The sequence below is a fragment of the Porites lutea genome, chromosome 13 (genome assembly GCF_958299795.1).
Source record: "Porites lutea chromosome 13, jaPorLute2.1, whole genome shotgun sequence".
NCBI lineage: Eukaryota > Metazoa > Cnidaria > Anthozoa > Scleractinia > Poritidae > Porites > Porites lutea.
In genome coordinates this window covers 12,182,361-12,434,860 of record NC_133213.1, presented here as the reverse complement: position 1 = coordinate 12,434,860, position 252,500 = coordinate 12,182,361, and the positions used below count along the sequence as shown (strand labels likewise).

The 252,500-nt window shown below is 38.8% G+C and overlaps 11 protein-coding genes and 5 long non-coding RNA genes across 21 annotated transcripts in view; 8 read left to right on the top strand and 8 right to left on the bottom strand.

Moving 5' to 3' along the window:
• The window catches only part of LOC140922607 (uncharacterized), a 5,380-nt gene extending 2,956 nt beyond the window's left edge, over positions 1-2,424 (bottom strand). Inside the window, exons 1-2 of the long non-coding RNA XR_012164091.1 lie at positions 2,289-2,424; positions 1-683 (exon numbers count right to left, since the gene is read on the bottom strand). The exon at positions 1-683 is cut by the window's left edge and continues 2,956 nt beyond it. This is a non-coding gene — a long non-coding RNA (uncharacterized lncRNA). The remainder of the gene's footprint in view (positions 684-2,288) is intronic.
• An 11,006-nt stretch (positions 2,425-13,430) lies between these two features.
• Positions 13,431-27,228, top strand: LOC140923349 (uncharacterized). The gene is made up of 3 exons (XR_012164154.1): positions 13,431-13,810; positions 22,018-22,070; positions 26,638-27,228. It is a non-coding gene; the product is annotated as an uncharacterized lncRNA (long non-coding RNA).
• A 14,182-nt stretch (positions 27,229-41,410) lies between these two features.
• LOC140922743 (uncharacterized) lies at positions 41,411-52,308 on the bottom strand. The gene is made up of 3 exons (XR_012164103.1): positions 52,061-52,308; positions 46,512-46,564; positions 41,411-42,052 (listed from the first exon to the last, which is right to left on the bottom strand). It is a non-coding gene; the product is annotated as an uncharacterized lncRNA (long non-coding RNA).
• Positions 52,309-62,574: 10,266 nt separating this feature from the next.
• LOC140922260 (uncharacterized) lies at positions 62,575-69,367 on the top strand. The gene is made up of 4 exons (XR_012164088.1): positions 62,575-62,628; positions 62,731-62,973; positions 63,821-63,875; positions 65,483-69,367. It is a non-coding gene; the product is annotated as an uncharacterized lncRNA (long non-coding RNA).
• An 11,698-nt stretch (positions 69,368-81,065) lies between these two features.
• LOC140922378 (uncharacterized) lies at positions 81,066-82,112 on the bottom strand. Its single transcript, XM_073372369.1, has one exon. It carries the CDS (start codon positions 82,110-82,112, stop codon positions 81,066-81,068), a length of 1,047 nt encoding a protein of 348 aa, XP_073228470.1.
• Positions 82,113-88,125: 6,013 nt separating this feature from the next.
• Positions 88,126-97,448, top strand: LOC140922917 (rabenosyn-5-like). Of its 2 annotated transcripts, XM_073372964.1 has the most exons (9): positions 88,126-88,487; positions 88,902-89,002; positions 89,109-89,172; positions 91,119-91,280; positions 91,405-91,531; positions 93,185-93,242; positions 93,819-93,889; positions 94,515-94,601; positions 95,682-97,448. In XM_073372964.1, the coding sequence occupies exons 1-9, from the start codon at positions 88,208-88,210 to the stop codon at positions 96,217-96,219; spliced, it is 1,488 nt and encodes a 495-aa protein (XP_073229065.1). In that variant the 5' UTR covers positions 88,126-88,207; the 3' UTR covers positions 96,220-97,448. The 2 variants fall into 2 exon arrangements, with proteins under 2 accessions (XP_073229065.1, XP_073229066.1); XM_073372965.1 differs by lacking the exon at positions 94,515-94,601.
• A 9,962-nt stretch (positions 97,449-107,410) lies between these two features.
• Positions 107,411-115,377, bottom strand: LOC140922800 (small ribosomal subunit protein mS25-like). Its single transcript, XM_073372823.1, has 4 exons — positions 115,179-115,377; positions 112,280-112,386; positions 110,856-110,946; positions 107,411-108,092 (listed from the first exon to the last, which is right to left on the bottom strand). Exons 1-4 carry the CDS (start codon positions 115,304-115,306, stop codon positions 107,909-107,911), a joined length of 510 nt encoding a protein of 169 aa, XP_073228924.1. The 5' UTR covers positions 115,307-115,377; the 3' UTR covers positions 107,411-107,908.
• A 127-nt stretch (positions 115,378-115,504) lies between these two features.
• Positions 115,505-121,290, top strand: LOC140922717 (small ribosomal subunit protein mS25-like). The gene is made up of 4 exons (XM_073372725.1): positions 115,505-115,742; positions 119,142-119,251; positions 119,484-119,577; positions 120,262-121,290. The coding sequence occupies exons 1-4, from the start codon at positions 115,510-115,512 to the stop codon at positions 120,293-120,295; spliced, it is 471 nt and encodes a 156-aa protein (XP_073228826.1). The 5' UTR covers positions 115,505-115,509; the 3' UTR covers positions 120,296-121,290.
• A 119-nt stretch (positions 121,291-121,409) lies between these two features.
• Positions 121,410-127,047, bottom strand: LOC140922714 (armadillo repeat-containing protein 10-like). Its single transcript, XM_073372721.1, has 6 exons — positions 126,691-127,047; positions 125,572-125,706; positions 125,103-125,288; positions 124,472-124,543; positions 123,464-123,574; positions 121,410-121,654 (listed from the first exon to the last, which is right to left on the bottom strand). Exons 1-6 carry the CDS (start codon positions 127,030-127,032, stop codon positions 121,508-121,510), a joined length of 993 nt encoding a protein of 330 aa, XP_073228822.1. The 5' UTR covers positions 127,033-127,047; the 3' UTR covers positions 121,410-121,507.
• Positions 127,048-127,072: 25 nt separating this feature from the next.
• On the top strand, positions 127,073-146,816 carry LOC140922715 (gem-associated protein 2-like). Of its 3 annotated transcripts, XM_073372722.1 has the most exons (11): positions 127,073-127,230; positions 128,925-129,012; positions 131,038-131,127; positions 131,403-131,459; positions 132,330-132,406; positions 134,485-134,557; positions 134,827-134,877; positions 136,041-136,109; positions 136,511-136,621; positions 144,806-144,864; positions 146,292-146,816. In XM_073372722.1, the coding sequence occupies exons 1-11, from the start codon at positions 127,127-127,129 to the stop codon at positions 146,326-146,328; spliced, it is 816 nt and encodes a 271-aa protein (XP_073228823.1). In that variant the 5' UTR covers positions 127,073-127,126; the 3' UTR covers positions 146,329-146,816. The 3 variants fall into 3 exon arrangements, with proteins under 3 accessions (XP_073228823.1, XP_073228824.1, XP_073228825.1); XM_073372723.1 differs by lacking the exon at positions 144,806-144,864; XM_073372724.1 differs by lacking the exons at positions 144,806-144,864; positions 146,292-146,816 and adding an exon at positions 143,696-143,714.
• Positions 146,817-151,453: 4,637 nt separating this feature from the next.
• LOC140922617 (muskelin-like) lies at positions 151,454-178,581 on the bottom strand. Its single transcript, XM_073372602.1, has 24 exons — positions 178,476-178,581; positions 178,314-178,383; positions 176,726-176,868; positions 175,832-175,920; positions 174,165-174,274; positions 172,962-173,099; positions 170,033-170,087; positions 169,329-169,403; positions 165,175-165,470; positions 164,381-164,479; positions 162,860-162,918; positions 161,239-161,325; positions 160,315-160,369; positions 160,166-160,218; positions 158,940-159,004; positions 158,447-158,514; positions 157,967-158,046; positions 157,363-157,552; positions 156,763-156,824; positions 156,596-156,647; positions 156,022-156,072; positions 155,153-155,213; positions 154,428-154,471; positions 151,454-153,339 (listed from the first exon to the last, which is right to left on the bottom strand). Exons 1-24 carry the CDS (start codon positions 178,559-178,561, stop codon positions 153,259-153,261), a joined length of 2,169 nt encoding a protein of 722 aa, XP_073228703.1. The 5' UTR covers positions 178,562-178,581; the 3' UTR covers positions 151,454-153,258.
• Positions 178,582-178,667: 86 nt separating this feature from the next.
• On the top strand, positions 178,668-184,161 carry LOC140922702 (uncharacterized). Its single transcript, XM_073372706.1, has 3 exons — positions 178,668-178,752; positions 180,854-180,911; positions 183,003-184,161. The coding sequence occupies exons 1-3, from the start codon at positions 178,669-178,671 to the stop codon at positions 183,569-183,571; spliced, it is 711 nt and encodes a 236-aa protein (XP_073228807.1). The 5' UTR covers position 178,668; the 3' UTR covers positions 183,572-184,161.
• Positions 183,623-185,777, bottom strand: LOC140922700 (uncharacterized). Its single transcript, XM_073372705.1, has one exon. It carries the CDS (start codon positions 185,551-185,553, stop codon positions 184,795-184,797), a length of 759 nt encoding a protein of 252 aa, XP_073228806.1. The 5' UTR covers positions 185,554-185,777; the 3' UTR covers positions 183,623-184,794.
• A 5,594-nt stretch (positions 185,778-191,371) lies between these two features.
• Positions 191,372-194,456, bottom strand: LOC140923265 (uncharacterized). 3 transcript variants are annotated; one of them, XR_012164145.1, is made up of 3 exons: positions 194,059-194,456; positions 192,504-192,600; positions 191,372-191,772 (listed from the first exon to the last, which is right to left on the bottom strand). It is a non-coding gene; the product is annotated as an uncharacterized lncRNA (long non-coding RNA). The 3 variants fall into 3 exon arrangements; XR_012164144.1 differs by having other exon boundaries at positions 194,063-194,455; XR_012164143.1 differs by having other exon boundaries at positions 192,504-192,586; positions 194,063-194,072.
• A 2,808-nt stretch (positions 194,457-197,264) lies between these two features.
• On the top strand, positions 197,265-211,790 carry LOC140922845 (carnitine O-palmitoyltransferase 2, mitochondrial-like). The gene is made up of 12 exons (XM_073372875.1): positions 197,265-197,389; positions 201,392-201,456; positions 202,233-202,435; positions 203,823-203,882; positions 203,961-204,064; positions 204,971-205,104; positions 206,006-206,208; positions 207,206-207,476; positions 207,997-208,105; positions 208,959-209,213; positions 210,268-210,493; positions 211,139-211,790. Exons 1-12 carry the CDS (start codon positions 197,330-197,332, stop codon positions 211,468-211,470), a joined length of 2,022 nt encoding a protein of 673 aa, XP_073228976.1. The 5' UTR covers positions 197,265-197,329; the 3' UTR covers positions 211,471-211,790.
• A 113-nt stretch (positions 211,791-211,903) lies between these two features.
• Positions 211,904-228,894, top strand: LOC140922377 (VWFA and cache domain-containing protein 1-like). Its single transcript, XM_073372368.1, has 19 exons — positions 211,904-212,335; positions 213,229-213,406; positions 213,726-213,832; positions 213,973-214,170; positions 215,594-215,848; positions 216,269-216,410; positions 216,952-217,235; positions 217,880-218,021; positions 218,799-219,093; positions 219,561-219,757; positions 220,643-220,738; positions 221,482-221,645; positions 222,713-222,879; positions 223,280-223,586; positions 224,362-224,484; positions 224,865-225,109; positions 225,643-226,097; positions 226,534-226,734; positions 228,290-228,894. The coding sequence occupies exons 1-19, from the start codon at positions 212,135-212,137 to the stop codon at positions 228,526-228,528; spliced, it is 3,996 nt and encodes a 1,331-aa protein (XP_073228469.1). The 5' UTR covers positions 211,904-212,134; the 3' UTR covers positions 228,529-228,894.
• Positions 228,895-252,500: the final 23,606 nt, after the last annotated feature.

Below are 252,500 nucleotides of genomic sequence, written 5' to 3'. Positions count from 1 at the left end.
GGTATCAATATCCTCATAGTAATTAAGTTAAGCATTAAATAAATAACAGACACTCAATTTCTGATATGAGATTGCAATCTATTCTTAGCAAATTAATTACTAAATTAAAACACGTGTGCATTCTTAATTCTTACATAAGCATTGCAATTCACCTTAGTAAACTTATCACTAAATAAATAACATGCACACTCTTAATTGTCGCATAACATTGCAAGACCCTGCAGTGAATTAATCACTATATTAATAACAGGCAGACATTCTTAATTCTTACATAAGCGATGCGACATACCAGTCTTAAATTAATCACTAGATAAATAACACGCGCTCACTTAATTTTTTTGATTATCAAACCGTTCTCAGCTAATTAATTACTGTAACATATTAATAACACGAGCACTCTTAATATAAGCATAGCAATATCCTTATACTTAATTCTTACGTTAACATTGTGATCTAGACTCATTTTGACGTGTTATTAGATAAAATTGGTACTAACATGGGTGTTTACTCTATCATTATACCCTTTTTCTTAAAGACGTAGAAACATCAAGCCTAATTACTTACTGTTTTTTAATATATTAGGTAATATTAGGTAATAAAAACAAGTAAAGCTAAATAATTATCATTAAATCATCTTGTCCTTGCATCATGTTCTTCAGGGATCATCATGGGCGGAGCGTCATCTGCAAAATTTCGAGTAGGCAGCTTGGTGAATAGGAATAGAAAAGAGAAGTTGTCACATCACGTTGCCATGGTAGCACATTTTCTGGATGACAACAAAACAAAAACGTCACTTAAAAAGTTAATTCGCACTGTTTCATACTTCATCGATCTTATTCAATTTCATTTAATTTGTCAAATGTTGGCGAAATTTTCTGGAGTTGCATCCGAAAGTTAAGAAAAAGAAAAAGAAAATTTTGTGTTGTGTTCACCTACTCCAGAAAGAAGGCACATGAAATTAGGAAGTTTTTTGTCACAGTTGTGCAACGACTGTTACGAAATCTACAAGAGTGCGATGCACGTGCAGCATTGCTGTTTTGCTATTACTTTTTCACTGGTTCTTGTTGCCTTCGCCGTCGTCGTTGGTTTAGCTCTCTAATGTTGTGATCCAGAAATTCTGCTACCATGGTAATGTGACGTCACACTTCTCTATATCGCCTTAATTTTAAGGAAACAGGACTGATTTTTAGAACTTCATGTTTAATGGGGATAAATTGAAGTATTTTCCACAGTGAGCATAGTTTGCGAAAATTGGCCAACCCCTGCCACATGTTCCCCCAAAATGCTCTGATCCCATGGCTGGTAGGATCACAACTATCACTAATTTGTCATTTTCATACATCATTCAAAACCTTTCCAGGGCCAATTACATATATAGAGGAGCAAGGGTGGTGCACGTACTGGTGAGAGTACTTGATCTCCTCCCACCATTGTGGCCCAGGTTCAAATCCTGGTGTCAACACCGCATGTGGGTTGAGTTTGTTGTTGGTGCTCTCCTTTGCTTCGAGAGGTTATTCTTCATGTACTCCAGTTTTCCCCTCCTCTTAAAAACCATATCATTTTCAAATTTTAATTCAACCAGGAAATCAAGTGGATGAATTGAAGAACCACTTAGCAGATGTGCTACCTCTAAACTATTATTTATTTATATACTTATTTATTGAAAAGTTTCAATGTTCTGAAGATTGTTCTGGTTGATAATCTCCTGGACCCTAACTTTTATGAAATTATTAGGATCCCGCCACGGTACAAATGAGAGCTTTGAATAGTCAGGAAATTTCACCGAAGAGTTTGCGGGATTCAGTGGGGAAGCCCAAACCTATTTTTCAGTTGTACTGATAACCACCTTTTGCCAGCATACAATGTAGCTGCTCTTCTGATTGTGGAAATTTCTCTTGCAATTTTTTTACAAACATGTGCCAAACAACTTTAAAATCCTTTAGATTGCTGATTAAAGTAATGTGACGATCACTGACATCATAAGGGAAATCACCTATGACACTGCTAAGATACTTTCATATACCGGTACCTAATTAAGGACCTGGGCTGGATTGTTCAAAGCAGGGTTAGTGTGAAGTTTAAAATCAGATATGAAAGCTTACAAAGAAAATTCAGTTTAATTCTTTTTGCCTGCAATGTAGTGATTTGGTGCTCTGTAAGGAACAGAGAAAATTATCCAAGAAAATGCTCTTGAACAGAAGAATAAGAAACCCAGATTAACATAATAATATTTTAATCCTGGGTTAGTGCTAATCGGTTTTCGAACAACTGGGCCCTGATGACCTTACCTACTGTTTTCTTTGATAATTTCTTGCCATCAGTCATCTGATCCTTCCTCTTTTCCTGAAAATAGACAAATACATAAACCAGTAAATTCTTTAAACCATTTTATACAACTTCACCCATTTGAACTGATCGATGCCCATGTTGAGCCACATCCCATATACTGCTTGTGGTGTCATCAGTTTTAATAAGTATATAACCAGTTAAAGGAGAATTTGTCTAAACTCATGTAGGGGTAACACATCTTTCAAACTGTACCAGAATATAAGCACGGTTAAGTCAAAGAGCCCGGAGAAAAATTATTTTGGAAAGACTGATAAATTATCTTCGTGGATATATTATCATGTCCAGGAGCTTTGTTAGCGTTGAACGATTTGACATTAATATTGTTTAATTCACCAACCGTTAGTTGTTGCAATGAAATGGATTCAGAAAGAGAGCTGCTCAAGAAATCCTTGGGTGATGAATTTGTTTAAGGAATTTTGCTCACCAAATTTGGCCCTTTATTGGTGAAGTAATCACAGAAATTATTGGCAATGTCGGTAGGATTGCTAATTTCCATTCCATTTTTGGTGAAGCTTACAGGATACGGTGATTTAGCGACACGCCTGTTGTTTAGTTCATTGAGAATTTTCCATGTTCGCTTTAAGTTAGATCTAGCCTTATCCAATTTGTTGTCATAATAATAATATTTTTCCTGGCGACACGAACAAGACAAGTTAGCTTATTTCTAAATGACTTATAGTTGGATTCATGCTCATGACTTGGTTTCCTTAGGAATAATTTATACAGCCTAGACTTTGTTTTAATTGATTTCAAGATTCCAGTTGTAAGCCACGGATTATGCAGAGTTTTTAGGTTTTTCCCTTAACAAAACTTTATTGGAAAACTCTTGTTATAAATTCAGTATATTTTTGTAGGAACCCATTGTAAGCGGCGTTGGCATCAGCATAAATTAGAGAATTCCAATCAAATTCACACAAGAGGTTGTTAAATGCATTATTAATATTCTGACTAGAGAAGTTGCAAATGGCAACACTTTCCTTAGGCTTAATTGTTGAAGAATGTATCAGTGTAACAGAGTGTGAAGATTGGTAAATGGTCAGACAGTTCGTTAATAATAAGTCCATTGTCACACGAGGCAGAAATATTGTTTGTAAAAATGTTATCAATCAGGGTGGCGCTGTACCAAGTAAGGCGAGTTGGTCTCGAAATTAGCGGGTAAAGAAAATGAGAAAAGAACGCATTCATAAACTCGTTCGTAGCTGAATGCAAATCAGTGTTAAGAAGGTCTAAATTGAAATCACCCATTATGTAACACATTTTATTGTCCCTGGTTACCCAGTCAAGCAATTGCTGAAAAGATTAGTGCAATAAGCATGGAGTCAAATGACGTCAATTATTTTTCAGTACTGAATGTTAGGTGAGCTCCATGCAAACATTGAAATGTTTCTGTTTTCTGTTCTAGAAAAGCAAGGAAAAGAGAAAGGTTGTCATGTTGCTGGTTGGGTATCGTAGAGTGCTACAACTGTTTTTAAATTTATTTTCTGGGCTTTTACTTATCGATAGACTGCATCATACTGAAAACACAACAACAAACAAAGATGAAAATAATGTTATTGACTTTTTGTTGAAAGTAAAAATAGTTAAAACAGTGTAAAGTAAAGCAATTGCATGTAGGTATTTTTTTAAGAACAGTTTATCAGTAGTATTTGGTAGTCTCAAAAACTCATTTGCTCCTTCACTTAATGTTGAAATCCTTAGCAAATTGTCAGCTGGTTTCTGAAAAAATGTCTTGCCTAGTTCCTAGCTCTCCAGTTTTACCCAGTGGTCAGTGTATTTTGGATGGGCCATATGATGCCTTTGATCTTGGTTAAATCACCAGAATGAATTCACCATGACGGCCTGGGAAAGGTTGTACAAGTACGATACAACAACAAGCTACAGAGATTACCGGACACCTGGTATCTTCAACTATTGTAGTTCTCTTCTATTCTGTTGCTTTATGTTTTTGTATGGCATCTCTGTGTGATGGTTCTTTTTCTAATGTTGTACTTCTGCTGTTCCATAGTCGAGGGCTAGGTGCTCTAGTCCAGCAATAGCTTTGGTTCAGTTGTGCCTCAGTACTGTAAGTATGGTAAGTACCGTGTAGGTATTGTGTCTCTGTGTCATGTGCAGTTCTATGTGAAATATTATGCAGTGGTTCTGCGGTTCCATGGTTAAGGGCAAGGTCCTCTAGTCCTACCACAACTTTGGTTCGGTGGTTCCTTCGTATCGTAAGTACAGTGTATGAATTGTGTCTCTGTGTAATGTGCAGTTCTTTGTTTTATGCTGTGGTTCTGCGGTTCCATAGTTAAGGGCTAGGTGCTCTAGTTCTACCACAACTTTGGCTCAGTGGTTCCTCGGTATTGTAAGTACAGTGTATGTATTGCGTATCTGTAATGTGCAGTTCTTTTTATGCTGTTGTGGTTCTGCGGTTCCATAGTTAAGGGCTAGGTTCTCTAGTTCTACCACAACTTTGGTTCGGTGGTTCCTCGGTATCGTGAGTACAGTGTATGTATTGTGTCTCTGTGTAATATGTAGTTCTTTTTGTAATGCTGTGGTTCTGCGGTTCCATAGTTAAGGGCTAGGTTCTCCAGTTCTACCACAACTTTGGTTCGGTGGTTCCTCGGTATCGTGACTACAGTGTATGTATTGTGTCTCTGTGTAATGTGTAGTTCTTTTTATCCTTTTGTGGTTCTGCGGTTCCTTAGTTAAGGGCTAGGTTCTCTAGTTCTACCACAACTTTGGTTCGGTAGTTCCTCGGTATCGTGAGTACAGTGTATGTATTGTGTCTCTGTGTAATGTGTAGTTCTTTTTATGCTGTTGTGGTTCTGCGGTTCCATAGTTAAGGGCTAGGTTCTCTAGTTCTACCACAACTTTGGTTTGGTGGTTCCTCGGTATCGTGAGTACAGTGTATCTATTGTGTCTCTGTGTAATGTGTCGTTCTTTTTGTAATGCTGTAGTTCTGCGGTTCCATAGTTAAGGGCTAGGTTCTCTAGTCCTACCACAACTTTGGTTCGGTGGTTCCTCGGTATCGTGAGTACAGTGTATGTATTGTGTCTCTGTGTAATGTGTAGTTCTTTTTGTAATGCTGTAGTTCTGCAGTTCCATAGTTAAGGGCTAGGTTCTCTAGTTCTACCACAACTTTGGTTCGGTAGTTCCTCGGTATCGTGAGTACAGTGTATGTATTGTGTCTCTGTGTAATGTGTACTTCTTTTTGTAATGCTGTGGTTCTGCGGTTCCTTTGTTAAGGGCTAGGTTCTCTAGTTCTACCACAACTTTGGTTCGGTAGTTCCTCGGTATCGTGAGTACAGTGTATGTATTGTGTCTCTGTGTAATGTGCAGTTCTTTTTCTAATGCTGTGGTTCTGCGGTTCCTTAGTTAAGGGCTAGGTTCTCTAGTTCTACCACAACTTTGGTTCGGTAGTTCCTCAGTATCGTGAGTACAGTGTATGTATTTTGTCTCTGTGTAATGTGTATTTCTTTTTGTAATGCTGTGGTTCTGCGGTTCCTTTGTTAAGGGCTAGGTTCTCTAGTTCTACCACAACTTTGGTTCGGTAGTTCCTCGGTATCGTGAGTACAGTGTATGTATTGTGTCTCTGTGTAATGTGCAGTTGTTTGTCTTATGCCGTGGTTCTGCGGTTCCATAGTTAAGGGCTAGGTGCTCTAGTTCTACTATGACTGTGGTTCGGTGGTTCCTCTGTATCGTAAGTACAGTGTATGTATTGTGTCTCTGTAATGTGCAGTTCTTTTTATGCTGTTGGGGTTCTGCGGTTCCATAGTTAAGGGCTAGGTTCTCTAGTTCTACCACAACTTTGGCTCAGTGGTTCCTCGGTATTGTAAGTACAGTGTATGTATTGCGTCTTCTGTAATGTGCAGTTCTTTTTATGCTGTTGTGGTTCTGCGGTTCCATAGTTAAGGGCTAGGTTCTCTAGTTCTACCACAACTTTGGTTCGGTGGTTCCTCGGTATCGTGAGTGCAGTGTATGTATTGTGTCTCTGTGTAATGTGTAGTTCTTTTTGTAATGCTGTGGTTCTGCGGTTCCATAGTTAAGAGCTAGGTTCTCTAGTTCTACCACAACTTTGGTTCGGTAGTTCCTCGGTATCATGAGTACAGTGTACGTATTGTGTCTCTGTGTAATGTGTAGTTCTTTTTGTAATGCTGTGGTTCTGCGGTTCCATTGTTAAGGGCTAGGTTTTCTAGTTCTACCACAACTTTGGTTCGGTGGTTCCTCGGTATGGTGAGTACAGTGTATGTATTGTGTCTCTGTGTAATGTGCAGTTCTTTTTCTAATGCTGTGGTTCTGCGGTTCCTTAGTTAAGGGCTAGGTTCTCTAGTTCTACCACAACTTTGGTTCGGTAGTTCCTCGGTATCGTGAGTACAGTGTATGTATTGTGTCTCTGTGTAATGTGTAGTTCTTTTTGTGCTGTTGTGGTTCTGCGGTTCCATAGTTAAGGGCTAGGTTCTCTAGTTCTACCACAACTTTGGTTCGGTGGTTCCTCGGTATTGTGAATACAGTGTATGTATTGTGTCTCTGTGTAATGTGCAGTTCTTTTTGTAATGCTGTGGTTCTGCGGTTCCATAGTTAAGGGCTAGGTTCTCTAGTTCTATCATGACTGTGGTTCGGTAGTTCCTCGGTATCGTGAGTACAGTGTATGTATTGTGTCTCTGTGTAATGTGTAGTTCTTTTTGTGCTGTTGTGGTTCTGCGGTTCCATAGTTAAGGGCTAGGTTCTCTAGTTCTACCACAACTTTGGTTCGGTGGTTCCTCGGTATTGTGAATACAGTGTATGTATTGTGTCTCTGTGTAATGTGCAGTTCTTTTTCTTATGCTGTGGTTCTGCGGTTCCATAGTTAAGGGCTAGGTTCTCTAGTTCTACTATGACTTTGGTTCGGTGGTTCCTTGGTATCGTAAGTACAGTGTATGTATTGTGTCTCTGAGTAATGTGCAGTTTTTTTTTGTAATGCTGTGGTTCTGCGGTTCCATAGTTAAGGGCTAGGTGCTCTAGTTGTACGACAACTTTGGTTCGGTGGTTGCTCAGTATTGTAAGTGCTATGTATTTATTTTGTCTTTGTGTAATGTGCAGTTCTTTTTGTAATGCTGTGGTTCTGTGGTTCCATAGTTAAGGGCTAGGTGCTCTAGTTCTACCGTTACTTTTGTTTTGTGGTTGCTCGGTATTGAAAGTGCAATGTGTATGCATTGTGTGTCTGTGTATTGTGTAGTTCTTTGTAGAAGGCTGTGCTTCTGCTGTTTCATTGTTAAGGGCTATTTGCTCTAGTCCTGCAATGGCTTTGTTCCAGTGGTTCCTTATTGTTGTAAGTGTATGCTGTGTATCTGTGGTTGATAAATTTTCTGTGGTTGATAAATGTGGTTTTGTTCTTACAAAAAGGCATTGACCACATAGTGAAATTTTTGATCCATGGGAATTTGGCTACAGTGTTCTTCTATTTATTTTTGTAATGCTGAAATTAAAGGTTTTCAAATTCATTCAAAGAGCAAAAACCTTTTGGAGTTAACCATTTAAAACGGTTTTTCTATACCTAATTGCTTCACTTTACACTGCCTTACAGAGGTGATAAGAGATGAAATTACTGTAGTAAAACATTCTTACCTCACTTATTCTTAGATCAGTCCCAAGGAGGAAGGTGGAATGGCCCACCTATCCACCCATGTGCTGAAATGTAGTGGTATTATATTAGTAGGTTAATCGTATGTTCTTCTTCTTCTGAAGGCAGTTGATCAACTCTTCATAACTGAAGACATTCATTGAAGTATAAGGTGAAAGTGTTGTTTACTGTTGGCTTATTTATTTATTATGTAAGATAATGAGAGTTGTTTGTTTTCCACTATGTTCTGATCCAATTGTTCCTTCTTAACAGGTTTGTGACAAGTTTTCTTTTTTATAATTAGGTGCAGCCTGGCATTTTTCATTGTTTAGTCTTTGTTTCTAGGTGAACGTGTCTGATGTTTCTCATTTCTCAAGTTATGTCCATTAGTAAGTAAGTTAGTCGGTAATTAATTAAAAGTAAGTAATTATGTAAGTAAATAAGTAAATACCTTTTTAATTAATCAATGAATTAATTAAGTAAATAAGTAAGTAAGTAAACAACTAATATTAATGAAGAAGGTAAGTAAGTAAATGATTTATTAACAGAGTATATATATGCTGGCACTACATCCGTTACTAAGTATTAATAACAAAAATAAATAATGATTAAAAAGAAAATTAATGTTTACTGTACATTGATATTGTGAATACTGCTTAAAATACAATTTGAGTTTTATAAATTATTTTTCATTAATGTATTTATTTATTGTATATTTTGTATTCCAGTTTTTATTTCTTCCTGTGCTTTTATATCTTAATCTTTATTTATTCACTAATTTTTAAATAATCATGCAAATAATTATAGCATTTATACTTGATTTTTCAATTTAAATGTTTAAAGCTGGGAACATGGGTTCTTTTTAAAAGATCGTTTTTAAATATATATCTTGTAGTATCTTTCTAGTTTACTCTTAATATGCTCTTATTTTTACATTTGTTGTAAATATTTTTAACTATAAATGTATTATTTTAAACATTACTTCGATTTTTTAATAATTATGGGATATTTTTGGATAAATTATTTCTTTTGGGAGATTTCTTTATGTAGGGCCAACGTCTTAAACTCCCTTTTCAAGGCATTCTTTGTGTACTTAGCCTTAATTTTAAATTTTTGTGTTATTCTAAACATTACCTTGTATTATTTTAAACATTACCTTGATTTTTAATAATTATGTATATTTTTAGATATTAGCTCGCAATTTAATTAATTTTTTACTGACTATAACCACATTAATTATATTAATCAAAAATCCAGCAAACATTCCCATCACCGATCTTTATAACAGACTATACAGCTGTGTATAATATAATCCACCATCACACAATGACATTTTTACCCGATCCTGTTCCTCCTTTGATATGCTGTCTATTGTCAACTCTCCTCAATGCCACTCACTCACACAAGAACTGAACGACTCACTGTCCTCAGTTTTTTTGTACGAGTCTTGAACTTCTCTTTTCAAGGCATTCTTTGTGTCCTTAGCCTTAATTTTAAATTTTTGTATTATTCTAAACATCACCTTGTATTATTTTAAACATTACCTTGATTTTTAATAATTATGGGATATTTTTAGATATTAGCTTGCAATTTAACTTTTTACTGACTATAACCACGTTAATTATATTAATCAAAAATCCATAAACATTCCCATCACCGATCTTTATAACACACTATACAGCTGTCTAATATAATCCACCATCACACAATGACATTTTTGCGGATCCTGTTCCTCCTTTGATATGCTGTCTATTGTCAACTCTCCTCAATGCCGCTCACTCACACGAGTCCTCAGTTTTTTGTACGAGTCTTGAACTTCTCTTTTGCCTTGATCTAGCATCTTGACCCTCTATTCTTTTGCCTCGATCAAAGCATCTTGACCTTCTATTCTTTTGCCTCGATCAAGCATCTTGACCCTCTATTTCAGTCTCAAATTGAGCTCTCTTTGTAATCTCTTTCTTAATTCTACATTTATGTATTGTTTGTGTTGACAGTGCCAATGTGTTTAAGTGTCCTGCATGTGAGAGAGAGAGAGGCATGTGAGAGAGGGAGAGGGAGAGTGTTTGTGTTGACAGTGCCAATGTGTTTAAGTGTCCTGCATGCGAGAGAGAGAGAGAAAGGCATGTGAGAGAGAGAGAGATAGAGAGAGTGTGTGAGCGCAAATGCCCAACTGCGCGCGTCTGTGGTAAAGCTTAAATGATTAGTTATTTTGTAACTTGCTCATTAAATTGTATTGTTAACCATGCATGCATTTTTGTCTTAATAATTATATTTTTGTATATTATTCCTTTCTGCTATGTTTGCAATGTCTTTAAAGAATTACAGGTATGTTCTGCATGAGGAGGATACAAGGACACAATCGTGCAACCTTTAACGCAAGTGGTGAGTCAAGAGAAAGGGATCAAAATAATGGATAATAGGCCTTTTGCAATAGTTGTTCACATGATTAACTTTCTGTAAACACAAAAACAACCAGCTCTAGTTAAGACCACTTTCCAAAATTTGCAAGGTGGTGCCTTACAAGAGATTTGACAGTTAATATATTTTAGGTAATTATGTTAAATGAGATTGAGGCATGGAACTCAGGTTTAGTATTAATGCAATTGCAGGTGAATTTATCAGTCAGAGGAGTTTATCAAGAGTTTAACCCATGCCCAATTAAAACCTTAAAGCTTATGAATAGAAAGCAGAATGTTGAGATAGCATTTGGGTTTAAAAGTTACACAGCAGTCTCGACTTTACCTTTTGCTCTTTCGATCTCCTCTCTTATATTCTCTTGCTTTTCTTGCCCTGTTTTTGTTTTCTTTTGCTGCAAATTAATTAGCCCTGGGAAAAGTTTTTGGGAAAGCTTCTAGACTGCACAGTTTTCATCTGACAGTGCATCATAATCATATGATTAAATGGAAGATTAAGATTACTCAACTAACTAGTTAAAACAAGACTTTTATCAAAATTTTGAAGTCAACTTTTCATGGTTATCTGTATTATTGCACAGCCTCTTGTAACCATTATAAACACTTTGTTGTCTACTGGTGTGTTTCCTGAATCTCTCAAAATAGCCAAAGTGATTCCAGTTTTTAAGGCAGATGACCCAACACTTTTTAGTAACTACAGGCCAATATCAATTCTTCCAGCCTTTTCTAAACTCTTTGAAAAAGTCATGTACAACGGACTGATTAATTTCTTAAATTTGCATAATATTTTATACTCAAAACAATTTGGATTTCGTAATAATCGTTCGACTGCATTAGCTTTATTTGACTTGATCAACAACATATCTTCAGCTATCGATAGAAATGAAACAACTTTAGGCATCTTCTTAGACCTTTCCAAGGCGTTTGATACTATTAATCATGAAATATTGTGTCAAAAACTGCAACACTATGGTATTGAGGATACTGCTTTGGCGTGGATCAAAAGAATCTTGAGGATCGGACTCAATTCATCCAGTTTGGGTTCCATCGATCTTATCAGCAGAAATTTTATGCGACGTCCCGCAGGGCTCAATTCTTGGACCTCTTTTGTTTATTATTTACTTTATGATCTTCCCAATGTCTCTAGTCTCACTCAATCTTTACTGTTTGCTGATGACACAAGTATCTTTTGTTCCCATAAAGATGCCAACCACCTTGTTTCTATTGTTAACAATGAACTTGCAAAAATAATTATTTGGCTTAAAGTGAATAAGTTATCTCTAAATTTGACTACAACAAATTTTATGAGTTTTCATCCAAGGCAAAAGAAAGTCAATGTTAATGTCCCTCTTACTCTGGAAAATACTGTGATCAAGCAAGTCATGGAGACAAAATTTTTAGGTGTTCTCATTGATCAGCATCTCTCTTGGAAACCACATATTGATTTTGTCTCACAAAAAATCTCGAAAAGTGTGGGAATTATTGCGAAAGCCCGCTTTTACCTATCATTCCAAACTTTGATGACCTTGCATTACTCCCTTGTATATCCATTCTTAACATACTGTAATGTCGCCTGGTCCTTCACCTACTGTTCCAACCTATACTGTATTTACTTTTTGCAAAAGCGTCTAGTGCGGCTCATAACAAAAGCTCACTATCTAGCAAATAAGCCCCTTTATTTAGCCAGCTTAAAGTCCTTGACATATTTAGTATTAATTCATTTTCTGTCACTACTTTTATGTATTCTTATCACCATAATCTTTTGCCTAGTAGCTTTCGTGACTTGTTCTAAGTAGTAATCAAGTCCATCAATAAGAAACTCGACTAGCCTCTCAGTATAGACCTCATTTTTGTAGAACAAATATAAAGCAATTCAGTATCCTTTACCAAGGACCTAAAATCTGGAATCCGTTGCCTATTTCACTAATTAGCTCTCCTTCTATATTTGTTTTTAAATAAAAATTTAAAGAATTATCTCACTGATAGCCGATCTGTTGCTTAATTTTCTGATCTTGCTCACTCTGCACTCAGCCATGAATTTAGTTCATTGGGTAGTTGAAGGAAGCCTATTAATATAAGCTTCAAGCTTCGTTCATGTTGTATAAGGTTTTGTGAGTGACTAAATAAATAAATAAAATAAAAATTTGTCTAGAAAGTACACGTAAGAATACTAAGCTAATATCCTGGGTCAAAAAGAACTCCAAAGCTTTAACACTGATACAAAATGGCAGCCAGTAGGAGGTATATTCGAAATGCTATTTTTGGGTTGAAAGCTACTGTACTAGCATTTATATTTGCTATCACACATTCCTCTTTTGCAACCTGAGTTCTAGCAAAAAATTAAAATAAAAAGACAAAATATTACCCGGTAGTTTGTTCCTCTGAGGTGAGTAACAAACCTATCACTAATCGAAATTTGAACACAGGACCCCAGACTCACAACAGCCTCGATCCTCGAAGGTATATTTAATATATAGCATATCGTAAGATCGATAAAACATCAAAACTTGCTAAAATAACGTTTTTAGGGCAGGAAACGGTAAGAAAAAACCACAGAGACATCTCTTCATGAGGTATGTACACTTAAATGGCAGCTTATGTGCATTTTCACCGTTTTATCGACGCGATCTTATGATACATTCCTACATAAATCACGTCGTTTCTCATTCACAGGACTTAGATTCCTTCCACATCACAAATACGGCGAATAAGTTATTTCCGGTATTCCAGGGTTTAGTTCATTTCATTTCAAATCGCATGTTTATGTTCCAATATTCGCGCGCGCCGCGCAAACAACATATAAGACAATGTCCCTGTGAAATATCCCACCGCATCTAAAACTTTCTTTGCTGAAGAATACTACTTAGACAAATATTAGTCGGCTACTTGTTATTATCATACATCGATAACCTATTAAGAAGGAAAAGAAAAAGGAATCGTACCTGGAATTCGAAGCCATCGTTTTGTTCGTCTCCTGGAACGCAGCTTGGGGACGAGGCTGATGTAACTTTACGCGGGAATTATCAAGCTCGTACCCAGGCCTGAGCTTGGGAAAGCTGGGACGAACACGAAGAGCTTGTGTAGCGTTGCAGTTGTGTCCTCCGTTGCAGTTTGGTCCTCTCACCTATCAACCAATAGAATGGGGTTTTATTTCTTCCAATCAAAGTGCGTTGTGATCGTGTCTTCTTCATGTGACTTCCCAACTAGGGGAGGGCTGTAGTATGAGTTTTGTTCGTTTCAGTGTCCTGATCGTGTGGAAAACTTGTGTATGAAACAGTTTTGGAGCGTTTTCCCTGATGGGTTTTTGGAGAATTTTACAGAAGTTTGAGGTTTGTTCGAAACTTTCCTCGGTCAACGCATATTTTCATATGTTGGAGAGCTAGAAAGCCTGGGACAAGGATGAAAGCACAATCAGAGAGTTCGAAGAAGGACAGTAGCAACAAGAATGTATTTTCGAGCTTCTGAGGTAAGGTGTTATTTGCAATACTTTCAAAGGCGTTTTTATATAATGATTAGAGTCATGGTACAGATAAGCTCAAGCTAGGCTAGCTATAGTCTTGTTTTTATAGATCGCGAAGTTGTGAGCTTTTTTGATTTTGCATCAAATTGTAAGTTAAGTTACTGCTTAAGCTTTATTTACCGAACCGGGCTTGTAAAAATGACCGTAACAAGAAAAAACTGAAGCATTGTTCATGGGGATTTTGAAGTCTTCCTTTAGAAAATAATATATAAACACTTGATTTAGAAAATAATAACCTATTTCAAAGTTTAGGCTGAAGAGTTTCCTGTATCATGAGGGCCCTCAAATTAGCAAATTTAGGGATTAGTGTAGTCACTCACGCAGCAGACTGCGTGATTCCCTGAAAGTAGCAAAGAATAAAAATGTGGAAATTCAATGTGGATGTGTTTTGCTTTTGATTTGGAAGATGATGCTGTTAGACTTTTTTGGATCAAAATTCTGCAAGAAATGTGAACACAGTTTAGCCTGCTTGCAATTTTTTATTTGGTCAACTCTCTATGGATACCTCTGGGATCAGAAAAAAGGGTCTGTCTTAAAGAGGTCCGTCTTTTAGAGAATCATATAAAGGAAGTAGAGCGAAGTAGGGACCAGCTCTAGCTGTCCAATTTATGGTGTAGCAAGATGTCCGTCAAGGGATTTTGTATTTTAAAATTTAGAATGAGAGCTACAGTACTCCTGGACTTACTATCATGCTGAATTTCAATATATACAAATGTAGAAAGAGGTCTTTTTGTGGATGTGAGGGCACATATGTCCCTAGACTAAATTTCAAATACTTTCAATTAATATAGTTTCACGTTTTTGCATTTCTGTATTCAGACCATCGTTAACTGTGTTAATTTGTTGTCACTTAGTCTTCTGTCACTGTTTCAAGGCAAGGTTGCTTATTAGAATTTTGCCCTATCAGAGCCTCTAGAAGGTGGGTTTCAATACTACAGTTAAAATGTTAACCTGCAAAGAAGTGTTGATACCAATGGGGTTAATTTTTTCATAGTCACACATTGAATATGTTGTGGCCTGCTTAAGGCAGCACACAGAAACTTTAGGCATACAGTAAAACCCCATGACTCAGAACCTGGATTTTAAGAGCCTGTTAGGTGAAAATGAGCCAGTTAAGCCCCCCTTCTACACTGTATATAAGAACCTATTTAGCGTAAAATTTGAAACAGGTTCTTATCTAAATGGAAAAAATTCTGTACACTTAGGTAAATATCAGATAAGTCAGCATTCGGAATTTTCTTTGGAGACATAGGTGCCTTGTCACTCCAACTGAAATTTATATGCCAATGAGGTCAATGTTTTAGCTCCTTATCTGGTCATTTTTACATAACTTCTAATTTGGTAAGCAAATTTTTTTTTCTTGGGAGGGTGTCTGTACAAACTGTCGAGGCCACCACATTGTCACTGCATGACCATTGTGTGACATAGCATCTCTTGAGAGAGTTAAACATAAACTCATCTGAACATTGTACCCTTTTGAAAGACTTTCGTAACAAGAAAAATGAGTACCATTTTTAAATCGAGACTGTAACTTTTCAAATTCCACCATTATGATTAAAGTAAGCAAGTTAGCCATTCTAAGCAGGTAACAATAAGCGTTATTTTCACGCACCCCTGCCCCAATCCCTCTGCCCCCCGAAATAAAGTGTGACAGTATTACGTGACTGATTTGACCTAACCAGAAATTCCAAAAATTATTGTCGTTCTATGGGTCATAAAAAACTATTAATGAGCAGTACATTTCTCAATTCTGGTTCTTAAAACTAACAAAGCAAATTAAATTTAGGTTTCATTTTTGTTTGATATTGCATTTAAAGCCTTTCTAACTGTCCTAGTAAACATATATAGAAATTTTTTTTGGACGTGGTGATCTAGAATGAGCAAGGAATGGCATTTCATATGCAAAGCAAGAATTGCAATAAGATAAAAAGAGACATTGGTCATCACATTTTAAACGGTTTAAACTTCAACATAAAGCAATGACAAACCTCAAAGCAACCCATCCTACCATCGTTTGTAAAATGCACTGGAAAAAAGTGCCAATGATAGCTTGAGAGACATCTTTATTCAATGGATGTACACACACACAGACACACCCACACTAGAGCTCTACACACAGAGAGAGATTTGCAATCACGTTTTGGAAGGGAAAAAACTCATCAAAAGGTTTAAACTTCAACAAAAATTAAACTAAGAAAAACCACAAAAGGTACTCATCATAGCATCTTTTGAAGGAGACGATGAAAAAGCATATTAGGCTAGCTTCAAACACGTCTTCATTTAATCGCTGCCTTTGCTTAATGTGCTTTATAGTTAATAATTTATAGTGTTTATCACCATTACTAAAAACACAATGAAAATTTTCGGGGGAGTTTTCCCTTACATTTGTCTCATAGGTATTGATCTGAAATAAGGTCTAGGGTCAGGATTTGGAGAGCAAAACAACACAGTCCCCCAGCATGAGGTCCCAGGAATACTCCCCCCCCCCCGGATTTGTCAGTAGTTAATAATAATCATTAACTACTAACTTATTATTGATAGCGTACATTTTGTGAACAGAAAATCCCGGAGGGGAACTGCCTTACATTTGCCTAATAGGTATTGGTCTGAAATAGGTCTAGGGTCAGGATTTGAAGAGTAGACGTCACACCCCGACCAGGAATTGCTAGAAATACACACGGGAGAAAAAATTGAAGGCATTTTATGAACTGGGCCCGCCTTTTGGCAAGCCAGTTAATAATAAGCTGACCCACTATATACTCTTAGCTGTATTGCATTTTTTTTCTTAAGAACCTAAATAGCCTTAACTTGTGCTAACTACACGTATATGTACCATTTCTATAAGAACCTTTTTAGGCTAACTCTGTCTCGAATATAAAACGCAAAAACATTGTCCACAAAATTTGAAAGGTGCTAAAACCGACACCAGAAGCCTATTACCCTCTGAAGCTTTCTGTAAACTAGCTTACAAATCACGTCTAACCAAAGCACTTCTATCCCTTGTAAAAGTTAGGAAAAATGACTGGCAGACTGCAACTCTTGTGACTTTGACACAATTGATTGGGGTAAGTCATGTACCCTTGCTTTTCTATATACCAACGAATCTAAATTACGTGTTTTTCAATTTAAATTTCTGCATAGAAAATTGGCAACAAACTGTTTCCTTTTAAAAACTGGAATCAAATCTAATGATCAATGCAATTTCTGCGAAGAAAGCTCGGAAACTCTTTTGCACCTCTTTTGAGAATGTCCTTTGGTTAAATCCTTTTGGAATGAAATTGGTAACTGGATGAAAAACAGCTCTTGCTTTCTTAACGAAGAATTCTCTGTTTTGTCTTGCATAGGCCTAGTGAACGATACTACAAACCTACTTTTCCATCATGCACTTTTAATCACGAGGTATCACATCTATTTCTCCAAACAAAAAGGCCCTAACCCTTCATGGGAACTCTTTTTTCAAACCATTCTAAATTGTCTTGATTATGAAAGAAGTTATGCCATTAAAACTGGGATTTTAAGAAAATTCAATGCAAAATGGGGAGCATTTATCTGGGAAAATGATCTTTACTCTTTATTTCCTTTGTCGAGATGTGTAGAGAACAGCAATCACGCTAACTCTCTAGAGGCTCTTTTGATGTTCCTAGGCGGATAATCAGTAAATGTGTGTAGTGCGTGTGTGTGCATGTGTGTGTGTGGGTGCGCATGAGTATGCAAGAACTACTTAATAAGTTACTTTGGCTACTCTGTATTATAGATCTGGATTGTTTAAGTAATTAGTGTATAGTAGCAATGTAATCATTTATTTATATGCTTTGTAAGTAATGTAAATCAGTGATGCAAATAAATAAATTTTTAAAAAAAACGTGGAAAAAATCTAGGTTCTTATTCATGGGGGCAGTATACATTGCCATTCTTAGAGTTACCAATGTTGTGAACTGTCATGCTGTACCGCCAGCTCCTATATCCATCCAAGACATGTGATCCTTGAGTCACTATGTATCAGATAAACAAGGGTAAACAAGGTGTATTATGGGTAGTGTGAAAGAGGCAGATAAAAAGGACTTTGATATCAAACAATTATTTTTAAATAATGTACAAATGTAGCAACTGTGCCTGCAGGCTGAAGACCTTACACAAAATTAATGTACTCATACAGTGTACAACAAAAATCTACACTGCTTGGTTTGGTCTATTTTATGAAGAATAGTGCACTGCTGGAGCACCACATTTACAGCTGAATTATGCTAAAATGTAGATTTTTCAATAGGTGAGTTAGATAGAATCCACTCTCCTTTGCTGGTTAATATCCAGTATTAAATTCCTTTATTATCATCAGCTTTTTCTGAAAAAATTTGTGAAATTTTGTTTCTGTAACCTAGCCTCCCTCACAGTATTTTTAGGAGATTTGTATATCCTCCCTTCCCACAAAATGCCTGCGTACCCAACATCAACATTTCTGATTGCCATTTTTTATTCATGTGGTACATGTAACCAATCAACAATGAGAGGTGTTATGTTAATTTTTTCCAAACTTCTGCCTTAAGAGTTGTGGGCACTGTGTAGTGAGAAAAAAGCAATGTTACTCTACTAAGTGTGACAAACTCTTTTATGCAACTTTAATTTTTTGTTTCCTTTATGTAAAGTGGAATTATACATGTATTAACAGCAATTCTGCCAAATTTCATCAGGTTCTTATAATTGGATTTTGTTATTTTGTCATTTGTTAACACAGTCTATGAAAGTCAACAAGAGTACTGTATGTACAGTATGCCCAAAATGTGTGCAAGCACTGAGATCACCACATGATAAGACAAAGTGATGAAAACCGAATAAATTTGTTCTGACAATTTCTGGGCATTTTTCTCAGCTTGCTCTCAATTTTTTTCTTGAAAATTCCATTAATTAGCTTCAATGTTCTCTTGATAAAGATTATCAGGGTTCTTTTTAGTGCATGCAGCTTTATGTAATAGAAAATGTATGTGCTCAACTTCTTGTACTAAAAGCTTCAAGAAACTCTAACAAATTGAAAAAAAAAGGTAGAATCCATCAGAAAGGTGGAGGGGGGCGTAAGGGGGGGTCCGAAAACCGCAAAACCGCACAGAAATACGCCAAAAAACCGCAAACCGCATCGGTTTTTTTCCCGAATACCGAAACCGCGCATACATGTAGGCCACAATATGAAAGCTGATGTCAGCAAGACTTGTGATATATTCTGATAACATTGTGCGTTAGTATTAAACATACCATCATAACGATAACGATATATTGTACTACACTATTATACTCTATTTATAACCAAATGCCGAATATGCTGGTCATTTACTTGAACGAGTATTGATATCTCCCTTGACTTTAAAAAACTCTGCCACTGATCCTGTACATCTTACATTGGGTGACTGATTACTTTGGGCGACCCTGTGCTAGTTGTGGAACGCGGAATAAATGTTTCTTCTGGAATTGTGACCTTCTTGTCTCGAAAAGAGTTCACGTTCAGTGGAGAAGACGATTGTTAAAACGTACAGCTCTTCTGAAATTCTCCCCTTCCTTTCCTTCTTCATAGAAGAGTGCCACGCAATTAATTATTACGTCCTCTTCGCTTTCAGTTGCGACCTCGACGACCTCAGTTGCCATTGTCGCGCATTGAATCAAAGCAACGAGAACACGAGACTGTACGGCTGTACGAGTTAACATCCGGTGTCACAGTGATATGTGTATCCCGTGATATGTGCATCCCCGTACACATATCCTTAGTGATATGTGTATCCGGTCAGTGTAAAACGCAGTCTGCGGAATGTAGACTGCAGACTGCGGACCAGGGGTAAAATGCAGACTGGGTGTAAAATGCAGACTGCAGACCAAGAGTAAAACGCAGACCGGGGTAAAATGCAGAATAAAGACTGTAGACTTTTTTAAACATCTGTACTCCTTCTTCTCCAAATCGGTGAAATAGCTAGCCGGTATCAGTTACACACTTCGCTTGCTAGTCGAAGTGCATTGCCCATTCGCCTGAAGTTTCAATGAACATCCGAACAGCTTAAGTCTGCGTACCTTGATTTGCAATACTTTCATAGAAGGTCATCCAAATTTCCTGCAGAACATCTTTCTTTGATGTTGGAATGATTTACTCCCTTTTTTATCGCCATAATTCTTCCTGTATAGTATTTTGGGTCAGCAGCTTTCATTTAAGCGTAAACATCATGGTTGTACCAGTTGACAGTCCCTGGTCACGTATATCGAAAACTTCGCATCCAAAGTTGAAGTGTGAAGTCTCTCGGACGGAAAAAAGGTTCAAGATTGCGATTATGTTTTCGGGTCGTCGACGACGTTCCAGAGAAGAAAGGAATGGATTTGTGAAAGCAGATGTCGTCAAGTAAGTGTTCGTTTACATGTATTTGCGGGATTTTTTTGCCCTTGAACCCTTCCACGACTACAGTTTATGCTCGGTCTGCATTTTACCCCGGTCTGCGTTTTACTCTTGGTCTGCAGTCTGCATTTTACACACACATTCTTCATTTTACCCCTGGTCCGCAGTCTGCAGTCCGCAGTCCGCAGTCTGCGTTTTACACTGACCGTATGTGTATCCCTCCAATATGGCTGCCAGTGAAATGTGTATCCCCTACCCCCCACCCCTCCAAACAACTGACGGTTTTATTTCTGTTGTTTTTGTGAATTTTGCGAATCATCGTCAAAGGGAGTACAAATGATTCAAGATTACGAGCAATACAATCGACAAAAGAGCAACGATTCAAGACAAAATAATCGCAAAGCTGTCTCTGGCGAGTTTACTTCTTCGTGGGCCGCAATGTTGATGTAAACATTCGTTCTCGCTCCTCTCCTTGTACAACGTGATTATAATTTATATGTCACTAGTCGCGTTAAATAAGTATGACTGACAAAATTTCATTCAGCAAGGGATAACTCGAAAAGTCAAAAAATAGAGAGGGGATACACATATGTCTGCGCTGGTCCAGTGATATGTGTATCCCCCCGTGCAAGCACCATAATAATCCACCTTTTAAGTTGTTTGATTCCTGTAAACCTAGTTGTATTACTAGTTGTTCTGATAGATTATATGGACGATATTTCCTTTAGCAAGAGGGGAAAAAACAGGGGATACACATATCTCTTCGCCCGGTCAGTGATATTTGTATCCCTTCTGCGAGCGCCACAATATTCCACCTTTGCATGTTGTTTGATTCCCGCTGTCTTAACCTTAGCTGTGTTACTACTTATGTTAGATGATATCGACGACATTTCCTTTAGCAAGAGAAGATATTTCCTTATTGTGTCGTGGATGAGCATCAGTGTTTATTGTATCCCCACCCGGGATACACATATCACCAGGATATGTGTATAGGGATACACATATCACGGGAATACACATATCACTGTGACACCGGCATGGAATTTCACGAAGTCGACGCATCATTGGCCAAAACGGTTAATCACATTAAGTATTAACTGGAAAAGGCCGTAATTGCAAACTACAGAGTTAAATTGTAAGCTGATATAATGAACCCTGATGCGTTGTAAAACCAAACACTTGGCTAGCGCTTGCAAAACAACCGGATGTCGACCGTTCAAAAGAGTGTTATCACCGCAGACACTTTTTTTTTCACCGAAAACCGCGACTTAAAGGTTGTAATAACCGCAAACCGCTTAGTGTTTTGAAACCGTAATACCGCGAGTTAAAATAAAAATTACCGCAAAACCGCACCAAAAATAACGCAAAACCGCATCACCGCAAACCCTTACGCCCCCCTCAAGGAGATCTGTGCAATTCACTAAGAATAAAGTTGTTCGGATTGGAGGGGGAAACATTCAAATCACACAACAAAGTAAACTTCAACGACAAAGTCCAGACACATGGGCTTCTTATACTTCTTAATATACTTCTGAAGTTCAGAATTAAAAACAGACTTCTGCCAATTGCTGCTATTGTCCTGATATCACAAACTCACATCTTGTCATTATTTATCGTGAGGTTATCTTTGTTCATTTGTATAAATAATAAATTATACTACTTCTAGACACTCTCTGTAACTGTATAGGTACATGTAATAAAAGTTCTCTCGTCCGTGAATTTTAGAATGTTAATGAAAAAAAAACAATTCTTGAGTTATATTTTCTTTTTGTTTTCATTTTTTGTACAGGCATGAAAGAAAACCAGGGATTAAAAGAAGCAAACAAAGGCTTGGATTAGCTGGTAAGCTTTATTGATGTATTTTCCCTGTAATGCACTAGTGGTTAAATATTGTCCTTTGTGTAAATGTTGGTGTGTATGAAAATGCATTAGCAAAGGATACTAACATTCACTACTAGATAAAGTTATGGTAAAATGATTTATCACTCAGAATCTTGTACCAGCGTAATAAAACATCTTGGTAACTGTTGATTGTGTGCAAGAAGTATTTGGAAACTGTGCAAAATTTCCATGTGGTCACATGCAACAAAGAAGGTCTACCAGGAAGAAAATTGTGCATTTTTTCTGGAGACTGACTTTTCACAGAGGACACTTGTTGTCATTAAATTCTCAACAACATCAAAGCTCTCAGAGACTCTGCACAATTTTATGATTAGTGTGACAATAGCAGCCTGGCTTAATAAGGACAAACTCAGTCTTTAATGGCCGCCTCAAAGCTGCTACAAAAGCACCTGTTTTTTAGGCCAAGTGGCTTCCAACTACAGGCCTACCATGACACCTTTCCTTCTTTCTTTTTAAAAAAAAATGAAAATAAGAAAAATTTCATTGCACAATGGGCACTTAATAACTAGTGAAAGCCCAACAACATCAGCCAAAGCACTGAACGCAGAACATTTTGAACAAACAAAGTCAGCTGTTTCAAAAGGCAACGTGTTCAATGTCTAAGCAAGAAAAAAAAAGAGAAAAAACCCAATTATTCAACTGTCTCCTGCAATCATCAGGTATAGTCAAGCATAGTCTTTTAAATAGGCAGGTGGCTTTGACAACCAACCTGGGGCCCGTTTCTCAAATGCCCCGATAATTAAAGCTCTTGTTGTTTACATGCAAGATAGAGGTTTTAATAGTTTTACATCTAATGTGATAAAACTATCACTTAGTGAAACAAAATGAAGTAGTTTGCTGTCCAGGACCGGTGCCCTTATTCTTTTTATTTTGATTTGAATATTTGATTTCGGGCCCGAAAAGTTACCGGGACTTTCGAGAAACGGGCCACAGCTCTAGTGATCCTATTTTCAACTGGCTGAGACTTGTTAAGTGTTATGCATAGAGGTTGAGCCTTGCTAGATAGTGCAAGTGGGGTTTTGGTCGGCTGGCACTGTTGGGAATGACTGACCCTCTATTGCCTGAAGTCCATGGAGTTTCTCTGGAGAGGCTGCCAAATCCGGGGGTTGCAGGGCTACAGGAGCCTCTCTAGGTTGTGAGCTGTAGAATGGCTGTCTGCTCCTGCGAAGGATTCTTTCATCTTCTGTCTATACGTCATAGGATCGCATATCTGCTAGTTCTTCAATCTATTTCTGTTTTGAACCATGTCTGGCTCTTATCACGGGGAAGTGGCATTACTCTGACTGTCTCGCCTTTCACCAATGGCAAGAGCTGCTTGAAGATGGGTTCGCGTACATCGCCCAAACATGCGCTGAGCTGGCGAGGTGTTAAGCCCCTCCATTGGGGTGTTTCTTCAGCTTAGCAGAGAAAGATAATAACCAGCTCCTGATGTTTTGGCTTTAAGCTCTTAAGCCTTAAGCCTTAAGCCTTAAGCCTTAAGCCTTAAGCTCTTAAGCCTTAAGCTCTTTGCAGTCTCGACTGTGTTTTCTACTCGTCAATTGCTTTGGGGTTAGCCCTGGGAGCTGGTTACATGCTCAGTCCCAGATGACCACAAAAAGTTCTCAAATTGCCACTTAGCAATTCATTAGGTGCTCTATGTGTGACAAAATGTGTCTTAAGTTTCTTTGTGATGACAGTTCCTGTTTTGCTGTGTAACTAATCCATTTTGAAATACCCAGTGTAATAGTGTACTGTGCAGAGATAATTCTTGTCATCAAGAGTGAAGATGTCAGTGGCAACTTTCTCCCAGCCGGCCTTGATGTTAGCTAAGGGGTTGTTTGGTCTAGTTACTCTGGTTACTCTGAAGTGACATACAGACGTCACATTTCTGGATGTAGTAAGTGATTTCAGCATTCACGCCTGGCCAGTATACTGTCTCCCATGCTCTGCATAAACAGCCTAGCAACCCGATATGGGAGTCGTGTAGCTTCTGCTTGATCTTTTTCCTCAGGGTCTGCAGTATGATGCATCGCTTGCCCTTGAATATTACACCATCATGTACTGAGAGCTCATCTCAGATTTCAAAGAACTGTATTTCCTAGAATAATAGACGTCCCTTGATTAATTGCCTCCCTCGAATTAACACCCCCCTTTGACGGAAATACTTAAAATAATCGCCTCCTTCGAATAATCGCCCTCCCCTGCCCCTCTAACCATCTTCTCTTCCTTTTATCCCCCCCCTGTCAAATTGAAGTGCAATGAGATTCAGCAAAACTGATCAGTGACGATTCAAGCTCTGAAAATATTAGTCAAGGAACTAAATTTGGAACACTTTAAAAGCCCATGATCAGTTTATTTGGCATGATTATTTTTTGATTTAATGGAAAAAATAGAACAAAATATTTAGGACACGACTTCCAGTGAGCAATATTGAGATAATTGGCTCACTCAAATAATCACCTTCTTTCGAATAATTGCCCCCTTTTTGTGCGAAAAAAGAAATATTATTCAAGGAAATACAGTACTGGTGAATGGCGGCTGGTTATTCATCCTTTGTATCTGGGACGCCATCCAAGATTGCTTTCTTTACAAACTGTAGAGTTGGATCATAAGCCGTCTCTCTCTGAAGTTCGTTAAGTTGGTGGTCTGGAACAGGAAGAAAGTGAGTGGCATTTATGCACTCCACCTCTGATTTTGAGGCTGATCACTCATAGTCCTCTGAATAAGCTCTTGACAGGGTATCAGCTAGCAGCGTCTCCTTGCCAGGCTTGTAGCGTATTTCTTAGTCATATTGTTGAAGCCGCAACAGTAGGTGCTGTAGTCTCTTGAAAACTGATACCAGAGGCTTCTGCAAAATGGAGACTAATAGTTTGTGATGTGTCCAGAGGATGACTTTCCGAACATACACATGGTGGTGGTTGTGTTCCATGCCGAGGAGCCGAAGACCTGGGCCAGCAATTCCTTTCAAATCTGTGAGCACTTCCTTTCTGCCATTGAGGGTGCTCTGCTTGCATTGGCTGGCCTAGCTGCATCAGTACAAAGCCAAGTCCATCTCTAGATGCATCTCCTTAGCCTTCGTTTGGGTCACTCTTACTGAAGTACTTGAGTTCTGGTGCTTTGGAGACAGCATCTTTAGTTTTCTCAAAGCCATCTTCCCGTTCGTGAGTCCAATATCACTCAGCTTTCTTATGTTAGATGGCACAGTAGCTCACACAGTTCTGATAGGTCTTGTAGGAACTTAGACAGATACTTGACAAACCCAATGAATCTCTGCCGGTTACTCCATCTTAATAAGTGCTTTGACTTTTTTAGGATCTGCTTTAAGCCCATTCCTTGTCATTACATGCCCGGTGAATGACACTTCACTGCACTTCAAATGGAACTTCTTTTTGTTCAGCTTGATATTTCTCGCTCTGCAATGATTAAGGAGGTTCCTCAGATTTTGATCGTGCTCAAGGTCAGGCTTTTATCAGTGTCCCCCTGCCCAATGATGAGTAGAAGCACCTAATGAAATTAATTTGTAGACAGCAAGTTCTACCAACCTCTTCTAGTCCTGCTACAAGTGTTAGGTCGTCTGCAAATCCAAGCTTGGTAAGATCTTCGCATAGGTTGTCTTCTGCTCTGACTAGGCTGATTCAGTAGACCCCAATTATTTAGGCTGTCGAGGAACAGATGCAGAAAGTAGTTGGGCACAATAATGAAATAACAGGAGCAAGGGTGTAACCTCAGTACCCTGCTGTATCGTCAAAGAATGTGGTTTCTTCTCAGGACCAGTTGAGTTGCCCAGTTTCCTCATATAGTGACTTTGACTCAGCAGCAATTGGTTAAAGTTGAAGTGGAAGTGTGTCAGACATTGGGTACCTGCTTACGTGTTCAAGGCTTTCCTGCCTACGTTTTCCACCGCACCTTACCAATTAACGCCTTTATTATAGACTCGCTCTTATTTTGCCACAAAACATATTCAAGTTTAGCAAAAAATTTAACCCTTGGAAGGGCTAATGGAAGAAAGATGGCCATTGCTTTTTATTTCTTTTGTTCTCTTAATGGAACTCAAGTTCAGATGAATTTGAGAGGTTTCTTGATAGGCAATAAGTTCTGCTCTATTATATTGAATTCACGGCTGCTATGTTAGAAAAAATCTGAAACATCACACATACTGCAAGAGTAGTGTAGGATATTACAAGAGGCCGTACCTTACAGAAAGTTCTTTTTATAGGTCTTTACTTGAAAATTTTGATGTTTTTGGATCCCTAGTTGATTATGGGAGGTGGTCACTTGCAATGTAAAAGAGTTGGTGTCACATTATGTTATGGGGAAGGGAGGTAAGAGGCTGGGTATTTTGATTTTGTCAAACACAAAATGCAAGTTCCATGTTTACTACATTTAGTGGTGGGTCTAGAGGTGGGAATTTTCAGCCACAGGTGGATAAGTCACTTTTGTACCCCATTCTCAAATGCTTCAGCCCACCAACCCCATACTGCCAAATGAAGTATCGACAGGTCCTAATATTGATCCATTATCTTTGCAGATTTTGTACCTAAAGATGCTCTATTCAGAAGAGAGGTCAGGTTTTCCATGGACAGAACCCTGTCACAGAACAGTATTTTCACAAATTAAGGAACTAGAAAGAGAAAACAATTGCGTCATGATATTTGGTTCAGTAAATCAACGTTTTGTAGTATTGATATTAACATTAGGAAAGAGGATAAGGGTAGGGATCAAATCGTAAAGATCTGTAAGTGTTTAGTACTTGTCAGTACGATGGTAGGCAGTCAAAAGGAAAATAATTGTATCTTTACTTAAATGTTGGGCTCCTCATAAGAGTCAGGTAATTTCCAAAGATACACCTGGACTTTTTAACCAACTGTTATTAAATTGCTCCAAATTCAAGATGGTATTTTTTCTGAAAATAAATTTATGGGCGTGATTCCTCAAATTTCTGTCATTCATTGTTCATTATTAAATCAAGTGTCAAATAATTAACAAACTTAAGGCAAGAATTCATACGGCTGGGATATTTGCTCTCCTCACCATTTATCCTGGAAGAGACTTTACATGAAATGGTACTAATTGGGAAGGTAAATGCTAGGTGCTTTCCTTTTTTATTTGCTAGCATTTTTTACTTTTTTGAGACATTTTCCTGATATTTCACTCTGAAATTTGTATCCTACCCATAAATGTTAACCATAAAAAAATTCCCTATTATGGTTTATCATGGTATCTAGGATATAAAAGATATGGGAGTGTTATATAATGATTTATGGTAACTCCTACATGGAAACCTGGACCTAAGTCAGTTTTTAAGTTCTTACCTGTATTTCAAAACCTGGACCTTAGTAAGTTTTTAAGTTCTTACCTGTATTTCATTCAATAGGAATGTTACCCAAGCCCAAGTTAAATAAATAACTAGGTTTGAGGTTACCTAATAGTTCCAGGGTTGTCACTAAGATTTCAAGTTGCCGGGTAAATGCCACAAGTAGGCGGGGAATCAAACGGCTAGGGATTTCTTTTGATTCTATTTTTCTTCTATTTTTGTATGAAAGTAGCAGGGGACCACATTCATAGTAGCCGGATGAGATCCCCGGCCTCCCAGCTCTTAATGACATTCCAACTAATACACTGTAAACACGAACTATTATTATCATTATGTACTTGGGATGGATTCCTTCAATTTAGATCTTAGGCGGGGTTCTCCCTCGTCTTCAGTACATGGTATAAAGCAACTAAAATAAATGTGCAAAATTAAGTGCTCATTAGTATGGTCCGATTTTATTTTATAAATTGGTATTTTTTGTATAACGTCTCTTCAGCAGTTGTGCATGTGTTGCTATTATTTCTACGTATCACCGTCACAAAGGCTGGTGAAATCACGTACCAAACATATTGTATTAACTTACTGGGAAAATGGCATACAATGTATCACATACATTTTTTTTTTCAGCTATAAACTGAAAATTTAAAAGAAAATAGCATTCTTTGAATCAACAGATCTTGAACTTTTCCTGAATCAATTGTCCTCCTCTCATATTTACAGTATGTGGATGTTTGCCTATAGATGCAAACCTCTGGGGAGTGGTATCTCTATTGCACTTCCTTTTCTCTCAGGGTACAGGGGTATCAAGACATGGATGAGAAAGGAACGATTTTATATTAAGACTGACCCAGAGCCAGTTTTGTAATAGTTAATTAGCTGCTTTTATATTCATCTATAACTGGGGGTTTGACATTGCCTGTGGTGGATGGCCATTGTATTTATAACGAGTCCACCCACGCTTAAATAGGTCCCCCTGCATGCCCTGGTACTCTTCTTGACCATAGGCTGTAGGTTGGTGGGGAAGCTAAGTTAGCACTGTCTTTATAGGCCCCATTTATATGAAGAATAATTGTCCCGGGAAAAAGGTTCTCTCTTCCTTTAGCGATCAATTATCTGAGAATAAAACTGACCCCTTTGCCCAACCTAATAGCGCGCGCGCATGCTCTGATTGTCTAAAGCAGCGATCGCGCATGCGTTCAAAGTGTTCGTGTGGAGAAACGTTGACCCCCTACCATCGAAAGGGTGAGCGGTCTACGCTTGGCACCCTTATAGCCGAGTGAAATTTATAAAACGTTGACCCTCAGGGCGGCTAAAGAAGGAGAGTAACCCTTATACCCCGGACAACGTTTCTACATATAAGCGAGGCCTTAATTGGCTTAGCGGTAATAGGCATCGTGACGTGACCTGACCTAAATATTGACTTTCCCAGTTTATACTAGGAACAAACGGCCCTAGCGTTTGAATCAAAAACTGTTCATCTTCACTTAAGTAGTATAGTAAGGACCGAATTCAGTTCTTTTTGGGAAGAATCTCTTAAAGTAGGGAAGGCATACATTATCGGAAACGTGCATAGTCATGAAGACGAAGGCAAACTAGCTTTTTTAAAAAAAAATGTAATATACGCCCTTCCATATTTCCCATAATGCACCTTATTTGCCCCCAAAGATTTTGCATAACCTTTGTTTTCATTTCTCCTGGGTATTGCAGTCGTCCCAAGAGAAATTGAAAACAGTGGTTATGCAAAATTTTGGGGGGCAAATAAGGTGCATGCATTATGGAAAATGTGGAAGTGGAGCAGGAAACGTGATTTTTTACTCTTCATCCACCATTTGCACATCTCCCACACGCCTTGCTTGCCCTCCAAAGATTTTCCATAACCTTACACTTAATTTCCCCTGGGTATTACAGTCGTCCCAAAAGAAATTAAGGACTGCTTATGCAAAACAAGGTCTATTATAGAAGATGTGAAAATGGCTTGTTCTCCCTTTTAGCTTTTTTACCTTTTCTTTGTTTACGAAAAGGGCAAATTTGACAAGAATTTATAACATATTTATCACCCTAAACCTAATTAACACAGGATGATAAAAGAGGCATGTCGATAATTGGGAGTCTTACGAAAATGACATTTTGCGAAATTGGCAAATTTGGCAATTAAGGATTCATCAAAGGTCAGGCAAAAAATTTAAATGAGAACAGAAGAGGCCTATTGGCAGTTGGCGATTTTCACGAGAATGGCAAATTGGAGAAAATGGGGAAATGGGCAAGAATCTATCAAAGGTTTTGCAAAACCTCAAATGAGGTGACAAAGAGGGAAATCTTGACAAATGGCGATTATAAGAAAATGGCAAATTTTGGGCGAAAGAGAGAAATTTCGGCAAAAATGGTGAGTAGGCCAAAAAGTCTCTTGCCAGATCTTCACATAAGATGACAAAAAAGGGCATCTGGACAAATGGCGATTTATTTGGCAAGAATTTATAGGTTTGGCAAAAATTAAAACAAGATGACAAAAGAGGCATGTCGATAATTGTGGGTTTTACGAAAATGACAAAATTTTTTTCGCAATTGGCGAATTTGGATTCATCAAAGATCTGGCGAAAAGTTTAAATGAGACAGCAAAAGAGGCCTTCTTGGTTTGCAACCACGTGACAAGGCTACCATGTGGGGGGGGTCAATACAATAGTATTTTTCTCTAAGTATTAACACGAAAATAGAGTTAAGTTCCCAGAGGAGAGAAATGCTTTTTTTTCTTGAGCACCAGCATGGCCGCCGTGACGGCGAGTGCAAACCAGCAATATTGACAGATGACGATTTCACGAAATTAGCAAATTGAGAAAATGGGGAATCGGGCAAGAATTCATCAAAGGTTTGGCAAAAACTCAAATGAGGTTACAAAGAGGGAGATCTTGACAAATGGTGATTATAAAAAGAAAATGGCAAATGTAGGCGAAAAAGGAAAACAATTGGGCAAAAATGGAGAGTTCAAGGGTTTAGCCAACTACAAAGGGGTACCTTGACAAATGACAATTTTATCAAGTTTATAAATTTGGCAAAAATTGTTAAAAAGTTTGGCCAAAACTTGAGCAGGATGACAAAAGAGGCATGTCCATAATTGTGGGATTTACGAAAATGACATATTTTGCAAAATTCGCGAATTTGGCAAAGGAATCATGAAAGGTCTGTCAAAAAAAATTAAATGAGATAACAAAAGAGGCATATTGACAGTTGGCGATTTTCGCGAAAATGGCAAATTTGAGAAAACGAGGAATTGGGCAAGAATCCATCAAAGGTTTGGCAAAACCTCAATTGAGGTGTCAAAGAGGGGAATCTTGACAAATGGCTATTACAATAAGAAAATGGCAAATGTAGGCGAGAACGGCAAATTTCTGCAAAAATGGCGAGTGTGCCAAACATTCATCAAGGGTTTGGCCAAATATTCAAATAAGATAACATAAAAGGACATCTTGACAAATAGCGATTTACGAAAATGACAAATTTGGCAAAAATTTATTTAAGGTTGGCAAAAATTAAAACAAGATGACAAAAGAGGCATGTCGATAATTGTGGGTTTTACGAAAATGACATATTTTGCGAAACCGGCGAATTTGGCAAGGATTGAGACAATGAAACAACAAAACAGGCATATTGACAGTTGGCGATTTACACAAAAATGGCAAATTTGAGAAAATGGGGAATTGGGCAAGAATCCATCAACGGTCTGGCAAAACCTCATTTGAGGTGACAAAGAGGGGAATATTGAGAAAAGGTAGATTTCGACAAATATGGCAATGTGCCAAGAAAATCATCAAGGGTTTGGCCAAATATTCAAATGAGATGACAAAAAGGGGCATGTTGATAGGTGGCGATTTTTAGGACAATGACAAATTTTTCAAAGAAGGCGAATTTGGAAGGAAGTTATCAAAGGTTTGACAAAAATTTACAAAGAGATGACAAAAAGGGGCATCTTGACAAATGGCGATTATAACAAAAATGGTAAATTGGGCAACATTTCATTTAAGGTTTGCCAAAATTCAAATGAGATGACAAACGAGGCATGTCGATAATTGTGAGTTTTACGAAAATGACAAATGTTCGCCAATTCGGATTCATCAAAGGACTGGGAAAATTCCCTGTTGATAATTAGCAAGAATAGCAACTTTGGCTAAAATGGCGAATTTGGCAAGAACTTATCAAAGGTTTGGCAAAAATTTTGAACAAGATGACAAAAGAAGGATGTCGTTAATTGTGGGTTTTTACGAAAATGCCGTTTTTTGCGAAATCAAAAAATTTCTGGAAAAATCCATCAAAGGCTTGGCAAAGTTTAAATGAGACGGCAAAAACGGGCATCTTGTACAAAACGCGTTATTAATAAGAAAATGGCAAATATAGGCAATAAAGGCAAATTTCGTCGGTAAAAAAAATGCAGTGGCGAGTATGCCAAAAATTAATCAAGAGTTTGGCCAAATATTCAAATCAGATGACAAAACGTGGCATGTTGACAGCTGGCGATTTTTAGGAAAATAACAAATTTGGCAAGAAGTTATCAAAGGTTTGACAAAAGAGATGACAAAAAGGGGCATCTTGACAAATGGCGATTATAACAGAAATGGCAAATTTGGCAACAATACATTTAAGGTTTGCCAAAAATTAAATGAAATGACAAACAAGGCATGTTGACTGTTAGCGATTTTTACAAAAATGACAAATTTGGCGAAAGTAGCGAATTTGGCAAGAAGTAATGAATGGCTTGCCAAATGAGAAGGCGAAAAATGGCCTGTTGGTAATTAGAGATTTTTACAAGGATGGCAAATTTTTGCGAAAATGGCAAATTTGGGAAGAATATAACAGGACAGGTTTGAACAAAATTCAAATGAGATAACCAAAAAGGCTACCTTGACAATTACTTATTTTTCGAAAAAGGCAAATTTTTGCCAAAAATGGTGAATTTGACAAAGGTTAATCAAATGTTTAGCAAAAACTCATAAATGAGTTGACAAAAAGAAAGCATGTGAAAATTTGGGTACCAGTTGAGATTGAACCTCGTGTGGTCCCTGATCTAATGGTGCTGAAATGACAGAAAAATATCTGACAATCCACGTGACATTGTTATAAAGAAAAAATAAAGCATTTTTATTGTCGTTGACGAAGATAGGTCCTCTGACTGAAAAACTTCCAACAATGCATCGAGATGGAATTAACTAATTAAGAACACCGTACTAAAAGTAAGCTTGAACAAATGTGGCTATAGAAACGCTAGTAATTCCTGTAGTCATAGGTGCATCATAAGTAATCAACAAAACAATGTGTTTAGCTGTTTAAGTTTTGGCAGTAACCTGTGTACAGCCACCCTCTACCCTCAACAGAAAAACTCGATGAGGGAAAAGATCAATTTTTTTAAGCATCATTTTCGATTATGTTTCCCGCGAATTGAAACATAACTTACATATAGTATTTCCTTGTTTCCTGTTCTTGCTGATGGGGATGTGCTGCTGGGCGAGGTCGCATTTTCACGTCTAGATTAGCTATAATGAGGTTGAACATTATAATGGTGTCGCACATTTTTGAGTAGCAATTCAACGGAAGATTCGAGGTTGAAAAGTTGACTTTATAAGGTAGATGCATAGAAAGAAAGTGACTACATATATTGTGATCGCGTAAATTACATTTGTCAAAAAGTGGATAAGATAGCTTCTATAGGGTCCTCAGAATAGATAGTATAATAATGGGGTAGGGGTTCTGAGAGGTAATCAGCATACACCCAACAAAAATTATGTAAGTTTGTCAGTCAGGATTCAGAGAAAGATACTAGTCCAAAAAAGTAGAGACTTCCAAGTTATGGTTGACAGGACATTCACCCACCTTTAGAACATCAATGACATCACAGTGCAAATTAAACCGTCTGTGATTTAAAACAGTGAGATTTGCCGATTAACCTCATCTACAACCAATGAACGTACTCCTACAATGGTATAACCCTTTCCGTTTCGACCAACTGCACTGAACAAAGGCATCATTTGAAATAACATATGCGTGCCTGTTGATGGGCCTGTTGCAAAGTCTTATTTTGCGACATTTCAAACTATGGTGCTGTTTCGATACCACACTTTGCGTCATTGCAAAATACGGGGTGTTTAACTCTTCTGTTCTCAGCTTAAAAAATCACGTCCAGTCAGTTGACCCGATCGGCGTCAGAAAGTCATTGCTGGCAAAAAAAGGAGCACTTTACTGGGACCAAGGTTTGCGCTAACGCATAATGTGGTCTGGCAATTGTGACGTATTTTGCGTTAACTCAATCTGTGTTCTAGGTTTTAAGACCAAGGTTTGCGCCAAAAAAATATCGCAAACCGTGTCGAACGTAAAGAGTCACATTTTGAGATAAGTCGTTCCGTGTCCTTCCAAATAAACAGGGGAACCCAACGACGGTGTCCTCCCAAATACATTGAAAACCGCTCTTTTTAGGCTACCCAGAGTACAAATAGATTTGCAAGGGTTTCAGTGCTATATTACCGTAAAATTCCAAAAATAATCAGCGGGGCTTATATTTTTCAAAGGTCCTTTTTGAGGGGCTTATATTCGGAGGGAAATTTGCGTTTTAAAATCGGCTAGGCTTATACTTGGAGGGAAATTTGCGTCTCAAAATCGAGGGGGCTAGCTTATAGTTAGAAGGAAATTTATGTCAGTAATTTGCAGAAAGTTTTAACTTAAACTCGTCTTGAGGACTTAGACCTTTCTAAAACACAGCCATGCAAGTCGTCCAAGTATACTTTGTCTATATGGACCGAAGAAATCCAAGCCAAGAGTGAGGAGTAAACTACACAAACAGAAATAAACTGTGACACTTTCTGACTGCAATCATTTGAGGCTTGTGATGGATCTTTGGCAAAGACAAAAATTTATATATTTTTGTTTTGTTTTGTTTTGTATTTGAGGGCGATTGCCAAGTTCAAGACGCCCGGGGGGCTTATATCCGGAGGGACGATTTTACGGAGGATTTTTTGCGTTACAAATATGGGGGCTTATATTTGGAGGGGCTTAATTTCGGAATTTTACGGTATTTTCCCGAAAATTTAAGAGCTGATTAACGTATTACGAAAGTTAGAATTTTTCTGGTTCCTCTCTCCATCACATTTTCGAATCCGAAAATTTTAGGTTCCGTATTTTGTAAGAAATTTTTAGCCTTCCTCAAGTGATAGAAAATTCTAGGCAATATTTACTTCTATGAACAGCTATTTTACAGAAAATTATCGTTGGGTTCCCCTGAATAGTCAGTATTTTTTGTATTTTTTATAAGCCCCTCAAAAAGGACCTTTGAAAAATATAAGCCCCGCTGATTATTTTTGGAATTTTACGGTAATATAGCACTGAAACCCTTGCAAATCTATTTGTACTCTGGGTAGCCTAAAAAGAGCGGTTTTCAATGTATTTGGGAGGACACCGTCGTTGGGTTCCCCTGTTTATTTGGAAGGACACGGAACGACTTATCTCAAAATGTGACTCTTTACGTTCGACACGGTTTGCGATATTTTTTTGGCGCAAACCTTGGTCTTAAAACCTAGAACACAGATTGAGTTAACGCAAAATACGTCACAATTGCCAGACCACATTATGCGTTAGCGCAAACCTTGGTCCCAGTAAAGTGCTCCTTTTTTTGCCAGCAATGACTTTCTGACGCCGATCGGGTCAACTGACTGGACGTGATTTTTTAAGCTGAGAACAGAAGAGTTAAACACCCCGTATTTTGCAATGACGCAAAGTGTGGTATCGAAACAGCACCATAGTTTGAAATGTCGCAAAATAAGACTTTGCAACAGGCCCATCAACAGGCACGCATATGTTATTTCAAATGATGCCTTTGTTCAGTGCAGTTGGTCGAAACGGAAAGGGTTATACCATTGTAGGAGTACGTTCATTGGTTGTAGATGAGGTTAATCGGCAAATCTCACTGTTTTAAATCACAGACGGTTTAATTTGCACTGTGATGTCATTGATGTTCTAAAGGTGGGTGAATGTCCTGTCAACCATAACTTGGAAGTCTCTACTTTTTTGGACTAGTATCTTTCTCTGAATCCTGACTGACAAACTTACATAATTTTTGTTGGGTGTATGCTGATTACCTCTCAGAACCCCTACCCCATTATTATACTATCTATTCTGAGGACCCTATAGAAGCTATCTTATCCACTTTTTGACAAATGTAATTTACGCGATCACAATATATGTAGTCACTTTCTTTCTATGCATCTACCTTATAAAGTCAACTTTTCAACCTCGAATCTTCCGTTGAATTGCTACTCAAAAATGTGCGACACCATTATAATGTTCAACCTCATTATAGCTAATCTAGACGTGAAAATGCGACCTCGCCCAGCAGCACATCCCCATCAGCAAGAACAGGAAACAAGGAAATACTATATGTAAGTTATGTTTCAATTCGCGGGAAACATAATCGAAAATGATGCTTAAAAAAATTGATCTTTTCCCTCATCGAGTTTTTCTGTTGAGGGTAGAGGGTGGCTGTACACAGGTTACTGCCAAAACTTAAACAGCTAAACACATTGTTTTGTTGATTACTTATGATGCACCTATGACTACAGGAATTACTAGCGTTTCTATAGCCACATTTGTTCAAGCTTACTTTTAGTACGGTGTTCTTAATTAGTTAATTCCATCTCGATGCATTGTTGGAAGTTTTTCAGTCAGAGGACCTATCTTCGTCAACGACAATAAAAATGCTTTATTTTTTCTTTATAACAATGTCACGTGGATTGTCAGATATTTTTCTGTCATTTCAGCACCATTAGATCAGGGACCACACGAGGTTCAATCTCAACTGGTACCCAAATTTTCACATGCTTTCTTTTTGTCAACTCATTTATGAGTTTTTGCTAAACATTTGATTAACCTTTGTCAAATTCACCATTTTTGGCAAAAATTTGCCTTTTTCGAAAAATAAGTAATTGTCAAGGTAGCCTTTTTGGTTATCTCATTTGAATTTTGTTCAAACCTGTCCTGTTATATTCTTCCCAAATTTGCCATTTTCGCAAAAATTTGCCATCCTTGTAAAAATCTCTAATTACCAACAGGCCATTTTTCGCCTTCTCATTTGGCAAGCCATTCATTACTTCTTGCCAAATTCGCTACTTTCGCCAAATTTGTCATTTTTGTAAAAATCGCTAACAGTCAACATGCCTTGTTTGTCATTTCATTTAATTTTTGGCAAACCTTAAATGTATTGTTGCCAAATTTGCCATTTCTGTTATAATCGCCATTTGTCAAGATGCCCCTTTTTGTCATCTCTTTTGTCAAACCTTTGATAACTTCTTGCCAAATTTGTTATTTTCCTAAAAATCGCCAGCTGTCAACATGCCACGTTTTGTCATCTGATTTGAATATTTGGCCAAACTCTTGATTAATTTTTGGCATACTCGCCACTGCATTTTTTTTACCGACGAAATTTGCCTTTATTGCCTATATTTGCCATTTTCTTATTAATAACGCGTTTTGTACAAGATGCCCGTTTTTGCCGTCTCATTTAAACTTTGCCAAGCCTTTGATGGATTTTTCCAGAAATTTTTTGATTTCGCAAAAAACGGCATTTTCGTAAAAACCCACAATTAACGACATCCTTCTTTTGTCATCTTGTTCAAAATTTTTGCCAAACCTTTGATAAGTTCTTGCCAAATTCGCCATTTTAGCCAAAGTTGCTATTCTTGCTAATTATCAACAGGGAATTTTCCCAGTCCTTTGATGAATCCGAATTGGCGAACATTTGTCATTTTCGTAAAACTCACAATTATCGACATGCCTCGTTTGTCATCTCATTTGAATTTTGGCAAACCTTAAATGAAATGTTGCCCAATTTACCATTTTTGTTATAATCGCCATTTGTCAAGATGCCCCTTTTTGTCATCTCTTTGTAAATTTTTGTCAAACCTTTGATAACTTCCTTCCAAATTCGCCTTCTTTGAAAAATTTGTCATTGTCCTAAAAATCGCCACCTATCAACATGCCCCTTTTTGTCATCTCATTTGAATATTTGGCCAAACCCTTGATGATTTTCTTGGCACATTGCCATATTTGTCGAAATCTACCTTTTCTCAATATTCCCCTCTTTGTCACCTCAAATGAGGTTTTGCCAGACCGTTGATGGATTCTTGCCCAATTCCCCATTTTCTCAAATTTGCCATTTTTGTGTAAATCGCCAACTGTCAATATGCCTGTTTTGTTGTTTCATTGTCTCAATCCTTGCCAAATTCGCCGGTTTCGCAAAATATGTCATTTTCGTAAAACCCACAATTATCGACATGCCTCTTTTGTCATCTTGTTTTAATTTTTGCCAACCTTAAATAAATTTTTGCCAAATTTGTCATTTTCGTAAATCGCTATTTGTCAAGATGTCCTTTTATGTTATCTTATTTGAATATTTGGCCAAACCCTTGATGAATGTTTGGCACACTCGCCATTTTTGCAGAAATTTGCCGTTCTCGCCTACATTTGCCATTTTCTTATTGTAATAGCCATTTGTCAAGATTCCCCTCTTTGACACCTCAATTGAGGTTTTGCCAAACCTTTGATGGATTCTTGCCCAATTCCTCGTTTTCTCAAATTTGCCATTTTCGCGAAAATCGCCAACTGTCAATATGCCTCTTTTGTTATCTCATTTAATTTTTTTTGACAGACCTTTCATGATTCCTTTGCCAAATTCGCGAATTTTGCAAAATATGTCATTTTCGTAAATCCCACAATTATGGACATGCCTCTTTTGTCATCCTGCTCAAGTTTTGGCCAAACTTTTTAACAATTTTTGCCAAATTTATAAACTTGATAAAATTGTCATTTGTCAAGGTACCCCTTTGTAGTTGGCTAAACCCTTGAACTCTCCATTTTTGCCCAATTGTTTTCCTTTTTCGCCTACATTTGCCATTTTCTTTTTATAATCACCATTTGTCAAGATCTCCCTCTTTGTAACCTCATTTGAGTTTTTGCCAAACCTTTGATGAATTCTTGCCCGATTCCCCATTTTCTCAATTTGCTAATTTCGTGAAATCGTCATCTGTCAATATTGCTGGTTTGCACTCGCCGTCACGGCGGCCATGCTGGTGCTCAAGAAAAAAAAGCATTTCTCTCCTCTGGGAACTTAACTCTATTTTCGTGTTAATACTTAGAGAAAAATACTATTGTATTGACCCCCCCCACATGGTAGCCTTGTCACGTGGTTGCAAACCAAGAAGGCCTCTTTTGCTGTCTCATTTAAACTTTTCGCCAGATCTTTGATGAATCCAAATTCGCCAATTGCGAAAAAAATTTTGTCATTTTCGTAAAACCCACAATTATCGACATGCCTCTTTTGTCATCTTGTTTTAATTTTTGCCAAACCTATAAATTCTTGCCAAATAAATCGCCATTTGTCCAGATGCCCTTTTTTGTCATCTTATGTGAAGATCTGGCAAGAGACTTTTTGGCCTACTCACCATTTTTGCCGAAATTTCTCTCTTTCGCCCAAAATTTGCCATTTTCTTATAATCGCCATTTGTCAAGATTTCCCTCTTTGTCACCTCATTTGAGGTTTTGCAAAACCTTTGATAGATTCTTGCCCATTTTCTCCAATTTGCCATTCTCGTGAAAATCGCCAACTGCCAATAGGCCTCTTCTGTTCTCATTTAAATTTTTTGCCTGACCTTTGATGAATCCTTAATTGCCAAATTTGCCAATTTCGCAAAATGTCATTTTCGTAAGACTCCCAATTATCGACATGCCTCTTTTATCATCCTGTGTTAATTAGGTTTAGGGTGATAAATATGTTATAAATTCTTGTCAAATTTGCCCTTTTCGTAAACAAAGAAAAGGTAAAAAAGCTAAAAGGGAGAACAAGCCATTTTCACATCTTCTATAATAGACCTTGTTTTGCATAAGCAGTCCTTAATTTCTTTTGGGACGACTGTAATACCCAGGGGAAATTAAGTGTAAGGTTATGGAAAATCTTTGGAGGGCAAGCAAGGCGTGTGGGAGATGTGCAAATGGTGGATGAAGAGTAAAAAATCACGTTTCCTGCTCCACTTCCACATTTTCCATAATGCATGCACCTTATTTGCCCCCCAAAATTTTGCATAACCACTGTTTTCAATTTCTCTTGGGACGACTGCAATACCCAGGAGAAATGAAAACAAAGGTTATGCAAAATCTTTGGGGGCAAATAAGGTGCATTATGGGAAATATGGAAGGGCGTATATTACATTTTTTTTTAAAAAAGCTAGTTTGCCTTCGTCTTCATGACTATGCACGTTTCCGATAATGTATGCCTTCCCTACTTTAAGAGATTCTTCCCAAAAAGAACTGAATTCGGTCCTTACTATACTACTTAAGTGAAGATGAACAGTTTTTGATTCAAACGCTAGGGCCGTTTGTTCCTAGTATAAACTGGGAAAGTCAATATTTAGGTCAGGTCACGTCACGATGCCTATTACCGCTAAGCCAATTAAGGCCTCGCTTATATGTAGAAACGTTGTCCGGGGTATAAGGGTTACTCTCCTTCTTTAGCCGCCCTGAGGGCCAACGTTTTATAAATTTCACTCGGCTATAAGGGTGCCAAGCGTAGACCGCTCACCCTTTCGATGGTAGGGGGTCAACGTTTCTCCACACGAACACTTTGAACGCATGCGCGATCGCTGCTTTAGACAATCAGAGCATGCGCGCGCGCTATTAGGTTGGGCAAAGGGGTCAGTTTTATTCTCAGATAATTGATCGCTAAAGGAAGAGAGAACCTTTTTCCCGGGACAATTATTCTTCATATAAATGGGGCCTATAAAGACAGTGCTAACTTAGCTTCCCCACCAACCTACAGCCTATGGTCAAGAAGAGTACCAGGGCATGCAGGGGGACCTATTTAAGCGTGGGTGGACTCGTTATAAATACAATGGCCATCCACCACAGGCAATGTCAAACCCCCAGTTATAGATGAATATAAAAGCAGCTAATTAACTATTACAAAACTGGCTCTGGGTCAGTCTTAATATAAAATCGTTCCTTTCTCATCCATGTCTTGATACCCCTGTACCCTGAGAGAAAAGGAAGTGCAATAGAGATACCACTCCCCAGAGGTTTGCATCTATAGGCAAACATCCACATACTGTAAATATGAGAGGAGGACAATTGATTCAGGAAAAGTTCAAGATCTGTTGATTCAAAGAATGCTATTTTCTTTTAAATTTTCAGTTTATAGCTGAAAAAAAAAATGTATGTGATACATTGTATGCCATTTTCCCAGTAAGTTAATACAATATGTTTGGTACGTGATTTCACCAGCCTTTGTGACGGTGATACGTAGAAATAATAGCAACACATGCACAACTGCTGAAGAGACGTTATACAAAAAATACCAATTTATAAAATAAAATCGGACCATACTAATGAGCACTTAATTTTGCACATTTATTTTAGTTGCTTTATACCATGTACTGAAGACGAGGGAGAACCCCGCCTAAGATCTAAATTGAAGGAATCCATCCCAAGTACATAATGATAATAATAGTTCGTGTTTACAGTGTATTAGTTGGAATGTCATTAAGAGCTGGGAGGCCGGGGATCTCATCCGGCTACTATGAATGTGGTCCCCTGCTACTTTCATACAAAAATAGAAGAAAAATAGAATCAAAAGAAATCCCTAGCCGTTTGATTCCCCGCCTACTTGTGGCATTTACCCGGCAACTTGAAATCTTAGTGACAACCCTGGAACTATTAGGTAACCTCAAACCTAGTTATTTATTTAACTTGGGCTTGGGTAACATTCCTATTGAATGAAATACAGGTAAGAACTTAAAAACTTACTTAGGTCCAGGTTTTGAAATACAGGTAAGAACTTAAAAACTGACTTAGGTCCAGGTTTCCATGTAGGAGTTACCATAAATCATTATATAACACTCCCATATCTTTTATATCCTAGATACCATGATAAACCATAATAGGGAATTTTTTTAAGGTTAACATTTATGGGTAGGATACAAATTTCAGAGTGAAATATCAGGAAAATGTCTCAAAAAAGTAAAAAATGCTAGCAAATAAAAAAGGAAAGCACCTAGCATTTACCTTCCCAATTAGTACCATTTCATGTAAAGTCTCTTCCAGGATAAATGGTGAGGAGAGCAAATATCCCAGCCGTATGAATTCTTGCCTTAAGTTTGTTAATTATTTGACACTTGATTTAATAATGAACAATGAATGACAGAAATTTGAGGAATCACGCCCATAAATTTATTTTCAGAAAAAATACCATCTTGAATTTGGAGCAATTTAATAACAGTTGGTTAAAAAGTCCAGGTGTATCTTTGGAAATTACCTGACTCTTATGAGGAGCCCAACATTTAAGTAAAGATACAATTATTTTCCTTTTGACTGCCTACCATCGTACTGACAAGTACTAAACACTTACAGATCTTTACGATTTGATCCCTACCCTTATCCTCTTTCCTAATGTTAATATCAATACTACAAAACGTTGATTTACTGAACCAAATATCATGACGCAATTGTTTTCTCTTTCTATTTCCTTAATTTGTGAAAATACTGTTCTGTGACAGGGTTCTGTCCATGGAAAACCTGACCTCTCTTCTGAATAGAGCATCTTTAGGTACAAAATCTGCAAAGATAATGGATCAATATTAGGACCTGTCGATACTTCATTTGGCAGTATGGGGTTGGTGGGCTGAAGCATTTGAGAATGGGGTACAAAAGTGACTTATCCACCTGTGGCTGAAAATTCCCACCTCTAGACCCACCACTAAATGTAGTAAACATGGAACTTGCATTTTGTGTTTGACAAAATCAAAATACCCAGCCTCTTACCTCCCTTCCCCATAACATAATGTGACACCAACTCTTTTACATTGCAAGTGACCACCTCCCATAATCAACTAGGGATCCAAAAACATCAAAATTTTCAAGTAAAGACCTATAAAAAGAACTTTCTGTAAGGTACGGCCTCTTGTAATATCCTACACTACTCTTGCAGTATGTGTGATGTTTCAGATTTTTTCTAACATAGCAGCCGTGAATTCAATATAATAGAGCAGAACTTATTGCCTATCAAGAAACCTCTCAAATTCATCTGAACTTGAGTTCCATTAAGAGAACAAAAGAAATAAAAAGCAATGGTCATCTTTCTTCCATTAGCCCTTCCAAGGGTTAAATTTTTTGCTAAACTTGAATATGTTTTGTGGCAAAATAAGAGCGAGTCTATAATAAAGGCGTTAATTGGTAAGGTGCGGTGGAAAACGTAGGCAGGAAAGCCTTGAACACGTAAGCAGGTACCCAATGTCTGACACACTTCCACTTCAACTTTAACCAATTGCTGCTGAGTCAAAGTCACTATATGAGGAAACTGGGCAACTCAACTGGTCCTGAGAAGAAACCACATTCTTTGACGATACAGCAGGGTACTGAGGTTACACCCTTGCTCCTGTTATTTCATTATTGTGCCCAACTACTTTCTGCATCTGTTCCTCGACAGCCTAAATAATTGGGGTCTACTGAATCAGCCTAGTCAGAGCAGAAGACAACCTATGCGAAGATCTTACCAAGCTTGGATTTGCAGACGACCTAACACTTGTAGCAGGACTAGAAGAGGTTGGTAGAACTTGCTGTCTACAAATTAATTTCATTAGGTGCTTCTACTCATCATTGGGCAGGGGGACACTGATAAAAGCCTGACCTTGAGCACGATCAAAATCTGAGGAACCTCCTTAATCATTGCAGAGCGAGAAATATCAAGCTGAACAAAAAGAAGTTCCATTTGAAGTGCAGTGAAGTGTCATTCACCGGGCATGTAATGACAAGGAATGGGCTTAAAGCAGATCCTAAAAAAGTCAAAGCACTTATTAAGATGGAGTAACCGGCAGAGATTCATTGGGTTTGTCAAGTATCTGTCTAAGTTCCTACAAGACCTATCAGAACTGTGTGAGCTACTGTGCCATCTAACATAAGAAAGCTGAGTGATATTGGACTCACGAACGGGAAGATGGCTTTGAGAAAACTAAAGATGCTGTCTCCAAAGCACCAGAACTCAAGTACTTCAGTAAGAGTGACCCAAACGAAGGCTAAGGAGATGCATCTAGAGATGGACTTGGCTTTGTACTGATGCAGCTAGGCCAGCCAATGCAAGCAGAGCACCCTCAATGGCAGAAAGGAAGTGCTCACAGATTTGAAAGGAATTGCTGGCCCAGGTCTTCGGCTCCTCGGCATGGAACACAACCACCACCATGTGTATGTTCGGAAAGTCATCCTCTGGACACATCACAAACTATTAGTCTCCATTTTGCAGAAGCCTCTGGTATCAGTTTTCAAGAGACCACAGCACCTACTGTTGCGGCTTCAACAATATGACTAAGAAATATGCTACAAGCCTGGCAAGGAGACGCTGCTAGCTGATACCCTGTCAAGAGCTTATTCAGAGGACTATGAGTGATCAGCCTCAAAATCAGAGGTGGAGTGCATAAATGCCACTCACTTTCTTCCTGTTCCAGACCACCAACTTAACGAACTTCAGAGAGAGACGGCTTATGATCCAACTCTACAGTTTGTAAAGAAAGCAATCTTGGATGGCGTCCCAGATACAAAGGATGAATAACCAGCCGCCATTCACCAGTACTGTATTTCCTTGAATAATATTTCTTTTTCGCACAAAAAGGGGGCAATTATTCGAAAGAAGGTGATTATTTGAGTGAGCCAATTATCTCAATATTGCTCACTGGAAGTCGTGTCCTAAATATTTTGTTCTATTTTTTCCATTAAATCAAAAAATAATCATGCCAAATAAACTGATCATGGGCTTTTAAAGTGTTCCAAATTTAGTTCCTTGACTAATATTTTCAGAGCTTGAATCGTCACTGATCAGTTTTGCTCAATCTCATTGCACTTCAATTTGACAGGGGGGGGGGGATAAAAGGAAGAAAAGATGGTTAGAGGGGCAGGGGAGGGCGATTATTCGAAGGAGGCGATTATTTTAAGTATTTCCGTCAAAGGGGGGTGTTAATTCGAGGGAGGCAATTAATCAAGGGACGTCTATTATTCTAGGAAATACAGTTCTTTGAAATCTGAGATGAGCTCTCAGTACATGATGGTGTAAGATTCAAGGGCAAGCGATGCATCATACTGCAGACCCTGAGGAAAAAGATCAAGCAGAAGCTACACTGACTATACTGGCCAGGCGTGAATGCTGAAATCACTTACTACATCCAGAAATGTGACGTCTGTATGTCACTTCAGAGTAACCAGAGTAACTAGACCAAACAACCACTTAGCTAACATCAAGGCCGGCTGGGAGAAAGTTGCCACTGACATCTTCACTCTTGATGACAAGAATTATCTCTGCACAGTACACTATTACTCTGGGTATTTCAAAATGGATTAGTTACACAGCAAAACAGGAACTGTCATCACAAAGAAACTTAAGACACATTTTGTCACACATAGAGCACCTAATGAATTGCTAAGTGGCAATTTGAGAACTTTTGTGGTCATCTGGGACTGAGCATGTAACCAGCTCCCAGGGCTAACCCCAAAGCAATTGACGAGTAGAAAACACAGTCGAGACTGCAAAGAGCTTAAGGCTTAAGGCTTAAGGCTTAAGAGCTTAAAGCCAAAACATCAGGAGCTGGTTATTTTCTTTCTCTGCTAAGCTGAAGAAACACCCCAATGGAGGGGCTTAACACCTCGCCAGCTCAGCGCATGTTTGGGCGATGTACGCGAACCCATCTTCAAGCAGCTCTTGCCATTGGTGAAAGGCGAGACAGTCAGAGTAATGCCACTTCCCCGTGATAAGAGCCAGACATGGTTCAAAACAGAAATAGATTGAAGAACTAGCAGATATGCGATCCTATGACGTATAGACAGAAGATGAAAGAATCCTTCGCAGGAGCAGACAGCCATTCTACAGCTCACAACCTAGAGAGGCTCCTGTAGCCCTGCAACCCCCGGATTTGGCAGCCTCTCCAGAGAAACTCCATGGACTTCAGGCAATAGAGGGTCAGTCATTCCCAACAGTGCCAGCCGACCAAAACCCCACTTGCACTATCTAGCAAGGCTCAACCTCTATGCATAACACTTAACAAGTCTCAGCCAGTTGAAAATAGGATCACTAGAGCTGTGGCCCGTTTCTCGAAAGTCCTGGTAACTTTTCGGGCCCGAAATCAAATATTCAAATCAAAATAAAAAGAATAAGGGCACCGGTCCTGGACAGCAAACTACTTCATTTTGTTTCACTAAGTGATAGTTTTATCACATTAGATGTAAAACTATTAAAACCTCTATCTTGCATGTAAACAACAAGAGCTTTAATTATCGGGGCATTTGAGAAACGGGCCCCAGGTTGGTTGTCAAAGCCACCTGCCTATTTAAAAGACTATGCTTGACTATACCTGATGATTTTTTTTTCTTGCTTAGACATTGAACACGTTGCCTTTTGAAACAGCTGACTTTGTTTGTTCAAAATGTTCTGCGTTCAGTGCTTTGGCTGATGTTGTTGGGCTTTCACTAGTTATTAAGTGCCCATTGTGCACTGAAATTTTTTTTATTTTCATTTTTTTTTAAAAAGAAAGAAGGAAAGGTGTCATGGTAGGCCTGTAGTTGGAAGCCACTTGGCCTAAAAAACAGGTGCTTTTGTAGCAGCTTTGAGGCGGCCATTAAAGACTGAGTTTGTCCTTATTAAGCCAGACTGCTATTGTCACACTAATCATAAAATTGTGCAGAGTCTCTGAGAGCTTTGATGTTGTTGAGAATTTAATGACAACAAGTGTCCTCTGTGAAAAGTCAGTCTCCAGAAAAAATGCACAATTTTCTTCCTGGTAGACCTTCTTTGTTGCATGTGACCACATGGAAATTTTGCACAGTTTCCAAATACTTCTTGCACACAATCAACAGTTACCAAGATGTTTTATTACGCTGGTACAAGATTCTGAGTGATAAATCATTTTACCATAACTTTATCTAGTAGTGAATGTTAGTATCCTTTGCTAATGCATTTTCATACACACCAACATTTACACAAAGGACAATATTTAACCACTAGTGCATTACAGGGAAAATACATCAATAAAGCTTACCAGCTAATCCAAGCCTTTGTTTGCTTCTTTTAATCCCTGGTTTTCTTTCATGCCTGTACAAAAAATGAAAACAAAAAGAAAATATAACTCAAGAATTGTTTTTTTTTCATTAACATTCTAAAATTCACGGACGAGAGAACTTTTATTACATGTATCTATACAGTTACAGAGAGTGTCTAGAAGTAGTATAATTTATTATTTATACAAATGAACAAAGATAACCTCACGATAAATAATGACAAGATGTGAGTTTGTGATATCAGGACAATAGCAGCAATTGGCAGAAGTCTGTTTTTAATTCTGAACTTCAGAAGTATATTAAGAAGTATAAGAAGCCCATGTGTCTGGACTTTGTCGTTGAAGTTTACTTTGTTGTGTGATTTGAATGTTTCCCCCTCCAATCTGAACAACTTTATTCTTAGTGAATTGCACAGATCTCCTTTCTGATGGATTCTAGTTTTTTTTTTCAATTTGTTAGAGTTTCTTGAAGCTTTTAGTACAAGAAGTTGAGCACATACATTTTCTATTACATAAAGCTGCATGCACTAAAAAGAACCCTGATAATCTTTATCAAGAGAACATTGAAGCTAATTAATGGAATTTTCAAGAAAAAAATTGAGAGCAAGCTGAGAAAAATGCCCAGAAATTGTCAGAACAAATTTATTCGGTTTTCATCACTTTGTCCTATCATGTGGTGATCTCAGTGCTTGCACACATTTTGGGCATACTGTACATACAGTACTCTTGTTGACTTTCATAGACTGTGTTAACAAATGACAAAATAACAAAATCCAATTATAAGAACCTGATGAAATTTGGCAGAATTGCTGTTAATACATGTATAATTCCACTTTACATAAAGGAAACAAAAAATTAAAGTTGCATAAAAGAGTTTGTCACACTTAGTAGAGTAACATTGCTTTTTTCTCACTACACAGTGCCCACAACTCTTAAGGCAGAAGTTTGGAAAAAATTAACATAACACCTCTCATTGTTGATTGGTTACATGTACCACATGAATAAAAAATGGCAATCAGAAATGTTGATGTTGGGTATGCAGGCATTTTGTGGGAAGGGAGGATATACAAATCTCCTAAAAATACTGTGAGGGAGGCTAGGTTACAGAAACAAAATTTCACAAATTTTTTCAGAAAAAGCTGATGATAATAAAGGAATTTAATACTGGATATTAACCAGCAAAGGAGAGTGGATTCTATCTAACTCACCTATTGAAAAATCTACATTTTAGCATAATTCAGCTGTAAATGTGGTGCTCCAGCAGTGCACTATTCTTCATAAAATAGACCAAACCAAGCAGTGTAGATTTTTGTTGTACACTGTATGAGTACATTAATTTTGTGTAAGGTCTTCAGCCTGCAGGCACAGTTGCTACATTTGTACATTATTTAAAAATAATTGTTTGATATCAAAGTCCTTTTTATCTGCCTCTTTCACACTACCCATAATACACCTTGTTTACCCTTGTTTATCTGATACATAGTGACTCAAGGATCACATGTCTTGGATGGATATAGGAGCTGGCGGTACAGCATGACAGTTCACAACATTGGTAACTCTAAGAATGGCAATGTATACTGCCCCCATGAATAAGAACCTAGATTTTTTCCACGTTTTTTTTTTAAATTTATTTATTTGCATCACTGATTTACATTACTTACAAAGCATATAAATAAATGATTACATTGCTACTATACACTAATTACTTAAACAATCCAGATCTATAATACAGAGTAGCCAAAGTAACTTATTAAGTAGTTCTTGCATACTCATGCGCACCCACACACACACATGCACACACACGCACTACACACATTTACTGATTATCCGCCTAGGAACATCAAAAGAGCCTCTAGAGAGTTAGCGTGATTGCTGTTCTCTACACATCTCGACAAAGGAAATAAAGAGTAAAGATCATTTTCCCAGATAAATGCTCCCCATTTTGCATTGAATTTTCTTAAAATCCCAGTTTTAATGGCATAACTTCTTTCATAATCAAGACAATTTAGAATGGTTTGAAAAAAGAGTTCCCATGAAGGGTTAGGGCCTTTTTGTTTGGAGAAATAGATGTGATACCTCGTGATTAAAAGTGCATGATGGAAAAGTAGGTTTGTAGTATCGTTCACTAGGCCTATGCAAGACAAAACAGAGAATTCTTCGTTAAGAAAGCAAGAGCTGTTTTTCATCCAGTTACCAATTTCATTCCAAAAGGATTTAACCAAAGGACATTCTCAAAAGAGGTGCAAAAGAGTTTCCGAGCTTTCTTCGCAGAAATTGCATTGATCATTAGATTTGATTCCAGTTTTTAAAAGGAAACAGTTTGTTGCCAATTTTCTATGCAGAAATTTAAATTGAAAAACACGTAATTTAGATTCGTTGGTATATAGAAAAGCAAGGGTACATGACTTACCCCAATCAATTGTGTCAAAGTCACAAGAGTTGCAGTCTGCCAGTCATTTTTCCTAACTTTTACAAGGGATAGAAGTGCTTTGGTTAGATGTGATTTGTAAGCTAGTTTACAGAAAGCTTCAGAGGGTAATAGGCTTCTGGTGTCGGTTTTAGCACCTTTCAAATTTTGTGGACAATGTTTTTGCGTTTTATATTCGAGACAGAGTTAGCCTAAAAAGGTTCTTATAGAAATGGTACATATACGTGTAGTTAGCACAAGTTAAGGCTATTTAGGTTCTTAAGAAAAAAAATGCAATACAGCTAAGAGTATATAGTGGGTCAGCTTATTATTAACTGGCTTGCCAAAAGGCGGGCCCAGTTCATAAAATGCCTTCAATTTTTTCTCCCGTGTGTATTTCTAGCAATTCCTGGTCGGGGTGTGACGTCTACTCTTCAAATCCTGACCCTAGACCTATTTCAGACCAATACCTATTAGGCAAATGTAAGGCAGTTCCCCTCCAGGATTTTCTGTTCACAAAATGTACGCTATCAATAATAAGTTAGTAGTTAATGATTATTATTAACTACTGACAAATCCGGGGGGGGGGGGGGAGTATTCCTGGGACCTCATGCTGGGGGACTGTGTTGTTTTGCTCTCCAAATCCTGACCCTAGACCTTATTTCAGATCAATACCTATGAGACAAATGTAAGGGAAAACTCCCCCGAAAATTTTCATTGTGTTTTTAGTAATGGTGATAAACACTATAAATTATTAACTATAAAGCACATTAAGCAAAGGCAGCGATTAAATGAAGACGTGTTTGAAGCTAGCCTAATATGCTTTTTCATCGTCTCCTTCAAAAGATGCTATGATGAGTACCTTTTGTGGTTTTTCTTAGTTTAATTTTTGTTGAAATTTAAACCTTTTGATGAGTTTTTTCCCTTCCAAAACGTGATTGCAAATCTCTCTCTGTGTGTAGAGCTCTAGTGTGGGTGTGTCTGTGTGTGTGTACATCCATTGAATAAAGATGTCTCTCAAGCTATCATTGGCACTTTTTTTCAGTGCATTTTACAAACGATGGTAGGATGGGTTGCTTTGAGGTTTGTCATTGCTTTATGTTGAAGTTTAAACCGTTTAAAATGTGATGACCAATGTCTCTTTTTACCTTATTGCAATTCTTGCTTTGCATATGAAATGCCATTCCTTGCTCATTCTAGATCACCACGTCCAAAAAAAATTTCTATATATGTTTACTAGGACAGTTAGAAAGGCTTTAAATGCAATATCAAACAAAAATGAAACCTAAATTTAATTTGCTTTGTTAGTTTTAAGAACCAGAATTGAGAAATGTACTGCTCATTAATAGTTTTTTATGACCCATAGAACGACAATAATTTTTGGAATTTCTGGTTAGGTCAAATCAGTCACGTAATACTGTCACACTTTATTTCGGGGGACAGAGGGATTGGGGCAGGGGTGCGTGAAAATAACGCTTATTGTTACCTGCTTAGAATGGCTAACTTGCTTACTTTAATCATAATGGTGGAATTTGAAAAGTTACAGTCTCGATTTAAAAATGGTACTCATTTTTCTTGTTACGAAAGTCTTTCAAAAGGGTACAATGTTCAGATGAGTTTATGTTTAACTCTCTCAAGAGATGCTATGTCACACAATGGTCATGCAGTGACAATGTGGTGGCCTCGACAGTTTGTACAGACACCCTCCCAAGAAAAAAAAATTTGCTTACCAAATTAGAAGTTATGTAAAAATGACCAGATAAGGAGCTAAAACATCGACCTCATTGGCATATAAATTTCAGTTGGAGTGACAAGGCACCTATGTCTCCAAAGAAAATTCCGAATGCTGACTTATCTGATATTTACCTAAGTGTACAGAATTTTTTCCATTTAGATAAGAACCTGTTTCAAATTTTAGGCTAAATAGGTTCTTATATACAGTATAGAAGGGGGGCTTAACTGGCTCATTTTCACCTAACAGGCTCTTAAAATCCAGGTTCTGAGTCATGGGGTTTTACTGTATGCCTAAAGTTTCTGTGTGCTGCCTTAAGCAGGCCACAACATATTCAATGTGTGAGTATGAAAAAATTAACCCCATTGGTATCAACACTTCTTTGCAGGTTAACATTTTAACTGTAGTATTGAAACCCACCTTCTAGAGGCTCTGATAGGGCAAAATTCTAATAAGCAACCTTGCCTTGAAACAGTGACAGAAGACTAAGTGACAACAAATTAACACAATTAACGATGGTCTGAATACAGAAATGCAAAAACGTGAAACTACATTAACTGAAAGTATTTGAAATTTAGTCTAGGGACATATGTGCCCTCACATCCACAAAAAGACCTCTTTCTACATTTGTATATATTGAAATTCAGCATGATAGTAAGTCCAGGAGTACTGTAGCTCTCATTCTAAATTTTAAAATACAAAATCCCTTGACGGACATCTTGCTACACCATAAATTGGACAGCTAGAGCTGTTCCCTACTTCGCTCTACTTCCTTTATATGATTCTCTAAAAGACGGACCTCTTTAAGACAGACCCTTTTTTCTGATCCCAGAGGTATCCATAGAGAGTTGACCAAATAAAAAATTGCAAGCAGGCTAAACTGTGTTCACATTTCTTGGAGAATTTTGATCCAAAAAAGTCTAACAGCATCATCTTCCAAATCAAAAGCAAAACACATCCACATTGAATTTCCACATTTTTATTCTTTGCTACTTTCAGGGAATCACGCAGTCTGCTGCGTGAGTGACTACACTAATCCCTAAATTTGCTAATTTGAGGGCCCTCATGATACAGGAAACTCTTCAGCCTAAACTTTGAAATAGGCTATTATTTTCTAAATCAAGTGTTTATATATTATTTTCTAAAGGAAGACTTCAAAATCCCCATGAACAATGCTTCAGTTTTTTCTTGTTACGGTCATTTTTACAAGCCCGGTTCGGTAAATAAGCTTAAGCAGTAACTTAACTTACAATTTGCAGCAAAATCAAAAAAGCTCACAACTTCGCGATCTATAAAAACAAGACTATAGCTAGCCTAGCTTGAGCTTATCTGTACCATGACTCTAATCATTATATAAAAACGCCTTTGAAAGTATTGCAAATAACACCTTACCTCAGAAGCTCGAAAATACATTCTTGTTGCTACTGTCCTTCTTCGAACTCTCTGATTGTGCTTTCATCCTTGTCCCAGGCTTTCTAGCTCTCCAACATATGAAAATATGCGTTGACCGAGGAAAGTTTCGAACAAACCTCAAACTTCTGTAAAATTCTCCAAAAACCCATCAGGGAAAACGCTCCAAAACTGTTTCATACACAAGTTTTCCACACGATCAGGACACTGAAACGAACAAAACTCATACTACAGCTCTCCCCTAGTTGGGAAGTCACATGAAGAAGACACGATCACAACGCACTTTGATTGGAAGAAATAAAACCCCATTCTATTGGTTGATAGGTGAGAGGACCAAACTGCAGCGGAGGACACAACTGCAACGCTACACAGGCTCTTCGTGTTCGTCCCAGCTTTCCCAAGCCCAGGCCTGGGTACGAGCTTGATAATTCCCGCGTAAAGTTACATCAGCCTCGTCCCCAAGCTGCGTTCCAGGAGACGAACAAAACGATGGCTTCGAATTCCAGGTACGATTCTTTTTTCTTTTCCTTCTTAATAGGTTATCGATGTATGATAATAACAAGTAGCCGACTAATATTTGTCTAAGTAGTATTCTTCAGCAAAGAAAGTTTTAGATGCGGTGGGATATTTCACAGGGACATTGTCTTATACGTTGTTTGCACGGCGCGCGCGAATATTGGAACATAAACATGCGATTTGAAATGAAATGAACTAAACCCTGGAATACCGGAAATAACTTATTCGCCGTATTTGTGATGTGGAAGGAATCTAAGTCCTGTGAATGAGAAACTACGTGATTTATGTAGGATTGTATCATAAGATCGCGTCGATAAAACGGTGAAAATGCACATAAGCTGCCATTTAAGTGTACACACCTCATAAAGAGATGTCTCTGTGGTTTTTTCTTACCGTTTCCTGCCCTAAAAACGTTATGTTAGCAAGTTTTGATGTTTTATCGATCTTACGACATGCTATTAAATATACCTTCGAGGATCGAGGCTGTTGTGAGTCAAATTTCGATTAGTGATAGGTTTGTTACTCATGATCACCTCAGAGGAACAAACTACCGGGTAATATTTTGTCTTTTTATTTTAATTTTTTGCTAGAGCTCAGGTTGCAAAAGAGGAATGTGTGATAGCAAATATTAATGCTAGTACAGTAGCTTTCAACCCAAAAATAGCATTTCGAATATACCTCCTACTGGCTGCCATTTTGTATCAGTGTTAAAGCTTTGGAGTTCTTTTTGACCCAGGATATTAGCTTAGTATTCTTACGTGTACTTTCTAGACAAATTTTTATTTTATTTATTTATTTAGTCACTCACAAAACCTTATACAACATGAACGAAGCTTGAAGCTTATATTAATAGGCTTCCTTCAACTACCTATTGAACTAAATTCATGGCTGAGTGCAGAGTGAGCAAGATCAGAAATTAATTAAGCAACAGATTGGCTATCATGGATAATTCTTTAAATTTTTATTTAAAAACAAATATAGAAGGAGAGCTAATTAGTGAAATAGGCAATGAATTCCAGATTTTAGGTCCTTGGTAAAGGATACTGAATTGCCTTATATTTGTTCTACAAAAATGAGGTCTATACTGAGAGGCTAGTCGAGTTTCGTATTGATGGACTTGATTACTACTTAGAACAAGTCACGAAAGCTACTAGGCAAAAGATTATGGTGATAAGAATACATAAAAGCAGCGACAGAAAATGAATTAATACTAAATATGTCAAGGACTTTAAGCTGGCTAAATAAAGGGGCTTATTTGCTAGATAGTGAGCTTTTGTTATGAGCTGCACTAGACGCTTTTGCAAAAGGTAAATACAGTTTAGGTTGGAACAGTAGGTGAAGGACCAGGTGACATTACAGTATGTTAAGAATGGATATACAAGGGAGTAATACAAGGTCATCAAAGTTTGGAATGATAGGTAAAAGTGGGCTTTCGCAATAATTAATTCCCACACTTTTCAAGATTTTTTGTGAGACAAAATCAATATGTGCTTTCCAAGAGAGATGCTGATCAATGAGAACACCTAAAAATTTTGTCTCCATGACTTGCTTGATCACAGTATTTTCCAGAGTAAGAGGGACATTAACATTGACTTTCTTTTGCCTTGGATGAAAACTCATAAAATTTGTTTTAGTCAAATTTAGAGATAACTTATTCACTTTAAGCCAAATAATTATTTTTGCAAGTTCATTGTTAACAATAGAAACAAGGTGGTTGGCATCTTTATGGGAACAAAAGATACTTGTGTCATCAGCAAACAGTAAAGATTGAGTGAGACTAGAGACATTGGGAAGATCATAAAGTAAATAATAAACAAAAGAGGTCCAAGAATTGAGCCCTGCGGGATGCCGCATAAAATTTTCCGCGGATAAGATCGATGGGACCCAAACTGGATGAATTGAGTCCGATCCTCAAGATTCTTTTGATCCGCGCCAAAGCAGTATCCTGAATACCATAGTGTTGCAGTTTTTGACACAATATTTCGTGATTAATGGTATCAAATGCCTTGGAAAGGTCTAAGAAGATGCCTAAAGTTGTTTCATTTCTCTGTCGATAGCTGAAGATATGTTGTTGATCAAGTCAATTAAAGCTAATGCAGTCGAACGATTATTACGGAATCCAAATTGTTTCGAGTATAAAATGTGACCCTCCATATGATTTCAGGGACAAAGGTGATAACACGCTCACAACACGCTTCCACTTAAAAACGAAAGAAATTGACTTTAACACGCTTACAAAGCACGCTAGAGCACACTTTAATGAGCTTGTGCTTTTGTCTCACATAACACACTAAAGGCAATAAAGCGTGCATCATAGAACAATGAAATGTGTTAACCTTAGATAACAAAAGCTAGTGTGCAAGAAGACACCATACTTAAGTATGCAACTTAGTGTGCTACATCGCACGCAAACTTTCTGGACAAGAAGCAAAAGTAATTGTAACACAATCATTGTACACTCATTCTTGATGTGAAAGCCGAAGCTCTTATCGGTAAATAATCAGTCAGCTTCATGATCAGAAAAAACAACGCTGTAACATATTTTCTACAAAGGGTCAAGGATTTAAAATCAAACTCTTTGAATTTTTGGTTTATCTGGAGCCTGTTGTTTTTCCTAAACATCACAAACGTATTTCTTTTAGCTTTCTTTTAGAGTACCTTCAAGTTCAAGGTTGAAATATCAAATTACTGAACGACTTGCCTCAACCGCATAACATGAGCTAACAGGTCAACATAACCTGGAAGTTGTTGATAAATCATAAAACTTAAGCTAGAAAATTATAATTATTATTAAGTCTATCTTTTGAAGTGTAGAAAGTGTTTTTATTTTTGGAGCATAGCGTGTGAAGGTACGTATTTGCGTGAGTCACGTGTGAAGGGTTAAAAGATCGCAAGTACAGCCGCTGAAAATCTTTTTCTAAAACTTTAATGTTTTTGCGATCGGATAATTTCAAAAATTACTGCAAAACGTACAGCAAAAAAAAAAGATAACAGAATAAATGATCTGAGAAATCTCCAAGTGTACCGTTCGTAGCAAGACAGAAAACGCTACTGCTTCGATTGTTCCAGATCGATGCAAGTAATTATCACGCGTAATTTGAAACTTTTTGCTTTTACACACATCGAAAGTTTTTCCTAGACTAAATACATACAACCGCAACCTAACGTTTTTAAAAGCAAGGGAAAACAGTCATGATTTTAATGCTGAACATTTTTCTAAGACTTGTAGATTCATTCGAGATCATTTTTAGACAAGAAACTTTATCTGCACTACAGCGGAAGTCACAGAAGCGAATTTCAAGCGCTTGTTTGTTTACTTTTTATCAGCGGACATTTTTTGTCCAGAGCCAACGATCAATTTAATGTTTTACCTTTTCATTTCAAAAGCGCAGAATGAGCAGGGAATTTTGTTGTTTGTTCACTGGAAGTTGGCATAGAGGCTATCCAATAAAAGGCGAAATTTGTACGAGAGTTATATTTTTCAAGCTATGTTTTGTTTTACTTCAGCGTGTTAATCTGTGTCAATGCAACTTTGCACACTAAGCGTGTCATCGATCACACTTGACTAAAACAAAGGATTAGCGTGCTAAATAAACCGAAACAAAACATCAAAACATTGTGTGTCATTGATTGTTTCAGTAATTAAATATGCACATAAAGTGTGTCTTTGGACACACTAAGCATGTTGTGTTAGCGTGTTGTGAGCGTGTCATCACCTTTGTCCCGGATATCACGTGGAGGGTCACAAATATTATGCAAATTTAAGAAATTAATCAGTCGGTTGTACATGACTTTTTCCAAGAGTTTAGATAAGGCTGGAAGAAGTGATATTGGCCTTTAGTTACTAAAAAGTGTTGGGTCATCTGCCTTAAAAACTGGAATCACTTTATTGGCTATTTTGAGAGATTCAGGAAACACACCAGTAGACAACAAAGTGTTTATAACGATTTGACATTAATATTGTTTAATTCACCAACCGTTAGTTGTTGCAATGAAATGGATTCAGAAAGAGAGCTGCTCAAGAAATCCTTGGGTGATGAATTTGTTTAAGGAATTTGGCTCACCAAATTTGGCCCTTTATTGGTGAAGTAATCACAGAAATTATTGGCAATGTCGGTAGGATTGCTAATTTCCATTCCATTTTTGGTGAAGCTTGCAGGATACAGTGATTTAGCGACAGGCCTGTTGTTTAGTTCATTGAGAATTTTCCATGTTCGCTTTAAGTTAGATCTAGCCTTATCCAATTTGTTGTCATAATAATAATATTTTTCCTGGCGACACGAACAAGACAAGTTAGCTTATTTCTAAATGACTTATAGTTGGATTAATGCTCATGACTTGGTTTCCTTAGGAATAATTTATACAGCCTAGACTTTGTTTTAATTGATTTCAAGATTCCAGTTGTAAGCCACGGATTATGCAGAGTTTTTAGGTTTTTCCCTTAACAAAACTTTATTGGAAAACTCTTGTTATAAATTCAGTATATTTTTGTAGGAACCCATTGTAAGCGGCGTTGGCATCAGCATAAATTAGAGAATTCCAATCAAATTTACACAAGAGGTTGTTAAATGCATTATTAATATTCTGACTAGAGAAGTTGCAAATGGCAACACTTTCCTTAGGCTTAATTGTTGAAGAATGTATCAGTGTAACAGAGTGTGAAGATTGGTAAATGGTCAGACAGATCGTTAATAATAAGTCCATTGTCACACAAGGCAGAAATATTGTTTGTAAAAATGTTATCAATCAGGGTGGCGCTGTACCAAGTAATATAAGGCGAGTTGGTCTCAAAATTAGCGGGTAAAGAAAATGAGAAAAGAACGCATTCATAAACTCGTTCGTAGCTGAATGCAAATCAGTGTTAAGAAGGTCTAAATTGTCCCCATTATGTAACACATTTTATTGTCCCTGGTTACCCGGTCAAGCAATTGCTGAAAAGATTAGTGCAATAAGCATGGAGCCAAATGACATCAATTATTTTTCAGTACTGAATGTTAGGTGAGCTCCATGCAAACATTGAAATGTTTCTGTTTTCTGTTCTAGAAAAGCAAGGAAAAGAGAAAGGTTGTCATGTTGCTGGTTGGGTATCGTATAGTGCTACAACTGTTTTTAAATTTATTTTCCGGTCTTTTACTTATCGATAGACTGCATCATACTGAAAACACAACAGCAAACAAAGATGAAAATAATGTTATTGACATTTTGTTGAAAGTAAAAATAGTTAAAACAGTGTAAAGTAAAGCAATTGCATGTAGGTATTTTTTTAAGAACAGTTTATCAGTAGTATTTGGTAGTCTCAAAAACTCATTTGCTCCTTCACTTAATGTTGAAATCCTTAGCAAATTGTCAGCTGGTTTCTGAAAAAATGTCTTGCCTAGTTCCTAGCTCTCCAGTTTTACCCAGTGGTCAGTGTATTTTGGATGGGCCATATGATGCCTTTGATCTTGGTTAAATCACCAGAATGAATTCACCATGACGGCCTGGGAAAGGTTGTACAAGTACGATACAACAACAAGCTACAGAGATTACCAGACACCTGGTATCTTCAATTAACTATTGTAGTTCTCTTCTATTCTGTTGCTTTATGTTTTTGTATGGCATCTCTGTGTAATGGTTCTTTTCCTAATGTTGTACTTCTGCTGTTCCATAGTCGAGGGCTAGGTGCTCTAGTCCAGCAATAGCTTTGGTTCAGTTGTGCCTCAGTACTGTAAGTATGGTAAGTATCGTGTAGGTATTGTGTCTCTGTGTCATGTGCAGTTCTATGTGAAATATTATGCAGTGGTTCTGCGGTTCCATAGTTAAGGGCAAGGTCCTCTAGTCCTACCACAACTTTGGTTCGGTGGTTCCTTCGTATCGTAACTACCGTGTATGAATTGTGTCTCTGCTGTGGTTCTGCGGTTCCATAGTTAAGGGCTAGGTTCTCTAGTTCTATCACAACTTTGGTTCGATGGTTCCTTGGTATCGTGAGTACAGTGTATGTATTGTGTCTGTGTAATGTGTAGTTCTTTTTGTAATGCTGTGGTTCTGCGGTTCCTTAGTTAAGGGCTAGGTGCTCTAGTTCTACCACGACTTTGGTTCGGTAGTTCCTTGGTATCTTGAGTACAGTGTTATGTGCAGTTCTTTGTCTTATGCTGTGGTTCTGCGGTTCCATAGTTAAGGGCTAGGTTCTCTAGTTCTACCATGACTTTGGTTTGGTGGTTCCTTGGTATCGTAAGTACAGTGTATGTATTGTGTCTCTGAGTAATGTGTAGTTCTTTTTGTAATGCTGTGGTTCTGCGGTTCCATAGTTAAGGGCTAGGTTCTCTAGTTCTACCATGACTTTGGTTCGGCGGTTCCTTGGTATTGTAACTACAGTGTATGTATTGTGTCTCTGTGTAATGTGTAGTTCTTTTTGTATTGCTGTGGTTCTGCGGTTCCATAGTTAAGGGCTAGGTTCTCTAGTTCTACCATGACTTTGGTTCGGCGGTTCCTCAGTATCGTAAGTACAGTGTATGTATTGTGTCTCTGAGTAATGTGCAGTTCTTTGTTTTATGCTGGGGTTCTGCGGTTCCATAGTTAAGGGCTAGGTACTCTAGTTCTACCATGACTTTGGTTCGGTGGTTCCTCAGTATCGTCAGTACAGTGTATGTATTGTGTCTCTGAGTAATGTGTAGTTCTTTTTGTAATGCTGTGGTTCTGCGGTTCCATAGTTAAGGGCTAGGTTCTCTAGTTCTATCACAACTTTGGTTCGGTGGTTCCTCGGTATCGTGAGTACAGTGTATGTATTGTGTCTCTGAGTAATGTGCAGTTCTTTGTTTTATGCTGGGGTTCTGCGGTTCCATAGTTAAGGGCTAGGTTCTCTAGTTCTACCATGACTTTGGTTCGGTGGTTCCTTGGTATCGTGAGTACAGTGTATGTATTGTGTCTCTGAGTAATGTGCAGTTCTTTTTGTAATGCTGTGGTTCTGCGGTTCCATAGTTAAGGGCTAGGTTCTCTAGTTTTACCATGACTTTGGTTCGGTGGTTCCTTGGTATCGTGAGTACAGTGTATGTATTGTGTCTCTGAGTAATGTGCAGTTCTTTTTGTAATGCTGTGGTTCTGCGGTTCCATAGTTAAGGGCTAGGTTCTCTAGTTCTACCATGACTTTGGTTTGGTGGTTCCTTGGTAGTGAGTACAGTGTATGTATTGTGTCTGTGAGTAATGTGCAGTTCTTTTTGTAATGCTGTGGTTCTGCAGTTCCATAGTTAAGGGCTACGTGCTCTAGTTCTACGACAACTTTGGTTCGGTGGTTGCTCGGTATCGTAAGTGCTATGTATGTATTGTGTCTTTGTGTAATGTGCAGTCCTTTTTGTAATGCTGTGGTTTTGTGGTTCCATAGTTAAGGGCTAGGTGCTCTAGTTCTACCGTTACTTTTGTTTTGTGGTTGCTCGGTATTGAAAGTGCAATGTGTATGCATTGTGTGTCTGTGTATTGTGTAGTTCTTTGTAGAAGGCTGTGCTTCTGCTGTTTCATTGTTAAGGGCTAGTTGCTCTAGTCCTGCAATAGCTTTGTTTCAGTGGTTCCTTATTGTTGTAAGTGTATGCTGTGTATCTGTGGTTCATAAATTTTCTGTGGTTGATAAATGTGTTTTTGTTCTTACAAAGTCTTCCATGCACTGCAAGTATGTACTTGTAGATATTGGGTGTCCTGTTTCTTTTTAGGTTGCTATTGTTTTGTACTTGTGTGACTTTCCCCAGACCCACATGGTGAAATTATTGCAGTGATGTAAATTAGGTGAAGGTTTGCATGGACTATTGGAAAGGCATTGACTACATAGTGAAACTTTTGATGCCTGGGAATTTGGCTACAGTGTTCTTCTATTTATTTTTGTAATGCTGAAATTAAAGCTTTTCAAATTCATTCAAAGAGCAAAAACCTTTTGGAGTTAACCATTTAAAACGGTTTTTCTATACCTAATTGCTTCACTTTACACTGCCTTACAGAGGTAATAAGAGATGAAATTACTGTAGTAAAACATTCTTGCTTCACTTATTCTTAGATCGGTACCAAGGAGGAAGGTGGAATGGCCCACCTATCCACCCATGTGCTGAAATGTAGTGGTATTATATTAGTAGGTTAATCGTATGTTCTTCTTCTTCTGAAGGCAGTTGATCAACTCTTCCATAACTGAAGACATTCATTGAAGTATAAGGTGAAAGTGTTGTTTACTGTTGGCTTATTTATTTATTATGTAAGATAATTAGAGTTGTTTGTTTTCCACTATGTTCTGATCCAATTGTTCCTTCCTAACAGGTTTGTGACAAGTTTTCTTTTTTATAATTAGGTGCAGCATGGCATTTTTCATTGTTTAGTCTTTGTTTCTAGGTGAATGTGTCTGATGTTTCTCATTTCTCAAGTTATGTCCATTAGTAAGTAAGTTAGTCGGTAATTAATTATAAGTAAGTAATTATGTAAGTAAATAAGTAAATACCTTTTTAATTAATCAATGAATTAATTAAGTAAATAAGTAAGTAAGTAAACAACTAATATTAATGAAGACGGTAAGTAAGTAAAATAATGATTTATTAACAGAGTATATATATGCTGGCACTACATCCGTTACTAAGTATTAATAACAAAAATAAATAATGATTAAAAAGAAAATTAATATTTACTGTACATTGATATTGTGAATAGTGTTTAAAATACAATTTGAGTTTTATAAATTATTTTTCATTAATGTATTTATTTATTGTATATTTTGTATTCCAGTTTTTATTTCTTCCTGTGCTTTTATATCTTAATCTTTATTTATTCACTTATTTTTAAATAATCATGCAAATAATTATAGCATTTATACTTGATTTTTCAATTTAAATGTTTAAAGCTGGGAACATGGGTTCTTTTTAAAAGATCGTTTTTAAATATATATCTTGTAGTATCTTTCTAGTTTACTCTTAATATGCTCTTATTTTTACATTTGTTGTAAATATTTTTAACTATAAAATGTATTATTTTAAACATTACTTCGATTTTTTAATAATTATTGGATATTTTTAGATAAATTATTTCTTTTGGGAGATTTCTTTATGTAGGGCCAACGTCTTAAACTCCCTTTTCAAGGCATTCTTTGTGTACTTAGCCTTAATTTTAAATTTTTGTGTTATTCTAAACATTACCTTGTATTATTTTAAACATTACCTTGATTTTTAATAATTATGTATATTTTTAGTTATTAGCTCGCAATTTAATTAATTTTTTACTGACTATAACCACTTTAATTATATTAATCAAAAATCCAGCAAACATTCCCATCACCGACCTTTATAACAGACTATACAGCTGTGTAATATAATCCACCATCACACAATGACATTTTTGCCCGATCCTGTTCCTCCTTTGATATGCTGTCTATTGTCAACTCTCTTAAATGCCGCTCACTCACACAAGAACTGAACAACTCACTGTCCTCAGTTTTTTTGTACGAGTCTTGAACTTCTCTTTTAAAGGCATTCTTTGTGTACTTAGCCTTAATTTTAAATTTTTGTATTATTCTTAACATCACCTTGTATTATTTTAAACATTACCTTGATTTTTAATAATTATGGGATATTTTTAGATATTAGCTTGCAATTTAACTTTTTACTGACTATAACCACATTAATTATATTAATCAAAAATCCATAAACATTCCCATCACCGATCTTTATAACACACTATACAGCTGTCTAATATAATCCACCATCACACAATGACATTTTTGCCCGATCCTGTTCCTCCTTTGATATGCTGTCTATTGTCAACTCTCCTCAATGCCGCTCACTCACACGAGTCCTCAGTTTTTTGTAAGAGTCTTGAACTTCTCTTTTGCCTTGATCTAGCATCTTGACCCTCTATTCTTTTGCCTCGATCAAAGCATCTTGACCTATTCTTTTGCCTCGGTCAAGCATCTTGACCCTCTATTTCAGTCTCAAATTGAGCTCTCTTTATTATCTCTTTCTTAATTCTACATTTATGTATTGTTCGTGTTGACAGTGCCAATGTGTTTAAGTGTCCTGCATGTGAGAGAGAGAGAGGCATGTGAGAGAGGGAGAAGGAGAGTGTTTGTGTTGACAGTGCCAATGTGTTTAAGTGTCCTGAATGTGAGAGAGAGAGAGAAAGGCATGTGAGAGAGAGAGATAGAGAGAGTGTGTGAGCGCAAATGCCCAACTGCGCGCGTTTGTGGTAAAGCTTAAATGATTAGTTATTTTGTAACTTGCACATTAAATTGTATTGTTAACCATGCATGCATTTTTGTCTTAATAATTATATTTATGTATATTATTCCTTTCTGCTATGTTTGCAATGTCTTTAAAGAATTACAGGTATGTTCTGCATGAGGAGGATACAAGGACACAATCGTGCAACCTTTAACGCAAGTGGTGAGTCAAGAGAAAGGGATCAAAATAATGGATAATAGGCCTTTTGCAATAGTTGTTCACATGATTAACTTTCTGTAAACACAAAAACAACCAGCTCTAGTTAAGACCACTTTCCAAAATTTGCAAGGTGGTGCCTTACAAGAGATTTGGCAGTTAATATATTTTAGATAATTATGTTAAATGAGATTAAGGCATGGAACTCAGGTTTAGTATTAATGCAATTGCAGGTGGATGATATGTATGAGTCAGAGGAGTTTATCAAGAGTTTAACTCATGCCCAATTAAAACCTTAAAGCTCATGAATAGAAAGCAAAATGTTGAGATAGCATTTGGGTTTAAAAGTTACACAGCAGTCTCGACTTTACCTTTTGCTCCTTCGATCTCCTCTCTTATATTCTCTTGCTTTTCTTGCCCTGTTTTTGTTTTCTTTTGCTGCAAATTAATTAGCCCTGGGAAAAGTTTTTGGGAAAGCTTCTAGACTGCACAGTTTTCATCTGACAGTGCATCATAATCATATGATTAAATGGAAGATTAAGATACACTCAAGTACCTAGTTAAAACAAGACTTTTATCAAAATTTTGAAGTCAACTTTTCATGGTTATCTGCATTTTTCTGCGGGCTCTTTGACTTAACCATGCTTATATTCTGGTACGGTTTGAAAGATATCTTACCCCTACATGAGTTTAGACAAATTCTCCTTTAACTGGTTATATACTTATTAAAACTGATGACACCACAAGCAGTATATGGGACGTGGGTCAACATGGGCATCGATCAGTTCAAATGGGTGAAGTTGTATAAAATGGTTTAAAGAATTTACTGGTATATGTATTTGTCTATTTTCAGGAAAAGAGGAAGGATCAGATGACTTATGGCAAGAAATTATCAAAGAAAACAGTAGGTAATGTCATCAGGGCCCAGTTGTTCGAAAACCGATTAGCACTAACCCAGGATTAAAATATTATTATGTTAATCTGGGTTTCTTATTCTTCTGTTCAAGAGCATTTTCTTGGATAATTTTCTCTGTTCCATACAGAGCACCAAATCACTACATTGCAGGCAAAAAGAATTAAACTGAATTTTCTTTGTAAGCTTTCATATCTGATTTTAAACTTCACACTAACCCTGCTTTGAACAATCCAGCCCCGGTCCTTAATTAGGTACCGGTATATGAAAGTATCTTAGCAGTGTCATAGGTGATTTCCCTTATGATGTCAGTGATCGTCACATTACTTTAATCAGCAATCTAAAGGATTTTAAAGTTGTTTGGCACATGTTTGTAAAAAAATTGCAAGAGAAATTTGCACAATCAGAAGAGCAGCTACATTGTATGCTAGCAAAAAGTGGTTATCAGTACAACTGAAAAATAGGTTTGGGCTTCCCCACTGAATCCCACAATCTCTTCGGTGAAATTTCCTGACTATTCAAAGCTCTCATTTGTACCGGGGCGGGATCCTAATAATTTCATAAAAGTTAGGGTCCAGGAGATTATCAACCAGAACAATCTTCAGAACATTGAAACTTTTCAATAAATAAGTATATAAATAAATAATAGTTTAGAGGTAGCACATCTGCTAAGTGGTTCTTCAATTCATCCACTTGATTTCCTGGTTGAATTAAAATTTGAAAATGATGGTTTTTGAGAGGAGGGGAAAACTGGAGTACATGAAGAATAACCTCTCGAAGCAAAGGAGAGCACCAACAACAAACTCAACCCACATGCGGTGTTGACACCAGGATTTGAACCTGGGCCACAATGGTGGGAGGAGATCAAGTACTCTCACCAGTACGTGCACCACCCTTCCTCCTCTATATATGTAATTGGCCCTGGAAAGGTTTTGAATGATGTATGAAAATGACAAATTAGTGATAGTTGTGATCCTACCAGCCATGGGATCAGAGCATTTTGGGGGAACATGTGGCAGGGGTCGGCCAATTTTTGCAAACTATGCTCACTGTGGAAAATACTTCAATTTATCCCCATTAAACATGAAGTTCTAAAAATCAGTCCTGTTTCCTTAAAATTAAAGCGATATAGAGAAGAAGTGTGACGTCACATTACCATGGTAGCAGAATTTCTGGATCACAACATTAGAGAGCTAAACCAACGACGACGGCGAAGGCAACAAGAACCAGTGAAAAAGTAATAGCAAAACAGCAATGCTGCACGTGCATCGCACTATTGTAGATTTCGTAACAGTCGTTGCACAACTGTGACAAAAAAACTTCCTAATTTCATGTGCCTTCTTTCTGGAGTAGGTGAACACAACACAAAATTTTCTTTTTCTTTTTCTTAACTTTCGGATGCAACTCCAGAAAATTTCGCCAACATTTGACAAATTAAATGAAATTGAATAAGATCGATGAAGTATGAAACAGTGCGAATTAACTTTTTAAGTGACGTTTTTGTTTTGTTGTCATCCAGAAAATGTGCTACCATGGCAACATGATGCGACAACTTCTCTTTTCTATTTCTATTCACCAAGCTGCCTATTCGCAATTTTGCAGATGACGCTCTGCCCATGATGATCCCTGAAGAACATGATGCAAGGACAAGATGATTTAATGATAATTATTTAGCTTTACTTGTTTTTATTACCTAATATTACCTAATATTATTGAAAAACTGTAAGTAATTAGGCTTGATGTTTCTACGTCTTTAAGAAAAAGGGTATAATGATAGAGTAAACACCCATGTTAGTACCAATTTTATCTAATAACACGTCAAAATGAGTCTAGATCACAATGTTAACGTAAGAATTAAGTATAAGGATATCGCTCTGCTTATATTAAGAGTGCGCGTGTTATTAATATGTTACAGTAATTAATTAGCTGAGGACGGTTTGATAATCATAAAAATTAAGTGAGCGCGTGTTATTTATCTAGTGATTAATTTAAGACTGGTATGTCGCATCGCTTATGTAAGAATTAAGAATGTCTGCATGTTATTAATATAGTGATTAATTCACTACAGGGTCCTTGCAATGTTATGCGACAATTAAGAGTGTGCATGTCATTTATTTAGTGATAAGTTTACTAAGGTGAATTGCAATGCTTATGTAAGAATTAAGAATGCACACGTGTTTTAATTTAGTAATTAATTTACTAAGAAAAGATTGCAATCTCATATCAGAAATTGAGTGTCTGTTATTTATTTAATGCTTAACTTACTATGAGGATATTGATACCCTGATAATAAGAATGCGCATGTTATTAATATCTAGTAATTTATTAACTGAGGTCGGTTTGATAATCATAAAAATTAAGTGAGCGCGTGTTATTTATCTAGTGATTAATTTAAGACTGGTTAGTGGTATGTTGCATTGCTTATGTAAGAATTAAGAATGTCTGCATGTTATTAATATAGTGATTAATTCACTACACTGGGTCCTGCAATGTTATGCGACAATTAAGAGTGTGCATGTTATTTATTTAGTGATTAGTTTACTAAGGTGAATTGCAATGCTTATGTAAGAATTAAGAATGCACTCGTGTTTTAATTTAGTAATTAATTTATTAAGAGTAGATTGCAATCTCATATCAGAAATTGAGTGTCTGTGTGTTATTTATTTAATGTTTAACTTACTATGAGGATATTGCTATGCTTATATTAAGACTGCGTGTGTTATTAATATCTAGTAATTAATTGGTTGAGGACGGTTTGATAATCATAAAAATTAAGTGAGCGTGTGTTAATTGTCTAGTGATTAATTTAAGACTGGTATGACGCATCGCTTATGTAAGAATTAAACAAAGTCTTGCAATGTTTATGCGACAATTAAAAGCGTTCATGTGTTTTTTTTTGGTGATTAGTTTACTAAGGTGAATTGCAATGCTTATGTAAGAATTAAGAATGCACGCGTATTTTAATTTAGTAATTAATTTACTAAGAGTAGATTGCAATCTCATATTAGAAATTGAGTGTCTGTGTGTTATTTATTTAATGTTTAACTTACTATGAGGATATTGCTATGCTTATACTAAGAGTGCGCGTGTTATTAATATTTAGTAATTGATTAGCTGAGGACGGTTTGATAATCATAAAAATTAAGTGAGCGCGTGTTATTTATCCAGCGATAAATTTAAGACTGGTATGTCGCATCGCTTATGTAAGAATTAAGAATGTCTGCATGTTATTAATTTAGTGATTAATTCACTACAGGGTCCTTGCAATGTTTATGCGACAATTAAGAGTGTGCATGTTATTTATTAAGTGATAAGTTTACTAAGGTGAATTGCAATGCTTATGTATGAATTAAGAATGCACACGTGTTTTAATTTAGTAATTAATTTACTAAGAGTAGATTGCAATCTCATATCAGAAATTGAGTGTCTGTGTGTTATTTATTTAATGTTTAACTTACTATGAGGATATTGCTATGCTTATATTAAGACTGCGTGTGTTATTAATATCTAGTAATTAATTGGTTGAGGACGGTTTGATAATCATAAAAATTAAGTGAGCGCGTGTTCTTTATCTAGTGATTAATTTAAGACCGGTATGTTCCATCGCTTATGTAAGAATTAAGAATGTCTGCATATTATTAATATAGTGATTAATTCACTACAGGGTCTTGCAATGTTTATGCGACAATTAAGAGTGTGCATGTTATTTATTTAGTGATTAGTTTACTAAGGTGAATTGCAATGCTTATGTAAGAATTAAGAATGCACGTCTTTTAATTTACTAATAGTAGATTGCAATCTCATATCAGAAATTGAGTGTCTGTGTGTTATTTATTTAATGCTTAACTTGCTACGAGGGTATTGCAATGCTTATTAATTAACAGTGCGTGCGTTTTATTAATCTGGTAATTAACTTACCACAAGGGTATTGCAATGCTTATGAAAAGTTGCTTCTGACAGTTTAGTATAATAGAACCGACTATTATTTTCCTGCGTTTGACTTGTTAATTAGCAGGAAAATATGCTCTCATCGGTATCTTATGTTTGTTTAGGCATGGCGCTGGTATGTGGGTAATTAGTAGGGGTATATATTTGGGCGTGCTGGTTTTGTCTTTCATCTCGATCTTGCTGTTCCAGCGTTTGGGTCATTTTTGTTTGTTTTTTACTTTTTAGTGTGTGTGTGTGTTCTTTTTGCTTTTATTTTGCAGATGTTTTCAGCTCTACTATGTGGTCGGATCTTCGGGCTGCGGTTCCCCAGGGATCCAGTGTTTTACCATCCCTGGCAAGTTCTCTTCCGGATATTGCGTTGGCTAGCAGAGCACCCAGTACTTCCGCCAAGCATTTTTCTTCTTACAACAGATGGTGGTCTTGGGTACGAGAACATGACTTGACAGTTTTTCCTGCTTCTCCGTTTCACTTTGCCATATATTTGCGTCATTTGATGACTGAGGCGAAGACAGCATCTCCCCTGGAGTCAGCAGTTCACAGCATTGCCTGGTTTCACCAGCTGGATGGCGAGCCGTCTCCTTCTGCTCATCCGTTGGTGAAGAGTACTCTTGCCGGTGCGCAGAGTTTGCTGGCCCATCAGACAACCAAGAAGGAACCTATCACAGTCTCTCAGTTAGAGCAGTTAGTTGCCTCCAAGGCGGACTTAGTGGCCTCTTTGTATAATATTCGTTCGGTTGTTATTTGCTTACTAGCTTTTGCTGCCTTTCTCAGATTTGTTGAGCTTGCTAAGCTTGTTCGATCCGATGTTAAGATCGAAAATAACATGTTAAGGTTATTCATTTAATCTAGTAAACCTGATCAGTATAGGGATGGAGCTTGGATTGTTATAGTTTCTTCTAGGAAAGCAACTTGTCCGGTTGCTATGATGAACCGTTATTTAGATAGAGCTGGGCTTTCCTTCGATAGCCCTTTATTTTGCCAGCTTTCCAAAACTAAATGTGGTTATTATAAGTCAAGATCCAAATGTTTTAGCTTTTCACGGTTAAGAGAGTTAGTGTTAGAGGCCTTTTAAGATATTGTATTGTAGCCTTAGGAGCGGCGGGGCTACTGCTGCCGCAAATGCTGGCGTACCAGACCGACTTTCTAGGCGTCATGGCCGCTGGGCTAGTGAATCAGCTAAGGACGGGTACGTCCAAGATTCTTTATCTTCTCGTTTGTCGGTTTCTAAGGCTTTAGGTATTTAATTTTCTCGTTCGTACCGTTTTTAATTGATTCTAGTTTCTATTTAGTTGGTCTTGCCCGGGGGACCTTTTTTTATGGGGTGCAGCTGGCCTGGGGTTTTCCTCCTAGGTGCAAGTGGACGTACGGGGAGGTTTTTCACCCAGCTGTTGTTCCACGACCCCATTTCAATTAGCTTGTGATCTAGTTTTTTGGAGCTGTATGTTACTTGGATTGTATATTACGTTTCTATGATATGTCATGTATCTTAGTTTTTTCGTGAATAAACCGAGCGCTTGGCTTGAAGCGAGCCGCACCCAAGGTTTGTGTGTTTTCTTGTTGGAACAAACTGAGATTTAGAGGAGAGAGAAATAGCTATTTTGCAGGAGGACTAGGCCGGACTAGACTAGGACTAGGACTAGACCAGAGGACTAGGCCGGTAGAAGGAATTGTGGGTAGCTTTTTTAGATATGTTTAGTTGTACGTTGCAATTTGAATCAGTCCAGTTCAGCATTCATTCGAGGTCCTAACTTTCATTTTATTTGCCAATTGTTGTTATATTTGTTTATAGGCTTTTGGTAGCTAGATTTTGCGTACCTCTGCCCCCGAGTTGTCGGCGCCACAGCTGATTTCAGCAGGTGGGGGTGTCGTTCCCTTTTTTCCACAAAGTGGTTTTGGGTTTTCGTATCCGGCGGTGTCGTACTTTTTTTTCTTTGAGATTCGTGTTTCGTCATAGGGTGTTTTGTATTTTAGTGCATTTTTGTAATCTTAGGGACGTTTTGCAATAAACTGGCTTTGAGGCCCTTGCTGACCTACAAGCCCGTGTATTTATTCTTGTGTGTGTCTTTCTTGGTATTGTAGGCAAAATTTAATAGTGCGCGCATTTGATTAATCTGGTAATTAACTTACTATGAGGGTATTGCAATGCTAATGTAAGAAGTAAGAAAGTGCATGTTATTAATCTAGGGTCTAATTTACTAAGACTTGTTGCAATAATTATGTAACAATTAACTTATTGCGAAACTAGGTTAAGTGTATAAGGGCCTGTTTACATGGAGTGGGGGACCCCGGTCTAGTGGGGTTGGTTTCTTTTGTTTTCACGCTCTGAGGGACACAAAACAAAAGAAACCTACCCCACTAGACCGGGGTCCCCCACTCCATGTAAACAGGGTCTTAATGGGGATTGCAATTTATATATAAGAAATGCCGGTATGCGCTTGGTTTTCATGTTAATATTAAAATTGAATTCTATTAAGTGCATTGAGGTTGGATTGAAACATTTATGGAAAGAATTAAGACTGCATGGACTATCGAACAATAAATATAAGTTCAAAGGAAGATTGCAGGGTTTTTATAAAGATAAATGGGCGCTTATTTTTTATCTTATGAAAGTACGAGTGCGCATTCGTGATCAGGACTAATCATTTTATGAAGGAGCGATTTATATGTTTGTATATGGACAAGAATCATTGCTGTGTTTGTAATGGTTCAAATAAATAAATCAGGGAACCGTTAGTTGATTAATCAAATAAAAAAATTCTAAACAATTAAAGCAGAACTTTGTGTGTTGTGTTTTATTTTCATAAAAAATCACATTCTTTGACATCCTGAGCATGCAAAAAACCCCGCATGTTGTCACGTGAAGCAATGGAACCCCCAAGTTTTCGCGCCAGATCAGAAACAAAGGCAACGCCACCGAATACTTCATGTTTTTTAAACGAAAAAGGGGGACACGGGACACAAAAAACAGAACATAAGAAGACACAAGGGACACAGGAAACACAAGGAACACGGAAATAAAGGAAAACGGGGGACATGAGGGACACAACGGACAGAAGGGGACACGGGGAACACAAGGGAAACAAGCAACACAGGGGACTCAAAGGGACACCGGAAACACAAGTGAGACAAAAGTCACAAGGGACACCGGGGACTCATGGGGACACAGGTCACAAGGGGACTGTAACTAAATTTTTTAAGATACGGCGCCCCTATGGGGACCAGCCTTAGAGCTGAACAGGCTACCCTGTGTAAATAAAGTTTTATTTTACTTTACTTTACTTTAAGGGGACAGGGGACACAAAGGGCACAAGGAGACCAATGGGACACAAGGGATACAAGGGAACACAAGGGACACAGGGGCTACAAGGGAACACAAAAGCACAGAGGACACAAGGGAGACAGGGGCTTCAAAGAGACACAAGGTATATGGGGGACAGAAGGGATACAAAGAAAAACAAGGGACACAGGGGACACAAGAGACAAAGGAAAACAAAGGACACAACAACAACAACAACAAGTTTATTCAGTATTACCATTTTGTACAGGTGTTACCGATTAAAATAACAATAATAAACAGCTAAGTTTAAGGAAATGCAGATATGATGGAACGGTAGAATTAACTATGTTTCTTTCGTCTTTCAAATGCTTGAAAGATGAAATTAGCAGCTAGCCTGCTGATATGTGAATCAGTATTGTTAAAAAGAAAACAGACTTTATCATGGATATTGTAATGTGTAAATAATGTATTTCGGTCCTTGATTTTAATAAAAAGAGTTTTTCTCAAATCATTGTATTGATCACAGTGAAATAATATGTGCAGTTCATTTTCAACTGAATTTTGGTTGCAATGATCACAGATTCTAAGGTCTTCAGGAGTTTTGGGGATTGTAAATCTCCCAGTTTCTATTTTTAAATTATGATTTACTACCCAAAATTTGGAAGCTACACGCCTGCGTTCAGGATTCCGGATATGATTGATGAATTCAGAGTGATTTGTTTCATTTTTAAAGTTGGAGTAGAATTTTAGTTTTTTATTTGTTCTTATCAAATTTAGCTGGTGGTTTTTCAGATGTTTTGACAAATTATTCTCAGCTTTGGATAGGAAAGTATCTGAAAAGTAGAAGGGTTTTTAAATTTAACTGACTGTTTATGAATATTAAGTTGTGTACTCAAAAGATTTATTTTATTTATTAGACCAGATTTATTTTCTTCGGCCAGTTTATCCGATATGTTTAAGCAGAGTTTAGCGGTGCTGTCAGGGGGTTGATTTTCAAGGTGAATCCAAAATTTGAAAATGTTCATTGTTTTTTGTAAATTTAGAGATAATCTACCAAGTTCATTTCTGGATGCAACATTCGGTGAACGTTTGTTTAAACCTAAACACATCTGACAAAAATGTATATGCGTTTTCCCAATCTAGTTTTTTTCCCAGCGGCTGTAATCACTTTTATCATAGATTCCCCAAACTTCAGAGCAATACGTTAAAATTGGGAAAAATAGTGTATTGAACAGTTTGTTGATGATGTGAATTGGTAATTTTAGAAAATCTAGATAACGACGAGTGGCAAAAAAGGATCTCTTTGTTTTTTCCGTTAAGTTTTCCTTGTGATTTGTAAAATTCCATTGGCAGAAAATTTCACTCCAAGATAGGTATAGTTATTGACGATTTCAATGTTTTCATTGCTAACCATAAAATTGTGTTTATCTATTGCTGATTTTTTACTTTTCTTCTGAAATACAATAACTTTGGTTTTAGTTGGATTAATCTTAAGAAGCCAATCCGGACAATATTTTGATAGTCTGTCAAGACGTTGTTGCAAACCTTCTGCCGAGGTAGATATTAAAAGTAAATCATCGGCATAAAGTAGACAGTTTAAGTGAGAACCATCTGGTAGTAAGATGGAATCTTTAGCATTGTTATTTAGAATGAAGGGTAGTTCGTTTAGATAAAGGTTAAATAGAAGCGGCGACAGAATACAGCCTTGTCGTACACCTTTATCATAGTTGAAAAATTCTGATCGAGTATAATTGTCTTTCACACAACATATTGAATTTGAATACATGCTGGAAATTATTTTGTAAAAGGAGCCACCTATGTTATATTTCAACAGGGAGACAGGGGACATAGGAGGACATAAGGGGCACGAAGGACAAGGGGGCACAAAGGTTCAGAGGAGACACAATAGTACCAAGGGGACAGAGGGCACACAAGGTGACACAAAGGACACCGGGGACACAAGGCAATCAGGGGACAGAGGAGACTCAAAGGGACACAGGGGCACAAGGGACACAGAGGTCACAAAGGACCCAAGGGGACACAGGGGACCACAAAAACACAAGAGACACAGGGGACACAGGGAACTTAAGGAGACACAGGAGAAGTAAGGGACACAGCGGACACAGGGGACAAAGGGCACACAAGGGACACAATGGGAGACATCGGACACCAGGGACACAAGGAGACAAAAGGGACACAGAGGACACAATGGCTACAGGAGACACAGGGGACACAAGGGACCCACGGGACTCAGGAAACACAATGGACACAAGGGGACACAATGGGACACATGGGGCACAAGGGACATAAGGGATAGAGAGGTCACAAGGGATCCACAGGGACACAAGGGACACAAGAGACACACGGGATAAATAAGACACAGGTGACACAAGGGACAAAGGAAAACACAAAAGACACAAGAAACACAGTGGACAAAGGAAACTTTAGGAGACACAGGGGAAGCAAGAGACACAGCGGACACAGGGGTGACCAGGGACACGAGGGGACAAAAGGAACAAAGGGGACACAAGGGAAAAATGGGACACATAGGACACAAGGAGACAAAAGGGACACAATGGGACACAGACGACAAAATGGATACAGGAGACACAGGGCACACAATCGACTCAAGCGACACAATGGGACACATTAGACACAAGGGGCACAAAGGGACACAAGGGGACACAACAGACAAAGCGAACCCAAGGGACACAAGAGACACAAAAGGATACAAGGTACGCAGAGGACACAGGTAACCCAAAAGACACAAGGGACACAGAGGGCACAATGGATCCCAGGGGATACAAGAGGCACACGGGATACATGGGACACAAGGGACACAGGAAAACACAAGAGACACAAGGGACACAGGGCACACAGGGAACTTAAGGAGACACAGGGGAAGCAAGGAATACAGTGGACACGTGTGGACAGAAGGGACAAAGGGGACACAATGGGGCACATAGGACACAAGGGACAAAAGGGACACAAGGAGACAGAAGACACGATGGATACAGGAGACACAGGGGACTCAAGGGACACAGGAAACACAAGAGACACAGGGGTCACAAGGGGACACATGGGTGACAAGGGGCAGAAAGGGACAAAAGGGACACAAGAAGAGACACAACGGACACAGGGGACTCCAGGGACCCAAAGTACACAGGGGGCAAAAGGGACACAGGAGACAGAGGAGACAAAATTGAAGACAAGGGACATAGCCCACTCAGTGGACGCAAAGGGACACAGGGGACACAAGGGGCAAAGGAACTTAAACGGGACACAAGGGATACAGACGAAAATAAGGGACACAAAGGAAAACAAAGGACACAGGGGACAAAAGAGGAAACAAGGGACAATGGGGACAAAAGGGGCACAGAGGACAAAACAGGCAGAAGGGACATAGGGAACACAGATAACACAGGGGACACAAGGGACACAGGTGACAAAGGGGTAACAAGGGATACAAGGGGACACAAAAGACACAGGGGACACAAAGCACACAAGAGGAAACATGGGACACAAGGGACACAAGTGGACATAAGTGACACAGGGGACACAAAGGGAGACAGGGACATAAATGAAGACCAGGGACACAGAGGACACAGGGGACACGTGAGACAAAGGGGACACAACGGACACAGGGGACACAATAGGCAAAAGGGACACAGGGAACCCAAGGAGATACAGGAGTTACAAGTTACACAGGGAACACAAGGGACACAGCAGACACAAAGGACATAGGAGACACAGGGGCACAAGGGACACAGAGGTCACAGGGACACAGGGGAGACAAGAGACACAGGGGACACAAGGGACACAGGGAAACAAAATGGAGGCAGGGGACTTAAGGAACACAAGGGAGACAGGGAAGACAGGAGACACAATCAACTCAAGGGGACACATGGGAAACAAGGGGAAACCAGGTATGCAGGGGTCACAAGTGACACGGGGGACACAAGTGACACAGGGGACTCTAGGGACTCAGGGGACACAGGGAACACAAGGGACACAGGGGACACAAAAGTACAAAAGGGACACAAGGAGACACAAGCAACACAAGGGACACAAAGGGACACAGGGTACACAAGGGATACAAGGGATACTAGGGGACACAAGGGCTCCATGGGACACAAGGGACACAGGAGACACAAGGGACACAGGGGAGTTATGGGACACGGGAGACTTATGGGACACAGGAGACACAAGGGACGCAGCCGACACAGGCGACACACGGGACACAACCGACATAGGGGACACAGGGAACACAGGGGACACACGGTCGCAATGGACATAAGTTGACCCAAGGCACACACGGGACACAGAAGACACAAGGGTCACAGGGGACACAAATAACAAAGGTGACCCAGGGGACACGATGGACATAGAGGACACAGGAGAGAGAAGGCACCAAAGGGACACAGGGGTCTCTTGGGGACACAAGGGACACATGGGACACAAGAGAACAAAAGGGGCACAAGGGGACACAAAGGATACAAGAGACACATGGGGACACAGGAGACTCTGGGCACACAGGGGACAGAAAGGACACAGGGGACACAAGGGAGACAGGAGACAAAGGGGACACATGGGACACAGGGACACGAGGGACACAGGAGACAAAAGGGACACAAAGGGACACAGGAGACTCATTGCACAGAAGGGACCCAGAGACAGAGGAGATGCAAGGGACACGGGACACAAGGGAGACAGGGGACACAAGGCACACAAGAGGACACAGGGGACACAAGGGAAACACTAGTCACAAGGGACACAAGGGGACACAGGCGACATAATTGAAGACCAGGAACACTAGGAACACAGGGAACTCAAAGGGACACAGGGGACACAAGTGGACACATGGGACAAAGGGGACACAACAGACACAGTGGGGGGACAAGAGACACAAGGGACACAGGGAACCCAAGGAGACACAGGGGTCACAAGGGACACAGCGGACACAAGGGACATAGGACACAGAGGGGACACAGGGAACACAGGGGACACAAAGGGATAGAGGGGAGACAAGGAGACAAGAGACGCAGGGGACACGGGGAAACACAAGGGAGTCAGGGGACTCAGTGGACACAATTGAAAACAAGGGAGACTGGAGACACAGTCAACACAAGGGGACACAGGGGAGACAACGGGACACCAGGTACACAGGGGTCACAAGGGACAGGGGACAAAACTTGACCTAGGGGACACAAGGGACACAGAGGGCAGAACTGACACACTGGACTATAGGGACTTAGGGGACACAAAGGAACACAGGGGACAGAAAGGTACAAAAGGGACACAAGGGAACACAGGGAACACAAAGAAACAGAAAGGTAGCAGGGGACACAAGGGGTCATGGGCGAGACAAGGGGACATTGGGAACACAGGGATTACAACGGACACAATAAGGCACATGGGACACAAGGGGACAAAAGGAACACAAGGGTACACAGGGGACACAAGGGATACAAGGGACACAAGGGGACAAAAGCAACACAGGACACTCATGGCACACAAGGGACACAGGGGCTGCATGGGACACTGGAGACACAAGGGACACAGGGGACAAAGGAGACACAAGGGACACAAGGGGACGCAGGGGACACGAGGGACACAGGGGACTTATGGGACACAAGGAACACAGGGGACACAAGAGACATAGGGGACACAGGGAACAAAGAGAACACCGGGAACACATGTGTTACAAGGGAGGTAAGCTGACCCAAGGCACACAGGGGACACAGGGGACACAAGAAACAAAGGGGATCCAGGGGACACGAGGGACACGATGGACACAGGGGAGAGAAGAGACCCAAGAGACACAATAAGACAAAAGGGGCACAAGGGGACACAGGAGACACAAGGGATACAAGGGACGCAAGGGGACAAAAGGGACACAGGAGACTCAGGGGACACAAGGGACACAAGGGACACAGGGGACAGAAGGGACACAAGGGGACACATTAGACGCAGGTGACACAATTGGAACAAAGAAACACAAAGGTACACAGGGGACACAAGGGGACATAGGGAACACAAGGGATACAGGGGACAGAAAGGACAGAGGGTCTCCATGGAACACAGGAGACACAGGGAACACAAGGGACACAGGGTCTCCATGGGACACAGGAGACACAAGGGGACACATGGGACGCAGGTGACACGAGGGACACAAAGGGACATAGGGGACACAAGGGATACAGGAGAGTCATGGGACAGAGGGAACACAAGGGACACATTAGACACAAGGAAGACAGGGGACACAAGGCACACAAGAGGACACATGGGACAAAGGAGTCACAAGGGAGACAACGGGACATAAGAGACACAGGGGACACAGAGGACACAAAGGGACACTGGGGATACATGGGACACAGGGGACACAGGAAACTCAAAGGGACACAGGGGACCAAGGGGACACAACGGACACATGGGACACAAAGGTACAAAAGGGACACAAGGGGACACAGGAAACACAAAGGGATACAGGGGACACAAACATACACAGGGGACACAAGAATACACGCGGAACACAAAGGGACATAGGGAACACAAGGGATACATGGGACACAAAGGGACACAGAGGACACAAAGGGACAAAGGTGGACACAAGGGGACACAGGGAAGACAAGAGACACAGGGGAGAGAAAGGGACACAGAGGACACAGGGGACACAGGAAGACAAGAGACACAGGGCAGAGAAGGGGACACAGAGGACACAGGGGACTCAAAGGGACACAGGGGACACAAGGGGGCACAAGGGACACAGGGGGCACAGTGAACTACTCCTCCTCTACGCAGTAAGCTTACTTTTTGCTTCTTGTCTGACGCAGTAGCTTTTTTCTGCTTGTGAAATCGAACCTGACTTGCTTTTGATTGGAAGTTTTAGCCAATGAAAACCACACAATTTTCCGGGACGGGTACGGGATATAGGAAAGTTAAAAAAACAAGACAATTTTTCACTCCTTAGAAAAATACGAAAGGAATGCGCTACCGAATTTATGACGCTTGCTGACTAAGTCATCTCGGGTAATAAAATAAGAGAAAAGGAGCAAAATGGTACTTTATGCAACAGTCATTTACGGAAATACAATGAGAACAAAGTGAAAGAATCTTTTAGTATACACAAACATGTCCGGCGGTATACGGCCTTGAGCAGTGGAAACGCAGGCATGAAACTTTTAACCTTGTTTTCAGCTGTTTTCGTTCTTATTATGGGGCTAATAATCGGAAGTTTATGGTATGCCGTTGTGCGAGGGGAATTCACCAGGTTCGCGACAAAGCAAAATTACAAAGATGTTCTTCTTAACTTGAATTCCAAGTTTGCCGTTTGCCGTAAACTTAATTCTGAATCTCTGTGTTAGCGCAGTTCTAGATATTTGTATTGAATCTTTCTCCACTTAGGCTTAATTTTTCTTTATTTATGGGAGGAGACGGGTACCGTAAACTTCTGATTGTGAGGACTGGGCCAGGAGCCCTTCAAATGCCAGGGCTTATACAACTTTGTAAGGGCTTAAACCGTTTAAGCCCTAAGAGTGATCAGCATGAAATTTTTCAGAAAAATTCTTTAGAAAACAGAGTTGTCATGAGAATTGAGTACATGATCAGGGAAGATGAGTCTATCTGATATTTCAACAAATTCTCCCCACTGCTTGTATTGAAAAAGTATTGGGACAGTAAACGAGAATCTCAATTTTGATCTTAGGGTTTAAAGGGTTCAGGAGGGCTTATAAACGGGGGGCTTATATACAACAGGTAGGTGGAGAGTGGCAATAAGAACCGAAACACAGCTATCATGGATCTCAATTTGCATTGTATTTGACGGTCGCAGCTTCTCCTGTTTCTCCTCTCATTAGAATGTGGGTGTTCACTAGCAGTCGCGGATGTGGAAAACACGTGTTTCCAGACGTTCAAACTAAAAACACATTAACGCCCTCGATGCGACTTCTTTTAACCCGCTAGCGACTGAAGCCTGCGTCGCAAGCGCAGGTCAGTTTTTTGGTTAGTTTTACTCTTTTTCTCCCCTAGAGGGCGCGATGCCTTCTGTGCAGCCTACACCGACTGTGACGTACGAGGCTTTTCTGTCTGTCCTATATTGAATTATTCACCGAGTACCGCGCATCTTATACAATAAATCACACTTCCCATGCATAACTGGTCTCACGGATCACGTTCCTATTTTGGGACCTTTCACGCTTCACGCGACTCACGCACTAAATTTGGGCCTAAACACGCGTCACCCATAAACCCTTTGCTACCCTCTAGGAGCGTACAAGTGACGGCAAGTGCATACAGGTGAAGGTAGTGCGTATAAGTGAAGGTAAGTGCGTACAAATGAAGTAAGTGCATACAAGTGAATGTAAGTGTATGCAAGTGAAGGTAAGTGCATGCAAGTGAAGGTAAGTGCATACAAGTGAAGGTAAGTGTATGCAAGTGAAGGTAAGTGCATGCAAGTGAAGGTAAGTGCATACAAGTGAAGGTAAGTGTATGCAAGTGAAGTTAAGTGCATACAAGTGAAGGTAAGTGCATACAAGTGAAGGTAAGTGTATGCAAGTGAAGGTAAGTGCATACAAGTGATGTAAGTGCATGCAAGTGAAGGTAAGTGCATGCCTGTATGCTTCGAAAATTGTTCTGCGAGTCATTGTCTATTGTCTTCGTGGCGTCGATTCCATGTCTTCGAGTCGTCGCATCCCTCGTTTCATCGTACTGTTTTCTCGGTAGGTACGTCATGTATGGGGACATATATTGTACCGATTTTACCTACTTAACTTATACCTTCACTCTTTCTACTTCGTTCCTTTATGCCTTGTAGTTCTGTTCTCTGTTACCTTGTTGATCTGTTTCCTTGTTTCCTTGTTGCTCTGTTTCCTTATTACCTTGTTACTCTGTTTCCTTGTTACTCTGTTATCTTGTTACCCTGTGACCTTGTTACCCTGTTACCTTGTTACTCTGTTAACCTGTTACCTTTTTACCCAGTTACCTTGTTACCTTGTTACTCTGTTACCTTGTTACCCAGTTACCTTGTTACTCTGTTACCCTGTTACCTTTTTACTTTGTTACTGTGTTACCTTGTTACTCTGTTATCCTTTTACCTTGTCACCTTGTTACCCTGTTACCCTGTTACCCTGTTACCTTGTTACTCTGTTACCTTTTTCCCTTGTTACTCTGTTGCCTTGTTACTGTGTTACTTTGTTCCCTTGTTACCTTGTTACTCTGTTACCTTGTTATTTTGTTTCCTTGTTACTCTGTTACCTTGTTACCTTGATACTCTTTTACCCTGTTGTCTAAAGTTTAGTTTATTTTTGTAGGACAAGTTGCAAATTTTTTTTCCCGATTGGACGCGTTTTTGGCGAGTATGGTCGTGGTTGAATGGTTTGCATTACAGTTCGTTTTCCGTTTATGGTAATTTGCAGCAATCAGCTTTATTTGGTAAATTTTTTCTCTTTGACGGAAATGGAACACAAGTTTCCTTTTTTGAAAACAGCGCTTGGACCATGACGAAGGCTCTGTGTCTCAATGCTATGGCACCTGAAGCCTTTTATAGTTTCTTTTGGCTTTTATACTTTTATCATGATTTTTCAAAAAATGTAAGCGAAATTTCTGGGCAATATTTTTACGATCAGATATTTTGCATAAAACGCTGAGTCTTAAGGCGCCCTTGTAAGATGACTTAACAACGCGGCAGGGTCCTATAACAGACATAACGTTTGGATACTTTTAGTCAACACCACACAAGTGAGGCCGAAGTTTTATTGCATTCGTTTTTTTATCGAGACAATCGTTGAAAATCGCACAACACGAGGAAATATCTTTCATAATTTTGACAGGCCATACACGACTCCTTTTGGCCAAATAGTTGTATATCTTTGACCTTGAAGCTTCATAGTTTGTGTTGTTCATAATGTTGACAGGCTATTCACGTCTCTCTTTGGCTCAGTTTCTGTTGGTTTGACCTTACCTTCATAGATTAGCTCTTACGAGTATATCTTGTAGTGACTTTCCTCTTTTGTAAGCTATTATGGGAGGGTCTTTAAAGATTTCTCTAAGCAACAGTTGGTTTTCTATAAGATACCATTTGTGCATGATGATTTTTTTTAGGTTCGGTACTGAGGGGCGATATTCTGTCACGAATGGTAGTATTTTCTTGTGCGTTTTTGTTTTGTTTTGCAAAGCCGACATTCTTTCGTGATGCTTGACTTCTGATAGGTGTTTATCTATCACTTTATCTCTATAACCTCTCATACGGAGTCTTCGCTTGAAATTAGTTATGTTCTCTTCGAACCTTTTCTCAGAAGAGTTTGTTCTGAATAATCTTAAGGCCTCGCTTTTTATGAATCCTTTCTTAACCCCTGGGGGGTGACATGAAGAGAAACATGTGTATTGGAAAGTTTCTGTCGGTTTGAGGTGTGTACGCACATCTAGGATTGATTCCTTCTTAAATCTTTCTCCTTTGTAATTACATGTATCCAGAAAGGCGGTCTCTGTTTCTGAAACTTCAGCAGTAAATTTTATGGTAGGGTGGTGGTTATTTGCTTGTTCGATGAATGAGTATATTTCTTCTTTGTCTACATTCCACAATGAGAATATGTCATTGATAAATCTCTTCCACACTAGTGGCTTGTGGGGACGTTTGTTAATAATTTCTGTCTCTATTGCAGACATAAAAATGTTAGCAAATTCAACTGCCATTTTTGTTCCCATAGCTGTACCTTGTCCTTGGACGTAGTTTTTTCCAACAAATTGGAAAGAATTCTTCCTTAGGATTAGTCTGAGCATATCTGCGAGGTATTGGCTGAGTATTGGAGGTTTGTTTTGATAGAATGTTTCGTATGCTTTGCATATAATGGTAATTCCTTCCTCCTGTGGGATGTTTGTGTATAGGCTAGTTACATCCATAGAGACTAGCATAGCATTTTCTACGACCCTGGTTTTCTCTATGAAGTTGATAAAGTCTGTCGTATCTAGAATTGTGGTATTCGCGGTGGATTTGGCGTGAGGGATAGCCATCGTCTTGTCATCTCGTCTATATGTTTCTCCTTGTAAAGTTTATCTATCAATTTCTTGACCCTTCTAGAGGTTTCTACTATACTGACAAGGCCACGCGAACGACTTCAAAAGCCAAGCAAGAGGGAAACCTCTGCTCGCGGGGAAATGTTTTTTGAAAATTATTTTGAGTTTTTTTAAATCAAATCCAAGGAGTAGATTCGCGCAGGAGATGTGGAAGAATGTTTTTTTTATTTTTATTTATTTATTTATTTATTTTTATTTTCAATTGCAAGGTACTTACTTACAATACTTACTTACAAACAATGTATGATACTTACGCTACTAACAAAACTATACTCTACTTACGAGAAATACTTATTTACAATGTGATACTTACGCTACTAACAATACTATATTCTACTTACAATACAAAACTTGCAATACTTACTTACAATGAGATACTTACACTACTAACAGTGCTATACTCCACGCTTTACATATATATAAAAAAAACAGCTACTTGCACTACTTACATTACGGATTACATACGCTACAAAAACAGAAAAAAAGGGGGCGGGGAAGTATGATAAATTTTAGTTAACTGTAGTTCTAACTCAAAGGAGAAAAAAGAGATTAAAGATATTTTCTCTGCTGATTCACTGAAATTAGCTTTATATACTTTGAAAGTTGAAGCGAGGAAAATAGAAAGGGAATGTCTAGTAGGAAGGAAAGTGTAAAAAGAGCGAGAGACCCGGCCCCAAACTGATAAAAGATTACTAAAGAGGGAAAGGTTCAATTTCTTTATTATATTGTTTTAAAAAAGGCTTAAAATTTTCAATAGTTGGAATATTTCCTTTGCTTCTGCAAAGCCAAATGTAGAATCTCGCAAGTGACTGAACGAAGTTAATTGCGGCTTTGTTTTTAGAAGTATCAGGCATCAGACCCAAGACGACAAGACTGTTAAGGAGATAGTCGTTGGATAAAAGTTTACGATCCTTTAGAAAGGCAATAAGGTGTTTCCAGTAAAGTTCTATTTTGCTGCAGAACCAGAAAAGATGCGTGAAGTTTTCAGCTTCTTCATGGCAAAATGAACACCTAATGTCATCTTTGTATCCCAGTTTGACTAAAGATACGTTTGTTGCCAAAGTTTGATGAAGGAATCTAAATTGAAATTCAGTCAGTTTGGTGCTTTTCGTACATTTAAAAGCGGTGATATATGCGTTATGCCAGATTAAACCACGAGCTTCTGGGAAAACTTTGCTCCATTTCTCCTGACTAGAAATTTTATAGTTACATCTTAATTCCACCAGTTTTTGATAAGCTAGTCTGCTGGGCTTTTTCGATTTTAAAAAGGTGGATGTGAAAGACTCTTGTTCTTTACAGTTTAGTGGTACACTTGGCAGTTTTTGATTTTTCCAAAGCTCTCGGAGGATAGATGTCATTCCATAGAATGTCAAAGGGCAAACCTTTGTATGATACTTTGTTTCAAATTCTGTTGGTGACAAGAAAGTACTTGGTTGTTCCTTAACGATTTGATTCACCTGAGAAATGCCCATTTGATACCAACTTTTATAGAAGACCGGTTTGTCCATAACTCTAATCAAAGAATTATACCACAGGCTTTGTGTGAGGAAGGACTCTACCGTTTCTATTGAACCTTGATAGTTTAATTCAGACCATATCTCGAGAATCTCTATCAGAAAGGGACTAAGATTGTTAGCAAGCTTCTTCGAGTCTTTTATTTCAAGGTTGCCCCTAAAAACAGTTTGGCCTCCAAGTTTTTCGAGCTCAGCGTCAAAAAAAAGTTTCCATTTCCCTTTGTTACTTTCGTCCAGGTACTTTCTTATCCACACGGACTTGAGGGCTTTATTAAAAGAAGAAATGTCGATCATTCTAAGTCCTCCGTTGCCATAATTTTGTGTGATAACGTTTCTCTTGATTTTTTCGCCTTTACTGTTCCAAAGGAAGTCAAAAAAGAGATCATTTAATTGTTTTATAATTTGAGCATTGGTTTGAAGAGGCGACAAAAGATGAATTACTTGGGAGGCAACCAGACTCTTGAGAACTGTTATTTTGCCGATAAGGCTTAGTCTTCGAACTGACCAGCAACCCAAGCAGTTCCGCCTTTTTTCTATTTTCTCGACGAAGTTAAGTTTGATTGTAGTTTCAGGATCAGTTGATAGCTAAACTCTGAGCGCTTTAACCTTTGTGTTTTGCCAGTTGAAATCTTTTTCTGGGTGCAGTTTTTGCAGAGTTGTGGAAGAATGTTATCTTAGCCACAAAACATGGGACATAGCACTAAAACGGCTCTCACTTGTATTCACAATGACATTTTACTCGCAATCGACGACAGTAGTTGTGTCATACTCATCTTACTGGATCTTTCCGCTGCCAAGTCGACACGGTAGATCATGACATTTTACTTGGTAGACTTGAACATCGTTTCGGAATCACCGGAAAGGCCTTATCTTGGTTAACGTCCTACTTGACGGACCGCAAACAATTTGTCAAAGTGGGAAATGAGCACTCCACAATTCGAAAGCTTCTCTACGGTGTCCCCCAAGGTTCGGTGCTCGGTCCTATCCTACACTCTATGTACACCGCACCCCTTGCAGACATAATTAGACAACATGGCTTAACCTTTCAATTCTATGCCGACGACAAGAAGATATAGCTTTCGTTTAACCCAAAGGCTACTGGAGAACCGATGCACTCACTGTCTCGCGTTCAGTCATGCATCAGCATATTAGGGAAGGTATGTTTTTTATTGGGGAGGGGGGAGGGGGTGGGCTGGGGAATTTTAGAATTTTTTGGCGAAAAAAGTCTTGGCCCTCCCACCTCCTGGAATGGATTAATGCATGCCCCATCAGAAATACCCAAACAAAAACATCTGACCCCCCCCCACCTATCCAAGACAAAAATAACCGGAAGTGAAAATAACAAACTGGAAGTGTTACTCATATAACCGCGTTCATCTGAGCACAAAGTAGTTAACTGCGTGGCATGTGATTGTACGGTGAAAACTTGAAAATGGGCAAGGATGTACGAGGAAAAGAAAGAGGGAGATATGCTTGTTGTGAATGCGAGGATTTCATGAGGTCAGATGGAGCAACTTGTGGCTATTGTGGCTGTTTGCCGACTCGCCATTCTAAAAAGGATGCCCGCTACTCCTCTGACTCTGTTGGTGGCACATCGACTGCGAGAACAAGTGAAAGCGAAAGTCCAGAGAAGTGGAAAGATGAAGACCTAGGGTGGTTCCCGAGGTAAGTATGGGCGAAAGCGGGCACGGATCGAGAGAAGCAATTATGTTAGTTGGGAGAAGATAGTTTTTTGATATATAAATTTTTCGACACCTGTAAATAATTTAGATTAATCTTGACTGGTAGCTTTGCTTGTATATACAAAATAGAAGCGATATGGAGTAATTTTTTCCTCGCCAAAAAAACTGTGATCCTCCCCCGGTTTAGAATAAAACAGGTTTGACCCTCCCCAATTTGTAAAAAATTTACCAAGGACCCTCCCCTCCGAAGCCCCGGCCCACCCCCCCCACCCACAATAAAAAACGTACCTTCTTTTACCAACTGGATGACATCAAACAAGTTGATGCTGAACAGTGACAAGACTGAACTCCTTGTGCTCAATGCTTGCCATCGTGCTCTTCCTCCCCTGGGTCTATTACAGCTGGCCTTAACGTGATACATGCTTCACATGCCGCTAAGAAAATAGGGGTCTGGTTCGATGAATTTCTATCAATGGACAAACAAGTGAAAGCAGTCTGCAAATAGGCCTTCTTCCATCTGTGCAATATCGCTAATATTAGGATATATATATCGTCTACTCACTGCAAGAGTTTAATACATGCATTTATTACGTCAAAACAACAGCAAAAAAATGTACCAAAAAAGTGCGCTGCATGTGCAAAGTTGCTTTTTTGCTAATTAGACCTATTGTTGTTTTTTAACCCGTTCCCTGGCGTTGCCTTCGCCGCTTAGGGACTTGTCAGAAATTATCAGGGGGGGAGAGGGGGGTGGAAACAGAGGGAGGGTCACAACTTTTTGAGACTGCAGAAAAGGGAAGGGTCGTGAAAAATGTGCCGTTTAAAGGGGGAGGGTTATGCAAATATGTGTCCGTGATCATGTAGAGGTTCACCCACAGAAGAAAAAAGAAGTTCTTTATTTTGTAAAAAACACCTAGGAGAAATAGGAGAGTTGAGAGTGATCAGCTGTCAGAATCAGAGTCATACTCAGCTTAATGCTGTCATCTAAAATGTATGTATATGGCATTGCAAAGAAGAGATTAGAAATATATTTTGAGCTGTCATAATACTGACTCACCCTTGTGTATATATTGCAAGAACTAGATTTTATCATTTATACAAGAGGGGAGGGTCATGATATTTTAGGCGAAGGTCAAGGGGAGGGTTAGAAAATTTCACTCTCATTGCAAGGATGGGTCACCTCATTTCGGAACCCAAATTTAAAATTCCCACCCCTCCTCCCCCCCTGCTAATTTCTGACAAGTCCCTTAGCATTACATAACCTGAGATCAGGCCCAATTTGAGCGGTTCTCATACATTCTCTCTAACGGCTACCGCCTTGCCCGCCGGAATGTAATTTTCAAAGCGAAACGAAAATAGAGCCTGATCTCAGGTTAAGCATTATACGATTGTATATTTTGTTGAATAAAATATAAATACTAGGGTATCTAAGAGATAGTAATGCTGCGGCATATTCTGTTGATACTGGCATTAGTTAGGCAGTGAGACTTAAAAGAATCGAAAATGACATTGAATGTCCTATTTACATGTTGGAAAGTACTACAATAATTACTATCAGTCTATAGAAAGAACTCGTGGGAACGTTGTTTAGAAAATGATCAAGTAGTTACAACTCTGGTTTCCCACAGTAAATTGTAGGAAATAATAGAAATTCAGATTGTTTATCCATATATTCTATATACGGTGCACGATATTTTCTCTGAAACACAATACTCTTCTTGATGTTTGTTGCACTTTATTAAGTAACAGTTATTTAGCTATATATTTATAGAAAACAACAACAGAAAAAACAGAAAAAAAAAAAAGAAAGAAGGAATACAGACTTCGGTGGGACTCGAACCCTGCACCTTCGGCTCGACGCGACTACACCTAACCACTACACCACAGAGGCTGATTACGTAATCTTCAGGAAAAGTCTTTCACCTTATTCCTTTTCCATGAAACTTGCGCCGGCAAGATGATCGCCAGCCGCATTAACCGAGCTATTAACAGTGAAAGAACAATGTAAACGCATATTCCATGGCAATGAATGAAAGAAAAAACGTAATTATGCTTTTCAAAACGCCGATACACGTCCTCGTCTGCAAAGTAGGACACAAAACATATGTTTTGTTATCTCGATTTCCGCTGTTATTTTGAAGCAAATGCTCAAAATCACATCCACTTTCGGCTCAAACAGTTTCTTAAGAATAGCACTGCATGACATTTTCTCACTTTCACATCACCTTCTGACAAGCTGGAATTTGTATACCCCCCGTGTTGCGGAGTCGAAGAGAAAATGCTCATCTTCTCGTCAGGTTTAACACCTGGACGAGTCAAAGGCTCTTGAATTGAAATGCAATCCCCAAGTTAACCATCGTACTCATCTGAAAGACTCCTGCGCGTCTTAAAATTTGGTAAGACCTCTAACCGTGCTGTAGAAAATTTGCCACGAAGAAAACTCTAAGTCTGAGCAGCGAACGATGCACTCTCTCACCCACCGAACTTCCCCGTGTTTTTATTTGAGTTGTTCGTGGCGCAATGCACTCTGCTTAAATGCGATGCATTGTGGTAAAAAGTGTGGTTAAATGCAATGCATTGTGGTAAAAAGTGATGAATTCGAGAATTCGTCGCCCCTTATATATTTCCTTTAAATCCTGATTATGTTGCTGCTCGCTCCCTTCGGTCGCTCCGCAGCAATTATTCGAGAGCTTCGCTTAAAAGTGGGTGTGGCGCTCCCTTCTACCCACAATTCCCTAAGGTGCAGGTAAACCCAAATCCAATATGGCGGAAGTAAGGTGATGCTATTTTATGACTGAAACAACTTTTAAAAGTCGTGCCTTCTGGTAAACACCTCAAAATGGACGCCGACGAAATCAAAGAAGGATTTCTTTGTCCCATGTGCCTTAAAGATCTGAGAAGCGCGTCGATTTTGCAAAAACATTTCGAGGAAAGTCATTCTGATGATAAAGACACTCTTCGTCAAATACGCGGGATGTTTGGAAAGGCGAAAAGGAAGATCATGGACAAAATAGACAGTTCTGATACGGACGGTATAATAACTGGATCCGAGGATGACGTTCCCGAAGGCCTTGTTACTCGAGGAGTAGACCCTTTTCTGTGGGACCACCAAGAATTCGGTATAAATTGCATTATATTTTCTTATTTAAACTCTAAACTACTTATAAAGCTTCATTTAACCCTTGCAATGGTTGATTTTCGTGATAAGCATCAAAATTGTGGCACTGCCAAAAAGACCAGCTACACTGTGAACCTGATCTGTGATTCTGAACTTCTTGGTCTTTTGTTATTTGAAATTTCTTCAAAAATAAATCTAAAATAAATGTATGTTTTTAATTTAATAATACAATAAATAAAAACAGATGTAAATGATTAATACAATAGTAGGCTTTTATTATATAAACACCAATGAAATACCAGGTGAACTTTCGCGCGAAAACATGACATCTTCACACGTGAAAATAATAGACTTTGAGCAAACTGTGGCAAAATTCTAGCTTGTTATATTTTAAAATCTCTTTACATTATTACAGGTACTTCAAGGAGCAGATTTAGAGAATTTAGGGAAAGAAGGGATGCAGAAATTGACAGATTTGTTGTAGAAACTAACAAAATTCTCATAAGACTTGAAAAGGTATGTTAGTATTACTGACAGTGCTTCTGTGTGTATTCTTGGCTACTAATCTCTTATGGTAAAATTCCTAAATTTTTGTTAACTGTAATTGTGTTTTGTCATGCAGCTCTTAAGGTCAGGAGTACATGTGTTGGATTCCCCTGCATTACCAGCCAGACAGGGACGAAAATGTGAGTAAAGACAGGCCATGGTTAACTCTCTCAAAGGCACTTCTATAAGATGATCATTTGATGAAATATTTCTTGGTTTAGTCACTTAGTCTAGTGATCACTATGCAACAACATTTCATTGTTCTTCCAGCTCCTTAGAGTTGTTAGTCCAGGGCTGTACTCTAGCAGGGCCTGGGGACCTGTGGTGTGCAACTTTGGCTCTTGGGTGACTAGAAGATCTTAGTCCTATGCTGGGCATGCTATATATTAAAAGTTCAGAGCACTAGGCAGCTTTTGTTAGAACACAGGCTTAGTTGGGTACCATTCTCTGTATGAGGGCAAACACCTCTTACATGCATCATGTACCCATTATAGTCAAACTCTGTCTATAGCTTATTCTGGTGATGCGATTTGTAACCAGCTTTGATCATACAAGAACAAGACCAAGTCACTGAAGTAAGGATTTCATTAACCATAAAAGAGGGGGGCATTGGGATTTTCGGTTTTGCGGTTTTGTGGTTTTGGGTTATTTTTTAGATCGGTTTTTCGATTTTTGTTGTAAAAGACTTCGGTTTTTCGGTTTTGGTGGTCATTGCGGTTTGCGGATTTTTCATTTTTAGCATCTGGTTTTCGGTTTTCGTGAAAAGTACTAGCGGTTTTCGGTTGTGGTACCCGATGTGGTTTATGGTTTTTCCTATTTTGTCCTATTTTGGGTTCTGGTTTCTGTTCGATTTGAGCTGCACTTAATCTCGAATAGCCGCGAAACGCCAAAGTTATTAAGAGGAATGCGTGACAAAATAAATGTCATGGTAGGGGATCAAGCGTCTCCCTTGACGCCCGGCGAGCCTTTGACCTCGCAGACCAGGGTGACCATTTGGTCAGTTTGCGAGCTATGGCTTCCAACATGCCTCCCGCGCCAGCAACGGAAGAAGCAATTGTGGATTGTGTTGTGTTTTTTTACGAGGAGGGGAGTTATCAAATGGTAATGTTCGATTAGAGATTTTCGATTGAAGTTTCCAGAGCTATAGCTTTTTGCGACTGAAAAATTGCAATTCTAAAGAGGACTTGTGTGCAAATTCTCCTAAGCTAACTAGGCTCCATAACTAGCGGCTTTTCAGAAATTAAGCTGCAAAGTCTGGGCTCGAGAGAGCGGCAGAAACAAAGCCTATGATTTAAGCAGACACAAAAAGATACGAAGGCTTCAGACAAAGTCCATGACATTCACAAATACTTTGGTGAAATTAGTGTTAGTTTAGTTTGCTCTGTATGCCCCACTTGTCACCATTGTATCGGTTTTTGACGGTTTTGTATGCGGTTTTCGGTTTTGGCCGAATTTTTTTGCGGTTTTGCGGTTTTGGCCGAATTTTTTCTTCGGTTTTGCGGTTTCTAATATACCCCAATGCCCCCCTCATAAAACTAACAATATGCAACTAATATTTTGTAACATTATGAAGTACATGAACAGGAATCACAAGAAGTTAAAGTGACAAAAAAACAGAGATATTCATCTTGTCATTGACAATTCCCCTTTGTACTTTTGGTTACTGAATAAATGAAATTCAAAGATAATTGAATTGCAAATAACGCAGAGATCCCTCACAAGTAGATGACCCTCTCACAGAAAATGGCTTTAATCTTTAAAGCCCCATGCAAATGGGTACAACACTGTTGGCCAACAACTCCCAACACACATTGTCGGGAGTCGTTGTGTCTGTTTGCCATAGCTAAAAGTTTGACCAGTTTCAGACTTTGCACAACAACTCCCAACAACATGCAACAACATGCAACTATGTTTGCATACAGACACAACATGTAACATCCAACAATGTTCTGTCCGTTTCCATGGGGCTTAACATTTGTGAAGAAATAATCTACTCACAGCCATAGTAATATCTCAGAGAGATTCATCATACTGCTATTAGCTATCAGGAGTTTTTGTTAGTTATTATTGTATTTGGTATTTTCAGCCTTGGAGAGAAGTTTGGTCCCCTGGATAGCTGATAGTGAAGTGAAGTTTTGCCATCTCTGTAAAAAACAGTTCAATGTTGCACGGCGCAGGCATCACTGCAGATTGTGTGGTGGCATAATGTGTGGCAAATGCTCTGTTTTTGTGTCTGTTACTTTTTCAGGTAATCAGCATCTGATAATGATAATAATACAATATTTTATTAAGAGTTAGTATTTTTGTCTCCACAATGGTGCTGCAATATGAGGATAAAGCGACTAAAAATTGAACAAAAACTTGCCTTTCAGTCTCTATATTAAAATTGGATCAAGTTGGTTCACAAAGTCTTCCTAGCAAATCAAAAGGGCGTGCAAAAGATGACTCTGATGAAGCTGGTATTCGTGCATGTCAGGCTTGCATGGATTGCTTAGAAAGGTATATCATTTCGTATAATATCAATAATTACAGACAACTTAAAAACAGAAACCTCTTTGAGATGGTTACGTTACTAAAATGGTCACTCTTCAGTCATTTTTTTACTATTTACACTGTATCAGGTAGACATGTCTCTAACACAGACACCTTCAAGTGCCAGTCCGATGAATGATGTCTAGAATGGGGTCTGGAATGGTGTCTCAAAACTAAACATTGTCCCTGAACGGATAATGCCTTGTCTTCTTGGCATGTTCAGAAACCGCTGGAAATTATCCCTATTAAATTGTGCTCGTTAATAATCTATTCATGTATCCATCTTCCTGTTTCACTAATGTTTACTTTAAAACCGCATTCACCAGCAATCTTATACATGTACACTGCTCCATCTTGTTTTCGTGGATCAGCAGCATCCTTAGGTCACACTACATTAATTTTCTTTTGGTGTATGTGTCTGCATCTTAGTGTTGTGTCTCACTTGGAAACAGATCGTATGCCCTTCTGTTGTAGGCAACAATGAAGTGGTTTAGATAACCGCTCCTGACTGTAACTTACTTAACTGACTGAAGTACTTTCCTATTATAACTACTGTGTCAACTTTCATCAACTTTCTTGACCTAGGTGTGATAAAGGGCAAGGTTGGGCTCGGTTATGGCTGCCGTTATAGTGAGAAAGGCTATGGCTTGGGAAAGGAGTGATATGGGTGGTATGAGGTAGTAATGGGCTCAGTTAAGAAGGGGTTAGACTTGAATAAGAAACGATATGGATGTGGTGGGTAAGTGTTTGGGGGGGGGGGTAAGCAGGGATTTAAGGGATACAGATGGAGTAGGCAGGGATTTTTTTTGAGTAGTGGTGGGGTGTGCTAGCGAAAGGATGATATTGTTCGTGGGAAATGGATACTAGAAATTCTATTTATTAAGTGCATAATATTGGAAGTGGGAGCTCCAGCCTTGAGTTTTGTCTTCGACTAAAATAATGAGATAGAATGCACTTTTTTGAGAACTGATTTATGCCTTTTGCAATACAATAATAATTATTGTATACATTGTATATATACCACATGAGAAGGGAAAGGAGGAGGTCCACTTCATCACATTGTTAGAGGCCTTTAACAACAATGACGGCAATGACAGCAGTAATGTCACTTTTAAAAAGTCTCTTTGTTTTTTTCATAATTTGTTATGATTATTTCAACACACTCAAAATGTCCAATGTACTAGGTAAATTTCCCAAGCCTCGGTTATTCAACAGTTGAATAGTGTTATCCATCAGATAAATCACTATTTAGGGGATAAGTCTTAGTGAAACCAATAAATTGCACTATCCACTGGAAAGATATTTATCCAGTGGATAGCGTTATCCACCTTTTGAGCAATTGGGGCCAGGAATTTAATTAGTGGGGGTGGAACCCAAGTTTAGAAGGAGAAAGAAGATTTTGTTATGATTTTTACATCCTCAACAAAACATCCTGTCATGAAAGTATGCCACAATGATGTTGTGAAGTGATGACTAAGAAATAATATTTTAAAAATTATGATGTACATGCAGAGTTGTTGTTTTGCTTGTCAAATCCATTACTTATTTGTCATCCTTATTGCCGAAACCATCGCTGTTTCTAAACATCCCTGAACATTATGTTCTTTCCCTGACCCAAAGGTATGACAAACAGGAAAAAGAAAAGAAAACAAAGCCGACCATTGTCCAGCTGTATGAGGTATGAAATGTCATTAGTTATATTTGTCAGCTGAAGTATAAGCGTTAGTCTTCACATACCGGTAATGTTAAATGAAAAGTCTGCCGCATAAGATGAGGGGGTGTAATTTAAAACTTTTGACAAAGATTGTTTTGGCTGATATGCAATCATGAACAATTATTATACATTGTACTCATTATCTGTCATCTCATTGGCTAAGAGCCTACAGCTAACTGACTAATCTGTAGGTTGCGTGCACAATGCATGATTTCCAATAACAATATCAATTCAGGTTCCTTCTGATGGTGCGTTTGTTGTCATTTTCTTCAAAACAATGTATAATAAAAGAATTATTAGATTTAGTGTTTGTGATATCCTAGATAATCAAGGTCTTGGTAAGTGTTATCAACCTTGGCCTTCGGCTCAGCCGATAACACTTACCTTGACCTTGATTATTCCTGGCATCACAATAACCTCATCCAATAATTGTTTATTATTATTGTTCTTTAAGTCATGCACCTAAAGTACTAAATAAATTTAAATGCTATAATATATTCATCTGTAGTTAAATTAGTTATGCTAATGCTGTTTCTACAGAAAATGAAAAGTTGTATGGCAGAGGCAGAAACTTTACAACCTGTTTACATGAAAATGGCAGACTCCATTAAGTAAGTATCAATGAAAACTGTGTCATTGGAAACTCAAGAGGCGAGGGGTTTTTCATCAGATCTGTAGAACAAGAGTGTTCACCAATTTACCATGTTCCATGGGAATGGGGTAGGGTCTTTAAATCCAGATATTGTTGTGACAACAACACTTATTGTTGTGCAACAAGTCAATTTTTATGACAGCACACGAAACTTCAAGTTACTTATTGTTTTTTGTCTTATGAATGATGTAATTTTTTTTATTTATTTTAATATGATTATTATAATAATTTAACAATGGAGGAAAATTATTGTCCTCAATGATTGACAATTATTGTCCATTGCAGTCATGAAGCGATGTCTGATTGCCATACACCAGTTCCAGCTAACAATAATTAACTGACTTGAAGGGTTAGAGTGAGTAAAAGGTCACCATAATGCGTGCCCTTAGGGTTCCTATTTCTACTCTTCCCAATCATCCTCGGTGACAAAATCAAAGATGGCGGCTGTGACGATGACAACATAAAGAAGTAGCTCTTGCCATCCCCCCATAAAAACGCCGGCATAGCAGGCTATGGTGGAACTTGTTCTTTGCTACAACAACAAGTCTTTTTAACATGTCAGATTAAAAGAAAGTTATCTTCAGTTTAGGTGAAATCCAATATGACCTGGAGGAAGCTGCCCATATTCGTGCTAAATTACTGAAGATGTATGAATCAGTTGATATAGTGAGGTATGTTAAATAGATAGAAATGTGATCTTCCTTCTTAAGGATGAACTTATTTCGAACCCAGGCCCATAGCCAGGTTTTTTTACGGGGAGGTGCGATCCAACGACGAGACGGACACAACGAGGCCGAAGGGGCAAGTCTCTAAGGGAGGGAGGGGCTTTAGTTGTTGCGCCCTTCGAACGCGTTAGCTTGAGTCAACTAGGGGGGTCCGGGGGCATGCTGCCCCGTAAATTTTTAAATTTAAGCCCTCTGAAATGGCTGGAAATGCATTTAAAACTAATATGGTGTGGTGAAACCTATATACTTTCAGCAACAAAAAATGTCGCCATAAAAAACATTTCTCCACAAAACACATGATACAACAACTATTCTCCGAACCTTCGACCTTGTTCGATAACGGAAGTTTACCTCCATTTTGAAATAAGCAGCTGATGCGTGAGGGAACAAAAATCTAGTCTTGTTTCTCGTCATTCACTGCTGGGCCGGGATACTGATAATAAAACTTAATTAACAACCTTTGACCACTGTGAATAATCCTGAAGGGTATTTTATTCCGCAATGAAAAAATGTCTTGTAGACACACCAAATCCCCTTTTTATACTTTACGAAGGCTAAAACACATTTTCTGGAAAGGGTGAGTCAGGCTCAGTGTGACTCCTTTTGCAGCATTTTCAATTTTACTACACAATCAGTAAATTGGAATAGAACAATACTCCTACTTCACTTTGTTTTAAATCGCTGATCATTAAAAAGGTGGACCTCTGTTGCCTGTGTCGCACCCGTCGCACCTCCCTCCCTAGAAAATTATGATTTAGAGGTGTTTGGCAATGCAGGAATAGAACTGCAAACAGGCACAATGAATTTGCTTCGGTTGGCTGTTTAAATAACTGGGCTGCGCTTTAGATCAATGTAAATGTTGATCTAAAACCAGAACTAAGTTAAACCGTGCTCAACAGTCTCCTGGCTACTCATTGGCTGATGGGTGGCTCACTGATTATGTTAACCGTGCTTGTAGATTTTGAAATTGGATCGTGGTATATGGTAACACGTATTTAAACCCCTTATTCTGATTGCAATCTTCAGTAAAAAGATAGCAGCCTTGGGTACCCAAGATGAGAAACCACCCAGCCATCATACACTGAAACTGCAAAAGGGAATCAGGGCCTATGCCACAGGGTACCTACAGGAAAACATGTTTACTCTGCCAAACTTACCATCAGTGGAGAAAGTTTACAAACTACAACAGGAAAGAGCAAGCTCACTCGCAAGGAAGGCTGCTGAGGAGAAGGCGCAGAGGGAACGAGCCATGCAAGAGCGGCTGCAGGCGACAAAGCTTCGGCAGCAGAAAAGACAGGGAAGTGGAGATTTGAAAAGAAATGAGCCGTCAGGCAAACCAATGAATGTTCAACAGTCGTCTCCAGGTTCTATACAAGGAACTGGCTGGGGCCCAGTGCGTGTCACCCAAGGCTCATCCCCAGACCCCATGCTTCAGCAAATAGACATTATTAAGAGTTACCTAAGACAAGCTAAGGAACAAAGGAAATTAGATGAGGTTGAAATGCTTGAAAGAAACTTAATGGAACTAGAAGAAGAATACATGAGACAGCATCAAGGGAGATAGCATTAATATTTTTTTGCTATTTGCAGTAATATCCACAGCTTTCTATTTTATACTCGGCGGTTTGAGATATTAAAATTCAACCTGAAAAGGACAGGTCTGCAGGATGCAGAGAAAAGATGGTCAAATTTTAATAGGAAAAAAGGAGCCAATTTTATATAAAACATATTTTCAATTACTAGGCATAGCCATGTTCTGGGGACATATTATAATTAAATAATAATTAAAGACTTAATTGACGAGTCAATTTATGCGCGAAAAATGCCGGTGTAGCGGTAACATGCGCAAAAGTTAGGTCTTTACGTCCTATGAGAAGACAGATGAAAACCACGCTTGGTTTTCATATGTGATCCAAAACACGTGTGGTTTTCGTCTGTGTTTTCATTGGTTTTCAAAACTCATGCACGTGACGAATTTAGCCATTTTGAATTATATTAATGAGTTTTAGGAAAAATTCTCAAACATAGCAAATCATAGGTTCAAACCTGTCGTAAACTATATCTCGACGATTTTAAATGGAAATGTCAAAAGTTTTTGTTGCCAACCCACCTGAGAAGAAATGTAGAGCTTTGTTTGCTTTTGTCAACTTCGTTGCCAAATTGGTGAAAAAAGTTATGTCGCTCTTTGTTAGTGTTGACAATGGCGGCTCTGATGGAGGTGAGCACCGTTTTTCTTCAGTATTCTTTGTTTTGTGTACTCGCCGAGATGTGGAATTTTCATTTTTGGAATTTTCTCTCTTATTAAATAACTTTTATTTCTAGGCAAAGTTCGTCTTGTTCAAATATCCGCGCAAGTTCACAAAACGGCCTCTTCTACTTGATCCAACTGTGGGTGTAAACGTTCCAGTAAGCGATAAACTTCAGCTACAATAAAACAGTATCTCTCTCGCCAACGGTCTTAGCGACAAGGAGCAAGCTGTGTTTTATCATGTTCCATATTTTTTACTTAGCAAAGCTCAGCTGTCGTTGCAAATAAATAATGCAAATAATATTATTTTTAAAAGTTGTAAAAAATGTTAAAAATTCCTTTAGTAACGCTTATTGTATTGTAAAATAAATCTATTTCTAACATTAGTTTCTATTTCGTGTGAAAACTGTAGTAAATGAGTCACTGTTGTAAGGTTTTGTGAGAGAATGCAACGCTTTATAGTGCGTTTTCTTTGGTCTCGTCAAAGCGGTCAAAGGATGTTTATTAGGTTCCAAATCGATAAAATGTCAATCCACCAAGTGAAACTACTTTGAGCATGATTGGCAAGACGTGTCAAGTTCCACTTCATTCGAAGTCATAGTGTAAAGCTACCGTGGAAGCTCTCCGCGCATGGAAGGTGAAAAAGGTAACCGTGACTGGAGCTAGGAGGTGATTGTTAAATGGCCTCTTACGGGCGTTTGCCCAATTGCACATAAACATTAGAAATGTTTGCCTGTGTTTAGCTATTGTTCTGACATCGTTGTGATTCAGTCGCAAGCATAAAATTTAAGTGGAGTTTTGAAGTGCAACCGGGCGTGTATCTGAATAAAAAAAGAAGAAACAACACTGAAACTGATATAAATTCATGGTGACGAATAGCGATATGAAGTTGATTTATTAAAATAAAACGTTAGAGGCGAATGAGATTTCATTTCAGGTGTCCGCTTACGGAAGCTTAAAAACAAGGCTGAAATCTTACTCTTAATCCCTGAAGTTGTCTGCGGCCGTCTGAGGGAGTTGTCTGCTTACAGGAATGTAAAACAGCGTTGCCTAAACGAGGGTAAGGGTGAGGGTAATGGCGAAAGGGAAGAAAACAAGACAAATCTATAAGATGGACGGCAAATTTCAGTGCAGACCAAGACTGAAGCCAAAGCCAGAAGTTCGATGTACCTTTGCTGGCTAAATTTAAATTGTTCCTCTTAACATACAGAAAAGCGTTTTATACTTTTTTGCCTCCTTTGTAATAAGTATAATCAAGAGAATATAAAGGGGACAGAGAGGGCATCCCCCATATAAACCCTATTCCATAGGTAATTCGTCTCGAGTTATTTTTAGAATCGGGATAAAGTTACCTCGCGCGAGGCGTGGATGTTTCGTGGAGGTTTCGCATGACCAAACGCCGTGCAAAACATGTCGGGCGAGAGGCAATGAAAGCCTAAAAAGATCGAGAGCATTCCTGAATATTGAAGCGAAATGAGCCGGCGCTCACCTGGGAAAAAGGAATCGCTGGACTCTTTGACAACCCGTGAAATCAGTTTAACTCGAAGTTGTCGTAACCTCAGTGCTTTAATGAAATGAGAAATTTCGCCGGTCTATTGAAACCGGTCGTTTGTACAATTTAGGGAGTTTAAGATCCAACGACGCGGACGACAACTAGAACGTCAAAAAAACAATAGGTTTAATTAGCAAAACAACAACTTCGCACGTGCAACACACTTTTTTGTCCATTTCTTTCCCGTTTTTGCACGACTACGACGTGAAAATGCCTAATTTCGCGTTTTATGGAGGACGTAAATAAGCAACGACGAAATTTTATTTCTCTTTCTGAGCTTGAATATGGTCCCTTGAAATTCAGCCTTAGGAGGGTTCGCCTACAATTGACAAAGTAAGTGGGTAGGAATAATCGCTATAAAGACTGAAAAAAATAAACATCAAACCAGAAATTGTTCTCTTCAAACTGTAAATTATAAATGATCCTGAGAGAATATTCAGTGTGTTAAGGATTTTTCTGCTCTACTGTTAGCTCTATACAAGAGAGGAAGGGCGATTCTTTTTTAATTTCGGTTTCGCTGACACAGCTTTCGCAGAAATCTCGCTGTAGTCGTTTTCGTCGACAAAAGGAATTGCAAAATCGCTCTCCGCGTCTTCCCCCATTTTGTTCTGCGTCATTTCGTGAAGGACGCGTGGCTCTCAGCGTGGGTCATCCACGCGGAACACATTCGCGCTATGTGATTGGCTGTTTTCTAATCCCCCTTGAAATCTGTGGTGTTAAAAATAACTCGAGACGAATTACCTATGGAATAGGGTGTATATGGGGGATGCCCTCTCTGTCCCCTTTATAGTCTCTTGGTATAATAAAGTATTTTTTATTACGATTAGCGTTCAGAATGTGAAACCAAATGCAAAACATGCGTGTCGTCAAAGACTATTAGGCAAAAATCTTGAAATGTTGTAAGGATAAAAATATTCCATACTGAAAACAACCCTAATCCTAAACCTAGGGTTAGGGTTAGCTTAGGGTTATTGTATGTTGTTTTTGGCTACTGGCAAAACGATTACCGTTCAGAATCTGAAACCAAATGCGAAAGATACGTATTGTCGAAGACTATTGGAGAAAAATCTTTAAAACTTGTTGGGACAGAAAATCTTCGATCCTGGAAGTAACCCTAAGCTAACCCTTACTCAAACCCTATCACTAGGGTTCCGGTTAGGGTTAGCTCCTGGGAAAAAAATTAGCGTTGAGAATGTGAGACCAAATACAAAAGATGCGTATTGTTAGAGACTTTTAGGGAAAAATATTTTAGACTTGTTAGGATAAAATATCTTTTATCTTGGAAGTATCCCTAAGCTAACCCTGACCCTAATCTTAGCCCTAGCCTTAGGGTTAGGGCCGGGTTAGCTCCTGTGAAAACGATTAGCGTTGAGCATCTGAAACCAAATGTAAAAGATAGGTATCCTCTCCTCCAAGACTTCAAGAGAAAAATATTTGAAAGTTGCTGGGATAACAAATCTTCCAAACTAGAAAAAAAAACCCTAAGCTAACCCTAACCCCTACTCAAACCAGAACGTTAGGGTTGGGGTTATCTCCTGGGAAAACGATTGGCGTTCAGAATCGGAAACCATTTCAAAAGATGTGTATCCTGAAAGACTACTAGGGAAAAACCTTTTAAACTTGTTAGGTAAAAACTCTTCGATCCTGGAAGTAACCCTAAGCTAACCGAAACCCTAACCCTAGTCCTAGGGTTAGGGTTGGGTTAGCTCCTGCGAAAACGATTAGGGTTGAGAATCTGAAACCAAATGCAAAAGATACGTATGGTCAAAGACTTTTAGGGAAAAATATTTAAAACTACAACAACAACAAATTTTTATTGAAAATTGGATATATAACTAATTACATTACTTTCCCACCCGCAAATAGCTTATGAACTAATAGAGGCGGGGGGGGGGGGGGGGGGGAGCTGAAGACATATTACAAGTACAAGGTTTATCTATAGATGGACTAAATAACAGTGAAGACACTACTATATACAATAAATACAATAAACTAACAGAAAACAAGGCAAGTACCTAACGATTACGAAGCGAGGATAACCTAATGTATTAAATAACTTAACAAGACGGGAGACTTCGACATAATCATCTTCTGACCGCAAGAAATTTTAGCAATAATTCCTTTATCTTTTTGCGAAAAGACGAGCATTTGAGTATTTTAATCGAATAAGGAGTCGAGTTCCAAATTTGGGAACCGATTCTTGTGAACAAGGCATACATTTTATCAGTTCTTGAGGACTTTACATAAAACGAGTCGCTAGACACAGATCTTGTTCTGTAGTTATGAATCTGACTCGTTTTTACAAATTTATTGAGAATACTAACTGGTGCTGTATGTCTTTTGATATCATACAATTAATAACTACAATCTCTTAAAATTGGCTAGGTAGGGAAGGCAATTCGATTTGAGAAAGAAAGGTACGGTGTGTTCCATAGACTTACTGAAGTAAATGAGACGTAAGACCCGTTTTTGTAGAGTTACGATCTTTCTTTGAAATGTCAAGGCACAGTTTCCCCAACCACATACCATAAATTAAGTGAGGGACAATGAGTTGTAAACTGAAAGTAAAACATGACGTGGGACATAATGCCGAATCTATAATATTATAGTTCCTATCGACTTGCTGATTTTGTGACAGATAGATTCTATGTGATATTTCCATGAAAGATTTGAATCAATCATTAAGCCAATATATTTTACATAATCTGTCAATGACGTTGCCAAGCTCGCGATTAACAAGTGATTCGAGTTCCTTTAGGTTGTTATTTGCAAGTATTATACTGGTATCGTCAGCAAATAGATAAAAGGCAAATAACGAAGAGGATGAATTTGTAGATATCATTGATGTAAAGTTGGAATAAGAGTGGTCCGAGGACTGAGCCTTGTGGCACGCCGCACAAGGTCGTCTCAGCCTCAGACACAACGTTGTTGACTTCCGTAGTTTGCTTTTGATCAGTCAGGCATGATCTGAACCAGGAGTTTATTACACCTCTAATACCATAATTTTCAAGTTTAGCTAACAAAATCTAATGGTTAACAGTATCAAAAGCCTTCTTGAGATCAATGAAAACACCACACGAAAATTTACCGTTGTCCATATTTTGGAGAATAGTGTTAACTATATCAAGTATAGCATGCTGAGTACTGTGCTTACTGCGAAAGCCGTATTGATAATCGTAGAGAATGTTGCAATCTTTGACAAACTTGGTAAGTCTGGAGAACATACGTTTTTGAAATATCCTGTTATAAATCGAGAGCAGTGATATAGGCCTAGGCCAGTAGTTTACGGGCAGAGTGTCATCTTCGTCCTTAAATACCGGAATAATCTTTGCACACTTTAGTTTAGATGGAAAAATCCCCGAGCAAACTTGTTAGAAAAAGAATCTTTGATCCTGGAAGTAACCCTAAGCTAACCCTTACACTAACCCTAACCCTAGCCCTAGGGTTAGCTCCTGGGAGAACGATTAGCGTTGAGAATCTGAAACCAAAAGCAAAAGATGCGTATCGTCAAAGACTTCTAGGGAAAATATTTAGAACTTGTTAGGATAAAAAATCTTCGATCCTGGAAATAACCCTAAGCTTGCCCTAACCCTAACCCTAGCCCTAGGGTTAGCTCCTGGGAGAACGATTAGCGTTGAGAATCTGAAACCAAAAGCAAAAGATGCGTATCGTCGAAGACTTCTAGGGAAAATATTTAAAACTTATTAGGATAAAAAAAATCTTCGATCCTGGAAGCAATCCTAAGCTTACCCTAACGGGTTAGGGTTAGGGTTAGCTCCTGGGAGAACGATTAGCGTTGAGAATCTGAAACCAAATGCAAAAGATGTGTATCGTCAATAAACGTTCAGGGAAAAAAGTTTAAAATTGGTAGGATAAAATATCTTTGATCCTGGAAGTAACCCTAAGCTAACCCTGTCCCTAACCAAAACCCTAGCCCTAGGGGTAGGATTGGGGTTAGCTCCTGGGAAATCGATTTGTGTTGAGAATCTGAAACCAAATGCAAAAGACGGGTATTGTCGAAGACTTCTAGGGAAAATATTTAGTACTTGTAAGGATAAAATATTTTCGATCCTGGAAGTATCCCTGAGCTAATGCTAACCCTAACCATAAAATCTAGAAGTCAGCAAAAAACAATTGTTATGGATAGAATTGGGGTGAATCTACCGATTTTCGTGTGGTTATAATGAATAGTAAATAACAATTAAAGGGAAATCTTGGTCACGTAGTACAAATTCATGTAAACGCAATGCTTAATCTCTTTATTATTATGCCTTAGCGCTTCTGGGATAAATAACACGTTTAGCATTTCGACCCGTAGAAAAAACTTTAGGTTGTTGTTCTATATCCTCTCTGGTTCATCTAGGAAGAAGTTTTGGCATAGGATTATGCCTAACGACTTCTAGGATTTATAACACGTTTAGCATTTCGACCCGCAGAAAAAACCTTTAGGCTCTTGTTCTATAAATTATCCTCTCTGGTTTATCTAGGTAGAAGTCCTAGCATATTATTATGCCTGAGCGCTTCTAGGGTATATAACACGTTTAGCATTTCTACCCGTAGAAAAAACTTTAGGCTGTTGTTCCATATCCTATCAGGTTCATCTAGGAAGAAGTCCTGTTATATTATTATGCCTGACTGAGCGCTTCTAGGATATATAAAACGCTTAGTATCTTGAGAACCGTTGAAAAACCTTAAGCAACAGTCCTAAATGTAACTTTCTAGAGGATTTGCCGAAAGAAATAATCTAAAGGTCAGTGATTTATAAGCACTGTATGAATATAATGTATGCAATGCAACATGATGGATACAGTGTCAAAGCAAGCTCGCACAATAAATAAACTATTCGTTATAAAATGCAACAATAGCGTATCATTGAGAAAATCATGCATATTTTGGAATTCGCGTCAAACACCGAAACAAAAGATATCTTCAATTTCTTTTTCATTATGATGCTTCCCAAATAGTTGTTTGCTGGCCTATCTTTTCTTCGTAAATCAATGTAAACTACACAGCACCGATTTGTTTTTACCTGTGTTAACTATGAGATCGGCAGACGGCACTGAACAATTTTATCCGAAACCAAAGCCGTACATTTTGTTGGATACCGCTCTTTTAATAAAATATCTCGCCTTAGGATGATGACATGATTGCGTGGAAATTAACGCTCCTAATTATATTAATGCGAGATACGATCAGAGATTAATGGAATAATGAATGTTACAAGTTCCTGGGCATCCAGCAGAGATCGAAGACCAAAAAGTCCCCGATCTCAGCTGTATACTGAGTTTTTTTCTGGTTGCTAAGAGTGCGCGGCTCGTTATGCATTTCGGAAGTAACTGGATCAGGATTTCAACTTTACCAAGCTTCGTTTGTTTGCTGCACAAGAACTTCGCACTGCATCTGTAAGGAGTAAAGCCGCTTCACTGAACGCTTTAGTTTCGTAGATTTTCTTCCTTGATTTGGACTTGGACAACAGCTCCCCACACAACCCTCAGATCCAGCGATGAGTTCTAAAATTTTGCAACAACATGCCATTTTCCCTGGGCTTATCTTCGTGCAAGACGGCGCCTGCAATGGATGCGGCTCTGCTAGTGTCGTTTTAATCGAGGTAACGGTGGGAATTTAGCAACTTGATCAGGTGTTCTTTTCTATCTCTTCCAATAGTGGTTCAGGACGTTGCTCAGGTGCTGCATTCTCTTGCTTAGTTCCTGTGGCTGGACGTCAATGTCGTGATCCGGAATGTCATTAATATTACTGTTGGAAGACTCAACACGTTGGCCACTTACGGGGTGCGATAGGGCTCTTCAGGGTCCTTACATGACACATACGACAGACGTCTGCAGCTCAGAATCATTTCCACTTCAACAACTACTGTCATTCACTCTTCATAGGAAAGTACGGTCATCAAATTTACAACCATCTTAAATATGCCAACCCACCAAGGGGCCATTTCAAGAGTGAAAGTTCACTCCATCCGTGCCTTGGTAGGGTGCTGTTTTATTCCCGGGTGGTCCATAGTCTTGTGATTTCTCGGGCTGCTGAATTGAAGGTTTTCTATTATCACCAGGTCAACGAATTCTTTGACTCGGGTCTTGTTTAATTGTAGGTCAAACTTGCCCCACATGGAGTTGGGCATGATCTTGGCCAATGGCTCTGCGACCTGGATTGTATTTCATGCTTGTTATGGGGAGCCGAAGTATCGTGAAGATAGCAGGCCTTTTCCAGTTTAGCTCCTCTCAAGCTGGCTTCTTTCGTTATTTTCAACCATCTGTCATTGTGATCTTCGAAGAGAGCTACTGGTGAATGGAGGAAGTACCAGTGTCTTCGACGTGAAGAATCTTGTGGCCCTTGTCCACAGCCTCCTAGATTTCCGGGGTTCACCAAGTGCCTAACAGGGTTCATCTGATAACACAAGTACAAATTGCCCACCACGGGTTGGATCAATTGATCTTGAGCGCAAGGGCTGCGCACAATGGAAAGATCAATTTGCCCTTCTCCTTGTATGAAAGCACGGGATGGTTTAGATCTCGCGGAGGAAGGACTTTGCACTGTAGCACGCCAATACACTGATCCAGATCGGTGGGGTCCACGTAGTTATGAAATCCTGGAAGGCTTTTTGGGTAACGACCTTGTTTTTTCACCCAGAGGTAAAGGGACATGAAGTAATAGTACTTCAATTTCTCTTTACCGTCCACTTTGTGATACATTTTGACCTCATTGATCCACGTAAACAGTCACTTCACAGTTGAACCAAGCCAATGGGTGCACTTGAACGGTTTTTAACGGGTACTCTCCATATCCACCATAAGAAGTGCCTTTTGTTCTCTGCGAGAAGTGGTCCAAGATATAAGCAATTGTTTTGGGCTACACCATTAGATTTTGCAAAAGCACCAAGTACAACTCTAAGCTTGGTTGTTGACTTTGACTGGGGAAAAGGCGCTGACATATGGAGCTGCAAGGTTCTGTCTTGAGTTCTTCGGCCCCTTTTGGATTTGCTTCTTCTGTGGGTGCAGCTCTAAACAAATCTTGCTCCGGTTGGGGCCACCTTTTTTACTACTAGAAGGACAACTGTTCCCGGACTGACTCTGAGGGCGTTGTTGATTGGTTGTTATTTTGAAAGATTAATACCGGTCTGAGCATTTCCTTAATTAACGCCATCAGATGTACAAATGTGGATATGCCGTCTACCTACAAACTTAACTGTCGGAATGTACTTAAAATCGGATGGCTTTCAATTAACGAGAGAAGGGATTTCAACCTCCTGACATCATGCTTTAAAGCTTTACATAACATCGAGACTCGGCCTAAAAATTGTCAAAAAGTTAATAAAACAGGCATGACACAAGAAACTGCGCTCAAGCAATTCCATTAGATTAGCGGTACCGACAAAAAACGACACTTTCCAAGATAATGCGTCCTACATGTATCTATGTAACGATGTTCCAGAATTCATTAGAAACTGTAAACAGTACGGAATATTTTTAAGACTTTCAAGGAAATTTTTATGTTATAGAGTATAGAATGTTAGTTAATTTTACTATAACTTCAAAATAATCGTACTTCTATTTTTTTATACATCACTTTCATTTTTTTTTTACTTTTTTAATTGTAAATAATTTGTTTGTAATGTAATTTTAACAGGGAAAAGCCACCCGATGGACCTGTTAAACAAATCTTTATTGTTATTATTATTATTATTATTATTATTATTATTATTATTATTATTATTATTATTATTATTATTATTATTCCCCCAAGCAATATTGCTCCCAAACAAGGACTTATTGCTCCAAATTGTTTGGAGGTTGTTTACGTCTGGCCTTACATTGTTCACTCGCGTCATATTACAAAAGCCCACGTTCTAATCGTCTCGAAACCTACAGGTAGTAACTAAATAAAAAAAAGAGAAGAAATCGTAACAGTATACTAGGAATTGTTTTCTACCATTACTCTCACACTCACTGTCTGTTACAGCCTTAAGCTTTTTATTGCGGCTATAAAATAACCTTAGTTTCTCCTTTTTCGGTTTTCTCCGAAATGTCTGAAATGCCTGGACCTGAATACTGTAGCTACATGAGTGTATTTTTTTTGTCCGTGTATATCATGATTTTCTGATTTGTTTTAAAGCTAGAACTGTCCATAATGGGCAGTGCATCTGCAGCGATTGGAGGGCAATGGAAAACCAGTTGGCAATTTACAAACGTATTCTGGCCTTGAAGGAATTCTCTTAAAGTATTTTTATGTTCAGGAAGAAGGCTTTCATGTTCGAACTGCTCTTTCACTGTTTACTGTAAACGCTCTTTGCCAACTTCCTTCTGTAATTGTCTAACTTGGGCGTAACCGTCACTTAAGAACTGGACCAATCGAGAGGCGCGTAAGGAACCAGTGTGTTAGAAACGCTCAAATATATCCTTGTGACTCTGCTGGATATCAGAAAGAGCAGTGCCGTAGGAAGGTTAGATTTATTGGGGGCCAATCACGAGTGCCGAGGGCGCGAGCTGCTAGGGGGGGTCCAGGGGCATGCTCCCCTGGAAGATTTTGAAATACAGGGTCTCTGAAATAGCATTTTCAGCCTTCCGAGAGCATTAATTTCCCATTTAAGAAGTGCATACTTTGTTTAATACCCGCCAAATTTTTCTTTGTTGAAGCCATAAATAAATAATTTTCAGGCTTTATCGAACTGAAATGAACACATTGACAAAGAGCAGCGTGAAGAGCGTGGCCGCTGACCAAATAAAACGTGCCTGTCAAAATTATTGGGGGGGACCAGGCCCTCCCGGCCCCTCCCCATGCTACGGCACTGAACGGTTGACTGTAGAACACGTAGAGGATTGCAGAAACTCCACAATCATTTTCTGTTTTAAAAGAGTGATTGAACCAAAAATAATTTCAGTTATTTGGATACTTTTTAATGAATAATAATTTTGGGGTACACGTTTACGTTTTTACGTTTGTAGACATGCCTTAAATTCCTCACGAGTTTAACTTCAGAAAAAGCCGTAAAGCGAGTGGAATAACCTTCTTGCGCCACATTAAATAGAAAGAAGCACATTTTTGAAAGTCTAATGTACTACCTCTGATGAAAATTTTCCGGATTTTTTTTAATTTGGAAAAACTATTTTAAAACTCTTGAAAGTCTTGCTGGGGAGCTTTCAAATTACTCGACAAAACCCTATTACAGAACCCAAGGTTATTCTTCATAACTTTAAGATATTTTGAAGTTAACGTAAGGTGAACAAGTATGGTGCGAAGTGCTTTTTTATGCCACCATAAGTAATCCTTTCCACTGCTTCATTTTGTTTCCGAGTTCTGTTTCTTTGAAACAGAATTTCTCAATATTTGTTCAAGTTAAATTCCTTGCTTCTCAGAGTGCATGGAAATGAATAATACCGACACCTAACTCCTTCCAAGGGCACTGCATGTCATTGGGGGTTTCTACTCTTAACTTGTGCATCATTGCGCTGCTTCTCCTCTTTGTTGCCACCATTTTGGTTTCTTTGCATCAGGGTGTGGCACACGGCTAGGGCATGGTGCCTGGCCTGGTTTTTCACAGATGCAGTAGCAATGGCCGTATTTGCCAAAATTTGCAGGGTTGTGACGACCAGGGTATTTTGGCATTGCCCTGTCTTCCTTTTCCCTGTAAAACAGAAAAAAAGAAGAAAGAAAAACTAAATCATAACCTTCCGCATTCACCAGGAAATGCCCAGGGTCAGACTGTGGATGGGGGGGGGGGGGGGGGGGTGCATATATACCACGGTACCACAAGTGTAGTCATTTGTAAGGATAAAAGGACACAACAAGCAGAGAGCTTTTGCAGTGAAGGATATGGTAATGAGGACACAATTAGACATGACCCTTCGCCCATATTGATTAATCTGCAAGGGAACTCATCCCTTCCAGAGAAGCTTGTCACCCAGTGCAGGTGACAAAGTACCACTCAGTGACCTCAGTGGAAAAGCGTGATAAAGTAAAACAACAAATACATGAAGAAATCCAATAAGGCAACTATGTTATCACCAAAGTTAAGGCTATTCCTTATTACATGTCATTTCCTTGGGGCTCTTTAACGGTTTTTGTTTTCACCAGCTGGTCTTAGGAATAAAGACCCTGAAATCCCTAATGAATTGGTGTGTATTTAGAAGTGTATGATAGACTTGTTAATCATGACTATCATCAAGTCCTGTCAACATAATCTGTGGTACCCAGCGTCCAAAATAAAATAACAGCTTTTAGCCTTTATTACATCCACTTTGAAATCACTGGCTATCCGTGCAATCTGATTGGTTCTCAGCAGTGTGATTTATTCCTAAATCGCACCATTTTTTGCTCTAAATTGCATCTGTTCCAAATTGCGTCATTCGTGTTCTAAATCGCATCATTTCTGTTTTAAATCGCACCATTTTTGTTCTATATCGCATAATTTCTGTTTCGAATACAAAATGAGATGAAAAAGCCTTTCTCTTTCCGCTTTTAAGAAACCGGCTACTCGATCAATAAAATATTAGTACTGACTAAATTCTGCGATTTCAAAATGGATGTAATAAAGTGGTAATTGAACTTCGTGTTGTGCAATTTTGGTTTGAAATCATACTTGTGATTTCAAATCGAACTCACGCTGCGCGCTCGTTCGATTTTGAAACCACGCGTATGATTTGAGACCAAATTGCACTCCACTCAGTTCAATTACCATTATTAATCCGTTGGATTTTTTTCTCAAGGCTTATTTTTTTGAGCATGTTCTGTCAATAGTCAACAGTGTGATGATTTATTACTGACAGCCGTTAAAATAGTTAAACATTCAATGCACAGGGAACAATATCAACGGAATTCATGAAAACACGTTCATAGAACTGATAATAATTATTTGGGAGATCAATATCAATAAATATCAGTATCATGAATTTGAAAGGTAACAATGTTTCAATCACATACTTAGATGAAAACTGATTGCCAGAAATACATATTAAGTAATTTGAACGAGTGAAAAGGTTTCACAAATGGCACTAAACAAGTTTTTGTGCAAAATAAATCCTAATTACACGTGCCGAAACATTAACGACGTAACGCAACAGTTTGTCAAGACAAACCTGTGTGTTTCACTCTTGAAAAACACGTAAAAGAATTAGTTGTTCATGGTGAACGAGAATTCTCTTTTTCAACTTTTGCAACACGCTTTAAATTTCCAAAACTTTTTCTACTCTTTCTACTCACTGTAAAACGTTTCTTGGCTGCTTTATGGTCTGATATGAAATGTTTACTACAACATTATAGTGACATCAATTTCAGTTGGGTGATCAAAGCATGACATTTTCTATTTCTTCCGTGAAAAGTTGCTTGCAAGTGTTTAAAGTGCTGGCTGCTATTTTGAACCCTGGGTACCGCAAGTGTAGTCATTTGTAGTAATTACCATAACTCAATAATTAAAACCAGAGAGATTTTGCAGTGCATGTAATCTATTTTTTTATTATTCATTCAAAATATTTCCCCGTTTCTGATTGGTTAAAACCACACGCATAATTCACCATAACCAGCTACTGTTGACCAAATTTGGAAGGAATTTTGTCATATTGAACCGATGACTACAAAATAACGTCAAAAGTGCAACCTGGTTGCAGGTTATTGAACTGTTGACCGTGAAAACCTGGGGAGGAGGTCAAGTTGTTTAGGTTGTTAGAACAAAATGGCGGAACAGTTGGCAGAACATTTACTCGTTTCACCGCAAAATACTGTCTAAAAACATGGTAACATGGTAAGAACATGCTGTTTATGATAAGAAGAGCATGAAGACGGACAACATCTGCTATTTGGGGCATATTTGCAGCACTTAACAGACCTTTATCTCCTAAACTTCCTGATAAAAAATGCATTATCGATACATGAACATCCATCAACCAAGGTTAGCATGATAAATAGCTTGTTTTAATTTAAACTTGGAATTATTTTGAAGGAATAATAAAGCAATAATATTGAAGTCGGCTTTCGTGGGAAATGAAGAATTCTGCAGATCTTGAAGGGTGTTATCCACCTTGGCCACACCCTCCAAGATGTGCCGAATTCTTCACATCCTATGAAAGCCGAATTTCATAATTGCTAATTATTTCTTTTGCAGGATTTTGCTTGCATCGGTCTTAGCAATTAAGACTGTGAAACCACTCCCAAAGTGCTGATTAAATATTATAATGACGATGATGATAATAATAATCATAATAACCAGCCAGGCCCGGGTTGCTCGAAGCATGGTTAGTGCTAACCAGCGTTAAATACCATGGAAACCTATACATTTTGATACCTCTTAACCAACGGTTAGCGCTAACCAGGCTTCGAGCAACAGGCCCCAGACTGAAAAGCAAAAATTCATGTACTTAAGATATGTGGAACTTTAAAAGACAAGGTACTTTACCTCTCTGTTGCTCCAGCAACTTTGCCAAATATCTCCAGTATTTCAGGACCAGTTTTTCCCTCCACATCAATCATCACTTTCCTTCTGTCCCCTTAGGGTAGAAAATGCAAATATCAGTCACTTACCTGACTTTCAAATACAGTGTAAAGCAACAACATTGCTTTCATAGCTTAGTAAATAAATGATGGTAATAAAGAAGAGTAAAGAAACAAGTAGGAGTCCTTAAAACACAATATTCGCAGCAGGTCACCCATCCAGTTTGTACCCCTGACCGGTAGGGCTTGACTTGATTGCAACATCAAGTTTTGTGTCGGTTTACGACGTACTTATTTCTGGAATAAATACTTGTAAATGATGGTAATAAAGAAGGGTAGCTAGTCAAGGAATACAGTAGACACCTGCATATAAGACCCTGTGGATTTAGAACCTCCTGGCAGAAATTTGCTTCTTTAATATATGGATTTAGCCAAGGCCAAGTAATTCAACTTTTGCCATAAGCATAAAGCAAACAGAATTCCCACCTTAAAAAATGGACCTGAGCCCACAATCACTTGAAAACCAATAAGCAGATAACTTTAAAATTTATGTCACCTCAATGAGTTGTATACCTGAGCCCACGATGCAGTCATGTGACACTGGTCAGCAGATACCTTTTTCGACAACTGTTAATTGACCATAACATGGACTCAGGATGTCCAATACCAAGTTAAACTCACATAGTATAATTATTATGCCTTGGCTGGCTCTAAGCAAGTGTCACATTTTACATCCGCCAGGAGCCCATAACCCGACGCAAGCAACTTACATGCGTTCGTGTCACTGTGTTTTTTGACAGACCAGTTTATTTTTAGAACAGTTTCCGTGCAAATTTTGAATATCTTTTAAAATCCATAAACCAGTCAGCAAAACCTACAGACCTAAAAATAATACTTTTTGCCTTTTAATAATGTTTAGTTTTCCTTTTTGATATCTTATACTTCAAATGCTCTCATAGATGGGTGGAGATTCTATTTCGCAGGGAAAAGTAACCCTAAAATGTGTCTAGAAATAAACTGGTCTGTAAAAACGCCGTGACATACCCCTTGTATGGGAGTTGCTCGCTCCAGGTTATGAGCTCCTGCATCTGCTTTATAAATGAAGGTGTGGACATACAAATGGATGTACATATGGATGATTTTGTCAGGACAAAAATTTCTTGCATGCATAGATTTTTGTTACTAATGGTACTCCCCTGTGCGCGCTTTGCGTCTGCAAAAGCTCCGCTAATACTAATACCCCAAAATACAAAAACCTGTTTGGCCCAGCGAGATCAAGCAGTCTTGTATATTTGGATTTATGAGATAAAAAATTTAATCGGGGAGTGTAACTTTGAGATTCTAGCGGGTGTTAACTGTATAGTCTAAAACAATGAATACAGCACTTACCAAAAAATACATTTACCACTGGAATATTTGATTTGTTTCTTGTCGTCATGATCTGAACTCCTTGATTCTTGAATTGAATCTGAGGGATATCCTTGTAAATGAAATTTCTGGCAACATTAAGGGAAGAGAAAAGAATTGATTAAAAAGTTAAGGTATTCACTCCTGCCTTGTATAAAGTGGCAGACGTTGGAGTTCCAGAAAAAAAAAAAATTAATTGTGGTATCACTGTTTCGCCAATTTTTTTTGCAGTGGTGCGCTGTTTACTCTTTTTCTTGCATTGTTGTAGTGTTGATAGTCCTCCTTCAGAGGAGGAGGAGGAGGACTGGAGAGGATTGTTGAAAGATGGTATCCCGGCTTGAGACTCAGACTACTCACACTCGGGGTGGGTAGCTATCTTTCAACGGTAACGCAGAGTTCAGACTAAGGTTCTGTCAATGGCTTCAGTCGAGAAGGTTTGCAGAGACTGGCAGCCTTTGATTCGCTCTCAGTGCAAATGCATCTTGAAGAAAGATCACGAATGGAAAGCAGAGCTATCGTGTGTTACCTAGGTGGAATTTGGAGGGAATTGGATCTGTTGGAGCGAATTTATGGCCGTTTTCCTTCGGTGGATCTGTTAGGCCACTTCGCTAGAGTCCCCAACCTTGGTAAACCTTATATGTAGAGAAAAAACCATTTACATAAAACCATAAAACGGCCATAAATCGGCCCAAGGACTACACAGGAGAGACATAACACACATTTTAAGTAAAGGTAAGCTGCCTTTTTATTGAGATCCTTTCATTTTCGTAGGATACAGAAATGATAGGTTTTTTTCCCATACAAATCCTTATATTTTGAATGTTATGCAACAATGCGGATGCTCGCCGATGCTCATATTTCGAGCTTGGGCTACCTGTGGTGACTCGCTTTAGAAAGAGAACAACATAGGCGACAATTTGCTCTCTGAATCATAAATTTTGGTCAATTTTTCAATATTTCATCTACCTCAACAGCTAATGAGCTTAAAAAATGGCGATGGAGGAGGAAGATCTTTCAGCTTTTATTATTTTGTGGGGATTTTTCTTGGGCTTTTTCATGGCTGTCTGGATCATTTTGTTGATAATGCCAACTATGTATCCTTGTTCGCTATGGAACTTGAGAAATTTCTTGTGAATGACAAAACCACAGCTTTTTAAATTTCACCATAGAAATCTCATATTTTCTCCCACACAAATCCTTAAACTTTCGTTATTGCAAAATATCATTACGATGCTCAGGAATTACGTTACAAAGGTCAGCAGACTCACAGACTGCTTGCAGGCTGCCTTTTCTCTTAAAATCAGTCCAGTTCTTATCTCATCCAGTGCGATTACAAACCAGGATGTTATTATTTATGGATTGAGACGAGACAAGAAAAGATGGACTGCTGAATCTTTTGTAGTAAACAAACCCTCTGTCAGCCCAGAAACAGAGTAACCGATTGGTCAATTGCACAACTGTTGACAGATCACTGACTGGTCTGTCGTGAGATTGCAAGCAATAAAAATAGTCACGTGTCACAACCAACTGTAAACAATGGCGAACCAAGCAGTAATCTCAGTGATAAAACTTTCAAGGATTTCTTACAGAAGGAAACTGCTGTAAATTTCCTCAAGGGAAACGAATTCAAGGCAATCTTACCGGCTTTAAAGAAAGAGCAATTTTTTCAGTTGTTTATGTTCTATTTATAAATCGTTTCAAGTTACTTGGGTTTAATTAATTAATTAAATTTTCTTGACAGCTTCGTTGCCCCCAGACAGAACAAAATAGTCAGCAGTCTCTTATTTTTTCCTCTCGGGTTATGCACCTATCAATGTAAATCCCGTGGGGGGGAGTGCGGGCAAGGGGCAGGGATTTGATGCCTGAGACTTTCCCCCTGTCGGGCTTTTGATCGTGCGAAGCGACCCCGGGGTCGGGACATTTGACTTTGACTGACAGAAGCCTGGTATCAATTCAGAAGCGGTTACCAAGTCTGTCCCTCGTGGCTTTCTGAAGTCACGCTGTTGGAGAAAGGTATGAAGTTTATACTTTAACCTGTCATCTAAACAGATAATGAATATTTTGAGAAAGTTTATATCTTCAAGTTCCCATCTGATTGTAAAACTCGATTGAAATCAAAGTCCCCCATGAAAGTCAGAGGATTTTTTATGGGTAACTGATCCGACCTGTTGAGCAGATGTTATAAAGCATTTTACGTTTCATCAATATTATAATAGCATGGTCAGTCTTCCTGGAGTGATTTTGTTGTTCAAAATAAGAGATGCTAGTGGAGAGAGAGAAAATACTTTATTACAGCGAGTAATTTAACGGAGCTTACGTTAACCTTAAATAAAAGTAGTAAGAACATACTTTTGAAATATTCTTTCAATTCGTTTCATATAGTGTTATAGTATTGTTTGTTTAGATTTTTTCCCCTGGGGTGGGGGCTTTTTTGACACTTTTGATTGACCTTTCGTTTTCCACCCTGGGGAATTTGATCAAAAAATTTTAAAATTGGTCAAATCCCCACCCCTTGCCCGCACTCCCCCCCCCCCTCCCACGGGGTTTACATTGATAGGTGCATTACGCTAGCAGACTAATTACGCCCTCGATTCTCGCGACAAGCAGCCTCATCGCTCGCGTGCTTAGGTTTCACGTGCAGTAACTTTGCAAGGAAAAATAAGAGACTGCTCGCAGTCTAGCAGACTCAAAGAGCTTGGTCTACCGGTGGTTGGAACAGCCTGTTTTGTAAATGCAACCCATGTTTGATTCGTGGGTGGAAAAACGCGCGACATCGCTTTCCAACTGGTTTTGCAGCAATGCTGCAGAACAAGTTGCACGTTTTTGTCGCCCGTTTTACCGTACCTGAAATAAGAATACTGAAAAATTGATCTTGGCATACCTTAGCCCAAGGCTTTCCCTGCAATGTGTGTAGTTTATCAGAACTGTTTTAACATTCGACTTGAGTACCAACTTTCCTGAAGAAAGAAACTCGAAAGTACGGCGGAATGGAAATCTTCCCACCGGCATCTCGACAGAAACGACCAACTTAAGTTATCCGTCATGAAACATCTAATTCCTCCGAGATTCACTGAGATCTTCCATGATCTTTTCCCAGTGAAATAAGGTTACATGAAGTCATTCATGAAGCCTTCAAGGTTCTTTTCCGCTGAACACAAGTTCAGTAACATGATCATGTAACAAACTATGAACGAATAATTGCTGATGGGTAAATGCCGCTGAACAAATCATCGCGAAAATCCAAGATGGCGGACAAAAGTCGGCTTGTTTACAAGGCTGCAAAAAGATTCTTGGATCGTCAAGCTATAGGGGAGAATGTAGGCAAATTTGCTGTACAACGCACTATTGAACATTTAAAAAGATGTAATGTTGTCTTAAATGAGGATCTTAAACGGATGAGAATTAATCTTGTTGAACCGGTTGAGAAACACAACGTCGGTGCACAGTGAGTATACTAGTATTCAGGGCGTAACACATCGATCGAAATCGATCATCGGAAAGCTAATCGATAAATCGATACTACTCGATATTACTCGATAATAATCAATCGATTAAGCAAATTAATCGATCAAAATCGATAATCACACAAGTTTTAGCATTTGGTATCGATTTCTATCGATTTCGTGAAATTTTCGAAGATTCCACGAGAAAACAACCGCTCATAATCTGCCCCGAGTAAGCCAATTTGATCGAAACAATAGTGTTGAATATATTTACTACAAAGCAAGACTGGCTTAGTGCACCCTGTATTAACTCTGATTAACCATCGCTTTCATCCGCTTTCATACCTTAACACCGGCTATTAAATAACGCCGAACAACGGCAACTCTCAGGCGTCAAACTAGCAAACCTCAGCAAACGCATTTTGTCAGCAGCCATCATTTTCGGTTTGAGATTAAATTCTTTGACCCACCGACCCATTCAGCATTCACCGGCCCATTCATTCTGCATTCAGTATGCTGCTGAGTATATTAGAAAAATGTGCAAATATAGTCAGTCACGGATAGTCGACAGAACACCTTTAGCCGGCTTTAGCGTGTTTGTCAAACGCATCGGCGAGAGCAAGGCGCGATAGCTAAGAAATTAGGGGAGACTGGGGCGAGGGGGTGGGGTGCCCGCGGCATTTTATCAGATCCTGTTTATTACTAATCGAACGAGATCGATACTAATCGAACGAAATCGATACTAATCGAACGAAATCAATCAAATCGATAATCACAAAGAATCTGGCGATCGATTTTTATCGATTTCCGATATTAATCAATTGATTAGTATCGATGTTTATCGATGTTTATCGATTTTGATCGAGTATCGGAATTATCGATGTGTTACGCCCTGTAGTATTAAATTAATGGTAAACGGTTTTGTCGCCCGAAAGTTAACTCGCCAGAAATGCTGAGTCATGTCGCCCGAATTTTATCAGGTGAAGTGTACAGAGAAACAAAGTTAATTGATTTTTGTAAAATAAAGAGTTTCTGTAATAAGTCTCGTTCTTTACCATATCATGAGACGAAACAAGCAGAATGAATGTGTAACATACCTTGTTCTTTAAACAATGATGAGACGGAAGTAGGGGTATAAATGTGTAATATATCTCGCTCTTTAACCCTTGATGAACAGTGAAACAAGCGTGATAAATGTGTAATGAGGATGCTACGATGTTTTTGAGCATGATAAAATTTGGAGCCATATAACTCTGCATTTCTGGGGACTTGACTTAAAATTTCGGGCGACATAACTTCGGGCGAGATGTTTTTTCGGGCGACTTGACCTTAAATCATAGTAATCATATCAGTAACATTGAAAGTAATGAGCCCCTATACTGGTACCTGTGGATGCTGATTTCATTGCACGCTTTCCATCAAATCTTGTTTTTCAGGCGAAATCTTCACATATTAATTAATATAAGAACAGGCCACTTCTGAGTTCCAAGAACCCTCATAAAACAAGAGAATATCCTTTCTTGTGAAAATCAGTTTTATTCGCGGGAGAGTGAAAAAAATTTCCATAACAAAGGCTGGGCACTTACATGTAACCTCGTCATGATACAGAGGCCCAGGGGAACTCGGAAATGGCCTGTTTGTTTTGGTATGTGGTAACGTTACCAGCAAGCTCAGTACAACTACAATGCTGGGCAACCACAAAATATAAGTATAACAACACTGCATTACACTTTTTTGGTAGGTTATTAAGCTGTCTTTGCATGACTAACATTGTCAAACTTGATTGAAATGGCAATGCAATCTTTGCTTTAATCTCCAAGGAAACCAGTCGTTTTGGTGTGAACTCAGCTGGGAAATGGCACAGAAATGTTGTTCACTCTGTATAGTTTGTTTGTGAACAAGAAAAACATTTTGGGTGAACAATCTCCTTTCATTATATTATATTATAAAGCCAATGGAGTGAAATTGTGCAGACCTCAACCTTAGGGGGAAAGTGTGTAAAGTAATTTACATGCTGTAGGTGACACATAACCTTTTTGCTGGACGCGCTGGTGTCGCATTACAAGCTAAGAAATACAATCTTGAGATCTGTGGATGCTAAAAAATGTTAAATCGTAACTTTTGTTCAAGGACAATGTATAAAAATGATTTACTTCAGATGTGTAGCACTGTGTTTTAGTGTTTGATCATTGTTCAATGGATTTTTAGGCTGAATTGCATAACCAATGTAACTCCCTTCATAAGATGAAGTCAAGGCTGGTCTTAGTGATCTGACACCTCGCCAGGGTGACAATTGACACTGATATGACGGTTTCATGGGCAAAAATGCTCTGTTATAGTAACTGCTGCTTTACCCACCACCACACCCTTGCACCTATTGTGTCAGTGTCAATTACCACCCTGGCGAGGTGTCCAATAAATTTCAAAATGTAAATTAGTTGGTAAGCACAAAGGCATCCAAAAGGTACTGGAGGAAAGCCAGAGAGGCCTTGAAGTTTGGCGCAAATGGTTCGATTTGAATCTCGCAGAGAGGAAGAAGAGGTTTCCTTCTTGGGCTGGAGCAGAAAAAATTTGCAGTGGATTTGAATGTCAGCAAAAAAACAGCATTTTTGTCGTGACTGCATGGTCCACGATCCTGCCAGATCGCAATGACCAACCTTGTCATCAACCTTGTCCTTGTTGTCGTCTTGAGTTAAGTTGTTTAGCAATTCCTCCCCAAAATCCTTTGAAACAACAAAAAAACACCGAAACACAGTGGAATACATCAGGGCTGGGTTCCTTGAAAGATGGTTAAGTTTAACCCAAGATTAAGCCAAATTTTAAGCAAGGTTGTTTTGTCTCAGAACATGCAACTCAAGTTTTCAAAATACGTTGAGTCATTACTCCAAGATGCAGTAATGATAACACAAAATGTTACTCTTAGCAATACATAGGAAACTAAAATATAAAAACAAAACAAACTTTTAATCCTGGATTAGCACTTATCTGTCTTTCAGGAACCGGGCCCAGAAGTAAGTCATTTTATACATTTCCTTGAACAAAAGATTGGATTTGGTTTTTTTTTTAGCATTTACAGCTCTCAGTATTATACTTTTCAAACTACAGTATAAAGTCTCTCATTTTCAATGGTTGCTTGTAATGTGACACGAGCAAAATGGTTACATGTCACTTAGGGCTTGTAAATTGTTTGGGTCACCTGTGGTCAAACCTGTAATAAATGGTCCATCCATATTAAACGATCAGTATTAAAGCCATTCCCCAAGGGTGACTGCAGCTCAGTTCAGGTTTGACTGTAGCTTGAAGCTTTCTGCAGGTTCTTCTTTTGAGTGCCAGTTTTAACCTTGGTTTCATTTAGTTTTCTTTGGAAATTAAAACTTATATGAGATTTGTTTTGTTTTCAGCCGTTTTTTCTGGGAGAACTTTCCACAGCTCAAGTTTAAGAACCCACATGTTAAATTTTCAAGAGTGGGAAAGAAATCACAAATATCTGACGAACTTATGTTACAATTTGGTAAGTGTGACTCAGCCCTGTTGGGTTATTTACATGTTGGTTGTCTAAAGATTAACACAGTTGTACAGTACATACCTTACTGTTAAGCAGTAAATTTAAAAAAAGTTCAGTTAATGACAAAGATTGTGTTGCTTTAGTTAAACTGGTCACAGGTTTGTAGTAATAATATAAATTGTATTATATTGATCAGAAATAGCAGGGACAAAACAATTCTTTTCTTATTACTTCAAAGGAAATGGAAGAGAGGAAAAAATATTGATAATAGACAAGAGTCCCTCACAGATAATGCAAGAAGTAATCAAAATTGGTACAACATCTGCCACAAGGTAGGATGTACACTGTGATGTACACAATCATACTGGAGAATATAATGTCTTAAACAATATTAGCAACTTAATGAAGGTCATGATCTGCAGGGGCGGATCTAGGGGGAGGGTGCAGGGGGTGCGCACCCCCCTCCCTGCTCTGACCTGCGGTTTTCTAGTACAACTGGTATTCTGCCAAAAAAAAAAAAAATGTGGTTTATTGGTGTTGAAGTAGAGCAAGAGACGAGTGCACCCCCTCCTAAAAAAAAATCCTGGATCCGCCCCTGATCTGCCAACCTAGCCACATATTATAAATGGTGATTCCTTCAATTGTTGCTGCAACCTACATTTAGATACATACATGCAATGGTTTGGTTGCTGCATCAAACTGTTTTATGGAAAAGTTGAGATCTTTCATCTCAAATGACAGTGTTTATATATTAAATAACCACAACCACTTATATGAGCAGTGGTAAATTGTTCTGGCATGTTTTTGCTGTTACAATCATCAAACATCATTATTTCTCCCTGATCATAGCTATAATGAACCTCGCTAATAATAAAAAGGCACATTATTTTTGTTTCATGCTTCGACTTATTGATTTTTGAGTGCATTTTTTAGATTTCTATTACTCCTAACTGTTAATCAAGTCATGTTCAATTCAATAATAATTGTTCATTTACTTTATTGAATTCTTGTTTCAGAGGTGAAAGCCCAATTACAGATGAAGACACGTAACAATATTTTCTGAAAGTTAGTTCCTTTAATCTGTGAAAACAAAGTACAAAATGACTCTTGTGTAAATGTAAATTTGTGCTTAAAATTACCAAAAGAATATTAATAAAGCCTCCTTGTTATCAGAAGACATTGCTAAAAATGGCTTTTTGGTTAAACTAGTTGCCCATCATGCTTTGAAGGCATATTTTTTTGGTGCCACCTATGAATTGGACCTAATCAAGAAACACCCAGGACAGCTGGATTAAATTATATATATGATAAGAGGTATTTCTTTGCAACTTTCATAACATAAAACTACATTTGTACAAGTATCTATGGACTAAAACTTGACAAAAAAAACAAACAAAAAAAAAAAAAAAAAAAAAATGGAATTTCAAGCATGTGCTCATAGTATTAGTTTTTTCCCAGACATTCTTTTCCTGTTTAGGAGATCAAAATTAATGCATGTATTTTAATAGAGACTGAGTGTTTACAAAGTCTCTACAATACTTGTACACAGAAAAGATCAATTGGGATTGTCCATACAGCCTAGAGCTGTAATCCAGGATAAAAGTACAGTGCTGTCTTTACTGAATGTCACCCTCCTCAGTTAAACAACTCCATTAAGTTCCAAAATAATTTTCTAACATTTAAGAGGACCAAGGCTCCCTAGATTTGATAAAAGAGTCACTTTTGACTCTGACTAAAACTAGTTATTCTGGTATGAATAAACAAAGTTCTACGACTGTATGAATGAGCCTTATACACAGGAATCAATATGTGTTTAATGTTAGTTTTGTGAAAAAAGCATCTCATTTTGTTTGCCATCACTGTCATTAATTAGCACGTTCAAGGCTCTCACTTAATTGGGGTAAGCAAAATGGGAGAGAGAAACCATGGAGCAGGCCAGCTATTACCCTGCGAGCAGAGGGCCTTCAATCTTCCTGGATACATGTAAGTCAGGAAGACTTATCTAGGAAGATTGAAGGGCCTCTGCTTGCAGGGTAGCTAGTTATAAATGAGGGTCAGAAATCAGTTTCTCATAGACATTAAGTTAAATGAAGTTTCTTCCATTTAATTCAATTTTTATGAAATCTACAACTGTTTTTCAGACAACAATTTTTCCATTGCTTTTATGATGGTTTTAATTCGTAAAATATTTGTCTCTATAATAATAATAAAAATTTTTATTCTTTAAATATAATATTATTTTATTGATATTGTATTGTTTATTTACTTTGTGTAAATTATTCTGAAGGCAAATATACTCCTCAGTGCCCTTTTGGCCTGACACTGGATATCCTGATTGGTATGATCCAATAAGCCCATCAAATCACCATACAATACATTAATATGCTCTGTCAACACTGTTTGTTGTAGCTGCAAAGAAAAAAATAAGACTTAATGCAAGATGATCCAGTTGCTGCTATTTTTTTAAACATGCAAACTCTCATCAAGTTATATATTTAACCAACAATATTTTAGGTTTTCCACTTCCATCAATCATGCTCTTCGGCTGGTTCAAGTTAGGTCACATTATTTTGTAGGGGTTTATTAATATTTGGTATATTTGATCCAAGTTGTTTGTTTTGTTTTGCAGGGTGTCAAGCGTCCTATATATTCCTATAAAATCCTATAAAGTCCTATTTTTTCAGACTTGTCCTATAAACTCCTATAAATTGAGGTAAATCCTATATTTTCCTATATTTTAAGCCTTCTTGTAAAAAAAAGAATATTCAAGAAATGTAAAAGTTGTATTGGCGTTTAAAATCCACAATCCAGGAGATTTTTTGTCACAAATATCTGTTAGAAACAGCTTAGAAAGCAAATTGCCCAATTTGCACTCTTGCAATGCATTGTGGGTTGACTGTGGGGGGTCTTTCTGGCTGCCATGTGCCTCGGTACCAAAGCAAGCATCAAAGAAGAAGAGAAAAAAGAAATCCAATGTTAAGACAACCACAGCGACCTAAAAGCAGTGGTGAAGGCCTTGTTTATAGAAGAATTTCCGAATGCTTCAGCTTATTTGAAAGTTCATCCAGAACTGTGACTTGTGTTGAGTTATTTGGCCTTGTAGCATATAAATTTCCTTGCTTGTTACTTGCATTCACAAAAGTGTCAGTACTGAGTTTTGAACTCGAACCAGTTTATATTGTTTATATTGTTGAACTGAAAGGGATGTCAGATTGCCCTTCTTATTGATCTCACAAGCCGAAGAACGTATTGTTAGTAAGATGAGGTAATGATTCCAGAAAAAAAAAAAATAAAGAGATTTTTGAAACCGAAAAAGTGTCTTTCTTTTATTGACTTTCAATTGGCAACATATAAATAATGATATTAAATTGTCTTAAAACTAAAGAACCTTACGTTGGGCCTAAAAGTGACTGTCAGATTAGTCCTATATTTTTGCAGTTTTGGTGGGTTTTGTCCTATATTTTCAGGTTGTTGAGTCCTATATTCCTATATTTTTGGACCCCTAAAGTGCTTGACACCCTGGTTTTGCCCTAATATTATGATTCCCTGCTAGCCATGGCCTCTTTTCCCTGGTATACAACTGGTGTAAGGAAAAGAGACTGTCTTTTCCTCCTGCCCTCCGAATACCAGGAGGCCTATGCTAGCAGGGAATAATCATTATTGACAGAAGAAAATTATTGTAATTGCGGGTTAAATTTTTGACTCAACAGCTGGTTGCATGTAAATGTTGTCAAAAAGTGCAGTAACAAGTCTGCCAGTCATATATGTACCATCCTACCCTGTGAGCAGAGGACCTTCAATCTTCCCGACTCTAGCAAGATCGAAGGGCCTCTGCTCGCAGGGTAATACCATCCCACAGTGGAATGTAATTATTTAAGTTACAGAGCTTTTGTAACATAATTGCAACTTGTACCATGGCCAATATACATTGTACACGTAGACAATTTCAGTTCTTGTCATTAATTAGTTTACCTTTCCTTCAAAAGAGGGTTGACGAATAAGAAGTTAGTTTTATTTGTTTCAAGCCTTGAATGTGCAAATTGTAAAGGTATGTTGACAAACACTATAAAAAACCTACCTAGTACTGGTCAAGGGTCATTCAGTCAGCATGGTTCGGTCTCTCTTGTTGGACTGTTTTGGTTATCAGAAATAACTAACATTTACGAAACCATGTTTTATTTACTTCCTTCCTTAATGTTATTTACCACTAGTTTGTACCTGTGAATAGTTACCAAGACTTGATAGTACGTTGGCTGAGATTGTTATGGCTCGAAGAATGATATCATCAGGGTTGTCTGGTAGCATGAAGGTCTGGAGAATTAACAATGGCTGTAGAAGACAAACAAAATAACAAAATGCCAAACAAATCTTCATTTTTATTGTTAAGTGTAGCACTGTACATCATCAATACCAGATACATGTATTATAATTTTGCTTCTCCAGCATGCTACTTAAGCTTATCCCCATATGCTCAAAATGCTCACTGAATTTTTTACTTAAAGTGTACATGGAAGTGTTGTAACACAATCACTATGTCATTGATGAGAACAAACTTTTACTATATAAACAACAATGAAAACCAGGTAAACTTTTGCTTAAAAACATGATTAAAGTGCTGTTGGTATGCTTAAAATTATGATCAATTGTGTCTTTCACTTCAAAACAATATAAATAAAGTGAAATGGTTCATTCATTTCATTGGTGTTTACAGTGTATAACAGTGAATTCACACCTTTTCAAACTTTAGCAATCTTATAAAATTTTATTTAATTTGTCAAAATATGTAGGCAACATTTTCGGGGGTTGAACCCCAAAGGACCACAGGAAGGGAATTTGTGTGTTGTGTTCACCTACTGTATAAAGCAGACACGTGAAATAAGGAAGTTTCACGAATGTTGCAGTTGTGCAATGACAGCTAAGAAATGTACAAAAAAGTGTGATGCATGTGCAAAGTTGTTATTTTGCCAATTTAAGCCTTAATTACCTTTTTTGCCTATTGTTGTGATCCAGAAATTTTGCTACCGTGGTAACATGACATCACACTTCTCCTCTCTAAAAACCTGTTTAACTTGGGAAAGTGCAGGTTCTTATACTTATGGGTTTTTACTGTATTTACGGCCAATGTAATACATGTTACTATAAAGATGTGATACAATATTTTATTGTTGATGGAGAGAATAAATTAACTATCCTACAGGTGGAGGAGTGTGAAAGCTCACTACTAACCTTAAATTCCAGCAGTATTCCCAAATTGTTAGGGTTGCACGACAAGTTCACCAAAAGTCTTAGAACTGCTAGCTGAAAATTATTATTGTTGTCAGTAGTAAAAGTTCAAAATTTGCTAAATATTCACAAAAAAGTAAACATGTTTGGTGTTTTTTACAGTCAGCAAAGTCAACAATAATAATTATGGAGAAAATGATCACTCAAGGTACAGACGGGACTACTTTTCCATCTTTTATGCTGCTAACACTAGTCATAAAACGTCTTTTACAATAGAGACAGCCAGATGACTGTAACTCAAACCCTTAAAAAAATGGAAAAAAAGTTTTATTGGAGCAGTTAAACACAAGTAAGCTAGTGCATTCCAGCTGAAAAATTATAACCAAAACAAGGTAACTGCACATTATTTTCCTCTTGGTGTAAGATAATGCACTAGCCTTGGAACAGGCCAGGAAGGGAAGATCTTTTTCATTTAACTTTTACTAGTCTCTCAGTGGAATTAATTATTTGTCAGAACTTTAGTAATTATAGTACATGTAGGTTATGGAACAATTGCAAAACAAAAAAGAAAGACTTACATTGTAAAGGAAAAAAATAATGAAATAACCACAAAATTTATTTTCATGTACAGCACCTGAATCTGTCGTGAAACAGCCTGGGTGAGAATTCTGAAATATTCCTGGGTTCCTGTGATTATTTCATCATGTGCCACATTTGTTGCAGATAAATTAACCAGGAGCCTAAAATGCTCTAAAATCATCTCTTCATCTTCAACAATGTCATGGTATTCAATATTTTTTATGACATCACAAATATTGCCCTGAAAGAAAAGTCAATACAATAATGCATATTAATTTGACCAAGGGGTACAAAGACTGAGCACAACCTGTGAGTATGATGTTTTGCTATTTTCCTTGTAGACATTTGGATAAAATCAAGTTGTCATTACTGTTATGGAGCAGACATAGCCCTTGTGAGAGGTTTATACACAAAAGGTATATAATATCTGCTGGGACTCAAACAATAAACAATAGGCTTACATTCATTGGAGAAAAGTGTTACCGTCAACTGTTTAATCAAAGGATTTTTTATACAAAGCTGACCTTTAAACTTTCCTGATTTGTTTCATTCATTGCTAAGTTGGACAGCACTTGTGCTGCCTTCATATTGATGGCTTTATTTGGATGCACTAAAAGAGACACCAGTTGGGGTAAGCCTCCACACTCACGAATAGCATTCTGTAAATTGAACAACACCATATAATCAGGTCTCTTGCATTTATCTTGTAGAATCTATTGTTCATGTAATATATCAAAATCGACATGCAGTGTTTCATCCTATATCCAGACACCGAGAAGTGTATGGAAAAACGAGGTGCAGCTGAGTTTTTTAAGACCGACTTTGAGGTGTGTGTGTGGATATCAGAAGAAACACTGAGTGGAGTTTTGGATATAGCTTCTCAAATGAACAATGATTCTTGGAGAAATTCAAAGACAAAGTTCAAAAATTTTTGTGGTAATTAGTATCCTACATCTAAGCCACCGTCATGGTTGTGATTTTCCTTGCTTTCTCTTTATGAATTATTAACAAGTTTGAGAAGATTGTTTTGATGGTTGCAAATGGATGTCTGCTCCAGAGGGTTTTTGGAGAGCAAACAGAAAATAAGGACAGAAAGGGATGAGGTGTAATCTATCAAAAGAAAGAGAGATAAAATGGGCTGGGGTTAAGTGTGGTAATGTACCAGTCATTTCCAAAACTGTCCATGCCTTCCCCTGTCAAACCCCTGGGCATTTGACTTTTTTGAAAAATTCTGGTCAAATTCCCGGTTATGTTGGCAGTTTAGATGGTCAAATCGCAGGCACGGCTAGCGCTTCAAAAAGCATCAAATCCCATACTCACCAATGACTATTCAAAAATTTTCCTACAACCAAAATATCTAAGATCTTGGAGAGCTGTCTTATGGCTATGGAGGTTCCAATAATGTTGTTCATTTCCACACATAACTCCCCCAGGGGAGGGGATGGGCGGTTTTGGAAAGGACTGGTACAACAAAAAACCAGAAAAAGCAATGAAAGAGGGAGAGGCGGAGGTAAATAAGCCACAGAGCCAGGCACAGTAAAGAGCAGCAAAAGAGGGATAGAGTGCATTAAATATCAGGGAAAGGTACCCATTAAGTGTAGTATTTCTCCAGGGACGGTCGAGTAGGAAACACAATATTTTACCTGGTTTGTTGTAAAAGCAGAACAATTCAGAAGTGCCCCAAGAAGTTTCTCTAACGTGCAATCTTCCACTTTTTCTAACAGTTCTAGCAACTTGTATATCGTCCCTTTTGTAAACTCGCCACGCTCGTTTTCTTGCAAAATTTCCGCCAGTTCCAAGTCCACTGTAACGGAACTAGGGGTCTTTTCCCCGTCACGATTTTTGTATACGTCTATAAAACCTCCCTTTTTCCTCCCTCTTCTATAGTTTATCAGATAATAAAGGCTAAATGAAACTGCAAGAGCTGCGAACGTCGAAAAAAACGCCAATAAAAGCACCCTTCTACCTTTCACAGAAAACGCCATGTTATTTTCACTTGATACGTTATGTAACTTAAACGTAGTTTCCTGCTACTTCTAACCAAGCCTTAACGATGAAGGGGCGGCGTCTAAGGCAAACATGGAGCCCGCTTTGGCAAACTTTGATGAAAGTTTTGAAGATGGAGATGATTTCGATGATTCAAAGCTTCCATCTTCTGGCTATGAATATCTCAGGAGAGTTCAGTAAGTATAGACCTTTCAACATAAAATCTAAGGCCGCCGCCGATAAGCTGCCGGCCGCTCTGCTGAGCGAGAGAAGAACTTAGAACCCACAAACAAGCCTTATAAGCTTATGAATATGTTTTAATAGAATTATTTTTTTTATAAGCTTAACTTATATTCTTAATAGTTTTATTTTGTCTGTATTTAATTTAGGACTTCACTGTTTTTATTCATTTATTTATCAATTTAATTTAATTCATTTAGTCTTAGCTCATTTAATTTAATTATCTTTATTCAACTACAGATGTAGTTTAGCTCAGTTTATTTGTGTAACAGTAAATAGCTTGGTCTGATGCTCGGTGTAAGCTAGAAGCTTTGAAACTGATGACTGATGTAAGACAAAGGAAACAAATAGGTCAACACCATAGAACCTACCAAACCAAAATAAGTGCGAAACAAAGAAAAAGTTCACAGGTTCATATGCTGAGGTAAACCCGCTTGCTTAGTAGGAGATCCACATCAGCTTTAGCTACCTTTGTAACCCAGCAAACTATGTATGTATGCATGCATGTAGACCGCAGGTTGAAAGTTGGCTGGACAGAAAGACAAGTCAACCTGTGTTGAAGCAAGTGCATGTGCTTGCCACTTAGATTGGGAAAATGTTTCAACTGTGCATGTTTGCCAATTTTATTTGGAAGAATTTCCCTGTAACTGTATTGTAATTATGAAATCTCTGTTGGAAGGGAGATGTTTGTAAACATGTGAAATCAATGCCATTAAAATTAATGTGTCTGGCATGTTTTTCATCTTAAGCAGAGTTTTGTTAATTAGTGAATGGTAAAAGTTGGTGAAATTCCTGTCACACCCCCCTGGACTCTAGCGGCAGTGATGTTAGGACATGAGTCCCTCTATTTTCTTTGCTTCCTCCTAAACCATCCTCTGCCCCCAAAGTAGTTTTGACACTCATCCAAGATGGCCACCTGTAATGTACAGTCATGTAAAGCGCTCAATCTCAACAATCTTATGGAAAATAGGGGACTGTGAACAGTCTGAGTTCAAATTCAAACACAATGGACCGAGAACAAAACATTATTATTCCTGGAATAACAATAACATTAAATAATATTCTAACTTTAGAAGAATTTGAGTTTTTAACACAAAACTTTACCATAATCGACTAGGAGAAACATAATTGAACAAATTTACCTTTGGAATGCCATGACTGCACTGTAGCTGTCTTTCCTGTGAAATGTCCCTTAGACTAGTGGCAAGGAGCAAGGAGAGACAGCTGTATTTGCAGGCTATTTAAAAAGTTGCACTGCATGTATTAAAAGCAATCCGTCTCCAATTACACATGATATTATCTGCAAATTTTACTTGCATGTTAGTGTTTGGGGACATTTTTATATCATTATTATTTAGCTTTGTCTGTTACTGTCTATTTGAGTTATACATTAAAAAGGAGTGTGAGTGTCTTTTGGTCAAGATGTTGTACTTACTATCTAAGGGTTTGGTCGACTTTCTAGAGCCAAATGCAAGTCCAAGTCAACCATGAGCCACAAAAAGCCAAGCAGGATCGAGCCAACCTCAAGTCAAGCCCTAATGTTAATTTTTTTCCTCTTTTGGGTGGCTTGTGGTTGACTTTGGTTTGCGTTTGGCTCGTAAAATGACCCAACGCACTGTCAACTAATATTTAATCATTTATATTTTGCCAGTTTTGAAGCCATGCAGTGTCCTGATGTTGTTGTAGCTAATCTTGACACACACAGTTTTCTAGGCAAGCAGACTGTTCATGTTAGTGAGGTAGTATAGTACTGTTTTTACCATAGTCTTTAGAACTTCTATTATAAATAGCTCATACATGTAGTAGACTCTGCTGAGGAGAAATCTTTTGAGAAACAACCACAGGCTTCCAACAGTGCTAGGACTTGGAACATCTTGATTCTGCTACTCAGCTCTACAGTGTGCTGTAAGAAAAGGGGTGCTAGTCCCAGGGGGTACTCTCTTGTAAAAGCCATATAGGTATGTGCCTCCCTGTTTTGGTCTGAGAACAGTATAGCATTTGTCCATATAAATTTTTGGTCTGGAATTGGGTATGTTTTTCGAAGGAACTGCAAGAATTATGTATACAAATATTTGTCATTTCAATTTCTTATGTTGAATAAGAAAGAAAGAGTAATATGCGAATTCAACTGCAACTCTACAACAACTACAACTGATTATTGCAAATTTTACAGCAAGCAATATCCAATGGCCGCAGTTAGCAGATTAGCTAGTCAAGGCGAGCAGTGGTTTATACACTATGTTATATATATGCAAATAGCTCTCAACAGAGACTAGAGAAAAAGAGTAAAAAATGTTAAATAAATTAATAATAAAAAATTCAATTCAATTAAGTTTACAATCATAAATCAAAATAGATTTTGAGAAATTGTTCAGTTGGCATCATAATCTTAAAGTAATGGTGACATAGTTCCTGCCTATGTGAACACGTATGTTGCGTTTCATGCGTTTTATGACCTCCTCCAGGTCTGAAAACAGCCGGTATGGATTTTAGATGCCAGGTCTGAAAATGAGTTTGAAAAATGATGTTTTTTGGTCTGAGATAGTGTCTGGATTTGGAGAATTGGGTGGCACCTGTCCCCCACTAAAACGGAAAAGAGCTGAAAGTTTATGTTAACCACAATTTGGTAACCATCATCTGGGCTTGAAATAATTTCCAATTCCTGGCTGGTGTCAGTCAATTATGCAAGTTTTCTGGTACGCCTAGTTTTGCTTGCACACAACCCATTTTTGGCTAGATGTACATGTAATCCAATCAGGGCTTCTGATAATTCGCGCGGTCGCGGACCCGCGAAATTCAGGTATTTCCGCGAAATCCCGCGAAATTCCCCAAAAAACGCGAAATACCGCGAAATCCGCCAGAAATATTTCCAAATACACGTCGGCAAAACATATTTAATACTTATCTTGGCTATTAGACCGGCTTTATTCACCCCAAACGTCCAAATTTAGCTTGAAGCTTCTTCACTGCAACGAGTAAACAACGTCCCAAAACTACCAGGCGTTTTTAGATGAACGTTGCGAAAAACTGGGCACTAACTATAATGTTTATAGCTTTAACATTCGCTCATTTCTCGAGCGAACTGTTGTTGAAAGAGCAAATGATTATCCCTGTTAAAAAAAAGGTTCACCAACGCTGGTCATATCGACGCCAAATTGATCGATTTTAGCGAAATTTGCCATAAAAAACCCAGCGAAATCGGCTGTTTTTTACTGATTGTTCCTTGGCGAAGTTTCCCCCCGAAATTTCCCGTGAAATCGGCCGATTTTCCTAAGAATTTGCCCCTGAAATTCCTTCGAAAATTGACTTTTTTCCGCTAAAATCCCGCGAAATGGGCCGATTTTTCTGCGAATTTTGACTTTTCTCCCGCGAAAATCGCCTGAAATCGACCGATTGTTCAGCGAATTTTGACTTTTTTCCCGCGAAAATCCCGCGAAATCGGCCGATTTTTCCGCGAATTTACCCCTGAAAATCCCGCGAAATTTTGCTTTTTTTTCCGCGAAATATCAGAAGCCCTGTCCAATGATTACATTCATTGTACTCGATTAAGCACCTAAGATGGCATGAAGACTCACAAAACCAGAGCCTACTTTAACTGTAAGCTCTTTTTAACATTAATTACAATCATGGCAAAAATTTCAATGCACTGTACTTATTCATTCAACCTCTTTGATGTTATATGACCCTCTTTCCCCCACTTTGGATCAGTAGCATCCAAATGCTCTAAATGTATTATATTTCTGAATAATTTGTTTTTTCCATAGAGGTCTGGTTGGTCACCAGCTCCTGCTGGATTTGCTCCCTCAATTGATTGGCAGATGCAGCAAACAGCAGACTTTGCAGATATCAGACAGGTACCACATATTACATGTAATAAACTAAAAAGAAGGTGATGTCTATTCAGTACTGTAACTTCAGTTTTCTGGACCTGGAAAAATTAAGAGGTTTCTTTATCAGTATTATTACATGTATTAATTATTATTTTTCTTTTAATTGCATTTTCTTATTCATCTGTTTGTTTTCTCGCATAATAATTATAAATAAATGGTTGTTATTTCAAAACACCGCCTAACTATTTGCAATTTTTACACTGTGGAACTAGGTTTCTTTTCATTTATATTATTACTAGAAGCTGGCTCATCATCGTGCAAAATGGATTAAAGTGAATTCCACTACTCTTGTCTTGGTAAGCTAAAAAACAAGCATGTTTCCAAGTAGTCAGATCCTGAGTGTAATAAATTCTGTCTGCCATGGCCAGTGCAGTTTACCACTAGGAAGGTTAATTACAATTAAATAGTGAAAAGAGACAATTAGAAAATTGAAGGGTTTTTCAAACTCTGTTTTATTTTATGAAAATCATTGCCTTATCATTGCTTTCAGTACTCAGAACAGAGATATATAGCCTTTTCTGAAATTGGGGCTTACATGTACGCGAATATCTTTTGCATTATATTATCTGGTTTTAAGATTTGCCCTTGCAAAAATAGCCTGCATGCAAAATGTGGGCTCTTTTTTTTTTTTTAACTTTTCATTTCCAGCAAAATCCCAACGTGGGCCCTCTTGCACAGATCTTTTTAATTTTGGGGGGAACGTATGCGATATTATTGTTATATATCAATTTATCTATGGAATTACTTCTGCTGCATTAGCATCAATATAGAGTTATGGCTTTTAGGTTATTTCACATAATTGTCCATGTACCATGTAACTTGCTGACACTGACTCAACTCAGCTAACAGGGTATTGTTTCTGAAAATAGGTTGAATTATGATTAGCTAACAAGAAGTAGTAATGATATTTAATTAAATTTGTAGTACATAAAAATCAGTACTTCAGCTGGTATCTGCATGAGATAATAACTAATAATAATGGCCATGTACAATATAACTTGCTGACACTACTCAACTAACAAGGTATTCTTTCCAAAGATAGTGTGAATCATGATTAGCTAAAAAGAAGCAGATATCTAACTAAATTTGTAGTACATAAAAATCCGTGCTTCAGCTGGTATCTGCATGAGACCTTTTCATTTCTAATTCAATAATCTATTTGCCAGCCGAAGAAGAATGATTCATTGGGGTGGTGTCAATTTTGCCTTGGAGATAAAGTTGCATCAAAAATCTCAGATAGCAGGTATTAATGAATTCTACTTTTTATACACAAATAGACTGTTAGACTGTGAGGATATGTCCTGCATATTGCTGGGATAATTAAATGGAGTAAAATCAATATTAGAAACAAGAAAATGGAAATTATTTTTTTAAAGTAATGATCCGGGTAAGGTGGATAGCAATTTCTTTTGTTATGCGGCAACGGTGCTTTCCCCACATAGGAATGTTCTCATTTTTACACAGAGAATGCATAAACCTACATGAAGGCCATTTACAGAATAAAGTGCATTTACACTCCACTTTGAAAGCGTGTTTTTTTGTGTTAAAAGATTTTGACCAATCACGAGTTGAAAACAATAGCCAAGAAAGGTTTACAGTTTTACATGTTCCCCACATAGGATTTCTTTCTTATTCAAACTAAGACCAGATTTTGTTGTATGGAAGATGGTTGGAAAGTAAGGATGAATATATGTACCGCTTTATAAAGTTTTGTTAACTTTTGCTCTTTAAGCCAATCAGAAGTAAGTACAGTTAATAGAAAAGTTAGCACCTTTTTTGCATTCCAACATGTTCGTTGCCGTTGTTGCTATCGTTCTTATCTGGAACGTTTCTTAATGGTCAAAATGTAGACTTCTACAGTGTACTTGCAGTGGAAATTGAACCTATGGCTGTTTGGATGGAGATCTGTTAGCTACAATGGTCTTTAATGTACTTTATTGTTCATCCAAAATATTTATCCGGTTCAGATTCCCTCTGCTAATTGGTTCAGGTATTGAACGGAAGAAAGAAAATGGGAGGTACAAGTAGGCACCAACTTTTTTCCTGGTTCCTCTCCTACTCAACCCCCGCAGGTCCCCCTGGAGCAAGAGAGATCGTGGAAACGAGGTTGGCGGGGCACGTGAAAACATGAGTTAACTCTTGAGGAACCTTATTTCTCCCCCATCGCTTCCCTTTCAGTAGCCACAGATGCACTGTGGGGATCCCAGCGGTACCAACAGTAGACCTCCTTTGGCTTTCAAGCTTTGCGATCCTGGGTCAAAGTGCAATTTAATTTTATGCTAGAGATGGGAATTTTCTGGGTTGATTAATTTTGCAGTATTCTCGTGGAATTGAGTTTTACGTCCATCATGTGTTGGTGTGCTGTGAATCAGTGAGCTGGTTGATTTTGGCAATAAGGTTTTCTTGAGCGTACCGTATTCAGCGACCCGGGAATCTGAGCTGGCAGGCTTTAAAGGAGCAGTGTCACAAAGTTTATTAGAATTCAAACAGAAGAAACTGCCAACAAATTGAGTGAAACAGAAAAATAACCTCTCAAAATGTTAAAAGAAGGAATGAATAACGCAGCATATACAAAAGGAGGCACGGATGGATAGACTTGATTGAAAAGGATTGCAATTGTGGTTTTCGAAAAGTTTTTTTCTTGCCCAACAATTTTTCAAAGTTAATTTATGTTGTGAAGCTCTGAAAGGTTTCAGCCCAGGAGTTATTTCATATTAAGGAGGTTGAACATGGTCGTCCGGGTGAACATAGCCCTGAACAGAACTGTTGTTGACCGTGTCTGACGTTTCGACAACCTGTGCGCGGTAGTCATCTTCAGAGTCAAAGTGAGTTGTATCACGTCAATTGATGGTATTGAATTTGGCTATTAACAGCGTACAAGACGAGACTGACTACCTAAACAACGTTTTTTGACACAACAACTCACTCTGACTCTGAAGATGACTACCGCACAGCTTGTCGAAACGTCAGTCACTGCCAACAACAACAGTCCTATTCAGTACTACGCTCAACTGGTTGATCATGCTCAACGTACTTATTAATTTATCTTGTTTGACATGAAGCTGTGCTTTTGTCATTCATTATTTCCATAAAAATTATAGCAAACAAGGATGCACAACAAGCATTATTAACAGAATGAACTCCGTGACGACCTTGCAGACACAGCCCATTTAACTGAACACCTGATGTCAGAGCTGGCTTCATTGACAAACTCAAGTCACTTTTGTGTAATTTTATACTTGTATGTGCATATAAAAGTAGAAAAGCTTAATTCTTATAGCATTTTGATGCAAAACATTATAATGATGTTTATCAAAACAGACAAAAGAATGGCAAAAGTACTCAGAAAGAAACAAGTTCATGTGAAAATGTTTCCCTACCAAGCTCAAGTCAGGTAACTAACTAATCATACTAAATATAAATGAGATGTGGGCAGTTTTAACGGAACTGGTTTCACAGTTGCTTATTGTTAACTATTTTACTCGAAAGTCATCAGGCTCAAGTCTTTTACTCATTTTTTTTAAAAAACTGATATTCAGTATTTTGTGCGCCCACCCAAATGAATCTTTTTCAGCAGGAATATCACAAAGCCACGTTGTAACTATCTCTGAATTTTTTTCTGATATTTTAGTCTAACAATGAATTATTATTTTTCTTCTGCAGGAATTGGAAGGAACCCCACCCTTACTAAGTGTACTTCAGGGCATTAACCAGGTATTTTAGAAATAATTGCACATATGTTGAAATAAATAACTTTTTTCACAATACGCAAAAGATCATTCCTGCGCAATTACTGTGAAAATTTCTTCCCTCCCCGTTATATTGATCAGACAACTGGTCACGGTTATTCAAAACTTGGGTAGCGCTATCCACTGGAGAAATCACTGTCCAGCGGTTAAGTATTAGGAAAGCCAATTGCGCTATTCATTGGATAAAGATTTATCCTGTGGATAGCGTTATACGTCTTTTGAACTTCTGGGACCAGAAGGTAAAGTTCTAGTTGGATATTAGCATGGATCAGAATACTTAATCACACCTGTCAGTCCACTAGAGAAATTACTAATGCGACATATTTGCTGGCGAGCCTTTGCGAGCCAGCACACTTTTCGCTTCCTTTTGTAGATACCGAGGCACAGATTACGTGCAACAAAAGAAACAGTATAACCAAACATTAAAGCCGCCAGGAGAACTCTATTGTTTGGTTCCTTTGTGTCTTTGTAATGAAGGCACTTGCAGAAAGACCCCACTATTTTCTACTATAGCGGGAAAAAGCCAAAATTTGCAGATGTAAGATCAGAAGCATGCGCAGTCGATTGGTTTTTATATTATGCGGGGTATTCACTCCTAATGAATCTCGAGAAAGACGAGAGATTTAAATATGTGTTTGGCTGATATGTTTGTGATTCGCGAATAATGAAAGTGCGAAGATATCGATAAAGTCCTCCTTTATGGACATAGTTTTTTCTCTTTGCATTCAGCAGAATAAAGTGCTAGGCCAAAATACTTCTATTTCGGAGTTAACTACCGACTCTAGGGTGGGAAGGTGTTAGGGTGGGAATGGAGGAAGAAGGTAAATGCTGCACCCCCCCCCCCCCCCCCGGCATCGGCCCCTGTAAACCCTACAGTAGTTTTCATTTTCTGCGTAGTGGAGTAGTGTCACTTGCAAACCTAAAAGCAATTGTTTGATTTACAGTCGGAAACCACGGGCATGTAAAAAGCCTTTGGAAAGCCCCGGGTTGGGCCGATGCCCGAGCCCCGGATCGTGCACGCGCTCTACCACCGTACCGACAAGAAGCGCGAATGCTCTTTAGTTTTCTTAAATTACTTTAAACAAAAAATATTCATTTCTGTATTCTTGGATTTACTTCACTTTGCAGGCAACTTTGTTGCAAGTTTTGGAATATCATGTAGCTTGGTTGGAAGAAATTGGCTTTTCTCATCACCAGGTAAAATGAATCAAAATTGGATCTCCCATCCCATGTTTCGTGCCCATTACCTCTATAGAAGCGAACCCACTATTGCTTAGATTTCGAGTTGTACTCACTGTAAGAAATCCAAAACTCGCAAAGGGCTTCAAAATTACTACAGAAGCGAACAGACAGTAAAAGACGCAAAGATGAGTCGTTATCTTTTATCAAGCGAAATTTAGAATGTATTTTTTTTTTATTCTCATAGATTTTTTTGTAAAATCCAAATTCCAACAAGCTTGAGCTGTCTGTGGTTTATTGTAGCCAGAGCTATCTAAAGGACGGCCGATAGAGATCTGGGGACGGAACATTAACTAACGAAATGGAGTTTAAAATCTGGCTTAGGACACTTTGTTTTAGTCTAGTTGTTGTTCCCGCAGGGGCGCTGGTTTTACGCTCTTCTTGTTTGCTTGGAAAAACCTCTTCTCCCAGAAACCACATCTTTACTGCGCACACTCGCCAGGCTCTGTGCAACATTGAGAGCATCACTGGTAAGTCCGTGCCTTTTGATCTTACTGGTAATCCTGTGCGTTCGAGTCTAACTCTTAACCTCGATTATAGCCGGTGTAGTGGGCCCTTGAGAATTATGGGACGAATATAGGAGAGGAAGGCGCGAGTGAATTGACCCTGTGAATTGAAAGTGTCTTATCACTGTGTAGGAAACGGGTAAGGTAATTTGTAACACATACTTGAGGTAATCCTGTTTGATGATCTGATTAAAGAAGCATATACAGCCAGAACTTTTTTTAAAATTTAGTTTATGAATTTCTTGACTACTTTGTAACATTAGAGCCTCATTTCAATCAACAGTGTAATATTGAGCGAGTGAATCAAAGGCTCCGAAACTGCGACTAATAGAAAGTGTGGCGCCTTAAAAAAAAAAAATCGAAATTATGGAATTTTTCGGGGTATTATGAAAGAACAACATCTAAAAGGCCTGCTTGCCAAAAATTAGCATTCCAGGGCAAATTGTCTTTGAGATATAAACCCAGTTACACTCTGATGACTCCATACAAATCCTTCTAAATTTTACTCAGTTCATAACATTAGGATCCGACGTGACCGTCCGTCCACCCCCTACTTTTAAGCCCATGTCAAATGTCACATTTCAAGCACCCACGTGCTTTGGCGGTAAATCGCATTGCCACTCGGACTTCCAGAGAGAAAAAAAATTAACAGCAAAGCCGAATCTTTAGTCTACATTTTCGTGGATAACAGAGAAAGAGCTAGAACGGGAGATACAAAACAAAGGAGACGAATTTCACTGGAACAACAACATGAAAATTATATAGCGGCGGGGAGAAGATGAGAAATGCTAGCGACCAGCGAGGTGAAAATGAGCGGCAATGGAAAAAAAAGCAAGTGAGCACATGCGACATTGTCTTTATTAAAGGGTGTAACTCAGAGGAAGTTTCATGCTGTAGTCGTGCAAAACAACGGCAAAGAAATTAAAAAACTGTTCTGGACGTGCGAAGTTTTTTTGCCGTTCTCGTCGCTCTGAAGTGCGGAGAGTTCTCGATCGATAGGATGAACATGTCAAAAACCCAAGATTGTGGGCGTAAATTGTCGGCCATTATATTTTTGGGTAATCAAATGATATACTCGTGAAATTAGGGAATAAATTCACTTGCTTTTTTGTCTAAATACTTATAATTTAGGCTCGGTTCATTATTAGAATTTTGACCAAACGCTCGTGAAATTATTCCCTAATTTCACTCGTTACCATTTGCTTACACATTCTTATTGCTCATTTGCGTTAAAAGTCCGCATTACCAGATGGGTTGTTATGTTTTTACGCTGTTAATTCCAGTAATGCCTTTAATTGACTAGACGTTTATAGTCTAAAATAGAGTCAACGTACTTTTGTTACAAAATCCCTTTAATTAGTTAATCACGTCATTGACTTATTTTCAATTTAATTTATCACGTTAATTGGTTTTTGAATCCTTGTCCTATTTTTTTCAAAAAATCTGTTTAATTATCGAATCATTCCACTCAATGCTGTAACTTATATAATTGGCTTCTAATAATACCCCCTATTTGTTAATGATTTCAATGCCTTTATGCTGTAGTTATCCCTTTAATTGTTCAGTGACTCGGTTTCAGTTATTTGCGGTTGATTTGTTTATGCAATGTCCTATTGTTTAAGTTATACCATTGATTAGAAAATGCTATGAATGCCCGGTTGCCATAGTTACTGCTGTTACATACCTTTCTTTAATGAGTAATTGACGTCACTAAATCATTTTCACTTCAATACGCTCTTCTCACGTATGGTAATATGCCCGTCTAACCTCGTTTTTGAGTAAAACGTCCTTTGAAATGCTAATCAGACGAGGTTTTCGTATTTGAATTTCAAAAGAATTTTTACCCGTAAACGAGGTTAGACGGGCATATTACCATAAGTGAGAAGAGCGTATGCCGTTAGTTGGTTGGGGAATATCTTATTGCGAAAAAGGGACCAACCACGAATCTGCACAGGGAGCCCTGTTTGTAAAATCCCTTGCTTGAATTATTTGTGCAGTTGATTCACTTACCCATTCATTTGTTTGTAGCCATATTTGGGATGCCACATATATGACTGTCCCTGAAATAAAGATAAATAAGCAAGTTTAATGAGCAACACCCCGCACAAGCGCCGCCCTTACTTTTTTGAAAGCGGGAAAAAATCTTGTAAACCACATTGCTGGGTTTTGTTTTCCTCCGTTTCGTTCGTGTATTTCTTACACGATATTCCTGCGATTAACCATGCCCATACCAAAAGGAATATCTAACTCAATCTATCCTCTTCACCCCCGCGAGAAATCTAAGAACTACAGGAAGTATCGCCAAAAGCTTTTTGCGCAAACAGGTAATACTGGATAGTTCGGGTGGACAGTGTAAGCAATGATTGGTTATTGGTTGCCTTGGAGACCATCGACCAGCGAACGATACCCATTCTTCCTGCAGTATTTGGAGTGGCCAATCATTCGTGTGCTAATGGGACGAAAGGCTGCACGTTCCTCGGCCTGCACGCGTTGCCCAAAACAGTGTTATATAACATAACTGGGACTTTTAGAAGATTAATATAACTCCTTTGCTTGTTATTGGTCAGGCGGTGGAATCAAAGATTTTAACGGGATTTTTTAAAACAAGTGAAGTCAGTTTTATATCAATACCAAGTAAGGTGCTCCCTGAACATGAGTCTAGAAATCAATCTTGAGGATTTCCCAAACTTGCTTTCCGTTTTCGAGGAAATTGAACGGAGAGAATTGCGGAGATCATTTCCCAGTGTTGATCCTGAACTGGAAAACCTCCTCAATCGAGAAAGGAAACCAAGAGCCTTTACAACGTTGGAAGGAAAGCCAGAAGAGCGTAACACTGATCCCGAGTTGTCTAAACAAGATGGAAGGCAAAGAACCTCTTCAGCAAAAAAAATACCCACGGCATTAGGTGGCAAAGCAGGGAAATTGCACAAGTCAAACAGAGCAACAGAAACTTCAGGGAAACACAAACGCCTCAGCCGACGCGCCAGTGAACCAGTCCGTCACACGTTGGACGTATCACAATCGCGTTTTCGAATTCACAGCGAGCCGCCGTATCTTCCTGTTGATCGTGACACGCTGTTAACAGATAGGCGATTTACTGACGCTGCCAGGAACTTAAGTGACGAAGAACTGGCTGAGTTGTACGAAGATATTTTAAAGCCTTTGGATTTCTATGCCATGTTGCATGAAAGGAGAAAGCAGTCATAAGGAAAGGAATAAGGTATTATTATAGAAACTGTACAGAACAGTAAGCGTAATCGTGGAAAGGAAATGAAAAGTGACCTCAAGTATAAATAATAAGTGGCCACTTGTTGTCTTTTCAAATTTAAAAAAGCCTTCTTTTTACCTGGTGATTAGGTCATTGCATAATGTTGTCATTTGGCGACAACTACCTTAGAGATGTTTTACTGCTATTTCAACCTTCCTGGGCCTTGATAAATTTCTCTGGTAGTTTTCATTATGAAGTCACGGTCGCCATATTGGTGTACAAAGCAATGAAATAGCGGCCATACACGTATACAGAAAAAATCCTCAGGGGACTGAATTTTTTCTCATGTTAAAATTTTTTTTTGTTCCAAGAAATTTGAATAGCTGCTGACTGCCCGTGACGTCATGGCGGCCATGTTGGTGGTCCTCTGGGAACAAGACGCCATGAATTTTCATGTAAATTCTTTGAAACAATTTTTGTAGTATTGAACACGAACATGGCCGCCATGTCAAGTGGCTGTAAACCAAGAATAGTCAATGACGTCATTACGAAAAGGTACTTTGGAGCGTTGGCGCAATTTCTCGTGTTATTGTAGGAGTCTAAATCTCGGTACTTATTCCAGGTTAGCAAACATTGAAAAGGTATTGAACATCTTGAGACATGTAAGGATTACAAATATTACGATAAATAACCATGTGTTAAGCTTACATGGAGTAAAAACTAATTCCGGTCCTCCGATCTCTCGTAAACTAAGGCAAATGAGGTATTGTTATGGTTTAAATTACAGCTCTTCGCAGAACTGAATAATAGCAGTGAGACTTGAACGCAAAATGAGAACTTGAATTTGTGGCTTTCTTTTAAACCTTGTTTTCCTGAATATTATCACCTCTCTCTCGACCAATCATAAATAACGCTTTTACACCCAATCGATACCAGAGTTTGCTATTAACTATTCTCCTTACCTACCCGGAATTAGGAATTTCCAGGATGGCTCGGGGTGAGCCCCTTTGTTTTTAGATAGTTATGTTTCGCCGCAAATTGTAAATAAAGTGTGTTACTGTTCGTTGAAAGAGATGTCCGGTCATAATTGTTAAAGAAGAAGAAATACTGAATAAAGTGCTTAATCGCTTTAAAGATGTTTGCATTTCTGGGTGGAAGTGTCGCGATAAAAATACGTAATCATTATCAAGAATTTCGCTCTTGGCAGTTATCCAGGTTGCTGTTAGCTTTTTCCATAAAAAATAATAATAACCAAAAAAAAAAGCAAACAAACAAACAACAAGGCCAGCAACTGCTAAAACTCGAGAACTTTCCGTCAGCCATCTTGCGACGTGAACAACCTGCTTAACCAATCAAGAGCGGGTAAAAAAAGTCAAGGAGTTTGGTCATATCGATTACAAAAATTAAGAAAGACAATGTTCTCCTCGTTTGCCAATCAGCTCTGAGTAACATTACCGGCTTTTGTTATTAAGTTTGTAAACGTATACAAACTTACGCGTTTACTAGTTAACGATATGAACGGTCAGTTATCATCATTAACGTTTGCTTGTGAACAGCCGGAAACGCAATGTACGTCGTAAAAATAAAACAGGTTACATTTGGCTTGTCTTATCATATTGGTTGCTCTGTCGTCTGGGCGTATGTGCGATCACGTGGTAATCAGAAGTTCACACCAGATTTTCTTACCCATAGTGCCCCGGACGCGAGGCTTCTGTTAATGACAGTTATTAATTATTGAACAAATTTGAGCAAATAGTGTGATTTGTCAATGGTGAGTATATCAATTCTTTTGGAGATACCGAAGGCAGGGGCAAATGATTGATCTGAGCGACAGTGAAAAATCACGGTCTCGAAGGAGGGTTGATTCCTGCCAGGAACCGGGACTACCTTTTCCACAGTTCTCTGTTTTTTCCAAAAATTTTCACTGGACCGACCCATGTTCCATATAAGTTGCAAGTGAACTTTCTGGAAACGTTTTGAAAATGGTAAAAAACCGTGAGATGATCAATATTACTCAAAGATAGGCTATTTGTGCAGCAAAACAATCCAGTCATTTTCTTCTGCATATGTTATAGACAGTTATCTCCAGGTGACGCAATGATATCTAGACCAATCAAGAATTTGGAAAAAAAACAAATTGAATGATAATGGAGAATATTAGATGCTAATCCCCCTTTGAGGGTGTGGTTTTCGGTAACTGTTAACTGAACGGTATGCAAATGTAATTCACTTGCCCAGTAATTGACATTGAGTTAAAGCGTACGGTTTGAGAAAAGCGATAATTTAATTAAGTTAATTTGCAAAATATGAGTCTGGTTCTTGATATCAAGAATTTCCCAAATTTATCATCTGTTCTCGCGGAGATTGAAAAGAAAGGACGTCGACCTGAAAATTTCACGGCAGTAAATTCAGAATTTGAACAACTACATCAACATGAAAGGAAACCGGCATCTTTTACAGCGATGGACGGAAACTCAAGAGCATTCATCACCACAGATTCTCAGTTGGCAAATTTTGACGAAGAAGTACGAAAACCAAGATCCTCTACAGTTACAGGCGATATGAGAACCTTCATCGAGATTGATCCCGAGGATGTAAATTTATACAGTGTAGAGAGAAAACCAAGGTCCTCTTCAATGATGGAGCGAGGCGCCGTAGTGGATGCCAAAGCAAGCGGTAGAGGAGGGCAACATAACCCGTTTAGATTGGGGCGACGCGGTAGTGATCCAACTGGGCAGACGTTGAAGACAGCCGGTTCGCGAGTACGAATTCACAGTGCGCCACCGTGTCTGTCTGTTGATCGTGAAACGTTGTTAGCAGATAGGCGATTCACGGACGCTGCCAAGAACCTGAGCGATGAACAACTGGCGTTATTGTACGAAGATATTGTAAAGCCTTTGGATTTCTATGCCATGTTGCATGAAAGGAGAAAGCAGTTTTGAGATAAGGTATCGCCTTGAAGTTTCGGGGACACTTGATTTAAAGAGATTGACGGCAACGGTGTTTAATTTTGCTCTCTCGAGAGGATTGAACTCTGCTTTTTTTGTAAATTTCATAAATGTATTTAGTTTTTGCCTTTTTGTAATATGGTGTTCAGTTCAAAGGTTTTTTAGAAGAACATCACTTGTACCATGTTGTACCGAGTGGGGATCTAAAGAAAGCGTTAGTGGCACTAATTTCGTAATATAATCTTGGTTAGGTTATATGCTTCTGTTCAGGTTTAACCTTTATTTCATACGTACGTTAATCTTTTAGGAAGTTTTCTTCTTGTTTAATTTGTTTCTTAAAGAAACGAGTGCAACTCTTATCTGAAACGCCGAGCCATTTATTGTATTTTGTCGACTAAAAAGGTCAGTTTTCGCAGAAAAACCTCATATAGATGAGAATATATATAATATATATAGTGAGGGAACCAGTAATTCACCAAGCTCTTCCATGCATTGTGTCCATTGTGCTTTGCCGATGATACTTATTACTATTATTGGTGACGAACTGAAATTAAGCGTAGAGTCAAGGCTGAAGTGGGGAATACTACTAAGATATCTGCAGGAGGGCGTGTTCCCTGGTACTCGCCTTGGTAACAACACCTCATTTTATTGAGATCACCCGAGAAAAATGGGTTAGTCAGGGTGGGGGATGTCTTTTGTACGTCTGTATAAGCTGTAAATCTAGTCCACTCAAATCCATCTAATTGTGCAAACACATAAGCGCATTGAGTTTGTAGCTTGCTATTCCCTTGTTTACATGTGTATTTAAGTATAATTACTTAGTGGGCAGATTGTATTTTTTCTGTTTTGTTTTTAAATTTATCTTTATTGACTGCATTGTAGTGAGTTTGAAACAAAGAATGAGATGTAAATATAGTGGTCTGTATCCTATTCCTTGGCCTATCTTGTTAATGTCATCTAAATGGATATTGAATGAGTACGTAGTGTTTTATCCACAATAGCAATAAATTAAATTTGGATTATATGGAAGCAAGCGGATATAAAAGAGGATTAAGCCGCATTCGAAAAAAAATAAATGAATAAATAAAATAAGACCACGAATGTCAAGCACAGGTAATAGACTAAAGATAGGTCTTATTTAACTGCGTTTGGTTACTTTGCTGTAACGGGCCTTCTAGATAATTATTGAACCCACAGCTGTCGATCAGTACCAACGGGGTCCGGTACCACTTATCGTAGTTATACACCTTATTTGTACTGAAACCAGCCATTAGCGCCTCATTTTGAACTGAATCGTCCCCATCAAGAACCCATCAACTTTCCTTGGCGGACTCGCTCTTGATTTTTTGGCACTGCTACGTTTAAATATAGCCTGAATTGAACAGCTGTTACAGTTTAATTTACAATGCACTTTATTGAATTGAACTGAATTGAGTTTCCATGTATTTAGAACAAAACTACTCGAATTGGGGACACTATATTTTACGTCTCCTACTGGAGACGGGACCGCCATTTTACATGGTCATCCGAGCCACGCGAAGGTCTACCCGTTTGCTAGCCTCCCACGAACTCGTGACGAACCCCTAAGAACGTCTGCGCCGGAGGCTACCCGTTTGCAGGGCAAAGGAAGTACCTTCGTTTCTCAGTTGTTTTGAGACCCTGGGTACTTGGTCCGGCGCCAGGAATCGAATCCGCGACCTTCCGCTCTGCAGTCACGCTTTCTACCGACTGAGTTAATCCTGCCGCGGTTTTAACACTATAATTATTGAAATTATGAATATATGAAAACCATATATGTGAACCGCGGAGTGAAGAATTATTTGAAGGAAGATCATCGCAGTTATATACGCAACTTATGCAGTTGCGAAAAGAAATTCCGTACAAGCATGAATTTTTTTTCAGGCTTTCTTTTGGCAACTGCATAAGTTGCGTATATAACTGCATGCGATGATCTTCCTTCATATAACACTATAATTATTGTTATTATCTCAGGAATCTCCTTACCATGATCTGGTTTCCCCGCTTAATTTGCTCATCACGCTAGTTTCCAGGTTGGTGAAACAGATACCCAAGTTATTTTTTCTTACTTTCTAGTCTTACCCGTTTTGTTGTCTAGTATAGTTCTTTGGTTTCTAAGAGACGAACGGAGAGCATATATTATATGTTAGCTTAAATCGCGATGAGCAGACTGATGCGCGTGATGGGAGCAAGGGTGGCGCGGCAGTCAGTGTTGAGAGCACTCGCCCATCACCAGTGGGGCTCGGGCTCAAATCCGTGTGTCAACGCCAGATGTGGGTTGAATTTGTTGTTGTTTGTTCTCTCCTTTGCTTCCAGGCCCCAGTTGATCAAAAGGTGGATAGCGCTATCCACCGGATAAATCTCTTATATATATCCAGTGCATACCGCAATTGGTTTCCCTAACAGTTATCCGTTGGATAGTAATATTTATCCGGTAGATAGCGCTATACAACGTTTGAACAACTGGGGCCAGAGTTTTTTCTCCGGGTACTCCGGTTTTTCCCTCTCCTCAAAAACCAACATTTCTTAATGAATGGTAGACGAAGAACCAATTTGTGGATATGCTTCCTCTAAATTGTTATTTAATTAAGTTAAATAAGTAAATCTAATAACCCTATAAACCTAAAATGCTGCGCCGAGTACACGGAAGGTAATAGGTGATAATGATGTTAGAGCCTTAGTGCTACCCTTAATACGTTACTTTTTTGTAGTACTTGTCATAGGCTACTTTCTTGACAGACTGACAAAACTTGCGGTTTAGAACAATTACAGTACATATAGTTGGAGACTTAAGTACTCAAAGAAAATACACGGCCGAACCTCCTATAAGGGACCACTCAAAATTCGAAGATTTAGTGTTCGGTTACGAGAATCCACCCTTTGGGATGTCTTCCGAAAAGAGATCCGGACACATCTTCCCCATGGAAGCAAGAGAGGATAAAGCTCTACGATACTTTATCCTCTCTTGATGGAAGAGAATTTATAGCATGCAATTTCTAATTTGAGAGATGTGTAATTCCACGCTTTCACTGAAAGTTCTTCGTATACGCTAAGTGGCGTAGTGCATACACTGTACATACAGCGAACAAAGAGATCAACTGATGCGTAAAGTGGTAGCTTACAAGAAGTTAAAAACAATGGAAAATTATAAAAGCGTCAGCTCAAAAAATGATCGCGGTGGCTTATCAGAAGTGGTCGTTTATGAGAGGTTCTAATTATAAGGCTTTGACTCGGAAGTTATGGGAGGTTAACCGTACAGCACAATCAACTCTCGCCTTGCGGGCATCTCCCGGGCGCTGTAACGGACAACAGCTTAATCATACAGACGTTGACTTAAGTCATGTCAAGTGAACTCTTGCTATTACGGACTCTTGCTGTTAAGGATAATAACTCGTGCCCGGAGTAAAGGAAGTTGGCTGCGACCGGTAATAACAAAGTTTTTCTTTTTCTTTTTTCTCAGGTACTTTGGACAAAGTGACTTAGCTGATCCTGGATAATTATTCTATATCTAGAGACAGCCATGTAAGCGGTGAGATAAAGCGACACACAAGCTTCCGTTTGTCTTGCTTTTTTACTTAAATGCGGATTGTACGCATTGCCAACGCCGCGAAGATCTTCAGAAAGTGTATGAGGTGCTAGCAAGAAGGCTTTTCACACGAGGACGCGAAACAGTGAGAGTTTTCAGGTGTAGCTGGTAAATACTAAAGCTTCCAGTCTACTATAAGGACAATGGAAGGGGCGGGATAACAGAGTTATCTGCGAGTCTTTTATGTAGTTGTTGTGGTTCATAAAGTTCGCGCTATCCGGGATAGCATCCCCGCAAACTTTCCTGTTCAAGCTAAGTATCCGAAACTCGTGTTCTCAGAGCCTTTTGGAACTCTCGCTTAGATGACGTGTACTTTTGTTGTCTTTATGTAACCCGTATTAGATCTTCAACGGACGGTAAACTCGGCGGCGTGTTACAAACGAAGATGCCAGCGTAGTGACGGTTATGCTAAAGAAAAATGGTGGTGGTGGGGGGGGGGGGGGGGTGGGGGTAAAGGGCTCTCATTTCTAATAATTTTTACTTCTCACAATTCCGCACGTTCTACGCCGGCAACAGGTCATTTTATGGTCGTGTGCTCAGTTCTCTAGGTCCTCCAGCGTTTGAATCGAATCAAGGCAGGCGTTGTTCACGGCCTTATATATAACATGATTTGCACAATGACTCGTTCCCAGTCTTCTCTCAGGCCCATATTAATAATTGGGACTTTTAAGATTCAACGACGCGAAGGCAAAGAGAACGTCGCTTAAAAAGTGAATTTGCGTTCTTTCAGTCTTTATCGCAGTTGTTCCTACCTACTTACCTTATCAAATGTGGGCGAGCCTGGAGTTGAATTCCAAGGGACCATATCCAAGTTCAGAAAGAGAAATAGCATTTCGTCGTTACTTGTTTACGTACTCCATGAAACGCGAAATTAGTCATTTTTACGTCGCAGTCTTGAAAAAACGGGTAAAGAAATGCACAAACGAGCGTGATGCACGTGCAAAGTTGTTGTTTTGGTTATAAAACCTATTGTTTTTTTGACGTTTTCGTCGCCGTCCGCGTCGTTGGATTTTAAAGTCCCTAATTAACAAGAGAAGCGCGGTCGGCCTCCCATTGATTCTTTCGCCGAGAGGCCGTAATAGTCTCTCGCGGCCGTTCCGTGACCGATTACAAAACACTAAGAGACGACTGGGGACGAGTCAGATTTGCACAGCTACGACGGCAAAAGCAACGAGAACGGGCAAGATAGCAATCTTTGCTTGTTCATCACGCTTTTTTATACGTTTCACTGCCGTCGTTGCGCGACTGCGAAGTAAAACGTCTTTTAAAACTTCACGTTTAATGGGGGACGCGAGGAAAAGACAACGATTTTCTATTTATTTTTCTGAACCTTTAGAATTCAGTTCTAGAAAAATTCGCCAACATTTACAAATTGAACAAGGTGGAATAATTACCATGGAGTTTGAAACAGCTCAAATTCACTTTTTAAGTAAACGAGAGTGATGTTATGAGTAGGAGGGGTTGGCTTTCTAAGTAAAATTGTTAGACTACGAGCAGTCTCTCTTTTTTTCTTGGTCCGTCGAGCAAAACGCCCGAGACACGCAAATGACCACGCGCGTGACTGAAGGCGCTAGACGGGAGAGGCACTCCCCTTAATAAATCTGAAGAAAAAGAGAGACTGCACGCAGTCTAAAAATTGAAATGAAAATTTCACAGCTCAGAAGAAGTTTTATTGACAACTAAGACGTTTAAAGCGAACGTACGTTAAAATAAAAAATAAGAAGTAATGTTAACGTAATAGTGCTGGATAGGATCAGCCAATCGTCAACATTAGTCTGAAAACAGTGAAATAATAGTTATAATAAAAAATGATCAATGGACTAGAAAAAATGATCAATGGATAAAAGAAACAGACTTGACTTTTCGATCATTTGAAAGGTGTAAAATATTGTAGAGGCTTTGTCATTTTTTGGAATAAAAAAATCTGAAACTGCTGTAAAATGAAAGTGTGTTGATGGATAAAAGATATAATCACGTAACGTAACGTTAAACAGTTCTTGAGCACAGACACTTGGGTTGTTTCCAGTGTTGAGACAAGAGATTCTGTCTTATTTTGCAATAATATAACTGTATAACTGTGCATTCTATTCTAATGTGTGGATTTTCCTCCATCACTGCTGGTTTTCCTAAAACTGATCATTCCTCTCAGTAACTTGAGTGAATCTCTCCTGCTTTGCTTTGTGCTGACATTGTCAATGCTGGTCTCGTCATTTTTCTTGACTCCTTTGGAGCGTTCAACTCTGTTCACTTGCTTTTTGCTTTGGCTTTTGTTACGTTCCTTAGAGCTTCCTTCCTTATTTGCGCTCTTGCTATTTCCGGTTGTTTTGGTACTTCCGGTTTTGTTGACTTGTTTTGTACTTTCGTCTTTGTCTTCTTGTTTGACTTTGTTCACTCTCTTGGGACTTTCTTCCTTCTTCGAGTCTTTATCAGCTCCAGCTTTGTTTATTTCTATTTTGCTTCTGTCTTTGCTAAGTTGTTTATTGGTTGATCCTCTTTTTACCCAGCTGACAATTTTCAATTCCCGATGCTCACTTCCGCTTTCTGCCACTTTACTTTCCCCTCTCTCTTTTGCTTGTTTTTTAGAAATGCGGGAACTTCTTCGCGGGTCCCCTTTGCTTTTATTCCCTTCACTTCCTTTCCTTTCATTCTTGCTCGACTCATTTCCGGGGTCGGCAGGCTGGCGATTTACCACCTTTTCCTTCAGGCTCAGAGCTGATCCTTTGTTTCTTGTTCTTTGTCGTAGGCTGCTCTGGTTTTCTGATCGCGGTATTTTCCGAGGGGGATGGGATGGTGAAATATCTTCTGGGGCAGGGAGTGGAGGTAGAGTTAATGAAGTTACATTGTTGGTCTGTGTCATTTCGTCATATTTTAAAGCTGGGCAAGCACATGCTCCTTGGCACCCGTTGCTACAGTATGTTGTTGTTATGTCCGGGTCTGGTTTAGACTTCTCTCTTTCTTTAGGCTCATTATTTATTTCCTGGAGAAGGAACAACAAATATACATATCAGATCTGAATAATTTGCGCAAGTAAGTGAGGCTGTGTGCAATTAAGAGTACAGGTGCACGTGCCAAGAAAATACTGTTTTCCTGAAAATTTTGCGCTTGCTTCGTTCATGTGACGAAAGTGCTAGCCTTCGAAACGTCTTTTTCTCAATCTTTTAACAAATCAACCTATCAATTTTCACCATTTTTTGTTTTACCAGTCAATAGATCCTTTCCTCGGAAAGTTTCTGTTTTCATAAGAAAAACTGTCAGAAACTTTCACAATGAAATGGTCAATTTGACCATGCATGGCGAATTAAGGCAATTCTAGCGCGCGCAGTTACAGCTTAGCAATTTGTCTGCGCGCGCGATTTTCATTTTTTTTTTTTTAACTTCTCTTTAAAGATGAAATCTCTCATTTTCCTCGGAAATTGCCCATTGTCATTAGGAATTAGTTTTCAAAACAAGTTAAGTTGTCTTTTTAGACGTATGACTATCGGTTTAATTGATGACTTTATAAAATAGAGTTTGTGCATATAAGTTTAAACGTCGCGTGTTACAAAGGCTAAGCGTAACCGGTTTTTAGTACTATAGAACATAACGCCGTATTTTATTTTTACCCAGGCAGGTCAATACTAGTAACAAAATATTTGATTAATAAAAGTGACTGTATGTACGACTCACCTCGATCATAGCTCTTTGGCTCGGTGGCTCTACCTGTTGACCAGGCACCAAATTTCGTTTGGATGTAGTAGGCTTTCGCCTCGCTCGTAGGCATAACGACAGGAACAAAATTAACAAACCCCCCACGCACCCTATTGCTACCAACAGCCATAGCTCAATTTCGTCCAGTAAAGCGGACAGGAACATCCTGATGGTCACATTTTTTGTTTAAATCTCATTTCTGCTGCACACTGACGAACAGCGTCATAATGGTGATCGGTTTCACGCGTGCAACTGCACTTTGGAAGCGCGGGGCTTGGTGACAAATTGAGACCTGCTGCAGTGGTGCTCGGAAAACTACTTGAACAGGTAATAAAACGATAATAACTTGAAGAAGGACATGAAAATATATGTTATTGATTGATTTTATACTTAGGTTAGTGTTAATTTGTTTTCCATTAGGTCTTCTGTTTTAGTGATTACAGATCTGGGTAATGACGCGTCATAAGTATGGAATTTCCGCGCTCGTTTCTCAGACGTCATTTCTCGAGGAAACCAGTGGTGGCGTCGCGAAATGTCGGCTGTTTGCTAAATCAGTACGTACGACTTTTGCAGTGCAACGGCTTACCTCAGACTCGGCAAATTGTCTCTGAGATGTTAGCTGGTTATACTCAGAAAACTCCATACAAACCCTTCTAATTTCTTTTTGGGTCCACCCCAAAAGAATTTAGGAGGGGTTTGTATGGAGTTTCCTAAGCATAACTGGGCTACGATCTCAGGGACAATTTGCCCCGAAATGCTCATTTTTGGCAAGTAGGCCTCTTGGACATTTTCTTTCAGAATATCCTGACAAATCCAATAATTTCAGAAATTTCATTTTTATGACGTCATCACTTTAGTACTCTATGGTCCTATGACCGGTTTGGCTAGTCTACATCATGTGCAACAAGATCGCACAGAACAGGCACGACGAACCGTTCTTTAAGATGAACACTCCTCGCTGTGAAGTGACCACGTCTACAAATTTGGGACAAATAAGAGCTTCCTCTCCGCCGACTCGAGAGCTTACTTGCACGTTAGTTTGTGGCCAAAAATCAAAGCATTCTGAAGATGAAGACTTGGACTTTCTACAGGGCGCCCAAGTACTAAAGACTGAACCGACGATAAGGCGGAACCACTGGGCAGACATGCTCTTTCTAAGGCTTGGTTACTGGTTTAGAGGCCTGGTTACAGCAGTATGCTTCAAGGGCGAAATTTCAGCCCGCATAATTTTCGGCATGATGGTACGACTTTTAGGGTGACGCTAAAAAGCATAACGGTCAAATTTACGAGCATAATGTGTCTAACCCTAAAAGTTGCCTCAGCCAACAAGAAATAACATGACAATCAAGCCAACTCATTGGCAGCCTTTTGACGGTCTTTAATGTCACACAGTGTCAGTTACTACCTTATATGAGAAGTTGTTTAGGTACAACCATATTATCTTAATACCACTGTACTGTTACAATATTTTTCATTCCACAAGTTCAGTTTTGCATTTGCAAATCGGAAATCCAGCCGATTATGACGGTATTCGATGGCCGTAACCTTATAAGATGGACTTTGGAATGTTGAGTCACCGCAAGTCATCGGAGAGTTAAGATCATTCGAATTCGTGGACTTATTTTAAAATGATCTTGAATTTTATTCGATTTTTCAGCAATCACGCTTTCACACCACATCTCAAGTTATACTTTTTCAGAAACAATGAAAGAAAATGCTCTTCATAAAACACGACTCTCTTTAAATTAACTGAAATCAATTGTTTGTGTCCCCAATTAGTTGTGAAAACTTAATCCATTGACCCATTAATAAAGCTGCTACTTACTATTACCAGAGAAATCTAATGTTTTCGGATGTTACGAAGCTCTTTGAACGAGTTCTTTTTCTAGATGAATCACTCAGACAACTTCCCACTCCCAAAATTGATAGAAACCCTCTTGGTACGGAATGATTTCCAGTTCTTCCCTGTTTGCAGAGTATTTTCCATCTCCTACGGGAGTATTTTTCGTGCGAACAAACACTCAGTTGGCCGAGTGTTTGTGTTCGCCATCTTTGATTTTGGAAAAAGCCAAAGATTGAGGAAAGTAGAACGAAACAAAGGAGTGGAAGAAGGCGTCCCCTGCGGTATTTTCGGGAGTTTGTAAGATACCAGGAGGGTGACACTGGCGAAAACGTCACTAAACAGTGACTTCGCCTTATTTGGAAACTTCAGCGCGTGCGATTATCGCAACTTCCTCACTTTGCCAAATAGGCGAACTCTCTTGGAGTTGAATTGACAAGAAAAATGTCCAAGTTCAAAAAGAGAAAGATAAATTCGTCGTTTGTTTATGTCCTGCACACACAAAAAAGTGTACTGCACGTCCACGTCCCGTTTTTAATGCGGTCTTAGTCGCGCAAAATACCATTTTTACTGATTTCAAAAGTTTGTATTGACCGTTATCAAGGTAATATAAATTTTGCCAAAGCAACATTTTACTAAACGTCAATCGCATTCCAAGCACTCAAAGGCGATCAGCCTTGAAACCAAGACCTTTCTTGTTCACTTGGTACGGACTGTCGGCAAAAATAACTCAGTAAATCAGGCTAAGATATTTTTGTTTTGGTTTTTGGTTCTGATTATTAAATGTAGGTATCCAAAGTTGCGTTGAGTCAGATTCATTTAGAACCAGACTTCAACTGACTGCACAAAGGAAATGTCACTGCTTTGCCTTGTGATTGGCAGAAAATAACCCTGCCTCTTTCTCAGCCAATGGCGACGCTCGCTGTCGCTTGTTTTCTCTCCCTTTATTTCAGCCTCCGGTATTCGCTGCGGGAGCCGATTGGTTCATTTGAATATCCGTGTCTGGTGTGATAGGCGTAGACAACTTTAAATTTGTCGCTATGACGCTCAGTGCAAACCGTTGTAATGAGGAAGTGTCCAGTTTTGCAGACATGAAGTAAAACGGGATTGTTTATACCGAGGGTGAAAATTAACTCGCAAATCGAGTCCTGGCCACCCACTCACACGTCAATCGACCTTATTTCTGAAGATGGAGGTGCTATTGCGATTTGTCTCCTTCTAAATGTCGTCAACTCTACCGCGGATTGCTTCAGTTAAACTCCTGATCTCTTATCACAACTCTTGAGTTTCCTTTCTTTTCCCCAGTTCAGGCTGTTAGAAGGTGATAAGATCAACAAGATTGCCTTTTGGCTGTGTCATGTGCTCTGGGAAGAAAGACACCAGGGTATCGAACAGCTACAACAGGTAAAAGAAGAGAACTTTTTAGGGTCGGTAATGAATTTTTACAGTAAATTTTAAGTTGTGTCGATAGAAACCTATAAACACTTGCTTTTTTGTTGTTACTTTTTTTTTTTTGCCTTTTTAAAAGCTGCAGTGCCAGGAATATGATTGATCAAAACAATCCATTAGGATGTACGTTTTTCAGATTCGCGGATTTTTTCGACTAGAAACCAGTCTCGATATGATTAATTCATACTTGGCTCCGAGGCTTGGAAGGAAAAAAAATACAAACAAACAAATAAAGAAATCAGGTTCAGGTTCAGGTTCAGGGATGAAGTATGAACGGCTCCACGTATGAATTGAAATAAGACTGATGAAAGACCTTTTGACCAGGCCATTTCCGAATTGCCTTAAGCCTCAGTTTCAAAGCGAGGCTGATATGAAAATTCTCATGTAATATTCTCATGCAAATAGAGCTCATTTTCACAAGGAAGGTTTTACACTTAGCCCCTCGTTTTGAAAGTGAGAGTTTACGAACACGGAAATCGTCTATACTGCGGCCTTATTGAAGTAAACGAATTTCTATAATGGGATGTCCAAGACGGCACGGGTGTGTATATTTCCATAAAACACGTTCATTTCAAAGTTTGTTCCACAAAGGGCTCCAATGAGAGAAGCGTTAATTTTTTTTTTGTAAAATTATTTGCCGAAGCTACCAAGGACAAATTGAAGTATAGTTCTAACAAAAAGGGGCAGAACCATGAGAGACGTCTTCTTTCCGTGTTCCAAGGGTTAATTTTATTTCACACTACCATTTTTCTTAGTGCATTCAAGCGCGGATTGTACTGTTGTACACCCTTTGGAGCATTTTCTGTATTGATCTGTAGCCCGCGAAAAGGCTCGCAGTCTTCCCTACATACACTGCTAGAAGAGATGCGATAGGGTAGACTGGTATGAGACAGGTAAGCGGCGTAAACGACTTCGTATGTATGCTAAAACACTGCTGCAGGGTAGGTCTGTCACGGTTCCCCATCTGCTCTTCGCCTTTTTTCTCACTAGTGACCAAGAGAGAATCAAAAACAGGGTAAATGTCTAATCCTTACCTGAGTTCGTCCTGTAAAACCATCACTGGGAGGCGAAAGAGGCTCTGAAAGAAAATGGGAGAGAGAAGGGGAACAAATTCGAGCAATCACAAACACCACATTCCATTATCTTGCATTTCCTGAGGTTAATTTACTATAAATTAGGGGATGGTCACATGTTAGGCCTTGTGAACGTCCAATCTCACTACGAAAGCGAGAGAATTTTTCTATAGAGCATGTACCTTGTAGTGAATCCACCATCGATTTTAGTCAAAAATGAAGGAAAACTTTGAACAATTCGATAATCGATAATGCATCCGCATAGTCGATTACCATAAAATTTACTTTGTGAAAAGCTCACTGGACGTACAAGTGAAAACACTGAAATATCTGCTGTTCTATTTTCTTGACTCGTATAACCGCAAACTTTATAGTCCGTTGAATATACCTTACATATGCTTTTCTGACAACACCCCTAACAGTAAGTTTCATATCTTGAACAAGGCTGTTTCAGTGCTATAAACAAAACAGCATTTGAAAATTTATTGAGGTGAACCTCAGTTCCTTCCAGGCTCCTCACTAAGCCTCAGAGTCACACCCTGTTTACGCAAGACGGTAACGTGGAGAAGATGTATTCGATTATACTTGAAAATTAAACAGTTTGGACAAAATTTATTTAGCTACTTCCGATAATGGATCATGTAACGTTTACCAGTTCTAGCTGAACACTACAATGAATCATGTACCTGAATCCGTTATATCTATTGAGGCTGGATGTGAAAACAGGCTGGATGCAAGAAGGCGGAACTGGAAAGTAATAAGCATGACCTTATAAATACACCTCTTCAAAATGATGTCATAGATTACTAAAAATATTATATTTTTACTTGACAGAATCACCGTCGCATGAAAATCGCAGGCTACAGCAGATCGTCATCGTAACGACACTAAGTACAAGGCAGATAAATTTCTTCGGGCCAATAATCAGTGGTTCCGGTACCTTGTTGACCATTTTGGTTTTACGGTTTGTATACTAAGCAGAAAAATTTAAGTAAATAATTTATTTACTTATTTCTTTTCCGGTATCCTGGGAACTATCTGTAAATGAAACCAACTTCACTTCTCTAGCTACAGTGAAGGTAAGAAGTGCTAAGACACAACAAGATGTTTATTAAACTGGCTAATTGAACGCTCCCGCTCTCACAAATAATGTTGAACTTTGAGCAAGATAGATGTTCCCTGGGTATCATCTTTTTTTTTGCCCGCGGCGGGATAATTTGAAACCGAAAATGCCCTGGCACTCAGAATGAGACAGACGCCAATTAGTTAGTTTGTTTTTGTGGCACAACATTGCTCGGGGGAGATAGGGGGTCAAAAGATGTTAGTCAGTTTTTAAAAGAGAGCCGTTTGTAATAATTACTTGGAACAGTTTCCATAGCCGTTCTAACTTCTTTTGGCCTGCACTGTAGCTGCATCGTCTTAACTTCACTGGGACTGTAGTGCATTTACCGCGTGACATCAGGAAGAAACATTTCCAAACTGATAGACACGTCAATGAACTGACAATTAAGGAAAATTAAAATTTTACCCAAAATAGAAAGAGGGAGCTTAATACCTCTTGGCTTTCCTCTATGTCATCGTGAGCAACTGTCTCTGAAAGTTCATTCTACAGAAAAGACATTATAAATATTGTAACCTTTTAAGAAAGAGCTACACTCAATCATCACTCAACTATTGCAGCATGGTACTGTTTAATTTTTAGCCCGAGAAAAAAGACCCCATTTGGCGACGCCACCACTGCTTTCCCCGTGAAATGACGTCTGAGAAACGAGCGCAGAAATTCCGTACTTCATGATGACGTGCCACTACCCAGATCTGGGAAGTGTTTTTACTTGGTTAAAAATTTGCTTCATCCAATTGGAACGTGAACGACTATCCAGATACCAGATCTAGATCCGGGTAGTGACGCGTCATCAGTATCGAATTACTGCGCTCTTTCCTCAGACGTCATCTCGCGGGGAAGCCAGTGGTGGTGTCGCGAAATGTCACCTGCCCAGGGAGGGAGGGAGAGAGGGAGGGCGGGTTCTCTGGCTATTTGATGCTCCGTGAAGAAGAGAATGGGTAAAATGATCAACTAAACATTCACAAAATACGAGTAGTGATGAAGGATAAAGCAAATGATGTTTTACCTGCAAGTAACGGAGAGCTTCAAACGGATCACGGGATGCCATTTCACGAAATCTACAACAGATGGCCATTACTGATACGTTACAAAAGAGATAGCGTTCCATATAATTAAGTTGAGACTACAATAAAAAAAACATTGTGATGAAAACACTATTAGACGATAAGGTACCTTTGCTTGCGTATTAAATATCGACATCTTCGTAACAAGTGCTCCCTTGAAGGTCTTGATAACTGCAACACGAAAATATAATGGATGTAGACCTTCCTCAACTCAACATTGTCCTAAAAAATAGCGTTTCAAGTCCACTTTCTATTGCAAACATCATTCAATTTGAAGCAAGTTTAGCCGAATCTCTACAAGTATGGTGCGGCCACCCTCAGGAAAGAAAAAAGGTCCTTAAACAAGGTTGGCCGCTTAGAGAGGTTCTGTCGACAATGATTTACCACCGGACACTTTAATCAGCCACGACTATGGTAACTGGCCGCTAAACAGAGGATGGCATCTTAATAGAGGTTCGGCTGTAATGGCCAACGCATCCAGGTAGCTATCATCATTCTTGTGTGTCCGGTTGAGTACTGAAGCCGGCAAAACGATCTTTTTCTCGTTGTCCATTTGTAGATTAGGAAGAGAACCTCCATGCATAATTCTAGGGAAGTCTACATACCAACATAGTAGAATTTTTGTTATACACTTACTGCACCTTTAAAAAAGGCTATGTGACAAGCATAAATTGTAAAGCCGGGAAGATAGCATTACGTACGTATGTACCTTTAAAGACCAGAAGTCATCTAGCCTCATCTTGGGTAGGCTGGATTTACCAGGATTGCCTCCAAACAGATAATGAACCTTATGAAGGTGATCATAAACCAGCTGATGAGCAAACCGTGGACACGGCTCAACATTTTGCATCTTCGTCCAATACTGCTGGCCCATGTTTTCATTCTTGTATACACAAGACCTGCACAGCAGAAGAATGTGTGATCAGTATCGACAAGTTCCGTGACACTGAACAGTGGGATTGTAGAAAATAAACTGACGCCTCTAACTCCTTTTCCTTGTTATTGAAATACGCCAAAATCATATCAAGACCCTGGTCATATTCTGGGAGCCCACTATTTGAAAGCCTGCCTGGTTTAGCCATCCTGCACATCACTATCCATCTGAGACTGGAATTAACACCAGTTGAAGAGATGATTCTGTGGACTGCTGGTGGGACATTGAGGAGCCAGCTGACCTAAGTTCACCATCAGTATCAGTTGTGGAAAGCTAGTTTTGATTTATTTGCGTCCGTTTGAATTCGTAATGATCTCAGTGCCACTGCACGTTTTAGGGCTATTATAACAACTTGCATTCACGAGTTAATAACACCTACCAAATTTTACGCTCCAGATTGAAAACCCAAAAAGAATTCCTAACTGTCTCTTCACGTTTCTCTTTATCCTTGCTCAGACCCTACAAAGAAAAACAAGAAAAGTTTGCCTTTTAAAGAGAAGAAAAGAAAATTAGAAACTCTACATACAGCTGTACTGTCACAGGACTCTCCTTAAACTTCTAAACAGACCTCAGATTAGACGCCCCCTGCCGGCTGGTAATGGACCTTAAATTAGACGATGAAGTGACAAGTTTTTCAGCCCCATTGAAAACCCTGGAACCGGATTCAAAGAGGGATGGGTATCGAATTTCTCCAGATGTTAAAGATCATAACTAAATCAAACGTGTCACGAGAATTTTGGAAATGATGAGACAAACCTGTCTTCATGTGAAGAATCCCAGGTATTTGAACGTTTGTTATTTTTATTGGTCAAACACTAAGATTAGAATATACCACAGAATTGGGAAAGACAGTACTTACAGATAATACATGGATTTCATTTAGTTCTGGATCGATTGTTGCCCTCTGAGTAAAGCCTTGAGCCGGTACTGGCGGAGAGAACACACGCATTTACTAGTTATCCTTTAAAACGGCCTGGGGCCAGTTTTTTTGAAAGCCCCGGTAACCTTAAACCAGAAGCCATATAGCTGAAACCTAGGAAACAGCAATACAGGCCCTGATTGCAAGCCAGTCCGTTTAATTTCATCAACTTATAGTTTAAGTACATTACGTTCATAATTACTATAACCTCAACCTTTAATGTAAACATAACACAGCTGTCTGGAAAGGCAGCAGGTAGCGGCAGTAGCAGGAGAAGCAGTTTATATGATTATAAAAAATAGTAGTAGGGATAGTAGTCGATGACATAAAGGTTATTATGCCTCTAATGAAGGTAAGCCTTAACAATATTATTGTGAAAGGTTTCCAAATCTTTACAATTGATTCCTACTGCTTGTGTGTAGATGTACTCTACCTTGGTTGTTTCCATCTAATACCAGTGATATTTCCTGTGTGTCCACATGATATGTGATAAAGTCACTACACAATCAACAAATAATAGTAAAATAAAGAAGTTAGGGACTGTCACTCTAGATTTGTGAGCAAATGATACTTATTCGAAAAATCATGGAATATTTGTTTGAAACACATGCCTGGAAACAGCTCAACTTTGATAAAATTATGGTTACCCTATAAACAGCTTAGAACGGTAGGAATTGAATGAAATGTTTTCGGATGGGGAAGGTGTCGAAAGGCATGGCATATGAAGCAACAGTTCAAACAAGCTGTCTTGATGCCTAAAGATGCAGCTCTTTGTATCCATTTCACAGACATTCAAAATTTCTTTAATTTTTATTATGGTGTTTGCTGGGACAGTTTTTTAAAAAAAGTTGCAGCCCAGGGAATCACAAGCTTATTCGTCGCACAATGTAGGGCCAGTACTCAAATGAAAAAGTGTGGTTTGGCAGTGACACGTTTCATTTGCGGTAAGTCATCCTCTCAAATAAGCCTCCTCTCTCTAATAAGCACCCCCTTTCTAGGGGAAGAAAGTTAATAAGCCCCCCCCCCCCCCCCCCCCAACTCCTCTGAAAAGCGTTGGGCCGAGAATTGAGTTCTGAGGTAAGTCATGTGTGATAGTGAGTGGTTCTGACAATGAAGTTGCAACACGAGTGAACTGTTGTCTGTTTGTAAGGTAACTTTCGAACCATAGACGAGTTTTGTTGGAGGTACCCAAATTCTGTTATTTACAGAGTTGAATGACTGTATTTTATAAGGGTTGAATGACGTAGGCTGTTGAAGGCTTTGCTTACGTCAATAAGCACCATTGCCGTAATTTGCTTTTTAACCTCTGCACTGAAGATGTGATCGCTTACTAGCAAGCTCAATGTTTCCGTCGAGTGGTGCTTCCGGTTTCCACTTTGGTGACAAGTGAGACGGTTTTTCTGAGTTAAGTGATGTTAAATTGAGCTAGGGCGATTATTATTTTGAACTTCGTGATCTCCATCTTTAAGGTGAAGACCACTTCACCTTTCTTCCAGGCTCACGGAAAAATCGAGCAAGTAAAGGAGTGGTTGATTATGCCAGTTATTGTCTGCAAAGTGTACTCGAGAAAATCCTGTATTACTGAGATGGGCATCTTGTCATAACCTGGCGCCTTGTTAATTCCTTTAAGTGTGAACATAGCATTGGGGCTTAAATTACCTTAGAAACTCTCTTCCTCTTTGTCCAGCAAAGATGTAAAGAAGCCTTTTATCCTGCAAGGATACATCAAATGAAAACATGCATTATTTGAAAATGTTCAGAAGAAATAATGAAGCTTATAATGACACTTAGTGTTACTCAGTACTTACAGAATGGAACAACATGGAATGGCCTATTCTGGATCGCAGCTCAGCGCAATCATCCCTGGAAATTATTGATAAATGTCAATATAACCGGCAAACTACCAGTAAAATGTACTACGTACATTACAAGTTAAAATACTGAAAAAGGCAGATTAGACAAATTTTAAGTATGTGTAATCAAAGGATGACGAGTGAAATTAGGGAATAATTTCACGCGCGTTTTGTCCAAATCCTAATAATTTCCCGAGCCTTTAAATTACTCCCTAATTTTACGAGTATCCCATTTGATTACCTATTAATATCATGGGTGACGAATTACGTTAGCACTCTTGGATTTTTGACATGTTTATTCTGGATCGTATTGATCGAGAACTCCACTCTCTCAAATGTTTAGACCTTAAATTAGGCTTATAAAGTTCAGAATTTTTCAGACTTTTTCGGCAAAATACCTGTTAGAAACCTTCTTGATGTTCTCTTGTGTGTTCAGGTTTTCTAAAGCGTCTTTTTGTGCCCTGACATCTTCATTCACGACATTTTAAAACTTCGTCGCCATCTTGACACTGAGACGTACGGAAGGTTGCCATGGCAATTTGTAATTTTGTAAATTAACGCTGAAATTTCGCGCCAAAATTAAGAAGTAATTCGTAACCAATGATATTAAGAATGAAAACTACACTTTAGAGAAATTACATCAGTTTGAATTGCTACAATCAAGCGTTCAATATTAATATTATTTTGCAGGCTAAGAATTTGAATTAACTTGTAGAGCATAAAAAAGAAGTTTTATAAGAAAATAAGGGTGTTCAGAAATTGGAATCACACGGCATAGCAATATTATACCAAGAGGAATAAAACTGTTTACAAACTTAGAATGATTGAAAATCAGCTTAATTAAGCGACTCAAGATTCCATTCAAAGGATTTTGCATACTTTAGCCTTGTCCAGGTGTTTGTAGGGCAGTGATAGGAGTATAATCCACTAAAAACTGGCTCCTGTGCCCTCTCATCTCCACTCACACTAGAAGACAAAGAGACATAAATATAATTAATAAAATAAGGCATTTTAAAATAAGATAACTAAGGCTACCACCCCGACGTACCGAATTATTTTTTCTTGAAATGCCAACTACGGCATTTTAAAATAAGATAACTCACGTTACTACTTTGACGTACCGAAAATCGAATAATTTTTTCTTGCAAGGACAAATATCTTAATCAGACTTCATTTTATGTTGCACTTTATTTCTTGATTCTTGAGAGCTCTGATTTGTAATTGCAGTGAAACCTCTATTAAGCGGACACCTTCGGGACCTACCCAAGTGTCCGCTTAATAGAGGGTGCCGCAATTTTTGTTAACGATTAACAGTCAACGGTTACACTGTACTGTGATAAAGTTCCACGTTGTTATTAAGGAAGCTAACGAAGCTGTGCTGTACTTTTTGCAAGACTTTAAGATGACCTTTGATCGCGGATGGCAATCATACGGCCGGATATCGGTCTAATTTACAGTTTTTTGACAGCTAAATGTATTGATTTATCTTTAATACTAGACAACAGTACGTATTTCAAGGACATAATCCAATACTACTATTGTCAATTCAGGCCGGTGTCCGCTTGATAGAGGTTATTAACAATAGAAATTGGCCAAATACAATTTGTTTTAGCGCCCGCGTCCGCTTAATAGAGGTGTCCGCTGAATAAGGGGTTCGTTATAAAGGGAAAAATAAGACGTTGATTTCGGAACCCGGCTTGGTGTCCGTTTAATAGAGGGTATCCGCTTAATTGGGGGTCCGCTTGGTAGAGGTTTCACTGTACTGAGAACGAGCATGAGAAGATGTTATAACCCGTTTACTAACTCAAGATATCATAACATATTAATTGATTTAATAACAACTTGAAAGCCGCAACATAATGTCCGACCATGGTTAAGGTTTTGTCGCACATGCGCAAAGTTTGGTCCACAACTGTCCAATGGCCGACGGTAATTTGTAAGGTACATATACATTATTTTTTTTACGGTTTTAGAGAACCACGCACTTGAAATTCTGGGACTTCCGACGTACAATAAATAATAATACACAAACCAAAATTTATTTGTTTATTGACTAAATTCAGTTCAACAAACTTGAGATAAATTGTTACTCAATTTAAGGCTGTTACACTGAACAACAGAACTAGAAGCAATAACAACAAAAATATTCAACAGATGATAGTACGTTTGGAGAGATTGGCAGTTTCATGAAATAAACATTTACCATTTAGGGTTATTTTAAGAACAATGTAAGCGTGTCAGTTCCAACAATTTTTAAATTGATAAAAAAATGCAGTTTGATTGAGAGATTTCCTCTCCCAAGACAATCATGAATAACTTTGGTTCCTGTAGGTAGGGTGAATGTTATAAAGGATAGTTCAGGGATTATTTTGTTCCTACATTATCAGGTGCTATATATATATATATCATGCCCCATATAGCAAGTACCTTACCGTTACAGCAACCTTTGAGTGACACATTAGGTTATTCTCGTGAAAGGCCAGAATGTATATAGCCTTACCTCGTTAATACACGGCCACCAAATACATAAATAGTGCTCTTCTCTACATCCATACACATCTGCAAAAAAAAATGACAGGCTCCTCAGGGATCAAGGTCCATTTTTCATCCTCAAATGTAGCAATGAGAATTATCTGCACTTGATGTTATGTGAGTGTGTTAGTGAGTAAAAACTGTATTTATACAAGGTAGTTTTACCAAATAAATTTACAATAAAGTATCTGTTCTACCTAAAAGCCGCCCTTAACACATGAAAATATATCTATACCTAAAACTTACCTAAGACCCTGTTTACATGAATTGGGGGACCCCGGTCTACTGGGGTAGCGTGAAAACAAAAGAAACCAACCCCACTAGACCGGGGTCCCCCACTCCATGTAAACAGGCCCTAAGAAGAGATCGCACAATAATATAAACTAAGAAAGAAGAAAATTTACAAAGCTTGTGTAGATAGTATAACTTGTATGACCTGATCTTAGCTTTTAGTTTATTACCTTTCCAATATGTTCAGCCACTTGTTAAGGTGTTTCCATCACTTAGCTCCATTTAAGTACAAGTTTATCATAAGTTTATCAAGTGAAGTCCAGAATTAATTTATGTGTGATATCACATACTTTTGAGACAACAGAAAAAGTGACGGTTTTGAAGCCACGGAGAAAATGTTTTGTGATCTAAAATGTGGTTTTAACGCCGTTTTAGCTTGCAGAGAAACCTAGTAAGCAGGGCTCGAAAAAAGTCCCCTCAGGTAATCCGGGACAAGTAGATTTTCTTGCTGGGCACGTAAACTTTTACACATTTAATTTACAAGTGTAGCCATTGTTTTAAAGTCTGAGAACAATAGCTATACTTGTAACTTACACGTGCAAAAGTTTCATTAAATTGACCCCTGTATCCCCTGCATAAGGTAAATTTGTTCAATAGAGAGAATTGCATCCATTCTTAATTTTTTCCAACAAAACGAGGAAACTGTCTGTTGACAGCAATTGAGTGTGAGCAGAAACTAAGTAAGCTGGAAGCTACAATCGGCGACAAAATTACTTGAGACAACTAGCCGTAAAGGCCTCTCTAACATTTCACCAACTCAAAAAAGAGAAAATAAAGCTTTCCTTCCCCTACCCGCTCCTTGCAATGTTCTGTCACTGTTCGAGCTACCTGAAGAACAAACCAACTTTGAATAGAGGGGAGAGGGGAGGAGTGTGGATTATTTTGTTCCCTGAAGTTTAACCTCATTTGTGGACAATGTCTCAACAATTTTGTTGCTGACTGGGTTTAATTTAAGTTTCTGGGAAACTGCTCACCTACCCCTCCCATAAGCCATCATTTTGCCCAAAGTGAGACGTAAGTGCTAATGTTAGCTGAAGGGAGGGGTAGGTGGGCAGTTTCCCAGAAATCTAAATTGATCCACCGATTGTAGCCTCATGTAGATATCCTTAAAGTTTACCTAGTCTCAAGTGTTCAAAAAAGTATTTCTTTGTCAAAAAAATCCAAAAAAATTTAATCACAATTCATGACTAATAATTACCTGATGGTCAAAGATGAGAGGAGGGCCTCCTTCAGTAGAGGTATCCTGACTGATAAGAGTCCACTGATTTGAAGTTATATCATAAACATAAAAATCATTCTACAGAGAGACAAAAGATCAAAACTCTGACTCATACTGGAAAAACCCTGAATGATATGTAAATCCTTAGTGCTCCTGGAGTAAGTGCTCTTATTCATTTCTCTTTCTGTTATGAAAAATTATTATGTATTGTGAACTTTACAGTTGCAGGTGTAAATTCGGGCTTTTTTTAGTAACTTCTTTATTTTTAAGAGGGTCTATGGAGGGTGTGTTCAGTTGATCACATACTGGAACAAGAATATGCTACATATCAGAAAATTTTATTTCAAGGAGATTCCTAGACGTCACAATGCAATGAATCCCAAAATAAGTGATTTCTATGTTTTCTTTCTGTCCTGAATATGCTTATGGTTTCAAACCATCAGCAGCAGCACTCCCATCTATAAACTCACATCAAGACCACCTCCCCTCCTTCCCCATTTGTCTCCTGCCTCAAACGCAAAAAAATTAAGAAAAATAGTCTGTAGGCACCTTCTTCAAAAACTGTCAGATTTGGGAAGAACATGGATAACCCCTTCTCACCCTTTGTAGCTGTACTGATTCCCATTATCTTCGCCTAACTATCTGTATCTGTTTGTAGCATCATTCAATGAGTTACTTCAAGTCTGGTTGCGAAGGGATGCACACTTGTTTTCAGTAATAAAGTAAATTGTATGCTCACACTGTATAATCAAGATACATGCTGATTATATTACCTTAAGTGGTGTTGAACTTCTCATTTCAGAGTCAAGATATCTTCCCAAGGTATATATCAACTTCTTTTTACTGTCCAAACACATCTTATGGCAGGACCTTGCACATGGCCCACCATCCTGCTCAGTGTTGCGTGACAAACAGGTCCACAGCCCAGATTCCACACTGAATGCCCAAAAGTCTGATAGGTCTACCATTCCATCCCAGCCCCCAATCAGATAAATAACTTGAGTTTCCATGTCAATTAACATCTGATGTCCTCCCCTCATACCTGGACGTGAACTCACAGGATCGGCATCTGCACAAGAGTAGAAATAACAGCTAATAAAAGCCAATCAAAATAGCCCATTCCTGAGCTACCCCAAGCTGAGCCTCTGGATATTAGAACAATGTCTTGGAGATAATAAAATTTCTCAATTTCCTTTGTCTCCTAGTCTAAATTGTTCATAAATTAGGGCTAGGAGAAAACTGAGAACCAACCTAGGTTAAAACATTTTATAACCTGAATTTAAGTTTGACCTGTAACAATAACATGAAAAAATAATAATTATTATAACATAGCTGCAAAATTCACCCAATCAAAGTCAACAGCATGAGTATGCTACATATTCCCATTGAGCACGCTGATGACGTCAATTAACTATCCCTCTAGTTGTTGTGAGCTTAGCAATCCTCCCAAGATGTCTCCCAAGTGCATCCATAACTCAGCAGTACACGATGAAGCATTTGCCATTTGTTTTATAAGGTAATTTAAGAGAAAACTTTTGACTTTGTTAACCGATAGTAGGGAAAAGAGGTGAGTGTTGTTGTTGCAGTTGTTGTCACCTCTGTGAGCTGTGTGGGCTATGGTGGTTCCAAATCATTCTTTGAACAGTTGTTTCTCTCAAAAACACTTTTCAGCGAATTAATAGTTTTCTGGCACCTCAAAACGGATTTTACAATGTTTTTAAGAGTACACTTTCTCTCAGTTTCTGGATAAAAACATAAGCTTAACTGCGAGGGAAAAAAAAAAGTCATGTATAAAGTAGACACTGACGTGTTCTGCTTTGAGCTCGTGCTACAATAATAATATTTTAAGTTAACTGCTGCATTGATCACTTTGGTGATGTTATAAAACAATAATTGGTTCATGCTTCAGCAGTGCATATGTCGAGATGTTGAGCACATGGCAAGTTTAGAGAGCATTCAAGAGTATAGAGTTGCTCTCTACTGTGCCTCAAGCAACTCTTATGCCTCTTTCCTGCTCTCCAAACTTCCCGCATACTCAATATCTTGACATACAAATGCTGATGCATGAACTAATTGTTAATTTTGTAATAATTAATAAATACATAAAAATAGAAATAACAAGATATAAAACATTAAACTCTAACAATATATTAAACCATCATTAATAAATTTCCTAAAAAGGTAGGTCTTTGTTTTATTTTTTTTAAGGTACAAACACTGTTTGATTTACGAATGCCAAAGTGAATACTGTTCCACAGCCCAGGGGCACATGTGAAAAATGCCCTATCGCCATATGATTAGGTATTGGATTTTTGTTGCAAAAGAAGTCCTAAAGAATTTGAATGAAGTGCCCTGGAATGATTCTGGTACTGAAGTAATTCTACCAAATACCAAGGGTCAAGACCATTTTGGCATTTAGAGCTTTCAAAACTAGCAAAAGTAACTTGAACACAACATGGTAGGAAATCAGGAGCCTATGAAGTTTTACCAGAAGTGGACTTAGGTCCAGTTCAGATGATAAACTTTTCATGAGCCGAACCTAATACATTGAATTAAGTACATCTTTTCGTCTAGCCTGGCCGGGAATTTCGCCTTTGGAGTGACTTTGGAATGGCTTTGATTCAGACGCTGAACTTTTCATGTACCGAACCTAATGCATAAAATTAATGATATTATTATAACGTATTTTGTAAGCAGTTTGAGCCAAATGAGCATTTTTCACCTTCTGAACTTAGTTCAGCTGCAATTAAGATCGGCGTCTGAATCAATTCAGCCAGTTAGAATGATTTGGGTCAACCTCAATTCAAATTAGCTTCAGCTAATGAAAAGTTCGGCACCTGAAACAGGCCTTAAAATGATCAAAGTTACCAGCACCAGTTACAAAATGAGCTGCCATGTTCTGTAGCAGTTGAATTAAGTTTCCTCTGCTGACAATTGGGTAATCCATATAATTTAAGAGAGTTACAGTAATCCAATTTAGAAGTTAAAAGCATCTTCAACTGTGGCAGCTGATCTTTGTTAAGATACTTTCTGATCTTAAACAAGTTTCTAAAATGGCAGACTAACGCTCTGCAAGGATCCATCTATGTTTTACACATAAAACTACGATGGTCAAAGGACACATGATTATGTAGAACTTCACTTTTATGTTAGTTCAACTTTAGATCATTTGCGATTCAACGACAAATATCACCAAACACAGCTTTCAATCTGGTTTTTGACCAAAGATGCATCATTTGTTTTAAAAACAACATAAAGCTGAGTATCATCAGCATACAGATGATATCAATAATTATTATCAATATAATTACAGCTCTAAATAACATCACTGAGAAGAGATTTATAAAATGAGGTTAATGCAGGTCCCAAAACAGACACTTGCGGCACACCAACTAACAGGACATGCTTATAGTCGACTCCTGATAACTCGAACCCTCGCTAACTTAAACCTTGCACTAACTCGAGCCAAAATCGATTTCCCCTTGATTTCCTTCATACGTCTACTGTAATTTTACCCTCAGTAACTTGAACCCTAAATAACTCGAACCTCCAGCTGACTCAAAGTAAATTTTGTTTCTCTTCAGTTCATTTCTACACAATTTTACCCAGAATAACTCAAACCATGTTTTGAGCACTTAAAAAGTCAGGGAAAAACAGTGTACCAGTGTCCGAAACATTGAATTTTGAATTTCTTATTGACATGTAGGCATAATTATAGTTTACTAGTGAAGGCTGATGTTGTTTGCCACAAATCTAATGTGAACAGCTTTTACTTCTCAAAACAGTAAAACGCATGCTCTATTTGGGCTATATTTGGTTACATTACATTCTGATTTAGAGAAGTCTCTTTCAATATTTTCAGTTAACATTTCTACAAGTCAGAGTAAATGTGATTAACGTGTTCACTGTAGTAAACAATGATTTTTTTCTTACTTCTTGCTATTTTCTTCGAGCTCCCGATAACTCGAACTGAAATGAAAATGAAAGGTAAACTTGGAAATGGACAATTAGAGCTGATCATATAAATTTCATATTCAAACATATCAACATGGAGCTGTGCTCCAGTAGAGCCTGTTGGCCCATGGCACCTTGTAGTGTACTTTGGCTAAATTGTAGAAAAATCATATGCCAAGCACCATGGATTTCACACTCAGAGCAAATTTTTTTTAAAAGGAAAGCCTTGCATAATTAACTACAGTGCACAATAAAGTGCACCATATTAAATTTAGGCTAGCAATAGCCTTCTATATTAGCATACATGTTATTCTCTTCACTGATCTCAGAACATTAACAGTACAATAATTATACATGACCATGTTTGGAGAAACCAGACAGTAAACAATTATGATTATAGTAATTATAACTGATAATAATAATTAATAATTTTGTTTTAATATTTTACGGTATTCATTCAAGGATAGCACCAAAAAGGCCATATAATAAATAACTTATTAACCTCATCCTTTCAGTCATTACAGGGACCTCGGCTCACTCTCAGTTATTAAGTGGTATGGTATGTGGCACTCATTTCTCCAAGGAAAACAAGTTGACAACTGCCAGTGATCTCATTAATAATAATCATATGATAATAATAACAAGCGTTATTACAATTCGTGACATTTCAGGAATTTAATAATAAAATCAACTGGTCACAATGGAAGTTAAACTTGTTTGAGAATACTTGCATACAGGTAGAATTTTACAAAAACTTGTCACAGGCAATTGAATTTTTTGCACTAAAATGCAACAATAGTAAACTGATTTTTCCTTGTATCATTATTAAATAAACCAATAATCGTTGTCAAAAAGTCGATGACATTTCTTACTTGACCATCATCATCCTACAGCTGTAGTTCTGTTATAAATATTATTACAATTCAATCTGACTGGTATAGTCAGAGCTAATAAAAGACACATGAAGGCTTACTTTGAGCAAGAGGGATGATAGCAGTCCACTTGGGTTTGTACTCCTGTTGGCTAATATAATGGCTAAAAATAGCATCTGTAGGAATGATAAAAAATTTATAATGAAAAAGTGAAGGAAATTAGCTCAGATTTTCTAAACCATCAGCAGAAATATTCAGATAATAACCCAACAAATCCATAAATTATTATAATCAGAACTACATGTACCTCTTCATCAGAAGTCGCTTTATATTTAATGTTTTTTTTTTTGCCTGCCACAGAGTACATAAATATAAATTTTTGAGTTCTTCGACTAGCACCACTTTTATTACTGACAATCATTTTGTGAAGGAAACATGACAAAAACATACAAAATGTCATGAAAGATATTGTTCATCACGGTTAATGTGTCAAGTGCGATGACAACCATGAGAAAAACAATAACGAAAACCTTTTAAACAAACAAAATGCATAAAATATGGATATTAAAAGAGCTATGTATGTTATGAGTCCATTACAGGACAGACAACTGATGAAAGTTGGAACATTATATTTAAATTTGTCAACAATTGCCTCTTTTTATTTTTTCGCAATAATCAATTGAACATTGTTCATATATGATTATCACATTGGCGTGATCAATTTCTACCTGCACGTCCTGCAATTCAGGTGCATAAAATAATTTCTTAAAATACACAGAAATAATACCTATAATTGCATGCCTACCTTTTGAAGCTTTCTCTATAATTTTTTCGCATCCATCAAAGTCATTATTTATAACCTGCAGAATTGGAGGGAGTACAAATTATGATCAATTTGAGTCACCTTTATTTTCTACGGCCCTGATTTACCATTGTAACTACATGTTTAAGGGGGAGGAGACACAGATCAGAACCTTCTGCATTCTGTACCCTGTTCTCATACATCCTGTCCCTTTTTTTTGGCTGTAACCCTTTTTGCTTTGCTCCCAGATTCAGATTCAGATTTGTTTCTGTTTGGCACTATTAACAAATATTATAACAGTCTGAATATAAAGTGACATTACAATACATTAATACAGAGAGAATAAATAACACAAATAGTAAGAAGTAAAATGACTGTGTGCAGTGACCAGTTGAGCGCGAGAGTAGCTAGTGACAGCTATCAAGGTAGTCACTACCATTTGCAATTCAATGGCATAGACAAGCACATACAGTAAGGGAACGCGTCCAAATATCGGCATCGGGTCACACCGATGCCGATCAATTGGGCACCGATTTTTTCCGATTCCGTTGAAAGTCGGACCCGATTTTATCGGCACCGAATGAAACGGAATCGGCAACGGGTCTCAAGTCTTTATCGGGCCAATTAACAAAGGTCATCAAAAATATCTGGCAGCTCAAATAACCCGTCACGAAAGCAAAAGCAAAAGCGTGAATGTTGTTTTTTAAAACCTTATCTTTCTTATAAATGTGTCTTGTTTGAACCAAAATTTAACGTCACAGTTTCGAACATTTGTTTGTATTTCCTATGACACTTCAGAGTATGACCAGAAAATATTAAATTTGTGTATCAAAATGGGCACGAGAAGAAACTGCAGGTCATTCAACAACGCTGAAGAGCATCTTTTGAGTGAAAGACGGCGCAATGTACATTGCAAGTGTACGATCTCAAAATGATAATTTTAAAATAGCTTGAGCCTGTGCTAACCGGAACCCAAAACGCATGATTATAGGAATCTTTGGAGGAATAAACAGTTTAGGACTGTAAACGAAAAAAATAGAAGTCAGAACATCCACGACCAAAATGCAAATGCTGTTACCATGTTGTGTACTTTAACTGCTAAATTGCCACAGGAGAGAAGAGGACATCGTCTGAGAATCAGGCTGCAACTTGTTTATTGGTTGCATATGAACTCAAAAAAGTGACTGATGGAGGCGTTCAACTGGTTTTCTCTTTCTCGATTCTCTTTCCGCTATTAAATTGAGTCGAACTTACCGGATGTATGCACAGTTTGCTTTAGTTGAACACTCCGGTAAAAAAGGTTCTGATTTTTGTCAAAAAGTCAGCCACCTAGAGTCAAGTGCAAATTTTTCTAAGTGCTGAGATTGGAAAGCAATTTCACGTGGCACCATGCTCAAGCTCACAGAACATACAGCAAAGTCGCTAAGCCGTTCTCTCTTTGGTAGCTCCTGTATGAAACTTCGTTCCGTGTCTTCCATGACTCGCGAGTGTGGGAATCTTTCAGTTCTTGTTGCTAATTCCCTGGAGACAATCTAAGGCCGCAATCTAATTGGTCAGTATTTTTTGCCTTAGATCGCATTACACCTTGCGTTTAGGATCTTTGAATGAAAGACGCAAATTTTCGTAAAAGTTTATCCCGTGGTTTTATATTATCCATGGTTTTGCTCTCGATCCGCTCGCTAGGAAACCCGTTGAGGTCTACTTGTAACAAGTCTGTGAATCCAGTTGCGTTTCGGAAAAGTGAGTTCCTGTTGTGTTTTTGGATTGCGTTGTTAGAAAGTATCGAGTGAAGAACATACTACTCAGTAAGGTGTTTTGTTTGCTATATATCAACGAAGAACAGTGGTGTTTTGCCTCGTAATATTTAACTCCTTTTAATTTTCATAGAATAAATGTTATGGAGCAGCGTGGTGTTTGCGATCGACTGAAGGAAATACGTCTGCAAAACGCCGAAAATCACGTGTATAGGCACGCATCAAATCAACAAACTCGAAACACAACATGCAGGAACATACAATATTGCTATTTGTTATGGAGTAGGAAAAAGGTACAGTCGATTGAAATTATTTTGGAGTGAAACGACTCTTTCATTATTTGGTTCGTGACACGCTTCATTTTACATATCAGATAAAATAATATGACGATGACACATAAGAACATCGGAATGTCAACCGGCTCCGATTGAATCGGCAAAGTTTTTATCGTTATCGGAAACGGCAACTGGTGCCTATGGATCGGTACCGATTCCGATCAATCGGAAAATTAATCGGGTCCGTTTCCCATGATCGGGTTCCCTACCGATATTTGGACGCGTTCCCTAAAATTAGAACAAGAAATAGAAAAATTATGTTCAAAAAGCACAAAAAGGCCTTTTATATATCTTACTTACATTTACTTTTCATACAAAGACAATACAATGTAATAGAAAATAGAAATTAATAAAGCATGGCCAGAATTCACTAAATACAGTCAAATTAAATTTCACAAATAGATTGGGTATTAACTGAGAGGGGGTACAGTTGGTACTGCTTGTAGAAGTGGTTAAATGATAATGAAGCTTTTTAAATGCCGAGGGAAAAGTTTCCCAGATGTTTGATGCCACAAAACAAAAAAGGTGTAGCTCCATGTATTATTACATATCTGGTCTATGAAAGTTGTAGTTCAAATATTGACAAATGTGGCATCATATCAGTGTATCTCAGAAGCTACAGTAAGGGTCATGTATGCCTATGGATTTATCAAAGGGTTGAAAATTTAGTATATAGTAAACCTTTCTTTCTTTACAGCCAGAGTGGGAACTTTTGTTCACTTTCAAGTGATATTTATACTTTCAAGTGTAGTTTACACACATATTAAGTCTCATTTACTTATAATATTCATGCAATGGAAGTAAATGATCCCCCAATTTTACAGCTATAATTAAGGTGCTAACCAGTTTTTGATGGAGTTCTGTCAGCATAGGATGTTCAAGGGCAATTTTTGTCCTCTTTTGTAGAGACTCAAATGCTTCAGTGTAGTTGTGCTGTCGAAAGTGTTTCAGGCAAAGACGTATCGCCTCTCTCTCTCGATACTAGAGCAAGATAAGCATCAAAGAAGATAATATTATGTTGTAAATTAATAAGTAAAGAAAAGTATTTGCAAGTTTACTATTTTCAGGGTTCACATGGATCCTTTGTTGAAGAAGAAATTCAAGGACTTTTCAAGGACATTTCCGACTGGTCAAGGACTCCATTCAGTACACAAAAGAGCTTTGAGTCTAAGTCTTTTTTTTAGTTCTTCAACAACATGAGCAATTTCATCCTGAAGGTTTTTTTGAGTTTGCTGGGTTGGATAAAGTAAGCACTGAAATTCAAGGACTTTCCAGCCCCGACTGCAATTTTCAAGGACCTTCAAGGTGACTTTTATATTTTAAAATTCAAGCAAGGACTTTCAATATGCATATGAACCCTGTATTTTCGTCAGAGCCATAGTAATAGAAAATGTTTTCTGTGTTTGTATAGCCTGATATAAACACAAGAGGGGTTGGGAGAATTTGAGACAGTTATGCAAACTCGAGACAAAGTCAGGGGTTTGCATAACTGTCAAGAATTCTCCCATCCCCTCTCGTGTTTATCTCAGGCTTTGCAAACACAGGACAAAAGTTTTTTATTGCTTTTATGAAATAACTTTCCCGAGAAAAAACGCAAAACTCTTTGTTATGGCACTGATTAAAAGAGGAATTCATACCAGTCGCAAAGTCTTGCATAATTGAAGTCTTGCCCATGTAATCAGTTCTTGTTTTGCCAAAAGATGCTTTCCAAAATACAGATTTTTTCTCTTAAAATGTCAGCTTAAGCGAAAAAAAAAATTGACACAGAGTGTTGTAAAGATTTTCCAAGTTTAAGCCAATGAAGGAATCGGTACATAAAGTAAACTTGTCGAGTTTTGAACTAAAAAACTTTTTCAAATTTGTGCTTGCGTGATTAGAGAGTGAAAAGCAAAACATCTTGACGTCACAACCATGTTTACATTCTCTCATGCAAACACTCCTCTCGGCCAATGAGAGCATACGTACTATCTTAGTTATTTTATAAATTAATGTATTCATTAACAACAGTCATACTTAAGCATAACATACAACTGTACATGTGCTTACAGTGTTAAACCAGGCAAGACTTGGCTCAACAATCTCTGGATCATTCATTCCTTGCAGCTCAACAAACCAGATACTAAAATTAAAACTGGGTCCATGGGACAGGATAGGAACTAGAATAAAAAAGAAAGAAAGAATGATCTTCCATAAATTGCTTGAACATAGCCTGTATTAATTAAGCAATAGAAAACGTTTTCCGCGTTTGCATAGCCTGATATAAACACGAGAGGGGTTGGGAGAATTCGAGACAGTTATGCAAACCCGAGACGAAGTCGAGGGTTTGCATAACCGTCGAGAATTCTCCCAACGCCTCGAGTGTTTATATCAGGCTATGCAAACACAGGAAAAAAGTTTTCTATTGCTTTTATAAAATAACTCTCCCTACAAAAAAACGCAAAACTCTTTGTATGGCACTGATTAAAAGAGAAATTCTTACCAGTCGCAAAATCTTGTCCACGAAGTCCTGCACGCGTAATGAGTTCTTGTTTTGCAAAAAGATGCTTTGCAAAATACGGAGTTTTCTCGCTTAAAATGTCAGCTTAAGCGAAGAAAAATTGACTCATCTTCTTTGTAAAGATTTTCCATGTTTCAGCCGACGAAGGAATGGTAAATAAAGTAAACTTGTCGAGTTTTGAACTCGAAAACTTTTTCAAATTTGGTGCTTGCGTGATTAGCGCGCGAAAAGCCAAACAACTTGACGCCACAACCATGTTTACATACTCTCATGCAAACACTGCTCTCGGCCAATCAGAGCGCGCGTACTATCTTAGTTATTTTATAATGTACCACAGGTGAGCCTGGCAATGCCAAACATTGAAAAACTAAAATGAACTAAGTGTTGCACACTTAATGTCCATACCAGTAAATCACAATAGCATTGTAAAGCATCAGATAATAAAAATGAAAATGTTGCCAAAAAGAAGTAAAACAATAAGTAAGTATTGCCTTTTCTACTTTTCTTATAAATTATCAACTGCATTATATGGGGGCAATGTGGCCAAGAGAGTGTTGGATATATTACAAGTCAAAATTAAATTCAGGTTAAAATTTTTTATCTTAGGTTGATTCTCTTTTTCCTTTGACTCCTAGCCCTGATTCATGAATAGCTGGGGATATGAGACAAATGAAATTGAGAATCAACCTAGGCTAAAAAATTTTAACCTGAATTTACTTTTGACCTGTAACAGATGCACAGTACACAGGTCTTAAGCCTAGCTTCTTTCACCACTGGCTGTTACATACCTCATCTTTGCTTCTTGGCAGACTGGAGTTCAACTCCTTAAAGCCAATCAAAATTTTGAGAATGATTTTCTTTCTGTCAGTGACATGCAGGGATTCCAAACAGATTGACAAACAGGTTGTGGCAATTTAAGAGGAGAGCTTGAAAGCAAAATAGGACTAACCGCACTTTCTCCATAAACAACTAGGTATTTAAATAATATTAACCTTGGACATCAGTTGTTCAAATGTTGGATAATGGTAGCCACTGGAAAAAACACTATCCAGTGGGTATGTATTTGAGAAGGCAATTTCATTATCCACTGGACAGACATTTTATCCAGTGGATAGTGTTATCCAAGTTTTGAACAACTGAGGACAGATGCTTCTCATATACATGCGTGCACTGCTTTTGCAGAACATACATGTTCATTTCTTTCACCAGTACTTACCAATTTTAATATAATTACATGGAAACATTTTTCCATCCAATTCATGCTTCAGATTAAATGTCTCCTTTATATGATCATTTCTGAGCCCACTGCAAATTACAAATTTTATTAGAATGCATTTCAAGAAATTTCTCTCAAGGATTTGCTTTTAAAGGAACCCCTATTCAATGATGTTTCACATCTCATACACAGGAGTACATGTAAGTGTCAGATTCTCTTTAACAATAACCAGTGTAAACGTAGTTTGAGAGCACCTGCCAATCCTTGGCAAAAACGGTGTTCCTGTACAATTTGACATTTTCATGGCATGCTGTGAAACATATCAAACAAATCTGTTGTACAGCAAGGTTGCATGAAGTTTGGTACATTTCTTGAGCCTTGTGAAATGTTGGCCACAATTTCAGTGTGCAAAGAAAGTCAGCTTTATAGCTACTCATTTAGGCAAAGCTGTAGCTAGCATGTACTAGCCCAAAAGTAATTTCAACTAGCCTGAAAACTATTTTGATGAGGAGGATTGATTACAGTTCTTCTGAAATTAATTTGAATTCCCCCAAAAAAATTCACCTAAAAAAACTTCCCTTGCCTGTCAGGCAACTTAAGAACAGAATTTACTAGCCTGGTAACAAAATACACTAGTCTTGGGCTATCGGAGACTTCTTTCATTATACCCTGATTGTTTGTAGGAAATCAAAATGTTAAAGAATGCATGTCGTAGTTTCCTACTGTCTGGTCCACACTTAACCCTTGTATATTGTACAACAATTATTATTGTGTATACAAAACTCCAAAGGAAATTTTTGAATTTCAAAAACAAAACATTTTAAAGTGGATTTTGAGCAGTCTTGGAAAAAACAGTTAACTTAAGTAATACTAAGACAGTAGTGTATACAGTACCTATGTAACAACTCAGTCATGTGATCATCATTTAATCCACCATAAATCTTGAATTTTCTGAGATTGCAGACATGGGTCTTCTCATACTTGCCGAATGTTACAGTCATCACAACTGCTGGTTTATCCAGCTTAAGTATCAGAAACTGAACAAAATAACAAAACCTTATTAATATGTGAAAGACAAACTGAAATTTGAATAGCATGCTTAAAGACAGTAAGATTTCCACACCTCAAAAACTTATATGAATAGAGTCGAACATCTATGCATATTTATTAACACGTATATCGGGCTGTGGAGTGTGTGGAAATCTAGTCTCCCATGCAGCCGTTTTGTGCCGTCACGTAATGCTCCTCCCCAACAAACGGCAGCTCACATTCAAACCAAATTCCTTTCCAATAATTACTATTGTTTTATTTGTTAACTCACAGAAATGACCAATGATTTATCAGTAAACTGAATGCAAAGAATGAGTCACTGTGATTTCCCGTTGCATCTGAGGTGTCAGCCGTGGCGGGCTGGGTTCTGTTTTGCTTTTATAAAAACTGAATCAAAGATTGAGGGTTTCTGCAGGCAAAAACTAAAAAACACATTTGGCCCTAAAATGGGCGACTTTAAACTGTATAACACTTGGTATAAAAGCTGGATCAGTAAATTTCCCATTGAGGAAAATTTTTTTTGGCAAGAAACAGCTAATTTGTTATCAGATTATCAGCATTGGCCATCATGTGGTGTCACAAGTTCAAGTTCAAGTTCAAGTTCATTTATTCACACTTATTCAATTGCAATACAACACATTTGCAATACGACACATGTAGATACAGACCAGGTAAGGTCAGATAAAGCACACGTATGTGCATAAGCGTTTCTAAAAAATCATTGGAACGGCAAAAAACACAAATACTGCTTTAAGTGGACGTCAGTTTCAATTCTTACACTGGATAAGTACTCAAATTGCAGCAATTTCAAGTCTGTTTTATTCAAAACAAAAAGTAATGTACGTAATGAGACAAATATAAAAATGGCTTCCTGGGAGACAACTTGGCACCAAACATGATACAATAGAATGCAGGCTGTGATTGGAAGGCATGTAAAAAGACTATCTGGCGCAAAACCATTCCAGAAAAATAGAACCATCGCTGTGATTGGCTCAAATCGGGAAGGGATTGTGGTTTAAATGTAAGCGGCCATTTTTTGGGGAGGAGCGTAGTGTACATGACAAAAACGGCTGTGAGGGAGACTAGTGAAATCTAACCCTCAAAGAATACTAGGGGGACCAGGTGAGAAAATATTAGGCTTCCATTACAGTAACAAGGACCATGAACTATTCCTCATAATTAACAATTTTCCCTTTCACCATAGGCCAATCCATGAACATGTACACGCATGCAGCCTAAACGAATGTTATGACATCTATATTATTGTTTTTAGTCCAGGCGGATGGTGCTCTAAAATATTGTTATGCTTAGCATGTTGGGTGCACTCTTTGTTTCTCTGCATATCTAACACTTAAAAGTCTTGAAGTTTTGTCAGCAATGAAGGGAGTATTTAGAGGACGGAAATAGTAGTTTAAATGTAATAAAATTGCACCTGAGGTGGAGAGTTGCTGTCTGAGGACCAACGTGATGACTGGTCATTAGGTTTATCCACGAGAATATTCCTGTACAAAATGCAAAATACCTCCAACATTACCACCTGACACCAAAGAAAGATGTCAGCAAATTAAAGAACAAAGCATACACGAGGTCTTACGTTGGTAGATAATTGGAGGAATGGCTGGAACACTTGTGAATGGAATACGTTAAAACACGAGGTGAGACGCTCCCTGAAGCCGCCATTTTGGCGCACTTCAACGATTGCGCAGGTACTTGAGACGCGCGCACAACATCATGGGACATAACATGGGACAGACGCCTCGCTCCGGCCCAGTCCCCATTCATGAAAGATGGCGGCCGGTCTGGCGGTCGTAGGGAGTCGAGGTCTTCTTGGTATTTGGAGTCGCGGGATTCAACCTTCCTCTGTTCTAGATGTAAGAAGTTTCTTTTTTTTCCTGAATTTCTTTTAGGAGATGTGATAATAATTGAAATTATACTAAGATGTTTATGTTGATGCATGTGTTATTATCAAGTGATGGGCTAGGCGGTCGTGTATAAAGTAAGTTTAAAATTAATGATAATCTGATTGCCCACAAATAAGCTTGAGCTGAAGTAACAAACAGTCCTCCGAGCAGAGACTGCCTTCCTTTGCCAATATTAATCAAAGATATAAGTGAAAAACCCTTTTGTTAATTTTTGTCAAGCAAAATCTAAAAGCAGAACGTATTAAAGCTTTTATCCTTTGTGGGAGAGTATATGTGTGGTGTGGTGGAATACCAAGCTAAGATACCCAATTTCTTTGCCCAGAAATACCAGTATGCCTTAACTGCAAACTTGTTGATCATAGTAATACCTCAGATTACATTCTAATGCCGAATACTAGTATTACCAAAAACCCCTGGATAAGACTGATACCACTGATGTCTTAATCATATTCCTGTATCTTTACATCCCCTATGGGAGATTATACAGTAATAATTCATTTAGGCTGAAAATGATGGTTGGTGAGAGGGAACTGAAGGACAGGTGTTTACTGAAGATCTAAGTAAGCTTTACCTTGTGCTTTCATTTCTTGCTTCACAAACCCTGTGACTAAGATTTCAAGTTGCCAGGTAAATACTACAAGAAGGCAGGGAATTATAAAAGCAGCGAGGGATTTCTTTTGGTTATATTCTTCTTCTATTTTCCTATGGATGAAGTAGCTGGGGGTCACATTCATGGAAGCCAGAGGAAATCCCCAGCCCTCCACTCTTATACTTAATGACAGCCCTGCAAGCCTGTATGATGAGCACCATGGTTTCGTTATTCAGAGCTTTTGCACATTGACCAGTTGTTTCACCTAGGAGTCATTTTGCTAATGACTTGTTCACTAACATCTTATGTTGTTCTGTTTAAGAAGCGAAACGAGCGCTGCCCATATACATATGTCATTCTCTCAGCCATCAAGCAAAAAAATGCAATACACATGTAACACCTGTTTGTTTCATACACTGATCAGGCAAAAGCAGTTAGGGAACTAACCCAACACATAAGCTAAACAACTTAAGACCAGGGTTCAAAATAAAATCACAGCTCTTAGCCTGAATCTGTAGCCTCTTTTTATCAAGGCTTATTTTTTCCTGGCTGTCAATAATGAATGAGCACAATCCATCAATAGTCAACAACAGAAAAAGAAAGCTCTCTTTTTTGGTGTTTGTTCAAGCATAAAATATGTGACTTTGTCTTGACAAACCTTCACACTTCTTTACTCACAAACCAGGGCAGAGCAAAAACAAAAATAAATAATCTGTCAAGCAATATGCATACAAAACTGAATTTAATTTGAACTAGTGAAAAGGCTTCACAAACGGCACTAAACAAGTTTTTGTGCAAAATAAATCTTTATTACTTGTACCTGTGCAGAAACATAAGGGCGGGAATTAATGCAACACTTTGTTTGTCTAGACAAACTTGCATGTTTCACCCTTGAATGAATAACTGTGTAAATTTAGTTGTTCATGGTGAACAAGAATTCTCTTTTTCAACTTTTGCAGCTTGTGTTAAATTTCCAAACCTTTTTCTCCTCTACCCTCATTGTAAAATGTTTCCAAAGAGTTTTTAGATTTTTGGCTGCTTTATTGTCTGATATGAAATGTTTATCACAACATTACAGTGACTTTCATTTCAGTTGGTCAATCAAAGCATGACATTTCTGTTTCTTGTGTGAAAAGTCACTAGCAAGTGTGGCCAAAGTGCTGGCTGCCACCCGCAGGTGGCTCCCATTTTGAACCATGTTAAGACGTTAGTAAAGAGGTCATTGGTGAGATGACCATAAAGCTTTTGCACAACTCTTAATATCCAACTGAAAGTGATGCTTTGTGTAATGCACCACCGCTTTTAACCCAAGTCCCTTCCCCTCTCAACAAACATACATGAATGGTAGCTTATTTTTGTCAGTATTGCAGATGAGTATTACCAGTTCAAATGATTATTGATACACCAGCACTGTAATACTGCTTATCAAAACACATTAATTTTTTGCTTATTGTTTATTAGAAAATACACAAAAGCAAATTTGTGATGTTCACAGCAAGGAGTTATACATGTTTAACAGGTATTTTTGGCAAACTGTGTATTTTTTAATTATTGTGTACCTCCATGATTGTATCAACTAGATTTAGTTGCTAGAGCCCTGTTTAGCTAAAGTTTAGCTAAACCCTGAAGCTAAACAAAAACACCTTTAAGATAATAGTTTCAGCCTCTTTTTAGTATTGTTGGCATCAAAACTGTTGACTAACTGTTTTTTAAAATCAGCTGTTTGGTAGGCTCAGTCAGATATCTCTTTTGAGGCATTGTCCAGCCTGAAAGATGAAATTTATTGGCTTTTCACACACTCACACTCAAACACTTTATTAACAATTGACATACAAGAAGTCTGTTTCTGCCTGCAAATAGCAAGTATTAGTCAAGGCGGGCAGAGACACAGGGGTACAGCAGTCAGTTATAAACTAGAATGGTTAGTTAAAAATAAATAAATTAATAGAACTTTAATTAACTTTAACAACAGTTTGGGATGTCATTTATCAGAGAGTTTACTGTAGAAACATTGACCACAGAAAACATGCATGATTTTCTACTAACAAGGAAAGGTGTCCTTTTTGTATAGGTAGTCATACAACATCAAGTTAAATTTATAATTAGCAATTAATGAATGAGGCTGAATAGGATATGAAGAATTAAGCAGATCGAGGAGGCTGTTATCCACCGAGGCCAAAGGCCAAGGTGGATAACACCCTCCAAAGTCTGCTTAATTCTTCATATCCTACGAAAGTTGATTTCATTAATTGCTTTATTATTCATTCAAAATAATTCCTAGTTTAAAAACATAGCTTAAACATGCTTACCTGCGTCGATGTTAAGTTCATCTTCGATAGTGCGCGTTTTGGTTTGTCCAGCTCCGCAAATGCATGTATTCTCCAAATAGCAGATGTTGCCCTCTGAGTTGTCTTCTTGCTGTTTTTGCCATGTTTTTAGCTATTATTTTGCCTAGTTCCAGCTGTAATTCTTACTCATGAAACAAGTGAAATGTCCACTATTTTTTTGTTCACAACCAAAACAACTCAACCTCGTCCCCAGGTCTTCTCAGTTAACGGTGCCTTTACCTGTAGCGGGCTGCAATTTGACGTCATTTCCTCGTTAAACACAGAATTTTTCCAAATTTGGTCATCAGTGACTGGTTATGGTGAATTATGCGTGTGTTTTTAGCCAATCAGAATTGAGGAAACATTTTGAATGAATAATAATATTATTTATTTGCATGAATGTGTTTTTAAAAAAGTATCATAATGAAACTTGAAAGGCAATGGCAACAGCAATGTACAATGTGTGTGTACAATGTGTTTTTACACACATCAAGACTGAATCAAAACCAAAGTTCCTTTGTTAGGTTCGGAGCTAAGATGTGGAACTCGATTCATGATGAAGCCTGTTATCTCCTCAAGAGAGCTTTTAAAAAACATATCAACTATAACTGTTACAAGGGGTTGATTTTGTAAACAAAATTTACCGGTCACTTAAGGGAGGGGAGGAGGGTGCTGACAGGAGATGACCTGGTCTCATGGGTCTCTTCTGGCTACAGGTCTAACACATTTTCTTATTGCTTACAATTACATTATTATGAGCAGTGACATGCCCTGTTAACAGCAAACTTAGAGATATCATGTCCCAGTGGGGGTGAAGTGGTTGAGTGAGTGAGGTGGGTGGGTGGGTGAGTGAGTGAGTGAGTGAGTAAGTATAGGCTATCATAAGACCAAAGACCAAGTGGTCCTTTGCAGGAGTTTAGACAGAATGGAACCTAAAGACAGTACAGTTATTGATTATAGCTGGTTGTTTATGAGAGGTTCTGTTTACAAGAGATCGCTGAAAATGAAGGTTTGACTGTACAGTCAAATATAAACTGTACATACTGGCACCTCCATAATTCAGACACCAGTCTACCACTGCACCTCCATGATACAGACACCGGTTACAAATGAAAAGTTCTTTTGGTCCCAAACATACTTGCACAATCCCCTTCTCTTTAATACGGTCCTCTGTAATGTAAACACTTGACATAAAGGAGGTTAACTGTACTTGTACCCCTTTCATAAAACGCAATGCAAAATATGAAATGAATTGTCGCATTTTGTGAATCATTGTCTTACAGGTGGTCTTCAGCCAGTTGTGAGAAATCTTCGATATGTGTCCAATAATGTGAGCATCTCATTTGTATGGAATTCATTGCAACACACCCGATCAGTGTACAATCAGAGACGCTTTCCTTTTGCGGCCATGTTGTTCCATCAACAACCAGGATCGACAGCACAGTCTCTTATTTTTACGGCTCTAAGAAATAAGACTTGTCCTAATCAAGAACTGCAAGGATCTTTTGGTGCAAGATACCTTCCCACCCTTAATCAATACCGACGAGGTAAAGCGAAAACTAAGAATGACATTGCTGAGAAATTTGTACCAAAAGAAAAGAAAATTCTTCTGGGTCCACAGAGAAAAGGAGTTTGTCTTAAGGTATTTACACGTAAACCAAAGAAACCCAATTCAGGAAACAGAAAGTGTGCGCTGTTGAAGCTCAGTAATGGCAAGGTTATCACCGCGTATATTCCTGGTGAACGAGCCGTGTTGCAGGAACATGGAGTTGTGTTATTTGAGGGGGGAAGAGTTCAAGATTGCCCTGGGATAAAATATAAGATAATTAGACGCAAATATGACATGAATTAGCTGGGGTACTGACGTTACTTTTGAAACTCGTGAAACAAATTGTGACTGAAACACTTTAAAATACTTCTTATATTATTCATAAGTTGGAGTGTCGCTTCCGCTTTGGCCCACAAATTATGAGGCTATTAGAAAAAACAGGCTCGTACATGTACCACTAGAAACACTAATTTTAAGTAACACTCGTACTAGAGCTAGTCAACATACTAGTAGCCAATTGCTTGGTTTAAAATATAAAAAAACGTTTCTTTGTCTTTGACCTCCTCATTTACGGTTGGATTTGTGCTTTTGTGAGGCATTTGTCATTTCGTGTTCGGAAAGCTTAGATTTTAAACAATTGCCCTAATCCCCGAGAATAAGGCATGAAACTCACAATTGGGCCACCCCTTGCGGAGAAAAAAACATGGAGGCCGTTTTGGAAAGCTTTGCAAAAAATTTCAGGAGTAACTCTCAGATTTCTCCTTCAAAACTTGCTTGAAGCGGTGGAAAAAATGACAAATTCCCCACTCCCGAGCAGGATATTGGTGACGAAGAACGCATGACTTAGCACATGCCAGGAGAGATGGGGTGAGGATGGACACGCATTGACTTTCCCTTATCTTAATAACGTAAAAAGCCACTCTGCAAAATCTGTCATCCCTAAAACCCTTTGTAGAGTAGATGGGAATGACACATTTGAAGCGGAAATGCATTTGTAATGTTTTTAGAAAAGGTTCCTTGAGAAAGCGCTGGCACAATATTTTCTTGTCCTTTCTACGTGTATTGTTTTATATATTTATCCATTTGTTTGTTCATTTATTTGTTCTACGTTGACATCTTGTCTGTTCTTGGTATTGGGTTTCGGTTTTCATGGGCTTTCGGGTCTTGTGACTGCACTCCCGTGACACTGTAATCCCTTGAGAATGTTTTCATGATATGTAATAAAAATAATAATACTAGACCGCGAGCGGTCGTCCTTCTTTGCTCAGAGCCACACACGGCGAGCAAAAAAGTAAAATTATGCAAATTAATAGCAAAAATGGAGGAGAGATTGGGGCTTTGCTCGGGCTCCGCCCTTGTTTCTCGGGGCTTCGCCGCTCGCCCCTCGCGCGTGCCCTCGTTTTTCGTGCTCGCATTCTATCATGTCTCAAAAGAAAATAGGAGACTGCTCGCGGTCTATAATAATATAGATCATTATCATGAAAATATACTATTTACACAACTGTAGTTTCCCATCTAACGTACGTCTACTCAGCAGCTGTGAATTTAGAGTAAACAACAGCTTTGTTTCCCAGAATGTCATTTAAATAGAAACGCTCAAATTCCTCTTTTTCAGAAGGAAAATCATCAGTCGAGCTTTTCGCGTTATCGATTATCAAAAGAAGTTTCGCTTTCTCTGAGAGCAGTTTCCAGAACTTTGAACTTCCGCGTGAATTGAATTCGCGTAGAATTTCCTTTGTGCAGAACGACATCAGGATAACATCCGCTTCACTAAATTCGTTCAGAAAAGCTTCGTTTACCTCAAGGTGTTCAAAATCGAAGCCTAAACTGAGTAAATAATTCATCCATCCCAGCTCAACATCATATCCGGTCATTCGAGGCGATAGCTTCCCACGCGAGCTAAAAGGAAAAGCTTCCGCCAAAAATGCTTTGAAGCCGTAAAGATCACAACCTGGGCCACATCCGAAGCTCGCCACCGTCTTGATACTCTTAAAGTAGTTTCTTGGAACAAAACCTTCTTCCATTACTTTTGCGAGAGCTCTTTTGGTAAGGTTAACTCGAGCGTCAAAAAGTTGCATTGTGTAGTAAGCTCGAAAGTTCTGGCTGGCATAACACATCGATCTCCAATTCCAATTGTTTTTAACTCCTTGGATATAAAGAACTTTGCCTTCACCTGGATTGTTAAGTTGTGCGTCCGCAAGCGTTGCTATAACTTCAGCTCCACTTGGTTTATTCTCTTGCTCTTTGGTCTCGATTATCATTTGTTTCTTTCTAACACAAGCCATCTTTGAAAGACCTCTCGTATGTGTGTCTTGACAGTGAAAAGTCTATTCTATTCTCATATCTTGTCATTGAACAAACAACTGATATCGTTGCTCTTTTATACCTTTGTTCCGCTCTACAAAGTTGTTCGTGACACTTTCTGCGTTTGACTTCCGCTTTCTGATGTAAATTTGTGACCAGGGAAACTCTGTAACTCCCATATATGTTGCTCTTAAATGACCGATATTGTCCTAAGGCGACACCTGATACAACAGTTTACCACAAAAGGATGTCATAACATCATAATGATATTCTGTGGAACGTTGAGCGCTAATAATTACCTCTTAAGACTAAATGATTTCAAAATAAATATCAAAACTGATCAAAAAATGAATTAAGCATCTTTATAACATATTTGAACCATTTTGAACAGTCTTATCTAATAATGATAATTTTTTTTTAATCATTAATTCTTAATTGTTCGATTTCTTTTGAAGAGCATGATATTGCATAGTACGGACACGGTACATACCTTTGTCGGTACTAATTTTATTCGCAAGAGTCATCGTTCTCACAACATCAATATGACTGATAAGACTGAAATATTTAACCATAAAATAAATGAACCCCCGAATTCAACGGGCTGTAACGCCATTATATAACATCCGTTAAGTTGTAATCCGGTAAGCGTCTTTATCCAAATTTAATCTCTGCTTTTGGATTGATTTTTATAGTTCAGTCTCTTGTTAGATAAACAAAAAAGTGCTAAACGCTATTTAGGCCGTGCGCTTAATCGACTTAAAGCGACGCGGAATGCATCACTCTAGTATGTTACGCATGCCGACCTTTACAAGCTCGTATCCGTGCCTAACACTAGAGTCTTTCATCCTGCCTCCTGTTAATCATGGTAGAAGTCTCGAGAAAAAATGAGCTCGAAAACTGCAATCGCAATCGGAAAACCAGAGTCTTTACTTGGTGGCAAACTGGGCCAGAGGCGTCAATTATGGGTTGTTCATGTATACATGTATATCACGCTCGCCAGGTCGGGCTCTGCACGCGGTAATTGTGATAATGATATATTTCCTCAACGACTGTAAAAACACCAAAGATAACTATCTCGGTTTTTCGCTGACTATTTGCAAAAATAATTTTTATTTTATTGTCTGTTTGCGCTACTGCGTATTAAATCTTTTATAACGCCTTCGACACGGGCAGTGTAGATGCACATAGTATAGACTAGACTAATTAGACGTAGCATAGACTAATTAACTTGACTCTTTTGGATTTTAATCGATTTTTTTAAATTCATTTACTAGTATTATCAGCTTGATGGAAAGCTGCGATATTAGCTCTGCTATATTTTGGGAAGAAACGTAACAGTCCTGAACCCATAAAACCACACTAACGTCTAGCTTGTTTACATCTAAGACGCATGCATGAGCACAAACAATGATATTCAAGGTGTATGTTGCTGCGTTTATGCTTAAAACAAGGCTTTATATATTCTACGTGAGCACACGCCTTTCCCGGCTTTTCTCTTTTTATACCCAACGATTCCGGTTCTCAGCGCGCAAAACCTTGGCGGAAAAGGTGTCTGTTATCTCAGGCGTTTATAAAATGTAAAACATAGATCACGTCATCATGGTGGGCTGTTTACAAAAATTTCGGACGCCAAAAGGGTTGAACCCATGGGTTGAACCTGTCTAGTCTTTGTTTGTTCTAATAAAAAGGTGCAGTGAGGTGACGTCAACGTTAAACGGTTAGTGAACAAATAAATTTCCTTTTTCAAATCAGGTCAGAATCATGAAGCTTGGGATGATGGGCCAAAGCATATTAGTTTTCAATCAGGCATTGGCAGAGCCTACTTTTGCGTCAAAAGCCTGTCTATAATAATGAAATGGAAAGTTCCTTTTATGTTTTTTTTTTTGCTGAACATTTGCAAAAGTAGATGGTATTTTATTGCCTGTTTGTGCTTACTATGTACAGTGCCACCTCTATTAAGCGGACCCACAATTAAGCGGACACTAAGCCGCGTCCCGAAATTAACGTCTTATATTTCCCTTTATAACGAACCCCTATTCAGCGGACACCTCTATTAAGCGGACGAGGACACTAAAATAAATTGTATTAGGCTAATTTCTATTGTTAAAAACCTCTATTAAGCGGACACCGGACTGAATTGACAATAGTAGTCAGGGGCACCCAACGGCAATTTCGGGAAAATATCTGTTCGGAAGACGATTTGAGAACTAGAATTTTCGGAACATTTGTTGTAAAATTTCTTGCTTGCCCGCCTCTCCTAGGATTTTCGAACATCTACAAAATGGTATAATTACCCATTTTAAACGGATATTTACCCTAAAAAAGGCCACCTAGAGTTTTCGGGAGCCTTTTCCTGGCTGAAATTTTCGAAAAGGTAAGTTTTAATCCTTATAATTTTCAGATCACTAGACTTTCAGCTAGGAAATCCGAACAGATGAAAAGTTTTTAGGGTATAAAAATATGCCTATATCTACCGTTTAAATACTAAAATACGTTCAACAATGCTATGTTAAGTGGTTTTGAACTATATCCTCGTTGGGTGCCCCTGAGTAGTATTGGATTACGCCCTTGAAATACGTACTGTAGTCGATTAATGAAGATGAATCAATACATTTAGCTGTCAAAAGTTCACCTAAAAGTCTTGTACAAAGTACAGCACAGCTTCCTTAGCTTCCTCAACAACATGGAACTTTATCACAGTACACAGTAACCGTTGAACGAACAATGGGCAATTTTTACAAACCTCTATTAAGCGGACACCCTCTTTTAAGTGGACACTTGGGAAGGTCCCGAAGGTGTCCGCTTAATAGAGGTTTCACTGTATGAAAGATACCGTAAAATTCCGAAAATAAGCCCCTCCAAATATAAGCCCACCAAACAGGTAACGCAAAAAACCCTCCGTTAAATCGCCCCTCCAAATATAAGCCCCCAGGGGCTTGTACCTGGAAAATTGCCCTCAAATATAAAGTAAAACAAAGCAAAAACGGTAAATTTACTTCCAACTATAAGGCCAGGCCAATCGATTTTGAAACGCAAATTTCCGTCCACAGATAAGCCCTTCCAAAAATAAGCCCCTCAAAAAGGGCCATTGAAAAATATAAGCCCCGGGCCCATTTCCGGAATTTTACGGTATAATATTTTAGTAAAATCCAACTAGTGGTCTATTATCAATTCTGCTCAGTTATTGGTTGAGCTACAACTAGGCTATATGTTATAGCCCACGCGCAGGCTTTGAAAACCAAAACAATGGCGACTGAATGGTAAGCTAGCTAAAGCTGTTTTGTCTCGATATTTTTTACCAACTAGTTGGATTTTACTAAAACAATTATTCCTCTCGCCCTCATGGCCTCTGATGAGTCAATAGCCCATTTGGCCTTCGACCTCATGGGTCATTGACTCATATAGCCGATTGCCATTCGGGCTTGAGGAATAATTTTTAAAAATCTTGTTTCACGCCTTCGACACGGACTTGAATCTTAGAATCTTGATCGATTTTAGTTTTAATTTATGAACTAGTATTAATCAGCCAGGTAGAAAGTGCGATATTACAGAGATTTAGAGGCCCGGTTACATCAACCGGCAAACGTCAGCCTGATTCAAGTTGAAAATTTTCCCGAAAAAAGAAAATGAGCAGATGAAAACTGAGCGAACTAATTATTTTGGATAAAACTTGTGTGAAACTCAACTAGTATTAGGTAACATCGGCTGAAGTCAGATTGTTTCTTTCAGTAAAATTACATGAAGAACAACTTAAGTCCAACTTTACTGTGTAATATAAAATGAAATAGAAAAAATCCACTGTAATGCTTTGAACCCGGGTCACTTGCTTTATAGCCTACATCCATATCCACTACACCATCACCAATAATTTTTAAAATAAATATGTTCTTATGCCGTACCCTATTACAATGTTTGAAACCTTACCGTTTTCAGTTCAGTGCTTAACCCTAATCACTACAGATCAGTGCTTAACTCTCTACTGTGTTCTCTCCATAACGGGCGCTCTGTAGGTTTGGTTTCTTCAGCTTCAGGTACATTCCAGTCTCGTTCCATTATGAAAATAATGCGTTGTGTAAAATTCATAAAGTGTCCAATCTGGCTTCACTCGATGTTATCTAACGCTAACCGTAATAAACAGTAAACGACAAGTAAAGGGAAAACTTGGTCACGTGGTACATATTCACGTGATTCTAAATCTCACGAACCAATTACTATAGAAATAGCTTCTGCTACAGCGGGTCGGTTCCGTGGAACATTATATTTGCCCACTGATGTAAGACAGGCAAAATCTTTGACTGGCTTTCGGAAACTGTTAACTTCTAGCTCGAACACGGCATTCATGGATAACAGGCTGTAATTTTATAAATTAATTTTATTTATTTATTTAGTATTTCAACATTCATCTTTGTAAGTGTACCGTTAACTCCATATTTTGTAACTTTTTTAGGATATTGTATATTGTATATTTAGCCTGATGTTTTTTACCGTCTATAAATAAAAGTGATGATGATGATCTCTCTATTAGCTCTGCTATATTTTGGGAACAAATGTAACAGTCCTGAAATCAAACTTACGCGATCCAGTAGCTTGCTTACACCTAAGACGCATGCATGAGCAAAGGCAATGATATTCAAGGGTTTATATATCCTGCCACATTATTGTGATATATGATTTTAGGGTAGAAAATAAGTGATAATTGGCAAAATCATTTTGTAGTAGATGTTTTCTAGCTACTTTGTCAGAAGGAATCTTATCTTCCTCAGCATAGCTAGCTGAGCTGAGAAACGTTTTGGATAGTTTATCAAGATGATGTCCCAGGAGAGCCGTTTATTGTCTTTGAGTAAGCCTAACGATTTTAAGTCTATAACGAGGGTTTCACAACACACTGGTTGTAAAGGACCTATAAATTGCTTTCTAGAGATAAGATCACATTTCCTAAGGTGTATAGTCTGAGTCTATCTAATTCATACCACGAACAGATATTAGAGCGAAGAGTATTTAGTAATTGAGAAACCTATCGTATCGCCAATCACAAAAGCAGTGGTATCATCTGCATAAACTGATGTAGTTCTACAGTTGAAACATTGTCAGCAAAATCGTTTAAATAAATCGGAAACGCACTTGGGCCCAGAAGGAAACCCTGCGGAACACCATACAACACGTATTGGAGTTTTGATTTTACCCGATTTAGTTCCACAAATTGTTGATGGTTTTCAAGATAGCTAGAGGCAAGAGTCCTATTATGGCTCTTGCTAAAGGCTGCTAGTTAGAAACTGCAAAAGGTCCCTATAATAACCGCTAGCTTACAGCTTATATCTCAAAACTTCGTTTTTCTTTTCGTTACTGGATCGAAAGCCTTACGAAAGTCTTTGAAGATAACTCCTACGACTTTCCCATTATGGATATTTAACTTCCAAGTTTCACTTAAATATATCAGGAAAGATTCAAAAAGGCATGGTTAGTGGAGAAGACTGGTTATGAAAGCCGACAAACATCAAAGTTGAAAACAATAGTGCTGTAGTTTATGTTGGAAGTTCTCTGACCTTACACAATCCTTTGTTTTTTGTTCACAAATTGTGACTGAATAAATAATGCGATGTTTCTATTGGTCAGCAACCTCAAATGATAGGAATACTACTGAACGTTGGGCACGGTCAGGTCCAAAAGACCGCCTCGGTAACACCTAACAAAAACATATAACAAAGGAGTCTAACGGGTTTCATAACCATCTACTTTAATAACTATGAAAAAAAGAAAGAAATGCACAACAAAGTAACAAACCAGTCAAAAACATTTTACCAACGATAAAAGTTTATTTAGCCATTTATTTTGCGAGTTACAACAGATCATGATTTATCAACTTAAGTTTATGGTTTACCGTACTTTGAGTTTTAATTTACCAGATTTACGTCTTATCAACTTGCCCAACTGCATGGTTGCCTTGAATCTCTACGGTTACTTATTTTCTTTCATATCATGAGTATAATCAACATTCCAATGATCGCCATTAGGTTTCTGTTGCCCTGCGTTGACGTTAATATTGTGTTCGTCTCGGTTGTTTTTGTACTTCACATTCCAATGGCTACCGTCTCGCTTCTGCTGTCCAACGTTGACTTCAAAACTATGACCCCTGGGACGGTTGTTTCCATTGGCAATCCCTCCAGAACCACGATGTATGGGAACATTGCAGCCGCCTGGAGCTGTAATGAAATATGAAATACTTTACTCCATCTTTCATGGCCTTATGTACCTAGTACGACGCGTCGACGCCACCCGGCCTACCAGACATCAGTGAATAAGCCTTGCCTGAATAATGGAGGGACTTGTGCCAGTTGTGTATCTACCCATCCATGCCCATCTACTGAAGATTGACAAGCCATTCCCCAGCTTTACACGTTTTCATTTCAAAGGTTTTCAGTCAAATATAGTCCAAAATAGATCTGTTTCAATAATCTTTTTAAATGGATAATCAGCTATACTTAGGAAGAAAATTGTATATGCAAATAATAATTCCTGGGTGCAATAGACCTTTTTAGCTTGTATTTTTCATTTTCACAATGAAGGGTTCTGGGGAGTTTGCCCCTTTGTCTCTTCATAAATTATGCGTACATATAAAGAAACAGTTCTCGCGGACATAACCTACATTTGGAAAACTGAAACGGGGGCTATTGTTGGCGAAGAGCGCAAGTGAAGTTCACAAAACTAAATTAATTATTTAGGTTGTCAGTCGAACCTTTCAATGCCAGCGATCGGTGAACAGTTATTAGGTTTACCCCGGCGGAGTTGGTAGAAACGGGAAGTGTGTGTAAATTTTTCATTACATAAGATAGGACTTGGTGTTTGATGCACGGATGTTGATCCTTTGGATCTTCATTTTTCGCGAATGCATGTGAGATATATTTATTAATCATAATTCTGTCACTAAACTCACCAAATCCTTCAGTTTGGTCGACGTTTTGCATCAGAACCAATGCCATGATAATCACAATACCAGTGAATTTCTTCATTTTTCTCCTGCAATCGATAATCTAAAATAGGCCATGCAGACTGAATATTAGGGTGTACCAAGTAATCGGTTCCTGGGTGTACCCGTGAAATTTTAATAAATTACTGCTACGTTCACAAGGCACCGGACGAATTTTCGACCGGTTGAAAAATTTAGACCAGACACTTTGTTCACAAGGGACCGATCAATATTTTTGCTCTGTTAAAACGGAACTTCCGTGTGAACGGGACACCTTAACGCACGAATTTTCGACTCGTCGAAAATTCGTCCGGTACTGTGAAGCCTCAAATGATATAAAAAAGATGTCTCATCTGCAAGGCACATGGCAGAAGAGTGAAAAGAACTCATATCATTTCCCCCTTAGGAATCCGCAAATAAAATTCCCCGAAAGTGACCGGTTAAACCTCTCATCTTTCTATCAAATTCCGATTAATGCCCTCCACCCTCCGCCCCTCATCACCTCCTTGAAAGTAGTCATTCATCGACTCTTCAAAATGACCGTGAAAGCCAATAAAAGCCATTGTGCATGTTTTACTTAACTTTTCAAGTAGTACAGCACTGATGCAGCAGCCCGTATAAGTACTACAGGAACATCCCTTCCGGAAAAAAACCGTGAAAGCCCTTTTCAATAATTTTTTTTTTCAATTTTGACTGAAAACTCTTCAAACCGAAAGTCGACATGGTCGAGGTCTCTCGGTCGTTACGCCTGCTTTTAGGGAAGAAATCGTTTAGTTTCGTTGTTATTTTCAATCATCAAAAAGGAAGAAAGAAACAAGACTAGCTTGAACTGAAAGCATTGGAAACTTCCAAAACCCTACAGACAATATCAGTCGTAAAAACTGTGTACCAACTGCTCTTTGATTCAGTACAAATTTGGAAACGCGTATCTTAAAATAAACGAAAACAAAGAGATACAAGTTAATCATTTCTACAAGTTTGGGAAAGTGCAGCTGCGCAAAAATAAATTGAAGTTCTGACGGAAATTGAACGAAAAATGCATTTCCTTTTAATAGTTTCCGGGAAGCACTGAAGACTTTAATTTTCATCGTATTATTTTTACCATAAAAGCGACAAAGATTTTTTCTCAGAAAATAAAGGCTAATTAATAAATTATAGGGCCAAATATTTCTCTCCATTTTTTTTGTATCCAAAAATAATCTCTTGTGCGGATTCGCTTGCTCTGCTAACAGAGAATGAGTGGGAAACAAGTTTCATGGGTTTGCGTTTGCCTGCAGTCGAGATAAGCCGCCACTCATAGTATGAATTGATTTTGCACTTGCCGAAGCTAAAGACCTCTTTTACAGACTTTACATGGTGGAAACAACACTGTCCCTCAACAGAAATTTTAAAGAAAGTTTTCCAACATTTCACCAGAGCCACTCAGGGCTCAACTTAATGTTTTCGGAGGCCACTACAGCGGGGATAATACTATAAATCCATGTGAACAGAACAAGCCCTTCAATGTTTGACATGTTTATACTTACAAGTCACCTCAGTACCGCCAGTAGCCTGTGAGTTTGGACCTCCAACTCGGAGAGAAGACTGTACAACGATCCTTCTTACAGAGAACGAGTATTTATACGCTTTCCAGGTTGATTCCAAAAATAGATCTTTTTCTGACAATGTTGCAGAGGTTAAAGTACAACTATGTTTTCAGCAGAAGGAAAAAGTCAGTGATTGTATTCTAGGAGCCTGGTGGCTGTTGACAGCTCTCTTTCACTTTCCACATGTGGTCTTGACGTGAAATTATTCCCGGAAGTGAAGCAGTGAAACTGCTGATACATGATTTGATTATTCTGTAACGTCTGGATCAATGGCCACAATTCCATGAACAGGAAGAATAAAGCTGTGGGAGCTCACGACCAAGAACGAAAATGAAACGCTGGAACAATTTAAGAAAACAAAAGCGCTCTTTGTCGAAGTATTCCGTTCAGGCGTCTTTTCCCAGAAAATCGTACTAGCCCCATTTCATTGCTTATTATAGCATAGCGCGCGTGCTTGCCCTATATTAATCCTATTGAGCAGCTGTGAACAAAATCTTTATTTACGCACGCCCGTGCGTAAATAAGATGACATGAGCATTTTTTTTTTTTTTACTTGGCTGCAGAGTTGCCGTTCTGTTAAACTGCAGTGCAGTTTTCCTTCTCTTTAAAATATGGAAGAAACCAGCGAAGAACTGCTGAACTGCCCAATTTTTCTATCGACATTGACCTTTTAGGTCCTGATCCAACAAGCAGCAAAAATAAAGCCGAAAAAAACTCGCAAGTTGCGCGTTTCGCAAATTTGTCGGAAGACCAGCTGCAGCAAATTTTGGCCGAAAGACCGATTCACAGGGCACGCTAAGCATGAACAAATTCTTAATTTTATTGATCATAAGTTTTGATGTTATCTGTCTTATCTGGCCTTAAATTGACGTTTTCACCCTTTCCCCTAGGGCCTATTCACAAGCTAAAAATGATCTTGAGACCAGAATAATGACAAGACGCTACGGAGCGTACACTTCGGCGTCGTGTTTGTGGAACTGATTATTGCGGAGGAATAGTAAGAAGTGAAATATGGTAAGAGTAAGGTGTTAATTTGTGAAATTATGGGATTTGTCAGGATATTCTGAAAAGAGCAACATCCAAGAGGCCTACTTGTCAAAAACTAGCATTTCGGAACAAATTGTCTCTGAGATATTAGCCCAGTTATGCTGTGATGACTTCATACAAATCCTTGTAAATTTGACTTGGGTCTAAACGTTTAGACCTAAGTCAAATATGAGGTTACTGGCGGTGAATAAGAAGTCTAACAAAACAAACAGTGAAAAAACAATAGGCCATTTTACAGTTATGGATGGAGGCGAGGCTGGAGTTGACCTTGTTTTGATACAAACCTTCTTGTTTTATTATGTAAATCAAGTTATTCTTATGCTAACTAGTATTTTTCAAGGACAATTTCCATAACGAAGCAAAGGAGGTTTGTATCAAAACAAGGTCACCGTCAGCCTCACATTCACTCAAAGGCTAGGGTACTAAGTCCACAACTGTAAAATGGTCTATTCTCAGTTTTTCTTAGTCACATCAGGCTTCAAAAACAGCATAGCAGTCTCATGTACTGATTAAAGATATGTAAGGCATGGGTAAGGAGTCAATTACGTTGAGCATGGAATTGGCTAAAACTCAATCTTACGAGTTCGAATGTTTTCAGGATAATTATAAACTATCAGCACGCAGGGATATCGGATTAACACAAGGAAGTTTAATACCAAAGAACATAGCCTTTACAGAGCTTTAAAACACATCATCTGCCAACACAAACTTGACTTGAACTTGAGTAAAACTAAACAGTCTCTGCCAATAATAACAAACTCTCACTTGAACTTCAGATATCTTACGGCTTCCGCCAACTTGTAAACACAGAACTTGAAAATCGACCTTCGCCACACTTGACTAAACACACAGCAGTCCAGCTCGTGGGAAAAAACTTAGTTCGTCGAAAGAACTCGCTTGGAACTTGTTAGCCTGTGAACAGGCCTTTAGTCGAGCGGGCTATTTTTCCCCAAACAGAGAGCCTGTTCACAGGCTAGGAACTTGTATACCGTTTGACATAAGGTTCTAGAAAATACTAAACAGGCGAATAGTAGTAGCTTTTCAACATATTTTATGATTTCAGTAACTGATGCAAATCTGCTGACTCATGTTGAAATGTAAACATGCCGTAATTAATTATTCATGATTAATCCAAAAACGTAGAGAACGTTCGAGAAAGTCACGCAACGCATGAAAGCAATTTTACTACGTAACCCTCAACAAAGACAAAATGTCTTTGTGCAGCATTTTGTAACTTTAAATTCATCATAAAACAGTTCGAAAAGAGGGCTCACTCGTGAAATGTTTTTTAATACTCGAAGAGAAATTTCGTGTCTCTGCGCGGCCACGTAATATCCTCTATTTATTCCTCGAGTAAATTAAAGGCTAAACTCGAAGTGATCTCAAGATATCACGAAGAAATCCGGTCTCATTTCGTGAAATAGCCGAAATAAACCGAAAAGTCACGAACTTGCACGCCCAATCTTGTCCCGAAACTAGTGCATCATTTCATAACTATTTTCATATTCCAAACTATCCTGGGCCGTAGTAGCGGAATCGGCTAATCCCTCAACTTAGAGTCTCCTCTGATCTGACGGGTCACACAGGTGAGTCGGTTCAAACCTCGGGAAAGCCAAAATAATAATTCTTTCTTCCTCGAAAAAGTTAAAGAATAAATCAAAGAAATCGAAGTGATCTCGAGATATCGCGAACTAATTCGGCTCTCACTTCGTCAAATAGCCGAATAAAACCGAAAACCTACAGACTTTGCGTGCCCAATCCTGCCAAAAAATGGCAACTTTGATACATAGAGCGGTTTTCACTTGACTGTCGTAAAACCAAAATCAAAGTAAATACACTAGCCAACCAAAGGACGTAGTAAAACCAAAACCAAAACCAAAACCAATCCCAATTCGACAGTCAAGTGAAAACCGCTCTAAGCGCTAATTCTGATTTTCCACACTGTTTACATTCCCCACTGCTGTACTATGGTGACTGTACCCTTGGTTACCCAGTATTTGAAGATTATCCCAACAATGGTTAAATCCGCTGTACAGCTAGACTGTTACCTATAATTTCTTTCGGAAATTTATGCTAAACCCAGATACAACTAATATCTGAAAATATATGTACAGAATTTTTAACCGGCCGGTTTATCCTGGAACCGTGAATGAAAAGTAAATGATGAACATTTCTAAGGCCGTTTTTTGCAATGGAATAGCAGCTAGAAGTGGTCTTAAGGTTTGTATTCACTAGTAGTTAGTTTATTTCATTTCTTTGATGCTTTTAGATCCATTCCATTCTTTGAGATAATTTTTTGAGGGGGGGATTTCTTGGAAGGGGGTTTTTCTGAAGGGAGTTTTTATCCGAAATTTCCGTTTCTGAAGGGGAAAAATACCAAGAATGAATCGAGGAAGAGATAAATGGAAGGTTGGATCATCGATCTGATGATGGTGGATCGGATGTACCTAGTGTCTTAGTTTTCCTCACACCCTGCATGTCATGATAGCTGCAGTTGGTGTATCTTTTCTGAGGAAGAGTTGCAGTAAAACATATTAAGTAAATGTTTGAAAACAGTCAGTGTAAAATACAGACTGCGGACTGCGGACTGCAGACTGCAGACCAGGGGTAAAATGCAGACTGTGTGTAAAATGCAGACTGCAGACTGCAAGTAAAACGCAGGCTGGGGTAAAATGCAGACCGAGCATAAACTGTAGTCATGGAAGGGTTTAAGGGCAAAAAAATCCTGCAAATACATGTAAACGAACACTTACATGACTACATCTGCTTTCACAAATCCATTCTTTTCTTCTCTGGAATGTCGTCAATGACCCAAAAACATAATTGCAATCTTGAACCTTTTTTTCCGTGTGAGAGACCTTATGCTTCAACTTTAGACACGAAGTTTTTGATATACATGACCAGGGACTGCGAATTGGTACAACACCACGATGTTTACGCTTAAATGAAAGCTGCTGACCCAAAATACTGTACATGAAGAATTATAACGATAAAAAAGGGAGTAATAATCATTCCAACAACAAAGAAAGATGTTCTGCAGGAAATTTGGAAGACCTTCCTTGAAAGTATCGCAAATCAAGGTGTGCAGACTTAAGCTGTTGGGATGTTCATTGAAACTTCTGGCGAATGTGCAATGCACTTCGATTAGGAAGCGCAGTGTAACTGATGCCGGCTAGCTATTTCACCGATTTGGAGAAGAAGGAGCACAAATGTGTAAAAAAAGTCTAGAGTCTTTATTCTGCATTTTGCACCCAGCCTGCGTTTTACTCTCAGTCTGCAGTCTGCATTTTACACTCAGTCTGCATTTTATCCCTGGTCCGCAGTCTGCAATCTGCAGTCTGTAGTCTGCGTTTTATACTGATGGTGTCTGGAAACCTAGGATTGAAAACGCTCTTTTCTGACAGCGGCAAATAATGTTGCCACATTTTCTGTCGTGCATGCATTAAAACTAATGCTATTTCTAGGGGTTTACTGGAAAGAATAAATGTTAATTTCTGTATGGATTTAACTCTGGGAATAAATTCTCTAAAGGGGCTTGGTAAAAGCCACCTCATTAATGGGATGGAGGTGACAGTCGGCAGGGATGAGTTTGTGGAAATGGAATGGCCCTCAGTTCGTGCTACAAGTAAAACTTATCATATCATATTGTCACTGAAATTTCCGTAGAAACAGATTACAGTGAAGCCTGTATTAAGCAGACACTGTATTAAGCTGACAAAATCTTTGAAGCAGAAAGTAGCCTGAGGCGACAAATTTATTTCCATTTATTTACTGTAAATGAAACCTTTATTAAGCTGACGCCTCTATTAATCATTATGGACCTCAGCCTTTGATCAATTAAAAAAATAACTGGTCAGAGGATAACTTAAAAAAACATGTCACCTCAATGAGTTGTATACTTGGGCTTGCAATACAGTCATTAATTTGATACAGGTCAGTGGATACCTGTTTGACTGCTGTTAACTGGCCACAACATGGATGTCCATAAGGATGCATGTCCACTATCAAGTTAAACACATGTTGTATATGCCTTGGACATCTAGCTACATGTAGTAAATGCCCGGTCATTACAAGAAAATACTGCCCACTTTAGCCGGTGTGCGACAAACACAGACTGCAGACTTGCAGACCGCAGACCTGCAGACTTGCAGACCTCCAGACTTGCAGACTTGCAGACTTGCAGACACGTTTCGGAACTCACAGGGGGGGGGGGGGATAATTGCCCCCGCAGGGATCTCGCTCAGAGTGCGAAATCCCGAGGAGGCACTCTAGTAACTCGCGTGTATATTAAGGAAAGTACTTACAGTTGAAATATACAGTCAGTATGCCAGAAAAAATCTTGATTTGCTTGAACAGGGGCCGTGAGGAATCGGTAGATAATGATGACGTGATGAAGACAGAAAATTCCGAAGGGACCGCTTAGGTAGATTTTGTGACATTTATTGTGCAGTCATACTTCGATACTCTTTTGTGTTACATTTTATCAGTGACATTCTGTGGAGCAGTTGTTTCAGTGAAAGTTATGGACCAAAAGACACTCGTTAAGCGCAAATGAAGTTATAAGGTGCGTACAACCGTGTGTATATAAACACTTGGAGAGTTTGCCAGACACGAGTTCACAAATCTTTGATTGGAAACCTTGCCAGACACTCTTTCTCTCTGTTTGACCAGAATAAGACTCGGCCCCAAACAAGCAAGACAAGTGAACAACGGCTAGCTTATCACTAGCAAACGATGGATGATTACAGAAATTCGCCGACAATCAAATTCTGTGCTGACTTATTCCCTGCTTTCAGATGTCCTTCCGCTATAAAGCCGCTCGATGATCCCACCCGTCTTCTTCTTTGCTGCTCTCGCTGAAGTTTAGGTCACCGTTCTTCCGATGTTAAGTCTTCCACGGCAAGGATTTCCAGTCACCTGTCGAATCGGGCACTGTTGTGCTTGTAGCCCGCTAGCGCTGTTGTTTGCCTCAGACATACTTGGCGATTCGCCAACAGTAAACAGAGCAAAGCCCTGTCACAAAAAATGTAGGTCTGCAAATCTTCGAGTCTGCAAGTCTGCTAGTCTGCAGTCTGCATTTGTCGCACACCGCACTTTAGCAGCCAATTAGAGCAGGCATACAGTACTATTGTAGCCATATAATAAAAACCTGTATTAACCGACACGTGTGATTCCACCATCCAAAATTCCACCTAAAATTCTAAAGATTTCCACCCACAAATTTGCCAATTTTATGATCATCAAGATCATACTTGACAAAAGATGCATTAATTTGCATTAACATCATTGAATACTCAAGGAAAAAAGAAACTGGAAATACACGTATACCTGCATGCATGTGAAGCTTTAAAAGCTAGTATATTTAAACCCCTAGTTGGTCAGTTTATCGTTCAAATAATTACAAGAAATAACTCACTGCTTACAATGTGTACTGACAGCCTTCATTAACCTTTTGATCAGATTTACAGTATTTTTATTTTGTTTTGTTTGTATAGAGCTTGTTTTGCTCATTTGATCACTTAAGACTGAGGTACAATCTTTCTTTAAAGTGCTAACCGTCGCCTGGTTAGCTCAGTTGGGAGAGTGCTGGTCTGCCGAGCGGGAGGTCGCGGGTTCAAACCCCCGCTGGACCAACACTCAGGGTCTTTAAATTAAAAAACTGAGAAGAAAGTGCTGCCTTTGTAATGACATCTGCAAATGGTTAGACTTTCTAGTCTTCTCGGATAAGGATGAAAAACTGTAGGTCCTGTCTCACAGCACTTTCACAGATTTGTTCTTGTGGGATGTAAAAGAACCCACATCACTATTCGAAAAGAGTAGGGGTTGTAGACCCCGGTGGTGTGGACAACCTTTACGGGTTGTGGGATTGAGTAGGGATTGCACCTTGCATGGGACCTGAGTCCCGTTCGTGCACTTTCCCTCTGGGCAGGCCTGTGTCCAGAAAAGCTGGTAAATAAGTAAATAAATAAAAAATAAATTTTGATATCGGTCTACACAGATAATGAAATCCGTGTAAACTTATATTGTCATACTCTTTGGGAGTATTCCTAATACTTCCACTGTTCATTTGAATGGTATCTGATTCCTCATATGACGTTCTCTTACCAAACCTGTATTAGGCAGCAGCTGACACCCTGTATTAATAAGCAGACACTAGGGCATTCCCCAAGGGTGTCCATGCACTTAGTACAGGTTTCACTGTATAACTTTCTGATCTTTCAGGGTCGTGCTTCCTTTTTCCTTCCACTTGCTCTGACTGGAAGGTGGAACCAGCGTAGATGTTACAGGTATGTGGTCAGGATTTCATCTGAATATCCTCTTTCAAGATCAAAAAAGTTGTGTGTGGTCAATGCAAATTTTAATTTATTGACTTGAATGCTCAAGTCATTTATATAGTGACTTGAAATAAACATGTTAAAAGCCAAAACTCTGGGAAACAAACCCCCGAACTCCTGGGCACGCTGTAACCAGGGCTCTAACAACTGAGCCAGACTGTCGTGTTATGGCCATTCATGTACATCAGAGAAGATGAAATATAGTTTGCTTCTAGTCCTGTTACCAAATCTTTCTTACAGGACTTTTGATACCTAAAACTAGAGTGGTAGGTGAGGCCCAGTTCAAATGTCTAACATTTCATGTACCAAACCTGTTACCCATTTGGGTTCATCTGTTGATTCACCCATTGAACGTAACAAGTCAGACCAAATTCATTAATACAATGTAACTTGCTTACTGGTCAAATTATTATTAATAATAGTAATTTATGCATTAGATTTGGCACATGAAAAGTTTGACAATTCCCATGTGGTCCATGCAAAATTAATTCAAGGTTTGAGCCAAGTTAGATATGCAGGCCTGGATTGCTTCAAACCTTAATCTCTAATTCATTTATTTATAAATAAAGGAATCAGCTACAGTAAATGGAAGGTTCAACGTTTGCCCTGGGCCTAAATTAATCCTGCCAAAAATAAGTGGTAGGCAAGTTGACAATAGCCAAATTGATGAAGCTAGAATTGACCTGTTTCCACACCCAAGCTGATCTTGGTATGTTTCTTCTTCTCAGTTCAGGTGTAGAAGATAAATACATTGATCCAAAGACCATAGTTCACACATATCACTTCCAAGACAGCTTACCGCGGTTACCAATTCCAAAACTAGAAGATACGTGCAACAGGTATTTGGATGCCCAAAAACCACTTTTAACTCCTGAACAATATGAAGAGACTAAACGCCTTGTTGAGAAGTTTCAGAAACATGAAGGTCCAGGTACAGTGTAATTTTATTGATGTAGAATATTATACTGATCGATTTGTACAGCCCTTAATGAAAGACTTAGTTATGTTGTCTGTTTGAAGTGTATATGACAGACTGAGTGTTTGTAGTGGGGCCTGCCGTTGAAAAAATATAACAAAGCCATCTATTCATGGATTGATTGTTATTCATGGCCTGCAAAAAAAGGAACTCAAAAACAGAAACAAACAAAGAAAACAAAACAAGTTGTGATTGAAATGTCTAGGTTACTGTACATGTGATGCATAAGCAGGCTTTCTGTTAGAGGGGGTGTTTACATGAGAAAACTTGCACCGGCGTGAGTTTCATAGCTGGGATGACTTTTTGATTTTGTATCACGTTATTTACATGATGACTTGGTCATTTCATGTCTCATTATTTGAAAGTACACTTCCTGTGTAAACTTATGTGTGATTCAAAATCGCAAACATTACACATGCGCTACCCGCTACAGTCTACTGGCAGACTGATTTCACAGTGAAATGTGTGGTCGTTTTGCGTTTACATGATACTGTTGCGAGATTTCATACTGGAGTGAAATTCTCGCCCCAGTACAACAATCGGGGTGAACTCATGCCAAAGTGACTCATGCCAGCATGACATTTTGTGGTGGTATCATGTAAACAAATGTAGAGCCATGAGAGGGAACCGGACCGAGTGAACTAGCTCTGGCACGAAGGTCGCCCGGTGTCATGTTAACACCTACTTAGTAGACTGCAAAAAGCGTTGGCAGAGGTAAAGATAAATTATAAAATTATTTTACAGGTTAAATATAATAGTCTGAGAAAATAGCCAACATTTTGCAACGTTACCACTTGTTTTTCAGGGAAATATGTCTGGAGAATGACAGCAGAAATGACATACTCAATTACTTGTAAATACCCAGATCTGGGTAGTGCCTCTGATATGGTTGTGCTGTGTGAGAAATTCTAATTGCAATCACCAATCAGAAGTTAACTTTTTAAGCCTGATCTGGGAAGGGAGATGTCATGATTAGTGATGGATTATCTGCACTTGTTTATCAGGTCATTTTGCAAGAATAGCAGTGGTGGGGCCCCAAAATGTTTGCTGCTTTCTCAGGCTAGGTCATATTTCTCTGCCAAAAGTAACATTGCGCTTAAGTGTTATAATGGAATGGTAACTGCACTTGAGCTTTAAGTACATGATCAATCCTTCTATAATGATATTTGAATCACTGATGATAGAATTTTGTCAGTCTCAAATTCATGTTGAGACAGAAAGGTTTATCAGACTGGTTTAAAACTGATATGATTAGATGGATTATCCAACTGTGGTGTGAAAGTGGCCATTAGTTGCCCTGAAACATAAAAGATATGACCTTGATTTTGCATTTTCTACACAGGTCTAAATGCTGAACTTGTACAGAAAAACAAGAGAAACAAACACACTAGTTACATATCAGGTATACTTGTCAAGAAACCTTTTTATCATGGACAATACCAGTGCTGTGCAGTAATTAATGTAATCATTTTTTTTACAGGTCCCTGGTATGACATGTATTTATCATACAGAGACTCCATAGTCCTCAACCACAATCCTTTTATGATGTTTAAAGATGATCCAGTAGCAGAAAATAATGACCAGGTAACATGTCTGGACAGTGAATGGACAGGTTGCTATGTACATATAAAGGGTCTTGTTTTTGGGACTTTTAAGGGGTCAATATGTGTCTGAGACCTATGCCATTGTTCAAAAGCCAATATAATCACTAAGTTAACTTAGAACCAAGTGTTAAAACTTAATCTAAATTCTTCTTTCTTATTATACTGTGATTATCTTTCCTTGGGTTCTTCGTGTGGTTTGGGGTGCAAATGTGTTAATGCACTAGATTAATGAGCTTTGTTGCTGTTTAAAGTTTAAGTGACTCTGTGACTTTATTATGGGTGACCTGCTTAATCAAGTCTAAACCTTTTAGCTGTATCTTTAAACTGGTAATGCACTTTTACTCATTTAATGAACAGGATGTCAAGTGATGTCACTAATATTTAGGAATAATTTATTTCCCTGATTTGTTTTCACTCAGTTACAAAATTTCGTTTAGTATCATTTTTTTTCCTGACATTTTCAAAAGTTCTAATGATTTGTGTAAAATACACATATTTCTAAGCAGCTATGGCAACTGAATATTTTCTAAGTGCAAGTGAGTTGCATTGAATTTGCATATCTATATAATATCCATTTTGCTCTTTTTTGCCATTTGTTTCTTATGCAACCAAAGCGAAACTGAAGCTGCATGTACCTGTCTTTGGTCACTGCACACATTTCACTCTAAAAAAAAAAAGAAAGAAAGAAAAATAATAAAAAAATAAAAATTTTCACTGTATCATCATTTGTGTAATGTGCGTTTTTATTCTTGTTCTGCCTGTATTGTAATGCTATTAGTTTAACTGTTGCATAATGAAATGTAAAAAAGCCAAAACAAAAACATCGAAAAATTGGAGAAACTTATTGACGGCATTTCTATTAAGATGTACTGGTCTTGCTTCACAGGTGGTCAGAGCCACTAACATAATAACATCTGCCATGAGATTCAAGCTGTCACTTGATGAAACACTCCTTGAACCAGATGTATTTCATTTAAAACCACAAACAAGTGACACACAATGGTTTAAAAATGTTATCAGGTAGGTACAAGTACATAGGAACAATTACATAGATAGTTAGATAGTTTATTAAAAAGCTGCTGCTAAAGCCTGCTAGCCCAGAGAAGTTGTGCAGGCTTACCAATCCACTTTTTCTCCTTCATGTATTTTATATCGGCAAATGTTACTTGACTTTCGGACAATGATTTGTAATTTAACTAGTATGCTAGCACCGTGGGTTGTTCCACTAGCCTCAAGTAATCAGACAGCACTTTTGTCATGCCCTGACCTACAACCCTGTTCAAAATAACTTGGAACACTTCCGATTTTGTGGCATGCGCAGTACAGTCCCCTCGCCCACGTGCAGTGGTGTTAAAAAGCGCAGTTTGGGAAAGCTTTAGCGATTTTCAACTTTGTGAATGGGAAGCAGGGGAAATCGACTAAGTGTTCCAACTACTCTGTTTGGGGTTGTAGGCTGCAAATGGTACCACCAACCCAAACCCAGGTCAGTAGGAAACCCATGCCCAGCCATGAGCCCCGCCCACCAAACCCAGCCACAACCCTAACACCCGGCCCCTCACGCTGGGATTAGAGGTTCGGTAGGGGTTCAGTAACTTGGTAAAAAGTAAAAACTAAACTACAGTGTGGAAGGGAAGGAGGTAGGAGAAGGAAAGCTCTAAAAAGGCAGTTAAAAAAACAAAAACAAATGTTTTTTACAGGGTCACCTAAAACAATATTGTTTGGACATTGGTCTTGTTGGTTGATAAGACGATTTTTTTTTTTCGCAGAATTTGCTAAAAGTTTAGTTCCCAGCTAAGGCAAACATTTTTGTTCTTGACAACCGACCTGCTTGCCATGGAGCCCACTCCGAAGCAACAATAGCAATATTTCAAGTTCAGTTGCTTTGTTTATGACACTAATAACCTGTTTATGGCACATGCAGGTTTGTTCCCCGGAAGCTTTCATGGTATGGCGCGTTTTTAGTGAAGGCTTTTCCTTTAGATATGAGTCAATACGCGAGGTTGTTTTGTTCAACCCGCATACCTGAGGTGAAAAAAGACAGGCTAGCCACGTTTGAGAATGCTCGACACATGGTGGTCATGAGGAAAGGAAACTTTTATGTTTTCGATACCATTACAACTGATGGTAAGAATCTAAACAACTTTTTTTGTTGAATTAATTAATATTTACACGGAGTTTTAACATCGTGTGCTTTTTTATTGGTACAGTCATCTCACACCTAATGGACACCTCGATCTCTAAGAGGGATGCCTCTCTATCCAGAGTTGGGCCCTGCAGTTCTGCAGTCTTTTTGTTGGGCTCCTTATAGCGCAGACACATCCTAACTTAGTGCCCGTCCCAGCTAGAGAGAATTTTCTGTTTACTTTATACGGGTAGACACAAAAAAGTGTCATGTGAACAGGTAATCGGATGATCGATCTTAGCGGTATAAATTTACTCTACCTACGCGTCCCTATGCGTACCCCTAAGAAAAACTCCTGTACCGCCGTTGTACGTAATTGTCGGATTTACTCGAAAACAATTCACTTGCCCGCAGTAGCAACTTGAGGCAATTTTACGCTGTTTTGTGCCGCACCTTTCCACACGATGACGGATCGATTTACCAACGAGCAAAAATGTATCTGGCTTAGCGGAACATGGCTTTAATAGTGGGTTACAGTGGATGGAAGAAGGATCTACTTTTGTCGCAGGCAAACCATTTAACGGTTACTATGGACAGTAGCCTCATAAACATTTCACATCGCATCGTAGAGTAAAGGGCTGCAATGGACCAGTCCTGCATAACTTCTTTGTATGCAGATTACCAAAGCGCATCTACAAACCACCCTGATTTCAGTGATTCGTTTTGAAAACTAATCCTATTACTTTGTAATAAGGCTAAAAATTCGCCGTCCTTATTAAATCATGAGTAAAAGGTGACAAAGCAACATTCGAGCCCTAGTAGTATGCAGGATGTTTGCTAAATCAACTACCTAGTTCAAATGAGGCCTTAGCTCGCACAAGTCTACTATGGCTAAGTGGTAGCAACCACTCTTGTTGGTAGAACTCATTTTTTTTCCTCGGTCCCCTGCGTCATTAACTGAAGAAACATCATTTCCTTACTATTCTGTCTTCGTTTTAGGTGATATAGTGCCAACCGCTACCATTTACCAGAATTTGAAGCACATTGTAGAAGACCCCTCCCCTCCCCCTAAGTTCCCAGTTGCGGCTGTGACTACTGAGAACCGTGACACGTGGGCAAACATTCGACGTGCCCTGCAGGCGGAGCCTAGTAACGAGGAAGCGCTGCGTTTGATTGACAGTGCTATTTTTGTACTGTGTTTGGATGATCATGGAGTGGAAAGTGTTGCAGATGTAACAAGAACGTTTCTTCACGGCGATGGAACAAACAGGTTAGATATGTCATGAGTCACCGAAATTGTCAGCATTGAAACTACAATCATTATCTTGGACAAAATTAAATGAACAAGCACCCCCGCCCCCCATCCCCCGCCCCTCCCCAGCGAAATCAAGCATGAGACCGCGCGAAGGCAAAACGCGCTATTTTCACATCCATGATTCTAGGGAAGAGGCAGTTCTTATAGTTTTCCGTTTATGTTGTCGAAGACGGAATAGGCACAGAATACAATTATTGGAAAGGTAAGGCCAGAAGAAAATAACTCATCATTCATAACTCATTTATCGCTGAATAAATTATACGAACTGTCAGCCTTCTTCTCTATAGCTAATCTCTTGAACATCTTTCTTTTAAACAATACAACACAGCGTCTTATTCCATTCGTTTTGACACATTTCTCTATTTGAAATCGATTTTTGAAAAAACTGTCCGTTTTATTAGTCGGATTATTATTTTGTTCCAGACTTGTTTACAGTATGCTTCCCCCCTGTTTTTCCTTCTTCTTTTTCTTACAGATGGTTCGATAAATCTTTCCAGCTGGTGGTTTGTAAGGACGGTAAGGCAGCTGTAAATTTTGAGCATGCGTGGGGAGACGGAGTTGCTGTGTTACGTTTCTTTAATGAGGTAAAAAGTAATTTTGAAAATTTCAGTTACAGTGAAACTTGTACATTTTAAGCGGACCACCGTATTGAGGGTACTTATTCGTCAGAGAGTCCCGCACTATTTTTCTCATATTTTCTATAAACAGACTTGTACTGTGTGAACATTTCTATTTGGCGGTCAGTAAGGAGGGCTCCTGTTTGTTCACTACGTACAGGTTGCACTGATCTGTATAAAACAGTGCTTTAATTTAGCAGAAAGGGTAGTGGGGCTGAGGAACACTCATATTGAACCATCATTGATCAGGACGTCGAAAAGGTAGTTTACAAGCGTGATCAAGAAGTTGACATTTGTACTCCAGATAATGACCAGAGCTGATTTAAAACCGGATCTTTAGATCATAGGTCCGCCGGCTTAATCTTTCGGAAACAGCGCCGTTACTTTCCCTCCCACTCCATTTCCTGGCTCCCTCCATCACGGCCTCCCTTCCTCCCGGCTACTATACCTCTCTCCCTTCTCCCTTCCCATCATGGGCAGTGACTTTGAGGGGGAAACTGAAACCAAAGTTGTTTGTTTCGGGTCATGGAGTGATCACGAATGTCGACAGCAATTCGAAAATTGATCATTTCGTCCAAGGACTGTGGGAATTGAGCATATAGTCAACCAACATGAATGCCATTAATTTTTACAATGTCTCGCCACTTATGCTATTGAAAATACGGCTCGGAAAATTTTATTTCAGCCCAGGAAATTTGAGGTTAAGAGTCGGCTCTGTCAATAAGTTGGTCGAATGGGAAACTGTTAAACGAGAAGGGGTTACATTGACTGTCACACAGATACACTTACCAGTTATTATTACGGATCTCTTTTGTTGTAGGTTTACAAAGATACGACCACACGTCCCTCCTGTACAGCGGCTAGTGCAAAGAACTTAAGCGCCGACCTGACGGTCAGAAAACTCGAATTCACCTTTACACCTGAAACAGAAAGAGGGATTTCTGCTGCTAAGGAGAAATTTGATAATACAATCAAGGGACTGGACATTGCTGAAATGCAAGTTTTCACTTACGGTAAAGATTACATCAAAAGAAAAAAGCTCAGTCCGGATGCTATCATGCAGCTTGCATTTCAGGTGAGAAACACTGAGTAAGCCCTGTAACCTAAAGAGGTTCTTACTTCCCGGGCACTAGACAGTGGGAGCAAAGACTCGGGACAAAATTGGCCAAAATTCAAAATTTTGCCGCGTGCGTATCAAGAAAGCAACATAGTAATTTTAGGACAGAAATTCCGTTCAATTTTTGGATGAAATTTTCCTGCAGGTTACCTAGTAAGTTCTGGTCAGGAAAGGGCTTAATTAAATGCGCTTTTAAATGGCAGTTTCTTCCTTCTAAGATTACGTTCTATTGATCGTATTCCTGAATAAGAATACGCAGGAATTTGAAACAAAACTCCGCTGCGCGTGAATTTTGGACCGATGGAGTGCTACTTTCACGTTAATATCTTTAATAGTTCAACCATATTTGTCGCTGTTAGGACGCAATGAATCCTAAAACAAGGTATTTCTAGAACTGACTCCATTTATTCTTATTTCGTAATATTGTCAATCGAACACGGGTCAGCCACAGGTTCGGTTTAAAACGTCTTGTAAATCTTTATATGGTGGCATCATCTCAGGTTTGAAGTGTGTTCTCTTGAAACCTGACATTAACTTGTTGAAGTGTCTTCCCTTCATACCATTTATTTGAACGAACTATCCAGATTTCTTTGTTACAAGCAGAAATGCTGAAATTGGTAAGTTAGACCGCTGATAAACAATGACTGCCTTAAGGTATCGACCTTGAGATACTAAGTACCAGATATCGCCATTGCTTGAAGAGTGTGCTTTCGACTGAAGACACGCCTGGTGAATTTCTTTTTAACATGCCCTTTACACGCCGTCATCATCTTTGTGTTCATCGTCGTCATCATCGTTATCATAGTCGTTGTCATCATACTCATCCTCATCTTCAGTTTTGGAAACAAATAGCCATTTTTTTTGCCATTTGCGCAAACAGATATAGCTAATAGAGGAGGTTTGGAAAATAGAACACCTTGTAGAGTATGTACTTCTAAATCATGTGCGAAAGACTCGACCTGTCGTATGGCTTGCCAGAATCTCTGTCCGATTTTAACTTTTCATTCCGTAGATGGCGATCTTTCGCCACAGTGGCAAGTTTGTTCCCACTTACGAGTCTTGCAGCACTGCGGCGTTCAAACACGGGCGCACAGAGACGATCAGGCCAGCGAGTAACGCTACTGTAGCATGCGCAGAGGCTTTCGAAAGGTCGCACCGCGCAGGCGTAGAAGAAATGACGGACAGGATCCGCCGAGCCGCGGACTGGCATTCTAAATTGACGAAAGAAGCAGCCATGGGTAAGTCTATCAAGTAACTAGTCGGTGTTAAACTACAGGAAATAAGTCATCCACAAAGTTTAAATGGGAAACCCTTCAACTACCAGTAATATAGAAAGGTGCTGCTTGCCTGATTCGCTTTGCACGCTAACTGCATATCATGTGGTATTGATCCTTTGTCTTGTTGGAAGTATGGAGGGTGCATATATGCGAAAATACTCCCTTGACTGTCGCCATATGATCCACTTTAAGGCCACAAAACCACGAAAGGAGTAGAAAATGTAACACAGCTCCTCAGCCATAGCAGGCGGCAAGTGCTTTGTTTTAATGGTCAATAATCAGAACCACTCTGCAAGGCATAACAATTATTGCCCTGGAAAAATGCCGTTCAATCTGTCTCCCTTTGTATAGTCTCAGCTAGTCTCACCAATAAACGTGAAAAACGAAAGGAAATCAAAAAAGTGAAATGAACTGAATGAAAAAATGAATCCCCCCCCCCGAAAAAAACCGTTTAGAATAGACCGTTTCCGCATTCCTGTGATAACCCAAGCCTCGACTTCATTTCACTGTGGGTGCTCACGTTAAGGAAAGGGGAAGACAAAAGCGTCATTCTGTTTCTGTCTTTTGTTGAGCAACGTTTTTATTTGTATCTCCACCTTTTTGCAGGCCAAGGCTTCGATCGTCATCTCTTTTCCCTGCGCACTCTGGCTGAGTCCACTGGAAAAGTGCCTGAAATCTTCCAAGATCCAGCCTACAAACAGATCAATCACAACATACTATCCACCAGCACTCTCTCCTCCCCAGCTTTAATGCTTGGTGGGTTCGGTCCCGTGGTTCGGGACGGGTTTGGAGTTGGTTACGGGATCCAAGACGATTGGTTGGGGTGTAACGTGACTAGTTACCCTCCTAATACAGACGTGCGCGGGTTTTTAGAATGCGTTCGGTGTAGTTTAGAAGATATTTATAGTGTTCTTGAAGGCAAAAACTTTAAGCAATGAATTTGAGACGATTCCCTACATTAGCTTGCTGTTTCGTGGGTATGGAACAGGAGCCAAACAATCATTTCCTTCCCACGTTCGTACCTTCCAATTGTTACTCTTCCTGTTTCAGTCGCTGGATGACTGTGCGGAAATTCTATTGTAGCTGCACGGGTGGTCCTTGCGCCCTCGTACTCTTGTTAAGCTCGCGCATTTGAATTTCCAGAAGGACTTTCTGAAGTACGGTTTTGTCTCCTAGTACCTTGGAATGTTCAAAACTGCTGTTAATGCCAACGAGCTTCATGTTTAATAAAAAAGCAGGATACTGTTTCTTGGCAAAATTTGTATCTGAACTTTTTCCCACTTGTCTTAACCCCTGTCTCCCCCTGTCAGTTAAGCAAGCCAGCGTACTATTCTTTATATAGGCCAAAAATCCAGTGTTAGATCAAAGGCATGCGCGCGACATCTGAGATCAATGTTGAAGGTTCAATACCTATACACACGTTTGTGCTTTCCTATGCGCAAGGATATAGAAAAATTATGCGCGCGCATGTTGATTAAATAAATGAAATTTAATAAGAACGTCGTCATCTACTTAGAATGCAAGCGTCTGTGACGTAAAGGTGACTTTCCGTAAGTTACAAAAGGGATGACTTTTCAGTGCTCTGTAACATAAGACTCCTTAATGACCGCTCTTTTAAAGATCATCATTTTCTGGCTTTTAATTGCCTACTCTTTACAAGAAGATGCTAAAAGCCCGAAGAGAAAAACAGAAACATCTGAGCCTTCTTCCGGATCGAATAGCATAAAGCAACTCACAGGCGACTTCGACCATTACTTAACTGAAAGTCTAGCTAAACAGGCCATTGGACTCAAAGAAATGGAGGTAAGGCTTATCCTTTCAGTCTTTGATGAAGATGTTTGTTTAACAACCTGCACAACATTACAGTTTTCATTCTCTTTAATAACATATAACAGTTTGGCTTACATGGTATTGTGATTAGATACAGGTTACTACTAATAAGTTTTCACCAGGGCCGGGTTGTTCGAAGCTGGGTTAAGGTAACCCCAGGGTTAGTGCGAAATTTGAACTCAGATATGAGAGCTTAAGGGGCAAATTTAGTTTAATTCTTTTTGCCTAAAATTTGATGATTGGATACTCCGAAAATAATAGAGAAAATTATCCGAGGGAGTGCTTTGATAAAAAGAAAACGAAACCTGGGTTAAAATTTAACCCAGGGTTTGCGCTACATTAAGCTAAACAAATGTGTCAGTTCATTTTAGGCTGACTTAGTTAAAAGGCTTTATAAGGTAGATGCATAATCAGAAAGTGACTAAGTTGGGACTGTGAAAATTACTTTTTTTCCAGAAGTGACTACGATGGGGTTTATAATATGGCCACCAAATAAACTCTAACGGGGTAGGGGTTCCGAGGGTCCAGCAGCACATACCCAGCAAAAATTAACCCAAGTAACCCCCCTTCCAGGTTTCTGGCTAGACCTCAACTTTTCTTATAAAAAGGCTCCTGATCGTTTTAAAGCAACAGTACTTCATTCATCAATTGTTTCACCGGAATCCAGCGCTGTGACTGGAAATGTTCTACTAAACGTGCAGGTTTTTGTGGCATTTAAGAATACTCCACAGGCAGTCTCTCCTAGCAGCTTTTGTTAAATGCTGTTATAAGGTTTTCGTTCAAAATCATAATTCACTCAGTGCCATTGAAAACTCTGAAGGGTGAAATCATGTCTTTATCTCATGGTTTATGTTTGTGTTTTTTAGCGATGGCTGGACCCAAAAGGTTTAAGAGTATTAGAGGGAACATACCTTGCTGGAAGGGAAATCATCAAAAAACTTGCCTCGGATTTGACCAAGCGGCTAAATGATAAGAAAAAGGCAGTACAAAAAATCACCACCAAAGTATTTCATGCTCTTAACACTGGAAAGGAAGCACCAGAAGGTAGGAATACGGGGGAAGAATGATTCATTCAAGGGCAAGGGAGAAATTTCGAGGACGTGCGCTCTCACAACAAAAACTACGAACAGAATAAACTCAACGGCGTCTGCAGGATAAGTAGTCTTCAATGGTAGTAGTCAACCTCAATAGCTAAATACCTTTCTTTATTATATGAATGAACAGTTAGTAGCTCACGAAGCTCAGATCTGTGTCTAATTATTCACACTTTAAGACCGGCCCCGTCTGGGCGGCAAATTTTTGAACAGACAAATTTATAACCTATACAACCCGTTTACACTGTACCGTGCAAATTCTTTTACAGATTGCAACACTGTTTCTACGAGTCCGCGTAGCCAGCAGGCTCCAGGCCTTAAAAAAAAACTTTTGCGTGGTTTAAGTGTTAAAACGAGTCCGCGGAAAAGTCGAACTGTGCTGACCAGAAGATTTTACCAACTTCTAAAATTGCACTCTTTGCTGGTCAAAAACTTGCAAGGTTCCAAGGGTCCTCAGTAAACGGCGAAAGGCTGATCCGTGCAAGTTTTTGTCCGTTTAGAAAATTTTTAAAATAGTGTTATGAATTTACTTTTCCTTCAGAATATTACCAATGTTGTGACTTACCAGACCGGTATGAACTAACTTACGATCCTCGCTTTAAGGACAAGATCACCCACGAGATATTCTGTACAATGAAAGCTCCTAATCATTTACAAAAACGTCAGTTAGACTTAAGAGATGTGAGGACAGCATTTGACAAAAACCTGAAGGAGGTAAGTCCAGTAAACCCGCCTTGCAACACCGTCTCGCTTAATATGGACAGTTTTGTCTGTCCTTTTAGACACGTTTAATACAGATAAAGGACACTTTTTCCATTGGTAATCTATAGACAGATTCTCATAGGCAGTTAACCTCGCTTATGCGCATTCGACAATCATTTCTCTTCTGTGATGTAAAGCCTTCGCGCTTTGTTGTTCATAACCTTAACTAGACGAGATAAGTCTTGACGTCAATTGCGAACTATTTTCCGCAACAAATGACTGAGTTCTACCGAGCGCTTTACAGATTGAGAAATGTGTAAATAAACCCCTTTTGACCCTAACTTTGCGTCTTTTCGAAGACTTAGTTCAAGGAAAAATGGTATTTGTAATTAAGGAAAGCTTATTTTGTTGACGCATATGTTCTTTTCTCTTTTTTGTTATTTGACTCACCCACTTACTAAGGACCCCCCCGCCTGTTCAATGCGGACGTTGTCTACGGTCTCCAGTTGGGGGTTGGACTGAATTCTCGGCTCCTTTCTTTGCAGTTGTAACACTTTCCCTTCGGACTCCTGGATATAAAGTACAATCCGGTTATGGAACAGCAGTTGAATTCTCGTTATTTCGGACAAATGGACAATTTCTTGACACTTCGAATTCATTATTTTGTCTCTCCTTGTAACAGTCACACAGCGCCATCTTTCAATATTCAGTAAAGTGTATTTCACTTGTCCTCACCATTAGCCTCTTCCGCGTTTTCTTTTGTTGCGCATCGTCGGAAATTACAAGTAAAACAAATACAAGTAAACTTTTCTTAAGCTGAGTTGTTCGAAAGTTTAGCACAAATGCATGATTAATCACCATGGCAATTCATTGCTCTGTTTGCGGTTAATTCTGTAGGATTAGAGCTAAACGGGCTTAGAGAAAAAGTTTTTCTAAAACATATGATCTTGTCCTTATATCTATATTTTCTTCCCAAAGCCCCTTATTACCTGATCTCGGTCATGAAGGAATTTTGGCTAGATAATACTTTAGTGACCTTAAGATACACCGTTTCTGCCTACGGGTATGGGTAGACAAACATGTTTGCCAAGTAGTTGTCTAAAAGGCAATCATGATTTCCCAGATGTGATAATGGCGTTACCGTTCTACGCGGTAGCCTAGCCGTTGGTTTCTCCCGGTAACAGGCAATCTACCCCGTATTTAAAGCTGCGCCTGTGGGTAATTTTTACGTACCCGTACACGGAAACGGCGTATCTTAAGGTCTCTATTGCGATCTTAGGGCGTACACCACCTGTTATCTACTTGATTACGGACACACTAACCGTACCTCTTAGTCTCAAGGTCCTGCAGCAGTAACTGGAGTTGATTGTTTTTCGGTTACTTCCCTCAAAAGAATGTATTCCACTGCTGACATGTTTTGTATTGTGCTCTGCAGTCATCTTTAAAGGTAAGGTGGCAGTATTATGGGTCAGCGGAAGGAGTTCTTGCCGGCTATCCAGGTGCCAGTGTTTCTGACTGTGATAGCTATGACAACAGACTGAGACCTTGGTACGTTACCACAGCAACACCGTCACCTAAGAATATCATAATACTACTGGACTGTAGTACGTCAATGGGTTTTAATGGCAACTTGGAAGCTGCTATACGTACCTCGGAAATTGTACTGACCACACTTAACCCCGAAGATAAGGTAACCTGGATTTGATTAACTAGATATACTAGATAAACACACGAGGAGAACAGTGTCCCCTTTGCCTCCCCCTCACTTGGTTAAATTGATAAGACATCACAAGAAACGTTTTCCTTCTTTGTTTCCATGAAACCGTTGACTGCAATGGTAGTGCTCGCTGCATATGTGTTAATTTTTTCCATATTTTGACCTCACCCCTTCAAAGTAACGGAAATACTATTTTCTGGTCTTTTTTTTAGTTCGTTAAAAGCAAAACTTAAAATTGCAAGCAGTCCCTTTTGGAATAAATGTCCCCTCCCAGTATTTGACCGAGAATTATAGTTACATCATGTGCTGGTCAACTGTCATACCAGACCAAGTTTCGTTCTGACAGCCACTGTAAATGGAACCTAATCCGCGATTATTTCATTGAACTTTCAGGTATCTGTCATCCTTTTCAACGTTTCGACATTTCTTCCTGGCGACCAAAACACAGATGATTGTTATCACTCAACCATGGCGTACGCTGGAACGTTTAACATCAGATACTTTAAGTCTTTCCTAAAAGGCGCACAACCAAAAGGTTAGAAAAAGCGAGGTATACCAACTATATGCTTTTGTCTAAATAGCCGCCTTCAAGCTTTTAGATCTTTACTTGCTCTCAGGAGAACTTCATAATTTGTGAGGGGTGGTTGACTATTTTAAGACAACGTTATCACAAATTAGTGAATCTTATTAAAGGTGGTGGGTCATGGTATTTTCAATACATTTTTAACTTCTATTTTCGTTAATTGCGAGCTTTCAACAACGAAATTGATGCGAGAAAGAAAAAACACCTTCAGTTCACAAAATCTGCGAAACATAACAAATATATAGAGTTGAAAATTTTTTATGTTTTAAAACGCGTGTCGAGCTCACCTGATTGGAGTCCTGTTTTTCCCTCCTGTTTTTCCCTCTTATGCCCCTTTTTGTCTTATCTGTGTTTCTTTTCTGTTCCTCTTAAGTTTGAAGCAATTCTGATCGTTTGCAAAGTGCTGACTTAGCCTGAAATAGCGTTATCTTCCCTCCTTTGGGAAACTGATTAACTTGTATTTAAACTAATCAACTTTATCATGTCTAACTAGGTGGCACTCGGTTCATCAAGGCCTTCAAAAGAGCCTTTCAGATTCTCAAACACACCTTTAACACTTCATCGCAGTCGATTGTCACCAGGCCCTCTATGATTCTTCTTCTCACGGACGGAGGTCGAAAGACAAGTCTAGTTGAAGATGCCATAGTGGAAGCTGTGAAAGAGGAAGTCGAGATGTTTCGAGATAAATTTAAGAAAACCAGCTTCAAACTTATGACACTGAGTTTTGGAGTCGAGAAGAAACACAATGAATTCTTGCATAAGCTTACTTCCGCTACGGTGAGGGGATGAGGTTGAATTTAGACAGTCAGTTTACTGGTATATAAACTGAATCCCTTCCAACGCCTAAGACATTAACGTCCAAACCTTTTTCGGAGGACATATCAAAACTGACCGATGGAGTAAAGTATAGGTGTTTTAAATATCTACCATGAAAAACCTTAGGTCTCTTCAGTTTCTTTTCATAATAGGAACTTTGTGGGGTGGGGGAGTGCATGGGGTATGTTGGTGTGTATTCCTTTCTGTCTCTCCTCTCAGCTATGACCATCTCTATTGATTCCTCTATAGGCTACTTCCGAGTTCCAAAAACCCCCCTCTCTTTCAAAATGAGGACAAATACACAACCTTTCTTGTGAAAATGAGTTTTATTTGCATAAGAATGAAATACCATTTCCATATCAAAGGCTGAGCACTAAACCTTGTTTTGATACAGAGGCCCGGGGGAACTTGGAAATGGCTTATTCTCAGAGCTTTGCTTTTTATAAGGCCTTCCAAGCATACATTTCAAGGAAGGATTTAAGATAACGGGGCCTCGTAACCAGGCAAATTCTCTGCCATTGTGGATAAAGTTATAGTTTCCTCTATTTATTTGTTTATTATACAAATAATACAAATACAGTCACATTGTTTGTTTCTTTTAACAGAATGGATTATTCATGTCGGCCCATCGAAACTCGGACACTTATTCCAAGTTGAAACCTTATTTTGACTATCTGACGAAAGTTACTCCAGCTAGCAACAATGACGTTGTGTTCTGTCCGCCTTATGTAGATGCGTGGGGACTAGGTAAAAATGCTTCACGTTTCTTTAACGACTGGAAGAAAATTACAGTTGTACTCGGTGGACTGGTTCCTTCCACACTCGCTCATTTCTTAATATCTTTACTGCGCGCTTAATTTATAAATGGCAACATAATTTACCAAGCGTTTGAGCGCATAAAGAAAAAAAACCCATCACCTAAGGCTTCGGCCAATTCAAATCAGATATTTTAATTTTGATTTTAAAGTTGCGTTAGATGTGAGGAGGTGTCATTGACTAATTGATTCAGAAAGAAACAATCCGAAGACACTCGAGTCAATCACGGTAAACCATAAACTTTAAAAAGTTTCAAGAGCCAATATAACTTACATCGTTTAACTGACCAACTTAACACCAGCCAAATTGAATATCATCTTGTGATAGTTAAGCGGCCGTTAGATAACATTCTCTGGCAAATGACAGCACTGTATGTATCACTGTTCATCCTTTCCAGACGTATTATTCCTCAGATGATTATCCTGGAAAGACCTCTGATAACCCCCACTCTTAACCTTTTTAAACGTTTGGACAAATTCATCTCCTCATAATTGGACAGCTAATGGCACTTAATGCCAAAATATTACAAGAATTGGCAGTTCTTGGCGACTAAAGTTAGTTTGGTCTGGTTTGACCTTCGATCAAGGTACTTACTGCGTAAAATACATTTCGTTACACTAGCAAAAATAAAAAGTGAAAAAATAAAAACCTGCATTGAAATAAAGAAACTTCTCAGTGGCCCTTCTTTGAACCTGCATTTTCCCACAGGTTATATGATAACAGCGGCCAGTGCTGTTTTGAAAGACAACAAGCTTCAAGGTGTAGTCGGAGTGGATATTCCCATGACAGACCTGATATCCGATGTCCAGTATTTTTCGAAAGGCGCTGGCTCCAAGTCCTACGCATTTCTGTTTCACACCAGAACTGGAATAACACTGAGTCATCCGAAATTACCAACACCAGAGTCTATCACTGAAGATCCCAATGCTGTGAATATACTGGAGCTTGAAGAAGGGAAAGAATTCAAGGACCTGTTTGCGGAAGTTCAGGAGTCAGCGGCAGGGTATGTCTCTGTTAATCCATTCAGTCCCAGATTTAGATCAATAGAGAGATGGTAAATTTCAAAAAGAAGTAAGGCACTGAATCGGTTGGGAACTGAAGCACAAAAATGCCAGCCCTTTTTAGTTGCTCAGTGCGAATCAAGTGATTGTGGGTAGAGTTTTCCAACATTATATCAAACCACAATGAAGTGCGATGTGACAAACGAAGATTTTTCATTTTATCGCTACCTCACGAAACACTACTTCTCTCAGTGAGAGTCAAGTTTTTGTAGCCGTTAGTAAAGCTAGGAGGAATTCAGGCACAAAGCTGATCAACTATGCAGGATCGGTTAGCCAGAGTACCACTGCCACGGTGGTGATTCCCCGTTCCTTTCTTCTGTTCATAATTGAGTGAGACGAATGTTACAGCCTGTGTATGAGGACGTGCTACAGATGAGCGCGATTTCTATACCACCCTTTTTATTTTCAGTCAACCATTACAAAAGAACATATTTGAGAAACAGCATTACTTGCCAAGAGGAGGATCATTAGGAAATGGTGTGATGAATGTGACAGTGGATTTCACTTATCATTGTCAGCCCCTTGAGGTTGGAATGAAGGAATACACTGTGTGTATTGCCATGGAAAAAAATGATCACTCCTATTTATTTAAACACGATGGAATAGGTGGGTTTTTTCTTTTTACTATTGATCATTTTACTAACATACGTAACTTTTAAAGCTTTACACCTGCATAACAGCAATGGTAGTCATTTAAGTGGTTATCTACCCAATTTCCATACGTACCTGAATAGTCCCTCGATCAAAATAGTCTTCACCAAACACTAAGTTGTAAACAGGTCTTCTTCTAGCTGAAATTTGTAAGCATCATTGTTTACTTCTGATGCAGTGGCGGATCCAGGAGAGGGGCCCGGGAGGGTCGGGCCCTCCCCTTATTATTAGACCAAACTGAAGCCCGAAGGGCCGAAAAAGTTTTTTTTGGAGACCGGCCCCTCCCCCTTTTATCTGAAGGTCTGGATCCGCCACTGAGATGTGACCTGCAAAGTTATTTATGACTAACCCTGAGCCTTTTTTTTTAACTTTTAGACGAGTAAGAACGGAGACTGGAGTCACGTTTGCGACTAACTTCAAATAAGCGCCCTTTAGCTGCCCTCTTCTAATAATGACCCTTTCACCGCTTCTCGTTCCCTTAAAACACAATTTACAGATGTTGAACAAGAACCATTTATCAGCATCGTTGTAAAGAAATTATCTCAAATAATATGATTACTGCAGCTTGAAAAGGTTTTGTAAACAGACGCTGTTTCTACCACATGATAAGCTCCAGCCTTGTTGCTTATGCTAAAGTAAATAAAAAAGTCATAAATTCAAAGAAGCGCTATTTTTCGACTTAACCCTCCTCAACCTCCATTCCCTCATACTGAATTTAAATAAGCGTCCGAGCATTAAATTGAAACCACAGAACCATCATTATTGTAGGCCTTTCTCAACTGTTTGAGGAACATCATATGTAAAGAGTGAATTCAGCTGAATCTATTTATTTTTTCACAGCTTTGGGTGCCTCTTCCCACCCAGTTACCTATCACCGCATGGATGTGTTACCAGAAGCCAAGACCTGTTACCACACCGACACATTGTCTTATGCAGGTACGCCAGTAAAAGGGAAACTGTGGTGTTGGCTGGTCTCAAACTAGCAGGTTTGCTTGTGGGACAATGCTAAGAAAAATCAGAATGATAGCCTTTGAAAAGGCGAAAAATAATATCGACCAGCGCTGTACTCTGAGCCACGCTGGGGTTACTTTACTTGTTCTCTTGCTTGCTTTTTGCTCTGTACTTCACCTGCTCTAATTGGAATACCTTGTCTTCTGGAAAATGGGTAGTAAAATGCCAACTATAGTGTTGGCTGGTTTCTAACAGGCGGACTGCTTGTGCGAAACTTTCTCTCCTGTTTCACTTAGGATAGTAGCCTTTAAAAAAGCGAAGAATAATATCAGCTAGTTAGCAATGTATTCCGAGCCACGCTGAGGTTAATTTGCTGTTCGCTCGCTTAATTTGTGCCCTGTACCCCACAAAAAAGGGTTCTTTACGGATTCATTGATACTTCATTTTGGTTTGTTTGAGTGTTGGCATTCGCCATTTTAGAAACGAGAGGGAAACGCAGCCAAGTTAACTTTCGTAAAGACTTGTGCGACTGTTTCTAGGGACAGGAAAAAATTGTCCAATAGCTGACCGGCGCGTCCTCAGCAACCATCCTACAAACAATTGCGGGACGCATTTCGGTTCCAGTTCCCTTCTCGTTTCTAAAAAGGCTAATACATGTCATTAGAGGTTCGTTACTTCCTAAGTCCTTTATCGTTATACTGGAGTGAACTTACTTTTGACTTTTCTAGATCGCTCCGTTATTCAGTTGAGCGCTAAAGCATTTAGGGATCCTTCTGGCTATTTTGAGGAAGAAGACAGTCTAAGTGCTGTTCGACGCTATTCAAAGCAATTAATGAAAGGAATACTAGGGCGTGAGATACAAGATAGCGTCTTAAATGAAGATATTTCAAAGGTGTGTTTCTTTAACAGCCTGATGATGATGGATAAATTTAATTGAATGGTGCGTACAATATACGATGACAATGATCATGACCCTCACGTAGATGCTGACTCATGATCTGTTAGAAATTTAATCCGTAAGTTATAATTGAAAAACAAAACAAAGCAGTGATAACTACAAAAGAAAAAGGAATAATTACTAAACAACCAAATGCAACAGAAGAAGACGCGCCCCCTATCGGTCTTCACATGAAACGCGCTACTTCAAAACCTTTGATTTCTACTACCGACATCAATGCTACCACCACCACCACCTTCACGGCCTTTTTTGAATCATTTAAAACATTTACTACAATTGAAAAGACTTTACGAAGTTACGAACATCGAATAACAATTATTGGGTCACATAAGGCTGGGTATGATATGAAGAATGAAGGAGATCGAAAAGAATGTTAAGCTCCGTGCAAACGGACGAAGCGTTGTTGGCCAACAACCCTAGCATTGTTTGGTGTTACATTTTGTGTTCGTTTGCACGGAATGCTGCACATTGTTGTGTGAGCTGGAAGTGAGGTTGGAAGCGTAACAATGTTGGATCTGTTTGCATAGCCCTTCCAACATTGCTGGGGCTTCACATGCGCATTACACATGGTCCCTTTGAACATAATTTGTGGTGTTACAGTATTGCCGACAGGATTCTGTTAATTTTTCAATGTTATAGTACGATGCACTGCAAGACCCAACATTGATGCGAGTTGTTGCATCTGCCAAAACTACCCAACAACTCCCAATCTTGGCAGGTCAACAATGTTGAGAGTTGTAGCGTCCGTTTTCACGTAACCTTACAACACCATACTATATGATATCAATTCAAAATTCAATAATTATTTTATTACTCATTCAAACTCGTTCATAACATCCTGACCTCCTTTTAGAATTCCCATATCTTGACAGTTTCAGGATGCGAAATTATTTCACTGCTTCTACATAACCACTTTCAACACTGCTTTACAAGGCTTTTTGCTCTGCATGCAAACGAGGCTGCCATAACGAGCTTACAGACATTTTACAATTTCTCCCCAGGTGGCATTGTTCACTTCGCATATCGAAAACGCCGTGTGGGGATCCGAAAACTACAAATCATTTACCACCAGACTTGTGCGTCGTTATATTGGAACCTACAGTGGCGTTCTGCGCATTTTTCCGGGTGCACCGCTGCCTGCGAATTTTGATCATGTGACGCGGCCATGGTAAGACAACATCATTGAAAGTGCGCTCCCGCCAAAGCGGGAAATAGTTAGATTATGTAAAAAGAGTTTTTATAAACATAAAGTAATTTCGTGTCGTAAAGGTAACAAACATTTAGGCTTATGATGTTTCACGGATGAAAGCTTGATAGGCATTTAAATTTTATCACGACCACTCAAATTTTCTGGTAAATGAAATTTGTCCACATGCCTTATCGTTACTCGTGGCCATTGTCTTGCATTGTTTCCCCTATTCTTTTCAGACGGTGTTCTTGTGCTAAATTTGTTATGACGGCTACCTTTTGAAGGCCTCCAGAAAATGTCATTGGATATTTTATAATTGTACTAAAAGATGGCTGTAAAAAGTCCTTTACCTGATCTTATCCCTTTTTTTTTCTTTTAGGTTCATTACCGCAGCCGCGAACAAGGATGTACTGACCCTAACACCACCCTACCTAGACCCCTTGGGAGCAGGATTCATCGTATCAATCAGTCATTCCCTAAAAACAAAATTTAATAACAAACGTTCGTTAGAGAAGCTGTTCGGTGTTGTTGGAGGAGATCTTGCCGTGTCAAGTCTCGGTGCAATATTGGCAAAGAAAATAGGAACAAACTGCAAAAATGCCGGGATGAGATGCTTCCTGATGGACAATAGTGGTTACATTGTTTACCACCCCAACTTTGAAAATGTCTTTAATGACTCAAGCAAGGTACGGCCGAGACAAAGCCTCTAGAAAAAGTAGGAGGGTAGCAAGGGTGGTGAAGTTTTGAGTGCCTTCGCTTCCCACCAAAGTATCGGTGTCAACGCCATACAAATTATGTGGGTTGAGGTTGTTATTGGTTCTGTCCTTTGCATCGAGAGCTTTACTCCGGGTACTAAGGTTTTCCCCTAATTAGACCCGGAATGGTAGACGAAGAACCTCCGCATGAACGTGCTACGTCTAAATCATTATTTCTTATATGATATACATTTATTTGGTTGTTTTTTTCTTTATCTAATAAAATTATATGGGCATCGAAGCAGGGAAAAGAATTGAAATGTGTCCCTCAGACATGGTAAAACCAGGCCCACCGACTAAGCAATCTCAACTGTTTTAATAAATGTGTACAACGTGAGAAGAACAATTGAGACCGATCTGAATTGCCTGGTATCGAATTCATACCAGCCGACAAAAATGAGGGACTGTTTCATTGTCTGCTGAGTTTTGGTTCCGACTTGTTTGCTATTCCCTCAGTGATTGGCTGGCATGACCAGGGCTCGATTGTTCAAACGGTTCACCGCTGTCTATCCACCAGATGAATCTCATCCAGCGGATTAGTATTGGGGAAACCAATTGCGCTATCCAATGGATAGCGTTATCCACTTTTTGAACAACTGCAGCATAGGCGGCAGTACAGAGAAGCATAAAACTATGCCTTCTGTTTTCATTTCGTAACGGTCTTTCGTTAGCATTCATCGTACAATAAGTATTTTTTTAATTTTAGATTGTGAGCAAACACATCACTGAGATGGATGGTGCCATTGCACAGGATCTGATTAAGAACAAAGTTATGAAGAGGCAGGCATGCCAGAATTTTAATCTCTTAAAACTACAACGATTTTACGAGGTACTGAACGTGTAGTAAAGAGAAAGCAATAGGATTGAGGTGTACGAGACAACAGTTATTTGTAGCCATGTACCACAGCTATGTTAGTTGCGTATGGCATACAATGTATACGAAAGTGTTCCCGGCTATACGCACGCCCGTACTACTTATGCACGTAACTGGAAGTGAACCGATGGACATTTATCCGTGTAGGGCTATACAAAGGGCCTTTAAATTCCAGCAAACAATGAACATGACTTCAGCGTATAAGTTTAAGATTAACAGGGTGATGTATGATTTACTTTTGCATGTTGTGGAATGAAATCTTAATTATAATCGAATTCATATTCGAATCTATATGTGGTAGTTGTAATCCTGTGCCGTTTATTCTGAAAAATTAGATTACTTTGGACGACGAAAGCTTCAAAGGCAAGACCACAAAGAAAGGTTGCGAGTCTTACGAAATTGCCAAGCTACGAAATACAAACGTTTTTGTAGTTCAGGTAGAAGCAGAAATCTGCCTCACCAATGTAATGACTTGTCCTTGCGATGATATCTGTAAGTCAACCAGCGACCAGTTTTGTGAGTGTCCTTGCAAAGGCCGCTTGAAGTATGACATCTGTAACGCCAACGTCACTGGTGAAAGGTTAGTAAAAAGACAAGTGAGGTGGTGTTGTATTGGCGTCAACCGTTTTTAGTTAGTTGGCTTTTTTCTTGTTCTACTGGGAAAACGCGGTTTTGGCTGGTTTGTTTTAATCCGCAACTTTTCTAGCTTGGATGAAATGGTTGGAAGTGATCTTGATGGGAAGCTTCCACTGATCTTTTAACAGGCATCGATTTTAAAGTGTTATGATTACCTCACAACAGTGTACACTATGGGGATTATCGCAGGGCAGCCTATTCACCCGCCGGTGCCTTTTGTGATTAACCGGGTCTTAGCTAGTGATTGACGTCAGAAATTAAGTAAGGAACTATTCTTTTACTTTAGGCTAAGGTTGCGTTTTTCTAATAGTCCCATACAAGGAAAAACAAAAAGAATTAATTAACATTTAACTGAAACTTTCTGTCCTGTTTAAATAGGCCGGTCTCTTCATGACGCTGGTCACCACAATATGTTTTCTTATTACATTCCCACCTTCTGTACGGTTGCATTGCTTATATTGCTTGAATCTTTTTCAGTGACCTCCCAGTTTGTGCGCCAGGATCGCCACCCTTAAATCCTCGTTGGCCCCTTTCAGCACACCCAGACGACATAGGCGAATGCATCAGAATCAGCTGTGCTCAGTACAAGTCCAAACATGACTGTAATGAAATCTTTGGCTGCGTCTGGTGCCATAAAAAGATGACGGATGGATCACTTCTAGAGCATCCCAGATGTAAAAAGGATAAAGAGTGTTTTGGTGGCGAATTAGGACGGTCAAATCCATTTCTACTTCCGCTCAAACCGAGAAAGACGAAACAACATTCTCGATCGTTCAGACTTGTCGGTTTGGAGTTAAGCATGACGACTCTTGTTGCTGCTGGTAGTGGTGTGGGAGGCGGTATATTAATTATTATCATCATCATCTGTTGTCTGTGTAAGAGAAAGAACAAATGGAATGTCGACTTAGATGATTTGGACATGTTCGAGCCAGGTTGGTATACGTGGTACCCGGGCGGAAATTCATCATTTCCCTTCAAACAATATATAAGGTCATTCAAGATTTAGCGTAGACTAAGTAGAAATGACAGTTTTACAGACACCGACTTGAGGACGGCGTCTGCTTTAATAAGGGGAATTATACCTATGTACATAAGATCGAGCATACTGAAGTTCGCCTTTACGACCCTAAATCGTCCAAGGTCACATGAGCACTCACCTCGACTTTGTATTGGTAATTTCAATAAATTTACTGCATGTAATATCAGCTTCCGCTGACCTTAAAGCCACCGCTGTTTTTTTTTTTTATGTCATGGGAGGGGAAGTTGGTTAGGTAGTTACAGGTTTTTGCCTTTTTTTCTGAGCCCCCTATAAGCAAGTTGATCTTGAATTTTTTTTATTTAACTCATTTATTGTTGTAAATGTTACAGATCTTCCCATGATGGATTACCCTGGACAAGTGCAGTCCACAATGCACATGGGTCAAAGGCAGTCCACAATACACATGGGACAGAGACAGTCCGCGATGCACATGGGACAGCGGCAATCAGCAATGCATATGGGGCAAAGACAGTCCACAATTCACATGGGACAGCGGCAATCTAACATGCAGATGCGATTGGCAGCCCCTGGTAAGCATACTTTATAGCGGAGCTCTCGCGCGCGAAGCGCGCCAGCGGAGCACCATGGGTAAGAAAGTGAAGTAATCTACCCATCCGAGAAAATTTGGTAATCGCGTGACCGTACAACGCCCTCCCGAGAGACCATCCGTCCGCACCACAGGCCTACCAATGTAAAATAACTCAATCAACAGGGTTTGGCAACCCAAATCTAACTCGAGGTTATTTTGGCGGGAAATCGCATAGCCACCCGCGTCTTGTAAAGCAGAGACAACACAAGAGTCGATAAAGACCAAAACGGAAAGCGCTAATTGTTTTTGCATCCATGTTGTCTAAAGTATTAAGCTTAGATGAATTGTCATGTCCACAAATCTGGAATATAGAGCGAGAGAAAGACAGAGAAAAAGAGAAAGTGGGCGGCAGGCCAGCAAAGCTCAACGAGAAAAGGGCGACAGGGATTTAGAGCGAGAAATAAAAAACAAAGGAGACATTTTTTTGTTGGAAGAATAACATGAAAATTTTGTAGCGGCGGTGAAAAAATGAGAAATACTAGCGGCCACCAATGGAAGGTGAAAATGAGCGGCAGTGAAAAAAGGTGAACGGGAACACGTACGACATTTCCTCCATAAAACGTGTAAAAGACGTTTCTGAAAGTTTCACGTTTTAGTCGTGCAAAACAAAGGCAAAGAAATGTACAAAAAAAGTGTGCTGCAAGTGCAAAGTTGCTTTTGCTAATTAGACCTATTGTTGTTTTTCACCTTTTTCCGGCGTTGCATGCCTTAACCGCTTAGCACTACACGATTTTATATTTTGTTTGAACAAACTGTAAATATCATCGAGAGCTTCGCTTTTAGTCCTGGCTAAATCTATATATTAATTAAATCCACTCTGGTGGCTGCAGTGTCGGAGGGTAATGCCCGAGAGTGATAGATTGTTAGACAAATGAACATTTGGCCGAAAATTGAAGCTTTGCGCGCAACTGTGAGATTGTGAAGACGATCTTTCACCCGAAGGCATTATCTTTTCATTCTAGCGTTTCGTTTGCCCGCTTAAGTAGGATAAAAGTTAGAACTTGTTGTGATTGTCTTCGCGGGCGCATGCACAAGCACATGGTAACAGCTTGACTTTTTAACATATTTAATTACAGTCTTCGTTTCCTTTATCGAGTCCAACTTGCCCGCCCAGAGGCACGTAGATGCAAGTATCTAAGTTCTGTTTTGTATAATTCAGTTTCACGTATAGCGCGACTAAGACTAAGAAAAGTACTATATAGTTAGTGCCAGCCAAGCGCACTGCATGAAGTAGCCTTTTACAGGCGCTGAGATATAATAGAGTGCGGTGTTCGGATGGCCGGGAGCGAGATACATCGTACGCGGAGGAAACGAGGGGGAACAAACGAGGGGCGAATTGAGTCTCTCCTTTTTTGCTTTTTTTTTTTTCGTCAGTTTTTCGACCGCGCTCTACTATCTGAACGCCTGGAACAGGCTATTTATAAAGCTGTATACGGGTAAAGGTCAGGAAACGTTAATTATCCCACGATTGACTGCTTGTGACATTGTGTTATTAGGAACGCAGTACTCTCAGCAAGCAATGTCCACCATGTGGTGTAAAGCATACGGACCATCACAACTCATGAACTTTGTTCCTCAAGTCAGTACCATGCAAGCACCGGTTTCCACAGTCCGAACAGCTCCCCCCAACAAGGCCACACCCAACACCCCGAGGAGGGTGTCCCTCACTGCCGACATCACGGAAATGCCAACTGAAGATTCTTCAATCTCTTATCCCGATGACCAACAGTTCTAAAACTAACCATCTTGCCTTTGTACTACTTCATCTTATTTCCCTTTTTTTCGATTTTGCTTGATCTTAGTTGTTCTTGTACGTCTATAAAATAGATCACTTGTATGGTTTGGAATTTTTTGCTGTGTATTAAGGAAAGAATTGTAACTCGTGACCAAAACACGTTTTCTCTCGTATCTTTGCGGATCTCTTTTTGCTGCAATGTTCGGTACGTCTGTATCAGTTAGAACCAATTAAGTTCGATTGACCTTGTTTTCCGTATCGAAAAAAACGTTTTTTTTTTTGCTATAAAAGCTTTTCTTGTACCAGATAAAGGATCTTGACGCAATAAAAGATGCAAGGCAACCAAAAAAGATCAGACGTTGTATAGCATGTTATTCTTGTTGTTGTTATAATACGTGAGGGCCAAACACAAGGTCGTGAGACAACGTTTGCTAAGATTGAACTCAGTTCTATTTTGTGTTTTGCTCTTTATTTATCAACAGAGGAGGGAGCTGGTGAACTGGCTCTAGCTGGGCAAAGAAATGTTTAGCTCTGACTCGTGAGAGGGAAAAGAAGTTGAAATTTCAACAATTGGAACACTTTTATTTGCCCTTCAGGATGCTACAAAACACATTTCAGAGGACAAACGTTTTTAATATTTGCCAGAGGCAGGAGCTGATTATCAGAGGAGCCTGCCCCTAAACCCCACGAGGTAGTCTACGATACTAAAAGTTGGATTTCGTCCTTTATAACCTCCTAACACTAAAGCTAGATCTGCCCCAGTTTGGTTTGTTACATTGTTGGCTTGCCCAAAGTATCAATATTTAAATGATAACTATATAACCTCAGCTTACAGAGGATAAAATGTCAAAAGGTAATTTAAACACCTTTTTCACTCCCAAATGATTTTGGAAAAGGAGGGGGGGGGGGGGGGGGGGGGTTCGGAAAACGGTTCTGCTTTCCCTCAGAGGATAGCTCAAATATTGAAGTTTTGGTTAACAATCCACTGGCAAATTATGATAAATTTCGATTTAATATCATGAACAGTTGTGGTTACGGGAAGTGTTTTGGGCGAGTTAAATGTGTTGAAAGAGGATTCCATGAGTTAAAGTTTTTAACCTGGCGCTTTACTATTTACTCAGCCTAAAATAACGAACTGAACTGACTGTTTCGAACTGTGTCGTTCAAGTCGCAAGGCGTTTCTCCACAATGTAGCGATCATAAGGAAACCAGGCTTAAACACATCTAAGCGGTATGTAAATGACTGTACGTAGTCAAACCCACAGTGACATTCAAGACAAAGCAAGACATTAACAAATTTTTTTTATTTTAACTCTATTGGAATATTGTACAATCAACCATGGTGAAATATCGCTTCCATTACTTACTATATATTATTTCACCGAAAGACGGTTACAGTTAAAAAAGAGTTTCCATTTAGTTTAGAGTGATATAATTCTGATAGAAAATAAATGTTCACTGGCGAGATAAAGATGGGTTTTAAAAGCAGATAAGTTACTTCAACTTAGTAAAAGTCTTGAACTATTGGCCTAAAATTAACAAACGCGCATTTCGTAATAATTATAAATAATTCAATTCATTAATCTATTAAGGTACTTTGCTTATATTATATAAAAATGCTAAACGTTATTTTTTTTTTTCAAAATGTAATAATTTTTCGTCGCTATCATTGTTTTCTGCCACAATCAAATCTGACAGACTTAATATCTAGTAATTTCCGTCACGGATAATTAATCATAGAAGACTGAAGTCCTTGTCGTGAAAAAACAAAACAAAAACAAAAAACAAAAAAAAAAACAAAATTAATGATAATAATGATAAATGATGATGATGATGATGATGATGATGATGATGATGATGATGATGATGATGATGATGATGATGATGTTGATAATGGGACCTGTTTGGCGCTAAGGTTTACAGATGTGGATATGAGATAAAAAAAAATGATAGAAAAAGACAAACTAGAAGTATTTAAAAGGCCAGATAAATACCAACCAGACAATTTTGTTTAAAAAAGTCATTTTCAAAAGGTGAATAATGAACTTATATATCTTACATAGTCATCCCACTAATATAAACAGCAGACATTCCAAATACTTGTAGATACAGTTGTTATCGTAATTCGAAATGTGACATAGATGCACAAGTCAAAAACCTGAAGATTTTGAGTTCAAATTGTACCAGTACTTCTCCATTGAGGCAATCTGTGATTTGCAAATCAACTGAATGAACAGTCAACGTCATTTCATTTTAATGTTTTAAAATTATTGGAATTACGTTGTCTTTTTTTTCTTTTTTTGTCTTTTTTTGCTTTTCTTCTTTTTTGCCATTGATTTTCTGATCTATAACAAAATATATGTTTATTTGCGCAGTGTTCTTTGCCTTTGCTTCTTGGTTTAAAACGTTGGTTCCAGCTAACATGATCGAAGTCTAGTTTAAACAAATTCATTAAAAAACAACAACAACAAATTGCTTGTGAAGTAAATGGCTATTTGAGATGTTCCAGCTGGCTTATCATCGGCTAAGAAAACAATAAACAGCTATAAACAGAAAATAATAACAATGGACCTTAGTACTGAAACAATAGCGCTGTGTTCTATCAAGAATCTATTGAAATGGAGGTACTGAGGTTCGTATCCCTAGCCACACTTAATGTTAAATTATTAACTACTCAGCAGTACTGCACCGCTATGCTCGGGTGCTCCAAGGGAGAGATTCTAATTTTGATTCAGTTCTTAAAACTTTAGCACTCTACGCATATTATGAATTCAGCGCTATTTGAGGCAGTTTCTCTCTCGTCTGTCAGCTAATTCTGCCAACACTTGACCTGTTGAGTGATGACTGTACTTGAAGATTAACTGCTGCTAATTACTCAAAAAGGACAAAAAGTGTATACAATGAGTGACAGAAATTTCTCTCCTTCTTTAATGGGCGGTCGTGTTGTTCGATCTGAATACGGACAATTTTCTGAGACGACTTATTGGTATCTCCTCCTTTTCAGAGCCTCGTTCGTACGTAAAACGTCACCTGCGTATGGGACATTCCCACACGTGCATTTTACAATGTATTACTGAAGGATTGATGTTAGCAGCACTGTGAGCTATCCCGCGACATGTACACACATAAAGTCCTTTCTGAGGTGAATTAAGCTTAAATTCTTGCGCATAATCAGTAGAACACGCCATCCCCACCACTTGATAACCTGGTCGTTGCAATTGGTTGTAAGAAACTGATGCATCTACCCCGGCCCCACGAGAGGAAACTGGTGTCCCTGTAATAAGTTTGTGTTCGCAAGCACTGCCGAGTTTTTCCTTATTTAATGTTGCATTAACTGTCACTATTGAGTTTTTCAACGTCGTTAAATACAACCGAAGAGCTTCATGGGTAGAGTTCTGCACCTCATTTACTTCGGTCAGCGTTTTTATCACAGTACTCACTTGTGCGTATCTTTGCTCCAGGTTCCCGGTCCTTGTGCTCACGTTACCGCTGAATGCTTTCAGTTCCAGGACGCTTGAATTGAGTTGCACCACGTTTGCTGTCAAAAAATTACTGATTATCTTGGCCTGGCTGTGATTTTGTCGCAGTTCGTTCACTTTCGACGTCAACTCATTGTTTAGATTTTTGATCTTTGTGTCCAGTTTTTGCTCAGCTGAACCGTCGACAAAGGCGACCTTGTTCGCAGTCTTATTGAGTAACTTTGCTTGTTTAGAAACTTGTTTTTGTAGCGATCCGACCTGATTTTCAAGTTTTGTAACACGTGAGTTTGTAGCACTCTGCCGGTCTTCCATCTCAGTTTTCATGTCTTTCAACGACTTTACACTTTTTTCTAAATCTTGAATGGTGCGCAGTAAGTTCTGCACTGATACACTGCCCATTTCTGTCAGGGGGGGACTAGTCGAGCCACTCTCTGTGCATCCACATTTAGGTTTCAATGGGCCAGCAATTGTAAGAACCACCAGAGCTAACGCAGCAAGGGAAATAGCGTGAATAGTCAATAGAAGTGTATACAGCGCAGTCTTGCTGATAGGTGTATCGCCTTTCTTGGGTACAGAGTCCGCGGAAGAGGTTGACGATCCTCTACTCGAGCGGTCCGATTCAGTAGTGTGTTTTGAGCGTAGGGGAAGAGTTGGTGAGGGCCGCATCTCTTCGTAAAGCAAATTCGTTTTTCTCCTCGGTCCAGCATTAGTTCTATTTGCAATGCTTTCATATTCATGGCGTTCACTCGAGCTGTCCTCGCTATGCTCGGCGCTATCGAATGTCGGGTTGCTGTGAACCTCCCCAAGGTAGGAAATGACGGATGAATTGTTTGAGCCAATGCTCCGTAGACTACCAGAATATCCGCATGGAAGACTCAATAGCAAACTGTTCATCTTTTCTGAGCTCAAAGCCATCGTTACTTGTTTTCTTGCAAACTACAACGTGCTAGGCAACTCTATCTTAGTCCAAGAGTTCGAGACTTGTCTCAGTATTGTTCCTGTTATTGATGCCTTCGCACCCTGACTATTCTTTCGCTGGATTATTTCACGCTTTTCCGCTTATAAAAAGCGTCTTGTACGTGCTCCAGGTCATACGTAGGTGTTAAATAGATATGAAAGTAATCCTACTGCCTTACGTGTATAAATAGACGGCGACGACGTGTGTGATGTAGGACATGATACTCTATAAACATGGATATGTGCGTAACAAAATACGATTTTGGTCACGCATTAAGAGAATTCTTTCGTAGATTCTACATAAGTTCACTTCTTTAAGTGAATTTGGAGTAAGTGTCTCCCTAAGCACAATTAAGTGAAGCCCCCCGTTAAGGTTCCTTTGACTAACATAACTCTATCTGTGAGATAACACATGTTACGTGCTTATCGCTCTTGAATGAAGAGTGAACAAGAGTTTGCAGTTCCAAAAATCACTCAGTCAATCATACGTCATCCGATTAAAAGTGTTGATAAAAATCAGGCATGCGAAGTTATTAAGTTGTAACTTAATTCTAACCTCTTATGCAACACTTGTTCCAAGCTCACGTTCACAGGAAAGTATTTCAATTGTTTATTGTTTGCCTCCTTCAGATCAGTTTTTCTTTGTTTAAAAGTTGAAAATTTGTGGTCACAACCCCATTCCCACTTTGTCTCCGGTTAGGGCGGGGGAGGTTACCATATAAAAGTGACGGGAATGCTCATTGTATCGTTTAGGGATAGACATTAATGATTTTGGTTTTAGTGGGGTTTCAGGAAAGCCGGTAAGTTCACCAATAAACTTAACACTTTCGCTGAGGACGAGTTCAACGGATTCGTCCGCTTTTTAGGGTTGCATTTAAGGAAATACTCGTGACAAAAACGAAAAGAAACTGCCGCATACTCTACTGGAGTCAACTTAATATGAGTCTGGGCACCAAGCTCGGATTGGTCTCTCTTTGGGGTTTAATTCCGATTTTGTAATAAGCATCCCCGTCCCTTTTATATGGGAGTTCCCCCGGGCACTTATTCCAGTCCCTGCCTGTAGTTATTCAGTTTCTGGCCAGTCAGATTGTCTTACAAATTGGTTTGGTAACTAGTAAGTACAGGGACCCTGTCCTGTTCTCCTACAAGTTCTGTTCTTCTTCGCCTGTAAATAACCCACCCCTGCCTACTCATTACTCGCCCATGCAGCCGGGGTCTGCGATTATAATTATGCAACATCTTGATTCTTATTGACCAGTGGAAGAGAAAAATAATGATAATTTATTTGTGGTCAAAACTACGGTTATATCAACCCCAAGTTACGTATCTATGTGTTTTCCTTGCTGATTTGTTCTTTCTATTTAGGACTTTACGACATTAAAATTTAATAGTGAGGAGCAAAGTTTTAGAAATGTGAGCAAGTGAGGCCCTAAGTAACTAAGAAGTAAAAAAATACTTAGACTGATTACTAATAAAACATGGATTTTGTGGAAAAGTTTACCTGTTCGTTATAATAACATTTACTGATGAACAAACGAAGTTAGGAACTAGGAAATCAGTACAATATAGCTAGTCCCGGCAGGACACAAGCTCCTCAGCCATAGCCATCAATAACCGAAAACATGTCCTTTTTTGCAGAATGCGAAGTTTATTTCCTGCGTGTTAGAATGTATACACGCTGCCATTTTGGTGAGCAGGAAATCCATAAATAGCGGAATAGCTTAACGCCGTTTTAATCTTTCAGTTTTATCAGGGCTCTTGATTATATATAATTGATCCCTGCGGTGACACAAACTGCCGCTTTCACTGAGGTTTTAATCCAAATGTAGTCACTATTGCACGTTTTCCTAAATTTTCTGCAAGAGGGATAAGTGCTTCAGGTTTAAACCACTTTTAAAGTTGAAATTTCAGTATCATTTGATACAGTGTTTCGGAAACGAAGCCTTATAATTTTATGAGTCGACATAACAAGGTCACCAGTTTATAAAACTTATATAGCATTCGCCACTGCAATAGTAGTGAAATATTTGGATAATAATTTCGATACAACAAAAAATTCATACGGCGAACCTATGACATATTTTGTCAGGCTCTTGAAGATCCTATTCAAGTGACTTTTACTACTGGTTTTCATCACTTTTAAGCCCCGCCCATAGATTTGTGTAAGCGGAAAACTATTTAGGCGTATTTTAAAAAAAAAAAACATCTCAACAACGGAAATTGACACAAGTAACAGAGGGAGACGTAAATTAAACGCACGTGAATGTAAGCAAAACAAAACAAAAAGAAAATAAACAAACGGAATAAAAAAGAAAACATTTGCAGACAGAAAATATTTAGCTTACTTGAAATCTCGCGTTACATTTGACAGAGCCATTTGCACTGCGTGCCTTTTCGTTTGCTTGGTGACCTCTCCGTATGTAATTGCTAGTTCACAGAGAATTTGCACGCGTGCCATGCACACAAAAACGTGTGCTTGTTGATATATCCCATAAAGAGCGGCAGGAAAGATTAAATGTAACCAGTTACAAGCCCTTATAAGAAAAGAGCTTTGTATATTATTAAATAAATCTTTCCCTGCTCTTCTTATTGCGGCTATGCTGTCCTTCCGCTTTCCATCACTCAGGACCAAGAAAACTTTACACGCGCGATACTCAAAGTTTGGTCCCATTGACACTGCATTGAGTCGATACAAATGAAGAGCAGATAAAAAAAAACTATATGGCATTTAAAATTCTAGGTGATTTGACTACCGGTGAACAGCTGGAAATGCGCTTAAAACTCGCATCCTTCTGATACTTAGCCGTATTCTGGTACAACAAATCGTATCGTATTGGTCGGTTGGAACGAACGTCGCCCAAAGGGTGACGACGCATTCAGAAAGTGAAGCTTTCCCATCCGTTCGTCGCTGTTTTTCGTCCGCAGTCATTACCTTCAGCGGTTTTCCGGAGCATATGACCCGTAATATTGAAATGTACGTTTCCAAATCGATTAGGCCAACCCTTATAGTTGGAAGGAAATTAACCGATTTTGCTTAGTTTTACTTTGTATTTGAGGGCAATTTCCAAGTACAAGCTCCGGGGGGGGGGGGCTTATATTTGGATGGGCGATTTAACGGGGGGGTTTTTGCGCGACGAGTTTGGAGGCTTATATATACATTTGGAGGGGCTTATACATGGAGGGGCTTATTTTCGGAATTTTACGGTATTTTACTAGGTTTATAAGACGATCGAATGACGGTTTGCTCTATTCTACAGTAAAACCGTAAAATTTAAGTACAATCAACAATCATGACACAAATAACTCCTCTGCGCCCTGTGTTTTAATAACACAGAAACTTCGCGTGCTATAGCAGGCTACTGCGGGCGTAGCTCAACTGCATATCATAAGCAACAGAACCGGAGAATTGAACCGTAATATGAGGCCCTGTAAGAGAAGGTTCAAGAGTAAACTAATAGATCTTTTAGCTTGTTATGTTTTATTTTCCCAAGTCAGACCACGTGATGTTCTCCAGGGAATTTGCCGTTTGTCTTTTCAAAAATTATGCATACATATGAACGTGGAGGCAAGTACATAGGATGACATTTGAAAGAACCGTGTGGTCTGAAATGGGAAAACAAAACATTCAAGCTAAAAAGGTCTATTGTGCTCCAGCTGCGGGAAACATTTTATGCCGACTGTTTTTTTTAAATGACCTGTCACATGCCGATAAAACAACCATCGGGTTTCAGACATTAAGTTACGGAACAACTTTTCATTCTATCTAAGAGAGATCCTTTCTCCGCCGGTTGAGAACACAACACGGTCTCACTTTATTGAGTCTTTTAAACGGGTTTGCCTAAACGGATAGCTCGATCTTCCATCCCAGAGGGAAAAAAAAGAGCGCTCACCATTTGATTGGAAAGTCCGGTAATTCTGGAGAGAATTCAAGGGGGACTGTTCATCCCGGTGAGTGATTTCGGAAAAAAGGTAACACTTTCCGAGGTATTACCTTTTTCCCGCTTATACCAAAACGAACAGAATTTTCTTTTGTTTGGATTACCAGTGTCAGGCTTCATCCCTTTCCTGTTTTCAGTATGAAAAAAACACCGAACCATTTGACGAAAAATTTTCACCAAATTTAGCTTAATTTTCATACAAATGGTAAGCGCTCAAGGATCCACAGACATGCAAGAATTCTTTGCTTTTTTAGCGTTGTAAATGTTTATCTTTCCAAAAACGAAACAAGAAAAATATTTTTTATTGCAGTGGTTGATAAATGGAGCGAATAAGTGCCTGTGAAAAGGGTTTAAGATGCTAAATCAAGTCAGAAATCCAGCCGAGAGCGCCATTTTTTTTGGTCACTATGCCCAAGCAACCCCGTTTCCAGGCAAATATACAATCGATCAACCTTGTTTCCAATCAAGTACACTATCGAATCAATAGTATACAGTTGCTCACAATATGGCAAGCACCAGTTGGTTATGAAAATTAGCCGGGGGTATTGGAGCCTATCAGAAACAGCGAAATATTTTGAATGAGTTAACAATTATTGCCGCAATGCGCAATATACCATCGAATGAATAGTACAAGTGCTTTCGTCATCCGAATATGGTAATTACCGTAAATCCTCTACTAAGCCCCCCCCCCCTTTCAGGGGAAGAAAGTCAACAAGCCTTCCCTTTCTATTAAGGCTCCCACTCCACTCCCCTAATTATTCCTGACTAATAAATGATAGACTTTTTTAATCAATCACGACTGTAAAACTTCGTGTGGACTGATCCGGGATGGTTTATTTACCAAGTGGAATTATGATCTTCGGCTGCGTGACCTAAAACGTCTTGCTCAAGCATGTTAAGGCATGGGTCTTCTCATAATTTGCATAATTTGGCGAAATAGCATTATTTTGAAACGGATTGTTTTGATCAGTCGTCATGAAACTTGACAAGCAGTTTTAGCTCGGTGGCTTAACAATAGGTGTCATACCGTAAAATTCCGAAAATAAACCCCGGGGCTTATATTTTTCAAAAGCAATTTTTTTTTTTGGGGGGGGGGGCTTATTTTGGAGGGGCTTATCTTCGGAGGGGCTTATGTACGGCGGGAAATTTGTGTTTAAAAATCAATTAGGCTAGCCTTATTCTTGGAAGGAAATTTACCCTTTTTCTTTGTTTTACCTTGTATTTGAGGGAAATTTCCAAGTAAAAGCCCCCCAGGGAGCTTATATTTGGAGGGGCGATTTAACCGGGGGTTTTTTGCGTTACGAGTTTGGGGGGCTTATAGTTGGAGGGGCTTATACATGGAGGGGCTTATCTTCGGAATTTTACGGTAATATTAAGAAATATTAGTCACGTGACCTGCAAATGATCGGTAAAGGAAATAAAGGAGAAGCAAATATACAGCCCTGCATGTATGCCTAAGTGGAGCAAGGATTACGAAATAAGGAAAAACAGGTCACGTGACTTATAAAATACTTTAATAACTCTCAATAAAATTGCTTTAATCCACCTTGCAAGGCTAATTGACAATCCAGACAGTTTCACTGACGATTAGATGACTAGTATTTTTAGGCTGAAGTTTAACAACCTTGCCCCGTTTTAGAAAACAGCTTTTGTGACGTCATGATCTAAGGAATGTTACGTGATGCTGGCAATGAATTTTCCAAAACTATTTTAGTGAGATATGTCTTATCATGTCTTTGTGGAACCCTTTACTAGAATCCTTCTGTGTCGTTATAGAGGATCTTTGCATTCTCTGCGGAGGGTCTTTTTAGCCTTTCAACCCATGCCTTAACTTGCCTGAATGTACTTGAGCTTTTCCACTTTGTATTCTAGTTCTTTATGGAGAACTGCCGAGTAACTGCCGTCGTTTCTAAATTAAATAAGCCCCCCGTCTCTATCAAGCCCCCCATCAAATGAGTTCGAAATAAATAAGCCCCCCGGGGGGCTTAATAGAGGATTTACGGTAAGTGGTAAGCGCCACAAGGTTATGAAGTCTATGAAAATTTAGCCGAGAAACTGATCAGGAAAAAAAGGCCAACTCGGTTCTGAAAAGCTACGAGTTTGTCGGTAGAAGAAACGAGAACTCTCTTTCTTATTTAGATAATTTTTTTTGAGAGAATCACTGAAGAAAGTGTAAACAGACGCATCAAACTTCATTCGGCAGTATGTTCTAGGACACGAATTATGGGAAAAGTATATTCAATAGAACATGTACAACAGTCCAGTTTAATTCTTTCATGAAAGGCGATTAGTGTGTCTGAACTGTTTCCTTTAAAACTTTGATTTATTTGTTTGTGTCTGTTTTTTTTTTCATCCGGCTCCTACAGTAGGTTATTGAATGGTGAAAACTAGATGAACTTACCTCGAAGCCAGAGGCTTCTGAGAGACGGCAACTGACTATTCTTTAGAACTTGTTTGCCCTTTCATGGACAACCATATATTTATAGGCTTAATCCTCGTGTATTTTTAACCTGATAATAGGCTAGAGGCCATACATCGCGTCTCAGTCAAATCTTGAAAACATGTTTTGTAAGTGACAGGTGAAAATTACGCCCGAAATCATAAAGAAAGCAAATCAGACAGAAAAACAATAAATAATCAACCTCATCTGAGAAATACGTCCCGAAAGGCAGTAAATTAGGTCATGTAAAAACTTGAATGAACTTTCAAATTCGGTGCCGATCTAATACGAAAAATCCCGTTTAAGGCTGGTTTTCACTAGCGATGGAGTCGGAGTCGTAATCAGAAGCGTAGGAATTAACAATCTAGTGAAAACAGTGTTCTGATTCCGCTTACGACTCTGTCGCTAACGATCAAGTGAAAATTGGGTTGTCGGAGTCGGAAGCAGAAGCGGAAGAACTAAACCAATCACAAAGCGTGCGAGCGTGCATTGTGATTGGTTTGTTCTTCCTGGCCACTTTTGCCTCCTACTCCGACAATTTGGTTTTCACTAGATCGTAAACGATGGAATCATAGGAGGAGTCGGAAGAAAATGGAAACGTTCTGATTCTTCCGACTCCGATTCCTTCGCGCCTATGACTCTGCTTACTACTCCTCGGATTTTTGATTTTCTCACTGGTCATAAGCGCTCGATCTTACGACTCCGCTTACGACTCCGACTCCGTCGCCTGAGTTAAAACCAGCCTTTAGACGGCGCTTTCTTCAACCAAAAAAACAATCCGTCAAACCAACTTTGAACCTTATAAAGCGGCTGTATTTCATATTGTGCCCGGTGTTGTGGCAGCATTTAAAGAATACAAAAAGATAAAAACTAAAAAACACGAGGTTTCAGCTGTCGGTAAACAAATTTACTGCATATGATTGTACACATGAATTCACCTGTTAAATTTTAACCAGTCTGAGACAAGATTGGTCTTGAAGCGTGACCAAAAACGTGACTAAGCTTAAAGCGCATCCTAAAAACTATTGTTGGTTTTCACATGACGTCACTAAAATTCAAACTACAAAACTATCGAGTCTACTGAGATTTTACTTTCATGGTGTATTAGAGCAGCTGAAAACTAATTTTCAAAAAAAATTTTCGCTTCAATAGGGTTCTTGGTTTTATAATAGAGTAGCTTGAATTTCTAAGCTTTTGCGTGACGCCGCATTTACATGACGGCCGAGAGAGCTGTCATTTAGGTTAAAAAAGTGACTTTTTTCGAGGAATTTTGCTATCTAAAGAGTTCAAGTGTTAGAAAAAGTATTACTTTAATGTTTTATGCGTTCCTCTAGGAGTAAATTCACGCTTTTGTATCAAAACTCGGTAATAGATGTTTCTGTTGGTTTCCGTCCGCCATGTTGGAGCTCATCCGGATGAGCTCCAGCATGGCGTCTCCATACAAAGCTCTATAAATTTGGGTAAACCATTTCCTCGGATATCTCGTATACGAATTATTCCTTCGACCCAAATCTTGGCGAGGGTCTTTGTATATTTACCTCCTTTCATTTCCCAGATTCTGGACTTAATCTGTCGAATGGTTTTGATTTTTGTTTTTGATCTATTTTGGATGGCGTGACACTGAAAACCAGCAATATTTTTTTTGTTTTGTAAGTCAAGCAAACGAATTTCAAGATCTTTACCGGAAAAACTTCATTGCCTCTAGGTGAACTTTTAACGTTTTGCCGAGACAAAAGCGAGCTGCATGGCTTGGATTCCGCGTCCACACCCCTCGTAGTCTACTCAATATTTCTTTCAGCGACTGTACGGACGGGCGGACGGGCGCGGACAGGAATACGCTGATGACGTCGTAACCAAATTTACACGCATCGATAGGTCTCTATTTTCTATAGCAATAGAGGCTCTAGAAGAAACAAAAAGCAAACTACGGTGATAAACATAAGGAAAGATAAACGCATTTCTGGAAAGAAATAAATCTTTAACTTGACGTTTCGTATGTTCCAATTTACATCTTTATAAGTAACCGTTGAATAACAACAGAAATTTGAATGAAGAATAAGCTGGGGCCCCCTAACGACGGTTTCCTGCTAATTGCATTGAAAACACTTTGTAGGTTATCCGGAGTACTTTTAGATCGCTAGAAATGCATTCTAAGCGGCGCTATAAAATGTGTATCTGTTGGGGGATCCTAGGGGAACTTTCGAAATTACAAGGGCTTCAGTATCATCTTCCTGAAACTTTTAGATGCAATGTGACGTACTACGAAAGTGAGACATTTTCTGATTGCTCCCTCCATCGCATATTTGAACCCGAAAATTTTAGATTGCCTTTTTCTCTACGAAAAATAGCCTCACTTGGGAAGTGAAATGTGAAAATCAAACGTCAGAAATTCGTGGGGAATTTTTTAGATAAGCCTTTAAAATTGTTCATGAATGGAACGGTGACTTACAGAAATTTTTATAGTCGTCCCCAAGTAATAGAAAATTTTAGGCAATATTTGCTTCCCCGAAAGATATTTTACAGAAAACAGTCGTTGGGTGCCCATGTATAAGTAACTAATTAATCGCTATAATAAACCAAAGGGTTTTTTGAGAAGTGCCATCTCCGTTATTTATAAAAGTAGCCCTTGGAACTTAAAAAAAATTCCTAAACTAGCACAAATCCTCGAACAGTCAAGCGGTACGAGGTTGGTATGTGTATCGGTCTTTTTTCTTTTCTGGTCATTGTATAAAACAAATAAATTCCATGTTGCCGTGGGTCTGTTCGGTAAAAGATCACAGAGGACGTCAAAATGTGGTAAAAACATTAGTGACACACTAGCCTGCGGCTCGTATGCCACTTTTAGCTTCATTGTTTTTACCACAGTCTGACGTCATCTGTGATCTACTACTGAACAGACGCACCCCATCACCGAATCTATTTGATTAATATTCAACCCATCAGGCGGTGAATGAAGCGGAAAACATCGCCGACTAAGCGCGGTGTTTTGCCAAATTGTTTGACTAACAACTCATAAGAAAAGGCGTTAAGGAAAGAAAAAAACCTCAAGGTTTTAAAAAGCAGCGTTTTGTGATTTATTTGGCTAAATTTCACCGCTAGACGAACCAATGTTTACTTCAATATTACTCAGACTAAAGCCCAGCAGATTGGAAAATAATTGTAGAGTTCGTGGTAAAAACACCAAATTTGGCAAAATGATAGTTTATGACATAGTAGACAATATTGGAGATGGACCCTTTCGAGACCTTCCCATAATTCCAAATAAAGCATATTTAATTTCTTGCACCAGGATTCCAGCATAGAAATGAGGCTGCAACAAACTATTCCGAATTAACTGATATGCAGTTAATCCCACTAGAGAAAATTCATTCTTAATGTGACTCATTTCGTAAGGCCAGGAGGTCGCATTTGATAGATAAGGCCATGAGTCTTGAACCTCATGGCCTAAACCGCCGTGACGAATTATTGTAATCCATATCCTTAGTATTTTTCCTTTCCAGTTTTTATGTTGTACTTCATTTCCGCCTCTCCCTTTTATTTCGACATTCTCCATCTATATAATATTGTGATGGCTACATAAGTTCAGTAACATCTGTAAACCTGAAGAAGGCTGGTATGGCCAGCCGAAATATTGTTATAAAAAACAATACACGTTGTTTTAAATCAGCTTTGCAGTAGTCTTTGGACTTCTCGTTCTTGGTTCTAAATTTATGCAGGTAAATCAGTATAAACCCATAAAATCAAAGGAGAAGTGCAAACAGGATTTATCTGTCGGATTAAAAACGGTCACTTGATCTATCAGCATGCAAAAGAGGCTGGTAAAAAATATTCATAGTATCGCCTATTTTTAAAATTGGATTTGTGACACACGCTAAAAACATTAAAAGGGTAACGAAAACGGTACAGTTTTAAAAAGGTTAAGAAGAGTCACGCAATCTTAAAGCACGGAAACGAGGCTAAACTTATAAATAAATGAGGTAGCACATTAGTTTCCTCTTTGATGGGTCGAGTAAGGAGAAAGATCACTATTGGCTTCATAGCCATCTCCATAGCCATTTATTGAAAGTGTTAATACATTAGTTAGTGTACTTATGAGAATACTTTCACCTCAACTGTAAATACCTACGTTGCTGTTCCTATTAGACATGAGAAAATTAAACCCATTTTCCTGTTAGTGTTCCGAGACAGTGTATAATAGTACAGTTCTTTAAAGGACTACTAATTAACTCCCGCCGCAAAGTCCCCCACAATTGCAGAGGGCTGTACAAGGCAGCTCTGCAAGAATGCATTACATCTTCTAGCAAACCCTCTCTCGCTCTTACAATCACATTTCTTGACAGCCCTCTGATTCTTGAGGGATAGTTGTCCATAATAGTTCCCATCCTTGCGAAGGTCTTCTTACACAACCTCATTTGCTTAGAGAAGGATGTTATGGTGATACTTCCCGTGTTACTAGTCCCAACAATGTCCAGCTAGCATGCTGACACAAGTCATCCCATGTCGGAGGAATGTGATCTATGTTCCTTCCTTTGTTAGCCTGTAAACAGACGTTGTTTTATTTTTCTTTTCGTTCTTTTTAAAACATCGGCGAGCTCGCGAGCGAAGCGAAGCCATGTCAACGCCCCATCATTATCACCTCCGCGTTCGCAGTTTCAATTATATTGGACCAATGGAATTGGAGATATAAATTGCCTGTGTAATAATATTTTAAAATTGTGTTATAAGTATTTTACAATCAAATAACAATTACACTCGGAGTCGCGTGTTTGTTGAAGCATGTCTTCTTAAACCCTTCTTGGATTGCTTCTCTGTTTCTACGCTGAAAAAGCCGGCTAAAAGAGGTCCGAAGCCGAAACAAATCGGCACATGGGCTTGGCTTATTGTAGGACACGTGGGTGCTTTGTATACCTCAATGGTACTGTGCAATTATCCTGTTCCCCTAAAGCTTCAGAGAATCTTTTTTTTTTCGCAAACAGAAGATCAGTCAAGTAGGGTTTGTTCGCATTGTAGTAATCAGGTTAGAAGCACCCGCGCTGGATCTTCTTTTATTAAAGCCAGCTTTCAAGAAAGCCAGCACGACGATGATAGCATTCGGTTTTTAAAAACCAGCATATCCACATCACCTCATGGTTCCGTGGCATGGTAATGCAATGACTGAAATGCCAGCTTCTCTCAATTGCTTCAAGTTGATCATTGATAATAATTCGTAATAGTGTTGCAACTACAATTACACGTTCTTTTCTCTTCGTTTGAGTTTCACTGCCGCGAACAACTGTTAAATAAAACTTTTCGCAAAACGCGTGGGAAGAACCGCCACAACATCCTTTTTCCCCTGTAAACCCAAAACAATCTGGCGCTGCTCTTCTTTGAGCACGTATTTGCTTGAAAATTGTTCCAAACAGTCGTCACATGCACAGTCTACACTCCGATACAAAAGATGATTATGGTCAACGTGGTCAACACAAGCTTGTAGTATGACTCCATCCCAAACAAGTTGTCGGCGCTTTCAATCGATATTAGCTGTGCCGTCACACTACAGACTTTTACCTAGGTAAAACCGATTTACCTAGGGCAAATTCATCAAAAATCTCCCGAGGTAAATTCATCTCGGGTTTTGTTTTACCTAGGTAAAAATTCTGGGAAGGTCACACTAGTGATATCGGCTCCCAAAGTTTTCACGCCAGTTGAATTTTTTTGGAGCGTAAATTCAAGAAGGCAAAATGCGCAGGGATCTAGCTCATCAAAGAGACGTTTTTTTTCTTTTATCTCGCGGTTATTTCTTACGCTAATTCAACGTGCAAGGTGAAGAAAGGCGAAGACGTAGACGACTCGTGCCCCCAAAATTCTTTCACAGCGTAATCTATGTCCGGTTCTGCCATTAAGACCTTCGCCGATGAGCGTCTATTGGCTAGCAACCTCGGTATTTCATTTTTCCCTAGCTATTGCTTTGGGGTAGCTGTCAAGGTAAACTCTATTGTTTTCGAGACATATCCAACACTCAGACAATAAAATTTCCCCGAGGTAAGTTACCTAGGGAAAAATCGGTCACACTGAAAAAAATCAAGTTTCCCTAGGTAAACTGTCAACAAGTCGCGTTTACCTAGGTGAAAAGTCTGTAGTGTGACCACAGCTATTATCATTTATGCGAAGTGTCGCGGTTAGCGCTTCCAGGCAACGACAAACGCTTCTACTCTCATGACGCGAGCGTGATGAGTCGTTGACATGATGATGACAGGATAATCGCCGTTCAGCCAATGGTAATTTGCTTTTCCTGGGAAAACCAAGTTTCAGTTGCTCCCAAAGATGTCTACAGACCGTCTATTTTCTTCTTCCCCCACCACTACCCCCTTGTGCTGGCGGTCAATAAATCCCCTGCGGTTTATAGCCCCCGCTCGACGGACTTTGAAGAGAAAATAGAGGGTCTGTGAACTGGCTATTCCTTTGTGCGTGAAGAAATCCTTGCGCGCGTCATCAGTGACCTTAAGATACACCTTTTCAGCCTACGGGTACGGGTAAGCGAACACGCTTCCCTTGTAGTTTTATAAAAGGCAACCATAATTTCCCAAATATTTGATAATGGCGTAACCATTCCGGGGAGGGGGGCGGGGGCCCACTTCCTTATAACAGGCTAATGGAGATGTGCGGCATGATGGAGTCGCATTTTCACGACTTGATTGACTATAATTGGGTCGCATTTTCAATAGAGTAACTAGAATGGGGTCGCACATTTTCGGATTTTTGGGGTAAGACAGTTCTTCGTATTTAACAGTTAGCAAAGATAACAGAATTTTTGTACTGCAGATTAAAAGTAAAGAGTTCTTCATTCAATCTTAAAAATGGGTCATTTCATAAAAATAGAAAGTGACTAAGTTGGGATCGTGAAAATTACATATTTGCCCAAAAGTGACTAAAACGGGGTCTATAATTAGCCACAGAATAGACTATAAATTTGGGGTAGGGGCTCTGAGAGGCCAGCGGCACATACCCAGCAAAATTAACCGAAGTAGTCCCCCTCCCGCCCCACTTCGTACCCGTATTTACGGCTACGTGTACGGCTAATTTATCCGTACACGGAAACGGTGTTTCTTAAGATTTCTATTTACAGTTGTGCTTCGCCTTGTTCGTGCCTCGCTCTTTTCTTCCTCGGCATCCTTTATAACGCCGGAAGATTAAGTTTGAAGAGGACAAGTTTTGCTTTACAACAGTTGCTGATTTGGAGTTTTGGACGTATGGCCAACCTGGGCAAGCGCCAACGGCATATTTAATTTCCGTCCCAGCGTGGATTAACAGCCGCCATGATTCTAAGGTTTACAAGGTGAAAGATTATTTAAGTTCTAAAGTGAGCCGATATCCCAACTCGGCTTCCACATTCCACAGCTGCATGATCTATTGCCGTGCCGCTGACTAACCTATATTTACATAGCTTGGGAGAAGCTAAAGTTTATGATGACTGGAAGGCAGCCAGATTAAATCCCTTATTTACGAAAGACGACGAGTCAGATAGAGTCACGTCTTCACTCACAACCAGCTGGTAACTGAATATCAGGGCCACTCTACTGACTTACTATTAGCACTCCTAACAGAGACCTGGAGACGCGCCCTAGACTCCAACTATGTCGTTAGCGTATTGTTTATTGACTTCTAAAAAGCGTTTCTCACAAAATTTTAATCCATAAACTCGAGCATAACTACGGGATCAAGGAAAACCTTCTCGACTGGGTCACCGACGGCACGACCATCTATTGTATAGGTGAGTCAGTGGACTGCGTCTTCAACGTGCTCAATAATGCACTAAAGGAATTAGAAGATTGGAGTTCAAAGAACCATGTACCTGGTACCTCACCCTAAAAAATTGTGAAGCAATGATGTTACTACGAGGTAGTTTTACTGGCCCGCTCAACGCTCTCACGCTATGCAACCACACGATAAAATTGGTGACCCACGCACGATTGTTAGGCGTAACTATCGATAATAACAAACTTACATAGTCTCAACATATTTTTGAAGTGAAGAAAAGTTTTACTAACAAATTAAACTTATTAAATTGTAGCTCTTTTTTACCACTTAATACTCTCCCAGACTTCTGTTTTAAGATACTATTACCCTCTGTATCCTATGGGTTGCCGATATGGGAAAGGATGGGTTCCTTGCCCTGTAATCAACACACTGAAGAGCTGCTAAGTTTCTAGTACACGGGCTTACGCGAGATATGCCTTCTGTAGAAGTCCTTAAGATAGCCAAGTGGGATTCTTTACACTTTTATGTACAAAGTTAAGTTGGCAACATTGGCATATAAGATCTTTTATGATTGCACTCCTCCCTCCATGACTTCTTCAATGCATTACTTTCGACCTAAGAAAAAGGTAATAGTGCCACGCTTCAAAACATATTTCATGAAAAATTAAGTAGCACACAGAGCATCTATTGTGTGGGACCTTCTTACTCCTGACCTTGCAAAGACATTCAACGTTACTGAAAAATTACACTAGAATGGCCTCTAAATCTAAGCTAATCTACGTAATTTAGATTTTCGGGCTGAGTGTCCCAAAAGAATGCCTCACGATGATATTATTAAGAGGATTTTAATATACTTTTATTGCTTAAGTTTTAGTTAGCGTATATGCACGACCCCATAGGCGGAAACGCTTTAATTACCATCGTGTGGAAATAAAAGTTATTGTATTGTATTGTGTTGTATTGTATTGTATTGTATTGTGTTGTATTGTATTGTATTGTATTGTATTGCCTCAACCGATTTGGCAACTAACGGTGCCAGTAGGATGCCTAGGAGGAGTTTTTCCTCTCCACCTTCAGGGCTTTGTTGTACAATGTTACCAAGCAATTTGAACGATACACTGCCTCTTGGGAAATGAGATCACCTGCACTCAGATAGGCAAATAGCACTCTGTCCTGGAGTAGAATCGCACGTTTACGAACTCTTTCACCCACGTTAAATGTTGAGGCATGGTAAAGATCGAGTACCTGAAGCATCGTCACAAAAAAAAAAGAAGAAGAAGAAAAAAAAAAAAATCCTGACACTTATCGTCCTCCCAAAACTGTTTCGTATAAACTTAGTGGGCAAAAAGACAGAGTTTTGAAGACTTTTCTTTTTCTCTGCTTGTTGCCATGTTAAGTTATTAAACGTATTGCTTCATGCAGGTCTTGCCGCCATTTAGCATATTTCGGCTCCTCTACGCAGTACAACATGAATAGAAAAACCATTAGGTTTATTTTGGCTGTTTCGGCCGAGCACCGCAGATATAACAATGCATTATACAACAACTTCTATTACATTCAAATATGTGGTGTAAGAACTAGAACAGAGCTGAGCGACAGTTTACACAGAATACTGTCAGAACAGAGGCCAGAAAAAACCTGCCGGAAAAAAAACCTCAGTAAGGAAAAAAACTCGGCAGGAAATCTGGGTAGGATCCATGGCTCATGCTCTGAAAAGCCCATCCTACGAAGGCTACACGGCTGGAAGGTCTTTGCCCTTATTTACAAAACAAGTATTCCAACAAAGGACGGCAAACTCTAAATAATTTAAGGAAACGCAAACAAGCTAAGAAACCCCTGGAAAAATCGTACTGCCACTAGTAAATCAAATATATACTAAAATAAATAAATAAATAAATAAATAAATAAAAATAACATGAGCTAGACGATGTGTCGGCCTAGAATGCTTTCCCACGTGAGAAGCATCCCTTTTATAGCGCTCCATTCTACCCATACTGCACTTCAACCGCCCCAGTCCCCACTGATCCCGTGCCGCAGAAATATTTCATTTCCGGCTAATTCGTATCCACTCAAACGCCGGAAATTCCATTTCGTTTGATAGACGTCGCTGCAATCCCATCTCCTTCTTCCAATTTTGCAATCTCTAAGTCTGAATGGGTTGGCAAACATCTAAGTTCATTAAAACGCAAAATATTGTTTGCTAATGTATGTTAGCCACTGCCATATTCAACGTGACCCCTGAGCGTGTTTCCCGGGCACTGCAAGGCCTCTTTTGTCTTGTTTTGGCACAAAATACATTTTGCCCAGTCAGTGCATGTAGAGGGTTCAACTTTTTCCTCAGCCATCAAGGCGGCTTTAGGTAAGTTAAAAGATTAACCTGAAAGATCGTTCTTAAACACTGTTATGATAAAAGGCATAGAGAGTTTCATTATACTATAAGAAAAAATAGGATCAATAGATATATGTCTTATGTCAACAAGGATTAAATAATATGAAATTATATTGCAATAATGAATACTTTTGTGATAACGAAGACGTCAATACAGTAGAACCAAGCCTTACGGCCTCCTCGATAATACGGTCACCTCTATTATGGCCGTTAATGCGGCCATGCGCCACCCGTTAATACGGCCAACGGCCACATTTCAAAATCCCAAACAGTAGAATCTTTTATAATTTCACTCCGTCAATACGGCCACTCGTTCGAAAGTTAGAAAATTAAAATGCCTTTGACATGTCAATTTTATTGACCAAGTAATTGCTGCGGAGCGACCGTAGGGAGCGAGCAGCAACATAATCAGGATTCAAGAGAAATATATAAGGGGCGACGAATTCTCGAATTCATCACTTTTTACCACAATGCATTGCATTTAACCAGAGTGCATTGCGCCACGAACAAGTCAAATAAAAACACGGGGAAGTTCGCATCGTTCGCTGCCCAGACTCGGAGTTTTCTTTGTAGCAAATTTTCTACAGCACAGTTAGAGGTCTTACCAAATTTAAGACACGCAGGAGTCTTTCAGATGAGTAGGATGGTTAACTTGGGGATTGGATTTCAATTCAAGAACCTTTGACTCATCCAGGTGTTAAACCTGACGAGAAGATGAGTATTTGCTCTTCGACTCCGCAACACGGGGGAATATACAAATTCCAGCTTGCTAGAAGGTGATGTGAAAGTGAGAAAATGTCATGCCATGCTGTTCTTAAGAACCTGTATGAGCCGAAAATGGATGTGATTTTGACCATTCGCTTCAAAATAACAGTGGAAATCGAGATAACAAAACATATACATTGTGTCCTACGTTGCAGACGAGGACGTGTATCGGCGTTTTGAAAAGCATAATTATGTTCTTTCATTCATTCGTTGCCATGGAATATGCGTTTACATTGTTTTTTTTGCTGTTAATAGCTCGATTAATGCGGCTAGCGATCATCTTGCCGGCGGAAGTTTCACGGAAAAGGAATTAAATTAAAGACTTTTCCCAACATTACGCAATCAGTCTCTGTGGTGTAGTGGTGAGGTGTAGTCGTGTCGAGGCCGATGATGCTGGGTTCGATTCCTACCGAATTTTTTTTTTCCTTCTTTCTTTTTTTTTTTCTGTTTTTTGTGTTGTTGTTTTCTATATAGCTAAATAACTGTTACTTAAGGTGATTCCCTGGTTTTGCACTGCGCATCTCTTACTGCGCATAACAAGATGGCCGCCGTAAAAAGAGCATGTGAAGTAACATTATTAAAATGAAGTTGACTGAAGAGAAACGCTATTGAAATTTTTGCTTGCTGTTGTTTCTTGCCGAGGTGAGACTCAATGCGTTGGGAATGTGCATAACGTAAGCAGTACGCGAGTTGCTGAGTTCGACTTCCTCTCGGAGAACCTCTATAGTAGATGTTTAACTTGTGCTTACTCACTTTGATTTTCATTTAAACGCTTTCTTTATTACATTGTGTCTTAAAGGTGATATCTCGATGTAAATTCTGTTAAAACGGGTTTTTTAATACTTTCTTCCGCCTTTTACAGACATTCTATTTTGACCGGCTCGCCCCAGTCCTCTCTCAAAAATCGGAGAAAATGCATTTGGTGCGCACTTTCTGCAGCTCTACCGAAAAAACAAGTACGGTGACCCCCATTTTTTGTTTCATGATTTTAATAAGGACAGTGCTTCCTTTCGATGGGAAAAAAATTGGCACAAATCTATGTTCAGTTTTTTGGCAATTTTACTAAATTGTACGGATTGAGCTATCACGAGTCAAATAGCGCGTGTCTAATTGAATTCTACTTTGTAGCGTAAAGTAGAAACAAGGGCATTAAAAGGCATTTTTCTGGTACGTAAGTGGATAAACAATACATTAAAGTCCAATTCTGTGTGATCCCACATGCATCATCGAAAAAAACTCTCCTTTTTGTCTAGTTTTGGGCTGCCCGCGGTTTTTGTAAACTCGGGGCCGGGTCCTAAGGGCCTGTGCAATAATTACCAGGAGGGGGGGGGGGGGGGGGGCTGAAAAACAAGAGTTATCTAGCAAAAACTTAGACAGTACCCCCCTCCAAAACAAAAAAATTAGTTCTAACCCCCCCTCTGTTATGTTAAAAATAACGTCGCACACCCCCCCCCCCCCTCCCCTCCCACCACACTGGTAAACTCAAAACTGGACTGAGCTGCCATCACAGCTTCAATAATGACAAACGTTATTATGTAACATCTAGTATCGAGAAGGATGTTGGTCGCTTGATTGAAGATTTAGACAAAGCATTTGCTAAGTACTGGGGTACGTACCACATTGGCTCAAAATCTAAAACTTCTGAAGCCAGAAAGAGAAAGGAGCAGGGAAAAAAATCAAAGAACAGGAGATTGAACGCTTCAAATAACAGACGAAAAAGAGCTTGCATTATATTTAGATCCTTGGGAGGAGAGCCTGTTGAACTTTGTTATGAGCCACATATATATGGAATTCAGCAAATCGATTCAGTCGATGAAGAAACATTACTTTTATTCACATAAAAAACCGACAAAGCTTGTCTAGGAGATCTGTTTGATTCCCATTGTTTTATGGGGGAACCTGAGAAACAAGTTCATGATTTTTGCTTTACATAGGATCAGCTCAATTAATTAGAAGACGGGTTAAAATTGATCAGTTGTGAATTTGCTTTTCATTTTGATGGAATATTTTCAATAATCGTTTAACAGCTGTTCGTGTTGATATTTGTTACAGTCTATCATGATGCCTGTATTGACAATCTTTTATTGCGTTTAATTTTATTTACATTTCGAATAAAACTTAAGGCCCCCCCTCCGTCAAATGAGTGATTTTACTTTGAGCCCCCCCTATCTTGGCAGCAATTTTATGTAATGCCCCCCCTCTAGTTTTTCAGCCCCCCCTCCTGATAATTATTGCACAGTCCCTAAATAGCCGTATTTGTCAGCATT

Coding starts and splice junctions, on each gene's coding strand:
- LOC140922378 (XM_073372369.1), bottom strand. CDS start 82,112: ATGGCTATCCCTCACGCCAAATCCACCGCGAATACCACAATTCTAGAT.
- LOC140922700 (XM_073372705.1), bottom strand. CDS start 185,553: ATGGCTTGTGTTAGAAAGAAACAAATGATAATCGAGACCAAAGAGCAA.
- LOC140922917 (XM_073372964.1), top strand. CDS start 88,208: ATGGACGCCGACGAAATCAAAGAAGGATTTCTTTGTCCCATGTGCCTT. Junction 89,003..89,108: donor TTCTCATAAGACTTGAAAAG/GTATGTTAGTAT, acceptor TTTGTCATGCAG/CTCTTAAGGTCAGGAGTACA. Junction 94,602..95,681: donor GAATCAGTTGATATAGTGAG/GTATGTTAAATA, acceptor TGCAATCTTCAG/TAAAAAGATAGCAGCCTTGG.
- LOC140922714 (XM_073372721.1), bottom strand. CDS start 127,032: ATGGCGTTTTCTGTGAAAGGTAGAAGGGTGCTTTTATTGGCGTTTTTT. Junction 125,707..126,690: donor CTGCTTTTACAACAAACCAG/GTAAAATATTGT, acceptor TTCAATTTACAG/AATGCTATTCGTGAGTGTGG. Junction 125,289..125,571: donor CAAATCAGGAAAGTTTAAAG/GTCAGCTTTGTA, acceptor CTTTTCTTTCAG/GGCAATATTTGTGATGTCAT.
- LOC140922702 (XM_073372706.1), top strand. CDS start 178,669: ATGGCGGCCGGTCTGGCGGTCGTAGGGAGTCGAGGTCTTCTTGGTATT. Junction 178,753..180,853: donor AACCTTCCTCTGTTCTAGAT/GTAAGAAGTTTC, acceptor ATTGTTTATTAG/AAAATACACAAAAGCAAATT. Junction 180,912..183,002: donor GAGTTATACATGTTTAACAG/GTATTTTTGGCA, acceptor ATTGTCTTACAG/GTGGTCTTCAGCCAGTTGTG.
- LOC140922715 (XM_073372722.1), top strand. CDS start 127,127: ATGGAGCCCGCTTTGGCAAACTTTGATGAAAGTTTTGAAGATGGAGAT. Junction 129,013..131,037: donor AGACTGTTCATGTTAGTGAG/GTAGTATAGTAC, acceptor TTTTTTCCATAG/AGGTCTGGTTGGTCACCAGC. Junction 132,407..134,484: donor TCAAAAATCTCAGATAGCAG/GTATTAATGAAT, acceptor TTATCAAAACAG/ACAAAAGAATGGCAAAAGTA.
- LOC140922617 (XM_073372602.1), bottom strand. CDS start 178,561: ATGGCGGCTTCAGGGAGCGTCTCACCTCGTGTTTTAACGTATTCCATT. Junction 160,370..161,238: donor AACACCTGGACAAGGCTAAA/GTATGCAAAATC, acceptor AATAATTTCCAG/GGATGATTGCGCTGAGCTGC. Junction 154,472..155,152: donor AATAGATATAACGGATTCAG/GTACATGATTCA, acceptor ATTTTCTTTCAG/AGCCTCTTTCGCCTCCCAGT.
- LOC140922717 (XM_073372725.1), top strand. CDS start 115,510: ATGCCGCTGAACAAATCATCGCGAAAATCCAAGATGGCGGACAAAAGT. Junction 115,743..119,141: donor AAACACAACGTCGGTGCACA/GTGAGTATACTA, acceptor TTTTGTTTTCAG/CCGTTTTTTCTGGGAGAACT. Junction 119,578..120,261: donor GGTACAACATCTGCCACAAG/GTAGGATGTACA, acceptor TTCTTGTTTCAG/AGGTGAAAGCCCAATTACAG.
- LOC140922377 (XM_073372368.1), top strand. CDS start 212,135: ATGACCGCTCTTTTAAAGATCATCATTTTCTGGCTTTTAATTGCCTAC. Junction 215,849..216,268: donor CACTTAACCCCGAAGATAAG/GTAACCTGGATT, acceptor TTGAACTTTCAG/GTATCTGTCATCCTTTTCAA. Junction 224,485..224,864: donor AACTACAACGATTTTACGAG/GTACTGAACGTG, acceptor CTGAAAAATTAG/ATTACTTTGGACGACGAAAG.
- LOC140922845 (XM_073372875.1), top strand. CDS start 197,330: ATGATGAACATTTCTAAGGCCGTTTTTTGCAATGGAATAGCAGCTAGA. Junction 204,065..204,970: donor TAGCAGAAAATAATGACCAG/GTAACATGTCTG, acceptor CTTGCTTCACAG/GTGGTCAGAGCCACTAACAT. Junction 205,105..206,005: donor TGGTTTAAAAATGTTATCAG/GTAGGTACAAGT, acceptor TGGCACATGCAG/GTTTGTTCCCCGGAAGCTTT.
- LOC140922800 (XM_073372823.1), bottom strand. CDS start 115,306: ATGCCGGTGGGAAGATTTCCATTCCGCCGTACTTTCGAGTTTCTTTCT. Junction 110,947..112,279: donor AGTGGTAAATGTATTTTTTG/GTAAGTGCTGTA, acceptor TTCTACCCTAAG/GGGACAGAAGGAAAGTGATG. Junction 108,093..110,855: donor GTTGCTGGAGCAACAGAGAG/GTAAAGTACCTT, acceptor TCTGTTTTACAG/GGAAAAGGAAGACAGGGCAA.